Raw genomic sequence first — 260510 nt, forward strand, 5'->3', positions numbered from 1 at the left:
TTCTTGGCAGTTTTTATTGGTGGAGGAAGCTGGAGTGCCTGGAGAAAACCACGACCTTTGATAGGAAAACTAACAATCCTAGTCATTTAAGATTGGAGTCGAGTGCACCTGCACGAGCAGTGATCGAACTCACAACCTCAGTGTTGACTAGCTAGTGATTACAGTAGTAACTACTTAGATCACTCGGCCTCCAAGGCCCCCAGAAAGCTCGACATAGGGACTGATCCAGAGGCTGCAGTGTTAGCTAACTACTTGAAAGGTTTAAGACTTGGATGCTTCATACTATGTATATAGATGCCATATGTTACAAAGTTTCCGTCTGTCACATGTCCATTGACATTGACCTCATTTTCATGGTTAAGTGACTACTTGAAAAAAAGTTAAGATTTTTTGTAATATTAATTTCTCTCTTATTATGAGTAATAGGATAACTATATTTGGTATGTGCATACCTTGCAGGGTCCTCGTGCCTGTCACACAGTTTTCACTTGACCTCAACCTCATTTCTTGAATCAGTGAACAAGGTTAAGTTTAGGTGGTCAAGTCCATATCTCTATAGGTCTAATATATTTGGTGTATGGAATGATTGTAAGGTGTACATGGGCAACTTGCAGGTGTCATCTGACCTTGGTGTCATTTTCATGGTTCATTGGTCAAAGTTAAGATTTTGAGTTTAACTTTTAGTCTTTTTTTTCTGATGCTATATGCAATAGGTCAACCATTTTGGTGTATGGAAATATTTTATGATGTACATGTCAGTTTCACAGGTTATAGTTGACCTTGACCCTTGTTTACACTTCACATTGCTCAGTTTATGTGTTTCAGTCTGTTTTTCTTGAACTTTAAGCAATATGTCAACTATATGTTTTGTAAGGAAGAATTGAAGGCAGTACACATCTGCCTTGCATGGTTTATTTGACCTTGACCTCATTTTCATGGTTCATTGGTTAGTGTTTAGCCTTAAGTCTTGTTTCTTTGAAACTAAAAGCAATAGGTCAACTATATTAAGTGTATTGAATGATTGTAAGGTGTACATATATTTTTTGTTTGGGTTATATGACATTGACCATATTTTCTTGGATCATGTAATAGTTGTAGTAAAGCTTTCTATTTAGGATTTTCAACATAATATCAATGGTTAGAAAAGGAGGTGAGACATTTCAGCGTTTGCACTCGTTTTAGTCACCAAGGATTTTTGTCAGTGTAAATGAATCTCTGGAGCTATGATAGCAAGTGTCAATTATTGCTATAAAATTAATTAAAATGAAAGAACAAAGTTCCAATGTCTCCTTCCCAGGCACATCTTCTAAAGAACAATAATTTTCAAAATTATGTTTTTGATTCTTCTAATCTTTTTCATACATATGCTACAGGAAATGAAAGTGTGGTATTGCTCATCCAAGGCCTTGCTGATATAAGCTTTTAAAATAAATTTCATAGATAAGAAATGTAAAAATTAGAGTGCTTACAATGCTATTTTTCGTAGAATTTACATTAAAAGGGATATTATTCCTGTAAAAATAATTGATCAGTACTGATTGTTTTTTCTAACGAGCAAAACTCCTTTCAAAACATTGCACAATTGAATGGACATGCTGGATCAGCTCCTAATTATCTGCAAACTACAACTGTAATGCTGATCTTATGGTTCAACAACACACTACTTAGTTTACACCAAAACAACTGAACGATAATCAGTGACAGTGTTTGGTCCACTTCAGCTATTCAAGCAATAGGTCAACTTTATAAAGGGTATGAAATGATTGTAAGGTGTACATGTCCAACTGGCAGGTTTCATCTGACCTTATTTTCATGATACATAGGTCAATATTAAGTAATGATATTAAAATTGAGAATGGAAATGGGGAATGTGTCAAGGACACAACACCCTGACCATAGAGCAGAAAACAGCCAAAGGCCACAATGAGTTCAATACAGCAAGAAAATCTTAAACCAGGAGGCGGGTTTCAGCTGGCCCATATGGGAGTCACACTCAACTCAATCACATATAAATGAACTAAAATTAAAAAACTTGCAAGACTATTAAACAAAGATGGTAGTCTCCTGACTTGGGACAGGAGCAAAATGTGGCAGGGTTAAACATGTATGCTAGATCTCAACCCTCCCCTATACCTCTATCCAATCTAGAATAAACAAACACACAGAAAATTTCAGTTTAAAAAAAAGTCCCGAGTCCAATGCCAGAATCATGCCTATTTCCAAGGATTTCTATACAAATCCTTGCTGTTTCTTGAATACTTTGTGGAATCCATGACCAAGTACATCTTGCCGGTTCTCAAAGTTTGTATCAGACAAATAAAAATCGATGTCCAGTTGATGTTTACTTCTATTCCATTAAAATGACATAAAATGACTAGAGCATGTTTAAAGTAAATGTCCCAAGAAACATATTAGAAACAAGAGTGCTGAGAGGTTTAATTTAAATCAGACTTGACTTCCATTTCATTAAAATGACTAGAAAATATTTCAAATAAAATATCACATGGAAAGCTTTGGCAAACAAAAAAACACGTTTAAATCTTAATACTGATTTATTGCACACATATTTAGCATACATTTATACTTGTACATAAATACAACCAAAATTGCAATCCAGGCTATTCATAAATACCTGCTTTCAGATTTTATAAGCCTGGCATTTAAAAATAAATTCATATCACAAAAAACATCTTTAATGGCAGTAAAGACAACAATTATAAAGCTTTATATCCCAATACATGTTTTTGGAAGACAAGTTTAAACACTTGACCTGTCTTTAACTAAAGCATCGGTAATTGAATGTTTTAGGCAAAGTCGCAAATATGACTTTAATAAATTCAATGACTTTTGATGTTTATTGTTCTTTTTAAAAGTTTTATCCAATATAATGGAGTATGCTTAACATGAAACAATGGATAGGTGGGAATCTGTCAGATATATGAAATTGAATACTTGTGAAGTTCAATGATTGCTAGCTTTTTACTGCTTAAATTCTTTGTGCCTTTTAATGAAATGTGTTCTACTCCTCCAATTCTGAAGAAGTTAAAACCAATATTTGCAGCTAATTGAAATAAAAGTCGTGTGTTCAACTGGCTATAATGATTCAGGCTTCAGACATTTGAGTTTTTCCAAAAATTAATATATATATACCATTTTTAATTATTTGAAAGTTTGACTTCACCAGTATTTTTGGGGGATTTCTTCTTAAAGTTAATTGCAAATACTTCAATAATATTATAAGTCAAAATCACAAAAATACATGTAGAAATGAAGGGTTTTCATGCTCATTAAAGCATTGTTAAAGATTGTTTTACTTGTTCGTTGGATGAGGTTGGAAAAAAAACCACTCAATTGTTAAACCACAAAAAAATATTTTAAGTAGTTACTTTAACCCATCTAGCAATTGATAAATCCGAAAAATTCCTGAAACATCAACCTTTTTCATAAAACAAATTGGCTACTGCAAAAGTCAATAATCACAAATATGTTTATGTAAATACAAAATTCATTCAAAGATAAAGTAATAATATTCATGAACTAAATATAAATATATGAGAAGGTATTGAAAAGTTATATATGATATAGTATCTTAAGTCTTTTTAAGTATTTGGATATCAAATTCATTTGATTATACAGTGTATATTAATAGGATGAATAAATATGAATTATCAGCCTCTGTGCCCTCATATAAAATGTACATTGTTGAAAATTAAAATAAATAACATTTGTAGTCTGATAAATATCAATCAATTTAAAGCGTGCCTAAGTAGCAGGTTCATAAATTGATTGTTTATATTCTAATAAGGATGGAATTAAATTAAGAAGCGTCGTTACAAAACTAATACAAACATGATATGAACAAGGGTAATATTTCTTTTAAAAATGTGTATAAATCAGGACAGAAACCCCAACTTTTTCTCTTATTTATTATTATAAAACTTTCAAAAATGTAAAAGGAGAAATAATTACAATGGAACGGAAAGAATATGGTGTAATTATAAATTCGGTGCATTACATTTGCGCGCAAAAATCATTACGTTTGCGCGCAGCTTTTGATTACAATTGTGCGCATTTTTTTGACAGGTAAACTCAGGTAAAATACAGGTAATAATACTTATTTGATTATAATTTGGTCAATTATTAACAAGTATAAGTTCTCATTCCGTTAGTGTTAGTCCCCAGCTCACCAACGATGAGCTTAAAGTGAGATTTCGAGAAAGATAAGTCCGTTTTATTATGCACAAGCACTAAATTCTAGAAAAATATAAAGGTAAAAATTCTAAAATGCTAAAACATACCTAATTGTAAAGGTTAAAGTATTGATAAATTCATTTCTTTACATGTCGGTATACATGCCGAAACTCCATGTTAGTGCCTTGGTGTAACTTTACAAACTAACTTAAGTTATTTACTAATTTTAAAAACGATCACTATTCGTTGAAACACTTTTCACTCTGAAATATTCGCAATGAAGTTAGATGTATGTCTTAAGCTATACGAGTTTATAATGATCACTTTATAATTTGTTTTAGAATTTAATTTGAAAATATATAATTTGAATTAAGAAATATTTTCCAAATTAATAATTGATAGTCATATTTATTATGAAAATAAAAAAAAAAATATTGTCAATTATAATTAATTTAATTTTTTCTTTATATTTTTACCTGAGTTTACCTGTAAAATGAATGCGCGCAAATGTAATCAAAAGCTGCGCGCAAACGTAAAACATTTTAATCCCCAAATGCGTGCAAACGTAGTGCGCCCTATAAATTATCACCCAAATTATAATGATATTTTTGCTCTAACTAATCTGCTGCAGAATTAGCTTTTATTTTAGTAAAACTTTCATAATTTCCCTGATTAAGTGATAAATTCTAATTACTCGATGTGTATTACCAAAGTTACATATTAAATTAGAAATTTGTTTTCATTAAATATTTATCTACCTCATTTCACACAAACATACAAACACAATCACACACTTAAGAAATACATGTATACACAATATAATAATTAAAGCACAAACTAAATCTTATAGAACAAATTGCACCAAAGCCCACGAGTATTATGCTGAAAAAATATTAAGCAAAGAAATATGCCTTGCCTGTCCTGCAGCTAAAATATGACTGCATTCAATTGGATGTATTGAGGAATTATGGTCATGAACATCAACATATTTGTGATATTCAACATAGCATGTGCAAGATATGGAACCAAATTTTTAAAGGGGATTTCAAATTCCTGAACGTGACTAAAAATGCACAGACTGGTGTTCTTCAAAATAGAACAAACATAAACAGTGCAAACTATAAACATACTCATACCTAAAGCATTGCATAGACAACAAAAAACAGCAGTAAATTGGTTTACTTTTCTACATTGACTAGAGGTATAGGGGAAGGGTTGAGATCTCATAAACATGTTTAACACGGCCGCATTTTTGCGTCTGTCCCAAGTCAGGAGCCTCTGGCCTTTGTTAGTCTTGTATTATTTTAATTTTAGTTTCTTGTGTACAATTTGGAAATTAGTATGGCGTTCATTATCACTGAACTAGTATATATTAGTTTAGGGGCCAGCTGAAGGACGCCTCCGGGTGTGAGAATTTCTCGCTAAATTTAAGACCTGTTGGTAACCTTCTGCTGTCGTTCTTTCTATGGTCGGGTTGTTGTCTCTTTGACACATTCCCCATTTCCATTCTCAATTTTATTTCAAATAATTCTGGGGGGTAAACTTTGCGCAAACATGTAGTGTAGAAAAAATAAGTTCCAATGTAAAATAAAAACTCATTTCAATCAATATACATTTTGTAATGGTACACAAAAAACAAATGATAAAAGGACTTAAAAAATAAATATTTTTCATATTACAAATAACAATGAATAAGGGAACAAACACACAAACTTAAAAAATAAATTATTAACCTGATTAATCTAAAAACATTTTGTAGCAATTTAAATTAATATGGACATACATATTTTTCTTTGGACAAGAACATAAAATTATGTATACACGTACATGTACTTTATAACCAAAAAATAAATAAACTGTTATCACAGAGATATGTCTTGCCTTCTTGTTAATATGCAAATGTTGAAATCAAAATATCAATACTTTATCATCTTTATACACTGTTATGCAAATATTTAAAGTCAATGAACCATGACTGAGTTACATGGATAAACAATCTCCATGTAAATGAGATGGGCTAATGCTAATACAAATTCATACCAAATATTATTGACTTATTATACGTTGTTACCAAACCTCAATACAAACATTAACTTGTAAACTATGTAAAAGTTTCAAAATCAATCAACCATGAATTGGGGGTGGGACTATATAATCTTCACGGAAACAATACTTGCAAATGCCAATAAATTTGCATACCAAATATCATTACTTAACATTAGCAGTTCATCTTAAACTGATCCAATCACAAACTAATACATGTACATGTAAACTAAAGATAAGTTCCAAAGTCATGCCATGGAAATGAGATATGCCAATGCTTATACAACTGCATACCAAATATCATTAACCTACCACATGTGGTTCCCCATAAACTGACCTAATCACAAACTAATACATGTAAAATAATCAAAAGTTTCAAAGTCAATAGACCATGACTGAGGGAGCAGGGCCACATAATCTCCATGGAAATGAGATGTGCCAATGCTTATACAACTGAATACTCAATATGATTGACCTATCACTTGTGGTTCACCATAAATTAGATCTAATCACAAACTAATACATTGTTGCCACCGTCCATGCCGCTGGAAACGGCATACTTATGTCTTGCTTTTTGAATTCCTCAAGGTGAGACAAAATCTACAGTAATAAGACCCTATATATGAGCAATATTTCTTTTACAAATATAAACCTGTTTTTTTTTGGATATAACTTTGTAGATATGTCAACACTTTTTTTATGCCCCACTGCTAGATTAAGAGATCATTAAGTGTTACCCTTGTTCATCTGTTCGAACATATGTCCAAAAATAGGCCTCTGTTCTCTAACTTAAGTTTGCCTCAACCAAATGTTATGAAAGTATTGACAATGCTTATTACCATAATACACAAGTTAAAATTTGGGTGGTGTCACTTTTACAGTTCTCTAGTTATGTCCCTTTATAACATTTTATGCAAGCTAGGGCATCAAATGTGTACCATGGACACATTTCCATTTATTTTTTTAATATCGCCATTGTAAAAAAAAATATTTTTTATGCTTATGACTTTAAGGTCTTTTTAAATTAACAAAAAATCCTGAAATTTTCATTGTCAATAATAAATATCAGCTGGCCATGGTCTAAATTCTTTGCATCAGAATATTATACCAAGACCATGGAGACTGAAATTTCTTTCCAATTCGTGAAATCAGTGTGACAAAAATGCCTTAGTTTATAAGAATGATATGATAACAAAACTTTCTATAAACTATATCAAGCGCAATTAAATCAAAATGATATAGAATTTTACAGGTTTAATAAATCTGCAAATAAATACACTGGTATCCAAAATATATGTAAAATAGTGTAGTACATGTAATTCTCAAGAATAGATAAATATTGAGACAAAACAGCACTTAAATAATAAAATTCAGCAAAATATACTGATTAATGTGATACATGATTTATATTTATGGTCAAGTGGTTAATTAAAAGATTTATATAACAACAATCAGAACATTTAAATCAATATTTGATATCTAGATAAAAGCAGTTTACAAATGTAAACAATGAATATTTCTTAACAAGATAGTGATTTATAACATATTCTAAAAAAAAATATTAACAACATTAACATGATGACTAAAAAGTACATTTTTTCTTTTATCTGCAAGTAAAGTGTGAAATTAAAATTTAATAAAAGCACAGACAAGGTACATTAAAGTGCATTTTTTCAAAGTTTTTTCATGGTCTTTAACTTTTTTGACTAAAAATGTAAAAATAATGTTTTTGTTGACAAAAATCCTGAAAATTTCTGATGAAAATGTTGTTCTTTTTTCTTAAATAATAAAATTCAGTAAAAATGAAATGTAATGCTAATTTAAAAAGATTTATTTAATTGTTTCACCATGTTCACTTAAACTTGTTTTTTTTCATTTTAATAATTTATATGAGTTGATATATGTACATATACAGCATGTACAGCAACATTGAACTTAAACTACACATTATGACTTTAATGACTGCAGGAAATTATCAATCACATTGCTGTAGTTTTACATTATTTTTAACAATTGGTTAAAAGAAATCAAGTTTTCTTTTCTACACCTATTTATTATTTGTATCAACAGCATCCACTCCCTTCTGGTTCGCCCTCTACAACATGGAATGGTTCTTTCGGTGGTCTAGAAAATCCATGTTTTACACCATCCCAACCGTCTTCCACATGTAGTTTGTCATCTTGTATCAATTTATGTATTTCCCGGGCTAATAAAAGAAATGCTTCCTCCACATTCTGTCCATTTCTAGCAGACGTTTCGATATATTTCAGTCCATTACTTTCCGCAAACATTTTACCTTCTCTAGTTGTGACTTGTCGTTCTTCATCTCTATCAGATTTGTGACCCACAATTAAGTATACACCTTTATGTGGTTCAGTCTGATCTTTTGACTCTTTTAACCATTGTGTAATATTCTCAAAGCTTTTTCTTTTAGTTATGTCAAATACAATTAAAATCCCCACTGAATTCCTATAGTAAGATCTTGTAATGGACCTGCAAGTAAACAAAATTATGTCATCATACATCGTATATAATAATATACGTTTTTTATTTGACACTGTTTCCTCTTTTCATATTGGTAAAAAAATATATGTTCTTTAAAGACCTTTAAATACATTTAACATTCCCCAATGAAAACTAGTTTAACTAGGAAACAATGTCATAGCCAACACTAGAACCAATTGCAAGGATTCTTTAATTTATTCCCTTTAAAATTTATGAATGATTTTTAGGGGGATCTTACATTTTTTTATTTCAATTTAAAAAATTCAAATTGAAACCAAGGTCAAGTTTTGTTTCTTATGTATTTTTCATCATTTATATTTAAGTCAAAGTATTTTGTCAAGTAATGTATCTATATACATGATATACATGTACATATAACAGTTCTTTTCTGTGACAAAAAAAAAACAAAACATGAGCAGTTTCACTGACACTGTTGTTTGAAGTTGTGGAACTAAAGCCAAATGCAACTTACTTTGTCAAATTTTACTGAGGTATATTTTCGACATTTTATTTTTGCTTTCCTTTTTTCCTATTTTCAACATTAAATGAGTAATTGTATTCAACATGTTCAAAGGATTTACATTCACAAGGTGTCATTGCACTACTAGATTTAAAATTTGTCACAATAAGTCAGACTTTACAAAATTATAAAATCCAAATGACAGTAATAATACTATCAGTATGGTCATTACACTGTCACATTATAACACAATCCTAATGATCTGAGAAGTTGTGTTTAGATTTCAGAAGCTGTTATATTGTGTTACAAAAGTAAAACAATTAAGATGATTGACAGAGCAACGTCCTGAGGGCCCACTACTCCTGTATTGGCTGTAAAAATTGTCAACAGCATGTGTATCTATGAGAATAGACATGTACATTGACAATTAATCATTGTTAAATATCAAGTTAGTATTAAGTTAAATTAAGATAAGATATAAGAAAATTTATTTTAAGTCGGGTTACATGAAATACTACTGACATTAGCTCTGTAGAGCATTTTGTCGACATGCTTTCTGCAGTGTGTTTGGGTCAATTAATGTATTATGGCCAGTATTTTAATTCTAACCCAATATATTTATGCGCCAACTCTATAAAAAATACATTTATAAAAATATGTTAATTTATATATTATTTAGAAAGATTACTTTTCTCTTTCTTAGAAAAATAAACCAATAAATAATTATTCAGTTATTCAACATCAAAACAATGGCAGTATCCATATGGACCATGTGCACTTCATCACAGTGCAGCCATGATGAATAAATTATTGCATTAATTTACGCATTATGCAACACTAATCTACTACCTTTTTCCTTACTCTTAATTGATAAATTACCTAAATCTTTCCTGTCCAGCTGTGTCCCAAAGCTGTAGTTTTACCCTGACACCAGGATTTACTTCAATCAGACGTGCATAAAAATCAACCCCAACAGTTGGATCACATGCGTCTGAAAATTTTCCATCTGTGAAGTATTTCAACAATGACGATTTACCAACGGTACTGTCACCGATCAGAATAACTCTGAACTGAAAATCAAATATTGGCTCTACCATATTTTCTTACGATTTACTTATCTTTAACAGAATCAAGTTAACATTCTATATTAAGATAAGGTTTGTTTACATTTTTTGATCAGCTTCCGGTTTCTCTTTAAATGACAGATGTTAAATCATGTTTGATTGGTTTACTTCGAGGAAATTACACCAATCAAAACTTACTTTTTATTGAAGGGAATTGAGGCTCCAACTGGGGTCAAACTAAAAGTAGCTAATTATTTAAAATTCGAACTGTATTATAGATTTTATTGTTATATCACCAGTTAACAAGTGAAATTTTAGTAAATATGTAAACTCTTAGACTGCTATCACTGTATTTAGTAGTGACTAGTCTGAGGTAAAATATATAAAAATATAAAAATGAAAGATTAATTTATTTATAAAATCAGATTAATAATTAAAGTAATGATAAAATTAGAGAGAGAGTTTAATTGAACAAAACCTGATAGTTTCAGAACTGCAATTTTGAATTTCTTAACACGTTACTTTATTTTATATATAATAAAATTTAAGAAGTATTGAAATTGTACTTTTTAGAAAAAAAAATACACAACAGATGTAGATTTTTCTTATGTCTGTTTTCAGACCACTCTGACACCTGAATAAATTGATAAAGTAGTGTTTAACACTAATATAAGATTATTTTTCAATATCATTGGCTAACAAAATTTTCTTAAAAATGTTTTTTTTTTGTTGACATTTGATTTCTATCAATGGTCTATTCTTTTTTTCTAACCATTTTTATAATTTCTTAATTTAGGATTACATTTTAAAATATTAATGAACTTCTGCCATTATATGACAGTGAGGGAGAATGATTGTTGGATGGTATTAAGGTTATTTCCATAATTTTATGATCAAGTTGCTATATGCTATAGTATAGTTTAATTTTTGTCTTGAACAGCTATTGGAGTTTCTATTTCCTTAGTATGTATTTAGGTCAATAAGAATTTTAAATTAGAGATGTTTCAGTAATTAAATGAAAATTGCTTCATGCAAAAATGTTTTTTTTTTAGTTTTCTAAATTTCAAAAAAATGAAAATTGTATTCTGGGTGCTTTTTTCTTTTGATGAATGAAAAGAACTTTGTACTGGCCTTTTTTGAAAGAATTAAGGTAGATTCATGGTATACCGCCATCTTGGTTTGTACAATCACAGTACAAAATCGGTCTAATTATTTGCCCAAATCAGCAAATTTGGAAACAGATTTGCAATTTAATGGTTAGACTGTTTATTTATATAAAGCAAACTTGCTAATTTATTTTATTATTCAAAATATTTTAACAAATATCAACCTTTTGGGTTTTTTAAAATCATTTTTTGTCAAATGAGCTATTTAAGGGGAGATAACTCTTTTAGCACAAAATTTATACTGGGCTAATAGGGAAATTTTTTACTTTTACTTGTGGCAAAAAAACTAGTTCGGTGACACCATGTTTTCTTTTTATTATCTTAAAACATATTATAAAACCTATCTTCTCACAATTTATTTCAAAATTCTATCTCATAGAATTTTTTTTATGCACTGTTATGTGTTTTTTCATGAACAAACTAACCAAATTTAGGCAATTTTCAGCGACTCATAGCTTGAAAAATAGCCAGTGACCCATACTTTTTAATAGATTTTTGGGAAAAGCATAGGAAAATCTTCATTTTATCAAATTATAAGAAAATTCTGTCTCAAAAAACATTTACTTATTATCTACCTTAAAAAGAAAAAAAGAAGAAAAAAAACCATGTTAAGAAATTATAGAAACTATTTAACATACATGTATTTACAATGAAAAACTTTGAATAAATTGTATATTTTCCTTTAATAGATTATCAACATATAAAAGTTGATAAAAAGCCAGATTTAGGATTAATATCCTTGACCATACCTGTGTATAACCAACGTTATGAGATTAAAAGATGACCTAATAAAACAATTATAATATATATATCAGAGGTGCAAAGTTTAGCACAAATGATGAGCAAGATTACACCAGATTATGTTATTAATAGACCTGATTAATTATTTATAAAACACTGATAAACTTTGACTAGATCATTTTAAAACTTTTCAGTACTATGATTCTTTTGATAATACATGAATAACTATAAAATGTAATGATTGCAAGTTAGACAACTCTCCACCAGAGACCAAATGACATAGAAGTTAATAACTATATACTACTTTTTTTATGCAAAAATATTTTAAACATAATGTTGAATGTAGATTTTCCAAAAGTAAAATAAAAAACATGTATAAAACTCACAATTTCTAGATTTTATACAACCACAAAAATAACAATACAACTTTATACTGGTATGGGGATGTTGTCATCTTTCAAAGACATTTGGTTTCCAGACAATAACTTGAGTATAAAAAGTGTATGGATCCTAATGAAATTGGATCAAAATTTCATACCACAAAAGGAAAGTTATTTTTTCATATTAGGGGTTATGGCCCTAAGAATTAAAAATAATGTGTTCTTTGATGTGCTGAATCTAACTGTGCATATGGATTTGGGATTTTGGCCGGGTTTTTAATTGGTCTTTATTCAGGTGCAATGGGTCCAAAATTAAACTTTTGTTTGATTTCTTCATAAATTGATTTATTGTGTTTCTTTGGTATACCGAATCTCACCATGAATTTAGATTTTTGAATTGGGCCCAGTTATCAAATTGGTCCAAATTAAGGTCCAAAGGGTTTTAAACTATACTTTGTTTGATTCAACAAAAATTGAATACTTTTGGTACTTTTATGAGCTGAACTGTTGAATTGGTCCACGTTTAGGTCCAAAGTATCCAGAGTAAAATTTATTTTGATTTTGACAAAAATTGAATTTTTGTGGTTCTGTGATAAGCTTAATTTAAATGTGTATTTAGATTTTTGATTTTGAGCCCAGTTGTCCAGTTGCAACAAATTGGGGTCCAAAATTAATTTTGTTTGATTTCAATATTAATTAAGGTCTTTCCCCTACATGGGAAAGACCTTATTGTTTTTCTAATGTTTTTTAAGGTCTTTCCCCTACATGGGAAAGACCTTATTGTTTTTCTAATGTTTTTTTTAAGGTCTTTCCTCTCCGCGAGGAAAGACCTTATTGTTTTTCTCCTGTTTTTTTTTTTTTTAAGGTCTTTCCTCTACAAAGGAAAGACCTTATTGTTTTTCTTCCGTTTTTTCTTTTTCTTTTTTTTCTTCCAACATTTTTTTGACATGCTCGCCTCTTGTTTCTGATAAAGTTATTAAGACCAAATATGGACCATTGCTAGACCTCACCAAGATGTATTACCAAATGACCCTGTTAAGGATTTCATCATCCCTTTTAGGAGTTATTTCCCTTTTATTGATTTTTTTCAACATTGTCCCCCCTCGTTGGTTTTAAAGATATCATGACTTTAATTGGACATAATGTAGATCTCATCATGATGTATTACCATGTGAGGCTGAATAGGATTCCATCGTCCCCTATGAGAGTTATATCCCCTTGAAACAATTTCTTTCCTTTGCATTTTTCTCAAAAAGTATAAGAGATAGAATCGATTTGAAAACGACAACATGTACAGGAATAGATGGCAATGTTAATGAACATATACAATCATTTTGTTACTAACCCTTATAAGGAGTTATTCCCCTTGAAAAATTGTACATAATTTTAGAAAAATTGTATCTCGAGAACCGAAAGTCGTAAAGACTTGGGACTTACACCAATAATCCTTAGTTCATGTGACCTTTAATTTGCACCCAAGGTCAAAGGTCACCGAGTGCAAAAAAAAATTACGCTGCAATTTCAAGCTGTCATATTAGGAAAACAATAAGACTTTACTGCATACAAACAGCGTATAAAATGTTCCTCTCGACGAGCTCTACATTTTTTACACTGACCTCAAAAGAGTCCGACTGTCTGTTCAAAAGTTACAACAGGATGATTCTTAAAAGTATAGTATTTTGTGTATATCTTTTTAAAGGTAACAGATATCAACCTACTATAAACTGCAAAGATGATCAGTAGTTCAAGACCTTCAATTTGAGGTCAATGTCAGGTCATGATGAAATTTCACCTTGACCTTCACATTATACTATGACCTTGACCTTGTGATATTTGAAAGGTCAAGTGGTCCTGAGTTGAATGGTGATAGTCCCATGTCATAACGACTTCCGGTTCTCAAGTTTGGTATTGCATCATATATTTGATGATTAATTGTGACCTTGGTGAACTTTGAAATTGTCCCAATTCTTTACTATAATGTTGTCCTTTAACTGCAGATCATTTACCATTTAACAGATTTGAGATATCTATTGTCGTTTTAGAGATAATGCAGTTTGAAATTTTGCGAGCCGCGGCATGTATTTCTGAATCAACAACATCTTACCACTTAAAATGTTTAAGAAATTGAAGAGGTTAACATAGTTATATGTTTGACCAAATACCAAAAACATTCCATGGAAAAAAAGACCAAAAAATCATTTTGAAATTTTCATGTTTTGCATTGACTTTGTAGGTTTCATAACTTCTATTTATATCGTTCATATTGCATCATTTTTGGCACTTTGTCAAATTGGGTCATCTGATATATCAAATTGAAGGTCTCAATAAACTCTACTTAAAAATGAAAAATTTAAACCTCTTTTTCATCCCAGGTGGAAGGGTGGGGTCATTTAGTGCAAAAATTCAAATTTCTCAGATGGTAAGGTTGTCGCATATCAAATGAAAGAACATAAAGCGTACATTTCAAATTTCAAATTGACGTCCCCCAAAAATGGGTTGGATGGGGTCATTGAATGCAAAAAATAAATTTTCTTTTACGATTGGGTTGTTGTATATCAAATGAAAGGTCATGATGTGTACATTTGAAATATCAAATTCCCAACCTCCAAAAATTAGTTGGATGGGGTTATTAAGTGCAAAAATCAAACTTTCTAGAACATGGCGTTGTCGCATATCAAATGAAAGCTCATCTACCCTGTGTTACATATATCATACTTCCGATCTCAAAAATGTAGGCGGATGAGGTCATTAAGTGTAAAAAGCGAAAAGTTTCAGAAGGTATGCTTGTCGTATATCAAACGAAAGGTCATACAAAGTACATTACGAAAACATCACTTTTACAGGAAAGACCTTTCAATTGTTTTACAAACAATTGAGATACTAGTTTTTTTTTTTTTTTTTTTTTTTTCATCCAGCATTTGTTTAACATGGCCTCCCCTTGTTTCTATTGAAGTTATCAAGACCAAATATGGACCATCGGTAGACCTCATCATGAAGTATTACCAGATGAGGCTGTGTAGGATTTCATCATCCCCTTTAGAAGTTATCTCCCTTTTATTGGTTTTTTTCGACATGGCCCCCCCTCGTTGTTTTTGAAGATATCATGACCTTATTTGGACAATAGTTAGATCTCATCATGATATGTTACCATATGAGGCTGCTAAAGATTTCATCATTCCCTATGAGAGTTATGTCCCCTTGAAGCAATTTCTTTCTTTTACATTTTTCTCAAAAAGTATTCAAGATAGAATCGATTTGAAAACGGCAACATGTACAGGACCAGATGGCAATGTTAATTAACATATACAATCATTTTGTTGTTAACCCTTATAAGGAGTTATTTCCCTTGAAAAAATATAAACAATTTTTGAAAAATTGTATCTCGAGAACCGGAAGTCGTAAAGACTTGGGACCTACACCAATAATCTTAAGTTCATGTGACCTTTAATTTGCACCCAAGGTCAAAGGTCACCGAGTGCAAAATAAAATTACGCTGCAATTTCAAGCTTTCATATTAAGAAAACGATAAGAGTTTGCTGCATACTTACAGCGTATAAAATGTTCCTCTCGACGAGCTCTACATTTTTTACACTGACCTCAAAAGAGTCCGACTGTCTGTTCAAAAGTTACGACGGGATGATTCTTAAAAGTATAGTATTGTGTGTATATCTTTTTAAAGGTAACAGATATCAACCTACTATAAACTGCAAAGATGATCAGTAGTTCAAGACCTTCAATTTGAGGTCAATGTCAGGTCATGATGAAATTTCACCTTGACCTTCACATTTTACTATGACCTTGACCTTGTAATATTTGAAAGGTCAAGTGGTCCTGAGTTGAATGGTGATAGTCCCATGTCTCTACGACTTCCGGTTCTCAAGTTTGGTATTGCATCATATATTTGATGATTAATTGTGACCTTGGGGAACTTTGAAATTGTCCCAATTCTTTTTCTATAATGTTGTCCTTTAACTGTAGATCATTTATCATTTAACAGATTAGAGATATCTATTGTCGTTTTAGAGATAATGCAGTTTGAAGTTTTTCGAGCGGAGGCATGTATTTCTGGATCATCAAGAGCTTACCACTTAAAATGTTTTAAAAATTGAAGAGATTGACATAGTTATATGTTTGACCAAATACCAAAAAAAATCCATGGAAAAAAACACCAAAAAATCAATTTGAAATTTTCAAGTTTTGCATTGACTTTGTAAGTTTCATAACTTCTATTTATATAATTGATATTGCATCATTATTTGCACTTTGTCAAATGGGGTCATCTGATATATCAAATTGAAGGTCTTAATAAACTCTACTTAAAAATGAAAAATTTAAACCCCCTTTTCATCCCAGGGGGACGGGTGGGGTCATTTAGTGCAAACATTCAAATTTCTCAGATGGTAAGGTTGTCGCATATCAAATGAAAGAACATAAAGCATACATTTCAAATTTCAAATTGACGTCTCCCAAAAATGGGTTGGATGGGGTCATTGAGTGCAAAAAATAAATGTTCTTTTAAGGTAGGGTTGTTGTATATCAAATGAAAGGTCATGATGTGTACATTTGAAATATCAAATTCCCGACCTCCAAAAATTTGTTGGATAGGGTTATTAAGTGCAAAAATCAAATTTTCAAGAACATGGTGTTGTCGCATATCAAACGAAAGCTCATCTACTCTGTTCCATATATCATAATTTCGATCTCAAAAATGTAAACGGATGAGGTCATTAAGTGTAAAAAGCGAAAAGTTTCAGAAGGTGTGCTTGTCGTATATCAAACGAAAGGTCGTACAAAGTACAATACGAAAACATCAATTTTACAGGAAAGACCTTTCAATTGTTTTACAAACAATTGAGATACTAGTTAAGGTCTTTCCCCTACATGGGAAAGACCTTATTGTTTTTCTAATGTTTTTTTTTTTTCTTTTTTTTCTTTTTTTTCTTCCAACATTTTTTTGACATGCCCGCCCCTTCTTTCTGTTAAAGTTACCAAGACCAAATATGGACCATTGATAGACCTCATCATGCAGTTTTACCAAATGACCCGGTTAAGGATTTCATCATCCTCTTTAGAAGTTATCTCCCTTTTATTGATTTTTTTCAACACGGCACCCCCTCGTTGTTTTTAAAGATATCATGACATTATTTGGACAATAGGTATATCTCATCATGATTTATTACCATATGAGGTTGAATAGGATTTCATTGTCCCCTATGAGAGTTATATCCCCTTGAAACAATTTCTTTCCTTTGCATTTTTCTCAAAAAGTATAAGAGATAGAATTGATTTGAAAACGGTACCATGTACAGGAACAGATGGCAATGTTAATGAACATATACAATCATTTTGTTATTAACCCTTATAAGGAGTTATTCCCCTTGAAAAATTGTGTACAATTTAAGAAAAATTGTATTTCCAGAACCGGAAGTCGTAGAGACTTGGGACCTTCACCAATAATCTTTAATTCATGTGACCTTTAATATGCACCCAAGGTCAAAGGTCACCGAGTGCAAAAAAAAATTACGCTGCAATTTCAAGATTACATATTAGGAAAACGATAAGACTTTGCTGCATACATACAGCGTATAATTTGTTCCTCTCGACGAGCTCTACATTTTATATAATAAGCCCAAAAATATCCGACCGTCTGTTCAAAAGTTACAACGGGATGATTCTTAAAAGTGTAGTATTTTGTGTATATCTTTTCAAAGGCAACAGATATCAATCTACTATAAACTGCAAAGATGATCAGTAATTCCAGACCTTCACTTTGAGGTCAATGTCAGGTCATGATGAAATTTCACCTTGACCTTAACATTATACTATGACCTTGACCTTGTGATATTTGAAAGGTCAAGTGGTCCTGAGTTGAATGGTGCTAGTCTCATGTCTCTACGACTTCCGGTTCTTAAGTTTGGTATTGCATCATATATTTGATGATTAATTGTGACCTTGGTGAACTTTGAAATTGTCCCAATTCTTTTTCTATAATGTTGTCCTTCAAATGTAGATCATTTATCATTTAACAGATTTGAGATATCTATTGTCGTTTTAGAGATAATGCAGTTTGAAGTTTTTCGAGCGGAGGCATGTATTTCTGAATCATCAAGAGCTTACCACTTAAAATGTTTTAGAAATTGAAGAGGTTGACATAGTTATATGTTTGACCAAATACCAAAAACATTCCATGGAAAAAAACACCAAAAAATCAATTTGAAATTTTCAAGTTTTGCATTGACTTTGTAAGTTTCATAACTTCTATTTATATAATTGATATTGCATCATTATTTGCACTTTGTCAAATGGGGTCATCTGATATATCAAATTGAAGGTCTTAATAAACTCTACTTAAAAATGAAAATTGTAAACCCCCTTTTCATCCCAGGGGGACGGGTGGGGTCATTTAGTGCAAACATTCAAATTTCTCAGATGGTAAGGTTGTCGCATATCAAATGAAAGAACATAAAGCGTACATTTCAAATTTCAAATTGACGTCTCCCAAAAATGGGTTGGATGGGGTCATTGAGTGCAAAAAATAAATGTTCTTTAAAGGTAGTGTTGTTGTATATCAAATGAAAGGTCATGATGTGTACATTTGAAATATCAATTTCCCGACCTCCAAAAATTAGTTGGATAGGGTAATTAAGTGCAAAAATCAAACTTTCTAGAATATGGTGTTGTTGCATATCAAATGAAAGCTCATCTACTCTGTTCCATATAACATAATTCCGATCTCAAAACTGTAGACGGATGAGGTCATTAAGTGTAAAAAGCGAAAAGTTTCAGAAGGTGTGCTTGTCGTATATCAAACGAAAGGTCGTACAAATTACAATACGAAAACATCACTTTTACAGGAAAGACCTTTCAATTGTTTTACAAACAATTGAGATACTAGTTTCTTTTTCTTTTTTTTCTTTTTTTTTCTTCCAACTTTTTTTTGACATGCCCGCCTCTTCTTTCTGTTGCAGTTATTAAGACCAAATATCGACCATCGGTAGACCTAACCCAGATGTATTACCAAATGACTCTGTTAAGGATTTCATCATCCCCTTTAGGAGTTATCTCCCTTTTATTGATTTTTTTCAACATGGCCCCCCCTCGTTGGTTTTAAAGATATCATGACCTTAATTGGACAAAATGTAGATCTTATCATGATGTATTACCATGTGAGGCTGAATAGGATTTCATCGTCCCCTATGAGAGTTATATCCCCTTGAAACAATTTCTTTTATTTGCATTTTTCTCAAAAAGTATAAGAGATATAATCGATTTGAAAACGGTAAAATGTACAAGAACAGATGGCTATATTAATGAACATGTACAATCATTTTGTTATTAACCCTTATAAGGAGTTATTCCCCTTAAAAAATTGTACATAATTTTAGAAAAATTGTATTTCGAGAACCAGAAGTCGTAGAGACTTGGGACCTTCACCAATAATCTTTAATTCATGTGACCTTTACTATGCAGTCAAGGTCAAAGGTCACTGAGTGCAAAAAAAAATTACGCTGCAATTTCAAGCTTACATATTAGGAAAACGATAAGACTTTGCTGCATACATACAGCGTATAAAATGTTCCTCTCGACGAGCTCTTAATTTTATATGATATGTCCAAAAATGTCCGACTGTCTGTTCAAAAGTTACAACGGGATGATTCTTAAAAGTATAGTATTTTGTGTATATCTTTTTAAAGGTAACAGGTATCAACCTACTATAAAGTGCAAAGATGATCAGTAATTCAAGACCGTCAATTTGAGGTCAATGTCAGGTCATGATGAAATTTCACCTTGACCTTCACAGTATACTATGACCTTGACCTTGTGATATTTGAAAGGTTAAGTGGTCCTGAGTTGAATTGTGGTAGTCCCATGTCTCCACGACTTCCGGTTCTCAAGTTTGATATTGCATCATATATTTAATTATTAATTGTGACCTTTGTGAACTTTGAAATTGTCCCAATTCTTTTTCTATAATGTTGTCCTTTAACAGTAGATCATTTATCATTTAACAGATTTGAGATATCTATTGTCGTTTTAGAGATAATGCAGTTTGAAATTTTGCGAGCGGCGGCATGTATTTCTGAATCAACAACAGCTTACCACTTAAAATGTTTAAGAAATTGAAGAGGTTAACATAGTTATATGTTTGACCAAATACCAAAAACATTCCATTGAAAAAAACACCAAAAAATCATTTTGAAATTTTCATGTTTTGCATTGACTTTGTAAGTTTCATAACTTCTATTTATATCGTTGATATTGCATCATTTTTGGCACTTTGTCAAATAGGATCATCAGATATATCAAATAGAAGGTCTCAATAAACTCTACTTAAAAATGAAAATTTTAAACCTCTTTTTCATCCCAAGTGGAAGGGTGGGGTCATTTAGTGCAAAAATTCAAATTTCTCAGATGGTAAGGTTGTCGCATATCAAATGAAAGATTATCAAGCATACATTTCAAATTTCAAATTGACGTCTAAGGATTTCATTGTTTTTAAAGATATCATGACCTTATTTGAACAAAAGTTAGATCTCATCATGATGTGTTACCATATGAGGCTGCTAAGGATTTCATCATTCCCTATGAGAGTTATGTCCCCTTGAAGCAATTTCTTTCTTTTGCATTTTTCTCAAAAAGTATTTAAGATAGAATCGATTTGAAAACGGCAACATGTACAAGACCGATGGCAATGTTAATAAACATATACACTCATTTTGTTGTTAACCGTTATAAGGAGTTATTTCCCTTGAAAAAATATACCCAATTTTTGAAAAATTGTATCTCGAGAACCGGAAGTCGTAAAGACTTCTGACCTCCACCAATAATCTCAAGTTCATGTGACCTTTAATTTGCACCCAAGGTCAAAGGTCACCAAGTGCAAAAAAAAATTACGCTGCAATTTCAAGCTTGCATATTAAGAAAACGATAAGAGTTTGCTGCATACTTACAGCGTATAAAATGTTCCTCTCTATGAGCTCTACATTTTATACACTGAGCTCAAAAGTGTCCGACTGTCTGTTCAAAAGTTACGACGGGATGATTATTAAAAGTATAGTATTGTGTGTATATCTTTTTAAAGGTAACAGATATCAACCTACTATAAACTGCAAAGATGATCAGTAATTCAAGACCTTCAATTTGAGGTCAATGTCAGGTCATGATGAAATTTCACCTTGACCTTCACATTATACTATGACCTTGACCTTGTGATATTTGAAAGGTCAAGTGGTCCTGAGTTGAATGATGATAGTCCCATATCTCTACGACTTCCGGTTCTCAAGTTTTGTATTGCATCATATATTTGATGATTAATTGTGACCTTGGTGAACTTTGAAATTGTCCCAATTCTTTTTCTATAATGTTGTCCTTCAACCGTAGATCATTTATCATTTAACAGACTTGAGATACCTATTGTCGTTTTAGAGATAATGCAGTTTGAAGTTTTGCGAGCGGAGGCATGTATTTCTGAATCATTAAGAGCTTACCACTTGAAATGTTTTAGAAATTGAAGAGGTTGACATAGTTATATGTTTGACCAAATACCAAAATCATTCCATGGAAAAAAACACCAAAAAATCAATTTGAAATTTTCAAGTTTTGCATTGACTTTGTAAGTTTCATAACTTCTATTTATATAGTTGATATTGCATCATTATTTGCACTTTGTCAAATGGGGTCATCTGATATATCAAATTGAAGGTCTTAATAAACTCTACTTAAAAATGAAAATTTTAAATCCCCTTTTCATCCCAGGGGGACGGGTGGGGTCATTTAGTGCAAACATTCAAATTTCTCAGATGGTAAGGTTGTCGCATATCAAATGAAAGAACATAAAGCGTACATTTCAAATTTCAAATTGACGTCTCCCACAAATGGGTTGGATGGGGTCATTGAGTGCAAAAAACAAATTTTCTTTTACGATAGGGTTGTTGTATATCAAATGAAAGGTCATGATGTGTACATTTGAAATATCAAATTCCCAACCTCCAAAAATTGGTTGGATGTGGTTATTATGTGCAAAAATCAAACTTTTTAGAACATGGCGTTGTCGCATATCAAATGAAAGCTCATCTACCCTGTGTTACATATATCATACTTCCGATCTCAAAAATGTAGGCGGATGAGGTCATTAAGTGTAAAAAACGAAAAGTTTCAAAAGGTATGCTTGTCATATATCAAACGAAAGGTCGTACAAAGAACATTACGAAAACATCACTTTTACAGGAAAGACCTTTCAATTGTTTTACAAACAATTGAGATACTAGTTTTTTAAGGTCTTTCCCCTACATGGGAAAGACCTTATTGTTTTTCTAATGTTTTTTTTTCTTTTTCTTTTTTTTTTTTTTTTTTTTCTTCCAACATTTTTTTGACATGCCCGCCTCCTGTTTCTGTTGAAGTTATTAAGACCAAATATGGACCATCGCTAGATCTCACCAAGATGTATTACCAAATGATCCTGTTAAGGATTTCATCGTCCGCTTTGGGAGTTATCTCCCTTTTATTGATTTTTTTCAACATGGCCCTCCCTCGTTGGTTTTAAAGATGTCATGACTTTAATTGGACATAATGTAGATCTCATCATGATGTATTACCATGTGAGGCTGAATAGGATTTCATCATCCCCTATGAGAGTTATATCCCCTTGAAACAATTTTTTTCCTTTGCATTTTTCTCAAAAAGTATAAGAGATAGAATCGATTTGAAAACAGCAACATGTACAAGAACAGATGGCAATATTAATGAACATATACAATTATTTTATTATTAACCCTTATAAGGAGTTATTCCCATTGAAAAATTGTAAACAATTTTAGAAAATTTTTATTTCCAGAACCGGAAGTCGTAGAGACTTGGGACCTTCACCAATAATCTTTAATTCATGTGACCTTTAATATGCATCCAAGGTCAAAGGTCACCGAGTGCAAAAAAAAATTACGCTGCAATTTCAAGCTTACATATTAGGAAAACGGTAAGACTTTGCTGCATACATACAGTGTATAAAATGTTCCTCTCGACGAGCTCTACATTTTATATGATAAGTCCAAAAAAGTCCGACTGTCTGTTCAAAAGTGACAACGGGATGATTCTTAAAAGTATAGTATTTTGTGTATATCTTTTAAAAGGTAGCAGATATCAACCTACTATAAACTGCAAAGATGATCAGTAATTCAAGACCTTCAATTTGAGGTCAATGTCAGGTCATGATGAAATTTCACCTTGACCTTCACAGTATACTATGACCTTGACCTTGTGATATTTGAAAGGTGAAGTGGTCCTGAGTTGAATAGTGGTAGTCCCATGTCTCTACGACTTCCGGTTCTTAAGTTTGGTATTGCATCATATATTTGATGATTAATTGTGACCTTGTTGAACTTTGAAAATGTACCAATTCTTTTCCTATAATGTTGTCCTTCAACTGTAGATCATTTATCATTTAACAGATTTGAGATATCTATTGTCGTTTTAGAGATAATGCAATTTGAAATTTTGCGAGCGGTAGCATGTATTTCTGAATCAACAACAGCTTACCCCTTAAAATGTTTTAGAAATTGAAGAAGTTAACATAGTTATATCTTTGACCAAATACCAAAAACATTCCATGGAAAAAAACACCAAAAAAAAATCATTTCGAAATTTTCATGTTTTGCATTGACTTTGTAAGTTTCATAACTTCTATTTATATAATTGATATTGCATCATTTTTTGCACTTTGTCAAATGGGGTCATCTGATATATCAAATTGAAGGTCTCAATAAACTCTACTTAAAAACGAAAATTTTAAACCTCTTTTTCATCCCAGGTGGAAGGGTGGGGTCATTTAGTGCAAAAATTCAAACTTCTTAGATGGTAAGGTTGTCGCATATCAAATGAAAGAACATAAAGCGTACATTTCACATTTCAAATTGACGTCTCTCGAAAATTGGTTAGATGGGGTCATTGAGTGCAAAAAATAAATTTTCTTTACGATAGGTTTGTTGTATATCAAATGAAAGGTCATGATGTGAACATTTGAAATATCGAATTCCCAACCTCCAACAATTGGTTGGATGGGGTTATTAAGTGCAATAATCAAACTTTTTAGAACACGGCGTTGTTGCATTTCAAATGAAAACTCATCTACCCTGTGTTACATATATCATACTTCCGATCTCAAAAATGTAGGAGAATGAGGTCATTAAGAGTAAAAAGCGAAAAGTTTCAGAAGGTATGCTTGTCGTATATCAAACGAAAGGTCGTACAAAGTACATTACGAAAACATCACTTTTACAGGAAAGACCTTTCAATTGTTTTACAAACAATTGAGATACTAGTTTTTCTAATGTTTTTTTTTTTTTTTTTTTTTCTTCCAACATTTTTTTGACATGCCCGCCTCTTGTTTCTGTTGAAGTTATTAAGACCAAATATGGACCATCGCTAGACCTCACCAAGATGTATTACCAAATGACCCTGTTAAGGATTTCATCATCCCCTTGATGAGTTATCTCCCTTTTATTGATTTTTTTCAACATGGCCCCCCCTCGTTGGTTTTAAAGATATCATGACCTTAATTGGACAAAATGTAGATCTCATCATGATGTATTAACATGTGAGGCTGAATAGGATTCCATCGTCCCCTATGAGAGTTATATCCCCTTGAAACAATTTCTTTCCTTTGCATTTTTCTCAAAAAGTATAAGAGATAGAATCGATTTGAAAACGGCAACATGTACAGCAACAGATGGCAATGTTAATGAACATGTACAATCATTTTGTTATTAACCCTTATAAGGAGTTATTCCCCTTGAAAAATTGAACATAATTTTAGAAAAATTGTATTTCGAGAACCAGAAGTCGTAGAGACTTGGGACCTTCACCAATAATCTTTATTTCATGTGACCTTTAATTTGCACGCAAGGTCAAAGGTCACCGAGTGCAAAACAAAATTACGCTGCAATTTCAAGCTTGCATATTAAGAAAACGATAAGAGTTTGCTGCATACTTACAGCGTATAAAATGTTCCTCTCGACGAGCTCTACATTTTATACTCTGAGCTCAAAAGAGTCCGACCGTCTGTTCAAAAGTTACGACGGGATGATTCTTAAAAGTATAGTATTGTGTGTATATCTTTTTAAAGGTAACAGATATCAACCTACTATAAACTGCAAAGATGATCAGTAATTCAAGACCTTCAATTTGAGGTCAATGTCAGGTCATGATGAAATATCATCTTGACCTTCACATTATACTATGACCTTGACCTTGTGATATTTGAAAGGTCAAGTGGTCCTGAGTTGAATGGTGATAGTCCCATGTCTCTACGACTTCCGGTTCTCAAGTTTGGTATTGCATCATATATTTGATGATTAATTGTGACCTTGGTGAACTTTGAAATTGTCCCAATTCTTTTTCTATAATGTTGTCCTTCAACTGTAGATCATTTATCATTTAACAGATTTGAGATATCTATTGTCGTTTTAGAGATAATGCAGTTTGAAGTTTTGCGAGCGGAGGCATGTATTTCTGAATCAACAAGAGCTTACCATTTAAAATGTTTTAGAAATTAAAGAGGTTGACATAGTTATATGTTTGACCAAATACCAAAAACATTCCATGGAAAAAAACACCAAAAAATAAATTTGAAATTTTCAAGTTTTGCATTGACTTTGTAAGTTTCATAACTTCTATTTATATAGTTGTTATTGCATCATTATTTGCACTTTGTCAAATGGGGTCATCTGATATATCAAATTGAAGGTCTTAATAAACTCTACTTAAAAATGAAAATTTTAAACCCCCTTTTCATCCCAGGGGGACGGGTAAGGTCATTTAGTGCAAACATTCAAATTTCTCAGATGGTAAGGTTGTCGCATATCAAATGAAAGAACATAAAGCGTACATTTCAAATTTCAAATTGACGTCTCCCAAAAATGGGTTGGATGGGGTCATTGAGTGCAAAAAATAAATGTTCTTTTAAGGTAGGGTTGTTGTATATCAAATGAAAGGTCATGATGTGTACATTTGAAATATCAAATTCCCAACCTCCAAAAATTGGTTGGATGGGGTTATTAAGTGCAAAAATCAAACTTTTTAGAACATGGCGTTGTCGCATATCAAATGAAAGCTCATCTACCCTGTGTTACATATATCATACTTCCGATCTCAAAAATGTAGGCGGATGAGGTTATTAAGGGTAAAAAACGAAAAGTTTCAAAAGGTATGCTTGTCGTATATTTTTTTTTTTTTTTTTTTTTTCATCCAGCATTTGTTTGACATGGCCTCCCCTCGTTTCTATTGGAGTTATCAAGACCAAATATGGACCATCGGTAGACCTCATCATGAAGTATTACAAGATGAGGCTGTGTAGGATTTCATCATCCCCTTCAGAAGTTATCTCCCTTTTATTGGTTTTTTTCGACATGGCCCCCCCTCGTTGTTTTTAAAGATATCATGACCTTATTTGAACAATAGTTAGATCTCATCATGATGTGTTACCATATGAGGCTGCTAAGGATTTCATCATTTCCTATGAGAGTTATGTCCCCTTGAAGCAATTTCTTTCTTTTACATTTTTCTCAAAAAGTATTCAAGATAGAATCCATTTGAAAACGGCAACATGTACAAGACCAGAAGGCAATGTTAATTAACATATACAATCATTTTGTTGTTAACCCTTATAAGGAGTTATTTCCCTTGAAAAAATATACACAATTTTTGAAAAATTATATCTCGAGAACCGGAAGTCGTAAAGACTTGGGACCTACACCAATAATCTTAAGTTCATGTGACCTTCAATTTGCACCCAAGGTCAAAGGTCACCGAGTGCAAAAAAAATTTACGCTGCAATTTCAAGTGTTCATATTAAGAAAACGATAAGAGTTTGCTGCATACTTACAGCGTATAAAATGTTCCTCTCGACGAGCTCTACATTTTATACACTGAGCTCAAAAGAGTTCGACTATCTGTTCAAAAGTTACGATGGGATGATTCTTAAAAGTATAGTATTATGTGTATATCTTTTTAAAGGTAACAGATATCAACCTACTATAAACTGCAAAGATGATCAGTAGTTCAAGACCTTCAATTTCACGTCAATGTCAGGTCATGATGAAATTTCACCTTGACCTTCACATTATACTATGACCTTGACCTTGTGATATATGTAAGGTCAAGTGGTCCTGAGTTGAATGGTGATAGTCCCATGTCTCTACGACTTCCGGTTCTCAAGTTTTGTATTGCATCATATATTTGATGATTAATTGTGACCTTTGTGAACTTTGAAATTGTCCCAATTCTTTTTCTATAATGTTGTCCTTTAACTGTAGATCATTTATCATTTAACAGATTTGAGGTATCTATTGTCGTTTTAGAGATAATGCAGTTTGAAATTTTGCGAGCGGAGGCATGTATTTCTGAATCATCAAGAGCTTACCACTTAAAATGTTTTAGAAATTGAAGAGGTTGACATAGTTATATGTTTGACCAAATACCAAAAACATTCCATGGAAAAAAACACCAAAAAATCAATTTGAAATTTTCAAGTTGTGCATTGACTTTGTTAGTTTCATAACTTCTATTTATATAGTTGATATTGCATCATTATTTGCACTTTGTCAAATGGGGTCATCTGATATATCAAATTGAAGGTCTTAATGAACTCTACTTAAAAATGAAAATTTTAAACCCCCTTTTCATCCCAGGTGGACGGGTGGGGTCATTTAGTGCAAACATTCAAATTTTTCAGATGGTAAGGTTGTCGCATATCAAATGAAAGAACATAAAGCGTACATTTCAAATTTCAAATTGACGTCCCCCAAAAATTGGGTGGATGGGGTCATTGAGTGCAAAAAATGAATTTTCTTTTTAGATAGGGTTGTTGTATATTGAAAGAAAGGCCATGATGTGTACATTTGAAATATCAAATTCCTGATCTCCAAAAATTAGTTAGATGGGGTTATTAAGTGTAAAACTCGAACTTTCTAGAACATGGCGTTGTCGCATATCAAATGAAAGATAATCTTGTCTATGTTACATATATCATACTTCCGATCTCGAAAATGTAGGCGGAAGAGGTCATTAAGTGTAAAAAGCGAACAGTTTCAGAAGGTATGCTTGTCATATATCAAACAAAAGGTCGTACAAAGTACATTACGAAAACATCACTTTTACAGGAAAGACCTTTCAATTGTTTTACAAACAATTGAGATACTAGTTTCTTTTTCTTTTTTTTCTTTTTTTTCTTCCAACATTTTTTTGACATGCTCGCCTCTTGTTTCTGTTGAAGTTATTAAGACCAAATATGGACCATCGCTAGACCTCACCAAGATGTATTACCAAATGACCCTGTTAAGGATTTCATCATCCCCTTTAGGAGTTATCTCCCTTTTATTGATTTTTTTCAACATGGCCCCCCCTCGTTGGTTTTAAAGATATCATGACCTTAATTGGGCAAAATGTAGATCTCATCATGATGTATTACCATGTGAGGCTGAATAGGATTCCATAGTCCCCTATGAGAGTTATATCCCCTTGAAACAATTTCTTTCCTTTGCATTTTTCTCAAAAAGTATAAGAGATACAATCGATTTGAAAACGGCAACATGTACAGGAACAGACGGCAATGTTAATGAACATGTACAATCATTTTGTTATTAACCCTTACAAGGAGTTATTCCCCTTGAAAAATTAAACATAATTTTAGAAAAATTGTATTTCCAGAACCAGAAGTCATAGAGACTTAGGACTTTCACCAATAATCTTTAATTCATGTGACCTTTAATATGCAGTCGAGGTCAAAGGTCACTGAGTGCAAAAAAAAATTACGCTGCAATTTCAAGCTTACATATTAGGAAAACGATAAGACTTTGCTGCATACATACAGCGTATAAAATGTTCCTCTCGACGAGCTCTACATTTTATATATAAGTCCAAAAATGTCCGACCGTCTGTTCAAAAGTTACAACGAGATGATTCTTAAAAGTATAGTATTTTGTGTATATCTTTTTAAAGGTAACAGATATCAACCTACTATAAACTGCAAAGATGATCAGTAGTTCAAAACCTTCAATTTGAGGTCAATGTCAGGTCATAATGAAATTTAACCTTGACCTTCACATTATACTATGACCTTGACCTTGTGATATTTGAAAGGTTAAGTGGTCTTGAGTTGAATGGTGATAGTGCCATGTCTCTACGACTTCCGGTTCTCAAGTTTGGTATTGCATCATATATTTGATGATTAATTGTGACCTTGGTGAACTTTGAAATTGTCCCAATTCTTTTTCTTTAATGTTGTCCTTCAACTGTAGATCATTTATCATTTAACAGATTTGAGATATCTATTGTCGTTTTAGAGATAATGCAGTTTGAAGTTTTGCGTGCGGAGGCATGTATTTCTGAATCATCAAGAGCTTACAACTTAAAATGTTTTAGAAATTGAAGAGGTTGACATAGTTATATGTTTGACCAAATACCAAAAAAATTCCATGGAAAAAAACACCAAAAAATTAATTTGAAATTTTCAAGTTTTGCATTGACTTTGTAAGTTTCATAACTTCTATTTATATAGTTGATATTGCATCATTATTTGCACTTTGTCAAATGGGGTCATCTGATATATCAAATTGAAGGTCTTAATAAACTCTACTTAAAAATGAAAATTTTAAACCCTCTTTTCATCCCAGGGGGACGGGTGGGGTCATTTAGTGCAAACATTCAAATTTCTCAGATGGTAAGGTTGTCGCGTATCAAATGAAAGAACATAAAGCGTACATTTCAAATTTCAAATTGACGTCTCCCAAAAATGGGTTGGATGGGGTCATTGAGTGCAAAAAATAAATGTTCTTTTAAGGTAGGGTTGTTGTATATCAAATGAAAGGTCATGATGTGTACATTTGAAATATCAAATTCCCGACCTCCAAAAATTAGTTGGATAGGGTTATTAAGTGCAAAAATTAAACTTTCTAGAACATAGAGTTGTTGCATATCAAATAAAAGCTCATCTACTCTATGTTATTTATATCATAATTCCGATCTCAATAATGTAGGCAGATGAGGTCATAAAGTGTTAAAAGTGGAAAGATTCAGAAGGTATGCTTGTCGTATATCAAACGAAAGGTCGTACAAGGTACATTACGAAAACATCTCTTTTACAGGAAAGACCTTTCAATTGTTTTACAAACAATTGAGATACTAGTTTTTCTTTTTCTTTTTTTTTTTTTTTTTTTTTTTTTTCTTCCAACATTTTTTTGACATGCCCGCCTCTTGTTTCTGTTGAAGTTATTAAGACTAAATATAGACCATCGCTAGATCTCACCAAGATGTATTACCAAATGATACTGTTAAGGATTTCATCATCCCCTTTGGGAGTTATCTCCCTTTTATTGATTTTTTTCAACATGGCCCTCCCTCGTTGGTTTTAAAGATATCATGACTTTAATTGGACATAATGTAGATCTCATCATGATGTATTACCATGTGAGGCTGAATAGGATTTCATCATCCCCTATGAGAGTTATATCCCCTTGAAACAATTTCTTTCCTTTGCATTTTTCTCAAAAAGTATAAGAGATAGAATCGATTTGAAAACGGCAACATGTACAAGAACAGATGGCAATATTAATGAAGATGTACAATCATTTTGTTATTAACCCTTATAAGGAGTTATTCCCCTTGAAAAATTGTACATAATTTTAGAAAAATTGTATTTCGAGAACCAGAAGTCGTAGAGACTTGGGACCTTCACCAATAATCTTTAATTCATGTGACCTTTAATATGCAGTCAAGGTCAAAGGTCACTGAGTGCAAAAAAAAATTACGCTGCAATTTCAAGCTTACATATTAGGAAAACGATAAGACTTTGCTGCAAACATACAGCGTATAAAATGTTCCTCTCGACGAGCTCTACATTTTATATGATAAGCCCAAAAATGTCCGACCGTCTGTTCAAAAGTTACAACGGGATGATTCTTAAAAGTATAGTATTTTGTGTATATCTTTTTAAAGGTAACAGATATCAATCTACTATAAACTGCAAAGATGATCAGTAATTCAAGACCTTCAATTTGAGGTCAATGTCAGGTCATGATGAAATTTCACCTTGACCTTCACATTATACTATGACCTTGACCTTGTGATATTTGAAAGGTTAAGTGGTCCTGAGTTGAATGGTGGTAATCCCATGTCTCTACGACTTCCGGTTTTCAAGTTTGGTATTGCATCATATATTTGATGATTAATTGTGACCTTGGTGAACTTTGAAATTGTCCCAATTCTTTTTCTAAAATGTTGTCCTTTAACTGTAAATCATTTACCATTTAACAGATTTGAGATATCTATTGTTGTTTTAGAGATAATGCAGTTTGAAGTTTTGCGAGCGGAGGCATGTATTTCTGAATCAACAAGAGCTTACAACTTAAAATGTTTTAGAAATTGAAGAGGTTAACATAGTTATATGTTTGACCAAATACCAAAAACATTCCATTTAAAAAAACACCAAAAAATCATTTTGAAATTTTCAAGTTTTGCATTGACTTTGTAAATTTCATAACTTCTATTTATATCGTTGATATTGCATCATTTTTGGCACTTTGTCAAATGGGGTCATCTGATATATCAAATTGAAGGTCTCAATAAACTCTACTTAAAAATGAAAATTTTAAACCTCTTTTTCATCCCAGGCGGAAAAGTGGGGTCATTTAGTGCAAAAATTCAAATTTCTCAGATGGTAAGGTTGTCGCATATCAAATGAAAGAACATAAAGCGTACATTTCAAATTTCAAATTGACGTCCACCAAAAATTGGTTGGATGGGGTCATTGAGTGCAAAAAATAAATTTTCTTTTACTATAGGGTTGTTGTATATCAAATGAAAGGTCATGATGTGTACATTTGAAATATCAAATTCCCAACCTCCAAAAATTGGTTGGATGGGGTTATTAAGTGCAAAAATTAAACTTTTTAGAACATGGCGTTGTCACATATCAAATGAAAGCTAATCTACCTTATGTTACATGTATCATACTTCCGATCTCAAAAATGTAGGCGGATGAGGTCATTAAGTGTAAAAAGCGAAAAGTTTCAGAAGATATGCTTGTCGTATATCAAACGAAAGGTCGTACAAAGAACATTACGAAAACATCACTTTTACAGGAAAGACCTTTCAATTGTTTTACAAACAATTGAGATACTAGTTGGATAAATGGGGTTATTTGATATGCTGTATCTATCTTTATTTAGATTTTGGAATTTGAGCCCTGTTTTCAAGTGGTTCACATTGAGGACCAAAGGGTTCAACATTAAAACATTTGTTTGATTTCATCAAAAAACTTTATTCTTGGGGTTGGTATACTGAAACTACCATAACATGTATTTAGATTTTGTAAGTTGGACCATCATAGGTGAATGTCTAATTTCATGTTTTTAAAGTTTTTAGACCACATTCATACTGTATCAGAAACCGATGTTGTGTCTAATATTTAATGGGGGTCTTTAATCACAATCTAAATTCAGAGCTATATCAAGCTTGAGTATTGTGTTCATACTTGCCCCAATTTTTCAGGGTAAACCATCTAGGATGTATCAGCCTGCACCATGCAGAGCATTTCACTACCACTTCAAAAAACTTAGTCATCTGTGAAAGTTTAGTCCCAGTGTCAGGTACAGAAAAAAATTAGTTTGTTTTAAAGACAATTCATTCATTTTTTTTGTCTTGCCTTGACAAAATCAAAAACAGAAGACTTGAGAGTTCTTTTTTTGGTGGCATCAACAATTTGTTAAAGTTGGTGATTAACTCAGTTTAACCCTTTGCTCCATAGTGACGCCTTTTGACGCCACCCCCTTTACTCCTTAAATTAATGACGCCTTTTGACGCCTGTGTAGTACAGCAGTTGAAGAACTATGACTCTTATATGTTTGCAGTATACTAAATAAAATTTGTATCAAATATGAAAAGGAATATCATAGGAATATCTGACTTAAATTTATTTGATGAAATATTTGTTTTTCTCAATGCATTAATACTTGAAAACATATTTTCATAATCTTTCTGAAAAATCCTATGCGAATCAAGTATGCAAAAAAAAAGTTCAATGGAGGAAAGCGTTAAAGGGAACCACTAATGATAAGTTAGTGATATTTTGTATGCACTTTTATAAGCAGACTGATCTCTTATCAATTGACATTATTTGGCCCTGTTTCCCTGTCAGGCCACACAAATATAAGCTCCCAAAAGATGACATAAGTGTTTCCTGTGTGTCACTACAGCTGGATTTTGTTAGATCACACAACTAAAGACTACCACAAGATGACAGAGGTAATCTCTATCTGTCACTGAAGCTTGATGCTGTCAGACCACTCAACTTAAGACTCAACAAGATGACAGAAGAAATCCTGATGTGTCACTGAAGCCGGATGCTGCCAGGTAACTAAACTAGAGACTCCCACAAGATGACAGAAGTAATCACTGAGTCACTGCAGCTGGATGCTGTCAGGCCACACCAACTAGACTCTCACAAGACAGGTGTGATCCCTATGTGTCACTGGTGCTGGATGCTGTGACCCTGTCAGACCACACCAAAAAGACTCTCATGAGATGACAGAAGTGATACCTATGTGTCACTGCAGCTTGATGCTGTCAGACCACTCAACTTAAGACTCAAAAAGATGACAGAAGAAATCCTGATGTGTCACTGAAACCGGATGCTGCCAGGTAACTAAACTAGAGACTCCCACAAGATGACAGAAATAATCACTGAGTCACTGCAACTGGATACTGTCAGGCCACACCAACTAGACTCTCACAAGACAGGAGTGATCCCTATGTGTCACTGGTGCTGGATGCTGTGACCCTGTCAGACCACACCAAAAAGATTCTCATGAGATGACAGAAGTGATACCTCTGACATCATCCATTGACTGTAAATTACTGTAACATAACCTTGTAAAATAACAATAATAAGCCAATCATAATTCAATTTTTATCTTATTTCTTTTAACTTTTCAATAAATGGCAATTACATTTTATAAACAACTACTTCTCTATACATATCTATATAACAGTGTTTTGACACAAATCATTTGACATAAACCTAACCTAAATATATAAATCAGACAAAAATAGTCACAAATTATGCCACCAGAAACAAACATAAAACATTAATCTCCATTCATTTGATCTATATATACCACCTTAAAAGATACCATTGGCGTTTGTAGGATACCAATTTAAAAAAAAAACAGAAGACATCTGCTATTTTGCATTGTTAAGCTTATATTTGTTTTGTTTTTAATCCTGAATGCCTAAATGGTTTGAGAAATATATCTTGAACTCTTTACACATATGATTCATAAATACATACACAAACCATATATTAAAGGGAGATAATGTTATAAATCATATGCTAAGTTTCAAATTATCTCCCTTGTTGCAGTTTATACATGTACTTGAATAAATGATATCTAATTATGATAAATTAACGTTTGATTCATATTTTTGTTCTTCATTTCAATGAAACAGTACTACTATTATCCTTCTTCTGGTCAAAAAGTTTGTTTAAGCTCATTGTAGGACATTTGTTGGCACAATGAAAGAATCAAGTTGTCAAAAATGATACAATGAAAAATTAAATATCATAATTTCTTATCGACAGCATAATTGTAAGAAGCTACTTCTATATACAGGACTTAGTTTAAATCAAATATTCTAAAATAAAACTTATATTATATTTCTTAAAATGGGTTCCCCAAAACATTGGTTGTTGGAATGAAAATAATGTATAATATAACCTAACAAAATCTAAATAATCTAGCATCTAACATATATGTGAATGATATGGGGAAAACTTGGCACAAGATCTATTCATTATACAAATGCAATCAAAAGTTCATTCATTCACAAAAACCGACTAGCTTCATACAAGCATCACAACACTGAAACAACAGATAAAAAAACTTCAATAGTTATAAAAACATATAAATAATAAACATTCTTTTCATTGTACATGACACGTTTCTTTTAATATCCAACATTATGTAAACATAAATTAAGGTAAACTTTGTCTGAAGGAAATTCATACTAAGTTTCAATACAATTATATTTCCACTTCAAGTTAGACAGAATTTCTCTATAAATTGATGCCAATACTGAAGTACTAGAAAGTAACTTAAGATATGCTAAAGATGATGAGCAGTTTCTATCAACTGTATGCATTAATGTGGGAAATATAAAAGTTATTTTGAATGTTTTAGGCTTAATATATGCAGTGGTATTCAGAGAACAGCAAATGGATGGTTTATAAAAATTGAAAATGGAAATTGTTGTATTATGTTGATTTTACTTATATATAAATGTTAAACTTTTATTTTATAATAGGGCTTTCATAAAATTTAATTTAGAAAATACAACATGCACACAATTAAAGCTCTCTTCCTATAAATAATTTTTAAAGATTTTATCTAATAGATCTACTGACTAAGAAATGTAGCTTTTAGTTTAGAACCTTTCAAAGCTGATAGTTAAAGGGGTCAAGTTGAAAGAGTGATTTAAATTTTTAGCTACTTAATGTCAGATAAAGAAGATTGATATATATAAAGTTAGAATGGTGTGAGAATTTTAAAATTACAGAAAAAGTGAACATATTTATATTATTCATTGATCAATGGCAGTGGCAGTTTAGAAACCAATCATTTAACATAAGTACTAGGTTTCTTTATAACCTCTCCATGATAACAAAAAATGGATAAAATTACCAAAAAATAAACATCACAGCACTGCTGCACATGCATCCTTTTTTTTCTCCAAAAATGAAAAATGGTGGTACAATGAAAAATTAGAGGGGAGATAATTCAAATTCCTTAACTCTCACAATATTAAAGAGTCAAAGAAAAATCTATTTTATAATTCTACAGAAGCAGCATAATGCAACTGTTTGGGGGTCATTGTTTTTGTTTTGAAATTGTATATAATATGTGTCTGTATTTATAGATTCAGATATTTTTTTGTCTTACTTCCCATAACCAAATATGTGTCATAAAGGGGAGATAATTAACAAATTTCATCTACTCTTACAGTTTAAAATCTAAATTCAACGACAAATTCATTTTATTTTTCTACAGAAGCAGCCTAATGCAACTGTTTAGGGTCATCATTTTGGTTTTGAAATTATATAAAATATATGTTTGTATTTATAGAGTCATATCAATTTTATTATTTCACTTTCCATAACAACCAAATATGTTCATATTACCCTGAGATTTTAACTCTGAGGTTTCAATGTTGACTGGGTTTATTTTACTTTTATGTAAAGTGATAAATTATATGTCATACATATATAATATATACCTAGAAACAAACATAGTTTTACTTAATATATTGAAAAATACAGTTATGATGAACAGAACAGAATATTTTTTTCTCAACCGGTTTCTCATATGAAAAAGATTATAACTATCAGAAAGAGAATTTAACAAAATTTCTTTCACACTTGACCAATGTGCTCCTTTAGCTATTTTCTAATTTTCTTAAAATTATCCAATCATCTTCTCAGGAATTGATACAGATGACTAACAATGTCAAGCAATGATACAATGACAACAGATCACAAGAAAGACGGCAAGGTGAGCACATATTTCAAAAATGTTTTGTGCATTCAAAGAAAACCCGTTACAAGAGAGTGCTAGCACAATAAAAGATTGTGCAAATGTAAGATCTTACTTATACCTCATGCTCTTTTTGTCAATAACAAATCTTAACCCATGACTATACTAACTAATAAATGATAAGTCTTGTTATTGCACTATGGCACATGATCTTATTTGAATAAGATTGATATGTGTAAGTAAAACATTATGGACAGTTTGAAGGACCTTCTCACTAATCTTTTAGTTGACAGCACTTGTTTAAATGAAAAGGTCATCTAACCCATCCATTTTCAAGAGATCCTAATAGTTGCATTTAATGTTTTAAATGATATTTGATTTCTATATGGTAAAACATTAAATGGTAGAAATACTTCTTTTAGTTTTAATTACCACTTGTACGTCTTACTATGATTTTCATAAACAGAATACAAAAATTTCTTATGTGATGAGAGGTATAAATAAGTCCTTAAAAAATTAACTTCAACAGGCCAAGTTATATCATGAGACCAAAATTATTTCATGTGACAACTGGGCAAAGTTATATCATGTAACAACTTGGCATAATTGTATAATATTACAACCTGGCAAAATTATACCATGTGACAACCTGGCAAATTAATACCATGTGACAACCTGGCAAACTTGTATAATATTACAACCTGGCAAATTTATATCATGTTACAACCTGGCAAAGTTATATCATGTGACAACCTGGCAAAGTTATACCATGTGACAACCTGGCAAAGTTATATTATGTGACAACCTGGAAAAGCTATTTCATGTGACAACCTGGCAAAGTTATATCATGTGACAACCTGGCAAAGTTATACCATGTGACAACCTGGCAAAGTTATATCATGTGACAACCTGGCAAAGTTATTTCATGTGACAACCTGGCAAAGTTATAACATGTGACAACCTGGCAAAGTTATACCATATGACAACCTGGCAAAGTTATACCATGTGACAACCTGGCAAAGTTATACCATGTGACTACCTGGCAAAGTTATATCATGTGACAACCAGGCGAAATTGTACCATGTGACAACCTAGCAAAGTTGAATCATGTGACAAAATCAATTTGACACTTGATAACATTACCCACCATTCCCCGGAATAAATAAATAAATATTTAACAACAATAAATATGATCCTATTCTCAGCTTGCTGTTGTTTGTTTCTGTTCATCTGAATTGCCTGTGGAATCTAAACCACTATCTACTTCATTGTCCTTTTTATCTGTTTCTAATTCAAAGTTCTGAAAGATAACATTGAACATATTTTATTTCCAATTCACAGTCAATGTTGGGCATACAGATACAAACATGTAGTATGATAGAAAGATCTGTATAAAAATAGCAATAAGATCAACTATTTTCTGAAACATGACACCATATGAACAATTATATTAAAAGGTTTAAGTACAGATTAAATCCTTTGTGCTTCCCTTCAGTAACTTTCAGGATTCTTTTAAATAAAATCGTTAATCATTGTTTTGTAATAGATATATTTTCATTTGTGTCTTTGTGTTGCTTTCCATTGATAAATGTGCCATGTTGTCATTAATCAGTGAAATTAATAAAAATAAGTGGTTATTATAAAAATATTCACAAGAGACCAACATGACATATTTATTTTGATGCAGTATCTTGGATATTGATGCACATTTTCATTAATGACTTTGAGACTTCAAAAGAGCACAAGCTTCTTCCTTTTTTGTGTCTCCAGTAAGTTGGGTAAAATAGATTGGTTTTCAAAAGAAAAATCTTCTTAGAAACCTGTCAGACACACAATAGAAACAATTTTACATTACTTCCAATATAAGTAAACATTTTGACAAGAATTGCTGCATTAAAGTAATAGAGTGAAGAAGAAAAGCTTCTCTTTTTTCCAATTAAACTATATATAAATGATAAAGTATTGATTGAATGATTGATTTGTGTTTAATGCCACTTTCAGCACTATTGTGCTATTTCCAGGCTTTAAGAGTTTTGGTAGAGTCAGTCAGAGTACAAGGAGTGAAACCTATTTAACTGATATAAAGTTGTGGTCATGTGTACTTGTTCATGACACAGAAAACAGATCATAAATTTTAAAAGTGGTAAATTCTGAGGGATTCAATAGGGAAAAGTAGGTATGGAAGGGTAATCTTGAAGTTGAATTTTTGCACATTTCCATATGATATTAAATATTTCAAATGAAAGACAAGTTTAAGCCCTTCTATATGCTTTAGAGACTTATAAGATCCTACATTACCTCTAATTCTCTCATGATTTCATCCATAAAATCTGTTGAGTTATTCTTATATGCAACTGCTGCTCGTATAGCATCTTTAAATAACTGAAAAATAATTCAAATAATACTAATCATGTTCTCTTTATCAGTGCTGTAGTTATCATCATGCAAGAAATAAAAACTAGAGGCTCTAAAGAGCCTGTGTCGCTCACCTTGGTCTATGTGCATATTTAACAAAGGACACAAATGGATTCATGACAAAATTGTATTTTGGTGATGGTGATGTGTTTGAAGTTCTTACTTTACTGAACGATTTTGCTTCTTACAATTATATCTATAATGAACTTTGCCCATTAGTAACAGAGAACTATATTTGGTAAAAATTTACATATATTTACCAAATTAATGAAAATTGTTAAAAATTGACTATAAAGGGCAATAACTCCTTAAGGGGTCAATTGACCATTTAGGTCATGTTGACTTATTTGTAGATCTTACTTTGCTGAACATTATTGCTGTTTACAGTTTATCGCTATCTATAATAGTATTCAAGATAACCAAAAACGACAAAATTTCTTTAAAAATTACCAATTGGAGGGCAGCAACCCAACAACCAGTTGTCCAATTCATCTGAAAAATTCAGGGCAGATAGATATTGACTTGATTAACAATTTAACTTCTTGTCAGATTTGCTCTAGATGCTTTGAGTTCATAGTTATAAGCCAAAAACTGCATTTTACCCCTATGTTCTATTTTTAGCCGTGGCGGCCATCTTGGTTGAATGGCCAGGTCATCGGACACATTTTTCAAACTAGATACCCCAAAGATGATTGTGGCCTAGTAGTTTCAGTGGAGATTTTGTAAAAGATTACTTAGATTTATGAAAAATGGTTAAAGATTGACTATAAAGGGCAATAACTCCTAAAGGGGTCAACTGACCATTTTGGTCATGTTGACTTATTTGTAGATCTTACTTTGCTGAACATTATTGCTGTTTACAATTTATCTCTATCTATAATAATATTCAAGATAATAACCAAAAACAGCAAAATTTCCTCAAAATTACCAATTCAGGGGCAGCAACCCAACAACCGATTGACCGATTCATCTGAAAATTTCAGGGCAGATAGATCTTGACCTGATTAACATTTTTATCCCCATGTCAGATTTCCTCAAAATGCTTTGGTTTTTGAGTTATAAGCCATAACTGTATTTTACCCCTATGTTCTATTTTTAGCGGTGGCGGCCATCTTGGTTGGTTGACCAGGTCACGCCACACATTTTTTAAACTAGATACCCCAAAGATGATTGTGGCCAAGTTTGGATTAATTTGGCCCAGTAGTTTCAGAGGAGAAGATTTTTGTAAAAGATTAATTTAATTTATGAAAAATGGTTAAAATTGACTATAAAGGGCAATAACTCCTAAACGGGTCAACTGACCATTTTGGTCATGTTGACTTATTTGTAGATCTTACTTTGCTGAACATTATTGCTGTTTACAGTTTATCTCTATCTATAATAATATTCAAGATATAAACCAAAAACAGCAAAATTTCCTCAAAATTACCAATTCAGGGGCAGCAACCCAACAACCGATTGACCGATTCATCTGAAAATTTCAGGCCAGATAGATCTTGACCTGATAAACATTTTTATCCCATGTCAGATTTCCTCAAAATGCTTTGGTTTTTGAGTTATAAGCCAAAAACTGCATTTTACCCCTATGTTCTATTTTTAGCGGTGGCGGCCATCTTGGTTGGTTGACCAGGTCACGCCACACATTTTTTAAACTAGATACCCCAAAGATGATTGTGGCCAAGTTTGGATTAATTTGGCCCAGTAGTTTCAGAGGAGAAGATTTTTGTAAAAGATTACTTTAATTTACGAAAAATGGTTAAAAATTGACTATAAAGGGCAATAACTCCTAAACGGGTCAACTGACCATTTTGGTCATGTTGACTTATTTGTAGATCTTACTTTGCTGAACATTATTGCTGTTTACAGTTTATCTCTATCTATAATAATATTCAAGATAATAACCAAAAACAGCAAAATTTCCTCAAAATTACCAATTCAGGGGCAGCAACCCAACAACCCGTTGACCGATTCATCTGAAAATTTCAGGGCAGATAGATCTTGACCTAATAAACATTTTTATTCTGTCAGATTTCCTCAAAATGCTTTGGTTTTTTAGTTATAAGCCAAAAACTGCATTTTACCCCTTTGTTCTATTTTTAGCCGTGGCGGCCATCTTGGTTGGTTGACCAGGTCACGCCACACATTTTTTAAACTAGATACCCCAAAGATGATTATGGCCAAGTTTGGATTAATTTGGCCCAGTAGTTTCAGAGGAGAAGATTTTTGTAAAAGATTACTTTAATTAACGAAAAATGGTTAAAAATTGACTATAAAGGGCAATAACTCCTAAATGGGTCAACTGACCATTTTGGTCATGTTGACTTATTTGTAGATCTTACTTTGCTGAACATTATTGCTGTTTACAGTTTATCTCTATCTATAATAATATTCAAGATAATAACCAAAAACAGCAAAATTTCCTCAAAATTACCAATTCAGGGGCAGCAACCCAACAACCCGTTGACCGATTCATCTGAAAATTTCAGGGCAGATAGATCTTGACCTAATAAACATTTTTATTCTGTCAGATTTCCTCAAAATGCTTTGGTTTTTTAGTTATAAGCCAAAAACTGCATTTTACCCCTTTGTTCTATTTTTAGCCGTGGCGGCCATCTTGGTTGGTTGACCAGGTCACGCCGCACATTTTTTAAACTAGATACCCCAAAGATGATTATGGCCAAGTTTGGATTAATTTGGCCCAGTAGTTTCAGAGGAGAAGATTTTTGTAAAAGATTACTTTAATTAACGAAAAATGGTTAAAAATTGACTATAAAGGGCAATAACTCCTAAACGGGTCAACTGACCATTTTGGTCATGTTGACTTATTTGTAGATCTTACTTTGCTGAACATTATTGCTGTTTACAGTTTATCTCTATCTATAATAATATTCAAGATAATAACCAAAAACAGCAAAATTTCCTCAAAATTACCAATTCAGGGGCAGCAACCCAACAACCGATTGACCGATTCATCTGAAAATTTCAGGGCAGATAGATCTTGACCTGATAAACATTTTTATCCCATGTCAGATTTCCTCAAAATGCTTTGGTTTTTGAGTTATAAGCCAAAAACTGCATTTTACCCCTATGTTCTATTTTTAGCGGTGGCGGCCATCTTGGTTGGTTGACCAGGTCACGCCACACATTTTTTAAACTAGATACCCCAAAGATGATTGTGGCCAAGTTTGGATTAATTTGGCCCAGTAGTTTCAGAGGAGAAGATTTTTGTAAAAGATTACTTTAATTTACGAAAAATGGTTAAAAATTGACTATAAAGGGCAATAACTCCTAAACGGGTCAACTGACCATTTTGGTCATGTTGACTTATTTGTAGATCTTACTTTGCTGAACATTATTGCTGTTTACAGTTTATCTCTATCTATAATAATATTCAAGATAATAACCAAAAACAGCAAAATTTCCTCAAAATTACCAATTCAGGGGCAGCAACCCAACAACCTATTGACCGATTCATCTGAAAATTTCAGGGCAGATAGATCTTGACCTAATAAACATTTTTATTCTGTCAGATTTCCTCAAAATGCTTTGGTTTTTTTAGTTATAAGCCAAAAACTGCATTTTACCCCTTTGTTCTATTTTTAGCCGTGGCAGCCATCTTGGTTGGTTGACCAGGTCACGCCACACATTTTTTAAACTAGATACCCCAAAGATGATTATGGCCAAGTTTGGATTAATTTGGCCCAGTAGTTTCAGAGGAGAAGATTTTTGTAAAAGATTACTTTAATTAACGAAAAATGGTTAAAAATTGACTATAAAGGGCAATAACTCCTAAACGGGTCAACTGACCATTTTGGTCATGTTGACTTATTTGTAGATCTTACTTTGCTGAACATTATTGCTGTTTACAGTTTATCTCTATCTATAATAATATTCAAGATAATAACCAAAAACAGCAAAATTTCCTCAAAATTACCAATTCAGGGGCAGCAACCCAACAACCGATTGACCAATTCATCTGAAAATTTCAGGGCAGATAGATCTTGACCTGATAAACATTTTTACCCCATGTCAGATTTGCTCTAAATGCTTTGGTTTTTGAGTTATAAGCCAAAAACTGCATTTCACCCCTATGTTCTATTTTTAGTCGTGGCGGCCATCTTGGTTGGTTGACCGGGTCACGCCACACATTTTTTAAACTAGATACCCCAATGATGATTGTGGCCAAGTTTGGTTTGATTTGGCCCAGTAGTTTCAGAGGAGAAGATTTTTGTAAAAGTTAACGACGACGGACGACGACGACGGACGACGGACGACGACGACGGACGCCGGACGCAAAGTGATGGGAATAGCTCACTTGGCCCTTCGGGCCAGGTGAGCTAATAAGGATTTTAATATAAAATTTTCATACCATTGTCCCAGGTGAGGTGAAGGTTAAGTGATAATCAACATGTTTAACTCTGCCACATTCTTTATGTGCCTGTCCTAAGTTATGAATCTGTAGTTCAATAGTTTTTCTTGGTTCATGTCTGTCATATTTGTTTTTTCATGTCTGTCATATTTGTTTTCTGTAAATTGTTTTGTTTTTATACATTAGACTGTAAGTTTTCTCTATTGAATTGCTCCATATTTTATATATCAGGGCATTTTATAGAAAACTATACTGTATAGGTTTTACTCATCGATGAAGGCTGTATGGTTGCTTATAATTGCCTACATACACATCATTTTAACTTTAGTATTTATTTGTTTCTTTGACCTTATTATGACATCTCCGTATTTCTATATTAAAATGAGACCTGTTACCAATAATTGAATAAAATGATATAGTTGAAATATTTCTCTGGTGATAGCAATCTATATCTTGGAACTGTAATTTTACCAATTTTAGAAATTTTGTTTTCATCTGCCTGGTTTAAATTCTTTTCTCCAAGAACAACGTTTTCTATTTTATAAAACTTCTTTAAAACATCATAGGTGAAACATGAAAATAATATATGTAATATTTGCACTTCTATTATATGGACTCAATTTTTCTGAATATGTAATAATACCATAAATGTAATCTATTTTGAATTAACAGCAACAAAACACTGTCTGAATTAGAATTGTTATCTTTTCTAATCATTCTTATATATATGTTACTTTATTCTTTTACATTCTTACCCTCACGACATTGGTTCCATCTGATGCAGAACAAAAATAAAATGGCATGTTGTGTTTCTTGGCAAAATTAAAGGATTTTGTAGTCACTGACACATCAACTGAAAACATAATTAGAAATTGTACAGGTTCTTATAACAACACATAAGAGCTTGCTGCTGTGATTTTTAAGAGATCAAAATGTTAAATAAAAAGTGAAAGTAGGTATATAAGTAAAATTTAAGCTTACTATGTAGTATGACTTTAGCTCATTGTTGAAGACCATAGAGTGAACTACAGTTGATTTCATCATTTGGTCTCTAATAGAGAGTTGTCTCATTTGCAATCATACCCCATCTTCTTATTTCTATTTTTAATTTGAACAAGAATGTAAAATAAAATGTGCTTGTCATAAAATTAAAAGTTTGTTGAAATTGTTCTGCCAAATTTTGTAAATTGCTAAAATAATATAATTAGGAAGAAGGAAATTGTCTATTTGTTACTTAGAATAAAGGAACTACTGTAAACAAATAATCAGCCATTGTGTGTCAGATTTCGTAAATTTAGAAATTGATGTAAAAATAAACTTATTTTATAAATAACAATGGATCTTAATAAATATATATATAACATTGCAGTGATATTAAATATACAAGTCTATCAATAAAATAAAATTACATGTAATACAAACAAATATTTTATTTGCCAATCACGGCGCCCAAAATGAGCAGAATAATATATTAACACAATTTACCATCTATTTTATTGGCAGCACATAAACAGGGTATTTCAGGTCTATATTCTCGTAACTCTTTTAACCAGTTCGGCAGATTCTTATATGTTATTTTTCTTGTTGTATCAAATACCTGCAAGTAAAATTGTTTTGATTTTTTTTAATGTATAAAGATTTCATTAATACATTTACTCTTATTCCTGGTCAATACATTCCATTGCCCAATAAAAATTACAAATTTCCTTGAGTTTTCAGAAAATGTGAGCATTGTCAATAATTCAAGGTCTAGATAAAAAAATGTGGTATATTCTTTATATCTTGCTATTTTATGCTACCTATTTTTGCCAAAGAAATGAAACCTTTCCACAAAATCTGTTGGTGTTTACCTGGCCAATTATATTTTTGCAAGTTGATTTGATTTTCTGCGTTTTATACCACTTTTTAGCACTGCTTTTGGGCTTTTTCATGACGGCCAGTTTTTATTGATGGAGGAAACCGGAGAGCCTGGCAAAAACCACAACCTTCAATAGGAAAACTGACAATCCTAGTCAATTAAGACTGGAGTCAAATGCACCAGCATGAGGAGGATTTAAACTTATAACCTAAGAGTTGATTACAGTAGTAACTATTAGACCACTTGGCAACTGATGTCCCTTTTGCAAGTTTAACTCTCCCAATGATTAAATACCATAGCTATTGTTATCTGTGGAGTTTATTTAATTTGAAACTATAAAGACATAATACAGGTATTTCAAATACACATAATCAGATCTAGACTCATCCTGAATTTACAAAAAAATAAAATCCACCATAGACTTGAGACAGATTGGAATTAATAAACCACTAGAAAAGTTTAGTGGAGTAATAGTTTACTTACAATTATACAGGCATGTGCTTGATGATAATATGAAGGATGCATGTTGTTAAATCTCTCCTGACCTGCTGTGTCCCAAAAATCTACAAATAAATCAGTATTTAAAAATCAAATTCAAATAGAATTTAAATGGACTGCCTTTGTTCCTCATATACATGTGGCGGCCAGTTTTTATTGGTGGAGGAACCATGAATGTCCAGTTTTTATTCAGTGGTGGTCGTTTGTTTATGTGATTCATAAGTGTTTCTCGTTTCTTGTTTTTCATATAGATAAGCTGTTGGTTTTCCTGTTTTGCAGTAGCACTTTTTGGGGCCTTTATAGCTTGCTGTTCGTTGTGAGCCAAGGCTCCGTGTTGAAGATCATACCTAGACCTATAATGGTTTACTTTTATAAATTGTGACTTGGATGGAGAGTTGTCTCATTAACACTCATACCACATCTCCCCATATCTATATCTGATTGAACTCATTTCAATGTCTAGAGTTAATTTATAAGAACAGAAGCAAAACTCTTATACTGAACTCTAGAAGCTTAAAATGTAAAATGCATCAATAAATAGTTCATAAACACAAGGCGGTTATATACATAGCAAGATAACTACTGATCTGTAAAATACATTTATGGTCAATGTTTTGTCAAAAATATTTAGAAACAGACATTTTGGCAGACCTTGCTTGATGTTAATGTTTTCACATAATTTAAAGTCCCATTTACTTTTAATTAACATGATTTGGCTGCTATTACATTTGTACTGCAAAAATCATAATTGAATAACAATGAAACACATTATTTTTAAATTCACATCTCGAGGTAAATTTGTATTTTGCAAAATAGACAAAGATAGCCTGTCTGAATATTTAAAATTTAAAATTTGAAAAAAATAGTCTAACAAGAGGCTCTCAAGAGCCTGAATCGCTCACCTGAATTTTTTTGGTTTAATCTCTCATCAATGATTATTTTGGCTTTTCAATTTATTTAAATGTTCTTTGAATCGTCCTATTTTCTTCAAAAGCAAAAAAAAATCATTTTCTCCTATGTTCTATTTTAGCCATAGGAGCTATGTTTCTTGACATACAAGGAAATGAAATATAAAATTTATACTAGATACTCTGAAACTCATTTAGCCTAAGTTTGGCTGAAATTAATACAGCAGTTTCATAAGAGAAGATTTTTTAAAGTAAGTCAACATGATGAACAAATTGTGAAAAAAGTCTTTAAAGGGCAATAATTCCTAAAGAGGTCAATTGACAATTTTGGTCAAATTGACTTATTTGTAGATCTTACTTTGCTGATCATATTTGCTGTTTACAGTTTATCTTTATCTATAATAATATTCAAGATAATGACCAAAAACTGCAAAATTTCCTTAAAATTACCAATTAAGTGGCAGCAACCCAACAATTGGATGTTTGATTCATCTGAAAATTTCAGGGCTGATAGATATTGACCTAATGAACATTTTTACTCCATGTCAGATTTGCTCTTAATGCTTTCGTTTTTGAGATATAAGCCAAAAACTGCATTTGACCCCTATGTTCTATTTTAAGTAACGGCGGCCATGTTTTTTGACGGATCAAAAATCAAAGCACACACTTTGTGCAGGATAATCTAAGGAACAACCATGCTAAGTTTTAACCAAATCCATTCAGTAGTTTCAGAGGAGAAGATTTTTTAAAGTTAGCAAATATGATGAACAAATTGTGAAAAATTGTCATTAAAGGACAATAACCCCTTAAGGGGTCAATTGACAATTTTGGTCATATTAACTTATTTGTAGATCTTACTTTGCTGATCTTTTTTGCTGTTTACAGTTTATCTTTATCTATAATAATATTCAAGATAATGACCAAAAACTGCAAAATTTCCTTAAAATTACCAATTAAGTGGCAGCAACCCAACAATTGGATGTTTGATTCATCTGAAAATTTCAGGGCTGATAGATATTGACCTAATGAACATTTTTACTCCATGTCAGATTTGCTCTTAATGCTTTCGTTTTTGAGATATAAGCCAAAAACTGCATTTGACCCCTATGTTCTATTTTAAGTAACGGCGGCCATGTTTTTTGACGGATCAAAAATCAAAGCACACACTTTGTGCAGGATAATTTAAGGAACAACCATGCTAAGTTTTAACCAAATCCATTCAGTAGTTTCAGAGGAAAAGATTTTTTAAAGTTAGCAAATATGATGAACAAATTGTGAAAAATTGTCATTAAAGGACAATAACCCCTTAAGGGGTCAATTGACAATTTTGGTCATATTAACTTATTTGTAGATCTTACTTTGCTGATCTTTTTTGCTGTTTACAGTTTATCTTTATCTATAATAATATTCAAGATAATGACCAAAAACTGCAAAATTTCCTTAAAATTACCAATTAAGTGGCAGCAACCCAACAATGGTTTGTTTGATTCATCTGAAAATTTCAGGGCTGATAGATCTTGACCTAATGAACATTTTTACCCCATGTCAGATTTGCTCTAAATGCTTTCGTTTTTGAGATATAAGCCAAAAACTGCATTTGACCCCTATGTTCTATTTTAAGTAACGGCGGCCATGTTTTTTGACGGATCAAAAATCGAAGCGCACATTTTGTGCAGGATATACTAAGGAACAATCATGTTAAGTTTCATTCAAATCCATTCAGTAGTTTCAGAGGAGAAGATGTTTGAAAAATTGTTAACGACGACAGACGACGACGACGACGACGGACGCCAAGTGATGAGAAAAGCTCACATGGCCTTTTAGGCCAGGTGAGCTAAAAAGCAATAACATATTTCTCATTGCATCAAAAAACTTACCAACTGAAACTTTTTCTTTGTTGACTTCTGTCTGGTAATTGAACAACGTTAATGCAAAGGTAGATAACTGTTGAGGTTTACTAAAATTGTGGTTAAGGACATGAATAATAACTATGTAACTAATATTTAGAAAAGAAAAAAAATCAGCAATGATTTAAAGCCATACAAACCCTCATACATGTATGCTTTCTTCTATATTTGTGAAGATATGCTGACCTAGATACAATTTCTGCTTTTATGTCCTCTTGTATTGTTGTCGCATAGACATAGGCATATATCTAATCTCTTTTATCTAAATCAATTATAGCAAACTTGTTTTGGCTGCAATGGATTATTTACTTGCAGCTGTATAAAGCTTTAAATTTAATTTTTGTAATACACCATTTTCTTCTCTTGAAGTAATTGATAAGTGGTAAATTCATCACAACAAATATTTCAATCTTTTCCTTCTGTTGCCTGCAATGTTTAACCCTTCTTTGCATATAATGATTATAAAGGATACTATCCATCCATTAAAAATCTTTCAACTAACCTACAAAAGAAATTATTGATTCATTTAAACCATAACTATAGTTACAACAAAAAGTTTAAAATATACACTTTATATGACATTTACAGAAATAGATATATTTGATAGAATTTTGATTTTATTATTTACAAAATTAAATTCATTCCTATGCCTATGGTTTAAAAAGAAATTGTTGCAAATAACATCAGATTATTGTATGAATAAATATTGAACAAAGTTTGTTTATAATAATAATAATAATAATAAATTCTTTATTTAAAGAGGGTAAGCTCAGTTAGTTACAATAAACTAATCTTCCCTGAGGCCCTCACATACAAACTAGATATCATTGAGATGGGAGCCATCTCTGTGGGCCCCGCTGTGAATAATGTGCATTAAAAAATTGTATCTTTACCATAGGACATGGGTTTGTCAACTGAAATCAAAGTTTTTGACCTTGACCTTTGACCTATGAAGTTGTAAATAAATTATGACACACCCTTTAGTGTTGGTTTATAAACATGTCAAGTATAAACTTTGAAATGATAAAGGTTCTCAAGATATAGAGCGGACACGATCTTTACCATAGGACATGGGGTTGTCAACTGAAATCAAAGTTTTTGACCTTGACCTTTGACCTAGGAAGTTGCACATAAATTATGACACACCCTTTGGTGTTGGTTTATATACATGTCAAGTATAAACTTTGAAATGATAACGGTTCTCAAGATATAGAGCGGACACAATCTTTACCATAGGACATGGGGTTGTCAACTGAAACCAGTTTTTGACCTTGAACTTTGCCCTAGGCAGTCGTTCATAAATTATGACACACCCTCTGGTGTTGGTTCATATACATGTCAAGTATAAACTTTGAAATCATAACGGTTCTCAAGATATAGAGCGGACACGATCTTCACCACAGGACACAGGGTTGTCAACTGAAACCAAAGTTTTTTTACCTTGACCTTTGACCTAAGAAGTTGTACATACATCATGACACGCCCTCTGGTGGTGGTTAATAAACATGTAAAGTATAAAGTATGAAATCATAATGGTTCTCTAGATATGGAGCGGACACAAAGTGTTACGGACGGACGGACGGACAGACTGATCACTATAGGGGACCGCCTTTGGCGGGACCCTAATTACAATACAATCAAAACAGATATTTATGCATAGTTAATTTACACATAGTTAATTTACAATCATGTAGTTCAATGTATTGTTATTAACATAAGATATATTGCTGTTTAAGATGTATACATGTAGTCAAAAAATCAAATGAAAATAAAAAATAAAAAATATACAAATACATTGTAGCAAACATTTCTTATCAGGGTTGTGTTAGGCACTTCTTGATACTTTGCTTAAAAGTAAAAGTGTTTTGAGCTTTACGCATTGTGTGTGGTAGTCCATTCCATAATACTGATCCAGAATAAGCAAAGGATTTCTTAAATAGTTCAGCTTTTGGCTTAGGAACTATCAGATTACCTTGAGTGACGCCTCTTAAGGAGTAAGGATTATTATCTGATTTCAGTTTAAACTTTTGAACTAGGTACATTGGTGCTTCCATATGCATACATTTATATAGAAGTAAATATTTGTGGTATTTTATTCTATTGTCAACTGTCATCCACCCAAGTTTTTTAAATAAGGGGGCTGAGGGGGATAAAGGATCTGCATCTGGAATTAATCTTGCTGCCCTTTTTTGGAGTTTTAAAATTTTTGTTATCCCTTCATTTTTACATTCACCCCAAATAATACAGCAGTAGTCAATTAAGGGAAGAATATACCCATTGTAATATGTTTTCCTTGCATTTATATCTAAAAATTTCTTTATTTTAGAAAGAAGGTATATTCTGGATGATATATTAGCACAAACTTGGTCAATTTGATTTTTCCAGTTAAGTGTGTTGTCAATTTTAACACCTAATAATTTTTCACATGAAGAATTTTGTAATACTTTTGAGTTTATTATCAAGTTTGGTTGACAGGTCTGAATTGATAGTTTCTGTTTTGTTCCAGTAACCAAACATTTTGTTTTATTTGCATTAATGAACATGTTGTTCATTTTACACCACTCTTCAATCCTGTATAAATCTTCTTGAACATCATCATGTATGTTTTCTATGTTTTTCCCAGATTTATGAAGAGTGGTGTCATCAGCATATAGGTCTGTTTCACAATTTTCAATGCATAAGGGAAGGTCATTTATAAATAGTACAAACAATAGGGGACCAAGTATAGAACCTTGGGGGACACCAAATTTTACATGTTGTTGTTCAGAATAAACATTACAAATGTTTACCTGCTGTTTTCTGTTATTGAAGTATGACTTGAAAAAACTAACAGAAGCCTCTCTAAATCCATAAATTTTAAGCTTTAAACAAAGAATATCATGATCTACCAAATCAAAAGCTTTTTTAAAATCTAATAAAATTGCTAGATTTAAATTACCATCATTCATTTCTTGCAACCATTTGTCAATGATATTGATAAGTGCAGTTTGACAAGAATGTTGCGGCCTGAAACCAGATTGTGTAGGGTGTAAAAGTTTAAGTTTTGATAAATATTTGTACATTTTATTACTATTAGAAACATGTTTTTCTATTAATTTTGATAAAGTTGGAAGAACAGATATAGGTCTGTAATTTGTTGCTAGAAGCTTGTCACCATCCTTGAAAACTGGTGTTACCTTAGCATTCTTCAGTAATGAAGGATATATACATTGTACCAGTATCTACATGTATCATTCTGATAAATATATATGTGAGAGGTGATGCAATAAAAGGGGCACTTAATCTTAGGATTTTTGGTCCAATATTATCCATACCAGATGCTTTATTTATATCAAGTTTTGCTAATTCATTAAATAGTTCATTCATGTTCACTGGTGGTATAGAAAATTTTTCATGTTTATGTAATTTATTTTTAACAAATTTACTTAGATTACTAAAATCTGCTTTGTTAACAGGTGTATAATTTCCTTGTCCTCTTAGTTTTTCAGCACAGGAAGTGAAAAACTTATTAAAAGTATCAGCTATACATTTTTTACTTTTAGTTGTATTGTTATCTTCTGTGGCTAACTCATATGGTGTATTTTTAACTTTTGGGTTCAGACTGTGAAGACATTTCCATAAGGTTTTAGGATCATTGGAGTCTTTTACCATATTTTTATAATAATTCTTTTTTGAGTTATCTACAATTTGTTTAGTTTTATTTCTCCAAAATTTATACTCACTCCATAAACCAAGTGCATTATATTTATCTCTCATATTCCTAGTGTAAATGATTTCACTGTTATACCATTCAGGCTGCCTGTCCCTTTTAACTCTCTTTTTAACAACAGGAGCATGTTTATCTAAAGCCTTGTTCAACATATCATAAAACAATTGTAGACCGTCAGAGGGGTTTTCTTCAAATTCAATTTCATGAAAATGTGTAGATTGCAGATCTAATAAAAAATTGTTTCCATCACTCCAAATTTTATTATTTGATATTATTTCCCGCATTTTTAGATTTCTTTTTGGCCAGCCTACCAAAAATGGTAAAACTAATAAACTCCAGAAATACACTAGATATTACATGTACTTGGTACTCATTTACAAAATCTATAACATCTATTGTTGCCAAATATCTATTGTCTTTGATTGTACACGTCAATTATTACATGAGAGGGATGCTTCAAACATTTTTTTAAAACTTAGTAAACATTATCTGGCATTTCTGCATTGACAAAAATATTACTCAATATCCATGAAATTTTGTAATTTTCTGAAACATAAAATGCATTTAAAACTTTATATTTGGTTCTGGAAATACAACACAGTGTATCATTAAATTTTCCATAGATTTGTCTGTACTCTACATGTAGTTAAGTTTGTGGTATGAACACAGCCCTATTAAGGTACCTATAATGCTCAAAATAACCCCAAAATAGTCTTAACCCTCAATTATCAAAGGAGCAGGTTCAGTAAGACCCCTTTTTGGCCCCAAAATATAGCAGTTTTACAAAATTGTGAAAATGTAATCTTTTAGTTATTTACTGGAAAGTAGAATGCTTCTGCTACATAAATACGGGTTGTTTTTGACAATACAATGCACATATATCGAGTACTAGCATCATTAAATATGCTAAATTACTGAAATCTTCACAATTTTAGCATTTTAGTTAAATTTTAGACGTTTTCCATCTGCATTCGTGTTCATTCATAATATTGAAAGTTGTATTTGATGATAATACAAAACATATATAAAGGTTGAGGATGAACAGGGATGCGGCCACTTTCATTTTTGACAAAAACCATCTAAAAAGTGATGTTTTTTGGCATATTTGATAGATTTTTCATATTTAAGCTTGAATCAGCACGTTTTTAATGACTAAAACAGTTAAAATCTCTCAAATAAACTAATTGAATCAATTGAAATAGACACTTAAGTGTTTAAAAAGTGTCCAAAATCTTTTGTTAGATGAACCTGAAATTTGAGGCCAAAATCGGTCCTTACCGGACCTACTCCTTTATAATAAAATTCCTGAAACAACCAATATATGTTGTGTGGAACACAAATAAAAAAATCATGAATACTATGATTTAGGGACATATTATTTTAAGCGACTAAATAGCAATTCATCTATTTTTCATGGATTTGGTCTCATTTCTGGGATTTGAGATCATTCATTTGGTGTTTTTCCCTGAAATTTGACATCCCAAAACAAATAACTTTATGTCACAATGTCCTTTGATGTGTCCCCCAAATAACCCTGCATGTAGATCAACTGGGGTAGGTCATTCATAAATCTAAATTGCAATATTATCCTATTTACAATGCATTGTGTCATTAAATGTCCATTGATAATACTCTCATGCTCATTGGAAAGGGTTGTAATGACAAATCGTGGTAAAAATTTCATCAGAGAGTTACCCAAAAGGTGTGAACAAACAAAAAAGGGGGATGCTATTTGTGTCTGTAAGTGGTAGTTGGGTGGCATTCATTGACTCATAAAATCGGTGTTCATTATCATATGCGACTTTTATCTTTTGTAAATGGAAGTTTAATCAAATATACTTTGATTTGCCGACAGCACTGTCTCCTAGGCAAATCACTTTGACCTTAGTACAGCCATCATCACCGGCTTTGTCGTAGTCAGGTGCAACATTCGCCATTATTCGTTATTGCTGGAATGTTGCGCGAAGCATTATGGGATATGACTTCCTTACTGGAAATCCCCTTTCACTGAGCGGCGTGAAAAGACAATAATTTCTTCCATTAAAAAGATTACAAAATAACCAAAGATAAAAACATGTTTAAATATTATAGACGTGTTTTAAAATTTTTCAACTATAACAGTATAGTGCAAACATTGTTCTCAACGCTACAATGGGGGAGAATCCAAAATTTTCTATAAATATTATTCTATTTTTAGAAAACGTCGACTGCTGACGGGTGATGTCCGTCAACAGGTTTTGTAAACTTCCGGCGCGGAAAATTCAAGTTAGCAGTTTTGAAAGTTGTTGCAGCAGGATGCAGTGCTCACAAGTTATGCACCTGCTGAGGTGTAAAAGAAGACTGGTTTTCTTTTGATAGAACTTTTGCCTTCAAATCCAGCAAAATTAAGCGCATATCATTGTAAATGTAAATGAAACAAAGAAATAAACTATATAGTCTACTCTATAGGTATAAATAGACGTGTTCTTTGTATAGTTATGTTTGTCATTATAGAAGAGAAATATAAATCAGTTATAATTCAGTTAGTCCAAAAAGTTATGAAATCTTGAAAGGCTATTCTACTTTTTTTCTGTGGCCGTCTATTGTAAAGCAAAATTCTATCTCATCTGGTTGAAAAAAGGTTACAAATAAAATTGTAAGAAATACAGGAAAATATTTCATTGTGAGATCTTTTCCATTGGCATTTGCCATGAAATTTTATCCTTGGAAGTTAGAATATTAAATTGTCAATAAAAAAATAAATCTTTGCAAATAAAAAATGGACTAATAATAGTGTATTTGTATATAAGCAAAATAAGTGAATAAAAAAAATATTTGTAAATGAAAATTTGCCATAATTACCTCCCTAACCTTTGAATGATAAATTATGCCAGTATGTTCTACCATTGTGTCACATTTATCATTATGGTCAGGTATATATAGGTTGCAAGAACCATAGTAGGCAATGGGATTGTATTTCACAAGCTTAGACTTGTAAAAAAAATGAATGGACAGGATTTACTGTTATATACTATCTGTATAAGATGGATAGAAGTTCACTCCTCTGGAATAAATCTACCCGTGATATATCGACTGAAAAAATTTGCTGTGACAAATTCACCACCAATGAAAACATTACAGAGGAGGAACTAAACTGTTACAATAGAAAAAAAAATTAGTCTTTTCAAGCTATTGTAATTATTTGTAATAAGTTCAGTAATTATGGGGACCAGGTAAGCAAACCTTTTGAATACTTAATGATATCTTGTAACAGGACTATATCTATTATCATATAAATCTGAACTGAAATTTATCAACTGAACTTGAAAAAGTGATAAGAATATGAAAGAACAAGCTAATGAGCTTCCTCAAAAAGTGAGCTAGCAAACCGGATTTCAAGGCTCATTTGTGTGTTCATTCAAATTTTACCAATTCTTCATGTTGAAATGATAATTCTTTTTAGATTGTTGACATGAATCTCCTGTTTCAAGATAACGTAAAGTATCCAAAAGGTTTGATTGTTGGTTGCATAATGTCCAGTGGCAAATATTTCATACATGTTCAGGACAAGATTCCTGTGTTTTTTTAATTAATTATAAATAAACAAATATTGTAACAAAATTCGATAACAAAATTCCCAGCATAATATCTAATATTTTTCCTTAAGTGTTAAGAACTTTATATATATGATGTCATTTTCATCGTAAACAAATAAAGCTATCACAAGGTTACATGTAGTTTGTTGTCTTGTATAATTTAAAGATCATTTAAACAATTAAATGCAAGAGATTTATACAAAAAAAAAAAAATGAAGAGAAAAAGTCAGCTGATTACTGGTCTGTGCACAGATACAAAAATCTGTCTAATTGGACTGAGGTGTGTTTCTTCAGAGAACACATTAGTGTGCTCTAAATTTGTTTAAGTGAAAAAATTCTGGACTCATTATTCATTTTGGCAATCAGTTAATAGTATACAAATTTACAGAAAATTGTATGAAATACTATATCTCAGTGTCCGTCTACAGAAAAGGAACAGGGAAATGGGCACCCTAACTGTTAAAAATGTTCAACAAAAATTTAAAGATTTTAAGAACATTAGCATATTGATTTTTATATTGATTTTCTTACTGCTATTGGTGACTTCATCCACTTTATGGTTTCCCTTTTCTTGTAGTTTCAACAATTTTATTCAAAGAAAGCAAATAAGATTGACACAGCAAGATGTACAATATATATCTATTTGGAAATTTGGGAAACATGGAGAAAATGACAACACATTGTTCTCATTTGCCCCTGAAATATCTATTTTGGCTGTTTTTTTTTTGTATTTTTAGACATTTTCTTGAATGCTCTCAGAAGTTATAACTGAAAACAAATCATTAAGACAAGATCTATCTATCCCTAACATTTGAGAAAAAAAATCTGTCAAAATGCTTTAGAGTTATTCCCCTTTACTTAGTCAATTTGTAAGAAATAATATTTTCTATTTATGATGAATCATTTGAAAGTAATATTCTATAAATTCTGCAACATGCAAATTTATTAATTTCAAAATATGAATTCTTAAATATCATAATTGAATTGGTATTCACTATAAATTGTTATATTGAGAGAATTTCCAATTCAACAGGTAGATGTAATTTCAGTTTGAAATGACTGAAATGACGGGAGATAGAATCACATTATATAGGTAACAGCTGATTGTATATTGATTATTTACAGGTATGAAGAAAGGAATTCTAGAATGACTTATACTGTCAATACTTATTACATGAGTATTTATATTATGATTTCATTTTCTAGTTTGTAGATGTGGTTTGAAAAAAACAAATTGGAATAGTTTGTGAATTTGACTAAAGAGCTTGAAATATATAAGGTCAGTATAGTATTTTTTCTTAGAAGAAATTCAGATATTTTCAGCTCTCTTCTTTTAAGGGTGTGACACTTTAGTAAAACTGATTGCGTCTAATGAGTCAGTGTTAAATCAATTCCTGACATAATTTGTATTATATGACAATTAGCTATATATATAGATAGATGATAAATAATAGTCAAATTTCATCCAGTAATTATGCATCTTTTAAACTCTTATTCAAAACAATGCGAGTACCTTTTTTTTGTTTTTAAATGTATTGGTTTTGATAAGAATATTACCACAATGTACTTGCAGTAAGCTTGATATTATAAACTTGTGTTGATTATAGATTAAGTCTTTAACCACCAAATACCATGTTTTTGACATTGACAGCATGTTTTTGTAGAATTATATTTTGGGCCAGGTGAGATATTGCCATCACTTTACATCTGTCAGTTGTAACTGTTTACTTTCTTTAAAAATCTGTTCCTTGTCTGAAACTGCTGAACAGATAGGAACTGAAGTAACTCTGCTTCATCTTTAGAATTGGTACCTTGAAGTTTAGGATTTTCAGCCTGGTTGATCAACCAACCTGGCTATTGTGGCTAAAATTAGAACATATAGGTCATGCAAACAGCATGGTTTTGCTAATATTTATAAATTAAAAGAAAATATGTCATTTAGAGGAAAAACTACCGGTACTTTAAAAAAGAAAAAGGTCTGTAGCTCTAAATCTTTTCTAAATTTTTAGAAATCTTTTATCCTTTTTAGGAGTTCTTTGAAACTAAATGTATATGTATTTTTATGTTAAAATGTATATTGGAAATAAAGATTGACACAGCAAGATGAATAATATATATCTATTTGGAAATTTGGAGAACATGGAGAAAATGACAACAAACTGTTCTGGAGTATTTGCCCCTGAAATATCTATTTTGTCTGGGTTTTTTTTTTATATTTTTAGGCATTTTCTTGAATACTCTCAGAAGTTATAATTGAAAACAAATCATTAAGACAAGATCTATCTATCCCTAACATTTGAGAAACAAAATCTGTCAAAATGCTTTAGAGTTATTGCCCCTGAAAGATTTTTCTCACCAATTTTCACAGTTTTTGAGTTTTTGTAAGTGTATGCATATGGAAGAAGGTTAGTTTTAGTGACCATTGGCAACATGATCATTTGACAAATAGAGCAGGAATTACTATTTCAGAGCTATTGAGAACCCCATTGAATATTTGTTTAGTTTATGTGGATCAGTCTTAAGTTTAAATTTTTGCAGTTTATTGTGGTTTTGTTTTCATACTTTCATTGACTTTTCAGAGCCACTTTGACATAGAAGTTTTATTTCTCCCTTCAGCATTTGTTGCTTTTAGATTTTATAAATCAGACAACCTGTTCTGGAGTTGTTGCCAGGCCCCTTAAATGTTGATTTTTTATTTTTTTGGCAGTTTTTGGCTGTCATCTAAAAACTGCAAAAATTATCATTAACACAAAAATAACTAGTGTATGCAATTAAAGGCCTATAGTCCTCATTAGAATGGTATTTTTTGCCAGGAAAGCAATACAGAATCAGACGAGCCTCTCGTTTTTGTAACAAAGGAAAACAGTTTCAAATGATCTATTTCAGTATTTGACTTTTTCTTATAAAGTTACACCTGATTGATTTACAGTATTTTAGTATTGAAGTTTAAAAGAAAAACATTGCATTGGCTCACAATATTAATTTTATTATTTCTACATGGAACACGATAGCAAAGCTCTGTAAGCTTTACACTTCTAAGCTATACACAAATGAATTTTATATGCAAAGACAGTAATGGTTTATACTAATTTTCTGTTGTGCCCACACAGGTGCCATCAGTTAAAATAATTTTCTTTATTTGAAATAAGTGACTGACTTTTTGAGATAGAATCAGTATTGCAGTGTTGTGGAATAAATATTATAAGATATGATCAACCTTTAAGCAGAAGAGCATTATGTGTTACATTCCATCATTTTAATTTTCATATAAAAGTACATGATATGCACTATTTGGTTATAAGATTGGCATATTGTTCATTCCTGGATTTTCCTGCTTGTCCATGTAATATTTGCCAGTGAATGTTTTGCAAACAACATCTAATCAAGCAAGAAACTGTAATTATGCCATATAGGAGGGGACATTAAGTTATACCCTTGTCTGTATTTATGTATGTCAGTCCAGGGACATCGTCTGTGTCCCATAGACACAATCCCTTTTTAATTGAATTTGCTAGAAACAAGATAGAGTTTTTTGTGGTAACAATCTCATATAAGCACAATAGCTCTGAGGAGAGATTTTGCCGTTAAACTTCCTCTTGTTTATATATAATCTGTTTATTGCTATTTTTCAAGGCAACAACAATCATGTTGACTTATGACATCATTGTCTTCTAACTCTACTAGACAGAGAAATTTTTTTTTAGTCCTTTGAAATAGAGAATTATCACACACAAAGATCAAAGTAAAATTTAAGAAAATAGCGATAAAAGTATATATAAATGATAAACCTCTTACATATAATACAACAGATGTCTGTTACATTGTATATGTATATTAGATATATGTATTGGTTAACTTTACCATACCATATAAATGTACTGATGATTTTTACGTTCTACTAACTGGTGAAATGGTGGTATTAGCAGTTATATCAAACTGGTACCATGCATCCTCTCACCATATACTTCAAGAAATTACTTGTACACTTGAGTCACTGCGACCTACATTTTAGAATCAATGAAGGGTTACATTTTGCATTTAAATCCATTGATAGTTTTCATTATTATATTATAGTACAGTAAGTGAAGGGTAACTATGATAAGTATCATAAGGAACATTTTTTGCTTAATAAACTTGAAAATTTGGTTTTAAATGAGCTTCTCTGATACCTCTGTGTTTTTTATCTCTACTTTTCTCTTAATATATAGATTAGAACCAACAAATCTGTCTATTGTCTTATTATTATACATGTATTGGTTTATAATATGTTTCAAAATTTTAAAACCTTAAATTAAATTTTATGATTTAATTTTTATTATAATTGATTTAAAAATCAAGCATCTTAGTTTTATGGATGCTTTTCTTGTTTGTCATGGTTTTCTCAGGGGTCAAAACAAGATAAGTTTCAGATTATGTGCAGTGTAAATCAACACATCATGTACAATGTTTTATGGACCGTTAAAATCATGTCACATATTTTAATATTGAAGCATGATCAGACCATTGATCATACATACTTTGCTTGAAGACATGGGCATCTGGTTTTACAAACGAGAAGTTTGTCTGTAACACATGGCCTATTAAAAGCCTAAAGGAATTTATAAACAGTTTGCTAGATTTTTTAAAGTATCATTTTATCAAAAGTTTATGTTTTTAAGCAATTTTTTTATAATGTTATTATGTTCGTGGGGGATTTCAATCTTGCTTGTTGTATATAAATATCTGCTCTTATAATGCATTATTTTCATACAAGGAAAACATTATACTTTTGTTCTTTGATGGAATGTGTCTTCCTACTTGTTTTGAAGAGACTCGTGCACATTGTATTTAACTGTCAAATGTAAAATAATTACAAAGTTACACCTAATGTTTTGTATGTTTGATTTTGACACTTACATCAATTCATATGTTGTGTAATATGTTTTGTTTTTATGCTAATTTACAAATACATTGAAGACAATTATTTTAAAGATGTCATTTTCTGTTTTAAAATTTCTATTATTTGAAATCATGCATCTGATTAGGGCAATATTGCTAGATATTGAATATCAATGACTTACTGCTCTTCGGTGGTGTCATAGTACAGTGCTTGCCTCAATTGCAGGATATTCTCAGTTCAAATCTCAGAAAGGTCAAATAGAAAACTAGAAAATTTAGACTGCCTCTCCTTTAATCTTTAGCATTTAGGCTAGGAGTCAGAATAATATGCCTGGGAATGGTGACATGTCTTACTTTGAACTTTTACTTTGTGAGCTAGCCTGTTGAAAATTTGACTCAGTGTGTCAGTCTCAAACAAAACAGGGTCTATATTTATATCACATTATCATGATGCCATCCTGAATATTCATATAATTTGCCACTGGACAATAGACATTCCACCATCATTATCTGTCATGTAGGTCAATGCAAGCCTTCAAGTTACATGTATAGCCACTAGTGAATACATGTATCTATCATCTTTTATTGAATATCTTTATGAAACCCTTCTTCTGTGACATCACATGTGGTCTAAGTAGTTACTACTGTAATCACTAGCCAGTCAACACTGATGTTGTAAATTCAAATCCATGCTCGTGCAGGTGCACTCGACTCCAATCTTAATTGACTAGAATTGTCAGTTTTCCTATCATGGTTTCTCGAACACTCTTGCTTCCTCCACCAACAAAAACTAGCTGTCACAAAGTAGCCTAAATGCAGTGCTTAAATGTGGCGTTAAAACACCAAAAATCAAATCAATCTGTGACATCACTTTATTTCTGAATAGTTTTAAAATCATTTTCATGTAAGTTTTCATTCATTTTGAAGCCCTTGCTGACTAATCAACAGAGCAGGTTTTTTTAGTTTGAATGTGCATAGTTGATTGAAATGACATGGATATTCGTTCGTGCTCATATATATGTGTTTATTTTCTTCGTTTTTTTCTCACATCAAGGTCTCAGATATTGAATAAGATATGCATAAAGCCTTGTAATTTATTATGTATGTTAACATTGGAATGACTCACCCTTAAGATAAACTTAAGGTAACATGACCAATATTTTATGGTTTATTGTCTTAGAAAATTCAACTCAACAATCATTTCTACGATTTAGAGTTACCTTCCCACCAAAAAAAATAAGGCCACTATGAGCTACATTATATTCTTTATATAGTATGGGGTAAAAACATAAAAAATGATAGAATTTTTCATGTTTTGTCAAAGTGTATTTCATACTTTTCTATTTCCAACAAAATATATAATAAATGGTCTATATGTCACACTGAGCTTGTTTTCAAGCTACATTTGTGAAAAATGACACATTTTGTAATTACCGGGGGGGGGGGGGGGGGGGGGGGGGAGGGAGGGAGGGAGGGGGCATCAATAGGTGCATGGACAGAAAGATAACTTAATGACAGAATTTTATAATAGAATATGAAAAGATAGCTGTAAAATAAGTAAAAAAGAAGTAATGTTGATAATAATTTTATCAGGACATGAAAAGTTATTTTCTGTGATTCATGATGTTTTTCAATGAAGTGTTCATGCAAACATGCTTGTTTTAAGCCCCATGTGAATTTCACAAGTTTTAAATTACTGTGAGACAAACAATTAAATCAGGGCTATCTTCTTTCCTGGTATATTAATACATGTCAACATTACCTGTTTGATTATTTCTACCTTTTGTTATTTAGAGGAAATCAATGGATTTATGTAAGGTTACCATGGAGATATATTCTAATGAGAATTTCTTTAGTAGAAATTAGTTATATTTAGTGATTTTATGGTATTCATTACAAATATTGAAAACAACTTTAAGAGGCAATTCATTATGTAAATTTTTCTCCAATTACATACTTGAGGTCTTTGGAGATTTCCTTATTATAAAGGTTACTGTAGCCAATTTAAGCTAAAACTGGAAAACAGGAAATCAGATCATTCATGGGTGACACTTGGGGGTGCTCATTTCCCAAATCCCAAAAGTTTTCAAAAAGTGGTGGTCCCAAGGTTTTTTGCCACCAAAATCTTGCAAATGACCAACACAGTTTTTTTGTTATTTTGCAAAAGAATTACAAAACATGTAATAGTGATGACAAGCAGATTTTCTGCAAAGACCTGCAGAAAAAAAAAAAATTCATGAAACCCCTTAATTCTTGCTTTTTGTGTATTATTTAACCCACTTTCCATCTTTTTTTATCTTTCTTTTTCTTACACCAGACTTTTTTTTATATTCCTTTATTATCCCATACTCCCCCTTTTTGATCCCTGTATCCCTTACTCTAAAGTGTGTCATTAGGCTATTGAAAAAATTCCCATTTTCTTTTAAAAAGAGGTCAACCTACAGCACACATCTGTAACATTTTACCATAACAAGATCTAAAACAAACTAGAAAAATCATTCTTAAAAAAAAGATGGTCTTCATGTGACCTATAGGTAGGGTGGAGTCCTTGTACAGGTAACTTAAGGTAAAATAGCTTAGATGATAATTTATATATATTTGGGATATACTTCACATTAACATGATTGATTGAAAAATTGATCATTACCTTGTCTGACCAGAGGTCATTTTATACGATTTTTATTAGATTTGATTTTGTTGTTAACCTGATTATAACTGATTTTATTGGGATATTCCCTTATAGGTAAAGATGGAATTATGTATATTTTAGAGTCCTTGTTATTGTAAATATTTTAAATGCAAAATTAATTTGTGTAGGCCATATAGTATGTTCATGAGGTAACCATATTAGAGCATACATATTTATCAAAATCAAAACAAGGAATTTACAAAAAAAAATCACAATAAAGTGTTCTGCTATTATGTATCAACAAACAATGCCATTCCAAAAAAATGACATTTTATGCAATACTTGGATGTTGTGATCATAAACATTGATTTTTGTTTATTTTGGTATATTGAATATAGTTTACTATGGATCCATAATATTACAATATGACATGCAAAGAAAATATGAATGATGAGACGTAGAATTTCAAAATATGAGGATACAGGCTACAGCTTAACCGGAATAGCTAATGCATTTTACACAACTGAGAGCAAACAAAAGTGTTGAACTTATTCTTGAAACAAATGTATATATTTAAAAAGATTGGCTATATGATGCCATGTTTGCACCAAGAATTTTATAATTATGTTTTTATAGGTTTCTGTGACTATGACCTCAAAATTAGAATTTGTTTAAAATTTGACAGCAATCAAAATTTGTCTATCACTGTTGTACTGCTATACCTAGTCTTCATCATTCCATTGGGGTCTATTTCTACCAAATGGACTTCATAGACTTAAAAAATGAATATATTTTGTTGAAATTGAAAATATTGATTTTAATGCATGTTTTGCCAGTGAGTGCTAGAAATACATGTATGATAGTTAAAATCAAAAGCAATTTATATTTCAAAGAGAAATAACATAATAATTTGACAAATATTCGCATGACTAATTATGTGATGGGTTTGGATTGTTATGCGTTTACTTTTCTACATTGGTTAGAGGTATAGGGGGAGGGTTCAGATCTCATAAACATGTTTAACCCCGCCACAATTTTGCGCCTGTCCCAAGTCAGGAGCCTCTGGCCTTTGCTAGTCTTGTATGATTTTTAATTTTAGTTTCTTGTGTATAATTCAGAGTTTAGTATGACGTCCATTATCACTGTACTAGTATACATATTTTTAGGGGCCAGCTGAAGGACACCTACGGGTGCGGGAATTCTCGCTACATTGAAGACCCATTGGTGACCTTTGGCTGTTGTCTGCTCTAAGGTCGGGTTGTTGTCGCTTAGACACATTCCCCATTTCCTTTCTCAATTTTATTGGAATATGTTTAGGTCAAAAAGTTTCCAAATTCTATTCAATTTGTTTTTGATGTTTTAAAAAGCTTTAAATTTCACATTAGATGAGCATATAAATCCATTATTACAGTACAATACTGGCCTGTAATTCTGTTCATCCTGAAATGCAAAGCATTAAAGGATAAACAAGAGTACTATTTTCTTCATGGTAATTTTATTTATATTGGTTAATTTTTATTTTTTTTATTTAATGTGCTTTTTTATTTTCCAGATAAACAAATAAGACAAAAGTGCCACTCCAACTTTACATAAAGTAACCATCAGTAGCTGGATGCTTAACCTTTTAGAGAAGAAAGGTACATGTAAATTTTTTTTTATAATCACAACTGATTTTACACAAAGGACATTGTTCAAAGATAATAATTTCAAATTTAAATGGATAACTAAGTATTACATAAGAGGCAGATCTATTAAGACCAACTGTGATTCTGTTTTATCAGTAAAATAGGAACAAAATGATATATGTGGTAGATATGATGAGGCAGTTAACCACTGCATAACCAAAAAAAAAATGTCTATGTTTTTGTGGATCGTATCATGACATACCAACTCTGAAAAGAGAGTAAGAAGATACCAAAGGTATGTTCAAACTTGTAAGTTGAAAACAATCCTGCTCCATGCACATACCCATAGCCAGCGGGGTTTCGAGGGGTTGGACAAACCCCCCCTTGAAAACAAATAAGCACTGTTAAAGTCAACGTTCTGTTCGAATTGTGACTGTTAAAGTCGAGTTCGTGGGTCCAAATAACCCCCCCCCCCCTTGGAAGTTCCTGGCTACGGGCCTGATGTATTAGTTGTGTTGCTCATGTAAATATAAACCTGATGATAACTCTTATTCAGTAGGTAAAATAAACTGCTGTATTTGGTCTAAAAAAAACATGTATCTTAAAATGTACAGTGAATAGCTCCTGAAAATTTTGTTTGGTGAATTGAAAGAATAACGTAATCATTAAAAAGAGCTTCAACTTGTTACAGATTTTTTTGTCACTGTATGGTCAGATTTATTGAAGTAAAGAACAGCAGACGCATATAGAATCTTACAAAATTAGTAGCTACTAAAATCAAAATAGCTCATTCAAATCTATCCATGAAATATTTGCCACTGGAAGTTAAGCAAACAACAATCAATGAAGCTCATTAAAATCACTGTAAATCAATATAAATAAAATGTGATGTGATGTTTGCATATGAGAGACAGCAACCTCATGACACATTAGTAACACATGAAATCTTGAGGTCAGTGTACAGTCTTCATCAAGTAGGCTTACTTTCTTTAGTATCATTGGTATTTTATTGTAAGCAGCTATCAGGTTTTTATACCACTTAATTATTAGAATCAAAAGTAATTGACCAGATGTGAGAATCTATGTTAAACTTCTGCTGTATAATGCAGAAGTGTAATGGTTCATTGGTTTGTAGGAAATCACAAAAAAAATAGAATAAATTAATTATGGTAAATGAGAAAAACTGTTTCTCATGCTTCAAAGAAACTAATTGGATTAAAAGAAATTTTGAAATGAAGAGTTTTTTTCAATTTTAACCACTTATATTTGCTCTGGAAAATGCACATTAAAATCTGTGTTTTTGTGTCTTACATATCACATTTTCAATTGAAAAAATTGCCAAGGTTAAAACCAAGGATAGAAACTTTAAAAGTGAGAAATTATACAGCAATACAAAAGTGAAATTAGAAATAAACAAGATAACATTCAAGAAGAAGACATCAAATATAGCGCAAGACATCACATATAGCACAACAATGTCAAACCTTTGTTAACTTTTATCATAAGGTCAATAAAATTAGATTGATGCCATGAATAGTGTTTTTATCACCCTTTCATTTTCCTTAAGGATCTAATCATATCTGTAGATAATTCCCCCTACTCATACCTGGACATATGCTTGTTATATAGGTCTCAGTTTACCTGTACGACTGGAAGGTAAAAATCATTGTTATTGTTTCCTGAATTATTCACTAAATACGTTGTGTTTCAGGGAAATATACGTGTTATAGTCGTGTTTGATTAGGATTTTATTTCTGATTTTTTGTAACAGGATAAATCACAAAGGAATATTTTATTAATTTGCATTGTTTAAAGTATGGTGAATTGACAAACGATGATGATGATGGAATAAGAAGATCATAAAGAAGGTATGTATAATATGAATTATCGTTTGTAAATTATATATTTTCCATGAAATTGTAGACCTTATTATTATTGCTAAAACCATTAAAAGGCTAAAAATGCAATCATTATATATAAATTACAATCAGTGCAGAAAATGAATCTTTTTTTTTTGGGGGGGGGGGGGGGGTGGGTATTTATGCGAGAGAAATACATAATCTTTTAAAATTGCAAATTGCAAAACTATGACTATAAAAAAGAACATACAACTGTGAATGGATGGGTAATGAAATTTTTTTTGTAAATGATTGTCTTGGTTTCTGACTATATTTTGATATACTCATTTTAGGTATATAACAATCTTTATATCTGATAATTTTTTTTGTGTAAATTGAAGTTATTACATTTTTAGTGTTACTATAAGGAAGAAATTCTAGAGTCTCTTTGCATTGAATTGCATTTGGGAGTCATTTATTACGATTCATTTGTTTATTATTGCACGTAGTTTGTTATCAATAAAATTTTCTGTCACAAAATAATATCAACAATAAAATGTTCCTTATACATGACAAGAATAGTGTTGAACAAAAAATTGGTCTGACTAATTATAGGAAAAGTTTCTAGTACAAATGACACTATTGGTTGCCGAAGAGTGTTAAAAAAATATGTTAGTTAAAGTGGCATTTTTATATGGCTCTTTTCAAAAAAGATAACAATATTAAGAAGAAATACTTTTCTACCAAAAATGCTATGTATTAGATAAGATATTATCAAATTGTGTTTTTTTTCTGGAATCTCAAAAAAAGTTTCGTATTATCCTGGAAGAAATTGGATTTGAATAAATATTTGTAACTGGAAAACCTTAGAGTTATTAGCAGCTTAGTAATATTTATTTCTATTAAGATCAATTTTTCATCCATGTGTTTTTGCAATATTCATTTATTAATGATATTGGATTCTTATTCACCTAAGGGTGAAAGGTTGATTCATATTTGCGAATAAATGTCATCTTGTCTTAAAAAAAGCATTTTGACAAAGTAAAAGCGTTGATTGACAGTTTTACACCTTATTTTGTAATAAATTTTCTTTATTGACACATAATATAGTTGTTTGATGTCCATGTAGATAATAGCCTTGGAATAGTTGTAAGATGAACTGGTATTTTATTTACATCTTTTGGAAGAATGCAAGAATTTACTTGATTTTTCTAAATTGTGTGTGAGAGATGGAAAATTTCTGATTTCTGATATTTCCAAGCAATCTCATAAAAGCCATCCATCTGAATGTGACAAAACATGCTGTTGATGTTTTGTAATTAATTAACCAGTGATTAATCAGGAAAACATTTTCAATAACTATTACATCGGTAAATTTAACATATTACTTGACATTGATGAAGTAGGAATGAATTGTATTAGAAAACATATTTTTTATAGCTGACTCTGTGGTATGGGCTTTGCTGATTGTGAAGGTGGCATGGTTACCTATAGCTGTTAACTTTTGTTTCATTTGGTCCCTTGTGGAGAATTGTATCATTGAAAATCATACCACATCTTCTATATTTTTTGTTTAATTGACTGAAATGCTATTCATTGATGTAGAATTTTAGATAGAATTTCATAATTTTTCATTGCTATGCCAGGCCCCCCTCCCTTTTGTTGGAAACATTTGGTTGATTATAATATAGGGAATCACTGAAACATGACTGTAGAGGGCCCCCTTCTTATGGCAGTCAGTGCCCCTCCCTCCCCCTTATAAAAAGTTCTGGATCTGCCACTGTATATTGACAAAATAAATGTAGAGAAGCATATATAGACACTCTTCATAATTTCATAACAAAAATGAATAAGAGCAGATGTAAGTGTTCACCAATCAGACAGCAGCCCAATGACACAGACAACCGAAAAACACCAAAAAGTCAAAATACAGTGTAACTGTTCCACAATTAAAAGAGGTCTATGAAATATGTAGCCAAGTTCCAGATTTATGTCTCATGTTATAAACCTGACACAGGTGTGAATTGCCATAGTTGAGGGATATATCTTAAATATGCTCAAATAAAGCATACATTTTGGGGTGTCCTGCTAATTATATTCAGAGAATGCAGAGAAATTAAAAAAAAATCTCTGTAAAAGAATGGGTGTCCAAAGCGCTTATCTGGATTTAACCCATTACAATGTAGTAATGTCAAATCAAAACTTGATTCAATGCCAATAATGAATGAATATTTTAGTAGCTATATGACCAAAAAAGACATTTAAAGAATAACCAAAAATCATCAAATGCTTGAGATCAAATGTCAACATTGCCCGAGGGAGACAGAATATTAGTTAACATTGAAAATAAATGAATGTGAAATATTTCAATAAGAGGATAGAGTTATTTGACAAAAGAAGCTTATCATATGATGTTCTATAGATGAATGTGAAGAAGGGTCTTTATTGATAAAAGTTCTGATTATTCCAGTTTGTTTATGATAACTTTATAGTTGTGAAGGATAAAATTTCAGGCAGTAACTGATAAAATGATATTGTTAAGTAGCTGAAAAGTATAAAGTTATGTAAGGGGTGATAACCCAGCTCTATTTAGAGTTATCTCAGATAATGAAACATGGTAACAAATGAAGATAGTTGGTGGTTTGGACAGTTGTACAGGAATAAAGATCATTCTGATATTTAATTACACTTGTTGAATCAACAATGAATCAAATTGTTTTTACAATGATAAATGTCTGTAGACTTTTGAATTTTCAAAAAATATTCCGCTATAGTGTCTATTACTACGATGCCACTAAAAATGTGAGTGCTGCAATTGCTGAACTATCATAATTAGCTATCCAAGGCAATAATGCAGACTATTTTAACCCTATGAGAAAGAAAATAGCCCGAAGTATTGTACTTAATATAATAAAATGCACTGGTGTTAAAGTGAAGTATTTCCAGAGTGTTATACACTTTAAAAAAAAGTTTTATAGCATGTTATTCCATTGGATAGTAAATAGTTCAGCAATTGCAACACTCACATTTTTAGGGGCAATAAAGTGAACATTTTTCTCATGTAATTTCTAATAAAAGGCAGGTGACCATAAAATTTTGTTTTGCCAGTTTCAACAACAAAAAGTTCATTCCTCATATTAAAGTGTTCTAAACCCTTAGGTACCATATATTTGCTCAAAATTGATATTTTGATGTGTCTGTATGAAATCAATGGCGATAAATAGATGAATGCTAGGTGATTTGATAGGTCAAAGAACTGATTGTCTCCCCTAAAGTTTTTATGTCAAAGATTGTAAGTGACTATTTTGTACTGATCATGACTTTTTGTCTGTTTTAAGAATAAAATGCACACCATAGATTAAGAATGTCTACGGATTATTCAATTGTAGCTATATATGACCTTACATGATGACTTTATCAGACCTTATGGAAAATTCTTGTTAAATTCTTATTTATTTGTACCACTGCACTGAGCAACAACCAGTTCAATAGTTGAACTGAATGAACAGTATTGTACCTATCGTTTTAATCTAAAGCTGTGGAATTCTTAAACTTACTCCGCTTACTGTTAGATGGCGATTTCTTTTGTATGAAATTCCTTGTTGTCAAATACTAAACAATTTTTACATTTTCACATAAAAATAAATGACCATGTTTACTGTAAATAAATGAAATGTTGTGATATATTGTACTACTTCTAAGGTGATTTACAAAAACACATTAGATGTTTATGTCTTATATGGATCAAAGGGTATAAAAAGAGCTCAGGAGGCTAATAGTGAGGCTTATCTGGGAGAAATATAGTTCTGAATTAAATCCTAGATTTTACATCACAATAAAATTGAATGCAGCTGCTTAAATAGAACTATAGTGTATGAGTAAAACTGAAGAAGATTGTTTGTTTTTACATAAATTTCCAGTGACCGATATTTCATACAATGGACCAATAATGAATTCTAAAATTATCTTTAAAATAGTGGTATAAGAAACAGACTGGCTCAAAAGTAAGGATGTTTTGTAAAGAGTCAGAAATTTTGCCTAACAACATGTCAACAATGGACCACAATGAACTCATATGAATAGTATATGCTGATCTTTTATATGCAAATACAATGGCGTTCTTCCAACATGTGCCTTGGATTTATAGATCCAAATTAGTCTGAACAGTATGTGACCAAATCTTTTTCAATTAACATTTATGCAGAACTGTAGTGCAAGTATGTCTTTATAGATTATCTACTTCAGGAAATTATTTTTCTTTTGATATGAATTTAAGATATTTTGGGTTCTAACTTGAATTTACTTCCTCCTTCCTTATCTTTTATGATAGATTGTTGTGAGAGATTGTGTGCATGTAAAACCTTCTTTAGTAATTTATTTTTCTCCCAAAATCAGTTTGCAGTTTAAATTTTAGATGTCTTTGGTTCTATAATGTGAATTTTAATCATCCTTGAAGCCTTCTCTTGGAAAACAGTTGAATCATTTTTGCCGTTGTGGCATTTTTGGTCTTTACAGTATGAATAATATTTCTGCACTGTTGAATTAAAATATTTACTGTGATATGATTCATATAGGCATTTATGGGACTATTATCTATGTAAATTTCACTCAGTTTTTTAAAAAAAACAACACTTATTAACATTTTTATAAACTTTTTTTGCTTAAGGTTACATTCTTATCCTGTTGTTTTCTTGTTTTTTAAATTTTAATATGGAACATACTTTTTATTGATACAAGAGTATAATATTTTGATAAAAGTTACCACTAATATGAAAGCAACTCAAACAGGATTCATGAAGTCTCTTAATTTTTGCTACCATCCAACCAGTAAATTTAGATAACTTAATGATAGTATTTGAAATAGCCTTCATTTTGAGGAAAGTCTCAGTTGACTGTTAGTCCCTGAGGGTATCACCAGCCTATCAGTACTGGCATGAAAATACAGATTTTTTGTGTTATTAAAATTTGCTGTTACAAAATGTTAGAAATTATTATAAATTAAGGAATGTATCTCCCTCATGCAAAGCTCTGATTCCTTTCACGGATTTGGCTATACTTTTTGGACCTTTTGGATTATAGCTCTTTATCTTTTATATAAGCTTTGGATTTCAAATATTTTGGCCACGAGCATCACTGAAGAGACATGTATTGTCGAAATGCGCATCTGGTGCAGGAAAATTGGTACCGTTAATGTTATTGAAAATATTTTTTATAAAGTGAGCCCGGATAATCAATAGACTTGAATATAAAAAGAAATAACTTTATAAAAAAATATAATTTTTGCTGAATATTTCACTTTGCCATTGCCAACAATTGAAATTGGACAGTCATAATGTTAAAATAGGGTAAGAATATTTACACCTTTCTATCAGGTACAGTATATGTCAGGTATTTTCACAGAGGTTATCAGCCTCTTAAAGTTCATTTTAAATGTTTTTCAAGTGGAGCTGGCCATATCTTGTATTTTATGCTATTAATCCGTCAGTACTTTTATATTCATACTCTAGTTAAAACCTTGTATCATAGTGATCACTGATAGATTATAGGTACTTTGATCTCCTATGGGTATACTAAGTTGTTTTATCTGGCAGTATTTCAAATACTTTTTATGCATTGAAATATGAAGATAGTATGACTTTTGCACCTCCAGTAGTAAAGATTTAGATTTTATGGTACTTCAAATTTCAGTATATTACATCAAAATAATTCACTTTAATGCATCCATACAGATTTTTGAAAAGTAAATTCATTTTAAATAAATCTTTATTTTGAAAAAGAATACTCTACCAGATTATATATAGAGACAGGACCATTTAATTTTCATGCTTTTAAGCGTCCTTTACAAATCTTGGTCAATAAAATTTGGGTAGTCTAGAACTTACTTCAGGGCTCTCATCATGTACCTGAGGAGCAATGAGACATTTCTACTAACTGCATGTCAAGAAACTGATCCAAGATAAAAAAAAAAATAACTATTTGATTGAGAAAAATAGTAAATTTTAGCGAGAGAAATTTATGTATTACTGAAAAATTATTACACCAGGGTTTTCGATATCACAAACTGGTCAAAACATTTACTAAATTTTATCACCGGTATAAGGAAATAATTCGTAAATATAACTCAACATGCAGACATCTTATACGTTCAGGTATTTCACATCCAAAATTTTATGGAAATATTCTTTATAAAGCACAAAAATGTCAGTATTCTCCTCAGAAACTAACAAAACCTTTAAATAGACTTATTAAAAGGGGATATAGTTACGATACTGTTGTCAGGTCATTAAAGATTGCATATTTTGGCTTTAACATTGATTCACTGATAGGGTCTTTGCATCGGAACTAAACACATTTATTTCTAAAAAAACAGTTGTTGGCATGACACGGGTTATGTTCTTCTCATATATTTTATGATAGTATGATACTAAACCCCTAACGGGAGGGATTGTACCTGATATTCATATGATGAAGACATAATCTTTCAATCAGTTTAATTGAGGTCTGGAGCTGGCATGTCAGTTAACTGCTAGTAGTCTGTTGTTATTTATGTATTATTGTCATTTTATTTATTTTCTTTTGTTACATCTTTTGACATCAGACTCGGACTTCTCTTGAACTGAATTTTAATGTGCGTATTGTTATTGTTTTACTTTTCTACATTGGCTAGAGGTATAGGGGGAGGGTTGAGATCTCATAAACATGTTTAACCCCGCCGCAATTTTGCGCCTGTCCCAAGTCAGGAGCCTCTGGCCTTTGTTAGTCTTGTATGATTTTAAATTTTAGTTTCTTGTGTATAATTTGGAGTTTAGTATGACGTCCATTATCACTGTACTATTATGCATATTTTAGGGGCCAGCTGAAGGACACCTACGGGTGCGGGAATTCTCGCTACATTGAAGACCCATTGGTTGCCTTCGGCTGTTGTTTGCTCTATGGTCGGGTGGTTGTCGCTTTGACATATTCACCATTTCCTTTCTCAATTTTAAAGTAGTAGCTGACTGTTTAAACAAACCAAATTGACAAAACTGCTGTACTTCTTTCATTTTATCCAAAAAAAGTTGTAGCTGAAAATTGTAAATTGACTGTATTGTAAGTTTGGCCTGAAAAGTGTAACATTATAAAATATTCAAGACATTAGATATGTATTCATTGTGTATTCGTAGATATTCATAAATGTTCTTTGTTCTTTTGATAGTATTATCCTCCATTGGCTGTGATCTTATAGATTAAATGCTGGATTAACCATCACTAAGTGTTCCGATGACTTTGTGATAATGAAATAATTTACATAAAAAATTCATTTAATTTAACATGATTTTTATATCCATGTATAATATATATATGGAATCTAGAGATGTATTGTGGATGAATAATAATATTTATTATCAATGAGTTGAATTCCTGTAATGACCTTCTTATGATTTAATTTTGGATGTAACATGTCTTCTGATTGGCTGACAGTGTTTTGTCTATCAGCTCAGAGACACAATTTTTTCATGTGACTGTGATGTCAACGCTTTTCATGATTTACATGAAATATGGAATTTAGAATTTAATTATAAGGAATGACTGTATTTTTTTTCTGTCTATTTGAAATAACATAAAAAATGTGGTGCACACTTTAAAATAACCCACTACCTGGGTTATTCAGTGTGCACCACATTTTTTATGTAATTTTTTATAGACAGAAAATATTACAGTCATATCTAAATAACAATAAACTCTTTTGACAACTTTTGCTTTTGACCTGTCTTATACATACTAACCTAAGAAATTCTTTTTTAGTTAACTTTATAGTGGAAATAACATTGTTGCAATGTTTGCATTGTCTTACAATTTTCAAAGTATGAGAAGAGTTGAGCTTAATTGTGCTATATTTTAAAAAGGTTTTTGTACATGTTTAGTTTTCATTTTTAGGTATGTTTCACAGATACTATAAGCAATAGGTTAACTGTGTTGGGTGTATTGAATGATGTACTTGTCAGTCTGGCAGAGTTCATCTGACCATAACCTCATGTAACTGGATCATTGACAGTTAAATGTTTATGTGATATTTGTAGAACATTAAACCTTCATTTTAAAGGCTTTCAACATAAATTGAATCATGACCAGTAAAGCAGGCAAGAAGTTTGAGCATGTGCACTCTTGCTACCTTTTACAATAGAGACTCTAGTATTGGCTAAATGAATATCAACATGAAAGCATAATTATTTAAATGTACAAAATTGTTTTTGATTTGAAATAGAACTATATAAGATAAGTCATGATTGCCAATTAGAAAACCAGATCTGCTAGAGACCAAATGGTGTAAATGTTATGCAAATTGTTTCTGAGAAATATGCTCTCTATGATATTTGACTAGATAAATAAATAATTCATGTTTTGATCATAATCTTCTATGATAAGCATGTCAGGAGGAAAAAAACCTTTAAAAACTGAATATGACACTTTTCTTGAAATAGAATATAAATTTTCTGAATGGTATTATTAGGGGTATACATAATTTTAAATGAACACTTAAAATATGAAAACTATTCTTTGAGGTTAAACTCATTATTATTGTTTGTGTTGAATAAGATAAGAAAAAAGTAAACTAAGTATGATCTATGTTGTGCTGTTACACCACCATTCCAGACAAGGGGGAGAGTTGGGCACTTTGTAAAATGACAGTGACAAAAAGTGCATTACAAAATAAAGAGGCATATTTTTCCTTCAATTTATTTATCTAGAAGTTCGTCAATCCCTAAAACCATCTGAAAGAATGACTAGATCTGTTTCAAAGGGATTAGTACCCACTTTCATCCTGATATGAAATGATAATATAAGTATTTACATATGAAATTTTATTAGCATAAGGTGACTTTCATTATCATGATGCTTAGCTTCCAGGGTATTGTTTACAAGTTATTAATTTATCAAATTGCTGTATCATCCATTGGTTGTCCTGAGGGTTTTCTCTCATGAGGATGAATTCCGAAAAGCTTTGTTTCTTTGAAATGATTTTTGTATTATTGTTGATGATAAAGTGTCTTTTGAGAGAGGTGAAAATTCAAGTGTTTAATTCTTATAGACAGTATGCAGAACTTGTTGGGTGACTGTCAGTAACATTTATATATGTGTGCATCAACCTATCATATATGTTTATTTTGTTAACATCTGAATGACTTAATTGGGGTTCTGTATTTAAAAATATAGACATTGTTTTCCTAATAAAAGGGTTTGTTTTTCAGATGCACTATAAGGTATCTCAAAACAAGACCACTATTGACCAATCTTATATTTCCTATAAAATTTTGATATATCATTCATTTTCTGATTAAAAAAATGATTCTTTTTATGAAGATAATGTTCTTTTTCAGTTATAGCATCCTTCAGAGACAACCAATAATATTTTGTTTTTCTGACTTTGAGGCTAGGAAAAACACAGTCTTAATTTATGTTATTTCACTACTAAAGGTTGAGCATTAGAAGAGAAACCGTAAATTATTTAAGAAACAGTTTGAATAAATCTTGAGTACATGTAAAGTAATGCATTACATGAGAGACATAATTGATGTCTCTGATTATACATGAACTGCAAAATGAACTGATGCATCATGGGTAATGAATGTTCAACACCTGTTGACTGTCCCTATGTAACTTTTATCTTTTACTCATGACTTAACGGTTACATTATCAATTAGATATTTTAAAGATATTTTAAAGTCAATGAAATAATTGACCTTTTATGGATTATAATAAAAGCTTACTCAACATTCAATAGAGGTATTTGACTTAAAATGGTCCGCCATTCCATCTTAAGCTTCACTTAGTGTAGCGATATTAAGTGAACTAAACATGGGTCCAGTTTATAACTAACTATGACATTGTGGAACATAATTGCAACCCTTTAACAGTGAGTTTTTTCTAATATTGTAACAGTTATTGGGTTTGGGATTGTAAACCAGTTTTTATGTTGTACAGTCTTTCAAAAAAGTTTGAGATCTGCAGACGTCTTTTTGGACGTAGTTAAACTTTTGTTGATATCTGCTATTTGTGGTGCAAAATACGACTCATTTTTCTTAAGAAGTGCGTTAGGCATCACAATATTGTCAGTTACACTTGTTAAAGTGGTGAAGAGAAAAGAGCTAATAAATAGGGGATATGATATATTCAAGTTATTTCAGATTATTGCAGAGACTTTAAATTAGAGTGATATAGCTTTCTGAATGGTCAAGCTTTCTGCTAAATATATAGTTCATTCTTAAAGTTTAGATAAATAAGTATACAGTTATTGTTGGGGTTTTTTTCTATCCAAAAGAGTAAAGAAATATACAGTTATTTTACAAAAATAGATTTGTTATGACTTCAAAAGGTGGAGTTTTCAATTGTTCACTAAAAATATATGCATCAGAAATAGACCTTGTTTGTCATCAGAAGAAATATATGGCAAAAATTAATTAAATCTGTTCACCTTTGTAAGTCATAAATTTCGGGGAAAAAAATAATACATGGAAAATATGTTAATAATGTAAAAAATTGTATTGATTATTAATGTTACACCTGATTTCGTGATGTAGGTAAATTACTTATCACCAATTAGATATATCAATTAGGTCCCTTTATTTATGGTATATGTTACCTAATATCACTTTCATTTGAATTAGTCAGCTAGCAAAGCCACAGGTCATCTGTAATATACACCTGGGATCTTTATCTCTATATCCTCTCACATTTTTATTGCCAATTTTGAGGTGAGGTCAACTTTATAAAATTTGTGGGTGTGTTATACTGTATTGAAAAGATGTTCAGATAGGTGTATTGTGATAAAATAGAGAGGGATTGTTTTTGTGGTGCAGGTTTAACATGCTTTGAATCACTAGGATACATGTTGGATATGTACTTTTAGCATGGTACATGATAAGTGTGGGCTTTGATATTTTACATGACAGACAGATATGTTGTTAAATTGAATGGAATAGGACATAGAATTACTAGTAAGTTGTATTTATTTTGTTTTCTTTCTTTCTTTCTTTGATTTTTACATCCTTGTGTAGAAGTGTATTTAAATTAATATTTGTTAACTTTGATATTATAATGGTCATGATGGTTTTGACCTTTTCTTCCTAAACCCAGAGACATATAAATACATGTCTCTGCTAAACCTGAACATTCAATACCTGTATACCATTATTGATCATTATTAAAAAAGTTTTTTCTTTAAAATAATGAAATGGAAAAAAATCATTTGCTATTTATATACTGTGGATTCATTTATTTTCGTGGGTACCAATTTTCGTGGATTGGGGAAATCTTACATGTTCGTGGATATTTGATTTCGTGGTTTTGCCGAAGTGTGCATACAAGCCTTAAGAAAATTTGTCATTCGTTGAACATTTAATTTCGTGGTTCAACTGTTCCCACGAAATCCACGAAAATTGGTATCCAACGAATAATAATGAATCCACAGTAAGATACATGTATATGCGACTTCATTAACCAGTGTTTTGACTAAAGGCCTTTATAATTATGCATTAATCTGTGGTTAACCATACATGCCTGCAAAAGCTCTAAATACCTTCTATTTGCACCACCTCAAAAATAAAAAAATAAAGTAGATTTTCTTTTCTTGTATCGATAGTATTTGATACCAAACTATACATTCTGTTATCTGCTTCTGTACACCATTCCACAGGACCATCAACATTGTATCCTGTGTTTAATACTTTAATCATTTTACTGTATTATGCCCTTTAAAGGACTAGTTTCCTAAAAGATGTGTTGTAAGTGTGAAGTTTGTATAACAAAACTGTCAGATAAAAAAGAACTAAAATTTTGAAGTATTAATGAATTTCTCTCCCTCCTCAAGGGATTCCAATGAGATGAATTGATATAAAAAACACCTTTTATTTTTTAATAAAATGACATTATAATGATCAATTTTTTTCCAGAATTAAATGACAATTTGAAATATATTAAGCGCCCAGCTGTTACAGAGTCACATGCAGTATACATTGCTGTTTAGTATAGGGATTACATAATTTGTCACAAGTTACAAACTTTTTGATTGTTTATCTGTCAAGAAAATAAACAGATGAATTACACATACCATTTACACAGAAACACCGGCTCCATAGTTGTTAAAACCATTAGTCATATAAATGTACCATGTTAGGTTAAACAGTACATTTGTCTGTACTTTCTATTGATAATAATATTGATGCAAAAAAGGTAAAAATGCCTGGTACCTCTACCAAAGGAATTGCCTGAACAAGCATGAAGTATTTGCCACTGGACATTATGCAAATAACAACTAATCTACCTGGCGCCAGGCTGAAAACTACTTAATGAGATCTTTTTATATAAGGTTATTCTATCAAATGCTTTAGAGGACCACAGTTATATAGGTTTGCACTAAATTGTTCAAATAATATATTGCCCTCACTCAAATCAGCTTTCAATTTCCATAAGAGCATGAAACCATATTATTGGGAATTATGTTATTGATAAATGATTTTCACATACCTTTAAATTTATAAACAAATGGATTTCAGCAAATTTGTTGACACCTTTTGTGGATTGCAGAATAATTTTATATATTTTGGTCCCTTAAAATATGTAACCATAGAAGTGTATGTGGTTTAAGTCATATCATTGAATGAAAGGAAATGTTGGCGACACATGAGACCACAACCCAACAATACAATAACCTAAAATCAGTAAAATATGACAGCTAATGACCAATATCCTCATTTTAGCACACTTAAAATCACAGTTAGAAACTTTAAAAAGTTATTGCCAAAAAGAAAGATGTTGACTGAAACATGCATAAAAAAAAATGCCTTTGGACATTAGGTTAAAAACAATCAATCAGACAGTATATAAAAAACATCCTTTGATCTGTTGAAATTGTTCCAAATTACACCCAGCAATGTTAGATCTGCAAATTTTCTGTGGAAAATTTTTATTTCTCCCTTATCAAAGTTGATACCCATGCTTCTGTTACATAAACATGATATAGGCAACTCAGCATGAGCTGTGATCATTGCCCTTGAACACTGGGCAAACTAGGCTATATATAAGTTGTAAACCTATAAACAAGATTGTCCTATACATTCAGCAAATAATTTGACCTATTTTTAATGCCTTCTTTCATGATATAAACTCTTCATAAAGGCGTTTGCCCAGTAAGTATCAGATTTATAATACATATAATAGGCTTTTTACATTTTATATGGAGAAAATCAATGATTCTTTTACTTTCTACTTACTATACAAGGTGACTTGGATGAAAGGCAAAGTTTCTGATTTATTGATAAATTTAAGTTTTATATCCGATTGAGATGTTGCTAATTAGGAAGTCTTGTCACTCTGGAGAAAGGTATTGACTAACACGGAATTCTTGTATTACCGAAAGAATGGATAAATGAATGTCAAAGAAATAGTAATAGACCAAATAAGGGTAATGAAAACAAATTTCATGTCATTTAACTGTTTACCATGAAAAGAAACTAAACAATTCTGGCCATGAGAGAACGTTTATTTTCATAAGGTTTGATTTTTGTATGATTTCATCCCCTCGCTTCAATGGTAGGGGAATAATGATTTCTGGTCTGTGCATCAGTGATGTGAAAATTGAGTTTTGAACCACCAAACATTATAAGTTTTAGTGTGAGTTTGGAATGCAGGTGTCCACATAATCACATATGTATGAAATTCAGTGATAAAGATAACTGTAGTTATATCAAAGTGTTAATTTTCAGTGCTCCTGAGTAAAAGAATTTCACATCTCATTCCAATATATATTATTAGAAAATTTATTCCTTATTACTCAGTTCCAATAAACATGTATTACAACTGGGTGGAGATTTATGACTCAGATGTAAAGGAACTGCTTTTTTATGCTTATGTAGTATTTTGAGGTTATCACGGAAGAATTTGTGTCAACTTATCAAGCCTATTACACCCAATTTTATTATCTGAAACCATTTTGTCCAAAATAATATGTTTATCAGACGCTTAAATTGAAATTGACAACCTAATCTTGAAAATTGAATAAAATCAATTTGTTTTATCAAAATTTATGACTTGATAATTCAGTTCCTTGGCATAAGTATACTTGGTAATCCTTCAACTTTCACATTCACAAATATTGCTTTAAAGTTTACAACTTTTAGGTCCTTATTGAAAAAGTTTCATAAATCTTTCCGGAAAATTTTACTTGTAAACTGAATTTAAATTTATTTACTCTTCAATTCTTCTATGGTACAGAATTTCAATTTTGACAAAGTGTATGCTTTTTTTTTTTATTATCAATGAAATTATAATATTTTTTTTTTGTGGTACTAAAGTACACTACAGTAGAATGTCCAAAACTATAAAAAGAAATAAAAAGCATTTGATGGAATAACTTGTGGATTCATTATGTTCCATTTTACCAATTTTTTGTGGATAAAATAATTTGTTCATGTGGTTTTGTCAAACTCTGCATTGCCTTTGAGAAATATTTGTTTCCTTGAAACGTTTTAAATTCTTATTCATGGATTCCTACGAAATCCACGAAAAATTGCATCCCACGAATTATAATAAATCCAGAGTAATTTTTGCTTTTATTTATTGGAAATATAACCAGCAATTGTGACTTTCAACTTTAAAAACACACAGTAGATTTAATCATTGTTTAATTGAAATTAAATCAAAAATAGAATCTAAAACAATCTGTTGCAATAAAGATGTGCAACCAGCATTGAAAACCTGTGATGTTTGTAATTACCATGATTATTCAGGAGTTGTAAGTTAATTATGTTGCCCACATGTCTAAACACGAAGGGTGAGATACGTATGTCTGTTTTGGACATGTTGATGCATATATGTCCTTGTGATACATATTGTGGTGCATATTTATAGATATATGTTCATTATTGTATGAAGGGCATGTCACACTTTCAGGAAGAATACAATTAGATTCTGGTATTGAACTAATTACAACCTAAACCATAAACAGGCTATTATTTGAACTTGGAATTATTTTTAATTATGGAATTTGCATAATTTCTTGTGTTTAAAATTTTTGATAAATTCCATGTAATATTTGGTATTATGATCTTTTGAGCGGTTAATAACACTTTCCATACAATGTATTTTGGTTAGATAGTGTTGTGCGCGGCACAGTACATTCTATTGAAAAATACTTTTTTCTTTGTAATAGAAAGTGTTGTGCGCAGCACAGAACATTTCAGTACAGAATAAACATGGAATTTATTGAAAATTTCAATAACAAGAAATCAAGCAAATTCCATAATTAAAAATAATTCCAAGTTCAAATAATAGCCTGTTCATAGTTTTATTAACCAACTTTTACATTACATTTGCATTGGTATTATTATGGTCTCCAACTGAAAGAAGGGAAATCAAGAATCTGCCTAAATATTGTTAAATGACCTTTTATGAGCTGTTAAGTCCTATATGAAAAGATAAATGGGTGTTATGGGGCAAAATATTTTACCCTGTATAATCGTATGGAAAAACATCAAGGAATCGAACATCTGACACAAATCCTAAAACCTCACCTTAGTACATTCTTAAAGGCATCCAAATTTAAGTTCACTGAGTTAAAAATGAGCAATTTTGTAGTCAAGACATACTCCATGTTGAAGGCCATACTTATAATAGTTTACTTTGACCTATAATCATGATAATGGTTTACTTTGACCTATAATGGTTTACTTTTACAAATTGTTACTTGGATGGATCCTTTCTGTAACTCAATGAAAACAGAAGAATATTTGAAAAAATATATTTCTGCTTAATTATATCGTATAGGAAATTATATATTTACCTAATGGATTCATTCAAAAATAACAAAAAGAAAACGCTGGTTAAAACAGTAAAGACGGTATATTTTAACAACAATGAATTTGAGTGAACTATTATTACAGTAAATATGACAATGTTTCAAAAACAAAGCTTTAGTTATCAAACAGGACAGGACTTATATGTGTTAGGGTCATATTGTACACAATAATCACATTTATGACGATTTTCTTCCTTGAGGCTTTGTTGATTATTGTCACCATTTTATTGTTTAGTTTGGCAGAGAAAACACTTACAATAGGTAAGATTGTTTGTGTTAGAAATTATCAGAAAATTGATGTTAAGACACGTAAATGGCTAGACCTGCAATTTATGAGGAATAATTGCTGATAGAGTTGTAATGATCCTTGAATAATCTGGCCATCTGCTCTGATTCTCTGATGATGCTCACTTGCTGAGCCAACCTTCTGGAAAACAATTGATCAGGTTTAGATTAAAGGAAATACTAAACCTGCATGTCTAACATGTATATGAAATTGTCTTTGGTGACCAGTTTTAAATGAAAAGATCAGATAAAGGATGATTTGGTGGTAAATGTAATAAGGAGATGACCTAGAGGAATTTAAGCATGTCTTATTGCTAACAATATGTTCTCATCTTCATATGTCTTATTTTCTGAAAACTTTTAAACTTACATATGATAATTTTTCTCTATTCATGGTCATACCTTGCAATATCAATCATTAAGTATTTGCTTCTAAATGTTTTATTTGAATAAATATACCTCAGTTATATCAATGAATGATTTGGAAGATTTTGGTCTTGTTTAAAAAAAAAACCGGTTTTAGTGTTAAGCATGCAGAAGTAAATATTACATGCATTTCAGAAACATATTACTAGTACTGTGGATTCATTATTTTTCGTTGGATGCCAATTTTCGTGGTTTTCGTGGGTAAAGGCGAACCACGAATTCATTTGTTCAACGAATAACATATTTTCAAAAGGCTTTATATACGGATGTTGGCAAAACCACGAAATCAAATATTTACGAATATGCAGGTTTTCAGCAATCCACGAAAATTAATACCCACGAAAATAAATGAATCCACAGTCATGTGATGTGAATATGAACCTTGCTTTGTAAAAGACTGACATGCTAAGTTATTTTTTAACATGCCCTTTCATTCGGTTATACAGTGGGGGTCCAATTTCTCTAGGAGTTTGCATAAGAGCTTATTGGAACTTCTGTTGTACTTAGTGTTTGTAAGTTTTTCCAAGGAGGTGCGTGAAGTTTTCAGATGTGTCAATTTATCCATGGTATCTTTTAAGAATGCACATATGAAATTGATAAAATTCATTCTGATTGTTATTTAATGTGAATAATCCTGGATACTTAGATATGAAATTAGTCAAGTTTTTAGAGATAATCTTAAGAGGTCTATAGCCTTCTGTCATGGTAATGTCACCTGGATTATAAGGAAATTTAAGGAATGTTAATTTGCTATGTGCAGTAGGATCTTATAAAAGTAAATATCTATTTGAAATATTAGAAATTAAGTCTGCATGGAGTTGACTTCGATATCTATTTATAAACATTTCCTTGTATTTTGGAAAGTTACTCATACATTTGTCAAAATCTGTTTTAGTACAGGTATTGGTATATCACTTGATCTGCCAATTGTTTTTAAACCTAAAACTTTTTGAAAATGTCTTTGTAATTTGTCAGTGCTTTTTAACTTACAGTAAGTATTTTGGAGAGATCTTTGAGGTTTAAGTCTCAAAATTATATTTAGTAACCATGACAAACAACTAACCAGATTTTCTACTGTTTTATACACAACACAATTTAAGATTTATGTTTATTAATAAAATATCAAAAAATACTAAAACTACAACTAAATAAACTGTATCATAACAGTACATATCTTTCTACATTGTATGACAAACTATATAATACATTATTGGCTTTCTGGGGGCTACTCATTCACTTAAGAGAATTGAAATAAACATTTCAAACTATTCAAAATATGAGAAAATAAATTCAAAACTTATCAAAATATGAAAAAAATAAAAATAAGCGATTAGTAAAAAATGTTCCTGTGGCGATCCCCAGGAATGAACCTATTTGTTCCTCGGCAGGAATGAACCTATTTCCTGGGGTGATCCCTAGGAATGAACCTAGTTCCTGGGGCGATCCCCAGGAATGAACCTATTTTCCTCGACAGGAATGGACCTAATTCCTGAGGCGACCCCCAGGAATGAACCTAGTTCCTGGGGCGATCCCCAGGAATGAACCTATTTGTTCCTCGACAGGAATGAACCTAATTCCTGGGGCGATCCCCAGGAATGAACCTAATTGCTCCTGGGCGATCCCAGCGTAGTAAAAATACTACTTAAAATACAATTTGTTCCTCGACAGGAATTACCTATCTGATGTATTATTGAATTGGGGGAGTATGATTCCCCTGGAATTAAAAGCAAAGGCACATATCATTTCCATAAGAGTAGCCCCTAAACAAGAGATGAACAAATATATATATATATTTAAACTAACAAACAAGATATATAAAAGAAAATATAACATGTCATATAGCAATTTCAAATCACTCTTTCTATAACTTCAATTTGTATAGATGATATATTTTAGACTTCGCAGGAATGCATTGCATGAAAACACTTTAGCTTGAATGAAAATATAACAAACTAAACAACTATATGAATATTCTAAACAGAAATAACAGAAATACCAAGAACTTGCAGTCAGAATTACACAATATTGATCTGACTGTAACTTAGAGTAACACCTTTAAATTTTAACATATTTTAATACATCCATATCATACCTATCACGTAAGCTAAATACCCAGTTAATGCACCGGTGTAGTTGGGGCTGGTGGGTGGGATAACTGATTGTAATTGCATCAAATACAACGATGCTTCCTCTCAATTCATCAACAATACTCTAACCCCCCTCTAGGGCACTATTCCTACTAAGCTAAAAATAGATGTTATGTAATTTCCTAAGAATAGACTAGATACCTGCCTGCTGAAATCATTGATAACAGATACATTGTATTGTGTATAAACTATAATTTAATAAATCAAATTTCCTTTTATACACAACACAATTTAAGATTTATGTTTATTAATAAAATATCAAAAAATACTAAAACTACAACTAAATAAACTGTATCATAACAGTACATATCTTTCTACATTGTATGACAAACTATATAATACATTATTGGCTTTTGGAAAATGCTAACCAACATTTATTTATTAATTCAAGCTGTGTATTAAATATTAAACGAACGTTTACACACTTAGTCTACTCAATCGTGTAATGTTATTGTTTACAAATATGCGTTGCATTGTGGGATCGCGCACTTGAAAATGCTGTCATGGCCGAATGTCTCCATATCGAAATAAGGTCAATCAGTCATTCTCATAGCGTGAGCTGGACATCAATGTTCTTGTTCTCAACTCTACAAGAAGAGTTAATCCAGTTTCGAAATATTAAAGCTCATAATACGATTATCTGTGTTACCTGGGCGCGTACGTATCCATAGCACGTACTTGGACAGTGACATTGAAGTGATAATAATTACTCAATCAAATGAACAATATACAATCACTATTCCAAAGAAACGTATATCTATGTCAATATCCGTTAACATAAAAGATTTTTTCGAATATGGTTCGAAAACAGTAGATAATAACTGATTGTAATTGCATCAAATACAACGATGCTTCCTCTCAATTCATCAACAATACTCTAACCCCCCTCTAGGGCACTATTCCTACTAAGCTAAAAATAGATGTTATGTAATTTCCTAAGAATAGACTAGATACCTGCCTGCTGAAATCATTGATAACAGATACATTGTATTGTGTATAAACTATAATTTAATAAATCAAATTTCCTTAGATTAAATTAGCTTATGAAAATTATAAACACCAAAGCTTATATATACTTATATTTGTAAATGTAGGTGAAAATTATTACTCAGACAGTTGTTTTTAGTTTATCAAGTTAAAAGATTTAAAATAAACAAAATCTGTCTGTTTATTGGAAGTAATAAGGTTTCTGTCCTGGATTTCTTGATATTAACATGCCTGAAGCCGTCAATAAATATCATCTGCTTAGCCATTATTTTAGATTGGTGATTGGATATTTTATAAGTAGAACACACTTTTCTATGGAAATTTCAATTTTACTTCAGAACTGATTTACTAATGAGTTTCAGTTTTATGACAAAGCAATATTATTTTGAAATTTCAATGACAGTAATGTATACAGCATACTATAAGTACAAGGAAGTAACAATGCAAAAATATAAAGGATCAAGACTTTTATTGCTGATCTCTTGTATAGTTCAGTTCTTGTCTTTCAGATGTACTCATTAAAAGCCATTATCTTTTACATATACGATTTATATTTATCCTCTACAAATTGAGTCTAAAAAGGGGGGTGGGGGGAGTTCTCAAACGATTTAGCTCCATTATAATCTTTAGTACTGTGGATTTATTTATTTTTGTGGGTACCGATTTTCGTGGATTGTTGAAAAATCCGTTTTTCATGGATATTTGATTTCATGGCTTTGCCAATGTCAACATACATGACATACACATGACATATAAGCTGATAGAAATTTTCTGCTTCATTGAGTATTGAAATTTGTGGTTCACCTAAACCCCTGAAATCAACGAAAATTTGTACCCCATGAATATTAATGAATCTACAGTATGTGTGCAATCTTTCTGTCAAGATTGAGGGATTTAAAGACTGTAGGAGTCTTACTGGAGCTGATGACACAAAATGATATACTTTGCACCAATCTCCTTCATGATTACTAATCAAACATCCTAACAGCCCCAAACTATAGGATTGTTTAACACTTTTGTGCAACTAGATAATGAGAACAAAATATCATAGAATGCTTGTTACATACATATACAACATATACAACATAATATACAGATAGGTGGTGTTACCTTTAACAACATTTTATAAATATTGACTAATTTGTATTAGGTCAGTGTCTCATCAAGTATTTGTCCTTGGGGTCAACTCTATTGGGATATTAGCAGTAACTTGACAAATTGCAATTAGATAAGTATGTTACTCATGGCAATTTAGCATTTTCAGTGATAAAAGTTTTTATAAAAAAAAAGTAGATTCGTCAAATCCTTGGAGTATTTTACTGTTAAATACAGACAAGTTTTATTTCATTTTGATGCCCCCACTGCAGCAGAGGGGGGCATTCAGATCTGTTGTTTGAAGTTCTAGTTTCAACTTAATTAAGGCAAAGTACAAAATTATCTTTACCATAAATGGAACAAAGCCAAAATGAATATTTGAAAGCGTACATAAAATTCATTTGTTTTTAAGTCTTAACTTCAGTGGACTTTCTATTGCTTCATTAGACTCAGTATTTGATAGTTCCATTAATTTCCAAACTGACTGATAATTTCACAGTTTGATATTGACTTATATGTACTCTGAAATGGCACTATAGTTGTCCTGTCATTAATTGATTATAGAAGTAATTCTTACACTTTTGTTGTTGGTCATTAATTAAGGAAATGTGTCATATTTATTAGCTGTAGATGTATACCTATAATTATAGTTGTATTCAGTAAGTGTCCCATAAATCATGTTGATAGTATTTTAGTTGATAATATCAGAGATTTTTCTAGGATAAAGTACAAGCATTTTTTATAACCTTATATACCATGTCTACATTATTTAGTATAGCCAGTTTTCCTTTCCAGTTGTTCTTTCAGAGAAATCTTGCTTCCTTTGCCAATAACAACTGGTCACCATGATAGTTTATACAAGACTAAATAATTCAACACCCTTGAGATAGCTGTGCTTTTTAGGCCTGTTTCGTAGTCCTGATACCTTTCAACAATTTCTTTGGTGGAAATTGCCTATAAGTTAGAATTAACTTTTAATAACGAACTTCCTTGTTTTTATCTGTACCTATAAACTGCATTAAAAATAAGTTTTATATTAAGTTAAAATGTCACAAGTAATTAGGAAAATATCATTTCCAGTTGTTCCATATGTGTCTCCTCAATCTTATACTATAATAATATACTAATGGCGTATATAAATATTATACATATTTTAATATTTAATGATAGGCATTAAGTAGTGTTTATTAGGACTTTACAGCCTTGTTTATGGCTGAACTTAATGATATATTATGTACATTATTACCGTATATTACATGATGTATAGCAGTAATAAAGCCCTTGTTTAGTCTGTATTAGGAATCAGTTATTGTTTTTCAAGAAAATGTGCTTACAATGATAAATATCAAACATTATGGATACAATATTAATTTTCGGAAATAAGGTATATATTTTCAGAATCACGATCTGAGTCCATCAAAAATAATAAGTTCAATAAAAACATATCAAGCTGCCTAAAAAGAGATATATAAAATTGATGAAAAAAGAAAGCAATAATACAACATAAAAACACACAAATAATACAACAGATTTATATACATGCACCCCACAAAAAATGTCTTCATTTTACTTCCATGTTTGATATTTTTTTCATTGTAAATCTTCCAGTACCTGTTTAGATGAACAACAGCAAAATAACCGATGTTTTGCCTAATGTACATCCACCCCATATACTTCATATTCCACTTAAATTAATGATAAAACAAAAACATTTTGTGCATTACATCAGATATTTAAATATGTCTTTATCAGAAATACTTTTCGTGAATTGAATCTATTACAACCCTAATTGTTAGAGACATATTTTTCGTACAATCTATTTTGTTTTCAACAAGTTATGTCACACAAGATGTTTCCTGTCTCAAACCAGACAAACACAAAAAATGTCATCTTGTACCGAAATTCTTTTTAAATTCTTTTTACAACTACACAATTTAAATGTTTATTGTTTATAATGAAATTTTTTAATTAATTTGTATTTCGAAATTTATATTTTCAGTCACGCCATAATGAAGTGTTATTTTAAATCGTAAATTGTGACAGAAACAGAATGGGATGACAGTAACAATGAGTAAATTTCACACATCACCCACGAGACATTACAACGGAGGACCCCAGGACTATCAAAATGGGGGATTAGATGAGGGAGATGTTAGTTTTATATCTGGTAGTCCAGGACATGGATACAATGATGAGAACCAGACAGGGACTGTTTTCATCAGGATATCTATTCCAGAACTTAAAATTCAGGTAGTAGTACTTTTTAAGTAGCGTGGTGGTGGAAAAATGTATTCGTGTATTGTGTATTTCTTGGTTCCTGTCAAACAAGAAATAAAGTACCCAAAATGAGAGTCATATTTTTTTTATTGATTCTTAATACGTTTATCTTACAATCACAAATTTAAAACCTAACAAACCAACAATATTTTCATAATCACACTAAGAAAATAGTTCTACAGTCTGAGATTCAGGATTGATACAAGAATTTTTTTTAAAGATTAACTCTTGTCCGTCCATACATCTGTACGTCCAGAAATTGGTTCTCTAACTTAAATTTGCCTCAACCAAATGTCATGAAACTTATACACAATGAGAATTACCACAAAATACAGATCAAGTTTGATTTGGGTGGCTTCACTTTTACATTTCTCTAGTTATGTCCCTTGATAACGTTATAAACAGTCTGGGGCATCATTTGTGTCCCATGGACTCATTCTCAATTTATTTATTTTTTTATTTGGAAAGACACTGGGTAGGGACATAAGTATAGTCTTGATAGTGGACCAAATTACCTTAAAGTTTATGTCTTTTTATTGTATGCCATATTTTATATAAAAGTCAACTTATCTTTATGTAAGATTATCAAAGTTTTACCAAGAACATCCCATTGTACAATAAATCTTTGATCTTTAAAAGTTGGCTGGACACTTAATACATAAATTTAAGAAGGATCAAAGTACTGCTAGGACATTAGATCCTGGTTAAAAATGCACATTTATAAAATCACCTTTTTATTTTGGAACTTTCTAATCGAAGTTGAGTATGTTCACGAAGGGTCATTATTGGCCTTAAAAAATCTTTAGTACACTTTTTAGCTGTCATAATCAATTGGTAAAAAAATATTTGTCTTAAACAAAATTGACTTCCTAATTGTGCGCTAAAATGATATAAATTCTAGTTTTGATTAATGCTTTGTCTTAATTATGAAAGTTTTTGCATATAGGACTTTAGCCAAATGCCTGAACCAACATAATTTTTTTTGCTATTATATTTTATTTCACCTATTTACATCTTTTCATCTTAAAATTTGTCATTGTTTGTGCCTTATGTCTTTTTAGCAGGAAATAGACCTTAATGAAATAGGGAAAAGTTCCAAATTATCATGATCCATGTCATTTGAAGCTATTTAAAAGATGATTAATTTTGTCTTAAACAAACATAATCATAAAAATAGTCTTCTACTAAAATCTAAATTTGTATATTATGAATTTTAAATAATTATATGGTTATTTTATACAATATAACTTTGTACAATTTATGCCTTTCTTGTTCTTTTCTTTGCATTTCAACATTTCTCTGAATAAATCTTCATTGTAAGTCACAGATGTGAAGAAATATAATCAATAGTGGCCTCAAAAGGATAGTCAAAATCATTAAAAATAAATAACTGATTTCTGATTGATGAAAAAACAACAACCAAAGTACACTTTGAAATGTTGTAAAAATAAATGTGTAACTTTAAAAATGTCACAGAGAAAAGTTTGTCTGACTGCATGACCATATTACCACAGCTGTCATTCATTTTATATTGACATTTTGTATCTGGTATTAACTGTCTGGTGCATGGTGGTATTGTTATGGAGCAGTTTAAAAGTAAGATTGGAGAATATAAAAAAGAAGATGTGGTATGATCGCCAATGAGACAACTCTCCATAAGAGACCAAATGACACAGATATCAACAACTATAGGTCACCATCTTCAATAATGAGAAGACTGTAATTATTTTATGTATATTTCAGAAATGTTTACAGTTTGAGCTTGATGAAACAGTATGGCATGCCAAACAGAGGTTGCTGACCAACTTTCCAGAGGTACAGGAAGTAAAATGCACTTGCATGAATCATACATGCACTTGTTTATGTGTCAATATTGATCATATTGTAGGCACCATGTTAAACATGATGTATAATGTAATGTTAACTGACACCCAATAATTCATTCACTCAACAATAAAATTATATTTCAAGATTCTAATAGCAATTTACAGTACACTGCATCAATATACAAGACTTTAAACTGAATTTCTTTCATGTAGTTCTGCTGTAGCTGTAAACAATCAATGCCTGCAAAATCCAGTGCAGAGGCGGATTGGGTTTTGTTTTTTTCAGAGGGCCTGCCCCCCCCCCCCCCTTTTTTGGGGAAAAAATTTGGTTGATTGTATCAGGAATCACTGAAGAATTACTGTAGCTGGCCTCCTCCTAGGTAGTCAGTGGGCCCCCACTGATGAAAATTTCTAGATCCGCCACTGCAGTATACTGATGCACACAATGGGGTGTTAGTCCTGAAATGCAAGCTTTTTGTAGCTTTGTTTTCATTTGGACTTTCCATATGAAAAAAGGCTAGACAAAAGCTTCAATTCTGGACTTTGCTTTGTGCTGTCAATGCATCACCATATCATTTGCTATGTTTATGAACTCAGACAATTAAATTAAACTTCACTTGTACAATGTTTAAATTACAAGTAAATTTTCTGCATATTATGAATTAGTTTAAAGATTCAGAAGTCAAAGACCAACTGACAAAGTCATGGCAAAAAGCAGCCTGAGCAAATGGAACCCCACCAAAAACTGAGAGTGATCTCAAATTTAATATAAAAAAGAAGATGTGGTATGATTTCCAATGAGACAACTCTCCAAAAGAGACCAAAATGAAACAGAAATTAACAACTATAGGTCACTGTACAGCCTTTAACAATGAGCAAAGCCCATACCACATAGTCAGCTATAAAAGGCCCCGAAATGACAATGTTTAACAATTCAAAGTTTATTGGATTATCTTTACATGTAATTGATTTGCTCAATTTGCTAATATGAGCAAATGTGCTTATGTCATCTATTCTTGTATTTAGTATTTTCAGACATTTTAGACTTATATAACTTTCCATTGTAAAAGAAAAAGTAAATTATGAATATTTCATGCAGGTCATCCTAACTTTATAAATTTAATGCTAAATATAGAAAAATAAGTAATGTGTTATGACAAATGCATTGATGCAATATGTTGTCTTACTACCAGTTTTAATGCATTAGTTATTATTTAAACATTATGTTATGTTGGGAGAAAGTGTTTGAAATTAACAATTGCCTGTAAACATGCTATGAAGTTATATTTCTAATTCACAATGACGATATTTACTTTTGGTATTTACAATTTGTCAATTTTTATGTTGGTTTTTTTTATCATCTTTGAAGTATTCTAGTACTGGATATTAATTGAAATAGAATTAATTTCCGGGTAATGTTTCGTTAAACAAATGTATCTAGGACATGCAATTATTTCAGTTGTATCATTCTGCTCTTAGTATAGGGGTCTACATGCATGTAAGATTTTGTTTACTCTATTTGGAAATTATTTCAATGTTTTATTATGGTGAAAATTGCAACCAATAGGTTTTGCAAAAAAGAACAATCCAGCATTTTAAAATTTGATATCATTCTTTGCATGCAACATTTTCAGAAAACACAATGACTAATATTTTTTTCTCGCCATTCTTCAACAATCACAGTACCATACCTACTCGCCTATTCATAAATGCATTCAAAACTATAAAAAAAGATAAAAAGATGTATGATTGATAATCAGATAACTATGTATCCAATAACTAAATGTTTATTTTTTTCAGGATTTGAGAGACTCCATTAACTATGGTCTGTATATGCCTCCTATGAATGGAAGAGCTGGCAAGTTTCTGGATGAAGAAAGATTTCTTAGTGAATACCCACTGCAGGGACCAATAGGATTTCTGGAGGTATATTGCTGCCCAAAAGATTTTTTTTATGCAAAACCATGTCTATCCATATGTCCATCTTTATTATTACGTGTATTATTATATTGCTGTTTTGGGAGGCAACTTTCCTGGTATGGAACTTTTCACCCTTATCTTTATCCATATGTCCGTCTTTGGTGTTGTCCTATTTTTATATAATTTATAAGTACATTGACATTTACTAAAGTGCATTCCATTCTGCAACAGCTGATCTCCTCCTCAGTCCTCTTCACTAGAATATTTTTCAGGAAAAAAAAATTGTATCCAACATAATTCAGTTTAATGTAAATCCTATAAGTAATTATAGACTTGTTTTGTTTGCATGTCACATCAAAGTCAAAGATATCTTTCCTGTTAAATGATTGAATTAATCCTTCTGTGAAGACGGGAAAGAAGATCAAGGTTACAATGAAAAGACAATTTAATTTGTTCTTAAAAAAAAAAAACTTCACATTCAGATGAAAGAGAGAACATAAAATCCTCACCTAATTTTAAAAACTCTGATCAAATCTCATTGGAAATTTGATTGATAGTATAGTATTCCATAAATCATTTGGTACAACTACTAGATTATTGGGTGACATCTTTTTTGTCAGTATTATAGTAATAGTAGCCAACATCTTTAGGCACCTTTAGTATTAGTACAATATTACGTTCATTGTAATCTATTTTAGTTCAGAAAGGATTTGGGCTGAGAGATCAAAGAAAAGTCTGAGCTTTCTTTATAGATCTCTCAAATCTTGGTCGGTTAAAGTACTTACAGATAGTTCATTATATTCTTGGAATCTGCATATATCATAAACTTAACTTTTTATCATTTTTTTGCCCTTAAAACTACAGTTCTCTTTCTCTTGTGAGTGGGTGGCCATATTTCTGCACTTGAAATAGTAGAATGCCAGATTTTTATCGTTAATGCTTAAAAATCTTAAGTTTACCTAAAAAGAAGGAATAAAATTTTCAATAAAACAGAAGTAGACTTTCTCCCACATGTTTTCCTTTTTCTCAAGTATATAAAGCAATGACTGGATTGGAAAAAAATTGTTTCATTGCATGATATTTAAAAACATATGTGGTTCAACCATGAAGTTGAGCACTGTGTCAAAGTGCCTTCCAATGGGATAAAAATATGTTTATTTCTGCATAATTTAAATACTTATTATAGAAAAGGACAGATACTGGTTTTGATATTGATGAAAAAATACTGCTATTTTTGCTTAATTTCCTAATGCAAATGTTAAAAATGTAAACAATGAATTCAGAAAAAAATCCTTGAATAACAGTTTTGGGTCCATGACCTTGCTAAGTAGCTAATTTATGGTTGTTTATAACCAAAGTATCGGACAACATATGAATCTATAATGCCATCTGCTGCATCAAAATTAACATAAACAATTGCATTATGGGATAGAGGGCACTGAACTTCATTGTCATCTGATTATTTATATTGATATGGTAAATCATCTAAAAAAACATACTATCAACTCGTAACAATAAAGCTTAACCCATAAATATGCTTGTACATAACTGAATAGAATAGGAGGGTTTCCTAATGGCAGATTGTTTTGTTCCATATTCCAATAACAGTACGTTTTCATGAATAAGAAAATACCATTTAACCCATGTATGGTTTAAATTATTTTTATCACCTGAATAACAATTTTAATAATTGCTCTGACAATTGACATTTTTGTCGGTGAAAATTTATTCACCCCAACATTTATAAAATTTTGATGACATAGACACTTTCTTTAGACCCTTGACAATGTTGGTTATAATATGACTATTATTAGATGCTTATACAAAACTGCAGATAAAATATTTTCAATATATATACATGTACTATTTGTTTTTGTTTCAGTTCAAGCACAAGAAAAGAGTGTACAAGCTAATGCATGTAAATCCAAGGAAGTTAAAACAGCTACATACCAAAGTAGGTTTTTGTTGGTCAGGTACTCGTGTTCAGTTCTCATATGATTCACAATTTTAACACAAGGCAGAAATTCTACAGTTTTTTTATGCCACCACTGTAAAGGATGGGGCATTAAGTTTTACCCTTGCCTGATCAAAGAAAATTTCAGAAAAATTCAGGGTACAATTAATGCTCTGTAATAAAAAATCCTTGTTTTCTTAATTGAATAGCAAAATAAAATTTTTTTGAAATGCAAAAGAGGCATTTCCAAGAAAAGAAGGACAACAATTACAGAAACATTAAATGACAGGTGTTAATAAATTGTTGGAACAGAAAACCAACTAATTTTTCGTGGGCGATTTAATTTCGCAACATTCATGATCGCAAAAAAATAACGTGAATATAAATCGTTGCAAACATGTAAAACTTGGAATTTTCCTTATTTCTCTACAACCAGTAATTTGAGAATCTTGAAATTAAATGCAGCGAAAAAGGCTAGAAAGGTCGTTAATGTGAAGGCATGTATCCACTAAAATAAGTTGTTTACAGTATATATATCAAGACAGCTCCATAACATTTCTTCACTTAGATTTTTGATTTCGAGTGAAGCATCCGTGTACTTGGGACACATTCTTGTTTCAATTAGATTTTTTATTTTTAAGATATCACTATTATGTATAAGTTGACCTATGCTTTAAAGTTATTATTCTAAAAAAAAAACATATGAATGTGGTATAAATATTTTGATGCAAACTATTCTATTGTATTGATTATCTTTACAGAGTTATCTGAAAAGTTTTCTGGAGTGTGTAAAAAGTGGAAATGTAGAAAAAGTAACAAAAATGACCAACAAGGGGCTGGACCCCAACTTCCATGATCATAGTACAGGGGGTAAGTCTTTTGATAACATTATTTATTACAAGCATGACATTTAATATGATATTAGATTTACTCATAAATCAGTCCAAATAAATGAAAAGGACTCGTAGTACAATGATTTCTTAAAATGTATTAGATGGCAAAAAGTTAATCTAGTTCACATTTTTTTAAAGACCAGCTGAGGACCACCTCTCATGTAGGACTTTTTCACTGGGTTGAAGACCCATTAATGGGCTTTGATTGCAATCTGCTCTTTGGTCAGGTTGCTGTCTTTGACATATTCCTTATTTCCATTCTCAATTTTGATCCAACAGAAATTTCTGTTAACTTACTTAGTTTTATTAATTGAAATGATTTCCAACTATAAAAATTTGTATTATAGTCAAGTATAACTCTGCAACTTCAAATTTCATTTGGCCATTTTAACTTTCTTAATTCAAGGTTTATTGATGAGACTTTTGTAGCTAAAACGTGTGTCTTGCATGCAACATTTTAACCCTGGTATCTATGATGAGTTTATCAAAGAAATGTTAATCAATGTTCTTAAAAGCAAAAAAAAAAATGCATATTTCTTTACAAACTGCATATTTATCTGGTATATTTATCTATTTTTAGAAACACCACTAACAATAGCTTGTTCAATAAAAGGAGGTAAATGTAGAGAGATAGTCCTGACACTGGTTGGAGGTGGAGGTCATCTTGACTTTAGAAACAAGAAAGGAATGACTGCCTTACATAAAGCTGTGCTGGTCAAAAATCCCACAGCTGTTAAGGTATTGAACTTTTAACCTTTGCAAATAGTATTTTGTAAACAACATTTTTCGTTCACTATTTATATACCTAAAAGTAAATTCTAAAGAAATGACTTTATGGCATTAATGTATTTATTTACGTAGTGTTAGTAAAATGAAGACTTCTTTAATGCTTAAAATATGTATTCAACCGTTACTAATGCATTATAGATTGGTCAGTTACTTTAATAAAGTTACATCAAGTACTTGAATAGGAATTCATCAAAATAACATTTTATCATGTAAAAGGAAGTAACTCTGTAAGACACTCTAGTGTATGAACAAGGAAATAATTTAATAATCTGTTTTGTAATATGATACATATACAGTAAATTTGATAAAATAGACAATAGTAAACTGTAGATCTATTCATGCTGTTTCAGTAAATGTTTGTTGGTGTTTGAAGGCACTCACATATATTGTAAATTTGTATTTTGACATCCTAAAACCTCAGCATATTTTAGCATAAGGTATATGTACAAATTTCAAAGGGTTCTAAAAAAAAAGAGTTTCCTACAAATACTGTCAACATATGAACTCATTAAGACCACATTTATGATTCTCACAACTATGACAGCAAGCTTAAAAAAAAAGACAGATACTTTAAAATAACGGTCAATTAATATTCAAAGAAGTCATAAAAAAATGATGTTTTACAATACAAATTGTAAGCTTTTCTTGTATCATGTTTGTTGGAGCTTAATGATTGATCAATGAAGCCAAGTTTCATAAAAAAAAAAAAAATATTTTCAGGTGTTGTTAGATCTTGGTTTGTCACCTAACATGAAGGATGCTAGATGTTTGACACCCCTTTACTATGGTATAGCTCATAACTCAGACCCTGCCATTACAGAAATGTTACTGCAAGAAAGGGCAGTGATTGGTTCTCAGGATGAACAGGGGTGGTATGAAATTCATCATGTAAGTACTGGCACATATTAAAGAGTTATTAAAAGTCAATTTTAATTTTTCAATTATTAATGTGGCAAATATTTACAGAATTGTACTTATGAATTTTAACAGGAATTACCCCCAAAATAAAATTCAGGAATTACCCCCAATATGTAAGACAATATGCCAGACCACACTAATCACCAAAACCAAATTCCTCGGAGAAAATAAATGTACAAACAGTACAAAGACAATCAACAAAGAACAACACACAGTTCAGATAGCCTAACTTGCCATATGATTAAACCAGTTTTGCATAAACATCCCTCTTCCTATGTAGACCATATACAGAATTACAAAAGTAATGGAGTTACATACATAAGACAGAAAAATAAATATTTTATAATATTTCAGGCATGTAAAGAGGGACTATTGCAACATTTGGAACATCTCTTGTTTTATGGTGCTGACATGGATGTTCAGAATGCAGGTGGAAATACTGCCATCCACATATGTGCTATAAATAATCAGGTACAAATTTTGAAAAAGCATGTGACTTATTAAATTTAGCCTAGACAACCAGTGTGAACTCTTTTCTTCCTTTCATCATTATTGCCTTTGTAATTAACAGGATTTACCACAGAAATTGGACAGTAGCGCAATCTACACCAACTACCAACACGTGAATATCCCATATATACCAATACAATGATAGTTTCATAAACTTGACCCTGTAAACATGTCTTATCTAAAAAAAAAAAAAAAAATACATGCCGTAATGGGTTGATGACTGTCTGGACTACTCTAACATAAAGCAATTTTGGATTATATCAGCTCATGTACACAATTTGTCATCTAACTGTGAGGTCATTTACTTAATTTCTTGATTTACATCTTAAAAATGGAATTTTTAATTAAAGTATAAGGAATGGGTTATATTTTTTCTGTCTATTTGATATTTTAATGTAAAATCTCCATATAATGAATAGATGTGTAATATAATTCATATATTTCAGGAATCTTGCCTTCGTGTTCTTTTATTCCGTGGTGCTAATAAAGATATACAAAACTACCAGAACCAGTCAGCTTTCCAGGTGGCAGTTATATCTGGGAACCAGGGCATTGCAGATATACTCCATAAACATAAGTCAGATGATATAGGTAAGTTTTAAAAACCAGTCGTATAAGAATGCTATTTGACACAGATGTCTCATCTACTGTAAATTTAGAGATTGTTGCAATATTTTGAAGAATGAACAAAAATGTGAGACTTGTAATAGCTATTTCAGGAAATTCTGCCTACAGATATATGCATCAGATATCAAAATGTGATGCTCACCTAGTTACAATAATCATTGTAAAAAGACAATAATTTCTGAATTTTTCAATTGTTATAATAAACATGAAATTTACTGATTAATTCATTTTAACAACAATTATGAAGAAAATTTAAACTGTCATCTGACACTTTCCAAAACACATGTATTTAAAGGCTTCTAAAATTTTTGCTTTGGATTCATGTTCCAATACTTAATAAAAAGAACTTAAAATCTTTGTGTTATTGCTGAAATAGTATAGTTGATCAACAATTCAGAAATTTTTTTTTTGTACTAATGATGATTGAATATTTGTTCGATTATAATTTTCCACATTATTCTATTTCAGTGCAATATCGTGAAGTTCCAAAATATTCTGTGAGACGAAGGGATTCTGTTGCTTCCGCAGCCATGTTTGCTTTGTCGAGAAGTCGTAGTGATCCCAGAATTAACCTCATCATGGCAGAAGGCCGTTATATCAGTCCATCAAACTCAACTCAAAGTTTTTCACATTTAGACAATATTTCATCACCCTCAAGAGACTACAGCACAGACTCACCAAGGTCTATGAGTATTTCCAGTACCAGTTCAGGACCAGGTATGATTTGTAAATATTCTTGACAGTTGTAGAGGGTTGAGGATTAGAAAAGTATAAATTTCATTTAGCTTGCATTTTCACAGGTCTGATGTGGCTTTAAAAGCTTGATGCAATATTATTTTTGAAGGTAAAATATTTCCTTATATGCTGCAGTTTCCAGGAATTTTCATTTTTATATACTGATTTAACATTTTACCATTGAAAATGATGAGGAGAATGGAATGTAGATGTGAAAAAGGTAACAATTTCTTTTAACTTGTAACAGCTGATTCAACACTAGTGTAGGTTGTTTTCTAAATCGAATTGAGTTATCTCCCCTTAAGTTTTTCTTTTATTTTAATATATTTTTATGTGATTGTGTACTTACATGTTATTTAAAAAGAAATATGGGAAAGTATATTGATAAAGACCTAATCATTAATTGAAAATTTTACAATCTTGAAAATGCAGTTCTTGCATTTTCAGTTTCGCAGTAACAAAATTTTTAATACATTAAATTTTAATCTGCAAATTCCACAAAGTTGTTCTTGTGTGTGTTTATGTATTTTTCCATTGGTATTTAATAGAATTTAATGTATTTATTTTTCATTCAAGAAATTGAATTGGTGTATGATTAATTTTGCTTTGCAGTGAATGATTATATTTTGTTTGTTTCTTACTCTTTCCCCATCCAAAGCAGGTTATGATTCACATTTGTCATTTTCGGAGAATGATGGAATATATCAACGACCACAAAGCGTTTGTCTTCCGGGATTCAATGGAAGTGTTCGTAGCCTCACACATATAAACAGTATATTTAATAGACAAAAAATGTTCCAAAGCCATAGCACCTCATTCATTCCAGAGAGGCCACAAACAATGAGTGCCGCATTTTCTGCTAGACTTGGAATTAATAACGCTAGGAGACGGTTGTCAGAAGTTTTTGACCATGATCATGGAACTAGAAATTATGCAAATAATTGGTACAATATTAGTGCAGAACATATTCCATATTCTACCACTTATTATAAACCTAACATTGAAAAATCATCTATGTGTAGTTCGTCTTCAGACAATTTAAAGGAGTTAGATGTAGAATGGAATTATACCAACGGGATTAAATATTTTGACGATAAAATAAAGGAAGTGGATGTTATTTTGAATGAAAAAACATCACCCGATAAAGAGACTGATATCTCTAGCGTTGTTTCAACCAGATGGCGGCCATATGACCAATATTCAGTGAAACTTGATAATACATCAAGTGAAAATCATGAACCAAACCAAACTAAACAAAATTCTCAGTTGGTGACGCGACCAAGAATTCCGAGACGCTTGTCCCTTATTAATGAGGAGCAGTACCTGAGTCTTGTCAATAAAGATGATAGTATTTTTATCTGTGTTGTGGCGTATGAAGCCAAATATCCAGATGAGTTATCCATGAAGAAAGGAGAAATAATTGAAGGTTTCCAGCTTGTTTGTTTGACATTTATTGCATGAGCATGGAGTTTATTTTATGACTTGTTATGTAGCATATTCTATTGTCTTGCTTTTAAAACCCTCCATTTTTTTATTTAGAAGAAAGGGGGTATAGATTTGCTAGGCACTCATTTCATATTTATTTCCTGCAATCTTAAAACTGCAGTGTTTTGATTGCCTTCTGTTCAAATTAATTTGCGACGTTGAATAATTCATATCAACAATACAAACTCATGGGTATGAGTTTTATCATAACTGATTATTTTGGGGATTGTCCCATATCATCTGGCATATGACTTCCTGTCAATTGTCTGTTTGTTGCCTTGCACCTTTTGAAAAGTATTGATAGTGAAATAGGAAGACCAAAACTGTTACGTAGCATTCTTTTAAAGTACAAATAATTTAGACACTTTTAAGGCATATGGTCTAACAGATCTTTACTGTCTGACAGGTATCAACATTTTGACAAAATGAAATATTGATAATATTATTTTAGAATAGAAATAAATTTTGAGTTCCTGGCGTAGAGAACTTTCTATTATCAGTACGGTTTGGCAAAAATGTTATGTCTCGAAAACAAATGGTTTCTAGTTTGCTTTCTCTGATAAAAAATGCAGAGTTTTTAATATGCAAGACCATAGGATATGCAAAACAAAACCACATCACCTATTTGGATTGATTATATATTTATTTGTTATTATATTTCAGCATTATGATTGTAGCATGAAAGATATTTGTTATGTACATACAACTGTTGATATTTTGGTCTTTTTTTTTTAATGTAAAGCAACATTAGGGATGGGGGAGAGCAACATTTAGGATGTGTTTATAAAGTAGGGCTAAGCCCCAAAGGCTGCTCCCTATTTTAAAAAATTTCCTTGTTACTTAAGGGAAGGCCAATAATTTAGTTTTCAGTACTGCCACAAAATGTGGAATATGAGATTCTCAAAGAATCATGGTCGCATTTTTACTTTTCACAGGTTTTTGATGGTAAATAAATCACAAAGTAGTAACGTTTTGCACTTGAAACACTTAAATCTTATGTTCATATTTGCTTTAGTTATATATCATGTATATGTGTTATCTAAGTACATGAATTTAATGAAGTATCGTTAGTTATTATTTTTCATGGATACATTTGTATCCCTTGTAAACAATGTATATTTCAGTGTTGACAAAGGAAAAGGAAAACAAATTTTATCAATTATCACAATACTTATGTTTTATCTAGGAAATTTGTTATACAGATAATAACAATTGTCGAATGAGTACAGTTAAACTTCAGTAGCTTGACTGGAAATTGGCTTGTTATGTGTTCTATCATTGGTGGAAATTGGCTTGCTATGTTTCTATCATTGATGGAAATTGGCTTGTTATGTGTTCTATTATTGGTGGAAATTGGCTTGCTATGTTTCTATCATTGATGGAAATTGGCTTGCTATGTGTTCTATCATTGGTGGAAATTGGCTTGCTATGTGTTCTATAATAGGTGGAAATTGGCTTGTTATGTGTTCTATCATTGGTGGAAATTGGCTTGCTATGCGTTCATTATCACTGAACTAGTATATATTTGTTTAGGGGCCAGCTTAAGGACGCCTCTGGGTGCGGGAATTTCTCGCTACATTGAAGACCTGTTGGTGACCTTCTGCTGTTGTTTTTTTCTATGGTCAGGTTGTTGTCTTTTTGCCACATTCCACATTTCCATTCTCAATTTTATATCATTGGTTTTAAGGCATCAAATTTATGAATCCAAGAAAGGCATACTATACCAAGTGTGTGTAACTCATTTAGTAACTTGTCCTCTCCAAACAAACTTATATCTTTTAAAATATTGTTGTTATGTTACTCTAAATGAGAATGTCTATGTAGGTTGAAATTTTTTGCAATTTTATACATCTACCGTTCTTGTGTCTGTTAAGTTTTCCTTACATGGAAACATTATTCTGACTCTTAGCTGACCAATATTTGCTTTTACACTTAATTGTTGTGATATTGGTGAAGAAGCCCCAATTGCCTGTTTTCAAACGACAACGCTTCCTAACCTAGGTCAACCTTCTTATATCAAAAGGAATAAAAAAATTACCATGAAATATTTGTTCCTAGACATTAAGCAACCAATAATCAATCAGTCATATTTAAGTTGAGCTACTGAAAATTGTCTGCACAGTGTAAATTCATGTTTATATGTGTTTGTACGACTATAATCAAATTGTACCATATTTAAATTTAACAGTACATGTATATATAAATCATACAGTTATACTTAGAGCTTGTGCTTGTATGTCTGTTTACAGAGCTTGATAACATATTAATATAAATCTAAGTGTGACCCTCAATATTAACCTTGCTAGAATATATTAATTGAGTGCACCCTAAATATTAACATGTTATGTCTTGGTTACTCAATGTAGACCTGAAAACTAACAGAGCTTTATAGTTTGGCATATAATGCTGACCTCTGCAAACCCTGCTGTTTATGGAAATGACACTCTGCAAAGTGTCGAAATGTTTCATATGAATATTTCTTAACCTGTAAAAGTGAATATATTATTATTAGGAACTAAAATTGAAACAGTATGATATGTGTCAGTGTGAACCAAATATTGTTTACAAATGAACATAGAAGTTTACAGCTATTGTCAGGGTATGGTTTCAACAATGAGCAAAACCCATTTTGCATAGTCAGTTATAAAAGGCCCTGAAACAATTTCAAACAAGAAAACTAACAGCCTGAATTGTGTACAAAACAATGAATGAAAACAAATATCGATATACAACAACAAACAACAACCATTGAAATACAGTCTCCTGACTTGGGACAGGCACATACAGAATGTGGTGTGGTCAAACTACATAAACAGTTCAAGCCAAGTCTTGTGAACACCAATAAAATCAGTCAGTTCTCTCTCAGTTTAGATAAGATCTCTTTAAAAAGAAAAATTCTTGATGATAAACACAACTGTAAAATATTTATAGAAATTAGTGATTACAGCCTTGAAAATGGAGGGGATATTTATAAGACATTAAACCCATGAAATACTTAGAAATAACAAATATATAAACCAACTCATTAATTGCTGTTCTTCATCTATTTGTAACGTCTTCATTGATGACATAAGGAGCGCACACCTAGCAGCAACTTTAGGAGGGCTTCTTGTGTAAATTTTTAAGTGTAAGATATTGATGATTAATTACCAGTCTTGATGGATACAATCTAGGTTTTGCTGTGTAACTTCTCATGGTATGCTTCAAACATCAAAACATCAAATTCAGAAGTGATTGTTCTGTTTCACATTGCAAAATAAAGATGACTTAAGTTTTGTTTTTATTTTGTTTTCTTCGTTTTTAATGTCATTTTAGCTGTGGTCTAATTGAGGTACATCTCACATTTCCATTTACTTTATATGTCATTTTTATATTTTTAGTTGTTGGTACTGGAGACAATGGAATGTGGGAAGGACGTGCCAATGGACAGGAAGGATTTTTCCCATATCATCATGTACAGGAAGTCAGACTGAGGAAGGGTTAGTATACAAATTATTTCCCCTTGACTTGGGATTGTGGGAAGGTTATGCTTTTTGACCAAAAAATACTCTTTATTTTCATAAACTCATTAAATGGTAATTTTTTATTGTTGATGGTTGCTATTTGTTGATATATACTCAACACGTCAATGTATTCTTGACAAAACAAATCTTGAATTATTGAAAATCAAATTAGCATTTATTGATCAATTTTTATTTGGAGATGTTACCATACATTTAAGATTTTTATGACTTATAAATATATTATTTAAAAGAAGCAAAAATATTTGCATATTAAAACAATCTGTACAACTACAAGATCTGATTATATATTTGCATTTGGAAAATTTCACAAAAAAACATTGTTTTCCTTCTCACGCAAATTATAAAAACACATAGCTTGAGGCAAATATTTTCCAAAAGTTAAAACAATCAACTGGTCATAAGATTGTTTTACGATCGGAAAAAGAAAAAAATGTAAAGTAACATTCACCACATGACCTGAGTTTGATTCATATAGCCTGCTTCAAAAAGATTTTAACTATCCCCCCTCTAGCAACTGTGTTACATCCTTAAATTATGTTTGTAAAATTAGCTTTGTCTATAATGACATGATGTTAAACAAGCTTTTTGTTGATGGAGGACTGTTCAATAATATTAGTGGATATCAACAAGTTCAAAATAGTGGGCAGGGAAAAATATAATAGTGGATACCAACAAGTTCAAAATAGTGGGCAGCACAAAGTATAATTTTTTCGTTTGTACATGATATCTGTCTGTTGGCACGTAATATTCACACGTAACGTTATTGGATTTGACAAGTTACATGGTGTTGGTCAATTTTTTGACAGTGTACACCAAAACAGTGTCTGACCTATGAAATTAACATTTATTTCTTCCTAACATTCTGTATGGAAAGTAAAACTACTGTTAGATCATTTTTCATTTGGAAATACAGAACTGAAGAAGAACTAGAGACTGTGCAGTGTAATAATCTAGATATGTACATGTATACATAGTGATTTCAATCGTGAAAAAGCGATGGTAGAAGTTTTTGAGTGGATATAGAAGATAACTAATATTTTTGATATGTTTGTTGTGTAATTTATATTAGTGCATCGTGATTATAACTTTTAAATTTACATGTTAAAATGTGGAGAGAACATTCATATCATAGACATTTTGTTTATATATCTACAGCGGGTTCCTGTGGTGATATTTTACGGGAAACCACTTTACAAAGAAATACCTTGGCATCAATAGTTCATACATACAGGTAGGTGAAAGGGCAAATGGTGGAGGTAGAGATTAGAGAGTACATACCATAACATAGCATAAAAGGGGGGTTGGGTATCAGGAGGTAAATTCTATTTCCAAGGGAACAAACAAACATACATGATTTACAGAGGTTGAGTCAAGTACTAATTGTAATGATTGGTATTATTTGCTCTGTGTTGAAGGCCTCACTGCAACTTGGAGATGAAGAACAGCAATGAAAGCTCTGTTCCTTTGCTTTTTGTGTGTTTTTTGCTGTCATGTTAAAATTTTGTGTCATGGATGGATACCCCATATTCCTTATTTTGTTTCAATCTATTTTTGCCTTTTGAAATGATACTGCAAAAGTCAATTGACAAAGTAATATTTCTAGAGTAATCTTGTGTAAGAGTTTTAAGGTTTGATTTAATTTATTGAAGACGTAGCATCTTTTTTAAACACAGTTCAACTTGTTTTGTGTAAAAAGATATGTGTGATTGTAATTGACATAAAAGGAAATATGGCCATTGTTCAAAGAAAAAAGTGTATGCTCAACTATCTCATAATTATTAGACTACAAGTCTGTTTGATATGTGAAGTTTGATGTTAAAAAGTTATAACACAATCAACCAATCATATTTCAGCTTCATTTCAGTTGCTTGATTTAAATAGAATTACTTCCTTGAGACTTTTCATAATTCCTTCATTTCATTAGCTTCTGCATCCTTCCTTACATGGGAAGGAAATTACTTTTGTTTGTAATCTTATTATGAGGAACTACAAGATTACTTCAGATGATTGTTCTGTTAACCAATTTTTAAAACAGAAACTAAAAATAAAATGCTGAGCATTTGTAGATTTAGAATTCATATAAGACAACTTTAGTTAGTAAAGCAAAAATGGATACCAAGTTCTTTTTAAGGTGCTACCCAACACCTTGACTAAAATTAATTTGGCTTGTTTAATTTCATAAAAATTTTACAAAATATTAGCTTTAACCCTTTGAAAAAATATAAAAATTTCAAAAAACTTGAACCAATCAAAATAGTTGGATATATAGCAGTTTGACAAACACTCATTTTGATCATTGACAAGCTTAATATTTCCTTGACAATAGGTGATTAAAATGTTTAGCTGATTTCACAGAGTTATCTCCCTGTTGTGTTAGGTACCACCTTAAGATTATAGTTTTCTATTTTAATACCTTTTTTTAATGTGTTTGGATTTAGCAGTTTGAACTGGTTTTTGAAAATTGAGTTGTTGTTTACAATGAAAGGTTCTGTCCTTGAACTTTGCTCAATGTCAATGGATAAAAATCAGTAGCTATTAATAACTGATATGATGCATGTTGAATTGATGACATTTGGGAATGTTTATTGGGAAATTGTATAAATTATTTTAGAATAACAAAATTAATTTTTGGAAATTTTTTATTTAAATGTGTATGTGTATGGTCATAATTTTTAGAAAATATTAAAGAATGAAAGATTTTTTGGAATGGATAATTGAAGAATAGAAAAAAATAGATAGTCTTAATTAAACCTGGTGGAATTTAGATTTTAATATTTAAAAAACAACATTGAAAGAGGCTTATTGAATGAGCCATTCCCAATTCTGTTGAAGTGGTTGTAACATTAATAATACAGATATATTGTCATGATTTTGCCATGTTGGTTATCAGATATATTTTCACCTCTGGGTATATTACTGTATTTTATCACTATAATCTTTACCTGTATCAATAGAGAGATAAATAGGTCTATATTGTTATCACCTGTTTAAACATTCCAGATGTTTTAAAGCTTAATCATGATACCTGGTCTCTTCTTAGTCAAATAGAGTTATCTCTCTTTGAAGGTTCATATCTTGTCCTATATTAAATTCAGTGATAGTTTTACTTTCCTTTGATATAGATTTGTTATTTGAATTAAACGAAGATTTTATACAATGAAGTTTATTATATCAGTTCTAAACTTACACTGTGGATTCATTTATTTTCTTGGGTATCAGTTTTCATGGATTTTTAATTCTCGTAGTTATGCCAATCTCTTCGTTCAAAGCCTATAGAAAATTTGTAATTCCTTGAACATTTGGATTTGTGGTTCACCTGTGCCCACGAAACTCATGAAAATTGGTATCCAGAGAATAATAATGAATCTGCAGTAATATAATTAATATTCTGTTGAAGAATATATTTATGTTAATTTTGTAATATAAGGAGAAAGATACAAAAATGACTTGAGAGCCAGTATCATGGGTTGCATAAATGTGACTGTACTAAACTTTGGTTCTAGGCTTATGAAAATCAATATTTGGCAGTGGATTGAAAATTAGCGCTTGACCTGCTTTATTTCAACTTGACAAGCTCAGTTAAAGAAAGTTCCAACTTTATATCTCAATAGAGTCTTTAAAATAATATAGTTACGACAGAAAGATAGGTGTCTATAAAGTTAACTCATATTTGTACAAAACAGAATAAGAAAATAACAGTTCTGGGAAATGTATTTCTAAATGCCTGAAGGTCTTAAACTGACACAAAACTTTTAAGTGTTATCTTCAGATATCTTTTGACTTATCATGTTTAATCTGATTATCATACACTAAATTATGTTTAATCTGATTATCATACACTAAACTTTGGTTTATCTTTTATTGGAAAAGTGCTCGAAATATCAAACACTAAATATTACAATTTTTTCAACAAGATATTTTTAATACATACTAATCTATAGAATTAAGTTATTTTGAATGCCAAGGATATCTGTGCTGCTTAAACTTAAAATGATAACAGTTTCATATTAGTTCAATAGACAAGGTCTTTATTTTTTTAATATAACTGTAAGGAAATAAATAAATGTTCAGCTATATGAAAGTATATAAGAAATAATAAGAATTTCATGATATTATACAAGGAGTGAATTTGTGATGTTGGTATTTTAAATTCATTGTCTCAGAGAAATAAATAGGTTCGTTTGGATAAAAATTCATGCATAGCCTATGGGAGGCAGAGGATCCGAATTACAAATTTTAAAGAAAAGTTAAAACATCTATACATCATGAAAATTCATGACTTCATTCATTCATATCAAAGGTAAAAATGATGGGAAAATCTTTACGCTTATAATAGTAATTTTTATAATTCAATTCACATCTGAGTAATAATGGATTTTCATTGATTGATTCTATTTAAATTTGATGGGATTGTTTGATTAACTTGTGACGTATGACCTCCATTTATTTTTAAAAGTTTTCATAGTTTATGATTTATTTGCTTTAGTGGTTTATAATATCTTGACAGTTTTATATGTTTATTTATATACCATGGCCTTTGATCACAGTTACCATGTTAAATATTAGCTGACAAGGCACTATATTGAAAATTTTATTATTAGTTTAAGTTATGAAATAGATAAATTTGATTAAGTTACTTTGTCGAAATATTTAGCATATTAAATTTTGATGAGGTACTTTTAAAAATGAAATAAAAAACATCCCGTAACAAGTGACCGAAAAAAGTAAATTTTGTCACATGAAAAAGTTTAAATCAATTATTCATTTGTGAATTCTTTGGATGTACTTTATGTTGAAATGTATTTAAAAAAAACAAAGCTTAGCAGATTTAAAAGCAATTCATAAGACTTGTAGTCCACAGGCACTTGACTCTAAAAATATTTTCTTATGTAGCAGTGTTATATTAAGGTGTAAATGATTTTAGAAACAAGAGCCTGTGTTGTAGTCCTACATCTCATTATCAGAGTTGATGTAGCAAGCAGTCTTTTTAAGGCTATAGGAAATGGATTTTTAAATATTTTCATTATTATTCTGATATGACCCAATTATCAGAATTACAGTTCTGCAGCTGAAGAACATTGTATGGTGTATTTCAATACTAAGTCACTCTGTCAAGGATTAGATATACATGTAGTGAAAGTGTTTTTCACTTGATTTCTTTTGTAAAAATCTCTTCATGAAATTTGCAAATTAAATTTCATGAACTTTTGGAATATGGTGGTTTCATTGTTAAAGTATTTCTTTAGAAATACATGTAGCAGGTTTTGTTTTTCTTTCCTTTAAGAAGAAATGAAAAATTGGTGATTAGACCCGTTCTTATCCAAGTTTTAGTTACTTTTATCATGTCAAATGTGCATTCCTCATACCTGAAGATAAATTTGTCGATCACTCACTGATGACAATAATGTTTGATTAATCATTGTAAGGCTATCAGCGGTAATCAATAGTTCATGCAGCGGATTCAAATTGATTGCATTATCAACTCTTAAAAAACATCATAGAAAATAAATTAGAATTTCTTGCTGAAAGCATTAATTGCACCATTAAGAACATGAATAAGAATTTGATGTCTGAAGATAGTGATAAAAGTTTGTTGAATCATGTACAGAAAAAGAACACAATTACATAAGAATTATGGATAAAAGATATGGAGACATGTAAGGGTTGCATGATAAAAGTTAGCTAAGTTTTGTTGAATATTGAAATTTGGATTGTTTTACTTAGAATTAAAGCAAAATGGGAAGACAACTCTTTTAACCCTTTAAAGAAAACACAAGAGAGAGGGTCAAAATGTCTTTTATTAGGGTACGGTGTGAATGTATTACTTACGAAGGATATTTTAGAATCTTCATTGTACCAAATACAATAATGATAAAATTATTAAGCCAGTGGTATTAAGCAAAAATCCCAAGGAATTTGCTCAGGAATTTGAAACTTCTGGAGGGGGCATTTACAGGACAACAGAAGGTGCTGGAATTGAGGGTACTGAACATACTTTATCACATCATCAATAAATGAAACTTCAGTTCCTCGCTTATTATTTATCTTCAAAAGTTAAAAAAAAAAAAAAACTTAAAAATTCAGGGTTTTGAGGTTTCAGAACAGTTTAAGAGTACATCTAAACACCAGGTTGTGACTTTATGAGTATGTCAGGATACTGCTTGCTGTTACTAGTTATGATATTGGTCCTTTGAGCTGAAAAAAGGGTGTGAAAACAGTTAAAAAGCTTGTTTTACATGTAAAAACCATGTGAGGTGGCAATTATACCCGTCAACTAAGTAAGAGAAGGTATTTCTAGTCCACTCTTTCTACAAACCTACCAGAAGCTCTCACACTATTTCTATACAACCTTTTCTTCCTAATTAAACAATTAAAGTACCATGACCCTAAACATGAAAAATGTTTATATTCACTGTTTTGTTAACAGTAATGAAATCTTTTGTTTCATTTAAATATTGCTTTGAAATGAACACCTTAACCACTGCTTTGTTTAGTAGATTCCGATTACAAATCTGATGTTTTCATAACTAATTCCCAAAGCTGTTCAAATAACATGGTATATGAATTAGGTCAATAAGAGCCGACATAAACCTAGGATAAATATATCCCTTAATGGGATTATTTCCCATATTGGATTTTAAAAAGACAAATATTATGTTTTTAAAAATAATATATACTTATTTTTCGGTCATTTGAAATGAAAACTATTGTTATATGGAATTTAAAAGGTTGATATGAGTAACTTTTGAACAATCGAATATTAATATCAAGATTTAACAACGAGTAGCCACAAGAATTTGTTTAACAGTTTTTTTATGGGATATCTTATATTTCATCGCTTAATTAAACCTGCTTCCATTTACAAATTGTGACAATTCATATTGATTTTGTTGATTAATTTTGAATGAAATTGTTTGGATATTTAATGTTGACACCTTCAGGGCTTCGATATTGGAACTTTTGTTCTGCATACAGTTTGTTCAGTCTCTTGGAACATTGGTGGAAAAATTGCACAAGTAACATTCATTTTTCATGAGGCTCCGTGATTAAAAACATACCTATATGCTGGTACATGTATCCACGATAATGGTTTTTCGTATAGACTGAACAATGATGCATTTATGAGGCAATATACAGTAATAATTGAGGATTGTGTTGGAACGTAGCCATTTAAAAGAATAGAAAATTCATATCTCAGAGAGGAAAAATGTAACAGTTTGTTTGCAGAGCTTTTGATCAAGTTTGTACAGGAGTTTTTATAAATTTATGATAGTCTTGGAGTGTCTCTACTTATCTTACGACTGGTAACAGCTAATTGACAGGTCAATTGATGTTTTAAATATTACGATACTAAAGTATTGTTTTTTATTCATGATAAAGTCACTGCTGTCAAATTTTGATATTCGCTCTTTGACTTGAAGCTTAACTGAAAAATCAAAGTATTGAAATACCAATGAGAAAGGATTTCGAAAAAATAGTTTGATGCATATTTATTTGGATATAAAATTTGAGAGGGAAATATTTATACCATGTTTGCTGTGACTAGTTTTATCAGCAATTAAACATGTTGACATGCATAATATTTACTTTGCAACAGTTGTAAACCTAGATCAATTAATGGAGGATTTGTCATGCTTTTAACGTAATCTGTCAGTCCTCTGCACTAGTATTGTGTGACGTTCTTTAGAAACACCTAAGATATCCGAAAATACTAAGCCACGTCATATGGAATCAGACTTGGAATCGAAAGATCTAGAAAGATTCGGGGCCATAAAAAGTAAATATTATGAAGTGAAAATTGAAACTTTTTATATCAAATAGCTGTGCGAAAGTTTCAGAAAAAACTTGTTCAATTGAAATAAATTGTGATATGTACAACAGTATAAGAACTATGGAATAAGTGAAAAGTGGACAATTAAGTTTATTTGACTCTAAAAACAACTTTAAACAGAAGTTTTCATATTGAGGTAAAGGCTCTTTTGAAACAACATATTTAAATTCTGTCATGTTTCGTCTCAAATCGTCAATAATTAATTAACAATTATCTTTGGAATTAATGAAAGGAAATTGGCTAAGATAAATTATTTAGGGTATTGACAAACAAGATAAATTTATAAATGTGAATAATTCAGAATTTTCACTAGTATAAATATCCATTATTTTAAAAGTTTCAAGTATAAACACATGGTATTGTTTGTCACACCTGTATAAAAGAAAAAACAGCAGGGACATTGTTTGAACAAAAATTCAAAAAGGAATTGGAACTTTATGGAAATTTAATCAATTATAAGTCTATTTTTACGTAGATTTTGATTAAAAAATCAATTATTGAGGAGATAAGAAATTCTTAAAGGATATTTTGTGTGACCTAAGACATTGAAGAAGATATTTTTCTTGTCCAAGGATTCGTTATATTGACAAATCAATATTATGATTGAACGAAACAATGGATCTGTGCTAAGTTATTATTAACACCTTGCTATTGTCTGGCTCACCTGAATGTTTGGAATGGTAAAATCAATTTAAATGCATGTGTTGATATTGGGGATTGTAACTATTTAAATTAAGCACCATTATGACTCAGAATAGAGTCCCAAAGAAACAACAGGCAATGTCAAATGGCCATTTAAGTGCTCCGCCAACTGTAAGTGGGAGGAAATTACCTGATTTTGGGTTAAAGAAATTCATAGCACTACCACCTGGATTTAAAATAAAATCACCAGGAACTGACCAAGACTACAATTTACCAAGGAAACCAGTACCTATCAAAGCTGTCCCCCTAGGCTTAGATGGTCGCACTCCAGTGACCACAGACTACAATGGAGAGATTAATTCATTCTTTACTCAACCTGAACCAGGTAACAACAAACTGACTACCTTTAATAGGAGAACAGATAGTATTTCTTCCATTGATAGTATAGCAAGCAGTGGTTTCTCTGACTTTTCATTAGATAGTAATACAGGGAGTGAGAGAAGAGGGCGATATAGAAAAAGAAGTCAGTCAACACCACCTGACATTGGAAGACAGTCGAGGTCTTCACCTGTAGATCGTAAAATTGTACAGAAGATAAAGACAGAATATAATCAAATATTGAATCAGTTACAAAAGGGGAATTTAAATCCTAAAAATCAGAATAATAATAACGTTCAAAAAGTCTCCTCGAACGGTGGAAATAATAGTGGATTCCATTCCATTGAGGACTTCAGTGACACATCATTGGATTCTCTAGATTTAAATGATTCAACAGACTGGGATGTAACATTTAGCCATCAATCAGTTCCGATTACAGGTAACCACTTAGGACAGAACGATAATCCCTCGGGACAAACAACTAATATTATGCATCCTCAATATCTTACCTTACCTAGGAACTTTTTATCTACTAGTGGTGGTAGTGAACTTAGGGTTCATAAAATGGACAGTGTAAATAGACCTGTGTCATCTGCTCATATGAATGGGGGTATGTACAGAAATAATGGGTTAGTCGTTTACAAACCCTTGAATTCAGGTGAATTTATTATGGTTGGAAATCACCCTGAAGATTCACATGGCATGATGCCAGCGACTAGGGTACCTTTGACAGATAATCGTCAAAGTAATCTATACAAATCTCGAGGACTATCTTCCAGTATGCCTACATTACTGAATCCTAAAGTTAAAGTGGATAAAAAATTACTAAAAGAGATTAAAAGGCGTGAAAAAGAAGAAAAGAAATTATTCGAAAAAGAGGAAAAAAGGAGAAGAGAGGAGGAGAAAAAAAGACTTCAGGAAGAGAAGAAAAGGAGGAAATCTATTCTAAAAGAGCAGAAAAAACAAGAAAAATTAGGAGATAAAAATAGGACGTTACCAAAGAATTGGGCATATGTGAATAAACCTATAGAGAGTGTATACCAAAGACCACATTCTCATTCCAGACCAAAATTATCACTTTCAGCAGTCCCTATTGATTTTGAGGATGGACCATCAGTATTACAGAGGTCCGTTCCTCCTCCTAATCAGCCTCCTCCTCCTCCTCCTCCTCAAATGCTGCAGTCCAATACTGCAGCGAAGGCTTTATATACTAGTGCTCCGGATTTATTAAGATTGGAACAAGTTTATGGTGCTACTATTCGTGGACCTTCTCATTATAGTCGGAAACATAATGTGCCAAATCAAGGACCTGTTTATGTTTTTAATCAGTCACAACCTAATTTTGTAAGGTAGGTTTTCTTAAACTGAAATTAGCTATTGAAGAAAAAAAGGGGGGGTTGAATCTGACTCAGATATTAATATATTTATCCCATTTACTTGACAACTGGTTTAAATATCAATGAGAGTAAGGTTTTGGAGAAGAATTGTCAAAAATGAAAGAGTTGAAGGGTAAAATAAAGTTTTTCAAGGAGAATAATGTCAATTAACTGAAAGAAGGAAACGGTCATTTTAAGATTTTGAGGTGAGTTGTCAAATTGAAAAATTGGAAGATCCAGCCCTTTCATTCATTCTTCAAACAGATCAAAATGTGCCACCAGTTTATGGTACTGTGTCTTCTTTTTGACATTAAGTATAACATCTTATTCAAATTTATATATGTTTATGACTGTTTATGGTAATTTTATTATCATGTTAATTCTTCCTGGTCAGGTCATTAATTTGAAGAAAAAAAATCTCTTTAGGAGACATGCATTGAGAAAACTTACAAAGGCAGTTTATTATCTCATATATGCTTTTAATAATTCCTTTTAAAAACACCTAGATTTTAAGTACATATTTAAATTATTTACATAAGGTTTTCTATATAAACATGTAGAGGTCGAATTATTTATAATAGAATAGAAGTAAATTTTGACACTTGAGTGTCATTACTGATAAAAAAATTTATTTTTTGTATGAATTTTTTAAATGTAAGGTATACAAATATAGATTTTTTTCTCTTGGCAGTTATTAGTAAAATGTGTCATAAGAGCTATTTAATTATTTGTTCTTAAAATTGAATTTAGTCATTGATCTAAATTTAGGAATGGGTTTTTGCTTGTTTACCATTAAAAGATTATCACACCTATAAACAAATGGTGACTAAATTTAATTAAAGATTTCTTTGTAAATTGATCTTTCCCAAAATTACCCATTATGTAGGATTAACAATATTTCTTGACCAATATAAATATTATATAAAGGTTCAGAGACAAATATTTGTCAAAGTAAATCAATAAATCTTCTATCCACAGGTCTTAACACCTGTCAATAGGATCTATGACTCCTTCAGGTAAAAATGAGGTTACAAAGGGGTCAAATCAGTTTAGCCAAAAAATATTTTTGTTGACATATAAGAATAATGATATTGAATGATACTGTTAAGTCTTCTTGCATGCAAATTTCATAGAGGTGAAATTGACATCTGTAAAATTATCTGCAAAAAAGATATCTTAACACTTATCCCCTTTGAGAAATTTTGACAAATAAAGATGAGAAATTGGTTTATTTTACAGTCATGTCTCTTTAATTCTTAGAAATTGCTAATTTGGTTGTTTCCTTTTATCATTATCATTTCTAACCTTAACCTTAAAAAGTAGTCGATTTTGAATGCCATTTTTAAAATCAATGAGTTATCTTGACCCTTAATGTGTGTTCAGATGACCCTATCTTGATACCTCATTTTAACATGATTGCTAAGGATCAGGAGAAGATAACCCATCTATCATATAATGACATCTAATTGGCCCTTAAGTGCACTGTTTGTATGACCTGGTCATAACTTGTCACAGTTATGTATTATTTATGCAATATATGGAAATTTATGTAACCAAAACAACAAGGAAAGTCATACATGTACATGTTCTTGTTTGTGTGAATTTTTTTATATCACATGTTTGCATATTAGCCATATTTGAAAAATTTAGTTCTAAACTGTTGAAGAATTTTTAAATTGACATGAAAGTTTAGTTCTAAGATTTTAATTTTGGTCAAGGAATTAGTTTTGACTATGATATGGCTACTATGCTTGGATATTAGCAGTATCCCCTAATTATAGTCCCATAATCCCATAAAAAAGGCTGTTTACATCTATGATATACATCATTTGGTCTCTGATAGACACATGATTTAATCACACAACATCTTCTTATTTTTATATGAAGACTTATGTGTGACAGTGTTTCCAATACACATTGGCCAAATTCTCTGCATGGTAAAAGAACCCTTGCAACAGACTCTCTGTCCCTATTCAACATTCCCTTATTTCCAGTGGCCTTTGAAATTCTCACCCTTAACCCAGTTGACCCATTTTGCTGAAGCATACCTATTGCATCAATTGTGATTTGTATTTCATCCTGAATATATATCAAATGTTTGCCATTTGAAGTTAAATAAATAGCAATCAACCATTAAAATGGGCACAATTGATTCTAGATAAGGCCATGCAATACTTTTTAAGTATAGAACTGAAAGCTCTAGATAGCATGTTGTTGAAGAGCCTGAACCTGATTTCAGATCTTTTTACATTTTTGAGCTTAGATACAAAATCTATAGGTAGTGAGCTCCATAGACTCAACATTCATTGGAAATATGCTTTACCAGGCTTTTATAGTGGCCAATTCATGGGGGATTGTTGGAATCCCCCTCCCTTTTTTTGATGATCAATGCTTTTGAATGAGAACATATTGTTGGAACCCTCCCTTTATTCTGGATAGGAACCCCTCTTCTTAAAACGGCTGGAATAGACCCGTCCCTTCTTTTAGTAGTCTTCTGTTACACTGTAAGACAAGTAAAATTGTCAGTGGCAGATCTAGAACTTTTCATATGGGGGTGGGGGCCCGCTGACTGACCTAAGGGGGGGGGGGGGGCCCACTTCAGTCATGCTTCAGTGATTCCCTATATAATCAACCAAATTTTTCCCATGAAAGGGGGGCCCCCCTGGATCCGCCTATGATTGTACTGTTATTGCTATATCAATGTCTTTTGGTTTTAGTGAGATGTGTTTAAGACACACTATTTGCATTATCTCTTTTGTAAGTTTTCCAATTTCTGATTTTATCCTTGAATATTCCACATTACCTTTTGAAACTTACATATTTGTTGTGAACAAATTATGTTGCCAGTTTATTTATTTTGCTTGTTTGATAAACGTTTTTCATTAATACTTAGCAATTCTGTCATGAAATTCTTGAACAGAACCAGCTGTAGGTGTAATACACGAAAGCTATCTTGACTTGTCAAAGACAAATGACTAACATTTTTTTTTAAACTTTAATGTATCTATCAGTTATGAACAAAATAAATGAATATAAAGTGGCATTTTATCAGATCGTCTCATTAAATTTATAAACATGTAGTAGTTTTCTCCTAACTGTTTTGAGCCTTAAAGGCATTACAACATATTTGTGTTCAGCCTACTGTGTAATGTTATGTGATCACTTTAATTGACTTGTTTCACAGAGGTTGAGGAAATTTAAAAAATGTTATGAAATTTAAAAAAAAACAACAGCAGAAAAATGAATAAGTTAAGCTCAAAATTTTGAAATCCTGAAATTGTTGTTTAAAAAAGATAACCAATTTCTATTCCCAAATGCTAACTGTCTTTTTCAAGCGTTCAACTAGAGGGATTTAAATGGAAGTCTTCCTGTTTTATATTTGAGCTCATCAAAATTTGCCTCTTTTCTAACAAAAAATAGTTATAATGATTAAACTCACCATTTCTTGATCATATCCATTTACAATCTTATAATTGATTTATGAAGTCATAATTGGAGTTAACATAAACATAAAAGAGATTTGTGGAGTAAAACAAATAGGCATCAACCCAACAACACAGTAAACAAGATATCTTTGTAAATATGTATGATAATTATTTTGAATCCATATATTTTTGTTGACAAATTTGAAACTCTGAATGACAATGCAAAAAAGTTCCCTGAATAGTATAATAATGATATAATATGTCTGAATCGTGGCTATCATGTCTATTGGAACACATAAGTATCATAATTATATGATTTTCAATGTTGTCCATTATAATGATTAGCAGTTATATTTAATGGTGACAATTGTTGTATATTTCAGTATGTATGTAAACATTAACCTTCATATGCACTAGATTTCTGACCAATGGAAGTTAATGTAAAGTCAACATTTTGTTTGGAAAAAGATTCAAATGAATTCTAATAATTATACTGGAAATCAAGGACGTATAACTTAAACTATATCTAAAATACGTCCTTGTGGAAATCTAAGACGCAAAATTCTTGTCTGTTTTCTCTGTAGGTTATGTAGTCAATAATTGGTTTACATGAAAAAATTGAACAATTATTCACTAGTTAATTTTAGATTGAAAATCCTGTCATCAAAGTACAAATGCTAATTTCTTGAGGTTTCTATTTGTTTACTTCAAACATGAATGAATCATTTTCTATGGTGAAACCTTTCTGCACTGAATGGTGTTTATACTGGAAACCAGTGTTAAGTGAACGCTTGTTTCAGGATATACAGTTAAATATTCTTTAGAAGTTAAACTTGTGCAGGGGTTCAAATTGAATTTTCTAGTGAGTGGCATTGCCATAACTGAAAAGAGATCCAAGATTTTGGTAATTAAAAAATCATGGTTCCCTGCCAGAAATGACAGGTATCAGATCTGAAATCCATGCTAATTTGAACCCTGTTGTGTAATCCAAACACTTGACCAAATTTTACCACCACGCAAGGGCTGTATAGGTTGTTAAAAACTTCCATCGTCCTGACCTATCTAAACAATACAAAAGGTCCCAAAGGGGTTTAAGGGTTCAGTGTTGGCAGTCAGTTGAAATGGAAAGTATTTGTATGGAAGATATTCCTTGTACTTGGTAGTCCTATGGATATTTTATTACTTAATGAACTCTTTGAATTCACATGGGAAATTGAGTTTACAAATATTCTTGTTATTAAAAAATCTTCTTGACAGATCTTACTTGGTGTGTTTGCGTTCACTAGGTAACTTGCACTGTATACAACTATCATCTCTGAGAACAGTCCTTGTTGACTTCTGTACTGGTGTGTTTGAGTCACTATGTAACCTGCACTGTATACAACTATCATCTCTGAGAACAGTCCTTGTTGACTTGTGTACCGGTAATTAGATTAACTGTGAAAGTTACAAGTTGAGTCTTTTAATAAAAATATAGTCCAAATTGCTTCCAGTCCTTCCTGGCACTGTTTTCTGAGTACATTGTGGTTTTAAGGTGATACATATCCATTAGGGATGTACTATTGGCGAAACTTCATGTGTAATGTATCAATGTTTACAGGACATATTATAACTACAATTGTAAGATGAAGGATCCATGTAAATTTGGACCTAGAGATAAATATTATTTCATGTATTTGTCTCAGATGTTATTCAAGACAATAGAATATGAGTAAGTTCTAAATATTTGATTTAAAAAAAAACTTTTTTGATAAGATTATTGACCTCTGAGTACATATAGTTACATCATATGGTTGTCCATTGAAAAGCAGGGTTCTATCTATTAGAGTCCAATATGAATGATTGATTAGTTAGTGTTTAACCATGGTGGTAATAAATGTTTTCACAACAAATTGGTGTCATGCATGTGCAATAAAGATTTTTACTATGATTTCTTTTTGTTCAACACTTTTAACCTTTACTTTGTTATAAGGGTTCTGCTTAGGGTTTGGGTTAGGTTAGGGTTTGTTCCAGTTAGGGTAAGGTTTTAAGAATAGGCTATTGTCAGTGTTAGGAAGGTATAGGTATGGGATAGTTTTAGGGTTAAGATGATTTTTAGTATAGCCCAAAATATGTTGGGTTCGCCTAAGTAAATGAAGGAAAAATTTATTGTGTACAATGAGGAAGATGTTTTAGCAATAACTTAAAGTATATAGGGTAATATACAAATAATTAGGTTTATAGATTCTTAAAATACTTGAAATAAAAATCTTCTACTCAAGTAGAACCTACACTCTCATTATGGTACAATATTTTATTTCTTTTTATCTCTACTCAAACAAAATTGTCAACTTTATATTTATTGCTTTGAGACTGAAATATGTGTTCATCAACACTTTAAATACACTTTTCTTTAAAAAGTATAATTTCCAAATGAGTTTATGCAAAATGACATATGTATGATATATTGTCTCTTAAATTCATTATGTATGTGTTATTTATTCACCCTCATTTATCAATGTTACATACATACACAAGTCCTATACTAAGTTACAAATTTTACTGTTGCTAAAATCTTGTAAGGAATGATAATGGTAAAAGGGATTGCCTTGGACATCTATGTACATATTGATAATGCCCACTGTGTTTGGAATGTCATTCAACAATGGATTTTTTTATCGTTGAAACAGATTCTAAGCGACAATTGATAATGAGGTTACAAAATAATGTACGTAATCACAAATAGTGCATCACATTGAAAAAACGCCCAATTTTTGGTTAACGGTGGTTTAAGTATTTAAACAATAATGTCATTGTCACCTCTTCATTGTGAAGAAAATTTTGGATGATCAAGATGATAAATATTTAAAATATCTGAATACAAATTATGAATAGAGGGTGATCTCTTAAAAATATGTCACTGATAATGACAGTACAGATGCCATTGTCCACGGACAACAAACCCTGACTACCAAAACATGACTTGTTCTGGGGGTCATATCCTCAGGTCATATCATTTTGCCTCAAATTTTAGATACAATAAAAAATTTAAATATTTTAACTTCATAACCTGCTTAGTGTGGTTTTTTAGTGTTGTCATTGTTCACTGGTACAGTTTTATTTTGGTGCCTTTTGTTATTTTGCCATGTAAGGAATTTGGTTTTAAAGCTGAAATGAATTCATTTCAGATATTTGCTTACTGTAAGGATTCTATAAACTTTTCTTGGAAACACAACTTTTCCCTAATATTATATGAATGGTATGGGTGATGTATGTATACCAAAGGAAATATGTCAGTAATCGTTACACATGACTGATAAGCAAAATTTCATGTTAACCCAAAGAATTGGGGCATTAACACAGCTTAAAATAGTTGGTCTAGGAAAACTTCATTGTATGAATGCAGTAAAAGAATATGGTCAAATGGGCTTTTAATAAACTTCAGGACAACAATATCTAAAACAAATTACCCCATTAGTTTCAAATGTGCATTCCAAGACATATATCAATAAATTATTCATTTTTTTCTTTGAATCTTTTATTGACTTTTGGTTTTGTTTTTCATTTCCATCAATTTTTAATAAACATTTGAATGAACAGGCAGACTTCATGTTGTATTGAATTTTTTTTATCGATTTCTGTTTGAATATTCTGAAAATATTTGAATAGAAATTTACTGTAAACTTTAATGCATTATATATTTCTTAAGATATTTTAAATGCATAAAAAATATTCGGCTATACAAATTGTTTTCCTAATCTTATAAGTTTAAAGCTTATAAGCTACTGGTTCAAAGACTGTGGATTTGTATGGAGTAATATACCCTAAAGTCTATAATAATTCTATAATTAACATTGTGAATAGAATGCCAGGTTTAAATCTATAATTTTGTATGGACTTGAATAAAATACCGGTAAAAGACAAAGGGATACATTGATGGTTTTGTATCATTTTCGGAGATATGAGCAATTTAAAATATTAACACACATTATGTTTTGACGATGATGACACTTTGTGTTTGTCTTTTGGTGATCAAATCTCAACAAGCGTACAATTTGAATGTAAATTAAGTGCAAAATGTAGTTGTAAATAGACGTGAAGCATGTTCTAGCATATGTAATGTGTTATGTACATTATGGGCCAAAAAGATGAATTGATGTAAAATAATGGATCGGTAACTTAATTTATTACTATAATGGAAGGAAATAGACTATTCTTCGTACATGTTCCTGTACGGATGTACAAGTTTAATAAACACAAAAAGAAGCCGGTTAAAATGAAAAATGTGATACTTGTGAGGAGAGTATTTCAGGCACCTAGGCCGTCAACTGTCCATGTTCCACAGTCAACTGTCCATGTTTCACGGTAAGATAACAAGGGGAACAACTGGGTCTTAATACACAGGAATATAAAGTACCAAGCGTAATAAAGAACTTTCATTGCAGCGGCAGATTTAAAATAAAGGGAGTAAGCCCCAAAATATGAAAAAACTCATATTCCTCATGATTCATATGGTTTTATACCATCAAATAGTCCAGTATCTATTATGTTTTTGGAATAAAGACCCTATAAAAAAGTCCTGCCTCTGCATGATATGTTTAGAGATTATAAAGGTGCATCAATCTTGTACAATTTAAGGGTGGAACTTTATTTTACCCCTAAGAGTTTCTAGAACATTTAAATAGATTTACAAAAGTGTTTATACATGTGATTTTCAGCTTTCATTTGTACTTTCAATGCAGTTGAGTAAGTACATTCACTTTTCATTTAAACATGGACCTCTTTTTTAAACCTTGTGTATGTTTTAGATTTATCAACAAAAATCAGTTTTATCTATGGTATGTCCCACAAAATCTTTTTGGCAAGGTTAACATTGAACAAAGAACTATCACTTGTAAATTATTTCTACCTTTGGTTATACAAGGTAGCTGTCACTCTCAGGTTGTACAACTTTGTCTAAGTTTACTTTTTGAAGTGTCAACCTAAAGCATGTGTGAAGATAAATTCTCTTTTTTGAATGACAGTTGATTGTTTTATCAAAATGTCCTGTCAGGTGTGAATTATAAATAGACATTGAACATGAAGGGTGTGCTTGTTTGGTGTATTAGGTTGTGGTATTGGTGGCAAAAGTTCAGAATATACAGCTGTCTCTTGTAAAAAAGGTCAATTGGTCACATGCTTTATACTGGAAATTGAAAAAGAATATATCTGTCCAACCCATTTCTATCCTGAATAAACTCTGTAAAGATTTATAATGGCCTAGTGTCAATTAATTACTAATTGTTTATAGCGATCTCAATCTTGTTGCAATCCTTTTTCTCAGTAGAGATAGAAGGGGTGTTATAAGAATCCTTCATGATCAGATAACAACTGAATTATATTATTGCATAATCTTTTAGTCTCTATTAAGTAGGGAGAAAAATTGTGAGGGAAATGTGTGTTTGACTGTTTGGTTAACTCACGCTGAATGTGAAGAGTGAGTGTGCAGCATTTTACATGAACACCTTTCAGAATCAACACCCTTAAAAGGTTAATGATATTTACAAATTTCTGTAAAACAAACAACCTGCCATTTACAATGTGGTTATTTTACGTAACACAATAACGTAATAGAGTGATTAATACCTAGTTTAAGTTGTTTACTCTAAGGATAGGTGAAAGTGATAAAAAAGCAAAAAAAGTGTTTGTCTCAAATAAAGATACAGTTATTTAACTTTTACGTAAATTAACCGCAAATGTTTGTGGTACAATTTAACCAAATAATGTGCAATTGTTACACTTCAAAGTAAAATACTGATGTCAAAAGGTGCAGTTACAATCGTATGCATGTATGTTCATCCTTGGTTATCCTGTTACGGACGTCAACACATGAGAATATACAAGATTCACCATGATAATTGTCAACGTTTTTATGTCAACTAATCAATTTTTGTTTTGGATATTGGATGTTTACCCTTGCCTTTTACTTGTTTTAAAGGTCATCATATAAGGATGCACTGTAAAAAAACACAGATATTTCTTAATTCTATTTTTATTTTGAATAAAAGTAAAAAGAAACGGAAATCAATAAACATAAATTAAACTTATCATTATGTAATCTGCACAATTGTAAGTTGTCAATATCAAAGAAATAAATTCCTGAAGCGAAAAAATATTTTTTAAATTTCCCTATATGGCCGATTGTTTATTACTATTAATCGGTGAAGTTATTGATCAGTAGTTATGATTAACCAATGGATTCATTATGAAATTATAATATTAATTACCGTATCCAGGTGTACATCTATAAATATCAACAAACACATGATCATCAATGTTTGTAAATATTGATCTATTTGTGTTTTGAAAAGGCCGTCTTGCTTTAACATTTACTCATACTTTTTCATTGTTAATAATTGATTCATACAAGATTTTGAAATCTTCTGAAGTCATACATAGGAAGGTCGATGGGCAAAAATTAACGCCCTGATTTGTCATCATTAGATAAAACCAATAACACGATTTTTTAAAAGATTCAAAGTTTTCAGTGCTTTCTTTTAACCTTAACTTCTTGTATGAGTATTAAAGACAAAATCCTCTTGGTTTTCATGTGACCATAAATGAATAAAGTGGTAAGACAGCCAACAAACATAATTCATCTCCAGTTTCTCAGCTAAGAGGGAACAGAAAGCACTTCTATGGTCACTATAAAACAAATTGGTACTGCAGTCCATAAAAGTAGGAAAACCAAAATAGTGAGCTTGCCTAAAGCTCATAAATTTGAAGAAATCCATATTTTGTTTAAGAAATATTCATTATCAAAACCACAAATATTAGTGGACCATGTTGACTTGAAAGTCATAATTTCATTTTCTTATTACATTAACATGTAATCATCCTGATATACATGCAACATTTGCCACTGGACATGAAACACAAATTTATCAGTTTAAAATTCATGAGAACCAAAATGACATTGGTCATTTATCAATAAAGCATAATGGACAACTTGCTGACCATAACATTATGTTTTAATACATAAGGTGTTGGGGACAATGATGGAGTATTTATTTCCTTGTTATTATTGTCTGTTTAATATTCACATTTATTACTGTCGTCTGCCCGTCAAGTCTGTAATCTCATTACACTAATGTCTTCTTCTGTCTGTCAGCTCATTGCTACGGTTGTTTTAGCTTACATGAAAAGAAGAAAAAATTGTCTTTTTTTCAAAACTGCACTTAGGGCAAAATGTTAGGTAAAAATGTTGGTGATGTTTAAGACAACTTTCAAATTGCAGCTTTTAAATATTTGTATACTGTTCAGCTTACCTTTATATCATATTGGTTGATAGTAGAATATTGAAATTTCTTTCTCTTTTTTCTCGCTTCAAATTCTTATAGAGTCCCTGAGATGGTCATACGTTTTTGTTGGGGTTCATATTGATCAATCTTTAGGTTAACATTGTAATGTTTTGTAGACTGTTGTTTGTCTTTTGGACATCTTAACTTTCTGTTTTGATTTTGTCAATCTCTCTTTGACTTTGAATTAATTATTTTACTTTTATTGGTTTCATATTGTACAACTTTGGATAATGCCAAATGGACTGACCAAATTAATTGTTTGGAAACAGAATTTTCCAAATCCTTGAAACAGGATAAAAAAAGCTAACTTTATTTTGTTGAAGAAATGTAAGCAATAATCATTTCCTTAAATATCTGACCTAGTTTTTGTGGGTTAGATATATAAGGATATCATTCTTGTGGTTTGGTTAAAACTGGTTTGTCTGTTATTCTTTGAGATTTGATATGCTTGTGAGTCAATATTTAAAAATGAAGTGGGTTTTAAACCAAATGTGCTATTTTAAGGGATTTATAAATACTTTTAAGTCTTTCTCACCAATTTCTAAAAATTAGTGTTCTGTTTATTGACATTGTTCATTTTCACTTTGAGAGATAATTTTTTGAGACTACACTGAATTCCCTTAGCATTGGGTTTATTAGTACAATAAAGTATTTAGTAATAAATAAATGTGAGGTTATACATGTAACATATTTACACGTATAGAGATAATGAGACCATACACATAAACCATGTAAACTATTAACTGGTGTATTATATATCCAGCTCAAACAGGTTCTAGGGTCTATCTTACAGTGAGATGTTTTTGATTTTGGTCTGATTTTTAGGCCTCAACTTTTTCTTTAAGACAATGATCAACAATAAAAGTGATGTTCCTTGCTTTGGGTTTTGGTCATGTGCAAGCAACAATTTTGTGAATTGGTACCCACATATTTCCTGTTGTGCCCCATATGTTTTTCAAATTAAACATTTGTAAGCAAATACATGGAATTAATTTATAAGTGTTATTGAGTAAATTAAAATTTGGGGGACATTTAACCACATGATATGCTTGTTTTGTTGTGTCTTGGTAAAAGATGATAGAAAATGATTTGAAACAACAGGTAATACAGATTTGACAAAAAGCACTTTTAAAAGGAAATATTTAATTTAATTTAACAAAGAGAAAATTCAAAGTATACTATTCAACCATTTACGTCATTTGTCTAATTTAATCGTCCATTTTGCATATCATATGATTAGATTAGAATAGTCGAAGTCCATGTCAAGAGTTATGGTGATTAGATATTATTTCCCTTCATCTCTGTAGCTTCTGATCTTTGCAGAGTTAACCAATTGAATCATTGACGACTATCTGTGCCTTTTGTCTTTTGGGATATTAAAACATATTTTGGAAGTTTATATTTCTAAAAAATGGAAAAAATTCCGTTGATTTGTGGATAAAATGATAATTTAGATCAAAATGAGATTATGTATGACCTCGCTAAGAGAAAGTAGAAGTTCGTAAAATGGTTTCTTTGACATAAAGAGGAAGTACAAAAAAGGAAATGTTTAGAAAAAAATTACTTAAAAAAAGTGCAACATTGCGGTTGGTGACGGTAAGACCTGTCAGGACAACATCTCTGTCAAAGTAAGTCATTGGAAAACAAGGTCAAATGTTCTTTTAATGTGACAGTATGGTTCACTTGCAGTACTGTAATTATCAAATTATATCAGAAAAACTTTTAAACCATCACTTCCTTATTGTTACATTAAACCTCCATTTTCTACTACCGTAAAACAGTAGCAATTTTTGACATGTCATTAAGAAAATATACATTCTGTATGTATGGGAGTTAGATAAAAGTTGACAAAGGGCTCTTCAAAAGCTCATAAAAGTCTCTTTTAGTTCTATGGCTGTTCTATGGCTGTTGTGTTATTGATTCCCTTAAATTATAAGCCATTACATAAGCATTTATAATCTATTTTAAGTAACATTGTAATTGGTTATCTAGTTGGAATTGCTTGAAAAATATCTTAGTTTGTGTTGACTTAGAGTGGCAGAGTGGGAAAGTCTTTATATCCTCGTTCTTTCACTGTCTCTGGTGAATATTTGTCTCAAATGTATTCTCATACCACTTCTCTTACTTTTATGCTTAGAGTTTGCAGTTCATTCTAATGCTGTTGCATGATCTTAAGTGACTAGATATGTGGTACACATTCACAATTTAAGGGAATGTAAGGTGTTTTCAGTTCCAAAGAGTAGTAAAAATTACTTAAGACATGAGTAGAAAACATAAAATGTTCAGAAAACTTGTATATCTGCCTTATCAGAGAACTATAGGAGTAGCATATTAACAGAAAATTCCTAGTGGAACCACAATTGATATCAAATCATGCCATGTATAAATATAGGTCAACTATGGGAGTTAAGTCAGAAAGTCATTGAAGAAACCAAAACAAACAAAATGTCCATTTACCTGGTGCCTATTTATTGGAAATTTTCAAATAACATTTTATTAATATTCCAAGGGTGCTATTCTTAAGCTTTTGTGGTTGTGTTTTACAATGTTCTTTTTAATTGAAAGATATTTTTGCGTAAATGTGAATGAGACAACATAAAAAAAGACATGTAGTGGGTTCAACATAGGATTCTCAGTGATTAAAATGTGTTTATAACATGTTTGTCCTTGTAAGAGTAAGCCAAATAGGATTGAATTCAGTACAGACTACCAAGAATAACTTACTGGGTGAACTAGAAAATATCAAGAATTAGAAACAAAAAGCATGAGGTTTTTGACTTATGAAAATACCATGTGATGAATTCCAGACGTTTTGGTCTTATTAAAGGGAGCATACTTATTACCATATCTTTTTATATTATGTATTAATGATTTATTGACAAAGTTTAATGTAAATGATGAAAACATGAAATGTACTAATGATTTGAAATTGATCTTTTGCAGTGATTATGCACCTAGAACTGTAGTATTACAAAGAGGACCAGAGGGCTATGGCTTTATTCTCAGAGGAGCTAAATGTAAGTACTGGCAAGCTGAGGGTTTGTCTTGCATCTTGTGAGTTCTAGCTCTTTAATTTGCCAAAATGAACATTACATGTGTATGGAGGAATGAGAGAAAGAAGAGGCATCTTGAAAACCAAATATTTTATTTAAACTTGAATGGCACATGTTACCATATGCTTGAAACAAGAAAACCAAATGTCAAATGAAGAAACATGTTGCACAGAATAAATATCTCAGCCATCATGAATTATCAAGCCATGTTTTACAATTCACAATTCTGTGAAATCTTTTTTGCATTAAACTATTGCCTGTGAATATACAAGATAATAAAAATGGCATCATAATAAATTAAATAAAACACACTTTAATAATAAACATGTACACAAATAAAACAATGTAATGAATAGTAAGATAAATTAGACATATGGTAATTAGTGAGATCATCTTTACAGTCCATGAAAAATTATATCCTGTCTGAAAAGGATGTCTTAAAATGTCAGGCGTTGCCAACTTATATAGTTTAGACCTCTTATATTTCGTATTAGAATGCATAAAATTTAACTTATTATCTTTGTTTCGTAATCTAAGTATCTAAAACCCCAAAGCATGCACATGGTACATGTTTTGTTGTAATTGAGATAGGTTATTTACACTAAAGGACAATAATTGATGATAGTGACACTATTCATGACTGAAATGTTTAAAGTCAGTGCAAAATCATCAGTTCAAATTCAACATGTTGATATGAATTGTGATAAAGTATATTTATAACAGTTCACATCTATGTAAACTGAAGTTCATTGCTTTAAAGTTTTTCGTTGCAGAACTTTTGGAGCCATTTCAATTAAATACTAATTTTATACAATTTATTATGTAAATGAGAAAGCAAGATATTAATACATATTGACATTTTATATGCAAAAATGTAGTTAAGGTATTTTATACTTTTTCTGACTGATCAGTTTATTTTTTTATATAACCATCTCATGGTTCACAAATGATCATCTCTACCTGGTCAAAGTTCATATTGTCTAATTTCCTTGCAGTTCTCTAGATTTTTCTATCACGAAGGCACACTAAGAGGATATAGGAAAGGATTATTTTCATGCAAAATGTTTTCCAGTGTTGTTTTAAATGGGTTTTCTTGTGATTTGTCATTTTACACAGAGTTTCTAAAAAAAACCAACAACATTAGAACTGCTAAATTCAAGGTTAAAAATGATCACGAAAACACTTTTCTTTTCATTTTCTTGCATGCACATACTTACCCTCTCTAGAAAGCCTCTTAAACAAGTAAACATGACTGATGAGGAGACATAAAAAGAGCACAAACTTTTGTTGGCAATTTATCTGAAAAATAGGTCAAAAGTAGCCTACTCATGGTCTAAGAATTTGTGTAAGAAACAGATTGCACCTCTGCATCTTTTGTTATATGACTTACGTCCATCTTACGCTGTTAAAATTTTCAATTTTTAAAGCAGTCTGGATTTAAGAAATGTTGTGTCACACAAAATGCTGTAAGGAATTTAAATTTTTTCGTGTCAATTTTCTGTTTCTATGATTAAGTTCATAAAATGTTAATAAACAAAATTAGGATAAAAATTCCAGAATTCATGAATGAACGTTAAATACCATGCTTCACACAATGATAGTATTATATTAGCCTAGTTTACACCAAAAATAAAGCTTTTATATTTTTAAACGGTTTTGGTTTTATTGACATTTTGTCAGCACACTCTGTGTTTAATTCATTACCTTTACCCTAAATAATGATATACCCTACCACGTTCTTTCAACTTCATAATAACACACGTAGTGCAAAAAAGAAATATTTGATTATAGAAAAACACCTGCATATAGAAATAAAAATTATATTCAATTTATAATGTGACTGTTGATCTTTTTAATTTTCTAAGTCACTAAGTGCTTATAAGTCAAATACTATAATCTGGATTCTGAAAATAGTTGATACGCAATCTTGCGAATAGACAACCATCCATTTTGTAACATCCCTCCATCTGATAGCTTGGATTTAAACTTTCTAAGTCACTGAGTGCTTATAAGTCAAATAATACATTCTAGATTCTGAAAATAGTTGATACGCAATCTTGCGAATAGACAATCATCCATTTTGTAACGTCCCTCCATCTGATAGCTTGGATTCAAAATTATTATATATGACATTGATACTGATCTGTACAATTTGATAACATTTGAGGACCTAACACCAAAATCATAAGAAATATAATCAACCCTTGTTCATTTTACGCAATGCATTGGAGATACCCGATCTTGTTCACTTTGTTTTGGACAGATTTTATTGCCCTGTTTACTTTACAATCTTTGTTCGGGTGGAATTTTAAGCCTCTTTCGCTAAAACTTTGCACCCTTGCCAATAAAAATAAAAATTTATTTACTTAATGTGAGTCTTGTCAAGTGAGAAATGGGATTTGTTAGAATAAATCTGGTACATGATCTGTACAATGTGTTATCAAATTGTCTATGTATTTGCATTGTAAAGAAAAAGTCTTGTTGATATACACTAAACACCCAACACTAAGAACTCCAGTAACATGATATCAAATACCTCGCTAAATTGCATTGTAATGTATGAATTACATTGGTACATGGCTATTTACTTTATATTAAAAGTTTCAAAAACGTTGGTTATCATGAAGTCCTGCAATTTAATCCTATAATGAAGAGTACTCCAAGGCTGTCAGATTGGGGTGTTTGTCTAATCAAAGAAGTATTATTTTGTCTATGTTACTTCCATGGTCTAATTATGTATGTTCTATATTGCCTCGAGGTTAAACAGAGGTCGATTAAGAAAATAGTTATGTGGTGAATATTTAAATCATGTAGTAAAAGATTTTGTAATCTCTTTTTAAATGTTGTTTCAATTGACTTTACGAAGTGATAAGTGTGGATTTAAAGGTGTGATTGAAATGTGATATGCAGCCTTTACCTTGGATAAATGATTGACCAAATTCAACTTCTTCTTTTTTTTTCAGTTAAATTTTCTGAAATTAAATGCTAAATCTGTCCTGCTTCTTCGCTAGTTACAATTTCTAAAATTTAATGCTAATTCTGTCCAGATTTCATGCTAGTTACATTTTCTTAAATTTAATGCTTGAATCTGTCAAGCTTCTTTGCAAGTAACATTTTCTAACATTAAATGCTAAAGTCCAGATTCTATGTGTAAAAGCTTAATGTATGAATCTGACGAAAATCTGAAATGCTGACATAAGAGTAAAGTTTTGCTACTACAAAACAAATAACATTGATCTTTCATAAACAGTTTGGCAAAAAAGAGTATTTAATGAATGAATTTGTGCTTAAATATTTGTAGGTTAAAAACAAAGTATATGTAATTTGTTTTTGATTTCGTCTCCAAACCTAATCACATAGACATCTGCGTTAAAAAGTTTTTTTTCTGCAAATTTGTTAGTGAAAACATCTTGATTTCGTAGTTAAAAGATCATTGTGAATTTAAACCCTAAATAAACAATACACTTAAGAAGAAAAAAATAGATTTTGATCTTTTTCAAGTCTTCACATAATGGGAAAGTAATTTCATGACCAGAATTCCTGTGATCAAATGGGGTGTAAAATTTCTTTTAGATGATAAAAAAAAATCACTTGACCTCATTATTTTGAGTGTTTTATAATGTGTCAGGACAGCTGTGTTCATTTTTTTAAATGAAAAATTCATGATTTTAAACTTAAGCAAAAATATCATGTCCTTTTGATGTAATTGTATGTGGAAAAACACACTTCAAAAATTTTGAGGGATTAAAAACGCACGAAATGTTTGATTGTTGCTTTATTGTTAAGCAAACTTAGGTTCTTAAGATGGGGTTTTCAGTGAGGTACTTGTTACGTACATATTTGGTCATTGAACTGGCTATTTGTTCAGGAATCCAGATATATAAAATTTAAACTTATTCAATGGGTTGATATCCTCCGTTGAAGACTTAGTTTATTGTTATAGGTACAATGTATAAACATAAAAGAGAAAAAGAATAAGTTATTGGTCTTTGGTTTATTGTGTATTCAAGGTTTATGTGGCTGCTAAACTTTATTTTCATTGTTCATATGGGTTATTCATGACTAAAGGCCGAAGAGATGTTTTCTCAATAATGGCCTTTAAAGCCTTTTGTTGCAAGTTTAAAGCCATATATAAATTTTTTATTAATTTCCACAAAGATTATCACTTAAATAAAGGAGATGAAGAGTAAACATAATTGAAAAAGCAAATATACAACAAAGGCTCACAAAAAAATAATGCTTTTCCATTTGGATTTTATTTTTCTGGTATGTTCTTTTATGTACCTTTTGTAGTCCACTGATCAAAGTTTAAAAAGGGGTGGGTGCAGATCCCAAAAAAAACAAATTTAACCAGCAAGATATTGACGCACTTGTCCCAATTCTGAGCATTTTGTTCATGGCAGATTTTTTATAGTGTCTGATTAAGGAGTAGGTCCGGTAAGGACTCATTTTGGCCTCAAATTTCAGTTTCATCTGACGAAAGATTTTGACCACTTTTTAAACACTTAAGTGTCTATTTCACTTGATTCAATTAGTTTATGTGAAAGATTTTAACTGATTAAGTCATTAAAAACGATCCGATTGAAGCTCAAACATGAAAAATCTCTCAAATATGCCAAAAAACGTCACTTTTCAGATTGTTTTTGTCAAAAATGAAAGTGGTCGCATCCGTGTTCATCCACAACCTTTATATATGTTATGTATTATCATAAAATACAACTTATATTGCAATATTAAGGATGAACACGAATGCGGCCACTTTCGTTTTACACGGAAACCGTCTAAAATTTAACTAAAATGATAGAATTTTGAAGATTTCAGTAATTTAGCACGACTTAATGGTGCTACAACCCGATATATGTGCATTGTATTGTCAAAAACAGCCCATATTTATGTAGCAGAAGCATTCAACTGTCCAATAAATAACTAAAAGTTTACATTTTAACAATTTTGTAAAACTGTTATATTTTCGGACCTACTCCTTTATTCACATCTTTTTAGTCTTTAAGGACACTATATAGCTTTCTCAGTTAGAGCCTTGGCTCCATGTTGAGGGCCATAATTTGACCTACTATGGTTTACTTTTACAATTTGTGACCTGGATAGAGAGTTATCATTGGCAATCATACCACATCTTCTTTTATCTATTTAATAAATTGTGTTTGTTGCTATCTCAGAAACATCTTTCCCACTCTCTTTTTATTCATCTCTGTTCTGTAGATTTCAATCCACATATTTTTTTAAGAATTTTTATGCGAACGATATAATTGTTAAGTTTGACAGCAACTTTTCCATATTATTTTTTATTATCATTTTTTTTCGTAGGCTTTCTGTAATCTGTTTTTTCTCAGTTTTTAGTATTTTATAACAAGTGCTCTAATAAGGGACTAAAGTACTTATTTTTGTTTGTCAGGACAATTACTTATCATCATTGTTTTATACAGCCAAGGCAATAAATTACAATTTAACTACCTTCTTTAAAATATTTAGGTTAGAATAGAACACACCTTGTTTATTTTACCACTTTATACATATAAACCTAATGGCTGTTTGTTTAAAATGTGTCCAGTCATTACTATTGTCCAGACCAAGTGGGAGTCTGAGGGGTAATCCGAGACAGTATTTGAAAGGGTCATAAGACACTTGGTTAACCTAGTTACACCTGTCTCTCATCTACAAAGTGTTTAGATATAGGAAGATGTGGTATGAGTGCCAATAAGACATCTCTCCATCCATGTAACAATTTATAAAAGTAAACCATTAAAGGTCAAAGCATAAAATCTATTCAATATATGTGTCTAACATCTACACTAATAGTTAAGTATTTAAAATGGTCCATTCACATGTAGAAGTTACTTCAGTGTCGAATGATTTAGAGAATTTGAAACTCATTGCCATTTATCTTGTGCTTTTAGTGGATGGGTCATTTAATTTGTCGATAAAACATTCATTGAAAATTGTTCCGTAGAGGGTTTAGTGGATACAGTAAATTCGACCCCCATCTTAAAAAAATTGAAGATCCCTGTTACTCTAAATTCATGACCATCATCCTTTCTGTCCAAGAAACTTCAAGGGAAAATTCTTGACATGATAACTCACAAAGTACCAATCACACTGTCCATATATCAATTAATTCATAATTTCATTCACACACATTGTGGTATGATTTGATTGTTGAATTGAAAATTTTATTGGCTATAAATCATCAAGAGTGACCTGTGCATTTTTGTCAAACCTTTGAACTTTGACACTTTCTCCCATTTTAAAGTGTAGTATATTATCAATCAAGTAGACAGAAATGTTCATGTTGTGACCCCTCTGAGTTGACCTTCACTTGTAACCAACAAATTAACAGTATTTTATTTAAGGAACACAAAAATACAACTGTCAATAGGCTGATTGATGACCTTCACCCTTTTTGGGGATTTGATCATACTCGTATTATAGATCTTTTAGTGACATGACCTGACTGAGCTAAATTTGTCATCAATAAGATGTTTCATTCCCCTTTTTTTTACATGGCATCATATTACACAACATGTACTCGCATGGATGACAGTGATAGAAATGTCATTGAAATTTATGTATATACTTAGCATAATTGTTTGAACTCTATCAGTTTAAAAAATGATCTTTATTCATACTACATGTATGAATATTTTGCTTTCAAATTCCTTATATGATATGTATATAAAAAAAATAACAAAGCTCCATTATGGGCATTCTAATCTGATATATAAGGCCTATACAGGATTCTTAAAACATGTATTTTCAAGGTTACAGATTTTGACACATTGGTTGAAATTGCAAATTTTTTATAAATTCACAATTTACTCGTTTGTTCCATATAAATATTTCATACCTGCATTCTGAGACTACTATTTTACATCAGCAATGATCTGAAGATCAGTCTCCTGTTTGGACCCTTATATCTTAATTACCTTTTAACACATCAAGTTGATTTGTGAAATATAATGTTATCACAAATGTTGTATTATAAGTAAACTTTTCATTTGTAAATCAGAATTCCTATTTCGCCTTTCTTTGACCCTCTGAAATTGATATTCATTCATCTTAACTGTCAAAGAAATGAAATATGTCTTAAACTTTTAAATATATTTTTTAAAGAATATTTAATAGTGTTTGATGCTTAAAATAAGTCTTTTGACTCTTTCTTTTCAAATGAAATGTAGAATCGGATTAAAAAGGTTTTATTTAATCGTTTTTGACTGAATTGAACATATTTTTCTTTGAATTGGACAAACAGCGTAAAGGGTGGACAGTGTTTTGTCTTCTATGAATTTTAATCTTTCTTTATATTTTTAATTTTAAATCTTCGAATGATGTGAACACTTGCATAATGTTGACTTGTACAAACTGGACTATAATGAAATATAATAAACTAAAAACAACATGTTATAACAATTTGTTTAAGGATTTTTTTAATCTAGTGCAGAATGTTGAAAAAACTGACATGAACATGTTTTAACAGTTTTGTTTTAATAATCTTAAAGTTTTAACAACTTGGTATAGTTGAAAAAAACATTTGAGATTATGTTTCTGTAGTAAAAGACTGTGAATTGGACTTGCAAGATTGAAATTAGTGTATTTTTTTACGGATTACAAGTACATGAAAAATCAATTAAACTTAACAATTTCATATTCAACAAATATATATTTCAACTTATAAACAGATGTAAGAACATCTGAAGCAATGTAAAATCTATAACACAGCAGATTCTTCGAGACGACTTTCAATCAACAAATGGCGGGAAACAGATGTCACAAGCTATAGATCTAAATTTGTAGTTCATTGGATAAAAAGCATCGATTTGTGGCTATTTTATATAGATGTGACTTCATTTTTATGTACTTGCTTTACAAAATTTGTAAAAACAAAATGGGAAATGTCATAAAATCAGGAAGGATTATTAAGCATAAAAATCGTTATGATACCAGAAAAGGTAATTAGGTTTTATAACACTAATTGCAAGAGTTTTCAGAAGTTCTTATAACATTTTTTTATCTAAGTAAAAAGCCTTAATTTTGTAGATAATGCTTTTTGAATAGGAAATAAGAATTTTCAGGAAAAAAGTAGATCATTTGATCACAGGAATATCTTGAAGACACTGCTAATGTTTGATTGGTTGGGGATAGTAAAATTACACTGTTAGTCTGCACACCAATTACAACACAACTTGAAATTTACTAAAGATCTTCCTTAGATATTTTGAGAGAATCAGTTATGGTCATTGGACCATATTATTTGAGAAAGTGCAAAGAACATTATCCAGATTGCATCATCATAACATTTTGTGATGAATTATTGAAAACTTCAGCTGAGAGTATGAAAATAAAATATTTTTAAATGAATATTGATTTAAAGTCTAAATATTTTCTTTTTCAGCACAAAGTACAAGAAATGGAGAGCTTGATTTCCATCCTACACCAGAGTTCCCTGCCTTACAATATTTGGACAGTGTGGACCCAAGCAGCCGAGCAGACAGAGCAGGTTTAAAACCTGGTGATTTTATATTAGAGGTAATACATTAAACAGAATGTCCGTGTTTACATTCCTTACAGCAAATAAGTTTCTCAATAAAGTCTACAAGTTATATTTGAGACATATGAAAACAAAAGAACTAATACCAAACAGACTTGATCACATGAAATCCTCTTTATTTTCAATTTATAAATCTAAGCTTATATGAAACATTGGTAAGAGGGTTACACGAATATTTATCTGGTAGATAAACTGATCTAAATATTTTATAGATAATTCATTGATATAAAAAAAGAGGCCTATTAGGGAGATCTACTGAATTCTGATATTATTATTCAATACTTCAATGAAACTCTAGAAAATTATATACTTCACTTTAACATTTACCAGTTGTAACTACCAATGTGTTAAATTGAAATTTTCACGGTTTTGTAAAAGTATTGATGTCAATGTTGTCTGAAAACAGAAACAATGTAAACCTATAGATAAATCACACAAAGTGTATTTCACAAATTTTGAAATACCAATGTGATATCTATTATTGATTAAACAGTATGGTATTGATTTATCAGTATATGAAGTGTTTGTTTTAAGGGTGTTCTTTAAGTAGATCTGATCCCCTACTGTCATGACGAAAACGATGATGCATTTTTCCCATATTAAAGAACAAAATTGTTTCTTCTGATTTATTGTTAGTAATGACTAAAGGGTTTAGGTCCAGAGAAGGTCCACTTTGTCCAGAGTTATTAGAGAGTTTTAATCTTGGTTTCATTTGAGATATTTTATGGGTTCTTACTTGAAAGAGAATATAAGCAATTATTTATAACCTGACAAAAAATTTGGGGTTGACCATTCTAATACTTTGGTCTAAATTGGCCAGTAAACTTGAACATTGATTTTTGTATTTGCCTTGAAGTTTTGTACATTGTTTATCCCCTTTCAATGGTAGATACATTTTTTGTTTATCCCCTTTCAATGGTAGATACATTTTTTTTTATCTGTCCTAATTTTTGTTGCCTTGATTTCTTGGATTCAACAGATTCTTCATTCAAACCCATTGTGTCAAATTTGTGTTTTGATGAACACTTAATATCAAAGGTCCTCGAAACTAAAACCAGTTAAAAGGCAACACATACAGCTTTGTATTCTTAGTTCACCTTTACCCACAAAACCCACCAAAAAAATCAAAGTTCCTGGAATGATAATATCCACATTGTTTCCATAGTGCAGTAGTGTGGTAGTGTAATGTTGCTGTCACTCAAAGTATAATTGGCAGTCATGATCAAATTAAAAGTTGTTGTATCAAATACTTGATTAAAACTGCAATGTGCATTCCATAAGATCTTTGGAGAAAATTAAGTAAATTCCAATGGTTCGTCATAGTTGTTGTAATTCAGATATGTAATAGTTTTAAGTTAGAAAGTGAGAGTGGCTTTCCCTTAAGCTAACATCCTGAAGCAACCCCCAGAATGCTGATAAATTTGTTAAAATAATTTTAATTTGGGAGAAATTTTCATTATCTAGGCCTGAACAATAGTGAAACTTACAGGGAAATTCCTTTAAGAGAGTGAAATTGGTTATTACTTGGGATTTTATCATTGTTAAGATTGTTTCAATTTGTTTTATTGTTCCAATTGAAAAGATTTGACCTGAAATTTGAGGTCACATGTGTGTAAAATATTTTCATGGATGTGATCAGACTTGTCCTTTAGGCATTGATAACACAAGGGAAAATATTGTTTTATCTTAGTACACTAATGTGAGCGCTTAGTGGTTAGGGGATGGAAAATGAAATGGTTCATTATATATTCTGTACTATAGTCTAATTGAACAGGTCATAAAAAGTCAATAAATTTAAAACATCCTAGTCATAAAAAGTCTAAAAACATGATCGTATAAACTTTTGTAAAACACAGAAGTAGGTTAAGCATAAAAAGGGTGTGTACAAATTTTTCAAGGGGTTTTAAGTAAGTAAAACATTTGAAGAAGTTGTAACATTACACTATTTTCATTGTTTTCTGATATTTTTCTCATTACATTTTGGGCTTTCATAGAGGACCCAACATATTTTTTTTTAAATTGTCCATATATAATATGATGAAATTAAAGATTATTGTTGGTCATCTCAACGCTATTGATTTTCTCACTTGAGCCTGTATGGTGAAAGTGAGAAAAGCAATCAAGTTGAGATGACCAATGATAATCTGTTAATAACTTTTTAAAGTGTGCCCTTCGTTTCTAGCAATATTTTTTTTATAACACTAATGTGATGAGAGAGAAAAACAGAAAATGCAAAAAAAAAAAAAAAACAACACTCCAAAAGGATTTCTGTCATCTTATCATTCATTTTGAAATTTGCTTCTATTTTTAGATAAACGGTGAAAATGTGGTCCGTGCATCACATGACCGAGTGGTACAGGTTATACGTAACTCTGGAGATACCCTGGCCATGAAGGTCGTGACAGTAAGACCTCAACAGAACCCAGTCAATTGGCAACATATGGATGGTACAATGACACTGCCATCAAGAGCTACCAGTAGTGCAAGTGCTAGTAAAAAACAAGGTCAGTGCCAGATATGAAGAAAAACACAGAGAACTTGAAAAACACATGTTTTCTGCTTCTTGGTTGGGTTGCTGTCTCTTTGACATCTTTTCCCATTTCCATTCTCTATTTTGCATGACTTACTATGAATACATTTATTTTCATTAGTTCTCTTTCCGTTCAATGAAGGGGGGAAAATACATTTGTCACATATTTAAATGGTGGTATGAACACAATCTTCATTCAAGACTAGAAAATTTGTATTTGTCGAAATCATTGAATTTAAATTAACTTTTACCATAAACCCTGACCGATTAATATCGATCCACAGTATATAAAATGCTGTAAAAATAAATGTCAAACAAAAAAAAAGAAATTGTACTAAAGCATCTTCAATAAATTCACAAGTTCATGCCAAAAACATGTAAACACGAAAATAACAAAAAAAAATTTTGATGTGAAAACCACATTAGTAAAGAGCTTGAGCGCTCTAACCTTACAAAAAGATAAGGAAGGCCCGTACACAATACACCATCTAATAATCTTAAAAAATCTTTTTTCTAGATTAAAATAATTTTAACTAAGGAATCCCCGTTTTGATGGAACTGAACATGATTTTCATATTATGTATCTTTGTTTCCAGCACCCCAGCCACCACGAAGAGACCCAAGGACTTCACTTTCGAAAGAGAAGGGCAGACAGATAGCAGAGGGACTAAGCGAATTAGGTAAAACATTTAAAAAATCCTTGATTTAACTTTAGTCCTTATTTTAGGTGAGGAATTAAGTCTTTACTATTAGATAATTTTAAATGCGACAAATTTCAGTAAAATGGCAACGCACGCTGTTGTTTATGTTAGGAAATAATTTACTTCTAATAATCAAATCTTTTATCCAAGAGATTTGACCAATTTCATCCATAGACCATAGAGAAGGGGGAAATGGAGTGTTAAACTGTGGTTAATAACTTTTTTCAAATAAAAAAAAAAGTCTATTATCTTACCACACCTAATTGTCACACCTAATACATTAAACCTCCCTAACATGAATACATTTTCTTTAACAGGCATTGAGGAACACTGTACAAATGACAATGTTAAACAAGCCTCCGGTGAAGGTGCACATTTTTCTTATTGATATTGTCAAAGTAGCTTTGTTTTGCTTTTGATGCACTGTTGTATATTTTTTTTTCATGTTGGCTTTTGCCTATGTTTTGTTCCTTTATTCCATTGTATTTGTTCATGTTAATGTTTTTATTTCTCTTTCTGTTCACAAATAGTAATGCCTGCTTCGGTCAGAGCTTCAGAGATCACGCCTTTATGAATACTAACAACACACAAGTTCTTAAACTGTGCAGACAGAAAACCCTCTATAATCGCTGTGACTTTTAAATTAATAACAGGCTATTATTTGAACTTGGAATTATTTTTAATTATGGAATTTGAATAATTTCTTGTGTTTAAATTTTTTTAATAAATTCAACGTTTATTTGGTATTATAATCTTTTGAGCGGTTAATAACACTTTCCATAAAATGTATTTTGGTTAGATAGTGTTGTGCGCAGCACAGTACATTCTATTGAAAATATACTATTTTCTTTGTAATAAAAAGTGTTGTGCGCAGCACAGAACATTTCAGTACAGAATACACATGGAATTTATTAAAAATTTCAGTAACAAGAAATCAAGCAAATTCCATAAATAAAAATAATTCCAAGTTCAAATAATAGCCTGTTTTAATATAATTTAAGAAATTTAAAAAACTAAATTAGAAGATACATATTTCATATTCCTTTCAAGAGCAAATATTAATAAAGACACATCATAATGCTTATTTAATTACAATGTCAAGGAAATAAAATGACATACAGTTAACATTAATGGGCTTTTATATTTCTTTTATTAAATCAGATAAACAGAATTATTACAAATAAAAAGAACACACAAGAACACCTTTTATGTACTGGAAAGCCACAACAAAATGACTTTTTAAGGGTTGCTTTTTAATTTAACCAACAATTTTGTATGTCCCTTTTGTGTTTCCTGTACCTTTTTTCTTTTAGTTTTACAAAAATAAAGAAAAAGAAATTAATATATTTCAAATGTGACTAAAAATTAAATGTTAAGATTTTTTTCTCTCCCTCTAACAGCATATTGTTGGTTAATAGCCATAGCACATGAGCTTTTACGTACCAGGTATATATACCAAGAACAAACTTCTGTTTAATGATTTAATGTTAATACTACATAACCATTGATTAATTAATATTTATATAGCCATCTGTGCATGTGACGATTGGTTTAGTTGAAAACAAATAAGCATGTGCAATAGGGTTAAATGTCAGTAATTATATGAAATATGAAATTAAACTTGAACAGTGTAGCGTAAAATATCGTAACTATTATAGAGAAAAATACTTGCTAAAAATCTATTTCTAAGGCCAACAAAATAAATATAAAATTGTCAAGCCAGTTTAGAATTGATTTGATTGCACATAAATCTTTTTTCTTCTTTAGTCACACTTGCAGTCAGTAAGATTTGTTTCAGAAAACATTGTTGTCAAATGCTCTGAATCAGAAATAAAATTCAGACGTGTTTTTTTGCATGTGTAAATCAGAGATATCTGGTGCATGAGAAATTGAAAACATTTATTTTTCGTATCCAAACCAGTTAAAATAAAGATTATTTATGATGCACCTCCCACCTCAGTTCGAAAGTTTAGAGGCTTCAAGCGTTGTATTATCAATATTTAATGAAATACTATAACTAAATAGATACATTGACATTTTTGTATGCAAATTTGTCAGCAATTAATTTGAACCCCACAAGTTCCCCCTTAACATGGCATCACAATTAAAAATTAACGTCATGATTAAAAAGTGATTGATTATTTCAGAGACAGATCTAGGTTCTTTCACTTTAGAGACAAACCAAAAACCAATAGTGTAAATATGTCTATGCTGTTCTTTAACTGCTATTCAGGCCAGACTATTATTTTACTTCTTGGGTTTCAAATAAAGTAAACTTGCCCGTGGTGATGAGGATTACAATGTCATGATGTATATGCTTAAACATAAAACGTATAATTTGTACTTTTAAAACATTTCATTAACGATATCGTTCTTTTATTTTCAGATCAGCTAGATTTAGCATTGGCTGAATTTGAAAGAGAAAACTTAGAACAACATAATGTATCAACTGAACAGAAAACAGCATCCATCAGAGCAAAACATGCATCAAAACGTGTGTCATGTGTGGATTTATCAAACATTGAAGGATATGATTCAGAAAAAAGTGACCATAGAAGTCCGTCAGAAAGAATTATACATAAATATAATACGGAACGTAAACAGAGTGCTATGGAACGATCACAAAGTACGCCTGATCTATCCGACAAAAAGCCAGAGCCTGTATATGCAACTCCTGTAGTACCAGGTTCCGCAGGTGTTCAACGTAGAAATGACGGGACTTATGTGTATGCTGTTCCAGAAGACAGTCTTTCAATGAAAAGTTCAACTTCAACTTCAGAAAGACCAAAGGGCCCACCTCCTCCCCCACCTGGGGCACTTGGGTTTAAAAGACCTGCTCCAGGTGTACCGAAAGATGAGGTCGTTGTTCAGCCAGCAAATGCTGAAGTGGTGTCTATAAACACGATAGGAAGTAGGACTTCATTGTATGCTAGACCAGAAAAGATTTCAACAGCTCCACAAGATGATTTTGAATCTAGTTTTCGACCTGGTGCTTCAGCTAAAATGACGGATGAGCCTAAAGTTAAATCAAAGGCTCATCAAAGAAATTCTAGTCTTACTTCCACAAACTCTGGAGGAAGTCGCCAAAGTGACGACAAACACAGTGTATCCTTTGCCGAGGATAAAGTATTAGACAATGCTAAAACATATCTTCAAAAACATCCAAATGCAAAACTGCTTGTAACAGCAGATGTACATTCTAATGTGAAGAAACAGACAGGCAAATATGAGCCTGAACCTGATTATGACATTGAGGATGACAAGGTCAAAAGTAAAGTTACTGTAATTTCCATTGGTGATAGAAAAACAACTGATTCAGAAGTGAAAAGATATTCTGTCCGTTCAGACATTCCAGCTGGTAACATTCCACCTCCACCATCTGAACCAGCTCCAAGTCCACCAACAAAATCAGTAGCACCAGCTCAGGCAACTGTAAAGTCTGCAGCTCCACAGCCAGCTAAAGCAGGAGCTCCTCTGCCATCTGCAGCAAAATCTGCTGCTCCTAAACCTCCTTCGCCAAAATCTAAAACACCATCTCCAAAGGTAGAGCAGAAAATAGTTACACAAAAGAAGGAGGAAGTAAAAATTGAAAATATACCGTCTGCTCCTGCAGCACCTCCAATGCCACCAGCAGCGCCTCCACCACCACCTGCTCCACCACTGCCACCAGCTGAGCCGCCTGCTCCTCCTCTTCCAAAATCAGTGCCTCCAGCTTTGGAAAAAACCAAGCAAAATAATACAACACCTCAAGGTATTGAGACTAATGATCTATTAGCTGCTGTAAGAAAACGTCAACAAAGGATGGATATAGAAGGACCAAAAATTTCTGCCTTACCTGAAAGTAAGGATGGACCTCAAAAGGATGACAATCAAGCAGCCATTATAGCAGCCGTTGCTAGGCGACGAAGAATGCTTGAAGAAAAAGGAGACTCGTCAGTTATTGATGCTATAGAAACAAAGCTTCAAAAAACCAAGAAATTACAGTCCGCAAAATTAGCATTCTCAAGTGATAATATTGGGAAAACTCCAGAAATGAAACCAAAAGTGGCAAAACCAGTGGAGCCTAAAACTACCGTAAATGATGTTAAATCAACAATGGAAAGGCAGCCTCCTAAGGTTGATATAAAACCGATAAAAAGTGTTGCAGTGAAAGGAAAGGAGCCAACTAAAATTATGAGTACAGTAAATGGTGGTGCTGTCAAAACACCTGTTAAATTGGAGGTAAAAACAGACACCAAAATAACTGATTCTAACAAGCCAATTATTACAAGCACACCAAAAACTGAAAATAAGGAGAATTCTGTCAGTTCGCCTCGTGGCACTGACTATGTAGCTTTAGCAGAAAAAGCTCGCCAAGACTACTTGCAGAAAAAAGCAAGTCAGACTTCACTTCGTGTAACTGCAACAAACAATTCACCAAAAACGGTCAGTAAACCTGCAGACAGGTCAAAGTCTCCAGCAAAAACAATACCAACTTCACCATTAATAGCTCAAAGTACAACAAATACTTCAAAAGTACCTATTAGAGATCAAAATAAAAACATTATAACTACGGGTGTCCCTAATGACAGGACCAAAGTGTTTAGTTCTGTAAGTCAAATACCAAATGGTAATGTGAAAAACGTGTCATCCAAAAATAAGGACAATGGTGTTTCATCCTTAAAACCCACAAAGGATATAGATGTGATCGGTCAAAATAAAACTTCTATTAAAGACCGTATAGCCAGCATAAATAAGGCTGAACAATCTAAGGTAAACATGAATGGTAAAGTTTCAAATGAAAAATTGAGTGTGAAAGGAGTTACTGTGGAAAGTTCAGTAACGGACAAATCTTCTTTGCCGCCACCTCCTGAATTTGGAGATTCTGTGCAACTAGAAATAATTCCTCCACCAATGGGATTTGATAGCGGAAGTAACTATAGTGATATATCTAGACAAAGTTCTGTTTTTAATCAGGAGGACAATGAAAGTTTAGTTTCTTCTGTGTCTACTGTTTCTACTTTATCTGATGATCAAGCTGATTCTGGATATGGTCGACAGCGGCATAACTATGAGGAATTAATAGCTCCTCCGCCCCCTGGTTTTGGGGATTCTAACTCAAATCAGGGCTATGATACAATTCCATCTGTCATTCCTCCTCCCCCAAGTTTTGGGGAGGAAAAACGTGATTTAATGAACAAATCTAGACAAGTGACGAAACCTTTTGGTTCCAAGTCTGTTGATAACTGGCAATGTTTGGACGTACTTGATTGGTTAGACAGTTTAAAATTATCGCAATATAAGACAAGCTTTCAACAAAAGTGCATTGATGGTAAAAGATTGCAAAATCTTACCCGGAATGATTATTTGGACTTGGGAGTAACGCAAGTTGGTCATCGAATGAACTTAGAAAGATCAATTAAGAAATTGAATTTACCTAAAAATGTTGTCTCATCTAGTCATTTGTGATTTTATAGTTTCATCCAGAATCATTCATTTGTATAATAGTTAACATAATTGAAAATTTTCAGAGCACAATGACTTTGAACTTAATGAGTGCTACAATATTTATCTATATAAAACTTATATCTTACAACGAAAAAAAACTGTCACCATGGAAACAGCATGGTATAAATTAAAATAATACACTTTTTGAATAGAATTGCTTAAGATTGGACACATTTACTGTTCAAGTATTTAGGAATTTTAAAATTATACTCATTTTAAAATTTCTGTTGATTTAACAACAACAAAAATATATATTAAGCAGTTTTCATGAATGAACAGTTGAATAAATGCTTGAATGAACTATTTAAGAGAGTAGGAATCTGGTGAAAGGAAGGTTGTGATGTAAACAACATTTGTTGTTAAAAAAATCTGTGATTTTTAATTTAGATTTGAAAAGTCTTCCATAAGGATGTAATTATACCTTTTAAGATTTGTTTTTTTCATTTTAAATAAATAAATGTGTGCCAATTTAGATACATGTTCTGGTGACTCTGACACTGGGCAATTGTATTTGTCACATTTGTTTTATTATAAACAGTTTTAATGTTTAATCTCCGTATTTATTATTGTTTTTCCTATTCATTTTAAAAACAAACTAGTCTGAATATTTAAATTTTCTAATGAATATGAATTAGTGGGAAATATATTTCATCGTACATCCTGAACTTATTTTTTTATCAGATGAGTGCTTTTGGTATTTGATTTTACTGTTATTTATTTATAGTGTAAATTATTATTTTTGGAAATGCATTCCGTTTTTTTTTTTTATCAACACAGCCATATCTATTCACAATATCATGTTTTTTTTGTTTAAAACATTTATTAAAATGTTTCTCAGTGAGAATGTTGTTAAATTTTGTTTCCCCAAGAACAGTTATCTTTCATTTGCTTCTTGGTGAATTTTGTAATTTTGTTACTAAAAATCTCAAGATTTAGACAAAATATTTTTTATCATTAGATTAATATTTTCATTCAATCAGTATTTTTCTTTTAATCTTACCTCAAACATGGGAATACTCATATTTCAAGAAATTTTGTTGATCATAATTATTGGACAAAATCCTTCTGTATGAGGGGAGATAACTCCTTCTGTATGAGGGGAGATAACTCAAGTTTTATTGTTATCTATATAGCATTATCCTTTAGAATTAGGGAAGAATAAAGACATCTTACTAGCATTAGGACAGATAATTACACTAGTCTTCAAAGGTTTAAAGTAGAACTGGATTTTTAAATGAACCTTGAACTCTCCATTTTGATTTTAGACACAATGTCTAGGAAAAAAGCATTATTAGTTATAGTTTAAAGAGCAAGTATTTTCCTTGTTTTGCTTGCAGGTTTTAGTTTTTTCCTGTGATGCATTTTTTCATATCATTATTTCATACTGGACGATGTACAGTATGCTGGTCATCATTTTGTACCAATAAAGCTTCACTACATTAGTAGTCCAAATATAGTATGATTTGTAATTTTAACTTATTGAGTGGTGTATGTACTGGTTTATGTACAGTGCTTATGTAAAAACAAATAAAAACATTTTATATTGATGAAATTCAAGTCGACACTAATGCATGTATTGTTATTATAGAATTTCATCCACATATAAAAGTTGCCATTTCATAGATTTTACATAGGCATTTCAATTGTTCAGTAATCTCAATACTAAAAATAAGAAGATTTTCAGATAGAAATTATTTTTTCAATAAATATCAAAAGTAAACAAAAATGATTTTTAATTTTAGAATGTTCAATTGATAAATTAATATTTTTCTTTTTTCATGAAAATTTTCCTATTGTTAAAAAAAATCTCTCCACTGTTATTAAAAAAACAAAAAAGATTACTTAATTGAATATACAATGTCAATGAAAAAATATCATCAATATATTAAAAACAGTCCATTACATAAATACTTGCATTCTTTATGCTAAATGTGACTAATTCATTCTCATTTTCATAGATAACTAGAGTGCAAATTATGTACCTACATATATATTTGGATTTAAAAAATGTTTACTACTTGAAACTTATTATTGTTTTTGTTATAACTAATTGATTATTGTATTCAAAGATGATAAAAAATATATTTAATTATACAAAATGTGTTTCATATATGGCCACTTGTTAATAGTTCTATGTAGACTAAAGTTGACTCTAACAGGCTGCAACTTGTAAATACAGCTGGTTCACAAACCACACCCTTTGGGGAGGAACTAAATATTCATACAATATTTGTGATGTTTACCTACAAGTTTTAAAATATGATCCCATATTTAATCTCATGGACAAAACAAAATTGGAATTTTACCACACCATAGCCGTACAACAGTTGAAATAAATTGACAAGAAGAACAAACATAAAAAGTAAGGGGGAACAATCTTTAATCATAAGCTAAAGTTCTCTAAGGAAATATCCTGAACATGCATGTAATATTAGCCAATAGACATTAAGCAACCACTAATCAATATATCTAAGGAAATGATGACATTTTCCTGAAAATCCTATATTTTGACATTTGCCAAAATATAGCTGTTTATCATTTAACCTTTTCAATCCAGTCAAGGATTTTCATGAAAATTCATAGAAAAAGTGGTTCAATTAATTTTGTAAAAGGAAAAAGAGTTACTATGTGTAAAAGGAATGACTATGTGTTAAAGGAGTTACTATGTGTAAAAGGAATGACTATGTGTTAAAGAAGTTACTATGTGTAAAAGGAATGACTATGTGTTAAAGGAGTTACTATGTGTAAAAAAGAGATACAAAGAAGACATTCGAAATTAGTGTTTGGAGAGAAACTAACATTACTAAGGCGAAAAAGGAAACACAATGAAAAGATACAAGTTCACAACAAAGCAAACTAAAGATTTCATCAAAACCTGTTTCCCTAGCAGCACCTATCTTACTGCTGCACCCAGAAGTTGCATTACCCATTTTACATAATTGTAAACATCAAGTTACACAGCATTTAAATATACTATTGAATAGTCATAATATGGTTATTTGTCTGCCTGCAACAAAAGTATGCAAGGCATGGGGATTACATTTAAACAAATGTTTTCACCTGTCCTAAGTCGGGAACCTGTTGAAGGCCGTAATTCGACCTATAATGGTTTACTTTTTTGTAGTTTTACTAATTGTGACTTGGATGGAGAGTGGTCTGACTGTCACTTGAGTAAACTACATCTTATGTTTATATAAAAGTCATGTATACTATTTGTATTAAGCTTTATATGTCAGACGGTAGAAGACTTGGATGTTTCATATTCTTTGTTGTATACAGATGCCTTATGTTACAAAGATTTCATTTGTTATACTGTAAATTCAGAAATTATTGCGTGCATTTATTATCGCAATTTTGTCATTTCTGATTTAAATGCGATTTTAATTTTTACTATTTTGAGAAAAATTGTGTTTAATTCATATAAAAAATTTAAAATGTGAGTTTAAATTATTGTGTTTACAACTCTCGCATTTTTTGCAACAATAAAAACCTGGCAATAATTTCTGAATGTACAGTATTATGTCAATTGCCTTATTATTGACCTCATTTTCGTGTTTCAGACACTGCTTTAAAAAAAATGTAAATAAATTAAGGAGATGTGGTATGAATGCCATTGAGATATCTATCAACCAAAGTTAAAATAAAGTGGATTTACCATAAGCAATTATAGGCAATCGTATGGCTTTCAAAAATGAGAAAAACACAATCAACATAGTCTGCTGTAAAAGGCATGAAAAATATGAAATCACTCAATTGAGAAAGCTAATCACCTGATTTAAAACAAAATAATTTACAGACCTGAACTAATGACAAACACTGAACTACAGGCTCCTGACTTTGGACAAGCATATAAAGAATGCGACATAAGAACAAACTATAAAAATCAGTTGAAAAGGGCTTAAACTAATAAAACCACAGAATGGACTTGGCAAGGTATTCATGCAACCCTCACAACAAAAAAGACAAAAAGTACAGATTTGAGAGCAGTTACTAACAGCTTGTTCGTAGCCATAACTTAAAAGTAAATAACAACTAATAAAAAATGTATCTTGGACTATAATAATATAAATCCGTACACATCCAACATCCAATGGATTTAGATTTTAAATCTTCTCTGAAACTGCTGGGCCAAAGTTAACTAAACTTGGCCACTATCATCATTTGTATCTGACAACCTGGTCTGCCAACCAAGATGGCCGCCATGGCTAAAACTAGATCAGAGGTGTAAAATGTAGATTTTGGCTTATATCTCTGAAACCAAAGCATTTTGATCAAATCTGACAGAATAAAATTGTTCAATTGTTTTATTTGCTTTTATATTTTCAGAAGAATCAGACAACCTGTTGTTGGGTTGCAATCCATGTATTATTAAAGCAGTAAAGTAAAATCTTCAAATAAGTGAAAATGACCAAAAACTGTCAATTTGACCCCTTAAGGAGTTATTGCCCTTTATAATCAATTTTTCGTAAATTTTTGTAATATTTTGTATGTAAAGGTAATAACTCTGTTAATTGACAATTTCAGTCTTGTTGACATATTTGTAGAAATTGTCGTACTGATCATTTTTGCTTTTTCAAGTTCCTATCTATTTTTGTATGCATCTATTACACTTTTCGAGATAATAAGCTCAACATCTTAAATGGTAAATAACTCCAAGAACAAGTCAACTAGAAAGATTTCTGCCATGATGGCTCTTTAGTAGATAATGTCTTGCTCATCAGTTTTGCTATAATATATATATAATATATAGTTTTTGTCTATCTACTATAGTTTCCCATATAAAAAAACAAATAGCAAAAAGTTAGAAAATCGTAATTAAAGGGCAATAACTTTAATAAGGATTCACCTTACGATTTCGGTCATCTGACTTATTTGTAGATCTTGACTTGTTGATTATTTTGACTTTTATAGTTTAATTCTATCTAATATAGCTTCTAAAAAGCAAAAAATAGTAAAAAGGGTCACTAAAAAGCAATATAAACTCCAATAAGGAGTCCTCTGATGATCAAGTTCAGCCAGGTTGACCCACATTTTTGGTATTGTCTTGCTTGTCATTTTCTCTTATAAAGATTTCTTTGTTTATATAAAGGTTTTCAAAATACGATACAAAAGTGGGGGATTACACAATGTGATAAAAAGGTCAACATCTCAGTTTCGACAAAAATTGATAGCTGAATATATAAAAAGAAGACGTGGAATGAATGCCAATGAGACAACTCTCCACAATAGACCAAAATGACACAGAATTAACAACTATAGGTCACCGTACGGCCTTCAACAATGAGTAAAGCCCATACCGCGTAGTCAGCTATAAAAGGCCCCGAAATGACAAATGTGAAACAATTCAAACAAGAAAACTAACGGCCTTATTTATGTACAAAAAATGGCCTTCTTTTACTTTAGGGGTCCCAACCCTTATTGAGCATTTCTAAACTATTCTTAACCGAAAATCTTCAAGTACCCTGACCCATACCTAACCATAACACTAGCCCTAACCATAAAACATAACCCTTATCTAAAACATCCCCTAACCTAACCATTACCATGAATGAACCCTACCCCTAAAGTATAGGGACCCTTAAAGTAAAAGAAAACAAAGTAACACATAAACAAACGACAACCACTGTTTTACAGGCCCCTGACTTGGAACAGGCATATACATACCTGAAGCCGGTTAAATTTTTAATTGCTTCTACGATAATTTACATCTAGCAACATACAGACTCACTTTTACCAGCATTATGCAACTTAATAATATTAAGTATTCTGATTAGGTCACATTCAGAATAAGAAGTTAAAAGTACTTTTGATGCACTGATTACAGTTTAATTTGCATTCGTGCATCTCAAATATGTGCAGTACATGACAATCCCCTCAAGTCTTGTGTTTATTAAGATGTACTTATACATAAATCTTTTTACTATGCAATATATACATGATATATTTTGTGTGCTATTATAATTTATGCATTTAAAAGAGAGGCAAAATATACAGTCATCAGACACCTCACATTGGCAAGGGTTTTACTGTCGATTATATCTGGTCTAATATCAAAAGAAATAATTTCAGTTTACGTTTGTAGGAGTTATGAGTTTTTGGAACTTAGGAATCTGTTGACATTTAGTTCACCCAGTGACAATGTTCGACCGTGAGGTATGTGAGCGTGCTCACAAAGATTCTGTAATGTTTATATGTTTTCACTTAGCTGTCAACAAGAGCGAAAGAATGTTGTATCAATAAAAACAAATGATAAACAGAATTCTAACATAATTTTAGGCGACAGCATTTTTTTTACAGCCGTATAAATTTTAATGGCATGTCGTTGTCGTCGACATCGTAGTCGCACCCCCCCCCCCCTAAAAAAATAATTAAAAATTGTGAAGAATTATAAACTGACGAATGCTGTCCTTGGCTTGATACCTTCGCTCGACCAGCTTTGAGACATATTTATCAGTCTATTGCACGATTTCAACATCTGTTCATAACTATATTTATGTTTGTAGATCGCCTATATATGCCCCCCCCCCCCCCCCCCCCATGTATGGTCATCGGATATGGTCATCGGAGGTCAACTCGATACTCAATTAATTAGATGGCGTCTAGACTTAAATACACACGAAACGAAGCTACATATAATCGAGCACATGCCCTATAAATTGTTAATTCAGACTTTTTTTTATAATTTGGATGAATGTTTTACATTGTTTTAAATGAAATACATAAATTTGAGTCAAATCGGTGAACACGAATTTGACAACTAGTGCCCTTTTAATTTACGAAATGAATGAGCGGACCGGAAAAACGATATAATCTATGTATATAAGACGTGTAGGGTATACTATGTCATATGTCAATGAGTCAACAACAAACATAAAAAAAGACAGTACGTTCTAAATTAAATATTTATCACTTTTCTTCAAGATATTTCGATCATTGCTACACTGCTCCGTCGATTGTTCCAGCACTTTAACTTCAATTTCAACGCTTCTCGGAGTTTTACACTCATAAATAGAATCATATTCAAAACAGTGTGGCTGTGGCCATTGATTGACAACCTAAATTATCCAATTGACTGAGACAGATTAGGTGAACGTTTGTCTGTAACGACCACTGCTCACTACTTACGTATTATAGAATTTACACTGTTGGGTCACCAAAGGTTCTTAACGCCTTTAATAATAAAATAATTCGAAAAATTAATCAGGAATAACCTTTAAGTTTTGATTTATATTATTGATATAAATCAAAACATCGTATTATTCCTGATTAGTTTTTTCGAATTACTTTTTTTAGGTGTTGAGAATCTTTGGTGACCCCACAGTTTCTGTATCTTTAACAAGTACATAGTGAGCAGTGGTCGTTACAGACAAACGTTCACCCAATCTGTCCCAGTCAATGGGATAGCTTAGGTCGTCAATGAATGGCCACAGCCACACTGTTTTGAATATGATTCTATATAGATCATAAAGTTTGATGCACATCCAAAAACCATTGACAGTTTTAAAATTTCAGTTAGGAGCTTAAAATGATTCAAACTAATGTCAATATGTCCCCAGATTATGTTTAGTCTGTAGTTCATCGGTTCGCTGTAAGGGGTAGACCCTAATATCAGAAACGGAAGGTTTGAAACAAGTTCCTCAAATTTTGTAGTATATAAGCAGTCAGAGTTTAGAGAAATATTAAAAAACACGTCCATAAATATGTCTTCAGGTACGTCATTACAGTATAAAGTTATGGAAGTCCCTATCATTAGTTGTTTTATCATAGTATCTTGTGAAGACGCGATCTTTTCAAATGCCTCGTATAGCTGGTCATACCGATTTGCCGGCATTATGTTTTTCATATTCAAAAAGAAATCAAAACCCTTTACATTCAAAAGTTTATTCGCATATAAATCTGCATTCCTTCTCAGTTTTGAAGGTGATTTAAAAATTAAATTTTGAATTTGAAACTTTCCTATAGAGACATTTGCTACAATATCAGTGACCCATCTCCAATCTGACGGAAGTTCGTCGAGTCCAGATATACAGGTCCAATCTTTAGTAAACTTCGCCTTCTCTCTTTGCTGTGCTTCGCTAATAAGATTTTCTGACAGACCCTTACCACATGATAACGACTGGCGGTAAATTTCTGTTTTAACTTTGTTCAAAGCAATATCTACCTTGTCCGTGTCTGATCGATATGTCTTGAATAATGATACGTTGATATACAATCTTGGAACTTCTGAGAGTAGAAAAACTACCATTACGCAAAGAGTCAATATAAAGGACCTCTTTGTAGACATTGACACGTGCCGAGAAGTATTTCCAGTGCTCTTCAATCGGTAGAGAGTGACACTTATACAAAACGTGGAAAACAGCATTGCTGTTACAGCAATAATTAAAATGCTTGTAAACAGAATTGGATAATATGTCAAGACATACTTTTGTATATATTCGTGAGGTTCCGATACCATGCATTCGTCTTCTTTTCCTTGCGTTAAAGTGACGACGAACAGTTTTGAAATATTTATAATGATAGAAACAATAAAAAACATAACACAAACTATGGCAGATTTTCTTACATCAAGTTTCGTTATATTGATCCTGTGTCGTATAAGACATACTATTAACTTTTGTAATCCAAGACAAGTTGTCAATAATATAGATACGAGGTGGAACATGTCTGAAAGACCGGATAAACAGTAATGCATCAAACAATATGGAAACTTTAATCCAACTAGCCTTTTTGTCTCCTCTATAGAGACACGAAGTTCGTTTGTAATCTGATATAAGATGTTTCCTGTGCCAGAAATCCCGATTTCTTTATAATGTAAGGAAAACAGAGGCTCAAAGCCATAAGTACACAGCGCTGTTAACCCATCCGCCACTGCCAGTCCCTGCATAATTACAGTGGTAGGTGTGCGTACCCTTCTATCAAATAAAGTCACAAAGATTATGGTATTCATAACTATTGATAGATATGAAACTGTTGGTCCAGCTACAACATTTATCCAATACGGACTTCGAGCATAAAGTGTAAAAAACATTGGAAGAGTCTACAAGTAATAAACAACATTAATGATGAGATCACTTAAAAATCATATGTCAAGTATGTTTGTCCTGAGTAGGGATCATCTCAGAAGTTTAAGTTGTGATGAAATATGAATATCATGATTACTCATTTTTTATGATGTAAATAAACTCATCATAGATACCAGGATTGAAATTTTATATTTACCCCAGACGCACGTTTCGTCTTCGAAAGACTCATCAGTGGCGCTCGAATCAAAATGTTAAAAAGGCCAAATAAAGTACCTGCTCCCTTTCCTGCAAAAAAGTGGTTGATTATAGGTTTTATCACTGAGGCATCACTGTAGGGGTCCCCCTATTATGACAGTCATTGCACCCACCTTTTTTATAAAAAGTTTTGGGTCCGCCACTTTCTATTACTTATTTATGTTTGCTAATATTTGTGTATGCTAATTGGAAACATAGGGTATGCGACAGTGAGGCAGACTACATATCGTTGAATTTTTTAACAAGGTTTTAAAAAAAAAAAAATTGCGGTCGTATAAAAATAAATGACAACACCACCTCACATTTTCACGAACCCGTCCTTTCAAGTGTATGTATGTCGGTCTGTCAACAAGTTATTCAATAGTTCGGGAAACGTATATTCTGACCTATATAATTATGTTTGAATAACTAACTATAAAATTACTATAGAAATGTTCTTCAGTAGTGAGTCATTTCATTTGAGAGGTTCAATTTCTTCCTTGTCACACTTCTACTTGACGTGCTTAATTCCGTCGATTCGTCATCAAACTGAAATAATCGTTTGATTCAAGTCTGAGGCTACTATAACGTGTTATAGTAGTCTCAGTCCAAGTGAAGCACTTGAATAATATTGTTTATTTAGAATATATTTTGTATTTTCCTTTTTTAATTAATAAATCGCACAAAATGCTAACATGCGTATGATACAAATGCTTTGGTATTTAAAAGCCACATCGTCAAATCAGAAAATCGTCGTCTTAGAGTTAACAAAAACAAAGATACCCTTCTCCCTTTTTGACGAGAGTCAAAATCGTGATAAAATGCTCAGACATATTTTAATATGTAAAAACTGTACGGTACCTGCATCATCTGGGTTTTTGTGGAGCCTGCGACTATTGTCCCCCCCGTCGTCGTTGACGGCGTTCTGAAATATTCATTCTATGGTAAAGTTTTTAAAATTCTAATAACTTTCTTAAACTATCAAACTATCCTGGATTTGTAACAAACTTGGACAGAAGCTTGTTTATCATCATTAAATAATATCCAGAGGTAGAAAAAAAAACCAGTTCATCCTAATTTTACTTATAAATGGAATTTTTTTTCTGGTTGAGCTTTTGACTAAAAATGGGCGAGACACTGGGTTCCTCGGAACACTTACGAATTTTCAATTATATATGCGTGTATTATATAGATTATATGAGAAGTTGTGGTATGAGTGTAAATGACAACTCTCCACCCAAGTCACAATTTGTAAAAGAAAAACATTATAGACCAAAGTATTGTCTTCAACACTAAGCCCCCAAAATGACTAGCAGGCGCGGATCCAGAGGGGGTGTTCTGGGGGTTGGAACCCCCCCTTTTTTTTTGGACGATCAATGCATTTGAATGGGGACATGTAATTGGAACCCCACTTTGTCCTGGGTTAGGAACCCCCTTTTTAAAATGGCTGGATCCGCCCCTGACTAGTGTAATACCATTCAAACGGAAAACCCAACGGTCTAATCTATATAAAAAAAAACGAGAAACGAGAAACACTTATGAATCACATGAGCAAACGACAACTACTGAACATCAGATTCCTGACTTAGGACAGGTGCAAACAATTGCAGCGGATTTAAAACGTTTTAATGGTTACAAACTCGTACCAAACCTTCACCCTTATCTGAAACAATAAGTGTGACTTCACACCATACATATAGAAAGACAAGACAAGACAAGAATTAAATGAATCTGATGATATCTACAGCCTTTGATCATGTAAAAACACACAGCAAAATAAACAGGATTTAATTCGAAATCTGTAATAGGTGTTATCCTGTTGAGTCTGCTAAACATATGAATAGGGGGAAAGGGGATGATACCTTAGCCTGAAGGGGTATTACAAATACAACAATAGATTACAACAGTCCTAGATTTATTTTAGAAACAGGGAGATTTGGTCCATAACAATTATTTTTTGTAAAACAGATTTTTTTTCGGCTAAGGCTGTGACAGATTATTTTTCTTAGCTAGGAATCATATTTTCCCCGGGGAAATGTACCCCCCCCCTTTTTCAAGTATAATACGGTATAATGTATATGTTTCAAATTTCAAGTTAATTCTGCTGTTAAGATATCATAACTTTGTCTGCTGAGTGTTTGCAACACTATTAGTTTATTGCCGGCTTGTGAAATATTGTTGTCGTATGTCTCATTTTGGAACAGCCCGTGAAAGGTATAACAACAATAGGGTTCGAATTCGGGATTGTCTTCCATTTTATAGTGCGACCAAATATTTTTTGTGTACATTGGAGCACTTCCGTTTTTAAATTTTTGTTGAAGAAGAACAAGGTAGAAAAGAAATTCCACACATTGACAGCCGCAATATTTAGTTTAAGAATGAAAAATAAATTATCCAACTGACACATTATATACCAAATTGAAAATTACAAGTGCCAAAATGACACATTTACAACAGGGAAATTTTACGAACCTCTGATCAAAACACAGATCAAGTTCTAATTTGGGTACCATCACTTTTGTCACAGTTCCAGGATAATTCCACACACTCCGGCACCAGAGTCTTTCCATTTATACTAGGAAGAACCTTGCAAATTGAAATAATCTATAACTATTGTAACAATAATATGACTGTTTATATCAAATTTTACCCTGGGCCAACATTGAAAATATCTTAGTTTCCCCTCACCCGACTGAGGTTGTTAGGGTATGGGTATGTAGGTAGGCAAATTATTTTATTTTATTCTTTGATATGGTTTTCTATATTGAATTTGTATAAAATTCAACAGGTAAGGCTCAAGTCAAGAAAAGTGGGGTATTCCCTGTATTCTAATTCAGTGTACACCCCAGTTTTCTGGTGTTTAGAACAAAACAGTATACAGGGACCTCCTTTTTTCCTATTCATTTAATGTAATGAAATCTACAAAAGCGCATATTCTACTTGTGATAACAATGCTTAATGATAGCAAGTGTTTTTTTAGTTAAAAAATCAAGTTTATTTCAAGTCAAATTTGATGCATAACTCACAACAAAACAATTCCTTTGTTCACCAATTCATACCTTGATCATCAATTATGAGATGACAAAAAGATACATGTATGTTAATCACTTGGAAATTAAAATTCAATGAATAAAAATTTTCAATAGAAGTGAACATATTAATTTAGTTATGTTCAGTTACACCTGGATCATGCAGCTTGGTCAATTGATTCCTAAACAAAGATTTGTATGTTTTTTTTCGAGTTCTAGAAGAAACACGGCTTCACTTTATATTCATGTTTTGTATTTCCTAAAATACTTTTAATAAGTATTTACGAATTCTACGGATGCAGTTATAACGTTAAAACGTGCCCTTTTGTAATGTTCATGCCATAAATTGAAAAAGGAAATCCCATTTAAACTGGTTTTTTTTTACACCAGAAAACAGGGACGTTCCCTGAAAGCAGGGAATACATGTATCCCACATTTCCTGACTTGTGCCCAACCTGTTCAAAGACAAAGTAAGTAGATAGATTTTAAAGCACGATTCAGGAACAGAGGTTAGATACAAAACAAATTAAGATGCACTCAGCGGGTTGAAAGATGCTTCAGGTTTTTTTTATTTTCAAAAAGGTTCACCCTTGCACACAAATCGTGTGGCTTTGTTTCCTTGATTCCCAATCATGTAGACGCTTCCTTGCAAAAATGCCTTGATTTAAAACGCTCATTGACTACAGCATCATAAAGGTATCACCAAAAACCAACGCTCGTTGACTACAGCATCGGAAAGGTAACACTAATAACCAACATAACAAAAAAAAAATAGTGGACAAGAATGGCCAATAAAATTTTTTCGGGTCGCGGTGATTTTACGGGATCGGTCGTGTGAGGGGAAACAAACAATATTTTATTTTTGGCCCTAGAGAATGAACTGGCTAGTGATACATATATTCCTGGGATCCATATTGCATACACTTTGTTGCTATTGCAGGCTGACCAGAGAATTACAGAAGTCTGAAATATTTGTATGAAACTCATTTATATATGATTAGTGGGTTGAACTGTATTTGGAAACACTAAAAAGTGCCACGATAAAAGAACAAAACATTTTACCCAGTAATGAGTAAGAAGTGAGAGAAAAAGCTTAAATACATACAAAATATACAAAATTATTTAAGATCTAATATCCTTTTTAAAATCATTCTTTTGGTATTTTACCTATGTCCTATACATGTATGTACTTAGAACCTTATGCTAAATCTGACTTGTGAGGGGGAAAACATAGAAAATTTAATTATGACCTAAATTTAAATTCTGTAAATGTTTCTTTTATGTCAGTTACACAATTAGCAGAGCAAGCAACTGGTGAAAATTTGCACTTTCATTTTACCTTTACAGGAAAAAGATGCTAAAATGAGTTTTATGATTCAAGATTCACCAACTTCAAGGTATAATCCACAAAATCGTCCAGGAAGTGCCAGTAGACGCCCAGGGAGCTCAATTAATCCTATAACAGTAAGTTGAATGCTTACTGGTAAATTTGTCAGAAATGATTATTGTAACTTGAAATATAGCTGTCGAACTGTAACTCATACAGTTTACAATTTGCGGACCATAGACAATAGTTTCGCAAATTTTCAAAACAAATTGTAAGGACCTATGAGCTACGGTTTCACAGCTACATAAAATGTTGTTTTGGATTGACCCCTTGGTATTTTTGGTGGAAGAAGACTTCTGCCGGCTGTAAAATCATTTAACCATTACCACTTGATCAGTATGCCGCATCCGTTTCTATGTATTAAAATTTCATAACAACTTTTGATTCTTGACACCAATTTTTACACATGATTAAGCATCTGAATCATTTAATTTGTAAATTAGGATTGAAAAACAATCACTATCGTAAATATATACCCTTTTATTTATGTAAATTATTAGATTTCATCTCATCTACATGAACGTTATTTTTTTACTTGTAATTGGATGTTTTTAATGTAGATATTTGAAGTCACATGCGTAAATTTGGTATCAGGTTGACTCGCCCTGTTTAAATGTTCGCCCTTGGTCTGTTTGTCCCTAGTTCTTTCACTCATATAGTATGTTCGCCCTGTGTTCATTCTCTTTACTCTTATCAAGGACGTTTTATAATACGTCCTTGCATTTATTAAAAAATATCAATATTAAGAGTATCGTTAAAAAACCTTCTAAAACACGAATTTGTGAAAATCATCACAAAAATATGATTGTTCCTTATTTTGTTCCCAAGATAAGACAATCGTGTTCAGCCAATCAAATTCAATGTTTCTCACGACTTCTAGTGATTAAATTAATAAGCCAATCAAAAACGTTTTCTCTGAAGATTATTCTAACATGCTAGATTTTGAACTTGTTTTCATCTAGTTGTAAAATCGTGAACATGGCAAGTGAGTTTTCATCTGCAAGGAGGTTCTTACACAGCATGGCTGATTGACAACATTCAATGATGCAGTACTACCCTAAAGATAATGAGGCCCCTCATTGGGGGGGTCCTAGTAATCACATAATCACCATTTTTTTACCAATATAATCACATAATCATTAAATATTTGCTTATCTTTAGTAATCAAATAATCATAAACTAAAAATACAGTCCTAGGTAATCAAATAATCATGAAATATTTGGCTTAATAATCAAATAATCATTAAAAAAACGGCCAAGTAATCACATAATCAAAAACCCCATGAGGGCCCTCGATAATAAATAGTAGTTTTTTCACTAATTAATTGACTTAATACTTGTGGTAACATATGTTATTTTTGTATTCAATTAAATCATTTAAAGCATAATGTACAAATGTACTATACCTTTTTTCACTAAGACCAACAAACAGGTTGAGATCCCCCCCCCCCCCCCCCCCATTATGAGTGGAGTCCCTTAAATGAGGGACTGTCCCTAAAACAAGGGGTCATTTTACTGTTGAAAAAAAAGAAAAGATTTTTTTTAAAGATTTTTAACTCAAAAGTGGGAAAATTCATTATATTTGGAACAACTTTTCTAAAAGAGGGGTCAAATTAATAAAGAAGATATCAGTTTAGAAACATCACAAAAAAAATTTGACATGTTTTGACCATTTAATACTTGATAGATGCATAGTTCTTGGGGAAAAGTTTCATCAAATAATATGAATATAAAGGTACTCATTCTTACAGTGGGTTGTAATGTTCTTCCAATGAGGGTTTCCCCTCATTTGGAGTGTTGTTCACAACATGTTAAAGGTCCATCTTTTTGAATAATAACTAGAATCATGCAAACAGACTTAAAGAAAAATGCATGTAAGCTCATCATACAAATATGACAATTTTTCTAGACAATGCAGATCGCGTAAAATACTTTGCTAAAAATTGTAACCTTTAAAATTGTTGTCGCGCACTAAAAACCCCCATGGGAACTTTCAAAAGTTGGCAGGTATGGAACAAGTCTTACTATTTTTATGCCCCATTTATGGGCATTATGTTTTCTGGTCTGTCTGTCTGTCTGGCTGCTTCAGGTTAAAGTTTATGGTCGAGGTAGTTTTTGATGAAGTTGAAGTCAAATCAACTTGAAACTTAGTACACATGTGTTCCTTATGATATGATCTTTCTAATTTTACTGCCAAATTAAAGATTTTACGTAATGTTCACAGTCCACTGAACATAGAAAATGATTGTATGGATGGGAAATCCATGTACTTATGACACATTCTTGTTTGAAGAAAAAAAATGTCATAACGATAATGGAACAAAGCAGGCTGGGTTAGTTGGGCTGCTTTTATGGTAATTCAAGTTACCTTTTATTCACCTTCTTCCACCTCAGAGAAATCAGCTCTTTGATTTCTCTCTTTTTTTCATCCCATTTAGATGGGCTTAACTTTTAAATTATTTAGTTTCATATTTAATAAAAAGTCCCATATGAGTCTTAATATTTCTAGGGAGAAGAAACACCTGCATACAGACCACCATCTACTAGACCACAATCAAGACCACCAACAAGACCATACAGTCTAAGACCAGACGGGTAAAATCTTTAATTTTATTTAGACAACTTATTTTCCAGACAAAAACTTTTAAAGTGCAGAAATGTAAAGTAACATGCAGTAATTGCCAAATAAAATTATGTGACACTTTAATAAACTATTATTTATCTTATCTTATCTATCTTATCTGATATGAAATGAGTTTAAGGTTTCATGTGAACATACTATAATGAGTGATGCACTTTCTTATCCATTGCTCTTCAAATTCCTGTTTCCTAATACTAACTTTACTAGTTTTATTGGGGAAAGACGGCTTAAAGCCGTCAATCCCCTATGGGGTTGACCAGAGTGACATTCCCTCACATCATTCATTTTGTTTTTATAGTGTGGAAAACCCCCCAACAAATCTTACTTAGATTGAAGAGAAGGAGACCCAGAAATGAATAGTTTGACTTTAAACACTTTTTTACACATTTCCCTTCTGTTTCTAACGAAATTATCTTATCTTGAGCTCTCCTTTACACTATTAACGTTTCTTTTACAATCCGGAAAAATCAGTATGACGAGATATTCTAAATATATCCAACCTACATTGCATTTTATAGTGACGTCATTCTTGGAATGCCACACTATGCAGAAGCAGGGATATATTGCACTGGTTATTTAAATCATTCCCAGAGATCGTGCACTAATTACAAATTGGTATTTGCTAAATCTAAACATAATATTGTTTGCTGTAGATGATTCAAACATCAACATGCAATACTTTAATTTGTAGGTCAGCAACTTTTAAGTAAACAAAGATCGTGGGGTTACATGAGATAGGGGAGAGAAACGATTTTATTGATTTTTTTCTGTAAAAATTCTGTTTTGAGAATCTTCCTCCAATTCAAGAGCACCTCAACTGATGAGTAATTATCCACTAAAATAAAAGTTAATGTATTTAAACACTTAAAATGTGACATTTCATTGGATTAGTAATCTTCCATTAAAACTAAACTTTTGTGTACCAACATAATCATTGAAATGGTAAAAAAAAAAAAAAATTAAAAATGTTGCATTTTGTAGTTTCAACCTAATTATTCATGAAATTTACAAATATTTCAAATTTAGGATTTGGAAACAAGCTTCACACAGTTTACATCAATCATATTGTTTTTTATTAGTACCTGTTTCCCTGTGATGAGAGTTGTAACTGGGAACTTTATCAATGGAAATTTAAAACTGAATAGATTATTCAGTCCACACTTTCTTAAGAAAAAAATTAAAAATCCAAGAGTACTGTCACAAAAAAAGGAAAATGGCCCTAGCCTGCAGTTCAGTGATAAACAATCAAAATTTCAAAAAAATATTCTAGTTGTTTTGAAATGACAGAATTCAGTTGAATTTTAGATAATTAACTATCAACTTTAATCAAATGTTTAGATTTAGAAGATGCAGATCTCTTCCATTGGTCCAAATTGAATCCTAAACTAAGGAAACGAAATTACATAAACAACAATTGTTTCAATATTGTCAACCTTTCTGCATGTTCTAGCTGTTCTCTTTTATCATTCTTTATATGAAGACTATCAAAAGATACCCCCCCCCCTTTCCAAAAAGAAATAATTTTAAAAATAGAAACAAGGGCCGTCTTTCCCCTCAGAGCTATTCAGCTCTTTGATTAGTTTTATTAGTGAGCCAAATTGAAGTGACTGTAATATGAAAATTCTCTTAGTTTTAGTAATATTTTCAAACTCAATGGCACTTTAATAGCTGCAGAGGGGTGATCAGAAATAAATTTATAGCATGGAACCCATTTAAGCTAGTTTTCAAAAAATGTAATTCAAATTATTTTCTTGAAATTAAGAATGTAGATATATGTACATAGTAATATGCATAAAAATTGATAACCAATAAAGATATAAATTGCATGGAAGCACTGTGCAATTCAAGGGAGATTACTTATTGGTATTAAATCTTCTGTTGAAAACTATTTGACAGCGTTCCAGAACTTGACCTGCATTGCTTTAAAGCTGAGCCAAAGACAGTACTTCCAGAGCAGTATGATTATGTATTAGATTCTGGAAGATTAGATTCTGGTAGATCAGGAGTCTCCACGATTAGGTAAGAAAATAATCTTTTTATGTCCCATTTATGGGCATTATGTTTTCTGGTCTGTGCGTTTGTTTGTCTGTTCTTTTTGTTCTTCGTTTGTCTGTCCTGCTTCAGGTTAATGTTTTTAGTCAAGGTAGTTTTTGATGAAGTTGAAGTCCAATCAACTTAAAACTAAGACAGTACACATGTTCCCTATGATATGATCTTTCTAATTTTTATGCCAAATTAGAATTTTTTACCCCATTTTCATGGTCCACTGAACATAGAAAATGACAGGTTGGATGCCCCAGTGCAAATGGGGCATCCATGTACTAGGGACACATTCTTGTTTTGGATTTATTTTTAAGATTGAATGTTGGTTGTATAATGTCCAGTGGCAAATATTTCATGATGATTCAGGTCAAGAATGTATTTACAATGCATTCTGACAATAGGTAGTTCCTTCAATAGGGGTCTACCAGGATAAAGGACAGGAAAATTGGACTGCCTCTGGAAAAATTAGGGTAAATTGGATAGGGACAGAAATCTAGGCATTGAACAGGCCACCTACAGGCTACAGACCCCTAAAAGAGTTGTTGCAATATAGTTGTTCTTAATATGCAGAGAGACTAGTGTTTTTAAGAAGAAGGAAGACATTGTATATAGGTGCATAAAATGAAAAAATCTCCTTGAAAACAATGTGTGCAATGAAGGACAACTGCTTTTGCCTCTTTTTTTAGCTCACCTGTCCCGAAGGGACAAGTGAGCTTATGCCATCACTTGGCGTCCGTCGTCGTCCGTCGTCTGTCGTCGTCTGTCGTCGTAAACTATTTCAAGAATCTTCTCCTCTGAAACTACTGGGCCAAATACTTTCAAACTTTAACTGAATGTTCCTTAGGGTATCTAATTTATAAATTGTATCCGAAGTTTTGATCTATCAACAAACATGGTCGCCATTGCTAAAAATAGAACATAGGGCTCAAATGCAGTTTTTGGCTTATAACTCAAAAACCAAAGCATTTAGAGCAAATCTGACACAGGGTAATATTGTTTATCAGGTCAAGATCTATCTGCCCTGAAATTTTCAGATGAATCAGACAACCCATTGTTGGGTTGCTGCCCCTGAATTGGTAATTTTAAGGAAATTTTGCTGTTTTTGGTTATTATCTTGAATATTATCATAGATAGAGATAAACTGTAAACAGGAATAATGTTCAGCAAAGTAAGATTTACAAATAAGTCAACATGACGGAAATGGTCAGTTGACCCCTTTAGGAGTTATTGCCCTTTATAGTCAATTTTTAACCATTTTTCGTAAATCTTAGTAATCTTTTACAAAAATCTTCTCCTCTGAAACTACTGGGCCAAATACTTCCAAACTTTTACTGAATGTTCCTTAGGATATCTAGTTTGTAAATTGTATCCGAAGTTATGATCTATCAACAAACATGGTCGCCATTGCTAAAAATAGAACATAGGGGTCAAATGCAGTTTTTGGCTTATAAATCAAAAACCAAAGCATTTAGAGCAAATCTGACGTGGGTAATATTGTTTATTAGGTCAATTTCTATCTGCCCTGAAATTTTCAGATGAATCAGACAACCTGTTGTTGGGTTGCTGCCCCTGAATTGATAATTTTAAGGAAATTTTGCTGTTTTTGTTTATTATCTTGAATATAATTATAGATAGAAATAAACTGTAAACAGCAATAATGTTCAGCAAAGTAAGATCTTCAATTAAGTCAATTGACCAAAATTGTCAAATGACCCCTTAAGGAGTTATTGCCCTTTAAAGACTTTTTTCACAATTTGTTCATCATGTTGACTTACTTTAAAAAATCTTCTCCTTTGAAACTGCTGTATCAATTTCAGCCAAACTTAGGCTAAATGAGTTTCAGAGTATCTAGTATAAATTTTATATTTTATTTCCTTGTATGTCAAGAAACATAGCTCCTATGGCTAAAATAGAACATAGGAGAAAATGATTATTTTTTTTGGCTTTTGAAGAAAATAGGACAATCCAAAAAACATTTAAATAAATTGAAAAGCCAAAATAATCATTGATGAGAGATTTAACCAAAAGAATTAAGGTGAGCGATTCAGGCTCTTGAGAGCCTCTTGTTTATCTTGACAGTTGCTAAAAGGTCTTAATGATGAACTAAAAACTCATAATATCTTCAAGGATACACATACAGGAGAAATTCAAAAGAGTATTCTTTCTGATGAATTTTTATGCCCCACCTACGATAGTAGAGGGGCATTATGTTTTCTGGTCTGTGCGTCCGTTCGTCTGTCCGTTCGTTCGTTCGTTCGTCCATTCGTCCGTCTGTCCCGCTTCAGGTTAAAGTTTTTGGTCAAGGTAGTTTTTGATGAAGTTGAAGTCCAATCAACTTGAAACTTAGTACACATGTTCCTTATGATATGATCTTTCTAATTTTAAAGCCAAATTAAACTTTTGACCCCAATTTCACGGTCCACTGAACATAGAAAATGAAAGTGCATGTTTCAGGTTAAAGTTTTTGGTCAAGGTAGTTTTTGATGAAGTTGAAGTCCAATCAACTTGAAACTTAGTACACATGTTCCCTCTGATATTATCTTTCTAATTTTAATGCCTAATTATATTTTTTATCCAATTTCACGGTCCATTGAACATGGAAAATGATAGTGGGAGTGGGGCATCTGTGTACTTTGGACACATTCTTGTTAGGGTGCTATATACAGTTTCGTATAAAAAACTAGGGGTTATTCCCCGACTAAAAATAACCATGGATGGAAAACCCTGTTTATTTACTCAATTGGTGAAAAAGTATTATGTTTTTTTGTATTTGATTGTAAAAATAAGTTAATTAGCTTTGAATTAAAACAGGTTGAATGATTGAAATAATTTTAAAAATTATATTAACTTTACATGTTTTGAGGGGAGACAACACTGTAAACATCCTGTTTTTTTGGCAGTGAAAATTGAAAACTTATTTGCAGCCACTGTAGCTCTTTTCGGAGCAGGAAACCGTACCCTGAAACAAGATTTTTTTGAAAGGGCAGGTAAAAACCTACAAATTTCATACAGTTTTGATTATGTAAAATGTGCATGGATCATGTCTTCATGGGTGTGCACATGACCTGGTTTCAAGTTTTTTATGTTCAAATAAGACCTTTTTTCCCCAATGTTCATTGGATGGAATATTTTTAATATATTAAAAGTACACATTATTTTTATTTCATTATAAACTAGAGAACATTCTGATTCAAGTGATATCTAGTTTTATACAAGTATCTTTATTAATCAGTCCACCACTAAGGGTCACTTATGCATGGTCCCTCAAAATGTGACGTCATAGAAAAAACTGTTGATTGCACCCTTAAAGGGACAAATATATATTATAGTGATGTTTTCGCATAGAAATGTGTATGCGAATGGAGTAAAACAATTCTGAAAAATATTGTACGGCACATATACTTTAATTTAAAAGCATCTGAAAAATATTGTACGACACGTATACTTTAATTTAAAAGCATCAATTTGGTATATTTAATGCAAATATTACTGATTTGTACATAGCAACCAGAAATAAGAAAACCAGACTCTGCGCGAATATTGAAGTTTTTTTCAACTTTTTGTGACGTCATGATATTTTATTCAATCTCTCATATATTTGGAACCAAAAGTTGCACATGCAAAGTGTAGATTTTTTCTACTTTGACCTATATTTTTGATCAGTGTGACATAAATTTTAATTCATTATAATAAATATTTGGTACTTTTTAAAGTCATAAAGGTACAAGTGCCATTCCTAAGAAAAACACTATTTCCATATTTTTTCTCAACTCAGCTATAACTTAGTTCACATAATACTAGGGACAAAATATATTTAAAGTAACTTTATTCATGCTTATTTCATATTTTTTATTCTATTTATTCAAAAGAAACCCTATTTTATGATTTATTTTCTTTGTAAAACTAATGAAAATGAGATACAGGAAATGTTTGGAGTTTGCTGGTTAAACTGTTTGCCACTGGCCAATATGCCAGTACTACGCGACATGAAAAAAGAGCTGTATTTTCACTATTCATGGTCACAATCCTTAAAGTCAGACATCATTTTAATCGGTATAGTGTACAGATTCAGAAAAGTTCAGAAATTTTAATATATCGCATATAAAGTTTTACCTTAAGGGTGCTATAAACAGTTTCGTATAAAATACTAGGGGTTATTCCCCGACTAAAAATAACCATGGATGGAAAACCCTGTTTATTTACTCAATTGGTGAAAAAGTATTATGTTTTTTTGTATTTGATTGTAAAAATAAGTTAATTAGCTTTGAATTAAAACAGGTTGAATGATTGAAATAATTTTAAAAATTATATTAACTTTACATGTTTTGAGGGGAGACAACACTGTAAACATCCTGTTTTTTTGGCAGTGAAAATTGAAAACTTATTTGCAGCCACTGTAGCTCTTTTCGGAGCAGGAAACCCTGAAACAAGATTTTTTTGAAAGGCCAGGTAAAAACCTACAAATTTCATACAGTTTTGATTATGTAAAATGTGCATGGATCATGTCTTCATGGGTGTGCACATGACCTGGTTTCAAGTTTTTTATGTTCAAATAAGACCTTTTTTCCCCCATGTTCATTGGATGGAATATTTTTAATATATTAAAAGTACACATTATTTTTATTTCATTATAAACTAGAGAACATTCTGATTCAAGTGATATCTAGTTTTATACAAGTATCTTTATTAATCAGTCCACCACTAAGGGTCACTTATGCATGGTCCCTCAAAATGTGACGTCATAGAAAAAAACTGTTGATTGCACCCATTCATTGTATATAAGGTCATTTTACCTGTTTTGTCTACAAGATTTACAAAGTCTTTCAGTTCATGAGTGGTTTGATTGGATAATTTTTATTGTAATGTATGGAACATCATTGAACTGATATTTGACTTTGTAAGGTGAATAATCGATATCAGACAAATCAACCAGTTGATCTTTATCGAAATTGTACAGCTGAACACTGGAAATTTGATAGCTGATATTTGATTGTAAACCGCTCCTGTCTACTCAATAGCACACCGCTGAAATGTGTCAGTGCTGAACACTGTATGGTGTACTGCTTTGTTTTTTCTAGACTTTAAAGGCTTTGAATACTAATTACTTTGTGATAATATATATTTTTCTGCTTTTATATAATAGTTGGGGAACAGATACTGAAAGGAGCTATAGAGATTACCAGGAAAACGATACTGGACGAGGTAACCAAGGCTACCATGGTAATCAAGCATCTGCTAGATCAGCAAGAGTAAGTCACAAATATTTGTGAAATTTGGTTAAATAGTTACTGTTTCATAAAAAAATAATCTTTCTTGTTTCTGATGAAAAACACATCATCTACCGGTATGTTTAATATCCACTACAGGGGGGAATGTCTGGCCAAAATGAAATATAAAATTCATAAATAGCAGTTACTCTTGACTAATTTGATTTTTTTTTACCAGATGAAAATGTTACAACCTCAACTTCTCCTGTTAAGCAGTTTTTTGGCATGTCTGGTTGTTATCTCAAATCTGATGTCCATTGTTTCCATTGTTTGGAGAGAAACAAGCACTTTTTATGTAAAATAACCTATGTTGAAATCCAGTGATTGATCTCTAAGTGTGTATAGTACACATTTTTACACCTGAAAAGTAGTTGTTAGAGGGGGCTTATTATACACATCAATAGATTTTTTTTTTTTATTTGAATTTTTTTAATCAATAGTGTTTTTCTCTTTTTTAGCTCACCTGGCCCGGGGGCCAAGTGAGCTTTTCTCATCATTTGGCATCGTCATCCGGTGTCCGTCGTCCTTAACTTTTACAAAAATCTTCTCCTCTGAAACTACTGGGCCAAATTTAACCAAACTTGGCCACAATCATCACCAGGGTATCTAGTTAAAAAATGTGTCCAGTGACCCGGCCAACCAACCAAGATGGCTGCAATGGCTAAAAATAGTACATGGGGGTAAAATGTAGATTTTGGCTTAAATCTCTGAAACCAAGGCATTAAGAGCAAATCTGAAATGAGGTAAAATTGTTTATCAGGTCAAGATCTGTCTGCCCTCAAATTTTCAGACAAACAGTTGTTGGGTTGCTGCCCCAAAATTAGTAATTTTAAGGAAATTTTGCCGTTTTTGGTTATTATCTTGAATATTATTATAGATAGAGATAAACTGTAAACAGCAATAATGTTCAGAAATGTAAGATCTACAAATAAGTCAAACATGACCAAAATTATCAGTTGATCCCTTTAGGGGTTATTGCCCTTTATAATCATATTTTACCAATTTTTCTAAAATTTTAGTAATCTTTAAAAAAAATCTTCTTCTCTGAAACTACTGGGCCAAATTTACCCAAACTTAGCCACAATTGTAATTAGGGTATTTAGTTTACAAAATGGTGTGCGGTGACCCAGCCAAACAACCAAGATGGCCGCCATGGGTAAAATAGAACATAGGGGTAAAATGTAGATTTTGGCTTATAACTCTGAAACTGAAGCATTTAGAGCAATCTGACACCAGTTTAAATTGTTTATCAAGTGAATATCTATATGCCCTGAAATTTTCAGATAAATTGGACAACTGCTTGTTGGGTTGCTGCCTCCAATTTGTAATTTTTAAAGAAATTTTTGACGTTTTGGTTATTATCTTGAATACTATTATAGTTATAGAAAGAGATAATCTGTAAACAGCAATAATGTTCAGCTAAGTAAGATTTACAAATAGGTTAGCATGACCAAAATGGTCAGTTGACCCCTTAAGGAGTTATTGCCCTTTATAGTAAAATTTTAACAATTTTCATTAATGTGGTAAATTTTTGGAATTTTTTACCAAATATTTTCCTCTGTAACTAAACGGCCAAGTTTATTATAGATGGAGAAAATTGTAAGTAGTAAGAATGTTCAGTAAAGTAAAATCTACAAACACATCTCCATCACCAAAACACAATTTTGTCATGGATCCGTGTCCTTTGTTTAATATGCACATAGACCAAGGTGAGGGACACAGGCTCTTAAGAGCCTCTAGTTTACTTTTCCATATACTTTTTCACGATTTTACACAAATGCATACAATACACGGCTAATGTATTCTGGTTTCTGTAATTGCTGTAATTGATCTGAATTTTTTAGTATTTAATACTGAATTAAAGCTAGCTCAATAAAATTCTTTTTTGAAAATTATGTTGTTTTGTTTGCTTTGATAGAATAATATTGATGAAGACTTCAAGCACCTAAAATTGAAAATAGAAGATGATGTTAAACCAGTTAAGAAAAAGACTTATGGAGAGATAAGGAAAGAGGTTGAGGAAGAGGACTACTTAGATCAGAACTGGTCTAAAAGGAAACCTGCCTCAAAAGCAGAAATGCTGAAAAAGATGGATGCTGTAAATATGCTTTGAAATTCAATAATGTTCTTAAAGAAACTTAATATTTTTATACTGCAGAATAATTAATTCTCCAAAAAATGTCAGTATTTATTAATACTTTTCCATTTTTTCTAGACAAACAGTTAACTTACAATGCACCAAGTTCGTAAATAACTAGAAAATTGTTTTTTGTTTGTTTCAATCCTTTCTATTTTAAAACTTGATCTTACAGTGGATAGGTGAAGGTTCTTCAAAGATTATTTACAATAAAATGAGACTACCTTAAAAGCACCTTACATAAATTACCATTTTAACAAAAAAATACAAGTACAACCATTATAAACTATACATAATCAAAGAATTGTCACAGAGAGCATGCTTGATGAACTTATAGTACACCATCAAAAAGAAGGTTGAAATAATAGTAAGGTGTATCCTTAATGTTGCATTTTAACATAGTAAATTCTATTCATATGATGGCTGAAGTTATTCTGCAATAAATAAATGTGGTACTGTTTTTCAAGTCTTGTGAACTGATCCAAAGTTAACTAATGTATTGACATTAATGCAGTTTTTTGCATCCTAGTTTTTAGAAGTTCTGTAATCTTTTATCAGACAGATGCCTTAATATTACAAGTTTTCTATTAACAGGAGGAGCTCTTGGAACATAATAAGCAACAGAAACTTATTGAAACAGTTATGATTGATCAACTATCAAGGTAACATTAGCTAAGTCTGTATAACTTTAAAATGGGGAGTAATTATCCTCGAAAAGATACACATTATAAAAAGGAAATTATATTATTTTCAACGTATAATTTCAGTTTATTGAAATTTTAAATTATTGATTTGTTGGTGTATACAGAAGTATTGAATTTGTTTAAACTATTTTTTGGAAAGTTTTTGCATGTACTGTAATTTATTATTTAAACTTTAGTTAATATACAATTTACCGAGTACATGTTCTTGCCCTTATACAAAATCACAGTGCTAAACAAATAAATGGTTTCTTAGAAGGCATTTTGAACATAATAAAAAAGTTGATGGATTGAAAAATTAAACAAAAGCTTATACAACTCTTAAAGTGCATATGAAGTGAATTGCAACAAATTGAAATAATTTGATATATTTCAATTACAGAAATGTAACTGGAAAATATAGATATTCCAAAAAATGTATTTTAACATTTCAATTCATATAGTAATATAGACAGGAAATGATTGATATAGTACTGTTTTTATTTGTTAAACAGACCTGTTATAAGTGATCCAGACCAAGATAGCAGATTAAGTGTACCAGTTTCAGAGAGGCCTCATAGAGGGAGTCAAAGAATGTTACATTCAACAAAGTAAGATTATTTTGTCGAGTCTGCAACTTTTGTCGCAGAAAGCTTGACATAGGGATAGTGATCTGGAGGAGGCAGCGGTGGCATTAGCTAACTTCTTAAAAGCTTTATATTTTAGAAGTTGGAAGACCTGGATGCTTCATTCTTTATATATATAGATGCATGATACAAAGTTTCCATCAGTCACATGTCCAACGTCCTTGACCTTATTTTCATGGTTCAGTGACTACTTGAAAAAAAGTTAAGACTTTGTAATGTTAAATTCTTTCTTATTATAAGTAAAAGGATAACTATATTTGGTATGTGTGTACCTTGCAATGTACTCATGCCCATCAGACAGTTTTCACTTGACCTTGACCTCATTTTATGGATCAGTGATCAAGGTTAAGTTTTGGTGGTCAAGTACATATTTCAGATACTATAAGCAATAGGTATATTATATTTGATGTATGGAAAGACTGTAAGGTGTACATGTCCAACTGGCAGGTGTCTTCTAACCTTGACCACATTTTTATTGATCAGAGGTTATAGTTAAGTTTTTGTGTTTTGGTCTGTTTTACTTATACTGTATGCAATAGGTCTACTATGTTTGGTGTATGCAATGATTATAAGGTGTACACGTCTAGCTGGCAGGTGTCATCTGACCCTGACCGCATTTTCATTGTTCAGTGGTCAAAGTTAAGTTTTTGAGTTTTGTTCTGTTTTTCCTATACTGTATGCAATAGGTCAAACATTTTTGGTGTATGGAAATATTTTATTATCTATATGTCAGTCGCGCAGGTTTTATTTAACCTTGACCTCATTTTCACGGTTCATTGTTCAGTGTTAAGTTGTTGCGTTTTGGTCTGTTTTTCTATAGCAATAGGTCAGCTATATTTGTTGTATGGAAGAATTGTTAGCTGTACATGTCTGCCTGGAATGGTTCATCTGACCTTGACATTATTTTCATGTTTCATTGGTCTATGTTTAGTTTTCTTGGTTAATGTAAAGTTTATGTGACTGTCGTAATAAAGGTTTATATTTAGGACTATCATAAAATAATATCAATGATTAGTAGAGAAGGCGAGACATTTCAGTGTGTCCACTCTTGTTTTATTGTGGATTCATAAATCGAGAAAAAACGTTGTATACAACTCAGTTAGCTTTCCAAATAAAATAAAAAATGTGTAAAACCCAAAGGTATTTTGATATGTTTTCAATGGCTTTTAAGCAATCAACATGTACAGTTAATTATACATGTATAAAGGGACTTCATAAACAGATAGAGTAAAAAAACATCTATACCAGAATTGACTTTTGTTTTTGGTAGCTTGTTGCTTTCCAAAAGTGTTAGGGGTTGTTTGTTCAGATCCTGTTGGCTGGGTCTATCTAAAGACTTTGAAATGTCTATTTGTTGTTTTTCAACATAGCATGCATGTAGGAGCAGTGGCTGGTTGGTTCAAATTTAAAACCCTGTGTGAAAGTAAGGTGACATATCATCTTCGAATTGTTTCCTACTTTGTGAGCTAGCATATTGAAAAACTTATGTTGAATGTCAGTCTTGAAGAAAAAAACACATGGTATAATCCAGTAAATTCATATTACATATACACTTTGTAATCCTGAATAAACATTTAAGGATGTTTGCTCCTCCATTTTTTTGTCAGATTTTTGGAATCCTCTGGTTTTTTTCCATGTATTGTCATTAAAAAAATTTGCCCACTAACCCCTACTTTTCTTTTTATAATTTTATTACATTAAGTTTGAAAAGCCATATTTCAAAATTTTTGAAAATTCTTGTTATTTTTTCATAGTTTTTGAAGCAATAAGGTACCAATGTTAAATATATGAAAAATCTAGAGAGAAGTATTTCCCGCCAAATTGTCGATGGCTTATATGTCGAAAACGAGCACACGGACCCTCTATTTTTATCTAATTTTTTAGTTTCTTTATTTATATACTATCAATTCTTTATTTATATACTATCAATTCATAACAGTCTTTTTAAAAGCTTGTTATTTTTTAACAGAGTAGTGAACATCCTTAACTAATTGCATTCATTCAATTTTCTTCATACTAGTCAGCTTAATGGGACAATGTTGAAAACCAGACTACTGGTATACATGTTTCTAAATATTTTCTTTTATTAATAGAAATAAATGATGTAAGAAGAATGAATTCATTTTATTTTTTGTCTTTTATAGAATGAGAACTAAGAATACAACAACAGAAAATATGTTATCAAAGAGAGTAAGATTTGGAGCTAGAATTTTAACAAGGTATTTCTTTAGTACTGCATTTGAATTTTTATTTGAACATATACATCAAAAAGGGACAATTATAATAAAGAATAGCAATGTATGTAAAGTAAAGAAATACTGATGAAGAAATTGTACATTTTTCATCAGGCAGCATTTCATAGATAGATATAGGAAGATGTGGTATGAGTGACAATGAGACAACTCTCCCTCTAAGTCACAATTTATAAAAGTAAACCATTATAGGTCAAGGTAGGGTCTTCAACACGAAGTCTTGGCTCACAATGAACAGCAAGCTATAAAGGGCCCCAAAAAAAGACTAGTGTAAAACCATTCAAACAGGAAAACCAACGGTCTAATCTGTATAAAAAACGAGAAACGAGAAACACTTACCAAATGACATCAACAATGCAAACGACAACTACTGAACATCAAATTCTTGACTTAGGACAGGTGCAAACAATTGCAGCGGGTTTAAAGGTTTTAATTGTGCAAACCTTCTCCCTTATCTGAAACAATAATGTAACAATACAACATGTTCATTTGGTCAAGTTTGGGATCAATATTCTTCTGTCAACTGTTCCATCCGTTCGTCCGTAGTAATTATTGTAAAAGTGCGGATTTCGGTCATAGCTGGTCCGGTTCAGATCCATAGTTTAGAAATCGGTCAATGGCGGACGAATGCAAGAAAATTTACCAAAATAAACGATGTTTGACAAGTTATTTGGAAAGGAACATGACGTTTTTAATGCAATAAATGGATTAAACATTTACTAGAGGCAACTTTTATCACGTTTAAATGAAGTAACAAACTTATTTTGCAGCCGAAATTTAGGTTGATGTACGTTTTCGAGTAACAAGCACCGGGAACTTGCGGAAATGCACGAAGTGATAAAAAGTTGTATTTTTATCAAATAACCTGCTACACACTGCAAAGACAATGCTTCAACCTCTTTTCTTAAGATAATGAATCGTTTGTGTCTAAATTTCTTTAATTATCAATAAAAAATTGATGTTTCACCAACTTGGTAAAAATTGAAAATGTCCGATGACGGAGGCGACTGAAAGCGAGTAGCGTCAAGAACAGGGCGACTTGTTTTCGCTTGTGGGGGTCGGGGAAAGCGAAGTGACGGTCTGGAAAGCGACTTCTTCGCCCAAGTCGCCTGGTAGCGTGAGCCCTGGTCAACATGTTATAACACTTGAGAAACTGTCAACATGTTATAACACTTGAGAAACTGTCAACATGTTATAACACTTGAGAAACTGTCAACATATAAGGTTCTAAAAAAAGATTAGACTGATCAATTGTATTTTTTGTGGTTGGCTATAAAGCTATAAAGTAGAGGTCAAAATCTGTGTTTACTAATGAATTTTTTTTAGGTCCTTGAATTGTGCTATAAATTTTTGTAATTATTTTTCTCTGCTCAATTCTATAATTTTAGGTTTAATATCTTTAAAAAATTCCACTGTTGATATGGGATCCTAAGACATGTCAAATAGTGAATCTCACTTTGTCATTGATATTGTGATTCATTTGGTTATAAATAAATATTATTTAGTCACATGGCTGCCTTGCCTTTACAATGATTGCAGTGGTAGAATCTATATTTTGTCTATCTCATTACAGAAATGGACATGATGCTTTGAGAGAACTTACTGGATTTTTCTTTCACTTTGACAATACACTTACCATTTATGAATTCAGGCAGTTTGGTAAAAGGTAAGTTATGGTTAATTTTTAGTGTTTAAATTATGGTCACTTCTTGTGCAGAATTGAATAAAAATGTACTGCAAAACTTATTGGAAAAAAACTCCTCAGAGTACATAACTGTATATCAAATATCAGGAAATTTTCAAGATTGATAAGCATGAAGTTTACCTCATTTTATATTTCACTGTTTATTTAAATGGATAGAACAAGCTTCAAAAAACAAACAATGTGTAACATACACAGGCTAAACCATGAACAAAACCAGAATCAAAATTAACCAGATTTACAGTAAAGCATTGAGGATCCTGAGACAAAAGTTAACTTTAGACAAGTGTCTTTGTAGAATGGGTTTCTGTATATACAGGTCTCATGGTAATACAAATTTTTAAATGAAACTTCATAAAAAACAAACTATTTTTGAGTTTTGACCTGTTTCTTTATGAAATCCAGTTGAAATTAACAACATGCAATTGTTCAAATATGAAGTTGTCAAAATCAAAGGCAGATAAGTTCAAAAATTAATTTTGGAAGGTGTTCTTTAAATAAATTATTTAAAGTTTATAGATAATAATGTATTTTTAAGTTCACAAAAGATTTGCATCTATTGAATATAAACTGGTCAAAAGGATAATGTAAATAAGAATTTCATACTTTCTCTTAGAGGAAGTCTTGTAAGAGTCTTTGACTTCAAAGTTTTTCAAGTTTGTTGAAGTTGCCAAGAACTGAATTAAATTCTATCTGCAGTTTGATTTAGTATGGGTTCAAAAATCCATTTATGTTTTTGAAAAAAAGGGGGGAATTTTTATTGTGTATTTTCCAAATAATATATAGAAAAGTATATTTTTAAAGTGCGAAAGCTTTGCCATTTGTCACAAGAGGAAGATATGGTCACATACAGGGACCTAGAGAAGATGATCCATATAATCTAACAGATATATTTTCCGTAAGTAATATTACTTTACAGCTATCTCCTAATTACCTGCAGTCTCATTTCTTACTTCCAAAAACAGTGATTAAACCAAATGAGTGGATTGAATAATTTTTGGTACCTTATGCTGTCTTCAGCACTATATGATGGCATTAAGTTTTTTTAGCAGAGGAGGCTAGAGTTATTGAAGAAAACTATCTACTTACTGAGTAGAAACATTCATAAAAAATATAACATTGTATTGAAACATTATAGTTGTGTTAATATTTAAAATTGTATGATTACTGTATATATAAATACATCTTTTTTTTCAGGGGAATGAAATTATAATTGAAACCAGAGGACAACATTCTCTGCCAGATACAGTAAAGAAAAGAGACAGGGTTTACTTCAAAATAACAGATGTTGATGAGGAAGAAAAACAAATTCTTTTGTAAGTGTTTCATCCTTTCTATTTTTAAGAAAAAAGAAAGCTGCTGGCAGTAAGTTATAAACAAGCTATAATAGTAAATTGACCGTATTCTGTGTTGAATATATTTCTATAATAATAACATATTTATGGTGATTTAACAAGTGAAAAATAGCAAATAAAGCACTATTATTTGCTTTTGAATTTAACTTTTATATCATTTGGTGTTAAAATTTGCCCATGTCTATTCTAAATTTGAGATTTTGTCTAAAATCTATCAGTATGTCTTTATTGTGAATCGAAAAGGACCCATTAGGATTTTAATCCATTTGGTCATTAATGTCAAAGGAAAGTTTGTAAGGTTTTAGGGTTTTTAATTTTTTTAATATGAATAATATTTAGAAGTAAAATTATTTGAAATATAAGATATATTCCTTAATTATACTATTCTGAAGTCTTAAAACATTACAATTTGGAGGTACAATTAGTCCAGGATATTTGGTATGCAGTTAATGAATCTCATTTCTAGGCAGATTATTTTGGCCTTGTCCACTCAGCCTCTGTTTATCAACATTGAAACTTTATCATAGTTTACATGTTAATGTTTGTGTTTGTGTTTGTTTAAGGATAAATACTGATTTTAAGTCAATTTCAACTAATGGGTTTGAATGCTCTTTAAGAGATAACTGTAGTGTATTTGAAGCTTTGCGGACGTCCATCTGAAGTTTTACTTTCACAAATTTAGTTAACCTGAGATCGCATAGTGGAGACAGGTAAACAGGTATTTGCAACAGTAAAACTACTGATGGACTTCCGTAAAGCTTCAAATACAATACGGTTATCTCTATTCTAATGCAAAACAGGTGCATAATTCAATTTCAATCATTATTTCAGTGTAAAATTCTCATTAAAATAAATTCTGTGAAAAGATGTTATCTTCTTTGGTCCCTAAACTAAGTGACGTCATACAAACAATACGGTAATATTAAAAACTACAACTATTTATATTATGCACAATGAACTAAATTATACACATTGACTCTTTGCTGATATAAAGTAACAACGGACAATTATATATATACAAATATATTACAATTGTAAGTGCTTCAGGCGTCAAACGTAAACACCGGGCGTTTTCTTGCTTCTTGGCCGCTTCAGAATGTTATAAAATTTGATAAAAAGAAGATTTCTATGTGCAACATGTGAGTTTCTTTGGCTTATTATCGTAGAAATTACATGTCAATACATTCCACAATTCAAAATGTCAGCATCCTTAGTTACAGACAAGGAGATAGGGAATTTTACTCTTACTGTCATCCAATCAGAACCATTGATACAAAAGAATAGACAACTTTTGAGTTCGATGCATTTCGTCAAAAACTTCAGTTTTAGTGAACATTATTTGTACCTTTAGGAGCGTAGTCACTTCCTTTCCAACATTGGAAAACTATGATAAAATTGAGAAAGGAAATGGTGAATATGTCAAAGCGACAACCACCCGACCATAGAGCAAACAACAGCCGAAGGCAACCAATGGGTCTTCAATGTAGCGAGAATTCCCGCACCCGTAGGTGTCCTTCAGCTGGCCCCTAAAATATGCATAATAGTACAGTGATAATGGACGTCATACTAAACTCCGAATTATACACAAGAAACTAAAATTTAAAATCATACAAGACTAACAAAGGCCAGAGGCTCCTGACTTGGGACAGGCGCAAAATTGCGGCGGGGTTAAACATGTTTATGAGATCTCAACCCTCCCCCTATACCTCTAGCCAATGTAGAAAAGTAAAACAATAACAATACGCACATTAAAATTCAGTTCAAGAGAAGTTGCCTACAGAAGAATCATTATTTCTAGTTTATCCTGCACAATGTTGATCATTAAGGCGCTTGATGAACTTTAATAATGCAGGGATACAGGCGATCCCCTCTATCTGGTAAATGACCCCAGAAAGGCATGCATAATTGGGTTTTTTCCAGTGGACAAACTCAAAAGTGGTCTATAGATTGCATTAGAATTGGTATCTTAATGTTGATATTTTATTTTAACAATTGCATTATACAATCAAAAATACAACCAGAATATGTTCAAGATCATTAATATCAACTGTTTGATAAATAACTTTTAAAATGAATTATAATACTTTACAGTTCTGTAAGATATGTCCAGTTCTTTAAATATATATATAACATAAGATATAGACTGAAAAACATACTAGAGGTCAGAGGTTGTGTAACATACAAGATAAACTATTTTAAAAGAAGTGGTATGGAATTATTTTTATTTCAGACAAGAGGAGACATACAGATCCCAAAATAAACAAGAAATGATCAATAGAAGAATTCTAGATGGTGTACAAGGTATATATTTCACTACACAGAAAGTTTAAAATCCTGACTGGAATTTACATATTTCTTTAAAAAGTGTAGATTAGAATTTCTTTACACAGTAATTTTTAGTTACTAAGATAATGAAATCTGAAAAATCATTGTGATATTGCCAGAAAACTAGATTAAATTCAAATTATGCCCCCTAATAAGGTTTACCCTTCTCCTTCTTTATGTCCCAAATTTGGTTTCTGTTCTCTAACTTTAGTTTGTTTCAACCAAATGTAATGAAATTTATACACAATGCTTATAAACCCAAACTCTGATCAAGTTTACATTTTGGTGGCATCTCTTTTACTTCTGAAGTAATGCCCCTTTATGACATTATACACAAGCATCATCTATGTCCCATTGACACATTCTCCGTTAATATCAAGATAATTTTCTGATTGATATTACAAAGCAAGTTAATATTAAAAGAGAAACTGTTTACTAAAAATGAAAAATTCAGTTAAAATTCGCAATAAATGAAATATAAATTTTATAATAATTGACATGGAAATCACTCATTCTCTCTTCCTTGCTTAGACTCATCAACCCAAACTAAAGCTTACCAAGGTTAAGAATACTGCTTTTTATATGACCTCAAAAAAAAATTTTGGATCTTAAAATGGTATGATGTCGTCATCATCGTCCAAAGACGCATTGGTTTTCGGACAATAACTTAGGTTTGAGTGAATGGATCTCTATGAAATTTTTTAATAAGGTTCAATACCACAAAAGAAAGGTTGGGATTGATTTCAGTGTTGATGGCCCCAACCGTTTAGGAGTAAGAGGCCAAAAAGGGGCCAAAAACAAGCATATTTTATTTTTCTAGTTTTAGGATGATAACTTGAGTATAAGTATTTCTATTACTCTGAAATTATACCACAATGTATAATACCACAAGTAAAAGGTTGGGATTTATTACAGGGTTTATGGGGCCAACAGTTTAGGAGTTGAGGGCCAAAAAGGGACCAAAAACCAGTATTTTTCTAGTTTCCAGACAATAACTTGTGTGCAAGTGTATGGATCTCTCTGACATTCTACCACAAGGTTCCATATAACATATGGAAAGCTTGGATTGAGTTTGGGGTTAGTTTTCCCAAACTTACAGGAATAAAGGGCCAAAAACAAACATTTTCTAGTTTGGAGACAATTTTTCTAGTTTCGAGACAAAAACTTGTGTTTAAGTGTATGAATCTCTCTGAATTTGTACTACAAGATTCCATACTACAAAGGAAAGGCTGGGATTGAGTTTTGTTGTTATTGCTCCTTGGGGGGTTTCAAAAAATTTAGGGAAGGGGATTTTTTTCCCCCATCTCTAAGGGATTCATATATTTTTCTAATTTCGAATTCAATTGCACAGTATTGCGCAATAGATTTGTAAGATCTTTGACCACATTTATTTTGTGTCAGAAACCTATATTATGTCAATAATTTGATCACAATCCAAATTCAGACAGTATCGAGCTTGAATATTGTGTCCAAATTTGGTAATTCTAATTTTATATATGAATTCTATGAATTCTATACATTAAATGTCATCTCAATATTACAGAGGAAGTGAGAGAAAGATTAAAGAAGAGAGGAATAAAAACAGTGACTGGTTTAGGGAGATACTACAGAAAACTGGATAAAACCGGATCTGGAGTACTGTACAAGTTTGAATTGGAGAAAGGATTGTTTACTTTCCATATAGAACTACCTCCTCAGGTGAGATTAAGTTTAAACATATTTATTTATAGTGGATTTGGAAACAAGTTATTACAACTTATATCAATCTTTTTTCCATTTTGCAGGGGCTAGTCCTGCCTTTCAGCGCATAAGCCTGCTCTTTTTTTTTATATCTACAAAGGTGTATTTTACTTGTAAGAGATATTGCTCTCTCTTAACATGTGTCAGCCTTTTATCGTCCCCTTCTCACAGACTATCAATGTTTCTCAAGACCATACTCTCAAATGGTGTCAAGGGAGAGCAGAAAATTCAGTCCCTAAATAGATAAGTAATTATTTTATTTTATGGTATAAATACCCACAGAAAATAGTGTCTATGGAAATCTAGATAGAGTGAGGTTTTTTTTCTTATTTAAAATATTTAGATTACAAGACATAGGCATGATCATCCAACAGCAACAATTTCATCAACTATTTTATCAAGCTTCAAATTTCAGAGTTGGGTCTCAGTGGCTGAGTGGTCTAATTATAAGTATTCAAACTACTGTATCACTAGCCTGTCAATACTGAGATTTTGAGTTCATTTACAACATTAGCTCCTGACAACTAAATAAGATGGTAGCAAAGTTACAATATATGGTACACAAAAGTAATATACAGTACACCACATTAATATATAGTAAACTAAATTGTGTTCTTGCCATGTTATTTTTCTGTTCTAGTACAATGGCCACCTGTTAACACAATTTCTGTCGGTTGCTATTTTTTGTTTGATTTGGATTATTAATAGAATATAAGCTTTTGAATTTGTATAGAGTTATTTATATAAAAATTGTATTATAATCTTGATTTTTACAGGATTTGGACCAAGCTTTTGATGTGCTAGACCCTGATGAGACGGGAGAGTTAGATTATAGTGTCTACATGAGAGGTGTTATAGGCCAAATGGTTGAATCTCGTAAAAATCTAGTCAGGAAGGTTGGTGTTTTAGTGTTCATACTTCAACTTCTAAGGCTGATTAATATAAGAATAAGGAGATGTGGTATGATTGGCAGTTAGACAAATATTCACCAAAGTTTAGATGACATGGATGAGTTGTTTTTAAGAATTTGATCATCTGCTCTTTTAATGTGGGCTTAGACTCACTTAAAAACTCACATAAGAAATAAATCTTCTTTTCTCCACTGTTAAAGAAAAAACACCAAGACCCTTGTTTTGTAAAGTGTATTTAAAATTTTCTGATTATTTTTTTTTTGACAATTGGCAATTTTTTGGCCCATAACTCCAATTTTTATTTGATACTAGGTAAGTATCTCTCATTGAATTTTAACAAATTCTGTTGTTTAATATTCTACAATAAGGAGACATTAAGTTTTCCTTAATAATATATTTATATTTTTTTTTCACCAGGCCTTTAGAAAAATAGATTCACAGAAAAGAGGACTGATTACAGTTAGTGAGATAAAGAAATATTTCAATGCTAGTTTTCAGCCTCCTTATAAACAAGGTGAGAAAAACATGGGGCAGCCATTATATATAACATTGAAATCGTACATTCTTTAAAACATTTTTGAACAATAATTTTTTTTTTGTCCATGATCCTCAGTTATTCAGGAGTATGCGAATATGGAACATGTTTTCCACTAAATTTTGACTTTGAAATGTTTGCTTATTTTACATGTATTAATTTGTGATTAGGTCAGTTCATAGGGAACCGTTACTGGTGGTTCAATGATATTTGGTATTCATTTTTATAAGCATTGGCATATCTCATTTCCATGGAGATTATTTGACTCTGCCCCCTTAGTCATGGTCTAATGACAGGTCTATTGGCTTTGAAACTTTTGCTCTGTTTACATGTACAACAAACATGTATACGTTTGTGATTAGATCAGTTTAAGGTGAACTGCTAATGTTAAGTCAAAGATATTTGGTATGCAAATTTTTCGGCATTTGCAAGTCTTATTTCCATGGAGATTATAGAGCTCCATCTCCTCTTCATGGTTCATTGACTTTGAAACTTATACAAAGTTAACAAGTTAATGTTTGTGTTATGGTTTGTTTAAAGGGAGCGACTTATGATAAGTCAATGGTATTTGGTATATATGCAGTTGTATTAACATTGGCACATCTTATTTCCATTGAGAATGTTTAGCCATGTACATCAGTCATGGTTTATTGACTTTGAATATTTGCATAACTTATGTACCATGTTAAAGTATTGCTATTTTAATTTCAACATTTGCATGATTAAAATTACAAAAAGGCAAGACATTTCTCTGTGAAACAGTTTATTAATCTGTATATATATTGAATGTTTTTTTAATATTATTTTTATTTATACCATTTATGTTGTAGGTGCTACCCCTGGTGTTAGTAGTTTGAAGGCTTTTTTGGAAGCAATAACATCATCTCCAAACCAGGAAGAAATAACTTATGTAGAATTTGAAGAATATTATGAAGGACTTAGTATCAGTGTAGATGACAATAATGAATTTGCTAATATACTACACAATACATGGAACATATGATTACAGTCGGTTTAACATTTTGAAATGAGCCATCAACAATTTTATTTTTTTCTTCATGTAAGGAAGTTGAACTATAACCAATGTTATTTACATTTGTAGATGGATTTATGTGAAAAAAAATCCTTTTTCTTTTCATTTGTAATTAATTATAACAAGTAATTTAAAAAAGATTGAATTTTTTATCAAATAATAATCAAAGTTCAAGCTCACATTGTTGATCTCAGAAATATATAAAATGGATTGTAGGGCTATTCCATTAAAATGTTTGTGGGAGGGTAGGAATAGACTTACATAATATCCCACAACCAAGAACACATTTTTTAGATAATTTTGCATAATGGTTATAGACGCATACTGAAAAAAAAACCATGAACAACATTCACTAATTAAATTTTCCTTCCTACCCTCCCACATACATTTTAATGGAATAGCCCTTATTGCTTATTCCTCCAGGTGTAAAATTTTGGTTTTTGAGCATAATATTTTGAAACATACATTTTTCTATCTGAAAATTTGTTTACCATTTCCCTTGGGGAATGAGAAACCACAGAAATGTTGGTTTCAAATGATTTTTTTTTTATATATCCCTCCAGTTCCAGGTTTTTATTGATAATGCCTCTTTAAGGAGGGAATATCTCTTAGTTTTGAGGTCACTTTGTCATAATCACAGTCATTTTGAAGCTATTAATTTACAGAAAACATGTACAATCTCAGCTTGGCCCAAAACTCTGGGTGTAACACATTTTGGCAAGGTGTCATATTACAACTGATTTTTCAGTTATTTTTTTATTTGTCAGTCAACTTCATTGTAAACATTAAGATCAAATTTCTATAAATGGTTGCAAATGATATTTATGTCATGTTTTCAAAACAAATGTGCTTCTGATTCTTCAGGAATTGTCATTTTTACAATGCAGGTCATTTTAGAAAAAGAAATTATTTGAGAAATATTTTGAGAAAAAAAATGGATGTTGAACATTGAATTCATTGACACAATGGGATTTTTTTTTAAATATTTTTTTCTGCAAACTATTTATTGCACAAGCTTTTTTGACATATTTAAAACATTCCATTATAATGATTATTCTTTTAGTAAAACAAAATATAAAATTATTATAAGCACTGTGATAAAATGTTGAACATTGATATTTATTTATTGTTATTCTTTTGTGTAATATTACTGCAGGTTAGTATTCCTCAAGGTTTGTGAATTTAAATACACAGAAATATGTACACTTAACAGAAATGTGTCCTCTTAACAGAAATGTTTACTCTTACTAGTTTAACTTGACTTTGATATCCTGTGGATTTATTTATATTTTCGTGGGTATCAATTTTTTCGTGGATTTCTAAAAATTTCATTTTTGTGGATATTTGATTTCTTGGTTTTGCCAATCTCTGTATACAAAGCATACCAGTACTGAAATATGTTATTGGTTTTAATATTTGAATTCTTGGTTCAATCACCTCTACCCACGAAACCCACAAAATTGGTAACCAATGAATAATAATGATTCCACAGTACTATAGATTCATTTTAATTCATGGGTACCAATTTTTCAATGATTCAGTGGTTTATATAGGGATAGAGATGTCAACATATATTTGTTCCACCTAACAGAAGTTCCACTGGAAACTTTGTTATAAACAATGTCATAATACATGTATATGTACCTGTTGGAACAAATGTTCTATATCATTTATTCCGTTAGGAACATTTACTGTAATATTTATTCCAGTGGAAATAATATTCCGGAATATTGTTTCCATTTGGAACTTCTATTATGAAGGACCTTCTATTCTGTGACAAATAAGGTTAAATAGTAATAACAAATTGTGGTCATATTTTGTGCTTAACAATACTTGTATAGTTTATATTACATGTTGGGCTATTTGGGGAGAAATATTGTATTTTTTTATTCTGAACACTGCAGATGGAAACAATTTACTCAAATACAGCAAGGTGAAAGTGAGAATAATTATGATTTATTTATATTGTTAATACATGTAATGTCTTTAATGTGAATCAGTGTTTATTCAAATGTAGTTTTAACCATGGTTGACCCATCACCCTGATTCAAAATAATATGCAAATATCTTGAATATTTTCGTAAAGATTCAAAATAACCGTATTAGTTTATAATAGCTCTATACCTTAATTCTGTTATTTCTGGATTGTTTTACAATGGTAGCAAATATGTATAATGTAAAGTAAGTTGATTTCAAATGATTTAAATGATTTTCCATTCATTATACAGTCAAACCTGCTGAAGAGACCACCTATATTGAGCAAAAATCTGTGTTATAAGACCATTCATTTTAGATCCCTCTGTAGAACATTTTATATAAATTAAAACTGTATTAAAAGACCATCTGTCTTAAGAGACCACATTTTTGCTCTCCCTTAAGTTGTCTCATAAAACAGGTTTCACTGTATATGTAAGTTCAGAAATTATTGCGATGTTTTTATTAATAGGAGTAATGCAACTTCTTGGATATCCCAATAATAAGAACTCCCATTCTAATATCAAGTACATACATTTGTATGTAATTTTTTAAATAATAACAACAATTATACTCACGTTTTTTTTGGTTCATTCTTCCAAAATCCCAATAATAAATACATGCAACAATTTCTGAATTTACAGAAGACAAAGTTCATTAATGTGTTTTGCTATTTAAATTACATTTTACATTTATAAATGCGTTTTAAATTCCTTACCAAGAATTTTCTGGTGTCTAATTCGTAGAAACACTCATACTTTCAGCACACGCCAAATATGTGTGAACTCATTTTCTTGCATATGAATTGAGATAAAATGTCAATGCTAAAATCAGTGTTGCATAGGTTAACTCATGTCATTGTGAGTAAAGTATTTTGCAAGCTATATAGATTGAATTGACCAGTTACAAGACAATTGGCTAAGACATATACAGTTGATCCTGTAATAAGAAATCCATTTTTAAACTACAGTCTGTTTAAGACTAGATTTGTTTACATTAAATTGTGATGAAGTAATATATATATATACCTCTTGTGATTTTCTATTGTTGTAGTTATTTTTTATGCTACTTATTTTCTGTTTTGTTTGTTTTACATTCCGTCCAATAAGGATCATTGATTAGAAAATGTAAATTTAATGTAAATTTAATGTAGGTTAATAACAAAATGTTATAACAGATAGCCAACATTAGTACAACCCTGCATATGTATGATTTTTTGCAACTGGTAAAATCTTTTAAAGTATCTAACTTTTGAAATAAAAAAAAATCAGTTGTAATTAGAACCTTATGTTGTTAACTTTTTTTAATCACATTTTTGGGGTTTTTAATCTGTAAATATGAGAAAAGTGGGGATATTAGTTTGTGAGCTCTACACCCAGCATTTATTTTGTGAAAGAATTAAATCGATAATTAAAAAGTGAGAAAAACAAACCAGAAATGTCTTTTATTTCTTCAAAATAAAAAGAGCAGTTAAGTTTATAATACTGTAAACCAACTAATTTTTACGAGAATTTATTTTTGCAAGTTTCACAAGTAGAAAAATAACACGAATATAAATCATCACAAATATGTAAAACTTGGATTTTTCCCTATTTTATTACATCAAATAAATTTCAGAATTGCGATATCACATCTCTTGAAAATAGACTAGAATTTAGGGCTAAATGTGAAATAAAGTATCCGCAAAAATAAGTTGGTTAACAGTATACACCTTTACAGTAAAATGAAATTAGATGGAACAGAATGTTGTTAGCTATTGTTCTAGAATCTGACTTTTCATGTTTTATATATTTATTTTACATGTGTTGCAAATTAAATATAACTAATTTACATAATAATTCTTTGTTTTTATTATCATAAATAATTGAAAGTTTAGAGCTCTTTTCCTAATGCTTGTAGTTTAAAGGTTTGATTGGCTTGCTTGCTTTGTTTGTATAACTGTTTGCTCAAGCATTTTGATGAAGATTGTCCGTAGACTACAATCATAGATAGGCGAGGCATTTCAGATGTCAATCTAATTACAAAGTTTAAGCAAGCATTTATACTAACAAAGCAGACAAGCCAACCAAACCTTTAAACTACATGCATTAGGTAAATCTAAATTATGTCACCACCTAATTACAAGCTGAAATTCAATGCAGTCAGATGACATACAAAAACAACTGTTGCAGGCTGTAAAGTAACCTATCGTTTCTTACTCCAACATATAAGAATGATGACATAATACATAAAAAGAGTACCAGAAATCTCTGAAAATACAGGAGAGTTTAACAGACCACATTACCCAATAACAATAAAGAAATTGAAAACACATTGGTGGTGTGGTGTGGTGTTGTGGATTTTTATTTTGGTCAGGTTGTTGTCTCTCAAGTTCAGGGGTACTTGTAGGTTTATGTCTGTCATATTTTTACCTGTTAATTGCTTTTATAAAGGCAGTTAGTTTTCTAATTTGATTTATTACACATTTTTCATATCTGATCCTTTTATAGCTGACATGGGTTTTTCTCATTGTTAAAAGTCATTTGGTGGCCTACTTTTGTTTTTATTTACTTCATACAATAGTTTTCTCATTTGCATGCATGTATTCATACCACATCTCCTTATTTTCATAATATTTCAGAAATGCTGTTGCATTACAGAAACATAATTGTTTTGAATGTTCAGGAATAATTTTTCTAGAAGGCATTTGGCAAAATCTTTCTGAATTTTGGGTTCTTAATGCTCTTCAGACTTGTACTTTATTTGGCTGTTTAATATTTTTTTCAGGTGTCTCTGGTGAGTCTTTTGTATACCAAATGCACATCTGTGGTACAAAATTATAAACCTGGTATCTATGATTTTTTTAAGAAATCATGGCAAAATAAGTAAGAAGATGCTTAAAGGGTGCAATAGTAAACTATCAGTTGAAAAAGGCTTACAACTCCATCACAAAAAGGCTGAATAAAGCATGCAGTCAATTAAACTACACACAAAAATGAAGATTGGAGCCAGACAAACAGAAATTATTAACCAAAGGTGAACTCACAATACCCCTGAAAAGGTAAAAAAATTAAAAAAAACATGTTATGAATTTAATGCATGCTTTTCTGGATTTACCTTCATCAGGAATGCAAAGCTTAATATTTCGAAAGTAAAGAGTTCATACTCATCTAGAGGCACATATTCTGTTAACTTAAACAAAAAGACCAAGCAACAACTAACCAACCAAAAATAAATTATTATGGGCGCAGTGGCGATAGGTGAATTGTCCATTTTTGGTTGATTAGTTGTTGCTTGGTCTTTTTGTTTAAGTTAAGTTCACTGTGGACTGTTCATTTTTTGTCTTTTCAAAATTTGTCTATATGCCAGTGTGTTACTTAACAGTGTGCACCACTTTTTTTATGTTATTTCCAATAGACAGAAAAAATATTACAGTCATTTCTTATAATTTAATTCTAAATTCCATTTTAAACCGTAGAAAACCATGAAAAAACGTTGATGACGTCACGGTCACATGACTAAATTATATATATGGGCTGATAACAAAATAACGTCAGCTAATCAGAAGACGTGTTACATACTAAATTAAATTATTTGGTTTTAATTCAAAATTATAAATGAAAATATTCTGGATTCAGTATATCTTTTATTCGAAATATTGATTCAAATAGTTGCTTTTAGTCCTTTTAAAAGAAAAAAAAGTACAAGAAATGCTGTATTAGACCATTTTTACATTCTAACCAGTGGCGGATCCAGAACTTTTCCTAAGGGGGGGCCCGCTGACTGACCTAAGGGGGAAAGGGGGGGGGGGCTCAATTCATGCTTCAATGATTCCCTATATAATCAACCAATTTTTTCCCATAAAAGGGGGGACCTAGGCCCCAACCCCCCTGGATCCGCCTATGCTAACTTGCTTTATTTGAACCGTGATTTGAACTTGAAAATTGTCGTCTTCTGTTTTAAACATTTTAGTCCAAACTTTTTATTGTATTAACATAATTAAGATGAGAGCAACAATCAAAGCATTTGATAATTTGCACAATGCAAGTCAAAAAATTTAAAATAAAATTACTTGTTTTGACTTAGTTCAGTGACAAGTCTTTACTTAAGTTTAGAAAGTCCCTGCTTTATAGTTAAAACAAACATAGTAGCTAAAAAATATCAAAATTTGTCCAAAAAAAATGTCAAACAAATAAAATTACCACAACTCCCCAATAGAGCTCGTCAAGAGTTACAGTTCAGACGTTTAGAAAGCCTTTTTTTATAATGTGGCATTTTATATTATATGCCTTGGTACGTTTTAGTATTATGTTATCCAACATATTTAATTTTGTCTATAGATATATCATAGACCCGGAAGTTACATAATTATCTCCCCTGAAGAAAAATACACGTTCGTTCTTCTGTCAACATGGCAGCCCCTGGTATACTTCCAAACCGATATGTAAACGGGGTTCCCGTCCCTACTTCAAGAAAGACATTAAGAATGAAAGAGAAATACATTATCCTGTTGGTATTCATTACATTTGGAACTGTATGTTTTGGTGCTTTTATGTACCTACCAGACATGAGAGATCGAGCTCGCGTGGAATCACTTCGGGGACAATTTCGTGATGTTATAGTACCACATCATGGAGGGGTGGGGAAAATAGTACATGACAACGATGGTATTGATATCCATGCAATAAATGACAAAGCGCGATTGGGTCAAAAAATAGAAATGGACATGGCCGAACGGAATAGAATTGTAAAAGTTGGACAACAATTGAACATGTCCAAAGATGATACTCTAGGGTTTAAACAGAACATTGAGAACGATAAAGAGAGAATTCGACAACAGAAGAAGGAGGAGGAAGAAAAGAAGAGACAATCTGAGATGGAAAAGCTTAAGGTGATAAAGCAAGAACATCCAGGGGGAGAGGGCGCTCAAGGAGGTGCACCATCCGAAGAAGATGTACTAGAAAAAAGAAATGCAGTTAAAGAGGTATACAACTATTATTGAATATAATATGAGGCAGGCATTACCTGTAAATCGGGACGAAGTCTGTATTAATTTTTTTTCAATTAAAACATGATAATAAAAGAAACGGAAATACCGTAACGTTTCCGATATAAACGTATTTACACTTTTGGTATTTAGCTGAATCTTGCCTCTGAATGACCTTAGATCTACTCCGAATCACCTTTTGACGTCAAGCAACAATCACTTTTAAATTGTGACGTCAAATATTTTGAATTATGATGTCAAAGTTTACGGGAACCTGTGTGATTTTACGTAATGGCGGACAAATTTGCATACAAGTGTAAATACGTCTATTGGTTCTGTTGTTAGGGATTTAGTTATGACGTTATTTAAGTTATGACATATTCAATGTAAACAAAGAAACGCTGTTATCAGGTGACGTTTTTTTCTTATCAAACAATTATTAAAAATGATTGAGTGTTGAATTCCGTCCTATATTTGTTGATATGTTGATAAATATACATTTTATTGTAAGTCTCATGCAAACAAGACCGGAACAGGAAGTAGATCTGAAAAAAAAGTTAACGATTTTGAGTTCATTAGTAGAATGAAAAATTTGGGAAATTTTCCTGATTTTTTCTTCTTTTTTTTTATTGATTTTTCTACCGTATTTGTCCCCATATTATTTTAAGGAAAGCCCTTTTTACATCATGTCTCAGATGAAAGAAAAGTCATGTGTGTCGAACCCTACCTACCCAAATTGTTAGTGTGTATCCTACCATTTTTATGGAATTTTGGAACAAACACTGTTCAAGTCTGACTAGTAGTAACCGGGTAAAACGAATGACTGAATAACACTTGTAATGACCGAATAACGCTTGAAATTTTAATATTAGCACATATTGGTGACTTTTAAACATTGATTATTATAAAATAGTATATTATCGATGTATTTTATAATCAATACATGTAATGTAATAATGATTTACAGAAAGCAGATGTTCATAAAGAACTTTTTTAATTTAGTGTGTTCATCCAACATGGTGGTTGTGGAAATCACAATGGCCGCCATGTTGGAAGAACACACTAAATTTAAAATGATCTTTATGAACTTATCTGCTTTCTGTAAATCATTTTTAAGTTATTAAATACATCAATAATATATTCTTATTTAATAATCAATGTTTAAAAGTCCCAAATATGTGCTGATGTAAAAATTTCAAGTGTTATTCGGATATTAACAGTGTTATACAGATATTAACAGTGTTACATGTATTCGGTCATTCCAGGTACCGGTAATAACCAGCAAAAAAATGTCTGCAAATTAAAATAATATTGTCCACTTACCTTCCCTAATGTATTCAGCACGTTAATTAGCAGAAACACATGTATTTTTTGGGGGGTCCTTAGATCTTACTTGAGTGTTTATGCACAGAGTACATTATGTACATGTACATTTGTACTTGTAAACCAATGGTATCATCTATAACTGTATACATGTATCCTGAACGCTACAAATCATTTCGACAAGAAAAATAGAGATTTCTGAAGTCACCAATTGTTGAAGGACTAATACTGTTAAAAAAAGATACATGTCACCATGGTAACTATGAGTGTTATGAGAGTGTTGCCTAATCACTCAGCTGATTTGTTTTATTTTTATCAATAACAAGCAAACCAGTTGTACTTTTCATGAGGTTTAGCAAATGTTTAGGGGAGAGTATAAACAGCAAATTTCTTTTATTATTTTTATTAAAAGTGAAATATGAAAAGTAAAATAAAGCCAACACATAATTTGATTGTACATGTACATGTAAATACACGTTCAAAGTGTTGTCATATTTGTTATCTTGTGGTGCAAAATATTATACCACCATGAAAAAAGATATTTCTAGAAAGTTCTGTACTGTGTGTGCTACATTTTTTGTACCAACTGTCCTACAATGTATCACTATTAACATTATTAAGATAACTTTCATAAGATCATGATACAGTGGCGTTACATGTACAATGCACATCTCTTGTGAATTTGTGTTGAGAAAGTAAGACAATACAGAAATTGTTTCACAGATGAGTCACTGGTTCCAAAGAAAGCCTTAATGAGAACTGAAGCATTATCTTTTTGCTGCCAAGCGATAACTGTAATTTTGAGCAAAATGATTTTTGTGGCATAGTCTCAAAAAAGTCACAAAGGCCTGTCTCATGTTAATCCAAAGAATAATGATGTTTTGAAAAGCTATTATATTTTTATGCCCCATTTATGGGCATTATGTTTTCTGTTCTGTGCCTCCGTTCGTCTGTTTGTCTGTTCCGCTTCAGGTTAAAGTTTTTGGTCAAGGTAGTTTTTGATGAAGTTAAAGTCCAATCAACTTGAAACTTAGTACACATGTTCCTTAATAAGTTATGATATATGATCTTTGTAATTTTAATGCCAAATTAGAGTTTTTATCCCAATTTCATGGTCCACTGAATACAAAAAATTGCTGTGACATGTGATGATTACGTCTTCAGAACTATTTTATCCGTGAAAACTTCAGATATGTAGTTCAATGACATAGAGGTTTTTCATAATTCACATGTTAAAGTACATGTACATGTCATGTATTTCCATTTTAGTTTTTAACATCAACATTTACATTTTTCTTTCAAAATAACTTACAGACAAGATATATCTATGTGTCTTACTCTATTTTCATAGCTATGGTAAAGTTACATGCAGTTAAGATTAACAGACTTTTTCATATTATACAATTACTGCCTTTTGAGTATTAATTTTTTCGACAAGTTACCAACTCTTAGATAAGACATTCTGTTACTTGGTCAAGTAAGAGCAACAAAAAGAACTTAAATCAAGCCTACTATAGGTGCAATTAAAAAAAACTGTTTTATGTTCTCGATACACAACAAATTCACCAATCAATTGCCTCCCCAAACTGCACCAATTGTAAGCTTTTACTTCTATGATTTGCTCTTCCTTGACTATGTTGCCAGTAAAATGCATGTACATAGCATATATGTAATATTTGTATCATACATTTTTTATACCTGTCTAATACATTTTTTATATTTTATTTACCTACAGGTATAATACATTTTATTTACCTGTATAATACATTTTTTATACCTGTATAATACATTTTATTTACCTGTGTTTTTTTTTTGTTTTTTTTTTCGTCTGCCGTCTGAGATGCTTTTTTGTCTTACAACATATCGAATGGATTTTTTGGCCAATGATGTTGTACAGTAATGGGGGTTTCAAAACTCACCCTGTGTGACCGAACACTTATTCTTATAGGAGTTATCTCCCCGTGTCCCCTTTTTCTTGTTATCGCTATATCTCTAAAACCATAAAAGATTTTAGCGAACTGTTTTCACCAAATTGTTTGTCTACTCTTGAGAATGATTTAGTTTATTTTGACTTGAGTGATCGGAAGACATCTTATAGGAGTTATTGCCCTTTGAAAATTTAAGATAGGCAATTTGTTGGATAAATTCCTACGTTATAAGTCGTAGAGGTCTACAGTCTTTTGATATGAAGTCCTTGGTCCATTAGAAGAAAATTGAGGTCAAGGTCAAAGGTCAAGGTCATGTTCTTAATTTTGAATTTTGCTTGTTATCGTTATTCCACAGAAACTGTGACAGTAAATGATATGATTTGTTTGCCAAATAACTGTTTACAATTAGGCGCAACTCCAACCTATTTCAGTCAAAGTGTTTTGGTTAACCCTAATAGGAGTTTTCTCCCCTTATGTATTTCAAATCAGTATTTCTCCACAACCATACAAGTGATTGACCTCCGGTCTTCTATTTTGAGTTCACTGACCTATGACCTTGAAATTGAGATCAAGGTCAAAGGTCAAGGTCATGTTATACATTTTGAATTTTGCTTGTTATCGTTATTCCACAGAAACTGTTACAGTTAACGATATGATTTGTTTGCCAAATTACTGTTTACAAAAAGGCGCAACTTCAACCTATTTCAGTCGAAGTGTTTTGGTTAACCCTTATAGCAGTTTTCTCCCCTTATGTATTTGAAATCAGTATTTCTCAACAACCATACAAATGATTGACCTTGAAATTGAGGTCAAGGTCAAAGGTCAATTTGATGTTCTAGATTTTGACCTTTGCTAAAAATTATTTTCTGTTCACAATAAAACAATTAAGTCTTCTGCATATACCTATTAATCTTATTCTTTTATATCAATTTGAAGAACCAAATTACATCAACAAGGAGTGACATTTTCTAACATCGTTTCATTCTTACTATCGAGGTGGAAAGACCTTCAATTGTCCTCTGAAGAATTGGTTTTTAATTTATATCTGTATAATATATTTTTATACCTGTATAATACTTTTTTTTACTTGTATAATACACTTTATATCTATAATTCAATTTTTTATATCTATATAATACATTTTTTATACCTGTATAATACATTTTTTATCTGTATGATACATTTTTTTATATCTATATAATACATTTTTTATACCTGTATAATACATTTTTTATCTGTATGATACATTTTTTTATATCTATATAATACATTTTTTATACCTGTATAATACATTTTTTATACCTTTATAATACATTTTTTAACTGAAATTTTAGATGATGAGACATGCATGGGCTAATTATAAGAAGCATGCCTGGGGTTCCAATGAATTAAGACCAATATCACACAGAGGACACAGTGCCAGTATATTTGGAACGCTGAATTTAGGGGCCACAATAGTTGATGCTGCTGATACATTGTATATCATGGAGATGATGGAGGAATATAAAGTAGCAAGGGATTGGATTGCTGAAAATTTGAACTTTGAAGGGGTAAGTAACAAGGGTCAAGGTTTTTATACGACCGCAAAAATTGAAAATTTTTTGGTCGTATATTGGTATCACGTTGGCGTCGTCGTCGTCGTCCGAAGACATTTGGTTTTCGCACTCTAACTTTAGTAAAAGTAAATAGAAATCTATGAAATATAAACACAAGGTTTATGACCATAAAAAGAAGGTTGGGGTTGATTTTGGGTGTTTCGGTCCTAACAGTTTAGGAATTAGGGGCCAAAAAGGGCCCAAATAAGCATTATCTTGGTTTTCGCACTATAACTTTAGTTTAAGTGAATAGAAATCTATGAAATTTTGACACAAGGTTTATGACCACAAAAGGAAGGTTGGGATTGATTTTGGGAGTTTTGGTTCCAACAGTTTAGGAAATAAGGGCCAAAAAAGGGCCCAAATATGCATTATTCTTGGTTTTCACACAATAATTTTAGTATAAGTAAATAGAAATCAATGAAATTTTAACACAAGGTTTATGACCAAAAAAGGAAGGTTGGGTTTAATTTTGGGATTTTTGGTCCTAACAGTTTAGGAATAAGGGGCCCAAAGGGTCCAAAATTGAACTTTGTGTGATTTCATCAAAAATTGAATAATTGGGTTCTTTGATACCCTGAATCTAACTATGTATGTAGATTCTTAATTTTTGGTCCCGTTTTCAAATTGGTCTACATTAAGGTCCAAAGGGTCCAAAATTAAACTTAGTTTGATTTTAACAAAAATTGAATCCTTGGCGTTCTTTGATATGCTGAATTTAAAAATGTACTTAGATTTTTAATTATTGGCCTAGTTTTCAAGTTGGTCCAAATGGGGGTCCAAAATTAAACTTTGTTTGATTTCATCAAAAATTGAATAAATGGGTTCTTTGATATGTCAAATCTAACTGTGTATATATATTCTTAATTTTTGGTCCAGTTTTCAAATTGGTCTACATTAAGGTCCAAAGGGTCCAAAATTAAACTAAGTTTGATTTTAACAAAAATTAAATTCTTGGGCTTATTTGATATGCTTTATCTAAATATGAACTTTGATTTTTAACCGGATTTTTGTGACAAAAATGTCGGTTATTGATTTGGGGATGTACGGCGGGCGGCTGGGCAGTTGGGCAGTCGGGCAGTCGGGCGGGCGGCAATCAAATGTTGTCCGTGCATTAACTCATGAACCGTTCAGCCAAAGCTTTTAAAATTTTAATATGTTGTTACTGACAACTAAATGAAGGTCAAGTTCAATAATGGCGATTTTGACTTTTACCGTTCAGGAGTTATGGTTCTTGAAAGATTGAAAAATGGAGATTCCAGTTGTGTCTGTGCATTTACGCATGAACTGTTCTACCAAAGCTTCCCAAATTTTAATATGTTGTAACTGATGACAAAATAGAGGTCAAGTTAAATAATGACGATTTTGACTTTTACCGTTCAGGAGTTATGGTTCTTGAAAGATTGAAAAATGGAGATTCCAGTCGTGTCCGTGCATTTTCTCATGAACCATTCAACCAAAGCTTTTGAAATTTTTATATGTTGTTACTGATGACAAAATAGAGGTCAAGTTCAAAAATGACGATTTTGACTTTTATGGTTCAGGCGTTATGGTTCTTGAAAGATTGTAAAATGGTGTTTCCATTCACGTTGTTGCATTTACCCATGAACCATTCAATCTAAGCTTTTCAAATTTAATATGTTGATACTGATGACAAAATGGAGGTCAAATTTGATATTGACGATTTTCACTTTCACCATTCATCAGTGATGGTTCTTGTGATATTGCCAGGACACAAATAAATAATAATAAATCCGGTTTGCTGTCGTTGTGACAGCCTCTTGTTGATTATGGGCCCAGTTTTCAAGTTGGTCCAAATCAGGATTCCATATCAAGTATTGTGCAATAGCAAGAAATTTTCAATTGCACAGTATTGCACAATAGCAAGAAATATCTAATTGCACAATATTGTGCAATAGCAATTAATTTTCAATTGGAGTTATCTTTCTTTGTATAGAATAGTAGTTGATAATATATGTTGGAAATTTGCCATACATGACTATGATGTCATTTTCTATTTTTATTTGCCAATAACTTTATGTAAATAACTTCATTGGAAATTTGCCAATATAAAATGTTGCTGATGAAGCTTTTTTTTTGAGAGGATTAATATTCAACAGCATAGTGAATTGCTCAAAGGCAAAAAAAAACTTTTAAGTTCATTAGACCACATTCGTTCTGTGTCAGAAACCTATGCTGTGTCATGATCAACTATTTAATTTTAGATTTAAAAAGTTTGAAGAAGAAATCTTTAATTGATTTGTAAAATCTTGACATTTGTTTTGTGTAAAAAAAAAACCATGTAATGTCAAAAATTTGATCACAATCCAAATTCAGAGCTGTATCACGCTTGAATGTTTTGTCCATACTTGCCCCAACTGTTCAGGGTTCGACCTCTGCGGTCGTATAAAGCTGCGCCCTGTGGAGCACCTGGTTGATTATGGGCCCAGTTTTCAAGTTGGTCCAAATCGGGGTCCAAAATTATTATATTTAGTATTTTTAAGAAATTTTCAATTGCACAGTATTCTGCAATAGCAAGAAATCTTCAATTGCACAGTCAGTCAGGGGTACTACTTGTACAAGTGTATTTTATTTACTTGAAGAAGTGAAAAAAAATATACACATATAAGTAAATAAATAATGTTTGAATAATCTCCCCTTAATTTTCTGAAAAATTTACTTGTATAAGTAAATTTTTCTTACAATCCCACAAAAATCCTCAAGTTTTGAGATGTAAAATCATGCCTTTAATGATTTTTCCTAGGTTTGCTCAAATTTTTTCATTAAAGTTCAATGTTTCATCTCATTAATTCATCAAAGAAACTGATTGAGCAAAGATCTTGTATATTTGCGCAAGGCCTTCAAAAATTGCTCCTTTGGGGCTTGTAAATGAGCAGTGTTAAGAAGATAACAGACAAATGGGACTTTCATTGTCCATGAAATTACACTTAAATGATTAGTAAAGACATCTGCAAAGGGTACACAATTTAAAATTCTATTAGAGCAAAGAAATCTTAAGAATTCAAGAAAAGAAGAAAGGATGATTTTTTTACTTATACAAGTAAAAAATTCTTAATGTCTAAGGGACATAACTAAGCCAATTTTATTTTTACCTATACAAGTAAATAAAATTCACTTGTATAAGTATCCTACAAATTTACTTATATGTGTATATTTTTTTTTACTTCTTCAAGTAAATAAAATACACTTGTACAAGTAGTACCCCTGACTGACAGTATTGTGCAATAGCAAGAAAATTTCAATTGCACAGTATTGCGCAATAGCAAGAAATCTTCAATTGCACAGTATTGTGCAATAGCAAGAAATTTTCAATTACACAGTTTTGCGCAATAGCAAGAAATATTCAATTGCACAGTATTGTCCCGTTTTCAAATTGGTCTACATTAAGGTCCAAAGGGTCAAAAATTAAACTTTGTTTGATTTCAACAAAAATTGAATATATGGGGTTCTTCAATATACTGAATCTAACCATGTATTTAGATTTTTAATATTTGGGCCCAGTTATCAAATTGGTCCACATTTAGGTCTAAAGTGTCTAAAATCGAACATTATTTGATTTCATCAAAATTGAATTCTTGGGGTTCTATGATATGCTGAATCTAACCATGTATTTAGATTTTGGATATTGGACCATAGTAGGTAAATGTCCAATTTAAAATTTTTAAGTTTTTAAGTTTAAGTTCTTAGACCACATTCATTCTGTGTCAGAAACCTATGTTGTGTCAAATTTTTAATCACAATCCAAATTCAGAGCTGTATCAAGCTTAAATGTTGTGTCCATACTTGCCCCAACTGTTCAGGGTTTGACCTCTGTGATCGTATAAAGCTGCGCCCTGCGGAGCATCTGGTTTAACTTCTTAACCTTCAACTTACAACCTTGAATATCTGTCAGTCATAACATTTCTTTAAATTTATGTTGCTTGGAAGGAGTCTTTTCAAGAAAATTGTACTGACCAGAACAAGGGTGGGGTCAGTTACTTTATAAAGTAATTGATTAAATTACAATTACTTTGCTTATTAAATGTAACTGATTACATTACAATTACTTTTCTAATTTAATGTAATTGATTACATTACAATTACACCTAACACCTTAAATCAAATGTAATTGATTACATTAATTTACTCAACCTAGAAGTAATCATACTGACACTGGATTACATAATATATTAGATATACATGTACTTACATGTATAGATAAGGCAAACATATTTTTAGCATAAAAAAATTGCCTCGAGAAGTACATTTTAACATACCGGTATGTGTATCAAATGAAGTTACAAAAAATGTACATCTTAGAAAGAAAAAATATTTGGAAAAATATATCCCCAGAAAATGAATATATATAAACTCTTTCAAGCATAGAAATCATGTTTGACTAATCATGCTAATATTGATATAGGTTTTTATGACACAATTTGTAAGTATAATTTGCACATACTTCACATACAGTTATTTGTAAATTAAGTGTGCCTTCTGTTTATATAATAAAAGGGTTTTTGATATTACCAACTTGACTTCCCCCCTCTGCCTTTGGGTAAACGTAATAATTACTAATATCAACTTTTTGCAATATATTTAAACAGAATGCAGACTATGAATATATCACATAATTGTAACATTCTTCTGATGAAAAACAGAGTAGATTTTTTTTAAACAAAACAGAACTTAGAATAACTCCTGTAAGAAGTTGTCTGACAGTTTGACCTTATGGACATTTCCTAGTATTAATGATATCATAACATTAGAATATTGACTATATGCCATCAAATTGAAACACTGTATTCAAATAAAAATGTCAACTTATTATCTAAAATTGAGAATGGAAATGGGGAATGTGTCAAAGAGACAACAACCCGACCATAGAGAAGACAACAGCAGAAGTTCACTAATAGGTCTTCAATGCAGCGAGAAATTTCCAAACCCAGAGGCGTCCTTCAGCTGGCCCCTAAACAAATATATATACTAGTTCAGTGATAATGAACGCCATACTAAACTCCAAATTGTACACAAGAAACTAAAATTAAAAATAATACAAGACTAACAAAGGCCAGAGGCTCCTGACTTGGGACAGGCACAAAAATGTGGCGGGGTTAAACTTGTTTATGAGATCTCAACCCTCCCCCTATACCTCTAGCCAATGCAGAAACTAGTTAGCTTCATGTGATTATTAAAAATTATCACTTGCTCAGCACACTATGAATTGTTGTTCTCAACTCTCACATATGAAAATATATTCATACTGTGAGTTTTGACTGTTATTTTTAAATGTCCACTTGCAGTCAACATAATTATCTGTAATATTAATTTACTGTCACTATACCAATTTAACTTTTGGGTCAATTTAAGAATGAAAATAAGTAATAAATCTGGGAAAAAAACTAAAGGTCAGAAGATAAATGGAAAACCAACTGGAACTTCTATTGCTTCATTGCTTTGACTGTGCAAAATAATTGGGCAGATAGATAGTTTTATTATTAAAGTACAAGTATTGTTAATTTTCACGGACTTTCTAAAACAAAACTTAATTTGTTCTTTGCAATTTGGTAGTAAGGCAAAACTGGAAAAGCTTGATATACAATCAAACAATTAAATAAGCCTGTCTTAGAAATCAAAAACCAGAGTATATAATATTCTGATTGTCATCCTTTTTTAAATCTCTTACTATAAAAGGTGCAAAACTTACACATCACAAAGCGTGATTGGGGAATATTAAATACATTCCCTTTTGGTCATCTTCCAACTGGCAGAAAAAAACCTTTCCAAATAATAATAATAATAATAATAATAAATTCTTTATTTAAAGAGGGTAAACTGAGTTAGTTACAATAAACTAATCTTCCCTGAGGCCCTCACATACAAATTACAATACAATCAAAACAGATATTTACACATAGTTAATTTACACTCATGTAGTTCAATGTATTGTTATTAACATAAGATATAATGCTGTTTAAGATGTATACATGTAGTCAAAAAATCAAATGAAAATAAAAAATAAAAAATATACAAATACATTGTAGCAAACATTTCTTATCAGGGTTGTATTAGGTACTTTTTGATACTTTGCTTAAAAGTAAAAGTGTTTTGAGCTTTACGCATTGTGTGTGGTAGTCCATTCCATAATACTGATCCAGAATAAGCAAAGGATTTCTTAAATAGTTCAGCTTTTGGCTTAGGAACTATCAGATTACCTTGAGTGACGCCTCTTAAGGAGTAAGGATTATTATCTGATTTCAGTTTAAACTTTTGAACTAGGTACATTGGTGCTTCCATATGCATACATTTTATATAGAAGTAAATATTTGTGGTATTTTATTCTATTGTCAACTGTCATCCACCCAAGTTTTTTAAATAAGGGGGCTGAGGGGGATAAAGGATCTGCATCTAGAATTAATCTTGCTGCCCTTTTTTGGAGTTTTAAAATTCTTGTTATCCCTTCATTTTTACATTCACCCCAAATAATACAGCAGTAGTCAATTAAGGGAAGAATATACCCATTGTAATATGTTTTCCTTGCATTTATATCTAAAAATTTCTTTATTTTAGAAAGAAGGTATATTCTGAATGATATATTAGCCCAAACTTGGTCAATTTGATTTTTCCAGTTAAGTGTGTTAACAATTTTAACACCTAATAATTTTTCACATGAAGAATTTTGTAATACTTTTGAGTTTATTATCAAGTTTGGTTGACAGGTCTGAATTGATAATTTCTGTTTTGCAACAAAACATTTTGTTTTATTTGCATTAATGAACATGTTGTTCATTTTACACCGCTCTTCAACCCTGTATAAATCTTCTTGAACATCATCATGTATGTTTTTTTATGTTTTTCATAGATTTATGAAGAGTGGTGTCATCAGCATATAGGTCTGTTTCACAATTTTCAATGCATAAGGGAAGGTCATTTATAAATAGTACAAACAATAGGGGACCAAGTATAGAACCTTGGGGGGACACCAAATTTTACATGTTGTTGTTCAGAATAAACATTACAAATGTTTACCTGCTGTTTTCTGTTATTGAGGTATGACTTGAAAAAACTAACAGAAGCCTCACTAAATCCATAAATTTTAAGCTTTTAACAAAGAATATCATGATCTACCAAATCAAAAGCTTTTTAAAATCTAATAAAATAAAGTGGAGTATTAGCCTGGATTTGTGGGATGCAGTGATTTTGTTAGGGCTTGTCATTTTTCGTCTTTTCCAAAATGACGAAAGTATTTCAAATCTTTTTCGTCACTTAAATTTGGAAAGTGTAAAACTATTTTCAAATGAAAATATTATAACTTTATCTGTGTTGATGTAAAGATGGCTTCTGTAGACAGAGTGCTAGCTAGAATCTCTGCACTTTTTGAACCATTTGAACTACTTTAGAGGGATCTGAAAGTCACTGCTAGATCTGTTGCAAGGGAAAATTTCTATCCATATATATCCAATATTCCCTGAATATTTTCCAAGGACAGTCCAAATGACCTGTATTATATTTCGTTTGACCTGTATTACAGGACCTACAAAAATGTACTTATTGTATTATTTGTTAATTTGTTCTCACCCTGAACAAGCATGAAATAGTTGCCACTGAACATAATGCAAATAACAATCCCAAATTTATTGCAAAAATGTTTAAAGATCAATTTCTTTATCTTGTTTCTTAATTTAACATTAAGAATCTAGTGAACTTCTATTATTTTGAGTAAAAGACTGTTATAGTTTACATGTTTGTGTTCAAATCTGATTATTCTGGACTAGAGATATGACCTATCTGAACTAGGTGAATACCCTTGGAAAGAAATAATCAATTGTGTTTTCCAGTTGTTATTAATAAACCTAATCATTGTTGACATTCTATTGAATACTTATATATCTCTACGATTCAATTCCTTCACATCAAAGGGAATAAATAGTTTTTCACTATATATATGACTATCTACTTAAGTGTTTAAGATGTAATATCATTATCCTGTTGAAATATTGACATTATAAAAATGGAGATTCCTTTAGACAGCATATTATATTAAAACACAACTGTGTCTCTCACTGTCCTTGAAAATCACTATTTATTACAGAACTTCAGAAGTCTTATTTTATTAAAAATAATTACCAGTCACTAATATTTAGCCCCTTTGATAGTTCTTTATTTAGTCTTTTGTTTTAGTTCTTTTCCTGAAAACAAGGGACATATAATATTGTCCTCAATAAATACAGGAGCAGACACATCTTTTAAATTTAAATCAAAACTTTGTTTAGAAGCATGTTGTACCCATAGTAGTAACAGTCAGTGTATTGCAGGACCATCCAGTCACTGTGACTGCAATTTCTCGATGTAAATATTTGGAAAAAAAAACATTTATATCAAGAACTGTTTATAGCATATTAATCTATTGTAATAAAAAATCATAATATCTAATAAAATTTGTAGATTTAGCTAACAAAGTCCTTATATTTGTAAAAAGTAACATTTGTTTATAGTGGAAAATTGTTTTAACGTTGAATAGGCTACAATTAAAAATTGCTTGCTAGTCCCTCTCTGTGATTACCATTAGATAACTCTGGTTCATTTCCCAATCTCTTTTTTTTTATCATTAATGGTTCATTTCCCAATCAATCTATCATCCAGGGAAGAAAATAAAACTGATATTCATTCATAGTCTTTTCAGGCGCGTAGCAACCCGTACGCAAAAACGCAGTTGCGTACACATCGAAAATTTCACAAAAATAAAAATATGGTAAATCTAGTAAGAATAAAACTTAAGTAATAAAGTTAATAAAAAAGATATACAAACATGTTAATGATCACTTTGTAGCTATATTCTGTTCCGAAAAAATTAGTCTTCCCTTTTCATTTACGAAACCAGCATCGTTATTCTGTTGCTGATGCAAACAATTTAAAATGGCTGAGTCCTCCAGGTGTCAAAACACAATTGTCACGTCTTCTATGACTCCTTACCCTGACATCTTTTCTGAAGATTCCAAAATAACTGATGAAATAAAATATGACATTCTTAATTAAGAGACCATGGACATCAATTCATTCTTATGAATTTCTTGTGAGGTATGTATAAGTCTTAAACAGTCTAGTCCAACTTAAGTTTAACGGGGGTGGTAAAGGGTAATTTTCGTGCAACTGTATTCACCTTTTTTTTCATTTGACATTCAACGCGTTTTCACTAACAAATAAAATATACCTAATCAAGCCATTTTAACCCACTACACATAAGAAAAAAAAACCAAATTGTTAAGCCAACAGTACGGGTTTCTTTGCTTTTCTCTGATTATTTATTTCCAAAGTTGACTTGTTTCTCCTGAAAGTAAGATTTCTGCGAGGTCATTTTAAGTCCACGGAAATTGCGAGAATGCAGGATTTTGCACCATTTACCCCAGAGCTTAGGGGGCCTTGAGCGGCCCCCAGACCCCCTGTCGTAAGACTTCCTTTTCTGGTATTGCGTACACATCAAAAATGCCTAGTTACGCCCCTGCTTTTTCAAAAATGATGAACAGTTCTTTATATTGGTATGTAATCATTTTAAACGTTTCAAATTTATGAAATTATATTCGTACATCAATGTTTTTGATACACCAATAACACAAACTGAAATATATTGAATTGATACATTTTTTAATATTCAAAATTATATCAGAAACCTAAACTTAATTATAAAATAATGAACCTATTAAAGGGAGACAATACTCGCATAACTTTTTCGATTTGGCACATAATACAACGGGATGTCACTCTTGCATACAAATGGCACATCAATATAATTAATTAACTGTGCAACCGCACTCCACCTTCAATGATGATTCTAAATTATAAATATAACCAAAAGTTTTTAATCTATAAATAGTGAAGACTTATGAAATCTTACCCACTGGTAAAAATATTTCTTTGCAATTTTTTAAAACTTCCTCAGAAAAATTCTCAAGCCACTTCACTTTCATAGCTCATAATTAATGTTTTTACACAATATTTGAATAAAGTAGTTAGAGATTATTCACTTCTCAAAGTGTAAGATGCAATAAAAATTGTATGCTTGCACCATCTTACCGAAATACAGATTTAATTAAGTCCTGAACATTTCGACATTTCGATGTTTATTTTGATCAAAACCGGTTTTAAACAAATCAGAAGTACGTGTTAAGATCCGACTAAATACCTATTTCCCGATATGGTCAGGTAAATTTGCTACTGTTTATTCAAAAATGAATGTGTGTGTTCTGGTTCATGCAAAAAAAGGAGAATCAATTAGCAGGGGATCCAGATTTTTTTTAGAGGGAGAGGGAGGGGGTTGGGGCACTGACTGCCATAAAAAGGGGCTTGCTTCAGGCATTCTTTACTGATTCCCTATATAATCGAACAAAATTTCCCCCACTTGATCCACCTATGGAGAAGATGGAAAAACAATGGTATAGAACATTGTAATATTTGAACTCAATTTAAGTAATATTCCACAACATATGATAAAATAGCTCATTAACATGACTTGCATTATTGTGTGATATTGAAGATTTATGCATGCATTTAATTTAAAAAATACATTAACTTCAGTGGAAAAAGATGTTATAATATCCTGAAACACTTCACGATTTATGAATTTCTATGCTAATTACAAGAATGATTAATTCAGAAATCCTGTTTGAGAACATTATTTACAAGGACAATAGAATTTTTTTTAAAAACGATTTTTGTTTAGTTTTACAAAAATACCAGAAGTTTTTCTTTTTTTTGAAATTTTGAATTATAACAAATTAAACATTGCACCCATCATTACTTGTTCAGTTTAAAACTTTTTTAGTTAAATAAAGGATGATATATTTGTTGATGCCTTGGGACATTTTACTAATTGATGACTTGTAAAATTGTACCTTTCATGAATATATATGTAACACACACTTCCTTGTGTTACATATAAACAAAGACCTTTTAGATGAAAGCATTTAACTAATTTCTGCCTTTCTCTTTTTACATATCGATCATAACAATATATCTCCTGATATTTTGCTTCTATATTAAAAAGGAAAAAACTTCTTTATATATTCTTGGCAGTGGCCTGTGTCTGTTAAATTAAAGCATACAACAACAAAAAAACGACTTTATAATCGCAGTTGGGAGTGTGAAAAAAAATAATGTTATCATACTTTATGTCTTTATTAAATTTTCATGCTGTTATTTATTGGGAAATAACAGATTTATTAATAGTTCTCTATCATGACTATAAAAAGCAGAAAACCTTATGAGGTTTGATTTTATTCCCTGCTTTTAAAGGTCAAACAAAATAGTGTTATTTGTGTTTTTATACCCCACGCAATGAAGTTGCGGAGGGTACAATGTTTTTGACCCGTCAGTCTGTCCGTCCGTCCGTCCGTCAGTCCTGTTTCTTGTCATCGCAACTCCTCTCAAACCACACAACAGAATTTCACGAAACCTTTTCAGATGAAAAGGACATACTATGTAGTTGTGCATATCGACAGGAAATTGCGATTCAATTTTTTTTATAAGAGTTGCGCCCCTTTGAACTTATTTGCTTAATGGACTACTGCAACAGTTTGTCATCTCAACTCCTCTGAAACTACACAACAGAATTTCACGAAACCTTTTTATACGACCGCAAAAATTTTAATTTTTTGGTCGTATATTGCTATCACGTTGGCGGCGTCGTCGTCGTCGTAATACTTTTAGTTTTCGCACTCTAACTTTAGTAAAAGTGAATAGAAATCAATGAAATTTTAACACAAGGTTTATGACCACAAAAGGAAGGTTGGGATTGATTTTGGGAGTTTTGGTCCCAACATTTTAGGAATTAGGGGCCAAAAAGGGCCCAAATAAGCATTTTCTTGGTTTTCGCACTATAACTTTAGTTTTAAGTAAATAGAAATCTATGAAATTTTGATACAAGGTTTATGACCACAAAAGGAAGGTTGGGATTGATTTTGGGAGTTTTGGTTCTAACAGTTTAGGAATTAAGGGCCAAAAAAGGGCCCAAATAAGCATTATTCTTGGTTTTCGCACAATAACTTTAGTATAAGTAAATAGAAATCAATGAAATTTGAACCCAAGGTTTATGACCACAAAAGGAAGGTTGGGATTGATTTTTGGAGTTGAGGTCACAACAGTTTATGAATTAGGGGCCAAAAAGGGGCCCAAATAAGCATTATTTTTGGTTTTTGCACCATAACTTTAGTATAAGTAAATAGAAATCTATGAAATTTAAACACAAGGTTTATGACCATAAAAGGAAGGTTGGGTTTGATTTTGGGAGTTTTGGTCCTAACAGTTTATGAATAAGGGGCCAAAAGGGTCCAAAATTGAACGTTTTCAAATTGGTCTACATTAAGGTCCAAAGGGTCCAAAATTAAACTTAGTTTGATTTTTACAAAAATTGAATCCTTGGGGTTCTTTGATATGCTGAATTTAAAAATGTACTTAGATTTTTAATTATTGGCCTAGTTTTCAAGTTGGTCCAAATGGGGTCCAAAATTAAACTTTGTTTGATTCAATCAAAAATTGAATAAATGGGTTCTTTGATATGCCAAATCTAACTGTGTATGTAGATTCTTAATTTTTGGTCCAGTTTTCAAATTGGTCTACATTAAGGTCCAAAGGGTCCAAAATTAAACTAAGTTTGATTTTAACAAAAATTAAATTCTTGGGCTTATTTGATATGCTTTATCTAAATATGTACTTTGATTTTTGATTATGGGCCCAGTTTTCAAGTTGGTCCAAATCAGGATTCCATATCAAGTATTGTGTAATAGCAAGAAATTTTCAATTGCACAGTATTGCACAATAGCAAGAAATATCTAATTGCACAATATTGTGCAATAGCAATTAATTTTCAATTGGAGTTATCTTTCTTTGTATAGAATAGTAGTTGATAATATATGTTGGAAATTTGCCAGACATGACTATGATGTCATTTTCTATTTTTATTTGCCAATAACTTTATGTAAATAACTTCATTGGAAATTTGCAAATATAAAATGTTGCTGATGAAGCTTTCTTTCCTTATCTTATCTAAAATGTTTTTAGATAATGTATGTTGGACATTTGCCAGACATGACTATGATGTCATTTTCTATTTTTATTTGCCAATAACTTTATGTAAATAACTTCATTGGAAATTTGCCAATATAAAATGTTGCTGATGAAGATTTTTTTATTGTTTTATACAATAAATAATGTATATTCACTTTTACTACCAATCAATCTTTACCATTCAGTGATAACAAGCACTTTATTTTACATTTTAATATTTTATGATGTATTTAAAAGAGTAGTTATTGTTGCAAACTCCATTAGAAATTTGAATTGATATCAGTTTTGGAAAAAGGGAAAAGGGGATGTGAAAAAAAAGGGGGGGGGGTTTAAATTTTTCTCATTTCAGATTTCATAAATAAAAAGAAAATTTCTTCAAACATTTTTTTGAGAGGATTAATATTCAACAGCATAGTGAATTGCTCAAAGGCAAAAAAAAACTTTTAAGTTCATTAGACCACATTCATTCTGTGTCAGAAACCTATGCTGTGTCAACTATTTAATTTAAGATTTAAAAAGTTTGAAGAAGAAATCTTTAATTGATTTTTAAAATCTTGACATTTGTTTTGTGTAAAAAAAAAACCATGTAATGTCAAAAATTTGATCACAATCCAAATTCAGAGCTGTATCACGCTTGAACGTTTTGTCCATACCTGCCCCAACTGTTCAGGGTTCGACCTCTGCGGTCGTATAAAGCTGCGCCCTGCGGAGCACCTGGTTAGATAATAAGGACATACTATGTAGATGCGCATATCGACAGGAAATTACAATTCAATTTTTTTTCTAGGAGTTACCCCCCTTTGAACTTATTTACTTTATTGTACTACTGCAACAGTTTGTCATCGCAACTCCTCTGAAACTACACAACAGAATTTCATGAAACCTTTTAAGATAATAAGGACATACTATGTAGATGTGCATATCGACAGGAAATTACGATTCAATTTTTTTTCTAGGAGTTACATCTCTTTGAACCTATTTGCTTTAAAGTAGTACTTCAACAGTTTGTCATCTCAACTCCTCTGAAACCACACAACAGAATTTCATGAACATTTGTAGATAATAAGGACATACTATGTAGATGTGCATATCGACAGGAAATTACGATTCAATTTTTTTTTCTAGGAGTTACGCCCCTTTGAACTTATTTGCTTCAATGTACTTCTGCAACAGTTTGTCATCTCAACTCCTCTGAAACCACACAACAGAATTTCATGAAATTTTGTAGATAATAAGGACATACTATGTTGATGTGCATATTGACAGGAAATTATTATTCAATATTTTTTCTTATACAATTTTTTTTTTACTGTATGAAAGTATAAATAAGGTCATTTATCTAACAATGGAGTAAATAAGCAGTAATGGCCTTTCCTAATTCCTACCAATATTAATTCAGTATTCAATAACAATGCTTATTAATTATTCACTAGATCTGTAGTAACTGTGTTGGTTATTTTGCAAAACCATTGATTAGTTTTTGAAAAAACAAACATTAAAATTGACAAGCAAATAGAGACCAACTTTATGTGGTATAATACCTCTTTACTGTCAGAGTTTTTAGGTATTCAATGTGATGTTGGAAGTTTTTAAAGACCTAGACTGGCTATAAAGCCATCACACTGTAGGCTATTCAATGCTATTCAATGTGATTGTCGAAAGAGACTGTAATATCCAGGGGCAGATCCAGCTATTTTTAGCTAACCTGGCCCAAAGGGCCAAGTGAGCTTTTCTCATCACTTGGTGTCCGACATCAGCGTTGTTAACTTTTACAAAAATCTTCCCCTCTAAAACTATTCAACCAAACTTGGCCACAATCATCATTAGGGTATCTAGTTTAAAAAAAAAGTCCGGTGACTCAGCCAACCAACCAAGATGGCTGCCATGGCTAAAAATAGAACATAGTGGTAAAATGTAGATTTTCGCTTATAACTCTGAAACCAAAGCATTTAGAGCAAATCTGACTAGGGGGGTAAAATTGTTAATCAGGTCAAGATCTATCTGCCCTGAAATTTTCAGATGAATTGGACAACCGGTTGTTGGGTTGCTGCCCCTGAATTGGTAATTTTAAGGAAATTTTGCCGTTTCTGGTTATTATCTTGAATATTATTATAGATAGAGATAAACTATAAACAGCAATACTGTTCAGCAAAGTAAGATCTACAAATAAGTCATCATGACTAAAATGGTCAGTTGACCACTTAAGGAGTTATTGCCCTTTATAGTCATTTTTTACAAATTTTTCGTAAATGTTTGTTATCTTTTACAAAAAGCTTCTCCTCTGAAACTACTTTGCCAAATTTAGCCACAATCATTATTAGGGTATTTAGATTAAAAATGTGTGCAGTGACCCAGCCAGCCAACCTAGGAGATGGCTACCATGGCTAAAAATATAACATAGGGGTAAAATGTAGATTTTGGTTTTTATCTCTGAAACCAAAGCATTTAGAGCAAATCTGACAGGGAATTGTTCAACAAGTCAATATCTAACTGTCCTGAAATTGTCAGATGAATTGGACAACTAGTTGTTTGATTGCTGTCCCCCAATTGGTAATTTTTAAAGAAATTTTGTCGTTTTTGGTTATTATCTTTATTAAAGATAGAGATAAACTGTTAACAGCAATAATGTACAGCAAAGTATTGTTAGATCTATAAATAAGTCAACATGACCAAAATGGTCAAATGACCCTTAAGGAGTTATACACCTCATCGCTATTTAGTCCCATCCGGGAAAAACAGTCATTTACACAACTTCCTGTTTGGGTCATGCCGCCGAAAAATAGAGGTCATCAGTAGTGAGCTGAAGGAGGAAAAACTTTAGAAAGCGACCATTAAAAATCTTTGATAGAGTATGATCCACTTTTTTCGAAATTAAAATTGAAGTAAAAAAATATTTTGTATGAAGTATTTACGGTAGTTTAAACAGGTCTCATTAAAAAGTATCTTGCATGGTGAATTGTTTGAACAGGGTCCCAGATAGTTTCAACTGGATGAAAAAGTTGAGTAATTTTAGAACTTATCTGGAATGGAATAAATAGCGATTAGGTGTATTGCCCTTTATAGTCAATTTTTAACAATTTTCATTAATTTGGTTAATTTTTGTAAATTTTTACAAAATATTTTCCTCTGTAACTAAAGGACCAAGTTTATTATAGATAGAGAAAATTGTAAGTAGCAAGAATGTTCAGTAAAGTAAGATCTACAAACACATCACAATCACCAAAACACAATTTTGTCATGAATCCATATGAGTCCTTTGTTTGATATACACATAGACCAAGGTGAGCGACACAGGCTCTAAACCCCTGGAACCCCCGCCCCCTTAGGATCCGCCACTGTTATTTTGATGAAAGTCTCAGGATGTTGAAAGACTTGATAATCTTGTCACTATTTATTAATACAGTCTTACAGACACACACATTATATAAATAATATATAAATAATATATATCCAACCTTCTTTTTTCACATTAAAACCTTCTTATACTATATCTTTATTAATTTCTACCTAACATTTTAAATAATAAATCATGCAAAACCATGTAAATAATGTAATTTGCTGTCAGTGTACATCCCTAGAGTCAATGTTCATACTAGTTAACAATATTAGATTTCTTAATTGCCAATTAAAATGATAATTGGATTAAAGATATCTGAAATTTAACTCCTATCTATTGATTTTCAAGGGTGGCAGACAATTAAATAAGCTTGGCGCTGACCAGAAATTTTAAAGTGGCGCACCGCCATCCAAAATAAGTTGTGGTTATCCCTGCATTTTCTATCAATGTCCAAAGAGTAGATCTGCCACAAATTTGTCTTCATGCCTGATTTTATTTTATTGAATGCTTTAACATTTACTTCCAATTGAACTCTAGTGTCAATAAAATTGAGAATGGAAATGGGGAATGTGCCAAAGAGACAACGACCCGATCAAGGTTAGATAATGTGTGGATTTAACATTTATCTCAAAGTTGAACTCTTAATGTCATGGTTAGATAATGTATGGATGTTGTGAAATTGTCTGTAAACTTTTAGCACAAAATATCTTATAATCTGTTGAGGCTGGTTGGACAATATGGTCCAGCAGTCAGTATAACTTTGTCATTATGTTTATATCCAATAAGTCAAGGTCTATAGAATAGAAGCATTGTATCTTGGGATTATGTGCAAGCCAACTTCCTTACAGCATGTACTCCACACAATTATTATAACACATATATTTGTGCCATGATTGCAGGGTCAGGGAACAAAAGATGTTGATGAGGAGGATCATAGGCTAAAAGGGGCAAATTAAATGCCCTTTTACATTGAGTATGCTAAAGATAATCATATATTCCCAGTTCACACTATGCAAATTAACTCGTGCTTTAGATCCCAAATAGTAAATCTTGGTAAAATTTTGGGTTAGTGTGAATGTCTAAGACATGGCCAAACTGTGGTTAAGATTACCCCTCATATAAGGTGGAGCAAACCTATGTTATTAAACTAGCCTTATGTGTGTGAATTTTTAAAAAGTGTAAAGAACAAAGGCATTGAAATAATGCTACTGTATTAGATACAAAGATTGAAATCAGTGGACAGACACAAGAGTAACAATATTGGTACATTCATTTCTAATTATTTTGGGTGGAAAAACGAAAACCAAAAATGGGTTTATTTTCTAAAAGTGTAATCCAGAGTAATATATACAATTTTTTTTTTATTCGTTTTAGTCATAAGTGCTACTGGGTTTGCTTTGCGTGATCTTTAGTATCTTTAGTTTTGTGTTATGAATTTTTTTTTGGCTATAAAGTCATCCGATTTGTTTGTATATGTTATGATAAATTATAATGATGTATATGATAAAATGTATATTTTATTCATTTCAGTCTTCAGAGTTGTCTGTATTTGAAACAAACATTAGATTTGTTGGAGGATTGCTGGCTCTCTATGCCTTAACTGGTGATAAGGTAAGGGGATATAACTTTAATAAGGGGACACAACTTATGTATTAGAATTTAATATTGACAGCATGCTAACAGTCTGTAATTTCTGAAGTGTAGTTCAGTCGACTGTAGAGTGTATAAAAAAGTTTGACATGAGTGAAAGAAAAAAGATGTTTTTATGAACAAGAGAAGAAGAGGACAGATGATTATCAAAAGTCAATGTGAAACCAACAAAACTATTGCAAAAGCATTCAATGACAAAAAGACAAACTGTCTAGGAAACACTACTTGAAAAACTGAGCAACCGAACACAATCATAAAGACTAACATGGAATTAAGGGAACTTCTAGTAGATATCTATGACTCCAGTGTGTTATTGCATCATCGATCATCTATCATGAAGTAATGGGTGATGGTTGATCAAAGCTTGGATGTCATACATTAAGGGTATTCATAATATTGATGATGATATCGATGTAACCTGGCAACTTGAATCAAGTTTTCACATCACTGAAAATTTCTTGAGGTTCCATTCTGTCAAATAGAGGGAGGATATTAGATATGGTTTATGTTCTAAAACTGAAACATTAAAGCCTTAAAGAAACCGGTACCTTGCAAAAAAAAATTGTGTATTAAATTTCATATTTTTGCATCTACAAAAAAAATGATTCTAGTATTTTATATTATTAGAGGACTTTTGCAGGAGCTTTGCTTTTAATATCATTATATAAAATACACATTGGAAGAAATAGATAAATATTAATTGTTTTTTTCAGATGTATAAAGAAAAAGTTGTTAAAATAGCAGATAAATTATTACCAGCATTCAATACACCGTCAGGAATACCAAACTCTATGGTTAATGTCAGAACGTAAGTTTTTAGGATTAGGAAACTCAGAATGACCAATGAAATGCATATTTCAATGTGTTAAAAGTATCAATAATTCAGTTCTTATAACTAAAAAATGAACCTTATGGTTTATTTATTTTCTTAGAAAGTAAAAGCTGTGATTGGAAAAATAAAGAAAAATGTCATGGCTTTTTTGGCAACAGCTGATTTTGTAAATGATTGCTACTATTATTGAGTTGGGGTCAGGGTCATGATGGGTGACAGTTCTTCCTACTAGCTGTTACCTTGTGGGCCAGCATGGTCTACTCTCCAAACAGTCTTCAGACTATTCACTCACACTGTTAGTCTTGTTAGCATCTTTTTGACATAAAATCATTGTCTTAAAATTTCCATTGATTTTTTTATCCATTGGACATTATGTATCTGTCAATGAATTAATCATTCAAATTAAGGTACAACAGAGCATCTATGAAGCATACAGAGAGCGATGAGAACATGACAATTTTCAAACACAAGGATCGAAATTGCTTCAGAAAAGGAAACGTTTGTTCAGTGATAAATGATCAAATAATCCAATCACTAATTATTAAGAGCAGAAGTTATAATGACAACTAAAATTTTGCACCCTTTTTATGGGCTTTTACTTTTCCAAACTTATAACATAGTCAATTCATAACTGTCAGAAATTATTTCAATGTTTTTAGTATTCCAACAATAACAACAAGGTAAGTTTCACAAAAGGGAAAACTCACATTTACATTTTATATTATAATAGCATTGTTTGTATTTAGCATTTATATTTATTGTTAAGAAATACAATATTTCACCAGTTTGACTAGCTTTACTTTTGTTGATTTTACTTTTTGATCATTTAACTGTCCAATTGAATGAAGACAGTAGTTATTGTTTTCCGTTGAGCTAATTCAGTGGAACCTTTATTTTCTTCTAAAAGAAATTAATCGCTCATTGTTTAATTTACATGGTGACAAAAATTATTTGATTTTGTAGTTTTGCTAAAATCTGCATATAGAAAATTTAAAATTGGTTAATCAGACAAATTTGTGTCCTCAGTTCCCCACAAAAATGTATATCCAAGGAATAATAATAAATCAAACAATATATATGGCAAAAATATTCAGCATAATAAAATCTTTAAATAATCAATATGTTAATTTTGCGCTTTTAATCCTTATTCTCCAAGTTTGAATTCTTTTGTTTGTCGTTTTATTATTATTTATAGCTATGTTTAAAAACAGAAATCGAAAGTTGATCTCTAAACTTAATTTCAACTACATTATATTTAATTTACATTTACAGAGGTGGATCAAGAAACTGGGGTTGGGCTTCAGGTGGTTGTTCTATTTTGGCAGAATTTGGATCTTTTCATTTAGAATTTGTCTATCTATCTGAAATAACTGGTAATCCAATTTACAAAGAAAAGGTAAGAAAGTCCTGATTTCAAATGAAGTAACGTCTTTTTATGAATATTAGGAGATGTGCATATCCATAGTCAGGGCAGATTCAGATAAACCTGAGACATATATTTGCTTAAGACCAGATGTGTACAATTGCCAATGAGAATATCTACCCAGTTTCGGAACAATTTATTTTGTAAAAAATGCCGAAACAATATTGAAAATGATGGATATGAAAGTTTAGTTTTCAATTAATATTCTTCATGCAAAAATTTGGCATGTGACTCACATTAGACCTAAGTATTACTGACCTCTGACCATATCTGCAGAAGGGGTCATCAAATGAAAACTGTTATTAAGAATAACCTTAAAGGGAAACTTCGCAAAAAAATCAAAAATTGATATTATGTTTATTCTGTATAAAAATGCTCAAATTCATAGGTATTAAAGTTTTATTCTGCTAGATAAGAGATCACCATCGATTTTAAATTTAGAGTATCAATTCTCTCCGGTCGGCCATTTTGTCACCTTGTCCGATTTGCAGTCGCGATATGTCTAAGGACCAGAACTACAGTAACCCGATGTAGTCGTAATTGCGTGTCGATATCTCGTCAATCGTACGGTTGTTTTATCCGACTAGTTAACTTGATACGGAAAATTTTCTTTTTTTTTTAATAACCATGATCTGTTATTTTAAGACTGATAATATAGGAATTAGTGAAAAAGTCAAAATTTCAAATCATAAATAAGTCTTCCGTGAAAATTGAATTGTTTTCGGCAATCTAATTAGTTCATAATTCTTTTATGTAATAAACTTTATTCAAATAAATTAGGATCTTCGCTCCACTGATCACCCGCATGGCTAAAGGTATTACTCCCCAAGGTATTGTAGGGGGTGTGAGGTGACACGTCCAGGTATTCAAGCGATTTCCTGTCGAGTTTGCAAATTCATGCATCGTTTCACTTCTTAATGTATTGATAAGTGTACACGGCCGATAACTTATAACTTTCCATTTTGAACTATTAGGTGTATAATATACATCTCTATCTTGCGTGTCCGAAAGTGATATAATATATAGTCATTACTAAACATATACGCTTGTTTATGAATAACATTTCTGGTTAAAAGAAAATTATTTATAAAAATATAAATAATACCAAAAAAAACAACAGATCTGATGAAAAAAAAAAAAATCCAAGAGTAAATTTGGTAAAATGTAATATATACTCGTTGTCAATGGTGAAGGACAGATTGGAACATACCAGAAATATATTGATTTAAAAAAAGGTACGCACTTGTCGACCATTCGTATATACGCCTGGATTATAAGTTACGGAACTATAGCGCAAATTAAAATATATACATTTATACATAGAACATAAGAAAGAATAATATATTTTGCGTAAATTGGGGTAAAAGTTTTGTAAAATGAAAAGTCCACGTATGCCAACAGTAAGTAATCATCAAATGTCGATAGATTATTGTATACCAAACGAAGAAGGAGAAGAAGAAGAGATTTAAACACAGGTCGATATATAACTTTATTTGGCTCATTGAAGTTATGGACATTTATAATTCAATTAGATTGTTCTCGAAAAAAGGAAGAAATTCGTCTTCGTCACAATTGTTCCAAAATGCATGTAATATATACGCCACTGGAAGTACACTTATACCGAGGGATGTGAATATTTTCCGGGAAAACTATAGAGTATAAAAGTTTCAAATCAATTTCGGGATTTATTTTCTCTCTAGATATTCAATGACAGCAATTTAAAGAAACTGCTTGTCCGCTTTAGTGGTATTCTTGCCAGTTGAAACAGACTTATAATTACATTAAAAAATAGGGAAGGATGACATTAAATTTTTTGTCTTTTTTTTATACATCGTTGGTCAAATAGCTAAAGTATTATATATAGTTACAGTGTGAGACGAAGAGTATTTTAAGAAGGACATATTCCCGATTATGTATAAATTTTGTTGATGTTTTTCACACTTGAAAAGCATATCTGTTCGTAATTTGTCGATTCCATTCCAATTAGATCCTTTAATTTCCTGTCAATTTTTTTAAACATTTTTCTTTTTAAATATCTGAAGTCTTCATGTGTTGTCAGATTTAAAATATTTTGATGAGCACATTAATTTCTAAATAGGTAATTAAAGATCACTTTGGATGGACTAAAATATATAATTGCAATTGTTAATGATCTGTTTGAAATATTTAAGGCTGCCGATCCTTATTTGAAATAGTACAATTTTTAGTTCATAAACTCGTGTTTAGAAGGCTATTTTTATTTATAAATTCTTCAATTAAAATAATTCAGTGTTTTATCGTTACTAAAGTCATAATTCATTAAAAAGTGATCTTATGCAAAATATAAAAATATACAACAGCTATCCAGTTATTGTGCGATCTTATTATTCCCGTTAATTAATTTTAATTTTTTTTTACATTCATGTGTCTGAAATTTTGTCGGAGTCCCGTTTACAATTATGTTGTTCACACCTGAATGCCAGTGAACCGTGACGCCTAGATTTCACTGAATGAGGATCAAAGGATTAGAATTACATAATGCTAATCTTTTAATTACCTTGAGTTAACCTACGCATTCAACATTCTTTAGGTGTCACAAAACAATACACATTTTATTTCCACCGTACAAGCAAGTGAAAATGTTTGCTGTAATGAAGCAAAAACGTAAGAATACAAACATGTATTTTTTAATACACTATTGATCATGTCAATTTCATATGTTTGTTTAAAGTATTTGTACAAAACAAATCATAAAAATGTTCTATGTATGAATTAATATTATTATTAAAATTCGTTTTAAAATATCCACACGATCTAATTTTAAAAGTTGCATGGCTATCACTTATTTTTCGTTGGTTAATAGCTACACCAAAAGTCGTCGATGCGCTTTAAATCGCGTAATTAGATTGTTAACGAACAAGACTTAAATGAGATATTTTCACTCCCGGCATGCATCAAAGACTTAAACTACGTCACATAAGTCAGGAAACTTCAAGAAATAAAATTAATAATTCCCAATTTTCTTCTTTATTAGATTTCATATCAAAATAAAACTTGGTGAATATGTTTTTTATGGTATTATGAACATAATAAGATGATAAGTGAAAAATCGTGAATTATCCCTTTAAAGGTTACTTGTGTTTTCTATCTAGAAATAGCCTTCTGCAAGTCATGAATGTTAATCTATAAATTTTTCTGTTATTTTTGTTTATGGTAATTATGTGTCTTAATATAATTGTTGTTTGTGCTTCAGGTTGATAAGATTAGAGAAGTATTGAACCAGATAGAAAAACCTGATGGACTGTATCCAAACTACCTTAATCCTAAGACAGGTAGATGGGGCCAGCGTAAGTATATCTGATGATCTGTCTTAAATAAAATGTAAATATATTAGATTAGTTGATAAGTATAAATCTAATTTAAATGTGAATATATAATGGACAGTTATCTTTGAATTATGACAATCGCCTTGATATGGGATTTATGTTTAACAAGAATGTTAAGCACCTTTATATGATATGTTACACAATATCAGGTGAAATATAACTGATGAATTTAGTGAATTATTTAATGTAAAGCAGAAATATTTCACTCTGGTTTTTTCCTCTCATAAATTTGAGGTATACGTAAATCAGAGTCATGAACAAGAAAACCATAATAATAATAAAACCTGGCAAACAAATTTTTCGTTAGATAACTAGAATAATGAAGTTTGAGAAAAGAAAGTTTTACAGTACAATTTAATTTACTGGCTGATATTTTTTGTTTACATTGAGTTCTTGAGAAATTTTATTCCATCTATTCAATTGAAATTTTAACTTTATATATTATTCTTTTTGGTTTTTATGCCCCATTTCTGTATTTCTGTCTGTATGTCAGTTTGTTCATTTGTTCGTCTGTTCGTCCGTCTGTTCTACTTCAGGTTAAAGTTTTTGGTCAAGGTAGATTTCGAATGAAGTTGAAGTCCAATCAGCTTCCCTATGATATGATTTTTCTAATTTTACTACCAAATTAGAGTTTTGACCCTAATTTCACAGTCTAATGAATATGGATAATTATTTTGCTAGTGGGGCATCTGCCATAAATAATCATTAACCTAATAATTTTTGCAGAACATGTTGCGATAGGAGCACTTGGAGACAGTTTTTATGAATATTTGATAAAGTCATATGTACAGTCTGGAAACAAAGATGAACTTGCAAAGAAAATGTACTTTGATGCAGTAAAGGTTAGAAATTTCAATCAGAACATTTATTCGTTTATTTACAAAGAATATTATGACTACTGTGCTGGACCTTACTTAGTGTCTTATAGATTAAAACAATGTTTAATGATCAATTTTTTATATATCTTAAAAAAAAATTTTGTGATGCTTTTATTTTCATGAAAGAAAATCACCTATGAAAATAAAGATGATTTTAAAAATCTACATATTCTATATATGGTTTATACAGTAAAGTCAATGGAAAAGTCTATTATATAGAATGCAAAATCTTTGCAAACACCACATTTGATTTTTAGCACATCCTCATAACCCTATGTAGGATTATGTTCAAAAAAAAAGTCAAAACAATACATAAGAGATGTTATGGTTACTATAGATGATAAAAGGAGTCTAAAAAATATTGATTTATTTTTTGTCATTCTATGTTACTTTTTTAGGCAATGGAGAAGAAAATGTTACAAAAATCTAAAAGTGGAATGGTTTACTTAGCAGAATATAAATCAGGAAGATTAGAGCATAAAATGGACCATTTAGGATGTTTCTGTGGTATAGTTGCTTATTCTTTTATGCCTTTATTACAAAGATAATAAAAACGTTTCCCAAGGTCAATGGGTTTTTTCATCACTAAGAGTCTATTTTTTGGTGCAGGTTAATAAATCATTCAATGGAACAGTTCCTTTTGCAAAACTTTAAATGGCCATTTGAATAACAACTGATTCTGTGTAAAATATTTCAATTCCATTACAATAAAAATATTTCAGAAGACTGGTGTAAATTTTAATTTAATGTTCAAATACATGTATTTACATAGTTTGTATACTTATTGAAAAAAATAAGATGTTTTATGATTGCCAATGAGACAACTCTTCACAAGAGACCAAGTGATACAGAAATTAACAACTATAGGTCACTGTACGGCCTTCAGCAATGAGCAAAGCCCATGATTTTCTCAAACCTGTAAGGTAAAAGACTGAATTAGATATTGAAAGTGAAGTTAACATGCATGCTGAATTCACTAAAATATGAAGAATGTAAATAATTTGATTTCATTTCATTAACGTTGTTTGTGATTTTAAAACTTGAATGACATAAACTTTATTTTCAGGTGGCATGTTTGCTTTGGGTGCTGAATATTCAGATGATAAAGCCAAATACATGAAACTTGGAGCAGATATAGCACATACCTGTCATGAGTCTTATGACAGATCAGGTATGTAGAGAAACTGTTATTATTTATTTTAGCAGTGAGAACAATTATTTGTAATATTCACTGCTAAAAATGATACAAAAAAATTGCATAACACATTACTCTTGAAAATATGGATAGCACAAATATAATAAAGTTCTAAAGCTTGGAGATAAAACTTGCAACAAGTTGTAACAAATAATACCATGGTACTGTAATACCAGAAAATTGTTTTGTGGATTTATTTATATTTGTGTGATAGAAGCTTTCTTGGATTTGATGAGTTTAGGTTAACTTTGAATTTAAAATATTCAACAAAATATAACATTTCATAAGACTTCCATGCTGACTTTGGCAAAACCATGCAATAAATACCCACAAAGTTACAAGTTTAAGCAAATCACCCAAAATTGGTGCATCCTAAAATTAATTCATCAACAGTATGCTCACAAAAAATATGAAAAATTGTATGATTGGACAAAATTTATATAAATATTAACATTGAAAAAGTACTGTCTTTGGAAAAAATAGACTAAAATTATAAGGAGAACATAAAAAATTAGTGTAAAAGAGAAGGAAAAAAAAAACCACAATACCATAGCAAAAAATGTAAAAATCTATGTGAAGAGAGACAGCAAAGCAGTCTACTACACAATAGATAGAAAACTAGAAAACTGAAAACTGCAACATTTAACACCAAATACAAAGGGTCACCTTTGGTGCTCCTGAAAGGTAATCTGGTCTGCTCCACATGTGGCACCCATTTATAAGACAGGTCAATTTCGAAGTTGAGCATATTGGATGAAAATAAATAAATTATAAGTTATTTGGTACTAAGTTATTTATTCAAATATATATTTATATAGAATATTTTGTTATAAAAATTGAATTTATATCTAAACTCTTGTAAACTGATGATGTTATTTATTTCCAGCTACAAAACTAGGACCAGAAGCATTTAGATTTGATGGACAGACAGAAGCCAAATCTATTAGACAGAATGAAAAATATTATATATTAAGACCAGAAGTAGTAGAAACTCACTTTTATATGTGGAGATTTACAAAAGAACAAAAATACAGAGATTGGGCTTGGGAGGCTGTTAATGTAAGTGTAGATACATGTAGCTCTGTCCAGAGGCAGATTTAGAGGGGGCCCAGGGGGTGTGGGAAATATTTGGTTGATTATGCAGGGAATCAATGAAGCATGGCTGGAGCAGCCCCCTCTAAGTCAGTTAATGGGCCCCCTCTTATATTATATATATAAGGTGATAGGATAGGTCACCTTTTCAAGCTTGAAATATGTGAATGATCACCCAAACAATAGAAAGTGCAGAACCAGAAGTCAATTATTTTAAGCATATGTCTATTGATAAAAAAGAATGATATTAAACTTGAATCTCTCACCCTCAAAATTACTGGTGTGCTCTGTGTTTCTTGTTAGACACGTCTGTGAGATATTTAATTTTAACACACATGTAAATTACAGAATTGCGAAGAAAAAAAATTCTCACCAAAACGCTAATTATGAAAGATTTTCTTTGGTAGCCATTTTACATTGAGCAATTTTTGAAATATATAAATATATATGAAATATATGAAAAGGAACCAATTAAAATACATTAAAATGGACTAAATGAAATACATTAAAAGGGACAACAGGAATCGCCAAAATTCTGGAAAGCCTAAAAGACCACAGTAACAACAACTCATGGTCCAGTATATATTTTGCTTGTATGTTATTATATTAAAACATCTGGAAATATTCGAGAGAAAAAAATTCAAAGAGATCTGGTAAATATGATTGAGAAGACAATCGACAAAAGCACACAGACTAATTTTATTTGGGGTCTTTTGGTAGTAATTGGCAATCCGATCTCATCTCCTCATTTTATATTTATAATATTGCTTTCAACCTTTGTGAAGTTAGATATAATCGATGGATGTTGTTTTTACAGGCATTAAACAAGAATTGTAAAGTTGATGGTGGATTTACAGGAATACGAGATGTCTATCAGGAACATGGATCACAGGATGACGTCCAGCAAAGTTTCTTTTTGGCAGAAACTTTAAAATATTTATATCTGACATTTTCAGAAGATACAGTAATACCATTAAATAAATGGGTATTTAATACAGAGGCCCATCCATTACCCATACAGGGAGCAAATACTGTTAAGGAAATAGAATCATGAAAGGAAAAAATAAGATAATTAGGTTTAAACTAATTTATGAAATGAAGGTGTTTGTCTCAGTTCAGGTCAATATGTTACATGATATTGAGAAAAACACAGTTAAACCTTTATTTCCATTAAATAGAATTACCATAGCATGAATTTTATGACAGACGAAATCAATTGATTATTTGTTTTCTGATTTTAGTAGTGTAATTTTGTAATATACAAATTTACTAACTGCATATTCAGAAATTATTAAGTTGATTTTATAAATGAAAACACTTTTGACAGGATGAACTTAACAATTATTCAAATGCACATTTTATAAATTTTTTGATAGTAGGTCATGTGTGTTAATTATGCTAGTACATCTTGTGTAATGAAATGTAATGTTAAAAAAGTGTTAACAAAAATTATTCGAATGAATTCTAGATTTATTACTTTGATGCATCAGGTATTGAATGTTCCAAAATTAATCAAGGTGGATGAGAGTTCAAATTATCAAGTGTGGGTTGGTGGGTGTGTCTTCCTTAATATTTTGTTAGAAATATAATTAAAATTATAACTTTTATATTATGAGGTTAGGGTTTAAAAAATTGTATCCCAGACCCACCATTCAATTAATTTTGGAACAGTCTTAAGGGTTTAAATAAAGTTTTGTCTTTACAGGTTATGTTAAAGTAAAACTTGATTCAGTTAAGTTTATAGTTTATGATATCAATTGTATGAATTCATGTAAATATATTTTTTTTATCTCAACAGATTTTAAATAATTGGTCTGTAGTAAATTATTTATAATCATGAACAAGAGAAGACGGAGTTTGTCTTTTCTATGAGTGATATAATTATGTAATTATGTTCCTGCTGGAAGGAATACAGTTGTGCAGAATTTAAATCTCATGATTAATTTTATTTCGACATAAATGAAATATGGGGGAAATGTACAATATTGTACTTTTTTATATTCCACCACCCTTTAATTTTTTTGTTTAAAACAGCACTGTTTTTGGCTTCTTACTGTTAATACACACAGAAGAAAAGAACAGGTGGTTTCTAGTTCTACCATCCATTTTTTACTGGAATATCTGTAGAAAATTTACCATTTTAGAATCTAATGCACTGTAGCTGAAATGTACACCGAAATATTTTGATTGGTCTAGGAACAATGTAACGTAATGTCTTTGGCCAAAAAAAACTATTGTTTGTGCACCAAAATTTCAAGAATAATCATTTTACCCATATGCCTTTAGTTTTCTGAAATGGAGGATTAACTTGTTTCATTAGCATATTTCAATGTTTTCAATGATCATTTTTTCATAAATTTGTTACAAACAAACACACATCTGCAAAACTAGATAATTCTTGTTGATAAACAATCCTTTATTCTGCATATCAGTGATATGAAAATAAAGAAATAATTTAGTATGTTGTTCTGTATATTTATGTTTGTAAATTACTATAAATTATTACTTGAAAAACAATTATTTTGCATGGTAGTACTATTTTTGTAGTACAAATGTATAATTAAGACTTGATTTTTCATAAAAATCATGATTTTATGTAACATAAAAGTTCTATATTTCATAAGAAATATTCTATTATTAAAGATATTACAAGAGTTTGTTGGAAAAGTTGTTACGACCAATTTGGGATTTGACAATTTCAAATTATAAGCTCTGCACGGTAGCAGAAATTTGTGAACATCAAATCTCAAGTTGATGGTGTCCGGTTTTCAAACACATTAATGTTATTTATATTTCTAATCCAATACTAGGAAAATGTTTAAAGTAAAACATGTGAATTAACCCAGAAATGTTGACACAACATAGACATATTTACACTTCTATGCCAATTTGTCCGCCATTACATAAAATCACACAGGTTCCCGTAAATTTTGACATCATAATTCAAAACATTTGACGTCACAACTAAAAAGTGATTGTTACTTGACGTCAAAAGGTTATTCGGTGGCACAATACAGCTAAATACCAAAAGTGTAAATACGTTTATTGTGCAATGTTGTTGGCAACTACTCTGAATGTCATCCAATCTAAAGTAGTGTTACATATCATGTTGCATTAGACTTACTCACATGATGACATCATTTTTTGAGTCATGTACTTTATATTTTTGTAAAGACTATTCTTTGTGTGCATGAGGTAGCTTTTGTTTTTCATCATCTTTAGGTTTGCTCATGTTGGAATAATTAATATTGTATGACTCTTATTCCATTAATATGATGAGCAAAAGATTATAAACACTGTTATATGACTTGTCACTATGTGGCTTTTGCAGAGTCTTTTACTCATGTGAAGATATGGCATTGTATAGGTGGATCCAGGGGGGCATCTCCTTTTTTGGGAAAAATTTGGTTGATTATATAGGAAATCACTGAAGCATGACTGGAGTGGGTCCCCTCTTATAAAGTTCTGAATCCTCTACTGCATTGTGATCATATTCTTTGCATTAATTATTCCGTATTTTACCAATTTGAAATAGACCTAATTATTGACAGTTGACATAACTCACCTGGAAAGGTTGCAGGGAAGTGGCTTGATTCCATGGTACCTTTCACAAATTTTTATTTGATGGAACATTTTGTGCTACTTAAATCACTGACAGAATCTGATATTTTGAAACATTGGTTGATATTTTACATTTTTTCGAAACCTTCATCCAAAACATATATCAAGTTTGATGTTGAAAAATCAACATAAAAATACTCTTCATTCAATTATGTGTTAAATGAAGCGTTAAAGGTGCAGTATAATCAAGTTTGTAAAAAATTAATAGATTTGAATAAGTGCCAAACCTCCCAAATTGTAAATAGACCTTTTATTTTCATATTGGCTTTTCCAGAAATAAACAAACAGGGGTAGGAGTACTCAAATAAGAATGGTTAAGAGGATTGGGGTATGTGTGTGGTTTAAAATAAAAGATTGATGAACAATTATCAAAAGTTGTGTATATTTCTGAAAATTCATTCAATGTATTTGTATGCAACACCTAGGGGCATTATGTTTTTCAATCTGTCCGTCTTTCTGTCCTGTTCAGGCTTAAGTTTTTGATCAAAGTAGTTATTGATGAAGTTTAAGTCAAATCAATTTAAAACATTGTACACATGTTCCCCATGATATGATCTTTCTAATCTTTTAATGCCAAATTAGATAGTACATGTATCTTGAGAGCAGAATGAACTGAAAATTAAAGTCTAATATTTTAATCAAAAATCTATTAGAAACATTTTATTTGTTTGATTGTCTTTTAAGAAAGTCTATATGATGTCTAGAAAATAATCATGTTATACAACTTTTTCAACCTTTATTGATTTGAAAATCTCCATTCTTATTTGAGGTCAGAGGTATGTACCTCTTGTCCCTTACAAACCCCTTGTATATTGTTTCTGGAATTGCATCAAGTTGGTTATTACAGCTTTCCATTAATGCTATTTTGATATTTATATGATATGTTGTTTATAAGTTTGACCTGGGTTTTATCCAGGTTTACTTTTAATGTGTCGACTGAAGAGTACTGCAATTGAGGTAGATAATTGGGACCAACACACTCTCTATTACTGTGGATACGTTCATTTTGTGGGTACCAATTTTCAAGGATTGAGGAAATCTTGTATTTATGTAGATATTTAGTTTCGTGATTTTGCCAAAGTCTGCATACGAACTAATAAAAAAGTTGTAAATTGTTGAATATTTAAATTCTTGGTTAGCCTATACAGACAAAAATTGGTATCCAAAGAAAAATATTGAATCCATAGTAACTTTATAAAATTGTAGTAATTATTTCATCATTATTGTAAAAGGCTTATCATTTATATAGGCTGTGTGTCATTTTATAATAGTTTTTAAATCTTAAAAATGTGAGAATAAATTTTGTTATATTTGCTATGATAGGTGAAATTTTCTACACCTATGTTATTACTGATTTAGTAATTGGTTTAACCAAATTTTCTAAGCATGTGATTTTTTAAATATTTTTTTAAGTGGCCGGGATATATATAGAGTTACAAATGTTTATTCTTCGATTATTTTGAAATCCAACAGACTTTTTTATGCCCCCAAATAATGAGCTGAAGTTAGATAAAGGCATTGGTGTTGTCAAAACACATCAAACTACAATAAAACTACTTTCCCTTTACTTAGTTTATAATCAGAGTCTTCTTATGAATTATTTTTTATACCGTTGTCTCATCAATTCATTGTACTGGCGGAAGAGCCACTTACTATTTTAATTCACTTTTTGACTTGATTTTTTTTGTTCACTTGATTGAAGTATGTTTGTAAGTGTAAGATTGAAAAAGTTTTTATATGACTGCAAATTCTATATTGATATTGTGATGTAGTGTTTTTCATCTCCTACCAAAGTCTATATATGACCTATCTTCATCATGTGTAAACTGTTGTTTGTAATATTTGATACTGAAACATGTCTGAATTTACATTAGTAGAATGTTTTGCACTTTGTAATTAATAATATAACTCCTGTTGCAATCTGTAACAGATTTAATTAGTTTCATATGAGTGGGTGTATATTTTCATCATAAATTAATACCGGTAGTACAAACTTAAACTGTTACCTTTTGTTGTATGATCTCTAATACTATGCCGGAAAGGTGACCGTTCTAATCTTCTACAAAGTCTAAACTTTTTGTATTTAAATATAGCTACCGTCATGAAAAAGGATAAAAAAAATGAAAAACCATTTTATATTTTTAGGGAAAATTTGGCTATTTTTTTCAGAGATGAATGTCCAAACATAGGTATTTTAGCATTATTGTGAGAACCAGGTACCCTTCTTTTCACTTCCATTTAATGTTGATATGGAACATACTTGAAAACAATAAAAGTATGCCTTATCCATGAAATAATTGTTATTCATAAGATATTGAGAGACTTTAAATAACTACTTGTAATAAATGAACAGACTGAAATTATATATTTCTAAATATGCTGAGGGGGAAGGTGAATAATCTAAAAGAACCACAAATATAATGTTTTTTCATCACTTTATAGGAACAATCAAAATCGGCACTTTGGAAAATAAGTGCATGGACAGAATATATGATACAATTATCTTGATTCAAATGTCTTGCACCAGTTATAATATAAAGGGCACATTTAGTTGTGTATAGTACTTGTTTGTATATTGCATGTTACTATTTATAGCTTTGCTCAGGTAACTAATGAAGTGCTAAAGTATGTATGCATGTCAAAAGTTTTTGTTTTCTTTGTGTAAAGTAGACTAATGATTAAAATATTAACTTGTGACGTCAATTTGACCCTGAATGGTGGCTTAGTATCTTACTAAAAAATAGAAGTAGATTGAAGGTGTACTAAGTACTAATTTTTTCTTAAAATTGTACATCATGCATTACATGGTATACTATTTTGATTAGTTAAATAATCCCTAAATTTTTGTCATTCGTTGAATGTAATGAAAAAAAACATGTAGACCATGCTTATTTATTATAATAGAATGACTGATTAATACCAAAATCTGGTATCACTGATCTCTTTAGCTCATCTTCGGCAGGAGTACAGTAATGTAATAATTTTAGTAGTTTATTCATAATATAAAACACCAATTGTAATAATGCTGAAATATTTTATTTAAAAGATATCGTTACATCTTATTATGATTAAATTTTCTTTTTATTTCATTTCTCATATATTGGACTGTCAAGCTATCCTATTTATCGAATATAACTATCTATATGTATATACAGTAAACATACTTGCGACTTGGAAACAATAGACAAATCTTGGAAAGAAAATTCTGTTCCTTTTCATACTTCCATATTCAAAGTGATTTTGTTCTTGTTTCTTAAATATGATACTTTTTATTTATAATGTTTTGACTGTCAGAACTTTTCTGATCAACTATAGATATTGATGTGATGAGGACAGGGTGTTTTTTAACGACCTTAAATACCCATGAGGGTCTTGCTTTGTTCAGATATGTATTACCGAGACATACCAGGCCTATAGAAAGGAAAATTTGGCATCCTAATTTCAGTTAACCTCTTACTTTCTTTGAATAGGGTATAGTACTAATAGAATACCTCTGCATATCACCATTGTAACTTGTCTTATGTAAAACTGTAACTGGTTTACCTTCATTCTTTTATTAAAAGGGTGATATGATATTATTATAAATTAAAGTAGGGATAATTGCCACCAGAATTTTCAATGTACTTTATTTTAGTCAGTTATTTTCTCTCGTCAAATTAAATGAGAATACAACAGATAACAAAGAAACATGTTACAAAATTTTATAAGGGAGACAATATAAATTTAAAGTCATTGATTTTACTAGAATTATCTCCCTTGGCTATCTATTTTTTTCCTTTGTTTGATCTGCACAGTTATGCAACTAAATCTGCTTTCATTTGTACTATTAATTAAATGCAATACTTATTCACAATTTAATACTTGAAATGTAATACAAGTATTATGCTATTCTCTCATATTAATGAAAATTCAGCAGTAGTGTTGAAAGTAGATTGGAGTAAATATTTTCCTTAGTTTATCAAGAGAGGCATTTAGCAATATAAAGGTGTGTGATATCTATTCTTTACTTTAATGAGTTTGATAAGATGTATATATAGTGATTGTAAGAATGAATAAGTGCTGTTGACTGTTAGATGTTTTAAATGTTTGTGTGATCATGTAAATTATTTATATAAATATGATTAAACCTCTTCTTAAAAAGTGCTTCTTTGTCTTGTCAATTGAACATATATAGAATCTGTATATTATCAGTCAAGGTTATCTGCCTTTATTTTAACATACTACAGTTTACTTAAACAAAAAAAAGGTGCACTTGAATAACTAACCATAATCACTTATTCCATACAAAAAAAAAGGTGCACTTGAATAACTAACCATAATCACTTATTCACTGTGATCTGGGAACAGTATTCCTCCTGTGATTGAAAAATGTGTGTTTTATACAAAGCTAAAAAAAAGATTTAATAATTATCTCCTTGAGTAGATGCTATATTTTCAGCATACTGGTTAACCCAAAATTGATTGGAGTCTATATAAAAAAAATGTGGTATGACTGCAAATGACACAACTCTCCACAAGAGACCAAAATGACACAAAAATGAACAACTATAGGTCACCGTACAGCCTCTAACAATGAGCAAAGCCCATACTGCATGGTCATCTATAAAAGGCCCTAAAATGACATTCAAATGAGAAAACTAACTGCCTAATTTATGTACATAAATGAAAGAAAAACAAATATGTAACGCATAAACAAACAACACCACTGAATTACAGGCTCCTGACATGGGCCTGGCACATACATACAGACTGTGGTGGGGTTAAACATGTTAGTGGGATCCAGACCCTCCCCCTAAGCCGGGACAGTGGTATAATAGTACAACATAAGAATGAACTATAACCAGGTGCTCTGCAGGGCGCAGCTTTATACGACCGCAGAAGTTGAACCCTGAACCGTTGGTGCAAGTATGGATACAACATTCAAGCTTGATACAGCTCTGAATTTAGATTGCGATTAAATTTTCGACATAATATGAGTTTCTGACACAAATCAAATGTCAAGATCTTACAAATATATTGCACAATATTGTGCAATTAAAGACTCTTCAAAAATTTGGAATTTAAGAAAATTGAAAACAACTACCACCCTCCTTTTTGTCTCGCCTTGACGGAGTCAAAAAGCGAGACATTGGTATGCTGTTTCCAGCAGCGGCAGCGATGGCGTCAACAATGTATTATTTTTTTTATTAGGTCTAGTTTATGGTGAACCACAAGTGGTAGGTCAATCATAATTGGTATGAAGTTGTATAACCATTAGCACATCTCATTTTCATGGGAGATTATTTAGCCCTGCCCCTTCAGTCATGGTCTATTGACTTCAAAACTTTTGCTTATTTTACATGTATTAGTTTGTGATTAGATCAGTTTATGTGGAACCACAAGTGGTAGGTCAAAGATATTTGGTATGCAGTTGTATAAGCATTGGCGCATCTGATTTCCATGGAGATTATTTGGCCCTGCCCCTTCAGTCATGGCCTATTGACTTTGAAACTTTTGCTTATTTAACATGTATTAGTGATTAGGTCAGTTTATATGGAATCACAAGTGGTAGGTCAATGATATTTGGTATGCAGTTGTATAAGCTTTGGCATATCTCATTTCCTTGGAGATAATTTGGCTCCACCCCCTTAGTCATGGTCTATTGACTTTGGAATTTTTTTAAAGTATCAGTCTTAGTTTGTGATTAGGTCATTTCAAGGGGAATCACAAGTGGAAGGCCAATGTTAATTGGTTTTCAGTTGTATAGCATTGGCACATCTCATTCCATGGAGAATATTTGGCCTGGCCCCTCAGTCACAGTCTTATGACTTTGAAAGTTATCTAAGTTTACATGTATTAGTTTGTGATTAGATCAGTTTAAGATGAACTGCTAATGTTAAGTCAATGATATTTGGTATGCATATTTATTGGCATTTGCAAGTATCGTTTCCATGGAGATTATTTAGCCCCACCCCCTCTTCATGGTTCATTGACTTTGAAACTTTTTCATAGTTTACAAGTTAATGTTTGTATTTAGGTTTGGGAACGACTTATAAGTCAATGGTATTTGGTATGCAATTGTATTAGCATTGGCACATCTTATTTACATGGAGATTGTTGAGCCATGTTACTTAGTCACAGTTCATTGACTTTGAATATTTGCATAACTTGTGCTAGATGTTAAAGTATTGCTATTTTGATTTCAACATTTGCATAATCAAAATTACAAAAAGGCAAGACATATCTCTGTGATAAGAGTTTTTTTTTTTTTGCAATTAGTCCAAAACCTGACATTTCCTTATACATAATATACAAGTAGTGTAAGGGAGGTCAATGCAAACATACCCAGCATTGTATGTTAAATGTTTTAGAATTACCTCCCTTACACTGCTTTTAAATTGTTTTAATTGTCCATTAACCAGAAATGCTTAGTTTTTTCCCTTTTTTGCCCCTAATTCAGAAACATTTTGATCCATAAGTCAATTCTAACCATCTCTTCATGGTATGGAAACTTGTGGTTTAATTTCAGAGAGATTCATACACTTAAACATAAGTTATTGTTGGAAAACTACAAAAATGATTATTTTGGGCCCCCCTTTTGGCTCCTAATTCCTAAACTATTGGGACCATAACCCCCAAAATCAATCCCAACCTTTCTTTAGTGGTATTGAACCTTGTAAAATTTTATAGATATCTATACGCTTGAACACAAGTATTTGTCTGTAAACTAGAAAAATGCTTCTTTTTGGCCCCTTATTCCTACATTTTGGGAAAATTAATCCCAAACTGAATCCCAGCCTCCCATGTGTTATATGGAAACTTGTGGTACAATGTCAGAGAGATCCATACAATTTCACACAAGTTATTGTCTTGAAACTAGAAAAATGCTTATTTTTGGCCCATATTTGGTCCTTAATTCTTAGACTGTTTGCCCAATAACCCTTTAAAATAAATCCCAACCTTCTACCCAAGCTTCATTTTGTGGGTATAAACATTGTGTTAAAATTTAATCGATTTCTTTTCACTTATTCAAAAGTTATTATCCTGAAACAATCTGTTGTGACCTTATGCTATGCTTGCAATGCTAACTCATCCAACTTTCGCCTATATTGTGGCAGTCTATTTTTATTAGTGCAAGAAGACAGAGTGCCTAGAGAAAACCATCGAACTTTAGAAGGAAAACTGACAACCTTTTTCACTTAAGATATGAATCGTGCAGGGTTTGAACTTACAAAACTCAGTCTTTACAGGTTAGCGATACAGGAGTTTACCGGGGTAATCTTTGCCTAAGAACAAGGCGATCAATTTTCCACCAATAAGCATCTTTCATCCGTCAATCCCAATTTCTTATTTACATGTTAGTCACAGTAATGACTAATCCTGTGTTAAGGGGGCTCCTGGGTATAAATCAAATTTTTTTTCTAATATAGGATTTCGCTATATTTTTTTATAAATGAACTTTATCGTATACTTAAAAGAAAAATGAAATAAAAAAATAGGGTCACCGTTCATTTAAGCTAAAATCTGCCTCTGGAAGAAGCATACATTTTTGTTAATGTCCTTTTTTTCTGTTGAACTAATAGGAGAAAAAGAAGAAATATCGAAATAAAAAAATAACCTAGTTACAGAAATTGCTTAAATTTCACAATTATTTAGTTTATGTAAAGCTTATTTGAAAACAATAATAAAAAATATAGGTCAACGATGAGTTAAAAAAGATATTTCAAATTTAATGCCAAAAAATGGCATTTTTGCACCAAAGGGAGATAATTTGGATCTTTTTCAATTTTTAAAGTCATCTGGGGCCAAACCAAATCAATTATTTGGGTTGTTTTTTGTACCATATCATAAAGTAACAACTAATAGTGTAATAAATAAAATTTGTAATGAAAAAATAAAGGTTTAATTTTTTCTGAAATTTTTGTACCCAGGAGCCACCTTAAGCAACCTTGCTGAAATAATGTTATGTGCATCTTTTATGAATGATTTTTCCACCATTTTTCATCATAAGAAAATGCCTGTACCAAGTCAGTTGTTGGCTATTCGCTTGATCTTTTGAATCGGGACTTTCTGTTTTGAATTTTCCTCAGAGTTCAGTATTTTTGTGATTTTACTTTTCTTTGGTTTAAATTATTTTATTAACATTAGCCAATAATCTTTGATTCTGAATTTCTGCTAACATAATTTGAATTCTCGTAAAGCATCTTCATACTAAATGTTTGTATAATTTGTTTTTCCCTAAAAATCACCTTCATATCTTTAAAACTTGATACAATATAGCTTTTTTTCTGCGTTTTGGTTGAGTCACAGTCTTCGACACATTCCCCATTATTGTGATAAAAGAAGGAGGCAAGGGACAACAAACTTGTACGACACCATTCATATACACCTTAAGGGCATACGATACAGTTTCTATCCCGTATTTACAGTTTGATGAAAATTTCCATATAGGCTATTTTTTGCCTCATTAAATCAAATATGTCATAAAAAATATACCTTCATGTGCTACTTTTTGAGTTAAATGAGGTCGAAATTTTGTATATTTGCTCACAATTCGGATTTGTGGCCGTATTTTTTTTTTCGAAAGAAAGACATAACTTTTTTGTTTTTAACAATAAACACAAATTGTTTTTTGTTAAATAATTTGTAATTTCTGTATATTATAACTATCCTAAAAATTTATGTTTTTTTTATTTAGAAATAACTCATATTTATCAAATGGTCATGAATTGAAAAAAACATCATTTTTTGCTGTATATTTATCAAAAATAAAAAAAGCACTATTTACAGTGTTATAAAATTTGGTCCACATAATCTCCCTGCAAAATGAAACAAAATGTCGTTTTAAAAAATAGGGGTCCATGCACTCGTTTTCAAATTAAATCAGTTTGAATGATAAAAATCAGTCAAACAATGCATCTTTTACCGATATGTCACAGTTTGACGTCGCGAAAATAACATTTTACGTTAGCAACGTCATTACCTCCCCTGTAACTGTATCGTATGCCCTTAAGCTTTGGACTGCACAGCTCTTCTACCTCCTGAAATATTGAGCTTTGTTGCTGTTTATGCACTTGTAAATGGAATAGCACAATTGTATACAACATTGGAGATTCCTTTTGACCATGCCTACTTTAATAATTGCTTTCTTATGGTCTATTACTCTGCTACTCAGATACACACAGACTTGCCTCTAAACACAATCACCTTTAAGAAAGTTTGAACAAAACACTTGGGGTTCCAACATTGAACAAGTGGGTGTAGGTTATCTCCCTAGCCTTGTCAAACCAGACTTGAATATTGGCATTGCTGTTTCATTTGGCTAACCTTGAGAACTACCATAATAAAACGCCAGGTTTGAATGAGTCTAGTACAAAGCAGAGTTCATATTCATATATCACTGAGTGACGGGCATAAATAGTAAATAATCATCCAGTCAAACTTAAATTCTGACATGCAAATCAAATTCCATGTCTTTTTAAATAAATCATTGTGCAATGAGCATGATAGTCACGAAAAGGAATTATTCTAAATAAATTTTATTGAAAGAATGATAAAAGTAAAGGTGTTGCACGAGGATTCATCCATTGAGTTATCAGACATGAAATATAGCCTTTTTTACAATATAAGTCCCTAAACTCTGGAACAACTTTAATATACTGAATATCCTAAAATCAGATACTGATAGCTGGTACCCATGAAACACAACATTTTGTAACCAGATGCTCCGCAGGGCGTAGCTTTATACGACCGCAGAGGTTGAACCCTGAACGGTTAGGGCAAGTATGGACACAACATTCAAGCTTGATTCAGCTCTAAATTTGGATTGTGATTAAATACTTGACACAGCATAGGTTTCTGACACAGAATGAATGTGTTCTAAGGAACTTAAAATTTTTGTTTCTCTTAGAGCAATTCACTATGCTGTTGAATATTAATCCTCTCAAAAAAATGTTTGAAGAAATTTTCTTTTTTATTTATGAAATTTCAAATGATAAAAATTGAACCCAATTTTTTTAATCACATCCCCCTTTCCCTTATTCCAAAACTAATCTCAATTAAAATTTCTAATGGAGTTTGCAACAATAACTACTCATTTAAATACATCATAAAATATTAAGATGTAAAAAACTGCTTGTTATCACTGAATGGTAAAGATTATTTTAATTTATCAGTTGGTAGTAAAAAGTGAATATACATTGTATATTGTATATAACAAAGATTTAAGTTGATTCTGGACAAAGAAAGATAACTCCAATTAAAAAAAAATCTTGCTATTGCACAATATTTTGCAATTAGATATTTCTTGCTTACTATTCTGGACAAAGAAAGATAACTCTAATTAAAAAAAAATTTGATATTTCACAATATTGTGCAATTAGATATTTCTTGCCATTGCGCAATACTGTGCAATTGAAAAGACTTGCTATTGCACAATACTTAATATAATAATTTTAGATCCTGATTTGGACCAACTTGAAAACTGGGCCCATAATAAAAAATCTAAGTACATTTTTGGATTCAGCATATCAAAGAACTTCAAGATTTTGAATTTTTGTTAAAATCAGACTAAGTTTAATTTTGGACCCTTTGGACTTTAGTGTAGACCAATTTGAAAACAGGACCAAAAATGAAGAATCTACATACACAGTTAGATTTGGTATATCAAAGAACCCCATTTATTCAATTTTTGATGAAATCAAACAAAGTTTAATTTTGGACCCCGATTTGGACCAACTTGAAAACTGGGCCAATAATCAAGAATCTAAGTACATTTTTAGATTCAGCATATCAAAGAACCTAACTGATTCATTTTTTGTCAAAATCAAACTAAGTTTAATTTTGGACCCTTTGGACCTTAATGTAGACCAATTTGAAAACGGGACCAAAAGTTAAGAATCTACATACACAGTCATGACAGTTAGATTCAGCATATCAAAGAACCCCAATTATTCAATTTTGATGAAATCAAACAAAAGTTTAATTTTGGACCCTTTGGGCCCCTTATTATGTTGGGACCAAAACTTCCAAAATCAAACCCAACCTTTCTTTTATGGTCATAAACCTTGTGTTTAAATTTCATAGATTTCTATTTACTTATACTAACGTTATGGTGCGAAAACCAAGAAAAATGCTTATTTGGGTCCCTTTTTGGCCCCTAATTCCTAAACTGTTGGGACCTAAACTCCCAAAATCAATACCAACCTTCCTTTTGTAGTCATTAACATTGTGTTTAAATTTCATTGATTTCTATTTACTTAAACTAATGTTATTGTGCGAAAACCAAGAATAATGCTTATTTGGGCCCTTTTTTGGCCCCTAATTCCTAAACTGTTGAGACCAAAACTCCCCAAATCAATCCCAACTGTTCTTTTGTGGTCATAAACCTTGTGTCAAAATTTCATAGATTTCTATTAACTTAAACTAAAGTTATAGTGCGAAAACCAAGAAAATGCTTATTTGGGCCCTTTTTGGCCCCTAATTCCTAAAATGTTGGGACCAAAACTCCCAAAATCAATACCAACCTTCCTTTTGTGGTCATAAACCTTGTGTTAAAATTTCATAGATTTCCATTCACTTTTACTAAAGTTAGAGTGCGAAAACTAAAAGTATTCGGACGCCGGACGACGACGACGACGACGCCAACGTGATAGCAATATACGACGAAAATTTTTTCAAAATTTGCGGTCGTATAAAAATTATGTATTAAAGGATTCATTGAAGCATGATTTGAGTCATTTTTATACATATATGAACTATTTAAAACAAGTAAAAATCAAAGATGTTCAACCCTGCCACATTTTGTATGGGCCTGCCCCAGGTTAGGACCCTGCAATTCAGTGGTTCTCTTAATGCTGCATATCATGTTGTTTATTTCTACTGTTTTGTACTTATACTAGGACATCTCTTTTGAATTGTGTACAATTGTCTTTTCTGGGCCTCATATAGCTTTATACTATGCACATTTTTTATGTTCAGTGCACTGTGAAATTGGGGTCAAAACTCTTAATTAGGCATGCAAATTATAAAGATCATATCATTGGGAGCATGTGTACTAAGTTTCATGTTGATTAGACTTCAACTTCATGAAAACCTGCATTGACAATTTTTTTTTTTATCTGAAGTGGGATAGACAGATGGACAAAGGAACAGACACACAGATGGAAAGAACATAATGCCCTTAAGTAGGTGGGGCATAAAAATCATGTGATGTCCAACACTCATATTTTTATTGGAATAGCCATATCCAGGTATTTAATGTGTAAACTAATCATGCTGATTCAGCAACAGCAACCATCTATCTATCATGTTTTTTTTTATTTTCATTAATTACAACAAATTTAAGAGTTAATAAAATTTATTTTACAATGACATGATTGAAAAGACGACATGAGTAATAAAGAAAATGATAGGAATTCAACAGATGACTTCAAGTTAATTTGCAACATACTACAAAGTACAACGATAAGATAAAGTTTTGTAATTGCCATCCATTCCCTAAATAAGTTTTCCTGATTTTTTTTAGCAAACTGGTACCAGATTTGCCATTAAATCAAAATTAACACCTTTATGCAGACATTGGGAAATGTATGCAAATTAAATTGAAGTGACTGGCAATGATGTTTTGATGTTATTGCAAAAAATTGATGTTTAGGAATATCTGCACTTTCTTAAGAGCTTTGAATACTTTTAAGAATAAAATCTAAAAAACAGATTTTGTAACAAAAATATAAAATTGGTAATTGTTGTCCCATTTAAAACTTAAAAGTTGTTGTGACACCGTTCTTCATGTAGTCACAAAGTCACAAAAATTTTACAACATTCTTCCAAACAATATGGAATCTCTCTGACTTGTTCCCTGTTAAGATATATACTGTTGATTACGTTGCCTCAGTCTGTACTTGTTGGATTAATGTAATGTTATCTCCCTTAAGCATTATTCTTCCTGAAAAATAAAAAAACCAATGAATAGTAATATGCATATTTCCTACAGCACATTCAAGTTGAGTAGAGTGATTCACTGTCATAATACTTGATTTACAAACCAATCCTGCATAACATAACATATTGAATATTCAGTCTGTTTTACATAATAAACAGTTATGTTGTTTTCTTATGTTACATTGAAAACATGTTTAACACCGGAAATTCTTCAAGTGCCTGTCTTAAAAAGCAAGTTATTCAATGGATGGTTGGTTTATTTTCTTCAAGTTTGTTTTTCATTAATGGCATTGTATTGATGGCTATTTACTTTTATTCGTTTTGATTCACATTTTTTATGTCAGGGCCTTTTAGAGCTAAGGTTAGACATGAATTTTTCTCAATGTTGAATAATAATTGATTTTATCTCTTTATATGAACTATGTTGGATAGTTGCCTCACTGGCATTCATACCACATCTACTTACTATGGTGGATAGCTGCCTCACTGGCAATCATACCACATCTACTTACTATGGTGGATAGCTGCCTCACTGGCAATCATACCACATCTACTTACTATGGTGGATAGTTGCCTCACTGGCAATCATACCACATCTACTTACTATGGTGGATAGTTGCCTCACTGGCAATCATACCACATCTACTTACTATGGTGGATAGCTGCCTCACTGGCAATCATACCACATCTACTTACTATGGTGGATAGTTGCCTCACTGGCAATCATACCACATCTACTTACTATGGTGGATAGCGGCCTCACTGGCAATCATACCACATCTACTTACTATGGTGGATAGCTGCCTCACTGGCAATCATACCACATCTACTTACTATGGTGGATAGCTGCCTCACTATATGGTGGATAGCTGCCTCACTGGCAATCATACCACATCTACTTACTATGGTGGATAGCTGCCTCACTGGCAATCATACCACATCTACTTACTATGGTGGATAGCTGCCTCACTGGCAATCATACCACATCTACTTACTATGGTGGATAGCTGCCTCACTGGCAATCATACCACATCTACTTACTATGGTGGATAGTTGCCTCACTGGCAATCATACCACATCTACTTACTATGGTGGATAGTTGCCTCACTGGCAATCATACCACATCTACTTACTATGGTGGATAGCTGCCTCACTGGCAATCATACCACATCTACTTACTATGGTGGATAGCTGCCTCACTGGCAATCATACCACATCTACTTACTATGGTGGATAGCTGCCTCACTGGCAATCATACCACATCTACTTACTATGGTGGATAGCTGCCTCACTGGCAATCATACCACATCTACTTACTATAGTGGATAGCTGCCTCACTGGCAATCATACCACATCTACTTACTATGGTGGATAGCTGCCTCACTGGCAATCATACCACATCTACTTACTATGGTGGATAGTTGCCTCACTGGCAATCATACCACATCTACTTACTATGGTGGATAGTTGCCTCACTGGCAATCATACCACATCTACTTACTATGGTGGATAGCTGCCTCACTGGCAATCATACCACATCTACTTACTATGGTGGATAGCTGCCTCACTGGCAATCATACCACATCTACTTACTATGGTGGATAGCTGCCTCACTGGCAATCATACCACATCTACTTACTATGGTGGATAGCTGCCTCACTGGCAATCATACCACATCTACTTCTGCCTCACTGGCAATCATACCACATCTACTTACTATGTTGGATAGTTGCCTCACTGGCAATCATACCACATCTACTTACTATGTTGGATAGTTGCCTCACTGGCAATCATACCACATCTACTTACTATGGTGGATAGCTGCCTCACTGGCAATCACACCACATCTACTTACTATGGTGGATAGCTGCCTCACTGGCAATCATACCACATCTACTTACTATGGTGGATAGCTGCCTCACTGGCAATCATACCACATCTACTTACTATGGTGGATAGCTGCCTCACTGGCAATCATACCACATCTACTTACTATGGTGGATAGCTGCCTCACTGGCAATCATACCACATCTACTTACTATGGTGGATAGCGGCCTCACTGGCAATCATACCACATCTACTTACTATGTTGGATAGCTGCCTCACTGGCAATCATACCACATCTACTTACTATGTTGGATAGCTGCCTCACTGGCAATCATACCACATCTACTTATTATGTTGGATAGCTGCCTCACTGGCAATCATACCACATCTACTTACTATGTTGGATAGCTGCCTCACTGGCAATCATACCACATCTACTTACTATGGTGGATAGTTGCCTCACTGGCAATCATACCACATCTATTTACTATGGTGGATAGTTGCCTCACTGGCAATCATACCACATCTACTTACTATGGTGGATAGTTGCCTCACTGGCAATCATACCACATCTACTTACTATGGTGGATAGTTGCCTCACTGGCAATCATACCACATCTACTTACTATGGTGGATAGTTGCCTCACTGGCAATCATACCACATCTACTTACTATGTTGGATAGTTGCCTCACTGGCAATCATACCACATCTACTTATTATGTTGGATAGTTGCCTCACTGGCAATCATACCACATCTACTTACTATGGTGGATAGCTGCCTCACTGGCAATCATACCACATCTACTTACTATGGTGGATAGCTGCCTCACTGGCAATCATACCACATCTATTTACTATGGTGGATAGTTGCCTCACTGGCAATCATACCACATCTACTTACTATGTTGGATAGTTGCCTCACTGGCAATCATACCACATCTACTTACTATGGTGGATAGTTGCCTCACTGGCAATCATACCACATCTACTTACTATGGTGGATAGTTGCCTCACTGGCAATCATACCACATCTACTTATTTTTATACAGAAACACTGCAGTCAAATACCCACAATCACCTAAATATTTAACTAAGAGATATTTTTGACTGAATCAATTTATGTAAATTATTTCACATATCTTATTTTGCATATGCAACATTTTTGAATTTCTCATGTTTATAAGGTGCACAGTTTTATCTGCTTTCACAATGTCTCTGTTTGAATCTGCACTGGTTTTCTTAGTACAACCAGAAACTTCTTGTAATTTATATAATTGTGTTTAATGTGTTTAATGATGAAGTTCAGGTGTGATTATGACCTGTGTTTATATAAAATCCCACCGTTAAGTTGTGTGCCAGAGAGAGACTAAACTTACAGATTGGGTAACAGGTACTATCATGTGACTATAGGTATCAGTATCAGATTCCACCTGTACTTGTTAATTATTGGTTTTATTAATTGTGTGGATAACAAAAAAGACCTTGAATGACGAATTTCTAATCCATTGTACTATATAAGTTAGGCCAAAAAAAAATATATGTCTGTTTCCTGTTTCCCGACCGACCCTGACTCAAACCCCCCGACCCTAGATCTTTTTATTCAAATCCGGAAAAACATTGTTTCCAGTCGGGAAAAATTCATTTCCAGTCCGATCCAGATCCGTATTTTACTATGCCCAAACATCAAAATGGCTGCTCCCAGCACAAATGTGCTACAATTAAAGTTTAAATAATGTCAGCACTGGGAGGATTATTCAATTAAAGCTTCTTTAAAGGGATTAAATCATTTTGGGGTACAGGACCCTCACCAAACATGACATTTAACGGACTGCAAATCTGACCGGGAGTGCAAAAAAAAAATAAATAAATAAAAAAAAAAAAAAAATCCCGACCTACCGACCCTGATTTATTTGCCTTGGAAGCAGGAAACAGACATATATTTTTTTTTGGCCTTATATATAAAGTTTAATTCTTTGATTTGTCTTTTTTATTTCATTCCAGCTAACAAATTTGACCTACTTGTATAAGTAGTATAGATTTATCTTTTATAATTATATCCAAGTATCAACAACAAACCAGGCCTTACCAAGTGTTTTTCTGTTCTTTGTCTTCATGTGAACTTCTTCTGCTTCATCTAATACCAAATTCATATATTCATCAAAACCCTGGAATGAAAAAAATATGCTTGTATATTTCACAGATCAGTAAATTGAAATTTTTAAAGTCTTAATATGAAATAACTGTGTATATATAAAACTAGAGGCTCTAAAGAGCCTGTGTCGCTCACCTTGGTTTTTGTGAATATTAAACAAAGGACGTAGATGGATTCATGACAAAATTGTGTTTTGGTGATGGTGATGTGTTTGTTCATCTTACTTTACTGAACATTCTAACTACTTACAATTATCTCTATCTATAATTAACTTGGCTTAGTAGTTTCAGAGAAGATTTTTGTAAAACCCAACAACAGGTTGTCCGATTCACCTGTAAAATTCAGGGCAGATAGATCTGGACCTGATGAACAGTAACCCCATGTCAGATTTGCTCTAAATGCTTTGGTTTTTGAGTTATAAGCCAAAAACTGAATTTTACCCCAATGTTCTACTTTTAGCCATGGCGGCCATCATGGTAAGTTGACCGGGTCACGCCACTCATTTTTAAAACTAAATACCCAAATGATGATTGTGGCCAAGTTTGGTTTAATTTGGCCACGTATTATCAGAGGAGAAGATTTTTGTAAAAGATAACTAAGATTTACAAAAAATTGTTAAAAATTGACTATAAAGGGAAATAACTCCTAAAGGGGTCAACTGACCATTTCGGTCATGTTAACTTATTTGTAAATCTTACTTTGCTGAACATTATTGCTGTTTACAGTTTATCTCCATCTATAATAATATTCAAGATAATAACCAAAAACGGGGAAATTTCCTTAAAATTACCAATTTAGGGGCAGCAACCCAACAACAGGTTGTCCGATTCACCTGAAAAATTCAGGGCATATAGATCTTGACCTGATGAACATTTTTACCCCATGTCAGATTTGCTCTAAATGCTTTGGTTTTTGAGTTATAAGCCAAAAACTGCATTTTACCCCTATGTTCTATTTTTAGCCGTGGCAGCCATCTTGGTTGGTTGGCAGGGTCACGCCACACAATTTCTAAACTACATACCCCAATGATGATTATGGCCAAGTTTGGATTAATTTGGCCCAGCAGTTTCAGAGGAGAAGATTTTTGTAAAAGATAACTAAGATCTACAAAAAATGGTTAAAAATTGACTATAAAGGGCAATAACTCTTAAAGGGGTCATTTGACCATTTCCGTCATGTTAACTTATTTGTAAATCTTACTTTGCTGAACTTTATTGCTGTTTACAGTTTATCTCTATCTATAATAATATTCAAGATAATAACCAAAAACGGGGAAATTTCCTTAAAATTACCAATTTAGGGGCAGCAACCCAACAACTGGTTGTCTGATTCATCTGAAAATTTCAGGGCAGATAGATCTTGACCTGATGAACATTTTTACCCCATGTCAGATTTGCTCTAAATGCTTTGGTTTTTGAGTTATAAGCCAAAAACTGCATTTTACCCCTATGTTCTATTTTTAGCCGTGGCGACCATCTTGGTTGGTTTGCGGGGTCACGCCACACAATTTCTAAACTAGATACCCAAATGATGATTATGGCCAAGTTTGGATTAATTTGGCCCAACAGTTTCAGAGGAGAAGATTTTTGTAAAAGTTAACGACGACGGACGACGACGGACGCCGGACGCCAAGTGATGAGAAAAGCTCACTTGGCCCTTCAGGCCAGGTGAGCTAAAAAAAAAGAAGTAGGGCTTATCATATACTGGTAGTAACTTATCTAATCATTGACTCTATTCCTTTAAATTTAAATAATCAAATGCAAGATTTAATTTTACTTTACCACATATTTACATTGAAATCAAATACCAGATTATTTTTTTTAAACAGCCAATTTAATCAATGAATGATTGGCTTTTTCATAATAAAGATATAATCTTACCACAATACATCCTTCTATCCTGAGGTTTGTCTGTTCATACAGCCATACTGAGATCCTGGATCTCTGTTAATACAAAAAGTAATCAGTAAGAAAAAAAGTCAAGTATTTCAAAAGCAAAATCAAAATTCAATGATTAAGTGTGCATTTTTTTCTAACAAAAATTTTGTAAACAATGTGTGGCGTTTGTTGCTGTTTTCTATACGCTACAAAAGTAGAAACAAATACATCGTTTAATCAATGTTAACTGACCCTGTTTGAACTTTTAATAACGCATGCACATGTTGTTGGTTAACAGACTTTTACAAACGTAGAAACAAATACATCAGTTAATCAGAGTGAAGTTATAAACAAATGTGGTGTTTGTTCTAACAAACGATGAAAGACAAACTGTAGACACATTTTTAGAGAGTGCATAATTTGTCAAAGTTTATGTAAACTTTGCAAATGTATGTTAGAAACAAATGATCAAACCATGTGCATGCTTAGCCGTTGGCATCGTTTGTGTTAAGAGAGAAATGCACCCTTGAACATTATTTTATTTGGATTCAAGAGATGAACCATCTTCTCTTTTGAAAGTTGTTTATAATGGAACATTTAAAAAAACCTAGTTTGAAACAAAATGCTAATCTATAAAGCTTCCCTTTTGTCCGTCTGAATACAACATACAAAGATGTTTGACTTTTGTAATGCTTTGAATAAGATTTATTAGTAAAAGGAAAATTAATTTCAACAATAAATCAGAATTTATATACTTACATTTTGTAGATATCTAAAAATCAAGTTCTGTGTAACAGTTAAGGAAAATACTCTTTCTATTATACATTCATAGTTTAAACATATTCATTTAAAGTGGATACATTCATGACATTATAATTAGAAGTGAGTACAGTGCATGTATAATATTACCTTTAACATTCAAGGAACCAACCTTTAAGGCTTTAACTAACGTTACATGCATGAATAACATTTAAACATGACAGAATTTTGCATGTTTTTAGACATATTTTTTTTTATAGATTTATAGGAATCATTGTGTGAAAGCTTTACAAGTAATTATATAAATATATACATAAGGTTCAAAGGTTGGTCTGCAATTAGCAAAAAATATAGCTCGTCTTTCATTTTTAAAAAATTATTACTCAATTTGAAACAGACATAATGATGGAAAATATTTGAATATAAAATATAATAATAAATAAAATACACAAAGAATCATTATTGAGACATAAAAGTATGTATATAGCTGTATGTATGGTTAGCTAGGGATCACTTTTCAAATATCTTCAGGTTTGTAGGTCCTTTTAAAAGACTTCTTTATATAATGTATATTTCAAAATTAAATTATTTTGATCAGGTTTATATATTTATTATATTTAAATATATAAACATGATCAAAATTTTGAAATATATCTATATAGATAAAAATCTGGGTTTTACAAAATTTAACAGTGATGACTGGGAATCCTTAACTATTTGACATTGACCGTAATAGCTTAGTATTGAATGCAAAATCGTAGTGGTTGGCATCTATAATGATTTGAAAAACTACCGAAACAGTTAACCAATCAAACAAATTACAAAAGGAAATTGGCAGACCTGGAGAATTTGTTTGCAATCAGGACTGATTTGTTTTTGTTAGTCTCTTTTCCACTGCACAGGGTGGACTGCTTTGTGGGTTGTTTTGTAAATTTGAGCCCAATTGAGGTGTAAACATAGCCATGTTTACATTTGTTTTCTTATGCAAATGTGACCCTTTCGTTATTTAAAAGCGTAATTCGTCAGCATTATCAATCTTTGTGAGTCATGTAGCAGGAGATGTAGTGTGTTGTCTGTACAGTCAGTTTGATTTTTTAACTTTCGTAAAACGGAAGTTTTGTACACAACTACAGTTGACTGGAGGTAAATACATGTTGTGGTTTACATGAAACTGTGAAATCTTATGGCGATTTCTTTCATTAATTTGAAAAAAGGATACAATAGGTTGTACCATAACCTTCTGAACTTTCTGTCCTCCTTTGTATGCCATCGTTAGAGGCTTCCAAAAAATTTGCTATAATAGCACGTTGTGAAAATGGCGGCGAATAATATTCGACTGATCCTGCAGACCGACGAAAATGCCAGATTTAAAGTGACCATAGCAAGAAACGAACCACGCTAAAGAGGAACCAGTTAGCGTGAGGTTCCGACGGGATAATTTTTCAAAATTCAGACAAAATAAGTATTACATTTCTGTATACGGCTCTACAACATTGAACATAATGATAATAATTATAATAACAATTAATAATAAGATTATCATCCGTTCTAGTAGTCAACAAGTCCCACTTCAAACTTTGCCAACCTTTTTTTTTAAACCTCAAGAGCAAACAAAAAAATAAATAATAAAAATAAAAAAAACAGAAATGAACTAGAGGTACTGCGATCCAGCATTATAACTAATAAATTATACACAAAGCGTAATGCAAATTGTATGACCTGCCAAGACTTAGAGGACCCCAAAATTTCCGTTATATATGACACGAGCCCGAGGATACTGTTATATATTTTTTTCCTTTTGGAACTTATATTTTTTCCCCACAAAACGGGGAGGTTGCCCCCCCCCCCCCCCCCCGAAAAAAAATCCGCCCGTCTCAGTGATAACGTTACGTCCTTTAGTATACCAGAGACATAAATTATGTTATGTCTCTGAATATACATGTACTATAAATTAAAACATATAGATAATGCCGGTTTAGGAGAATTAGGAATGCTATAATGATAGGCACCCAAATATAAAGGAAACATGCTTTTTGGTGAACCCTTCAAATAATTCTAAAGAATTTAAAGAAAAATAGGTGGTGCACGTTTTTCGTCGGAGTTCGGTAATTTTGTTACTTTACTTTTTGTGCAATATTCCACTTTATTGATATCTAATCAAGGTTTAGAGAATTTTAAAAGTTGAAATAAGAAATTTAAGAAGACTGCTTTCGGATACAAACTGTAACGTACTTAACTCAAAATAACGACTCGACAAAGACCATGAAGACAGTAATTTAGTAAGGGATCAAACCTCTAGAATAATATGGGACCCGAAAACATATTATATATAGGAGACGGACAATGGCATTGTAATATAAAGATTCTAAGCAAGATTCAATGATATGTTAATGATAAAGGGTTTAACAGGAGTAACGGGGGGAAAGTGTGCCTTCTGTATAGTGTGCAGATATGGTTAAGTCAAAATGGCATTCAAACTGAGATCATTCAGATATTTGAGAAGATGAAATGAAATAGGAGGTGCAAAATACTGCAGACATCATATACGTTCAGGTATTTCACATATAATCTTTTATAATAATATTCTTTACAAATTAAGCACAAAAATGTCGGCATTCACCTCATTTTAGCTTAACAAAAGATTTAAACAGACTTAGTCAATAAGGGATATAGTTACGATACTGTTGTCAGGTAATTAAAGATGGCATATTTTGGCTTTAATATTGGTTCACTTATAGGGTCTCCTCATTTGAAATAATATACAATTACTGTCTTTTGATGAGATAAATGTGTGGTTTTGTTGACTTTTGAAAAAAAAACTCATATTCACTAACTTTAAGGCCAACGACCGAAGTGAATGTTACTAGGGTTTTCAAAAATCAATTAAACCACATATTTACCAAAACAAAAGATCGTCATTATTTTATTCCATGTTCCGAGAGAAAAAAATATGTGTAAAAAAACAATTATTTACCAAAACCAACTAAACGTAAAATATTGTATCGTTATACGCAAATGCACGCGACGTTTTGAGCGGTGAATATACTTTTCCGCAGGTGAATATGCTTATTTGAAAATCCCATTCATGAAGTTCTATCAATATGGAATAAACGCATTTTTTCTCAAACCAGTTGTTGGCATATGATACGGGTTATGTTCTTCTCATATATTTTAGGATGGTATGATACTAAACCACTAACGGGAGGACTTGTGCTTGATATTTATATGATGAAGCACAGGGCTGGCACCAGTCTCAGGAGAAAATATTCCTATATACCTTAATATAACATTATTGAGGTATATAAATACAGTGCCTGTGTTAAAAACACCGGGTTTTAAAAAAAGTGTATGATTTCCAAAGAATTGTTGTCCATACAAACGCTAAACAAATTTTTGTGATCTTATGTAGCAAAGATATTCCAGATGGTTTGTGTTTTAACTAAACTTCGCTTGAATTACATTGTAATCTATTGAAACAGCTGTGTGGTAGATAGATGCTTTATATTCTCTAAAAACTAAAAGAATGTTGACAGGGAAATTACAATATGAATAGAGTCAAATACGCTGCATAAAAAGACGTTGATGTAAACAGCTGCTGTACAATAATGTAGAATGAAATACAACTGCATGAACATCATAATGACATAATTAAACTAAATACGAAGAAAACCTCGAGAAGAAAACTGACCAAGTGTTGAGTTAATCCGCAACCTATGCTACCTTTACGCCGTTTACAAAGTTACAAGAGAGAAAAATTGTTTTTATTTAGATCAATATTTGAAGAAATTTGACCCCTAATTGAGTTCCGACTACCAATTTAAGGATCGAAAACCTGCTCTGGTTATATGTTAACCTAAGGATAAGCACTGGTATGACTATCTTAATTATGTCCCAGATTTAGGATTTGTGTACACAGTGGCGGACCCAGAGGGGGTCCTGGGGATTGGAACCCTATCTTTTTTGGACTATCAATGCATTTGAATGGGGACTTATAGTTGGAACCCCCATTTATCCTTTCCCGGTCGGGTGATCCCCCCCCCCCTTTAGGCTACACTGTCTGGATCCGCCCCTTATAGAAATGGCCTTGCTCTGAACCACATGCAGTTACTTATGATAAAAAATACCATACATAAGTTGAAATTGGGTACGAATAATCGCTAATAAATAAAATTATCTGGGATTATCTGTACATCCTTGAGTTATAGTCCTAGGTAAGCTTAAAAGTGTTTATTTATGTCAAAATGTACAGGAATTATAGTTTAAATCACCGCAAGAAGTTGTTTACCGTGGATACTGCTTTTTCGATGTTCACAAAAATGATAGAAATTTAAAGATACAATATTTCTGGGAACAGTATATCTAATCATGTTCCCGAATATTTCGAGCACTTGCTTAATTGTAATCAACCCGGAAATAAAAACCTGATCCGAGCCGACGTTTATATTTCCTTATATGGTAATATTGAGGACTTCCTGTTTATCAACCGATCCATGTGTGAAATATCATATGAGTAACAGTTTCCAGAAGCTCTGATATCATTCCAAGCTTAAAAGATAAACATGGACGTAAGTTATTTAATATGGCGTTACTTATAATGTTTGAAAATAACTTTTAACATGATAAATTTTGAGAAATCTCATTGAAAATTGTCAAAAATTATGATGAAGTCTTTAGTTTATCTGCTTTTCAAATACTAAAATTTGCATATTCAATTGTCATCAGAAATGGACCTCTCTGTAGTTACTTGAGCGAATCCAGGCATTTTCAAAAATGTGGGTTCCTCACCTCGGATGAAAAAGAGGGGGAAGGGGTGTGTTCCAACTACATGTATATGTGCCCATTCAAATGCATCGAGTGTCCCAAAAAAGGGGTTCCTCCCAGAACCCTCCTCATGGAACCACCATTGTCTTAAGTATAAGATGAATAAGCCTAGAAATTGTACCTGTGACCAGAACTATACCTTGGACTGTTTTCTACTCTTAGGTAAGGTTGTTGTGTAAATGTACATGTAGGTCTCTGTTTTCATTTTCCATTTATCTTTTATTATTTATATGCAAATACATGTGATTCACAAATCTTGGAAATATGTACATGTAGCATGGTAAGTGACGGGTTTAAGTTTGATATTTTAGAATAGACTGGGTGTCAGTCTGACTGGTGTGACCCATTCTTATTACAAAATACCTGACTGTAACATGTGTAAGATACACAACATTGTATGTTTACAATTACATTTACCAAATCTTTTGAACCCAAAGATGCATCAAGGTTTTAATTTTATCTATGTCAAAATACTGAGCTTTAGACTCAACTGAAGGATACATCTAGTAAGCTATCTCATGTATTTGCACCACTGTTTCACAACATGTACATGTACATTGTAGCTTAGGGAGGTCTAATGGAAACTGTGAGATATTATGGATTGCCCATACTGTTATTATATGTATACATTGTATTCATGAAATATCATATTTTAGGACCCAAATGCAGATACACAGTGGAATGATATTCTCCGACAGAAAGGAATTCTTCCACCAAAAGAAGAGAAAGAAATTACAGAGGATGATATCATTAGTATGGTAGAAAACACAATAGATGAAAAATCACATGGTAAAATTTCATAGTAATCTGATCCATTTATATCCAATGCATTTATACATACTGGATTTATCTCATGGTCATTTGGAACCAAACTTGGCCATTATGTCAAAAAGAAGAACTGTTCTCCCCCGGCCTTTTAGCATCATGTAAATGTGATGCTATAATCATAAATGTGATGCTATAATTGTAAATGTGATGCTATATATATCTGAAGTGGTTTTCTTATAGATTATGTAATGGTATGATTGCCAATGAAACAATGAAACATTTTATTCTGATATACGACTACGTTTAAGTATGTTATAATTCAAATCTGAAAAGTGAGACATTTTTGAGTTTGACAGCCACTGACATTTTAAGATAGTGTAAGAAAATAATTGTAACTTACTGTTAATTAATTAAGCATTTAAGAAAAATATACAATATAACATCTATAATACCAAAATTGCGAGGTCCAATTTATCAGCCGTCATCACGTAAAAACGATGAATCAAAGAATTCAACTTTATATCTAACTAATATAGTACAATGCTGTTGATTAAAAATTACACCACTCCAGACCCCTTTGTTTCCCACATAATTAATATTGCCAATAATTAAGAAGTTCCCGGTCGAATCTGATACCGATACCAAAAGTATATTCACCTGTTACCTATTACCTTATCTGTACGTTCCGCATCTGACAGGCGCACCACCAAACGCTGTATTTAGGATTTTGCTATATACACCGGTCGTAATCACAGGGTTGACACTACTAAATTCAATCATTGTCGCATTGTTCCCGATTGTAGTATTTAAGTCAGTATGACTTTCTAAGGTGACAATACGAATAATATAATTCTGGACTTAAAATAAGGCGTATAGGTACAGCATGTACAGTTTTCAATTTGTTAGCCGGAATGACGTAAAACAGCGAATCAAAGAATTCAACTTTAATTATAACTCATTAAGGACAATGCTGTTGATTAAAAAATACTCCTTTTCAGGGACTTTTGTTTTCCAAATAAAATTAATAATACCAATAATGGATAAGTTCCAGGTCGACAGGTTCAAACAGAAAGATGTTGAAAGCAGAGAAAACTGTGCATCTTATAATCGGCATGACTTTATCAGATGACAATACCAATACTAAAATAAGGCTTACGCATAGTTATATTCTTTAATTCAGCCACAGACCCGCGATATCACGGGTGTGTTCTAGGACTGACACTACTAAATTCAATCATTGTCAAATTGTTCCCTATAGTGTAGTTTTATTCAGCAATCAGCAAGACTTTCTAAGATAACTAATATAGGACAATGCTGTTGATTAAAAAATACTCCATTCCTGGATAGCCAAGACCTTTTGTTTTCCAAATAATTAATATTTCCAATAATTGATAAGTTCCGGATCCAGGTCGACAGATTCAAACAGAAAGATTTGAAAGCAGAGAAAACTGTGTATCTTATAATCGACATGACTTATCAGATGACAATACCAATTACTAAAATAAGGCTTAGGCATAGTTATATACTTTAATTCAGTCACGTACCCGCGATATCACAGGTGTGTACTTGTATTGTAATAAAAAGGATCAGATGATCACCTATTCAGAATCTACAGGACTGTTTGTAATCTCATTGTTCGTACACCAAAATGAAAATAACATTTTGTCATTGGTTGAATTTCTTTTGTTAATTACGTTTTAAAACAATCACAACTTTTTGGTGTACACTTTTGAAAATATTACCCAGAATGCATTCTGAAACGGCGAGTTAGCTGAATTTTTTTATTATAGGTAAAGCATTTGATGACATGACTTTAGATGAATTGAATGAAAAAGAGGATGATGTTGATGAAGAAGAAGAAAGAATCTTTGAAGCATACAGGTAAGATTTTCATAGCCAATTCTTGTGGACTCATGTTTATTTCTAAAACACAAGTTTGTGTTACGGTAACTATTATTTCATTCAATTTTATAATTGGTTGATAATTTATCAGATCGACATGTAGCATGCAAAGACTAACAAAAGTTGTGAAAAAGCTCAGGATTCTCTCTAAGGCAAGTCCATGAGTCCTGAACTCATGAACATCTGTCTGGACTCACAATTAAATAAGTCAAAAGATGCATTAAGATTGAAATTTTTTGTATAAACTTAACACACATATCAATATTATTTTACAGCATAAGTTTGAAAGTAATCTGTATTTAATGTCTTTTAATAGCTTTATTTATAGGCTTTATTTGAGACTAAAATATATAAATTATATAAGATATCTTCTTCTTACCTAAAGGACTCACCATGGCCAAAAATCTTCAATTTAGTATCTAAAAACTTACAAAAGACACAACATACTTTTATAAGAGTACTCACATTTAATGTACTTAAAGCTTGTTCAAAGTAAATTTCAACTAAGTAATAAACCATGTTTTTTCAGACTTAAGTATCAGTCAAGACACATACATCAGATTTACTATAAAAACATCATACCTGAGTGCTAGACAACAAGTCTTATCATGTTCTATAATTAATTCAGTCATTAAATATATGTTTATATAACAGGAGACAAAGAATGGCAGAAATGAGGGAAGCTAGTATGAAAGCCAAATATGGATGTGTCAAAGAAATATCAAAAGTAGATTATGTAACAGAAGTTAACCAAGCAGGGGAAGGTGTATGGGTAGTTTTACATGTGTATAAAAATGAGTAAGTAATTTTTAAACACAGCTTTGTAAAATTAATTTTGAAATTTATTGTAATGACATAAATGTGTTACCGTACTTAAAAGCACAGAAAATTTAAAGATTAGAAAATATCACATGAATCCATCCAAAGTGACATATATAGAGAGTAGTTTCTAAACTATTATAAATCTAAGACCGGTCTTCAACATGGAGCTTTGGCTCACACCGAACAGCAAGCTATAAAGGACCCCAAAATGACAAGTGAAAACCAATTCAAACAGGAAAACCAACAGTCTAATCTATATACAACACAAGAAACCAGTTACACTTAGAACTACATCAACAAATGACAACCACTGGACAACAGGTTCCTAGACAAAGGTATTAATGGTGACTATATATTATATAAAGGTTTGAGTACCCTATGACTATACTTTCAAATAAGAAAAAATATATTGCAAAAAGCAGAAATATAAACTCAACTGTGCAAGTTTGTAGCAGATAGACAAGTTGAAAAGTAAATCAATTTCTTTTGTGTGATTACTCAAACTGTGTATATATGTAAGTCTATAGGTGAGTTAATATATGTTTCATTTTCTTTTTCAGTATTCCTTTATGTAAGTTAATCAATCAACATATCATGAACTTAGCGGGGAAATTCCCTGAAGTTAAATTTTTGAGAAGTGTATCATCTGTGTGCATTCCTAATTATCCAGACAAAAACCTACCAACAATATTTGTGTATTATGAAGGAGATATGAAGAAACAGTTTATAGGACCACATGAATTTGGTGGAATGAATTTTACGCAAGATGGTAGGTCATGATATATAACTTATGCAGAGTGTTAGATTATAAAGGCCTTAATGCCAAAAATAGCTGTGATGTTTTAGAAGGTTCAAACCTTAGATATATGAAAAAAGTATTTAACTTGGAACATTTAAACTTTCTAGCTAGTTTTGCAGTAGTTTCTGTTAGTAGGAACCAATTATATATGTTTATTACATTGGTTGACATGAATTACATTGATTTCCCAGTGAAATAAGAACAGATAATTTCACATGTGAAATAAACGTGGTTATTTCACTCATCTGACGTCATACAACAATAGGTGTTTCCAAGACGTCGATAACGTCGGATCAAAACAAATTGTGAATGCGTAGAAAAAGATAAAGTTCCTTACATTTTCTACTTTAATTTTAGAAAAAAAGCCATTTGCCAATGTAATAAAAAGAAACACTAATCAAAGAATTCAAATATGGAAAAATATTCAACTCGTGACCGAACAACACTGATAATTAACTCATTGGATGTGCACAATGGCATTTTATGGTTAAGATTTTGAGAATATTGCCATAATTCTAATTAGGGGTTTAGGATGATTTGCTGATTTAAACTGGGTAAGTCTCAGATAAAGCAATGACTAAGTCTATGATTTGCTCATTGATATGCAAAAATTATTTTGGATAAAAAAGTAAAATTGGAAGTTCAAAATGGAATTTTTTGGTAAAGATTGCACGACATGCAATCAAAACCATAGGTTACTAACTTGATATCTAAATTGTCTAAAGTTTATCGATTCCTTCGCTATACATAAATATATACTGTAGATTCATCATTATTTGTAGGATACCAAGTTTTGTGGATTTTATGGGTTAATTTGAATCACACATTTTAAGGTTGAACACAGTGCATAATTTCTATAGGGATGTATGCAGACTTTTGTCAATTAACAAAATCAAATATCTACCAAACATGCCAAAAGACAATTCTCTCTGAATCCAAGAAATTGAGTACCAACAAAAATAAATGAGCCCCCAGTAGTGCATTGATCATATCATTCAATAATCCTATCCATAAATATTTCCAGAAATTTATGAATGAAATGTATGCTCAGATCTTCAAGTCACAAAATGATGTTATACTTGTCAAGAAAATAACATTACTTTTGCAAGGTGCAAGAATTTAATATCTGTTCTAAAATGAAAATGGGGAATGTGTCAAATAGACCACAACCCAATAGTAAAATATGAGTTTAGATAATATTCCTAAAGTATTGAACATATATAGAAATTCTAGCTTGGAAACAAACTCCATTATCTTGTATATTATTTAGAGCTTAAACTTGAAGCACAGGTGATCTCCACATGGCACGAAAGACATTAAAGTCATCTTAAAATTTTGGAGTTGTCTTCCTTTGTCTAGTATTCCAATGGAATCAACTACAACCAATGCTTTATAATATTACTTCCCACTGATAGATTGATGAATATTCTAAGAAAGTTGCAGTAAATTCTGAGTATGGATTTCTGATGGAAAACAGTTACTAGAGTGTAGACATACAACAAAGTAAACACACATCTTTTGAAGAAATGAAATATAAAGTTTTTCATGGAAGTAACATTCTCTGAATGGTATCACAAAATAATCATTATGAATATAAAACATGTATTGGAAAAAAGTTAATAAAATTATATAAATAAATTTGTATATATTTTTTTTTCAGAACTAGAATGGAACCTATCAAAAATTGGTACAGTTAAAACAGAATTAGAAGAACCACCTAAAAAATCAATATCAGATGTAATGGACCGTGCAATGAAAGAAAATACAATAGACGATTGTGATGATGACAATGATTGGTGATAATTACTATCATTTATGTATATAACCTATGTATTTATTGTAAATAAACATATTTTTATCATCATTTAACTGTGTAGTTTGAAATCTGGCATACAAAATTTGGACTAGGATCTACATCTTAGAGGGCCCTCATGGGGTTTTTGATTATGTGATTACTTGGCCGTTTTTTTAATGATTATTTGATTATTAAGCCAAATATTTCATGATTATTTGATTACCTAGGACTGTATTTTTAGTTTATGATTATTTGATTACTAAAGATAAGCAAATATTTAATGATTATGTGATTATATTGGCAAAAAAATGGTGATTATGTGATTACTAGGACCCCCCCATGAGGGGCCTCATCTTACTAAAGTTATTTCCCTTTACCACATTTGTGCTAAAAAAAAAATCAATATTCAATGTATTACTATAAGGAAGAACTGAATTATGCTGTTTACTTTGCAGAGTAACTTTTTTATACAATATAAAGACTATAAAAAAATATAAAAACTTGTACAGTCCCATTGTATAAAAATAAGATTTGGTATGATTGTCAAAAAGACAAATACCCATCTGAGACTGAATGATGTAGATGTTGGCAATGTATGTCTAATAATGTGATCTTCATAGATGAAGGGGAGCATTTCATTCAGACTTCTTAAACTGTCCTGTCAAGTTTCATTTATTTTTGTTACTGGTATTTTGATTTTTTTTTGTTAAATTTTGCATTATTTAGGTATGTTGTGGTTCATTGTTGTTTGCTTATTTTTACGGTTCTTAATCATGTCTATTCTGATGCAAGAAGTAATTAGTGTACAACCAGAAATAAATACAAAAAAAAAGGATCAAATATTGAACTCATTGAAATGTTTCACCTGCTTTACAAATCATTGATATTATGTTGATAGTCCTAACTATAAAACTTTACTACAACTATTACATAAACTTAACATGATTCAAGAAGATGAGGTAAAGGTCATATAAACCATGCAAGAAATACATGTACCGGTAAACCTCACAATCATTCAATACATTAAATATAGTTGACCTATTGCTTATAGTTTCTAAGAAACAGAAAATGAGGTCAAGGTCAGATGATCCATGCCAGGCAGACTTGTACAGCTTACAATTCTTCCATACAACAAATATAGTTGACCTATATATTGCTTATAGTTGAAGAAAAACAGACAAAACAAACAAACTTAAACACTGGACAATTAACTGTGAAATTGAGGTCAAGGGCAAATACAACTGTAGAGCCTGACATGTACAACCTAAAATATTTCCATACACCAAATTTAGTAGACCTATTGCATACAGTATAAGAAAAACAGACCAAAACACAAAAAGCTTAACTTTAACCACTGAACCATGAAAATGAGGTCAAGGTCAGAAGACACCTGCCAGTTGGACATGTACAACTAACAATCCTTTTATTCACCAAATATACTAGACCTATTGCTTAAAGTATCTGAGATATGGACTTGACCACCAAAACTTAACCTTGTTCACTGATCCAAGAAATGAGTTCAAGTGAAAACTGTGTAATGGTCATGAGGACCTTGCAAGCTACGCGCAAACAAAATATAGTTATATCCTATTACTCATAATCAGAGAGAAATTAAACATTACAAAAAATCTTAACTTTTTTTCAAGTAATCACTCAACCATGAAAATGAGGTAAGGGACAATGGACATGTAATAAACAGAAACTTTGTAAATGAGGCAAATATATACAAAATACAGAGCATCCAGATCTTCCACCTTCTAAAATATTTAAAAGCTTTTAAGAAGTTAGCTAACGCCGCAGTAGTAGCTGCTCTAGTAGCCGCTGCCGGATAGCTTTCCCTATATCGAGCTTTCTGTAACAAAGTCACAAGCTCGACAAAAATGATCAGACACACCTTACATAGACTGCCATTAATTGTAGCAAATAGGAATTTTCTTGGTGTAGAGGAGATGTTCTACATTGATTTATACAAGTAGATTTATACAAGTAGATTTTAAACCAATGTATCTTTTTACAGG

General features: G+C 31.4%; 6 protein-coding genes and 1 long non-coding RNA gene across 28 annotated transcripts; 4 read left to right on the top strand and 3 right to left on the bottom strand.

Moving 5' to 3' along the window:
* Window positions 1–7075: 7075 nt before the first annotated feature.
* Window positions 7076–10402, bottom strand: LOC139491135 (ras-related protein Rab-39B-like). The gene is made up of 2 exons (XM_071278548.1): window positions 10079–10402; window positions 7076–8727 (listed from the first exon to the last, which is right to left on the bottom strand). The coding sequence occupies exons 1-2, from the start codon at window positions 10294–10296 to the stop codon at window positions 8298–8300; spliced, it is 648 nt and encodes a 215-aa protein (XP_071134649.1). The 5' UTR covers window positions 10297–10402; the 3' UTR covers window positions 7076–8297.
* A 24089-nt stretch (window positions 10403–34491) lies between these two features.
* LOC139491134 (rab-like protein 2A) lies at window positions 34492–54767 on the bottom strand. Of its 4 annotated transcripts, none has more exons than XR_011656464.1 (9): window positions 54629–54767; window positions 49553–49582; window positions 49051–49130; window positions 46251–46330; window positions 45395–45506; window positions 44665–44762; window positions 39424–39507; window positions 38165–38425; window positions 34492–37904 (listed from the first exon to the last, which is right to left on the bottom strand). XR_011656464.1 is itself a non-coding variant. In XM_071278546.1 (8 exons), exons 1-8 carry the CDS (start codon window positions 54724–54726, stop codon window positions 38327–38329), a joined length of 681 nt encoding a protein of 226 aa, XP_071134647.1. In that variant the 5' UTR covers window positions 54727–54767; the 3' UTR covers window positions 34492–38326. The 4 variants fall into 4 exon arrangements, 1 of the variants encoding a protein (XP_071134647.1); XR_011656465.1 differs by having other exon boundaries at window positions 34492–37774; window positions 37827–38425; XR_011656466.1 differs by having other exon boundaries at window positions 36888–37695; window positions 37879–38425.
* Window positions 54768–55079: 312 nt separating this feature from the next.
* On the top strand, window positions 55080–148968 carry LOC139491122 (SH3 and multiple ankyrin repeat domains protein 2-like). 19 transcript variants are annotated; one of them, XM_071278497.1, is made up of 23 exons: window positions 55080–55195; window positions 57571–57643; window positions 65424–65508; window positions 67268–67364; window positions 90106–90359; window positions 92127–92198; window positions 94010–94135; window positions 96012–96083; window positions 96845–96953; window positions 97557–97714; window positions 98486–98653; window positions 99038–99154; window positions 99640–99784; window positions 100289–100537; window positions 101214–101981; window positions 105421–105519; window positions 106720–106795; window positions 129479–129552; window positions 137996–138129; window positions 140463–140655; window positions 141278–141361; window positions 141700–141750; window positions 143769–148968. In XM_071278497.1, exons 5-23 carry the CDS (start codon window positions 90162–90164, stop codon window positions 146828–146830), a joined length of 5955 nt encoding a protein of 1984 aa, XP_071134598.1. In that variant the 5' UTR covers window positions 55080–55195; window positions 57571–57643; window positions 65424–65508; window positions 67268–67364; window positions 90106–90161; the 3' UTR covers window positions 146831–148968. The 19 variants fall into 19 exon arrangements, with proteins under 19 accessions (XP_071134598.1, XP_071134603.1, XP_071134602.1 ...); XM_071278502.1 differs by having other exon boundaries at window positions 101217–101981; XM_071278501.1 differs by having other exon boundaries at window positions 90106–90356.
* A 9397-nt stretch (window positions 148969–158365) lies between these two features.
* On the top strand, window positions 158366–189622 carry LOC139491129 (calcyphosin-2-like). The gene is made up of 17 exons (XM_071278540.1): window positions 158366–158456; window positions 160503–160619; window positions 163052–163137; window positions 165080–165202; window positions 170370–170475; window positions 172412–172591; window positions 173225–173292; window positions 173826–173921; window positions 176102–176176; window positions 177783–177875; window positions 178716–178809; window positions 179109–179227; window positions 181497–181567; window positions 183135–183289; window positions 184108–184227; window positions 184660–184756; window positions 185608–189622. Exons 2-17 carry the CDS (start codon window positions 160518–160520, stop codon window positions 185778–185780), a joined length of 1758 nt encoding a protein of 585 aa, XP_071134641.1. The 5' UTR covers window positions 158366–158456; window positions 160503–160517; the 3' UTR covers window positions 185781–189622.
* Window positions 189623–192125: 2503 nt separating this feature from the next.
* LOC139491126 (mannosyl-oligosaccharide 1,2-alpha-mannosidase IA-like) lies at window positions 192126–226878 on the top strand. Its single transcript, XM_071278534.1, has 11 exons — window positions 192126–192747; window positions 197336–197551; window positions 215523–215603; window positions 216356–216450; window positions 217747–217870; window positions 221130–221223; window positions 221989–222104; window positions 222539–222647; window positions 223207–223311; window positions 224222–224394; window positions 225245–226878. The coding sequence occupies exons 1-11, from the start codon at window positions 192175–192177 to the stop codon at window positions 225479–225481; spliced, it is 1923 nt and encodes a 640-aa protein (XP_071134635.1). The 5' UTR covers window positions 192126–192174; the 3' UTR covers window positions 225482–226878.
* Window positions 226879–244882: 18004 nt separating this feature from the next.
* Window positions 244883–246869, bottom strand: LOC139491143 (uncharacterized). Its single transcript, XR_011656468.1, has 2 exons — window positions 246830–246869; window positions 244883–244962 (listed from the first exon to the last, which is right to left on the bottom strand). It is a non-coding gene; the product is annotated as an uncharacterized lncRNA (long non-coding RNA).
* A 5143-nt stretch (window positions 246870–252012) lies between these two features.
* Window positions 252013–258566, top strand: LOC139491133 (phosducin-like protein 3). Its single transcript, XM_071278545.1, has 6 exons — window positions 252013–252150; window positions 253063–253195; window positions 254965–255055; window positions 255731–255874; window positions 256459–256667; window positions 258358–258566. Exons 1-6 carry the CDS (start codon window positions 252145–252147, stop codon window positions 258495–258497), a joined length of 723 nt encoding a protein of 240 aa, XP_071134646.1. The 5' UTR covers window positions 252013–252144; the 3' UTR covers window positions 258498–258566.
* The last annotated feature ends 1944 nt before the right edge of the window (window positions 258567–260510 follow it).

This window comes from Mytilus edulis, chromosome 10 (genome assembly GCF_963676685.1).
Source record: "Mytilus edulis chromosome 10, xbMytEdul2.2, whole genome shotgun sequence".
Taxonomy (NCBI): Eukaryota; Metazoa; Mollusca; class Bivalvia; order Mytilida; family Mytilidae; genus Mytilus; species Mytilus edulis.

Excerpts from the sequence above, each read along its gene's own strand:
- LOC139491135 (XM_071278548.1), bottom strand. The coding sequence starts at position 10,296 with ATGGTAGAGCCAATATTTGATTTTCAGTTCAGAGTTATTCTGATCGGT. Across the intron at positions 8,728-10,078 it reads GCTGGACAGGAAAGATTTAG|GTCCATTACAAGATCTTACT; the intron begins GTAATTTATCAA and ends GTTTACTTGCAG.
- LOC139491134 (XM_071278546.1), bottom strand. The coding sequence starts at position 54,726 with ATGGCGAATGTTGCACCTGACTACGACAAAGCCGGTGATGATGGCTGT. Across the intron at positions 49,583-54,628 it reads AGTGCTGTCGGCAAATCAAA|GTTAGTTGAAAGATTTTTAA; the intron begins GTATATTTGATT and ends TTTCTTTTGTAG. Across the intron at positions 38,426-39,423 it reads AAATCATGAGAGAATTAGAG|AACTTTGAATTAGAAACAGA; the intron begins GTAATGTAGGAT and ends GTTATCTTTCAG.
- LOC139491122 (XM_071278497.1), top strand. The coding sequence starts at position 90,162 with ATGACAGTAACAATGAGTAAATTTCACACATCACCCACGAGACATTAC. Across the intron at positions 98,654-99,037 it reads GGTGGTATGAAATTCATCAT|GCATGTAAAGAGGGACTATT; the intron begins GTAAGTACTGGC and ends ATAATATTTCAG. Across the intron at positions 105,520-106,719 it reads GGAAGTCAGACTGAGGAAGG|CGGGTTCCTGTGGTGATATT; the intron begins GTTAGTATACAA and ends ATATATCTACAG.
- LOC139491129 (XM_071278540.1), top strand. The coding sequence starts at position 160,518 with ATGAGTTTTATGATTCAAGATTCACCAACTTCAAGGTATAATCCACAA. Across the intron at positions 173,293-173,825 it reads ATGATTGATCAACTATCAAG|ACCTGTTATAAGTGATCCAG; the intron begins GTAACATTAGCT and ends TTTGTTAAACAG. Across the intron at positions 178,810-179,108 it reads ATCTAACAGATATATTTTCC|GGGAATGAAATTATAATTGA; the intron begins GTAAGTAATATT and ends CTTTTTTTTCAG.
- LOC139491126 (XM_071278534.1), top strand. The coding sequence starts at position 192,175 with ATGGCAGCCCCTGGTATACTTCCAAACCGATATGTAAACGGGGTTCCC. Across the intron at positions 223,312-224,221 it reads TGAGTCTTATGACAGATCAG|CTACAAAACTAGGACCAGAA; the intron begins GTATGTAGAGAA and ends ATTTATTTCCAG. Across the intron at positions 224,395-225,244 it reads GGGCTTGGGAGGCTGTTAAT|GCATTAAACAAGAATTGTAA; the intron begins GTAAGTGTAGAT and ends TTGTTTTTACAG.
- LOC139491133 (XM_071278545.1), top strand. Across the intron at positions 253,196-254,964 it reads AATAGATGAAAAATCACATG|GTAAAGCATTTGATGACATG; the intron begins GTAAAATTTCAT and ends TTTTTATTATAG. Across the intron at positions 256,668-258,357 it reads AATGAATTTTACGCAAGATG|AACTAGAATGGAACCTATCA; the intron begins GTAGGTCATGAT and ends TTTTTTTTTCAG.